The sequence below is a fragment of the Balaenoptera musculus genome, chromosome 14 (genome assembly GCF_009873245.2).
Source record: "Balaenoptera musculus isolate JJ_BM4_2016_0621 chromosome 14, mBalMus1.pri.v3, whole genome shotgun sequence".
Lineage (NCBI taxonomy): Eukaryota > Metazoa > Chordata > Mammalia > Artiodactyla > Balaenopteridae > Balaenoptera > Balaenoptera musculus.
The window spans coordinates 57826530-58114887 of NC_045798.1; the positions used below are offsets into that span (position 1 = coordinate 57826530).

At 37.0% G+C, this 288358-nt stretch overlaps 1 protein-coding gene and 1 pseudogene across 4 annotated transcripts; both read left to right on the forward strand.

Moving 5' to 3' along the window:
- Positions 1–41287: 41287 nt before the first annotated feature.
- Positions 41288–208721, forward strand: PIK3C3 (phosphatidylinositol 3-kinase catalytic subunit type 3). 4 transcript variants are annotated; one of them, XM_036823238.1, is made up of 25 exons: positions 41288–41460; positions 44482–44670; positions 49873–50016; positions 56098–56227; positions 93024–93110; positions 95100–95195; positions 97828–97899; positions 102123–102227; positions 103037–103129; positions 118923–119108; positions 134393–134547; positions 136150–136240; positions 141018–141085; positions 147036–147141; positions 148631–148747; positions 154067–154198; positions 156392–156520; positions 157179–157248; positions 159198–159262; positions 161928–162012; positions 171336–171410; positions 190924–191092; positions 197173–197263; positions 201604–201729; positions 208350–208721. In XM_036823238.1, exons 1-25 carry the CDS (start codon positions 41393–41395, stop codon positions 208362–208364), a joined length of 2664 nt encoding a protein of 887 aa, XP_036679133.1. In that variant the 5' UTR covers positions 41288–41392; the 3' UTR covers positions 208365–208721. The 4 variants fall into 4 exon arrangements, 2 of the variants coding, with proteins under 2 accessions (XP_036679133.1, XP_036679134.1); XM_036823239.1 differs by lacking the exon at positions 41288–41460 and adding an exon at positions 41833–41873 and having other exon boundaries at positions 208350–208716; XR_005016191.1 differs by lacking the exons at positions 190924–191092; positions 197173–197263 and having other exon boundaries at positions 41297–41460; positions 208350–208370.
- Positions 138992–139594, forward strand: LOC118879950 (annotated as a pseudogene).
- Positions 208722–288358: the final 79637 nt, after the last annotated feature.

Here is a 288358-nt window from a genome sequence, read left to right on the forward strand (position 1 = left end):
ATCCAATCCTGTTCACAGCAAAATTAATAGATCTTTAATAGATAGTGCTTAGTTAAAAAGTTTTTAAAAACCTAGAATGTTAAACCTAACCATTTATAGACATTAAACATACTCACAGACAAACAAAACATGCATCTTATAAAAACAGATATAAACAAAAAGGTATATATTAAACAGAATAAAGTGGATGTGGAAGAAGGGCACAATTGTAGGAGTAGGGTACGGTGATGAAAGACTTCTTACATGAGTTAATGGTGATGGTGTGCTGTAAACTGAGGAGGATTAAAAAAACATCAACCCTCCACATCTAAGATCCTGAATACACTCATAAGTGTATACCTATATTCTGGGTCACAAGTATTACAGAATCCCTCAACAGTTTGGAGAATTGAAATCAGAACCTCCTCAAGTAAATGTTTTGTTACATATACCCTGTTTATACAATGAAGCAAGAAGATTGCACATTAAATGGATGTCAAACTTGAAGAAAATCCAATGTAAGAAAATATGGATTAAAAATTCTAAAACATATATTAAAAAGGATGGGAAGAAATTATTTCTACTGCCAAAAAAATGTGTCCTGTTTAATAGATAACTTGCTGCAAGCTTAATTTAAAATTGAGCAGTCCAGTTCATGTAAAAGCATGTTTCAGTTAAATAGTTCTATTTAAAAAAAATTAACTCACACCAATATTTCATAAAAAAGAGCAGCTCTTTGTTGTTGTCGAAACTCTGCTTTTCCAACTTTAGTATACATGTTTCACATCTTAATAATGAATAGAGTATGTTGTATAAACTGTATACTAGAGAAGTCTGAGAACTTTCATTTTAAAAGCAATTTAACCAACTTAAAAATACATTTTCCAAGTATTTGTTGAAATTTATTTTCCTGTTTTTTGTTTGTTTTTTGGTTTGGGTTTTGTGTGTGTGTGTGCTGTATAACAAAGGCTCTCAAGAACAAAGGCACATGGTGTCTTTTTTGTGTGAATCCAGATTTGCAGGGTCTGATGATGGCAATGATCACACTAATGATGTTAATGACAATAATAATGCTGGTGGCAGAGCAGTCAAGACTGGCAAAATGAAAAATCTTACATTTGAAGTGGGCCTTTTTAAATTGTCATTTCTTCCTTCTTTTTTTTTTTTTTTTCTTGTCCTTTTCTCCATTGGCAATAATAGATAGAGAATCACAGATAATTTCAAACTATATTATGTTCCTTGACACAGGAGACCATATCTTAAAGCACCAGTTGTCAACCAAGGTGTCATAACATACTCATTTGTTCATAACAACTGTGAAGTACTTTAAGATAAATCATAGTGTGTGATATAAGTAATTAGACATTAATAGGGAAAATACTTCAAAATGTGATTTTTAATAAAACAGTATCTTTAAGGCTCTACCATGAACAATGTCACTTTCATTCATTTTCTTTCAAATATGCTCTTTTGAGAGAGGACAAAATGAAAATATAACTAGTATGTTAAAAATTGCACATAAAGCCTTTCTATTTTGTCCATACCACAACCCCATGCTGAAAACCTTCATGGATCCTCATTTTAAATGTACTGTCATCCCCCAAACAAGGAAAGATTCCAGCATTCATGTCACTATCTCACAATCTAAATCTAACGATGTGCTTCTCAATGGCAGAATTAGCACTAAAATCTTTTGTCAAATTCTAGATCCTGAATTTTTTTTTGAAAAATATGGTCACCATGAAAATCTGCTAAAAATAATACAGTTTGTTAACTGCCATATAAAAGAGAAACAGAACCAGAGAACCACTATGCAGACATTTAATCAGATATAAATCAGGCATAAACCAGTAACATATGAAAACCCAGGTTAAAATAAAATTCTCTTCCATCAGAGCAATGCATTTAACTGATAATTTCAAGACTCTCCATCTCCAAACTCTTTTTACTGTGTCTGTTAACAAAAAAAAAAAGAAAAGAAAAGAAAAAGGAGAAACTGCAAAGGTCATTCAAGCTTCTAAGAATTTGTAAGACCAAAAAGGGAGACATTTGGCTATATTCATACCTGCAATAGAGTGCCAGTCATTTGCAGTGCATTGAATAAAGAACTGCCATTTTCAATTCACACTGGGGAGAGAGAATGGGAAAATTCTAGAGGCAAAAAGGAAAATGTCACATTCACACAAAATACTAAAGATATAAAGTTGAGTGAGAAAAAATGTGGGAAGAAAAAGGGAAAAGAAGACTGTGGGTGTTGGGGCAAGACAGAAGGAGCAGAGAGACGAAATTGAGTTTTTAATTTTAAGAGGAGGAGGAATTAAATTCTCCACCAGAAAAATAAATCAAGGGAACTTTTATAGGATGCCTAATACATTAATAACCTACAGGAAGAGCTGAGCTCTCAGGCGAAGCCAGTTCAAGGACAAAAGGGCGAGCTCTCACTCTTCCAATACTGTCAAGGGATCTTCAATGAATTCACGGAGCAGAGACACAGAATCCAGAATTCTTAGACATGCTCATCTGTGTCCAGAGCGTCTCTTGTGTACATCTCTGAAAGGCCTTATTATTGACTAATGAGCTTGTCTGAATCACCTATTTGCTTTATTATTTGCAGGCAAACATACAATTATGCCTGAGCTAATTTGAGATTCCAACTTTTCATTTTTTATGCAGCTTAGTTAATGCATAAAACCTTTCACAGTGTTCATGACAAAAAGGTTACTCTTTATTCTTTTGTGCCAGTGATTTTTTCAAAGCGAGCTTCACTGGATGTCATTTTCTCTACAAACTTTTTTCCCTCCTTCCATTAGTGGAACAGTCGAATTACTGCATAATAAAGAAGAGAGGCGCACAGGGCTGCCTGGCTTCACCACATCCACACAATGGTGCCAAATGCATCTTAACAGTCCAGGGAACTGTCAGCCGCAAAAATAATTGGAAATTGGGGGCTATTTCTTCGTGTACTGGTAGTGGGAGTTGTGCTTGTTAATAGGCAAATCACTCTCCGGAAGTAGGGAGTCTATAGTTAGTTTGTAAAGACTCTTTATAATGTTAAAAAAAAAAAAAAAAGGAAAGAAAGAAAAGAAGAAGAAGACACTGCCTTACTCCCTCCTAAAAATTTTTTTTTCAATTACACATTAAATGACTTGGCATTGAGGTAATGTTATCTAACTTTAATTCACCTGTTAGGAAATTGCCTCTCTCTAGAACCTGGGGTTAATAGAGTGCAAAAGACCATTCTTATCAAGGGGTGGGAGAAAGGTGATTAATTTACACTATAAGTTAAAACATAGAAAATGGAAAGAAAACAGACTCCAAGTTCTGGCCTCACTCCTGAAAAGCTATTAGGTTTTGCTGTTTTTTCTGTTTTTATTTTGTTGTTTTTGTTCACTTTAGCAGGCCTCTAATCATTCCAGGCAGAACACACAGCGTGGATGAAACTCTACATGAAAGAATATGCTTCAGGAAGTAAAATTAATTGACATTTCAGGGAACATATTCACAGAGTCCATGGAGTTACAGTTGTGTGACTTCTATTCACATCACAGTAGAATCATTTGTCTGTTTAATATTTGCAAAAGTGCATTGGAAAAGGAAAACCATGAAGTGCTAAGTAGTCTTACTGACAAGCATGAATCTTCTTTATCATATTCCACCTTTAATAGAAATAGTGATGCTTGTAGATTTTACAGTCTGTCATACAGAGTGAAGTCAGAAAGAGAAAAACAAATACCATATGCTAACACATATATATGGAATCTAAAAAAAAAAAAAATGGTTCTGAAGAACCTAGGGGCAGGACAGGAATAAAGACACAGACGTAGAGAATGGACTTGAGGACACGTGGAGGGGGAAGGGTAAGCTGGGATGACGTGAGAGAGGGGTATTAACATATATACACTACCAAATGTAAAATAGATAGCTAGTGGGAATCAGCCGCATAGCACAGGGAGATCAGCTTGGTGCTTCGTGACCACCTAGAGGGGTGGGATAGGGAGGGTGGGAGGCAGACACAAGAGGGAGGTGATATGGGGATATATGTATACATATAGCTGATTCACTTTGTTATACAGCAGAAACTAACACAACATTGTAAAGCGATTATACTCCAATAAAGACATTTAAAAAAGTGATGCTAATAATGATTTTATCCATTTGTATCACATTCAGAACCCATTGCAAAGCAATGTAGGTCAGAAGATGGTTTCCCACAAGTGAGCCTGGAAATAATTGTTTATGGACCACTATGCTGCTCTTGGTGAAGACCAGTTGTTATAAATAAAATCTCTGGTGAATTAATAGTAAAAAATAAATAAATAAAGAAGGACACATAAGCTATTCATTTTCATTTCAGGAGACAGGCCTTTGCTCTCTACTTCACCTGCCTCCAACAACTAAAGGTAACAGCAAATCTGATCACGTGCATGTATAAAATATGCAAACATCACATGGTTTCCAGAATAACATAATATTTTAGACTGGTTTAGTTTTCTTCCATGATAAAGCATAGATTACATAGACAAAGGATAAATGTTACATGTTATCAGTAAGGCATTCGAGGCTAATACAATTATTATTAGCACTTGAGAAAACATGGAATGGTCCCCATCATTGTTGCCTGGGACTATGTGAATTGTAGTTGGTTAATAATGAGTCACTCTTCAACTAACTATTTCAAACGGTAGTCCAAATAGATCCCTTTGGCATCCATTCTACTAAGTCTATTGTTGAAAACAATGACTTTTTTAAAAATTAAGACTGTAATTAAGAAATTTCAATGTATCACAAAGTAAGTATTAGAAGATAGAAACTTTAAAATGTCCCTGATAAATTGGGAAAATTGTCTTTAAAAATAGTACAAAAATCAATGGGAACAAGGAGATACATTTAGAGAAAATAAAGAAAAAGAACTGGATAAAGGAAAAATCTTAGGGGAGAAGAGGGGCTTTTAAAGAAAATGAATTTTGATTTGAATAAAACTCCATCACTTCTTAGTTCTATAGCTTTACATACATCACTTAGACTCTTTCAACCTCAGTTTTCTTATCTTTAAAATGGAAATTATGTCCCTGCAAGTTTCTACTGAGAATTAGAATAATAAATATTCCAGGCACAGAGTAGCCACCCAGTAAAGAGCAATAGTGAAAGAACTGGTGGTGGCGGCAGCGGCAGTGGCAGAGAAGCAGCTGTAGGAGTAGACTAGTCTTTGGGGAGTCATATTTAACTATAGGCTAAATACAAAACAGCAATTTCATGCTGTAGGGAAAAAATATAGTATTCTGAAACGTATTTTTTAGGCATGTAATGGAAGGGGGAAAATCAAATGGCTAATAAACATATAAAAAAAGTTCAATTTTACTAGTCATAAGGGAAATGCAAATTAAATAATGAGGTACCATTATGCACACATCAGATTGGCAAAAATTAAAAAGTGTGACAATATCAAATACAGCTGAGGATATGAAAAACAGGAGCTATGAGAAGCACTTTGGAGAGTAATTTGCAAATCTAGTTTAAAAGCTGTAGGTCCTCTGCTGCTCTCCAGCAGCATTGCTCCACTGGAGACATGCTCTCATCTGAGCAAGAGGACAAATGTACAAACATTGCTTATAACAGAATGAAAGAAAAAAAAAGGAGAAAACCTAAATGTCTCTCAACAGGAGAATGGATATATAAAAATGGTGTAATCATTAAATGGAATATGTTAGAACATTTAAAATGAATGCATCAAAGCTATGTGTATCAACATGAATAAACCTTAAAAACAATGTTAAAATGAGAAAAGCATGTTACTAAATTATAAAAAAATTAAACTGCTTTATATTGGTTCTGGAAAAGTACAAAAACATGAAATGGTACACACTAGATTCAGAATGCTTGTTTTTCCTAGGAAGGGAATGAGAAGAACAGGAGTATAGACTCCATGATATTTGATTTCTTTCAAAACAATCTGAAGCAAATATGACAAACAGATAAGATTTCTTGAACTTGGTACTATGTGTGCAGAAAGGCCCATATAATCACATCATGTAGACAAATCTCTGGGGCTTAGAATCACCATCTGTAAAATGAAATAACTGGACCAGCTAATCACTAAGTTCCCTTCCAGCTGAGATATTCCATAACTCAAAAAGTGATAAGAAGGACTTAAATGATGGGATGGGCCAGTCAACTTGTTCTCCCTGGCATAGAAAAGGAAAATCAGTTTAAATTTGAGGAGAAATACTAGAAAGCTACAGTAATCAAGATAGTTTTGTACTGGCATAAAGATAAACATATAGATCAATAGAACAGATTTGAGAGTTCAGAAATAAGGCCTTATAGTTATGGTAACTTGATTTTCAACAAGGGTACCAAGACCATTCAATGGGGAAAGAGTAGTATTTTCAACAAATGGTACTAGGACAACTGGATATCCACAGGCAAAAGATGAAGTTGGACCGGTACCTCACACTATGCACATAAATTAACTCAAAATATACCATAGACCTAAACATCAGAGCTAAAACTATAAAACTGTAAGGAAAAAATTATGAATCTTTGTAACCTTGGATCAGGCAGTATTCTCTTAGATATGACACCAAAAGCACAAAAGGCAAGAGAAAAATAGATACATTAGATTTCATCAAATTAAAACCTGTTTCATTTCAAAGGACACCATCAAGAGGATGAAAAGACAACCTATGGAATGGGAGAAAATATTTGCGAATCATATGTCTAATAAAAGCCTTGTAACAAGAATAAATAAAAAATTCTTATTACTCAACAATAAAAAGACAAATAACCCATTTTTTTAAATGGGCATGGGATTTGAATAGACATTTCTCCACATACAAACATACACATGGTATACAAAGGAGCAATAAACACATGAAAAGATGTTCAACATCATTAGTCATTAGAGAAACGCAAACTGAAACCACAGAGGGATACCACTCCATACTCACCAGGATGTCTATAATAAAAAGATGGCCAATATCAAGTGGCAAGGATGTAGAGAAATAGGAAACCTCATGCATTGCCAGTGGGAATGTAAATTGGTACAGACACTTTGGAAAACAGTTTGGCAGTTCTACAAAAAGTTAAACATAAGAGCTATCATATTACCCAGCAATTCCACTCCTAGGTATACACAAAAGAATTAAAAACACATGTCCACACAAAATTTGTACATAAATGTTCATAGAAGTATTATTCACAACAGTCAAAGAGCAGAAACAATCCAAATATCTATGAACTGACGAATGGATAAACAAATTTGGTATAGCCATACAATGGAATATTAGTTGGCCTTAAAAAGTAATGAAGTACTGGGGCTTCCCTGGTGGCGCAGTGGTTGAGAATCTGCCTGCCAATGCAGGGGACATGGGTTCGAGCCCTGGTCTGGGGAGATCCCACATGCCGCGGAGCAACTGGGCCCGTGAGCCACAACTACTGAGCCTGCGCATCTGGAGCCTGTGCTCTGTAACAAGAGAGGCCGCGATAGTGAGAGGCCCGCGCACCACGATGAAGAGTGGCCCCCACTTGCCGCAACTAGAGACAGCCCTCACACAGAAACAAAGACCCAACACAGCCAAAAATAAATAAATAAATAAATATTAAAAAAAAAAAAAAGTAATGAAGTACTGATACATGGTACAACATGGATAAACCTTGAAAACATGATGTTGAGTGAAAGAAGACAGACACAAAAGGTCACATATTATATGATTCAATTTATATGAAATGTACAGTATAGGCAAACCCATTGAAACAAGAAGTAGATTACTGATTGCCAGGGGATAAGGGAAGGGGGGAATGGGTAGTGACTGCTAATGGGTACGGAATTTCTCTATGAAGTGATTAAAATGTATTCAAAATTAGATAGTGGTAATGAATGCACAACTTTGAATATGCTAAGAAACACTGAATAGTATTCTTTAAAGGATGAATATTACAGTATGTGATTTATATCTAAATAAAGCTGTTATTTAAAAATTTAAGGGGGAATTTGGGTTTTTTAAAGAATATCTTAATTATCAAAATTATTAGAATTATTAGAATTTCCATGAAAAGCTCTGAGCAAATATGTGGGAGCACTGCAGAGGAGTTTCAGAAGAGAATGTATTACTGTCTTAATGCCTTTAGACATTTTTTTATCTGAAGACATAAAGTTGGTTCATAGAATTTTATAAGATTTCTTCCAGTTTCATTCAGTAATGAACCTAAGACTTCTGTTACCAAATACTGATTTTTTTTCTGTTTCCCTCTTGGGTTTTACCTCTAAATACAAAATGTATTCTCTTTCTCATCAGATTTGAGGAAAATTCTTTGTGGAAATCAAAATTCAGTGATACTATATTCACCTGTCATCATTGAGGAAGGAATTGTTCCATATAGGTAAATATTACAAAATAACTGAAACTTAACTGCAGCCAAGCTCCACACTGTGTTTTCCTTAATCACACCTGATAGAAATATCTCAAAAATGCTTTATTTCCCTGACTTCTGAAGCAGAGAATAATGAACATACCCCTTTTTCTTCACGAAATGGGGTCAGCATTATGGATACCCATCCCCTGTAATGCACTATTGTGCACTGCCAGGCTCTGCATTGGTTTTGAGTGTCCTATCCTCCCAGGCTGTCAACCGTCACTTCTACTGTCATTACAGAATGCCTTCCGTGAAGGCTTTTCATAGACTAACAGAGGGATTATTTCACTTCTCCCTAGCCTTCTCCCATGTACCATCCCAATAAACTCTTTCATATCAGTCACTTTTTGGGGTGGCGGGCGAAGGGCTTTTTATAGAGATAAAATGAAAATAGAGGACAATTGCCCTGCACTCCCATGACTCGAATTCATCTCAGCTTAACTGATAAGTGTAAGGCTCTTGGTTCATCTATTATACCTCTTAGGATGGATGGCTTATGGTGAGCTCAATGTTAACGAATGGATGAATTCCCATTTTTTCAGTCCCAGGGAGAGCCAGGGGAGTTGAGATGGATACCAGGACTTTATCCTAATAAAGTGGATATAATGCGACTCCCAGCAGCCTCATTCTGTGACCAAGACCACTTCTCCCACCTTCTTTCTCTTCTCACAAGTGTTGGTATCATCTCCCTAAAGATGGTAAGGGGCGGAGGAGGTTTAGAGAACAAGGGGGCACAAAGGAGGCAGAAACAGTGTTCTTAATATATTTATTTTTTTTATAAACCACTTTATTGAGATAATATATCACACAATTCTCCCATTTAAAGTACACAATTCAATGGTTTTTAGTATATTCACAGACTTGTGCAACCAACACCAGAACCAATTTTAGAACATTTTCATCAACACAAGAGATAATCCCACCCCCCCATAAGCAGTCATTCCTCATTCCTGTCACCCCAGTTCCTGGTCACCATTGCTCTGCTTTCTGTCTCCATGGATTTACCTCTTTGGGTCATTTCATAGAAATGGAATCATTCAATATGTGGCCTGTTGTGTCTGGCTTCTTTCAGTGAGACCATGCTTTCAAGGTTCAACCATGCTGTAGTGTGTGTCAGTATTTCATTCCTTTTTTTTTTTTTTTAGTATTAGTTGTTTTTCCTTTTTGTTTGTTTGTTTGTCTATACTGCAGGTTCTTATGAGTCATGACTTTTATACACATCAGTGTATACATGTCAATCCCAATCGCTCAATTCAGCACACCACCATCCCCACCCCACCACGGTTTTCCCACCTTGGTGTCCATACGTTTGTTCTCTACAGCTGTGTCTCAACTTCTGCCCTGCAAACCAATTCATCTGTACCATTTTTCTAGGTTCCACATACATGTGTTAATATATGATATTTGTTTCTCTCTTTGACTTACTTCACTCTGTATGACAGTCTCTAGATCCATCCACGTCTCAACAAATGACTCAATTTCTTTCCTTTTTATGGCTGAGTAATATTCCATTGTATATATGTACAACAGCTTATTTATACATTCATCTGTCGATGGGCATTTAGGTTGCTTCCATGACCTGGCTATTGTAAATAGTGTTGCAATGAACATTGGGGTGCATGTGTCTTTTTGAATTGAGGTTTTCTCTGGGTATATGCCCAGTAGTGGGATTGCTGGGTCATATGGTAATTCTATTTTTAGTTTTTTAAGGAACCTCCATATTGTTCTCCATAGTGGCGGTATCAATTTACATTCCCACCAACAGTGCAAGAGGGTTCCCTTTTCTCCACACCCTCTCCAGCATTTGTTGTTTGCAGATTTTCTGATGATGTGCATTCTAACTGGTGTGAGGTGATACCTCATTGTAGTTTTGATTTGCATTTCTCTAATAGTGATGTTGAGCAGCTTTTCATATGCTTCTTGGCCATCTGTATGTCTTCTTTGGAGAAATGTCTGTTTAGGTCTTCTGCCCGTTTTTGGATTGGGTTTTTTGTTTCTTTAATATTGAGCTGAATGAGCTGTTTATATATTTTGGAGATTAATCCTTTGTCCGTTGATTTGTTTGCAAATATTTTCTCCCATTCTGAGGGTTGTCTTTTCATCTTGTTTTGCTGTGCAAAAGCTTTGAAGTTTCATTAGGTCCCATTTGTTTATTTTTGTTTTTATTTCCATTACTCTAGGAGGTGGATCAAAAAAGATCTTGCTGTGATTTATGTCAAAGAGTATTCTTCCTATGTTTTCCTCTAAGAGTTTTATAGTGTTCGGTCTTACATTTAGGTCTCGAATCCATTTTGAGTTTATTTTTGTGTATGGTGTTAGGGAGTATTCTAATTTCATTCTTTTACATGTAGCTGTCCAGTTTTCCCAGCACCACTTATTGAAGAGACTGTCTTTTCTCCATTGTATATCTTTGCCTCCTTTGTCATAGATAAGTTGACCATAGGTGTGTGGGTTTATCTCTGGGCTTTCTATCTTGTTCCATTGATCTATGTTTCTGCTTTTGTGCCAGTACCATATTGTCTAGATTACTGTAGCTTTGTAGTATAGTCTGAAGTCAGGGAGTCTGATTCCTCCAGCTCCGTTTTTTTCCCTCAAGACTGCTTTGGCTATTCGGAGTCTTTTGTGTCTCCATACAAATTTTAAGATGATTTGTTCTAGTTCTGTAAAAAAATGCCATTGGTACTTTGATAGGGATTGCATTGAATCTGTAGATTGCTTTGGGTAGTAGAGTCATTTACACTATATTGATTCTTCCAATCCAAGAACATGGTATATCTCTCCAACTGTTGGTATCATCTTTAATTTCTTTCATCAGTGTCTTATAATTTTCTGCATACAGGTCTTTTGTCTCTTTAGGTAGCTTTATTCCTAGGTATTTTATTCTTTTTGTTGCAATGGTAAATGGGAGTGTTTCCATAATTTCTCTTTCAGATTTTTCATCATTAGTGTATAGGAATGCAAGAGATTTCTGTGCATTAATTTTGTATCCTGCTACTTTACCAAATTCATTGATTAGCTCTAGTAGTTTTCTGGTGGCATTTTTAGGATTCTCTATGTATACTATCATGTCATCTGCAAACACTGACAGTTTTACTTCTTCTTTTCCAATTTGGATTCCTTTTATTTCTTTTTCTTCTCTGATTGCCATGGCTAGGACTTCCAAAACTATGTTGAATAATAGTGGTGAGAATGGACATCTTTGTCTCGTTCCTGATCTTATTGGAAATGCTTTCAGTTTTTCACCATTGAGAATGATGTTTGCTGTGGGTTTGTCGTATATGGCCTTTTTTATGTTGAGGTAGGTTCCCTCTATGCCCACTTTCTGGAGAGTTTTTATTATAAATGGGTGTTGAATTTTGTCAAAAGCTTTTTCTGCATCTATTGAGATGATCATATGGTTTTTATTCTTCAATTTGTTAATATGGTGTATCACATTGATTGATTTGCCTATATTGAAGAATCCTTGCATCCCTGGGATAAATCCCACTTGATCATGGTGTATGATCCTTTTAATGTGTTGTTGGAATCTGTTTGCTAGTATTTTGTTGAGAACTTTTGCATCTATATTCATCAGTGATATTGCTTTGTAATTTTCTGTTTTTGTAGTATCTTTGTCTGGTTTTGGTATCAGGGTGATGGTGGCCTCATAGAATGAGTTTGGGAGGGTTCCTTCTTCTGCAATTCTTTGGAAGAGTTTGAGAAGGATGGGTGTTAGCTCTTCTCTAAATGTCTGATAGAATTCACCTGTGAAGCCATCTGGTCCTGGACTTCTGTTTGTTGGAAGATTTTTAATCACAGTTTCAATTTCATTACTTGTGATTGGTCTGTTCATATTTTCTGTTTCTTCCTGGTTCAGTCTTGGAAGGTTATACCTCTCTAAGAATTTGTCCATTTCTTCCAGGTTGTCCTTTTTATTGGCATAGAGTTGCTTGTAGTAGTCTCTAAGGATGCTTTGTATTTCTGCGGCATCTGTTGTAACTTCTCCTTTTTCATTTCTAATTTTATTGATTTGAGTCCTCTCCCTCTTTTTCTTGATGAGTCTGGCTAATGGCTTATCAATTTTGTTTATCTTCTCAAAGAACCAGCTTTTAGTTTTATTGATCTTTGCTATTGTTTTCTTTGTTTCTATTTCATTTATTTCCACTCTGATGTTTATGATTTCTTTCCTTCTTCTAGCTTTGGGTTTTGTTTGTTCTTCTTTCTCTAGTTCCTTTCGGTGTAAGGTTAGATTGTTTACTTGAGATTTTTCTTGTTTCTTTAGGTAGGCTTCTATAGCTATAAACTTCCCTCTTAGAATTGCTTTTGCTGCATCCCATAGGTTTTGGATCATCGTGTTTTCATTGTCATTTGTCTCTAGGTATTTTTTGATTTCCTCTTTGATTTCTGCAGTGATCTCTTGGTTATTTAGTAATGTATTGTTTAGCCTCCATGTGTTTGTGTTTTTTACATTTTTTTCTCTGTAATTCATTTCTAATCTCATAGCGTTGTGGTCAGAAAAGATGCTTAATATGATTTCAATTTTCTTAAATTTACTGAGACTTGATTTCTGACCTAAGATATGATCTATCCTGGAGAATGTTCCGTGCACACTTGAGAAGAAAGTGTAATCTGCTGTTTTTGGGTGGAATGTCCTGTAAATATCAATTAAATCTATCTGGTCTATTGTGTCAGTTAAAGCTTCTGTTTCCTTATTTATTTTCATTTTGGATGATCTGTCCATTAGTGTAAGTGAGGTGTTAAAGTCCCTCACTATTATTGTGTTACTGTGGATTTCCTCTTTTATAGCTGTTAGCAGTTGCCTTACGTACTGTGGTGCTCCTATTTTGGGTGCATATATATTTATAATTGTTATATCTTCTTCTTGGATTGATCCCTTGATCATTATGTAGTGTCCTTCCTTGTCTCTTGTAACATTCTTTATTTTAAAGTCTATTTTATCTGATATGAGTATAGCTACTCCAGCTTTCTTTTGCTTTCCATTTGCATGGAATATCTTTTTCCATCCCCTCACTTTCAGTCTGTATGTGTCCCTAGGTCTGAAGTGGGTCTCTTGTAGACAGCATATATATGGGTCTTGTTTTTGTATCCATTCAGCAAGCCTGTGTCTTTTGGTTGGAGCATTTCATCCATTCACGTTTAAGGTAATTATCAATATGTATGTTCCTATGACCATTTTATTAATTGTTTTGGCTTTGTTTTTGTAGGTCCTTTTCTTCTCTTGTGTTTCCCACTTAGAGAAGTTCCTTTAGCATTTGTTGTAGAGTTGGTTTGGTGGTGCTGAATTCTCTTAGCTTTTGCTTGTCTGTAAAGCTTTTGATTTCTCCATCGAATCTGAATGAGATCCTTGCCAGGTAGAGTAATCTTGGTTGTAGGTTCTTCCCTTTCATCACTTTAAGTATATCATGCCACTCCCTTCTGGCTTGTAGAGTTTCTACTGAGAAATCAGCTGTTAACCTTATGGGAGTTCCCTTGTATATTATTTGTTGTTTTTCCCTTGCTGCTTTCAATAATTTTTGTTTGTCTTTAATTTTTGCCAGTTTGATTACTATGTGTCTCGGCGTGTTTCTCCTTGGGTTTATCCTGTATGGGACTCTCTGCACTTCCCGGACTTGGGTGGCTATTTCCTTTCTCATGTTAGGGAAGTTTTCAACTATAATCTCTTCAAATATTTTCTCTGGTCCTCTCTCTCTCTCTTCTCCTTCTAGGACCCCTATAATGCGAATGTTGTTGCGTTTAATGTTGTCCCAGAGGTCTCTTAGGGTGTCTTCATTTCTTTTCATTCTTTTTTCTTTAGTCTGTTCCACAGCAGTGAATTCCACCATTCTGTCTTCCAGGTCACTTATCCGTTCTTCTGCCTCAGTTATTCTGCTACTGATTCCTTCTAGTGTAGTTTTCATTTCAGTTATTGTATTGTTCATCTCTGTTTGTTTGTTCTTTAATTCTCCTAGGTCTTTGTTAAACATTTCTTGCATCTTCTTGATCTTTGCCTCCATTCTTATTCTGAGGTCCTGGATCATGTTCATTATCCTTTTTCTGAATTCTTTTTCTGGAAGGTTGCCTATCTCCAATTCATTTATTTCTTTTTCTGGGGTTTTATCTTGTTCCTTCATCTGGTATATAGCCCTCTGTCCTTTCATCTTGTCTATCTTTCTGTGAATGTGGTTTTTGTTCCACAGGCTGCAGGACTCTAGTTTTTCTTGCTTCTGCTGTCTGCTCTCCGGTGGTTGAGGCTATCTAAGAGTCTTGATGGGAGGCTCTGGTGGTGGGTAGAGCTGACTTGCTGTGGTGGTCTAAAGCTCAGTAAAACTTTAATCCACTTGACTGTTGATGGGTGGGGCTGGATTCCCTCCCTGTTGGTTGTTTTCCCTTAGGCAACCCAACACTGAAGCCTACCTGGGCTCTTTGGTGGGGCTAATGACAGACTCTGGGAGGGCTCACGCCAAGGAGTACTTCCCAGAACTTCTGCTGCCAGTGTTCTTTTCCCCACGGTGAAACAGAGCCACCCCCCGCCTCTGCAGTAGACCTTCCAACACTAGCAGGTAAGTCTGGTTCAGTCTCCCTTGGGGTCACTGCTCCTTCCCCCGGGTCCCAATGCACACACTATTTTGTGTGTGCCCTCCAAGAGTGGGGTCTCTGTTTCCCCCAGTCCTGTCAAAGTCCTGCAATCAATTCCCACTAGGCTTCAAAGTCTGATTCTCTATGAATTCCTCCTCCCATTGCCAGACCCCCATGTTGGGAAGCCTGATGTGGGGCTCAGAACCTTCACTCCAGTGGATGGACTTCTGTGGTATAAGTGTTTGCCAGTCTGTGAGTCACCCACCCAACAGTTATGGGATTTGATTTTACTTTGATTGCACCCCTCCTACCATCTCATTGTGGCTTCTCCTTTGTCTTTGGATGTGGGGGTATCTTTTCTGGTGAGTTCCAGTGTCTTCCTTTCAATGATTGTCCAGCAGCTAGTTGTGATTCTGGTGTTCTCACAAGAGGGAGTGAGAGCTCATCCTTCTACTCTGCCATCTTGGTTCCTCTCCCAGTGTTCTTAATATTGACATTTCCATCTAAGACGTAAGAAGAAGCATAGGGATTAATTATCATAGTATTAGCTTCTTAATCTTACTTAAAGACACAAATAAATTAAGTAATTAATTAAATAAATTCCTCTGCTACGTCATGTTGACCAGACAGGACTATTTTTTATTCATGTACTATTTTTCATCTTTGAACCCTGAATACTGACATTGTCTTGGCTTCTAATTTTTCTAAAGGAAGAAAAAAAAAATCTGCAGTGAAAATTTTCTCCCAAACTGACCGCCACCTATTTTCCTTCTCTTGTCTTCCCAACACTTCAGTGTTAGATAATTACAAATAAAACTTTAATAGCCCTTGCATCTTAATAGGTAGGAAATAATCAGATTAAGTGCTCGAGTATTATAACAAGCATTTTCGAATATCAGTATTCCTGTTCACTTTTTTTTCTTGGTCCACAGAAAGGTGAGTATATCTGGAGTCTTTTTTCTAAATACATCAGATATTATATTCCAGAAATTATTTGGAGGCAACAAACCTAATTTCAGTAATTAAGGTTACTGAGTGTTCCAGATGGTAAAGCTATTATTTTTTCAAGTATTGGTTCCTGATTGTGCGGAAGAGAAATATCTGATGACCTTTATTAGAAATGCAGCATGGGGCTTCCCTGGTGGCACAGTGGTTAAGAATCTGCCTGCCAATGCAGGGGACATGGGTTCGAGCCCTGGCCTGGAAATAGCCCACATGCCGTGGAGCAACTAAGCCCGTGCACCAAAACTACTGAGCCTGCACTCTATAGCCTGTGAGCCACAACTACTGAGCCCGCAGCACCTAGACCCCATGCTCCACAGCAAGAGAAGCCACCGAAATGAGAAGCCCTCTGCAACAAGGGAAGCCACTGCAATGAGAAGCCCACGCACCACAACGAAGAGTAGCTCCTGCTTGCCGCAACCAGAGAAAGCCCGCGCACAGCAACGAAGACCCAACGCAGCCAAAAATAAATAAAATAAATAAATTTTAAAAAAAAAACGCAGCATGAACAAGCAATGAAGATTTGCTAAATGACTGATATTTCAAGGTAATTTGTTGCCACAACATAACCTACCAATCTTGACTAATGTAAGCTAGAAGTCTAAAGATGGAGAAAATCTGTATGAAAAGGGCATTCAGCTTCATCTTTGTCAAGACTGGTTGTTGTCTGGAAAGAAAGAAAGCATTTGAGGCTAAAATATACAACTTGAATTCTTGCCGGGGACATCCCAAGAGAGATGACATTTGGGTGCTGCTAAGGTCAGATCCCCCACCAACCCAATCATCTGTAGGCCAAAATGGACGATCACATCATACTTACAGGGATGCTGGGAGCTCACTCTGTGAATCAAGGATTTCCCACAAGGGCGATGACCTTGTGGACAGACTGGCCCCCAGCAGTTGCTCACTACAAAAAGTAGATAAATTCATATATGCTAGCTTATACAGCAATGCAATGTAAATAATATGGTAAAAGCTATTTTAGAAAATTTTACTTTGAAATTAATGAGCAGACTAGATCAAGATCAACATAGATCAGAGAGAGAACAGATCAAGAAACATACATGTGGGGCTTCTCTGGTGGCGCAGTGGTTAAGAATCCACCTGCCAAGGCAGGGGACACAGGTTTGAGCCCTGGTCCGGGAAGATCCCACATGCCGTGGAGCAACTAAGCCCGTGCACCACAACTACTGAGCCTGCGCTGTAGAGCCCAAGAGCCACAGTTGCTGAAGCCCATGCTCTGCAACGAGAAGCCACCTCAACTAGAAGCCCCAGCACGGCATCGCCCACTTATCACAACTAGAGCAAGCCCACGTGCAGCAATGAAGACCCAACGCAGCCAAAAATAAATAAATAAAATAAATAAATTTATTAAAAAAAAAAAAAGAAACATACATGTGAACATGTATCTTAGTAAAATTAACTGTTTATATCAAAACAAAAGTAAATATTAAGGAAAATTCAGTTAATTCATATCAATAATCATGATTATTTCTTGTTTGATATTCCAGGAGTTGAATACTGAGTGGACAATATATTATTCAGGTAAAGTCATATTTTTTAATGGAGCCAATCAAGTCAGTTCCTCAAATTTTAAAGATAAATACACACAGACCTCATAACATTAGTAAATGAAACATTAATGCTTTCTACCTGGTTGATAATGAGAATTTCCCCTATCCTTAAACATTTACGTCAGAAGCGTTTTATGTTTAACTTTTCAAGCTATGAATAATACATTTTCTCATATATATTTTTTCATTTGGAATTTATATCCTCTTTTGATTCAATCTTGCAAGAAATGATAGTTTGATAAGGTAGAGAGGGCCCTAGCCTGATAGTTATAAGACTTGCTCTGAAATCATAATTCTAACTCTCTTGGTTTGGAGTCCTTGAGCAAAGGAATTAGGCAGTCTGAATCTTTGTATCCTCATAAAGATATTGATTTTTAAAAATATTTAACAAACAGGGTTTTGAGCAACACCAGAAAGCATCATTTAGTTCAGGCTGGACACCAAATGCAGAGAGTTGCACATGTATGGTCTCCCCATTTCCCATGTCATCCTGTGGACCAGTGTGATTGGCTGAGTTGCACTGGTCCCACCATAAGGCTGGACTCCAAGAGATGGATCCTGCCCTCTGTAGCTGTATTCCCTTCCTGTGGTTCTCTGCTTTGTGGAGGATAGGGATATAGTCTAAATGAGGACAACAGAATCTGAACTTAGGTGCAACTGTTCTGGAGTTGCTGAATGCCAGCAGCCCTATGCAAAGCTACCCATAGGAAGTTGATCTTTTCATAAAACCAAGCCTTAATTATTTACCGATGTGAATAATTTTCCTATTCCAAGGTAGTAGTGTCTGTCACTATTTATCAGCAAATATAAAGACACACATGATCTAAGTATTTTTTGCTGCCATCACTTGATGATAGATTGGAACTTATGTTTTCAAATAAACATATGTTCTCCCAAATCTACAGTACTGTAAGCCATGACTCCATCTGGCACAACTTCTACTGACATCTCTTATCACATGGTCATATCAATGTTAGTGTCCCCCACTGAACCCTGAAACCCCAAGGGAAGATAATTTGCCTTTTTCCCCTTTGTGTTACCTGAACATTTTACAGTGTTTAGAACAGAATATATTAGATGTTCAATAAATATTTATTAGACTAACAAAACACAAAATGTTTCCTTATAAAACAAACATCTAAAAGAAAGAAATGAAGGGAAACAAAGATTTAAAAAGCAGGCAAGGGCTTCCCTGGTGGCGCAGTGGTTGAGAATCTGCCTGCCAATGCAGGACACACGGGTTCGAGCCCTTGTCTGGGAGGATCCCACATGCCGCGGAGCAACTAGGCCCGTGAGCCACAACTACTGAGCCTGCGCGACTGGAGCCTGTGCCCTGCAATAAGGGAGGCCGCGACAGTGAAAGGCCCACGCACCACGATGAAGAGTGGCCCCCACTTGCCACAACTAGAGAAAGCCCTCGCAGAGAAATGAAGACCCAACACAGCCAAAAAAAAAAAAAAAAAAGCAGGCGAACAAGTAGCTTGAGACCTTAATAAAGTTCCAAGTGGATTTCCACCTGCCCTAGGAAGTGATTTTTTGTAAAAAGGCCAAAGGGATCCTTCAGCAATATGATGTGCCCTTCCTTTCTAGTCCAGCTGCTTTTACCCTTTTCAGCTAATTCCTATAATTAGTGGGTGTGTGATTCTTTGGATTTACTGTATTTGATATTCACTCAGCTCTTTAATCTGTAGGTTTATGTCTTTCACCATATTTGGGGAAATTTCAACTATTTCTTTGATTAAGTTTTTAGTTGCATTCTCTCCTCTCTTTTGAGGACTCTAATTATATAAATGTTATCTCGGGTTCCTGAGATTCTATTCATTTTTTTTAGCCTGTTTTCTCTCTGTTGTTCAGATAAGGTAAATTCTACTGATCTATCTTCAAGTTCACTGATTTTCTTTTCTGTCATCTCCACTCTACTACTGAGCTCATCAATACGTTTTTCATTTCAGTTACTGCATTTTCCAGTTCTATTAATCTCCATTAGATTCTTTTTTATATCTTCTATTTCTTCACTGAGGTTTTTTATTTTTTCATTTGTCTCAAGAGAATTCATAATCATTTATTGAAGCATTTGACAATGCTGCTTCAAAATCTTTTTTAGATAATTTCAATATATCATTCATCTTGGTATTGACAAGTGTTGTCTTTTCTCATTCAGGTTATGATTTCCTGCTTCTTGGTATAACAAGTTATTTTCAAATGCATCATGGATATTGGGATATTACAGACTATGGATACCACTTAATCTTTTTTTTTTTTAAACAGGTAATCCACCTGCTAAGGTGTAGTGAGAGGTGCCTGTTTCTCTAGGCACCACTTCCCATCTCCCCACCCTCCAGACCACTCCTGCAAAAGTGAACCCTGATTCCTATTGCCTCTTTGCAGATGTATGGAGTGGAATCTCATCTCCCACTTTTGCCAGGCTGATACTGACCCAGGAAAGAGAGATAACACTAGCACCACAGCATTGCCTCCAGTGGGACTATAAACCCTGGGCCTCCTGCTGACACTGGGAGAGGAGAGGAGAGAAAGTAGAGTGCCAATTAGCCCTGCCTCCTATCAAGTCACTCTGCCTTGTCAGATGCCAGGTGATGGTGGAGATTGACTCCTCACCAGGCCTTGCAGATCAGAAGATGGAAGGGAGAGGGATGTGGGAGCAGGAGAGGAGGAAGGGAGAAGGGAGGCTAGTACAGACTAGCCCTGTTTTGCACTGCTGCATTCAGTCTCATTGCAGCCAGGTGGGTGTGGATATTCAGCTCCCCACTCAGCCCCACTGACATGGGTTGGGCTGGGGAAGAGTAAAGCGTGGTGATGCTGAACCACCACTTCCACCTCCCCAAATCCCCCACACCCACCTACCTCACACCATCTCTTTAAGTCTTGTTGCTGCCTGCTTGGAGTGGAGGCTCAGGTCCATAAGGATCCTGCTGCCAATGCCCTGTTGGAAAGCTTACTTCCCTGGGAGGGAGGCAAGGAAGATCAGTTCCCCATTCAGCCCTGCTGAAACCACAGTGGAGGCCACTCTTTTCGTGATTCTTTGGCTAGGAGAAACAAGCTTTTCTTGCAGCTTTTTTTGTCTCCACCTGTTTGTGGTTTCAAGGTTGGAAGTTCCTGCTAGCCAAATCCAATCCAGGGATATATGGAAGGCAATAAGGAAACCCAGGGAACTAATTGTCCTGTGGTTGCTCAAGTCCTGAGGTCCCTAGGCCATTTCTTTCCACCTTTCAGAGTCTCCTTATGCTTGTTTGTTTTGCTATGTCCAGGGTTTTTCAGTTGACCTTTATTTCGGTCAGAAACAAAAGTGTGAGGTATGATACTTTAATTCAGACAACTGAGACACTCTCCAGATTCACAGGTGGGAGCCAGCCCAACCAACAACCTTCTTAAGCAAAAATATTTTAGAGGAATGAATGAATGCATGCATGCATGAATATCATACGCTCTAAAATTTTAGTTATTACCACATATCTGAAGAGAAGTTTCATCCCACTATCATCCACTTTCATGTATTTTAATATAACCATTCTTATTTTCACTCTAACACAAAAAAAGACATTTTACTAAAACAACCAGACAGATTAACATAAAAACATGCTCCAGTTAATTGTGAAGTATATATTTTAATATTTTAAACAACAAATGCTGGAGATGGTGTGGAGAAAAGGGAACCCTCTTGCACTGTTGGTGGGAATGTAAATTGATACAGCCACTATAGAGAACAGTATGGAGGTTCCTTAAAAAACTAAAAATAGAATTACAATATGACCCAACAATTCCACTACTGGGCATATACCCAGAGAAAACCATAATTCAAAAAGACATATGCACCCCAATGTTCATTATAGCACTATTTACAATAGCCAGGTCATGGAAGCAACCTAAATGCCCATTGACAGATGAATGGATAAAGAAGATGTGGTACATATATACACTGGAATAGCCATAAAAAGGAACGAAATTGGGTCATTTGCAGAGACGTGGATGAATCTAGAGACTGTCATATAGAGTGAAGTAAGTCAGAAAGAGAAAAACAAATATTGTATATTAATGCATATATGTGGAACCTAGAAAAATGGTACAGATGAACTGGTTTGCAGGGATGAAATTGAGACACAGATGTAGAGAACAAACGTATGGACACCAAGGGGGGAAAGCAGTGGTGGGTGGTGGTGGTGGTGTGATGAATTGGGAGACGGATTGACATGTATACACTGATGTGTATAAAATGGATGACTGATAAGAACCTGCTGTATAAAAAAAATAAAATAAAATTCAAAAAAGGAAAAGAATAAATACTTAGTTATTGATCAAATGCTGAGCTTGTCTCCAAATCTGATTTTAAAATCTTTTTTCTTTAACTTTTAAAAAGTTCATTTTAATTTTTATTAGAAAGGTAATACATGCTTACTATGGAAATCATAAAAGTATAGAAAAGTTTAAAGAAGAAATTAAAGATATCTTTAATCTTACTGCTTTTAATATTTCAGAATATTCCTTTCTAATCTTTTTTTTAATATGTGTCTACTTAGATGCATTAATTGGATTAACACAGTACATATAGATTTAAATCCTCCTTTTTTTCATCTAACGCTGTATCCTGACCATTTCTTATGAGACCAAAATTATTGGGAAAATTCATTTTAAAGGCAACAGAATTTTCCATCTCAGAGATAAATCTGAATTTATTTGGACAATCCCCTTTTGTTGAACACTTAGATTGTTTCCTGATTTTTTGCTACTACAAATTGTGCTGCAAAGAATAATTTTTAAATAAATGTTTATTTTTATATAATTGTGATTATTTCCTTAGGATAGATTTCTTGCCTTCAATCTTTATTTTGAAGGGGAATTTCATCCCATAAGTTAATGCCAGTGTTTTGGTCTGTTCAGTAAAGGTAGAAAAATAGTCAAGATCCTAGTTCTGAACTTTGCATTATGCTGTAAAAGCATATAAAAGTGTACACATTTACATGGAAAGTGAGAACTTTGCGTTTCTAGTACATATTTACATCTTTATGATTAGATGCTTTAACAGAGCTCATGATACTTTGATACTTTCAATAGTCTCTGTAATAATGTAGAATTAGTGATGAGTGGCTCTTACCTGACATATCTGATTTTCCCACTGCAGTGTGAGGATTGCATTTGAAATAGTAAACAACATCTTAAAGATATACTTGAACACATTTGTTTTTTTCAGTTTTAGGTCTTCATGATATCATGAGAAAAATGTAATAATTTTTCTTGAATTACGTGTAGGAAAAACATTGTTGAACACAAGTTATTTGAGAATAGTCATAGGTAGCATGTAAGTTAGTGGAATTTCTAAAGGCCTTTGGCTTATAAGAATCATATGATTTTTAAAAGAAGTGAATTTGTTTGTCACTGTAAAGCATAATAATTAAGCTTCAGTAGAAAGTGGTACAAGGAATATCACAAAAAATGAAAAACACATTATTTGAGTTCAGATGACTTGAGGATGAAAACAAACTTGTTATAAGGTAAAGTTCTTCATTTCCTAAAATGCTCAGTGGTAGAGGAAATATTCACATAAAAGAGTTTAAAAATTAATTCACTTTGTTATAAAGCAGAAACTAACACACCATTGTAAAGCAATTATACTCCAATAAAGATGTTAACAAATTTAAAAATAAATAAATAAATTGTCTTAAAATGCCTTTCCTTCCTTTAGAAAATAGACACAATATGGCTTTTTATAGCAACACATCTCTTCTGTAATTGAAATGATAAATAAATGGAGCTGGGCAAAACCCAAGGTGGTTAGGAGTTTGAGCTGAGCATATTGCATTTACACTTTCCAAGCTTCCTTTCTTAACTTGTGACTCTGGGGCTGAAATAATGATCTCTTTTTTTCCCTTTAAAATAAATCTTTCCCTGCTTCTAACTACCAAGGGAATATTATGAAAACATTCAGAACTAACATTACAGAACTAACATAGCTAAAAACCGTGCATCAGCATTGTGAAAAGGCCTATAATCCCAGAGAGAGAAAAACTCCAAACACTATCAGCAGTGCAAGGCTCTGTTGATTCTGAGAAACAGTAAGTTTGGGGTTCATTTAGCAAAAATAAACTTTAAAAAGGAGAAGGAGGAGGAGGAAGAAAAAAGAAAAAACAAAAGGAACCACATAAAAAACACTTCCTTGTGCTACCCTTCACCTTGGTACTTCATGACCAAACTCTCACAGAATGAGAGTGGATTTAAAAGATAGTACGGAGGAGAGCATGAACAGAGGGAGGGACAGTAGAAGCATCAAGCTTCTGGGGTGTTGCTTCCTCCTCCATGCTGCTTTGTTCATCCAGAAAAGAATGTAAATGTCAGACACCAGTTTAATTCCGCTATGCCTTCCCAGTTGGTGTGGAACTGAGCAGGGGATCTTAAGCAGCTCCAGTTAAAAAAGATGTTCTCAGAACAATTATGACTCCTGCCTACCACACACACGCACACACACACACACACACACTAAACCAAATGCTTCCATCTCACCATGAGTTCTCTGGTTCCTTTTGGTATTTAGTTACTGTCACTATAGTTTCAAAGTCCACTGTGCATATCTCTATCACAGCATGCACGACTTGTGTGTGTGTGTGTGTGTTGAGGGTAAGGGTAATTCTTTGTTTCACTGTCTCACCACTTGATTATGAATTCCTTAAGAGTATCCTTGAATCCCTAAGAACTTGCAAAGTACTTGGCATGTAGTAAGCATTCAACAGTAATAATAATTCTTATCTATTGAACAACTACTCACTCCCAGGAATTGTGCTAAGTAATTTTGACATAGGTCATGAACAGAGGTTTAAAGAAATGAAATAACTTGTCCAGGGTCAGCAACTAGTGGGGGCAAGTCTAGCCCCAGGAGCTAAGCTCCTGACAAGCAATAAACCCTCACACATTTGTTGAATGAATATAGGAAGCTCTCTACCTCTATCCCCATTGTGATAACTAACTGTGACTATGGATAGCTGATAGTTTTAATTTAGGAATCTGAAAAATCTATCTTTTCACTATCATCAAAACACTATTCGGCACTTATATATACTGAGATTGCCTTAGACATATTTCCTGCCTTCTAGGAAGCTAGAATCCAGGGTAATTACATTATGGGAAGCATAGACGCATAAAGGGCATACAGCCTGAGAATAAAAGCACTATCCTATACATTAATGAACCATAATCTACTACTCAGGGGGGGCTTCACTTTTCAAATTACACTTGAAACTACAGCAGGAACATCTGATATATATTTATATACGTATGTATATATATATATGTATATATAATATCAATCTAAACACACTTCTGTGTATGTATATCTATACTTCTGTAATTATATACACTTATGTATATATGTATATACACGTTTCCCCTGCTATCCAAAAGTAGAGCATGTCTATGAAACCTTTTGTAAACTGAAATGGTATAAAGAAAAGAAGCAATTACCTTAGGACACATCTTGCTAACAGATGCACAAAATAAATCGAGATAAAGCACAGATGCTCACAAACACAGCTCAAAGATATGGTGTCTTGTTGCTGAGATGCTGAGTATTGTTCCCGGAAAGGAGCTTGGCAGTGCCCCTCTTGCTGCTCTGGGTGGGAGCTGCCTCTATAACAGCTCGCTGCAAAACAAACATTAAACACTAGCTATTTTCATTTTTCCCCTTTTTTCATAAAAGCAAAAATCCTCTTCAGATTTCTTTTGGTTATTGAAAGGAAGTACTAATGTAAGTCCTTTGTAAAACAAAGTGGCCTAAAGCAAACTTTGGAAAAGCAGGGGATACCTGTATGTATACATACACGTATACATGTGTATATATACATATACACACACGACAGAGTCATTATTGAAGAGTGGCCCCTGGACAAGTAACTACCTCTTTATTTCTCTGATCTCTCCCCTGTAAAATGGGTTGTTGTGAGAATTAAATGAGATTAAAGCATAAAAAAGTGCTTTGAATGCAGTCTGTACCCTCTCAGTCATTTTACAGATTATCACAGCAGGAGGCAACAGTCCCTGTCCGGTTAAAGTTAGCAGTCCGGTGAGCTGAACTCCCAGAGTAAGTTTTCCGAGGACCATCTACCTACTTCTAAACAGCTCAGGACTTCTCCAAGCACATAGTGCTTCACATTCAAGTTGCCCCTCCCACCAGAAATCCAAGTCATCCATTATCACCCTAATTCTCTTTTCCATTTGGCCACACTACCCCTAATCTGACTCAATTCCATCTCTTCTCCTCTGAATCCTTTCCCTGGGCCTTCTGGAATCATCTTCTGTGATCAGACGGTTGTAGCCTCATTTCTGAAAAATTCCTTCACCTCTATACCTACGGGTAACATATTTGTCCTTGAGGATCCCATTCTCCCTTTCAAATGAAAGCCGCTGTTTCTTTCTTCCTCTTACACACCACCTACTTCAGGGCCAGGAGGTAGATCAGATATACTCTTGATTCCACTGCTGCCTCCAACCATTTCTCCATCATCCCCCTTCAAACAGATACTGATTTATCCATTGCGCACAGAAGCACAGGACCTAGAGTCTGTGCTGCTTTTAGAGAACTAGGAAAATATTTTGATTTCTTTTAAAATCAGAAGGAAAACCTGAATATAATCCAAGTTGGATTATATTCATCTTTTATTAACATAGTTATAAAATATACATTTTAGTATTTTTTATGAAGGAAGGGGCTAATATGCTTAGGGCCCAGGAAAGTAAATAATGTGGCCCTGTTATAAACCCCTAGCTCTTTCCAAGGTCCTGCCATGAGGGTCTATCACATCTACTCCCCTACTTGTCCATCTAAGGGCCAAATTTCTGCTCTTATTTATTGAGCACATGAGCTCCCATCCACTGCACTCCTCTCCATTCAGACTCTAACATCCAAGATTGGCCCAACTGAATACTGAGTCATTAATGCAAGAAGCCACGCTTCTAGGTCAGCCTCCCCACTAGACTGGAGAAGGTATGTGTTTTTGGGTGGGTGCAGGGGTGAAGAGGAAGGAAAGAGTCAGGGCTAAGGACTGGAAAATTGTCTTTCCTATTCGGTCCAGATGATCTCAGACTTTGGGGAAGGATTGAATCTGCTAGTAGGGGGCCTTGGCAGTCCTGATGAGAAGAGCTAGGAATGGCAGAGGGAGGATTAGAAACTGAGGCTGAGGATAGTACAACCATTTGGGGTTCTTCACCAATATTCTCTCCCTTTCTGTAGCCTCAGCTACTCTCATTTACTGGGCTGGGCTGGGTAAGCCAAGCAAGGGATGCCAGGAGGGTGTGCTCATGACCAGTGCTTCTAAGGGCCTCTTTGTGCTCCAGCCCTGGATCAGCAGACCACATGCCTATGCCTCTGAGTGTCCCCATGTCCCAAAAGCCGTGATGTGAGTTTTCAAGGTGCTTCATCGCATCCTGTAGGGAAAGCAAATGCTCATCACAGTAGAGAGGGAAAAAACTGAATCCTTATTTCCCCTGAAGCTTCCTAAGTTCTTGAAGTGCAAAGTATAGAGAAAAGCTCAGTGTGTGTGCAGAGGGCTCTTCGGGCTGTAAAAGCCAGCCTGAGAGTGGCAGGCAGCCCTCATTAGGCAGGCGTGGGAGAAAGCCTCTTCTTCAAAAGGCAGGAGGCTAGATAGCAGCTGATGGGGCAGACGTGTTTGTTTTAGCATGGGCTTGGTCCTGGGACTGCTCTGCGGGGAAGGACAATTGCCTGGGGTCAGAGAATAACCTTGCCCCAGGCAGCTCTCTCTCCTTCCCTTTTTCTCTCTTTGTTAAAATACAGATTTACATCAGGAGGAAGCCCAGCTTCATAATGATGGAGACTACCTCCTTGCAGATATAATCTATGATTGAGGGGTTGTAGGGAGGGAAGGAAGAAGACAAAAGAGAGTTGATGAATTCACTCTAAGATTCAAATCACATCAGGGGTCCTGTCAGTCTCCTTAGGCGTAAAACTGGGCAAGGCAGAGAGCAGCAGTGTGTGTGTTGATGTTTTGCTTGCTCCCCCTTTTCTATAAATCTCTATTTACTCACTTAACAACCTACTGAACTTTCAGAATGGAGCTTTACTACTCCTTCTTACCTAAGGCAAAACAGAAATAAAGATTCTTGCTTTTTTTTCTTTTAATCACCACTATTCCCTGGGGACGTGAGCAAAACTGAACTTATTGGTTCACTTTTTTTTTTTTTAATTTTATTTATTTATTTATTTTTGGGCTGTGTTGGGTCTTCGTTTCTGTGCGAGGGCTTTCTCTAGTTGTGGCAAGCGGGGGCCACTCTTCATTGCGGTGCGCAGGCCTCTTACTATTGCGGCCTCTCTTGTTGTGGAGCACAGGCTCCAGTCGCGCAGGCTCAGTAGTTGTGGCTCACGGGCCTAGTTGCTCCAAGGCATGTGGGATCTTCCCAGACCAGGGCTCGAACCCGTGTCCCCAGCATTGGCAGGCAGATTCTCAACCACTGCACCACCAGGGAAGCCCTATTGGTTCACTTTTAAAGAAACTTTTATCTAAGTTGCTTCTAGTGGGATGTTCTGACGTTACTTAGTTTACTATTTGTCTCAGTATTTAAAATATTAGTGTATTAATTACAAATGGAAATTCGCAAATGCTTACTGTCACTCACCTAGAAACAAATACTCAAAAGATAATCAATTTAATATCAATACTTCTTTTTTTTTTTTTTTTTTTAAATATTTATTTATTTATTTATGGCTGTGTTGGGTCCCCGTTTCTGTGCGAGGGCTTTCTCTAGTTGCGGCAAGCGGGGGCCACTCTTCATCGCGGTGCGCGGGCCTCTCACTATCGCAGCCTCTCTTGTTGTGGAGCACAGGCTCCAGACGCGCAGGCTCAGTAGTTGTGGCTCACGGACCCAGTTGCTCCGCGGCATGTGGGATCCTCCCAGACCAGGGCTCGAACCCGTGTTCCCTGCATTGGCAGGCAGATTCTCAACCACTGCACCACCAGGGAAGCCCTATTGGTTCACTTTTAAAGAAACTTTTATCTAAGTTGCTTCTAGTGGGATGTTCTGACGTTACTTAGTTTACTATTTGTCTCAGTATTTAAAATATTAGTGTATTAATTACAAATGGAAATTCGCAAATGCTTACTGTCACTCACCTAGAAACAAATACTCAAAAGATAATCAATTTAATATCAATACTTCTTTTTTTTGTTTGTTTTTTTTGAGTGCCAAGATTTGTCTGGCACTGTTCTGTGACCTTTGGTGAATATAAGAAAATAAAGGTTATAGTCCATCTGATCAATGTGGGATGAAAAAGCAAACTGTGAAACAATAGCAAAGAAAGCAGCACCCTAAATTTAAAAAGTACCAACAGGCATAACAATGCACATTACACATTCTAGGTGTTCCACACATGTATTGAATAAATAAGGCTTATATTTTCTGTACAGTAATACTGACCTGTAAATACATTATGCCATTTCATAATGCTGGTTACCTCACCCATATAACATGAAAATCATCTGGTTCAAATGAAATAAAAAAGGGTAAGGTCTTTTTCCTTTTGCTCTGAGATTTGTGATGCTAAGAGAAAAAAAAACAACAAATCATAGAAAGATTCTAAGTAATGCAGAACTATTTAAATCAATGTAAGAAAAACTTGCATTTTAAATGGGTGCCTTCTGTAGAAAGGGGAATCCATAGCTTCTGTGCATTGCACTGGAAAACACTTTCAGTAATCCTAAAGTCAGCTGGGAACACAAATATTAAAATGCATATCATCAAATGTTCATCTCATACTAAATAACTTCTTTTTTTGTGCTCTTTTTTTTTATTAGTTGCTTATTTTATACATATTAGTGTATATATGTTAATCCCAATCCCCCAATTCATCCCACAACCCTCCCCCCGCACTGCCCACCACTTTCTTCCCTTGGTGTCCATAGGTTTGTTCTCTACATCTGTGTCTCTACTAAATAACTTCTTGCAACAAGTACCTTTAAAGACAAAATAACATGTTGTATAATTTTGCCTTCAGAATTTTTCTTTCTCTTTCTTCACATAATTTTGAATTCATTTCATTGTACATATATAAAATTTAATTTAATTATAAATACTTAAATCCAATAAGAATTTTAAAATTTTTATCAGAGGATTGTAGTGCAGAGAGAAATCAGCACTTTTACAGTGTCCCAAATGTGATAGATGCAAAAACTATGGATGAGACTCCAGGTATGGAATGGGAAGAGAGAAGCCAAATAGAGTTGACATGGGAACTAAGGTTGAAGAGGAAACAATAATTTCACTGAACTTCCAAGTTGTCTATTAAATTCTAGATTTCATTCCAATTTCAGGGCTATTAGGAAGAACTTGGAATCTGGGAAGGAAATTACTTTTATTCAGACTATTACTATGGGGAGAACATCGCAGATCTGAAGATCAGAGTTTCTCATCAGGATGGTTTCATCTTAGACTTTTGTTGGGAGAAGTAGAAAAATTATAGGTATGGTGATCTTACAGTTCAGATTGCTTTTGTAATCAGGGGGATTTTCTGTCAGTCACCTGAATAGGAAATAATTTTTCTCTGTGTCTAGCTAATTCGGGGAAGATAAACAGTTCAGTTAATCATTTATGAGACAAAGAATAGAAGTATAGAGGGACTGTGTCTGGTCTTGTCATAAAGAAAAAGTTGTTTATTAGTAAGTTTTATCTAAGTCACAGAGAGAAGTGTAGGTCTTTGTATTGTAGTAAGCCATTTCCCTGGGTCACAGAGAGTAGAGGTTTTCTTAACCATGCCTGTTTTCCAGGAATACAGGGCTCAAGATAAAGTTCAACACTGTCATTCTCAATCTGGTTATTAACTAGAACTAAACTGTCTTGCCTCTTGAGAGTTTACCTACTAGGCAACCTGACTTATTCATGCAGTTGTTCATTTATTGAATGCATCATCCACTGAGGGATTCATGTTCCTGTAAAAGGTAATTTTCAGAAAGAGGTAAAATGTTGACTCTCATACAGATATAAAAATAGACACGTTAACAATTTTATTCTACTCATTAACAAAGGAGGGAACCAGGAAGACATCCTTACCAGTTCAAAAGAGAATTCAAAGATTACTCCTGATATTTTTAGATCAAGAATATTGAAATGAATATGCAAATTAAGGCAAAACTGGTTTTTCCAAAGGTGGTGGAGGGAAATTAATTTGGATTTGTCTGTAGGAATTATTTTGCATTGCTATTAGTTGCCTATAATCTACAAAGTGGTAAACTATCTCAAATACTATGAAATACTGGAATCGTCTAACCTGGAGGAATGTCAGAGAAAATGCATAATTCTTTGTTGAAGCACAGTTTTTGCTACATTACCTTTACAGTGAAGCCTTAACTTTTTAGTGTTCTTTACCAGGTCCTGGCTCTTCCTACCTCTCACCCTCTTTCATTGCCTTTGCTTGTTGTTATTGGTTGAATTGTGTCCCCTCAAATTCTTACGTTTAAGTGTTAACCCCCAGTAAATTCAAATTTGGAAATAGGGTCATTGCAGATATAATTAGTTACAAAGAGACCACACTAAAGTAGGATGGGTCCTAATTCAATAAAACTGGTGTCCTTATTTTAAAAAAAAAGGAAATTTTGGGCACAGGCATACACACAGGGAGAATATCATGTGAAGATGAAGGCAGAGTTCAGGGTGATGCTTCCCTAAACTGAGGGACATAGAAGATTGCCAGCAAACCACCAGAAGTAGGGGAGAGATGAGAAACAGATTCTCCCCCACAGACCCCAGAAGGAGCCAACCCTGCCAACAAGTTGACCTTGAACTTCTAGCTTCCAGAACTACAAGACAAAAAAAATGTCTGTTTTTTATAGCACCCAGTTTATGATACTTTGTTACAGCAAACCTTGCAAACTAATATATTCCCTTCCTCCTCTGTTCTGTGCTTTTTGCAAGTCATCCTTTTTTGAGAAAACCCAGGCTGTTTCCTCTGCACAGAACACTTCTCTTCCTTCCTTCCTATCTATGTTTCTCCCCAGTCACCTGGTCAACATTTACTCATCCTTCAGATCTCTGCTTCATCCTTTCTTCCTCTACAAAGTCTTCTTTGTCCCATCGGCCCCCCACAAATGTAAAGAAGCACTATATCACCTTTCATACTTACCATAAACAATGAGTCAATTCTGGTTATTTGTGGTACTTATATTCTATAAAGTAGTCACAACCAATGAATTAGTGAATATGAACCATTGTTCCTAGGGGAAATACAGGGTTAGGCTCCTATGACCCTCTGGTCACATTTTCATCAATCAATACATAATCTTGTTTTATATGTGTTTCTGTTTAAAGACACCTTATTTAATATATATTATTGATTCACTAATATTGAAGTCATGACCAATAGCACTGTAACTCATACCTGAATGGAACTTTAAATATTTTCTCCATGAGACACATCACAACCTATCTACACTTAGGAACATATGACAGCACTTCAGCACTACATTTGGGGGCCATTTTAAACAGTGAAGTCACCAGTACAAAACACAAACATGAAAAACAATGTGACAGTAAATAGACTGCAAAAAGAACACTTTGCAGTATGCGAGCTGAGGGCAGAGCATTGCTTTGTTTGACCTCACATGGGAACATGAGCTCTGCATGACTTAAGATTTTTCCCACTCCTCATATGTTTGTGAACAACCACGAAAGTGCTGTGAGTATTAATTTGGGGGTTACAGATAAATTTTAGTGGGTAGGTAAATTCATAAGTATAGACTCTGTGAATAATGAGGATTAACTATACTTGTTCAGTTTTCTGCCTTCCCTATGAGACTGTACCTTAGAGAGAGCAGAGGTAATACCTACCTATGTCTACTTTATCTCCAGTGTTATCCCTGGTCCATGGCAGATGCTCAGTAAATATTTGCTGAAGGAATGGGTGAATGATAGATGCAATAATAAATCTGCATGCTATTGTGCTATGGAATATACAAAGATAAGTTAATTTAGGCTCTGGCTTACTTCTACAAGATAACAAATGTGCATGCATATGCATGTCAATGAGTGTAGAGGTTTCAAAGGTACCTAAGAGTTTGGAAAATTTGTGCCTGAAGATTAAGGAGGGCTAAATAGAATGAAGCTGTTTCTTGAAGTAAGTGGGACAATGATGTGTCAACAAAAAAATCAGTCGATCTAAGAAATAAGTGGAAAATTTTATTTGAGGCAAATTGAAGTTTACAACCTGGGAGCAGCCTCTCAGAAAGCTCCAAGACCTGTTCCACCCATTAGAAGTCACAGTTCCACCCATTAGAAAGCACAGTTATATAAGTGTTTTGAAACAGAGTTCATTAAATGACATATCACTGACAGTTTACACAATCCAGATCTGCAAGTACAAAGTGGTGAGTCATCGTGACTCCTTACAAGATCAAGAAGGAAGGTTATCTTTTAAGGAGCTGTCTTCTTTGTGCTAGGAGAATGTCAGTCTTTATGGTTAAGGAGGTATTTCTGCTGATAGGAGAGGTTTAGGCAATGCAGATACACAGCACGTGGTAGAGGGAGAAGGGGGGCTAAAGGACAGAGAAATTTTTGTATGTTTAATTTTTCCTTGTCTTGCCATAAAATATGAATATTATTTCACAGAGGGAAGAGGTGACTTTTTAGGGAGAAGACAGCATAAGCAACAAATATGTGGGGAAATACAGGTTGCAAGAAGACTGCAGTTGGCTGGAGCCTAAGCGGAGAGTCCGTCTTGAGAAGCAGTAGAAAACAACATGCCAGAAGGAGGCTGAAGGAAGAATCTGGTAGATAAAACAGTCCCTGGCAAGAGACCTGATTTTTATTCCATCAGATGTGATGAGGCTTTAAGAGTTTTGAGCAGGGCCGTGACAAACTTGTAATATATATTAAATGTATGCATGATAGAAAAAAATAGAATGGACACTTATCCTGACTTATTAGAAACTCTATTAGAAAATTTTGCTCTTTTTAAGAAGATCCTCATAGCACAGAGGTGGCCTTTAAGAAATGCAAAGAGATATGGGAAAGGAATGGAGCAGGGGAGAAGCAGAGAGAAGCCAAAGCAGATCATAGCTTCCTAGGAAGCGCAACCATAGATTTAATTTGGTGCCTGTTAGCATCAGAGGTCCATCTCCTTTATAAAGTCTTATGGAACACTGTACTCAGGTTCCAACTTTATAATTATCAGTATGACCTTGGCAATTTTCTTTATCTCTGCAGGGCTCAATTTCTGTGTTTCTAAATGAACAGGAATGGATGGTGCAGATTAGTACTGCTCAAGACAGACTTAGCCTCGATCATTAGAAATGAAACCTCTCAGGCCCCACCACCTTAACCTACTGAAACAGAATCTTCATTTGGTGAATCATATGCACACTGGTCTAGAGAAGCTCTTCATTCTCTTCTGAGAACAGATACAGTCAAATCTCATTATTCACAAATTCTGTATTTGCAAATTCACTGGCTCACTAACATTTATTTGTATTTCCAAAATCAATACTTGCAGCCATTCATGGACATGCATGGAGCAGTGAAAAATTTGAGTCACCCAACATACATGCCTCCGGTTGAGATCAAACAAAGAAGCACTCTGCCTTCTTGTTTCAGCTCTCGAACTGTAAAGTGTCCTTTTGCTATTTAGTGCCATGTCGTGGCTTTTTTGTTTGTTATTTTTGGTTTCTGTGCTTTTTATTAGTGATTTCACTGTTTAAAATGGCCCTCAAGTGTAGTGCTGAAATGCTGTCTAGTGTTCCTACATGCAAGAAGAATGTGATGTGCTTCATGGAGAAAATACACGTATTAGGTAAGTTTCACTGGGGCATGAGTTATAGTGCTCTTGGCCATGAGTTCAATGTTAATAAATGAACAATGTATATTAAATAAGGTGTCTTTAAAAGAAACATAGATAAAACAACATTACATATTTCTATGTTTGATAAAAATATTGTGATCAGAGGCTTGCAGGAACATAACCCTTTAATTTCACTATGAGCAATGTTTCAATATTCACTAATTCTGTGCACTGTGATTTTATAGATCATAACTACCATTAGCAACAAGAATCAATTCTACTACTGGGTGAAGATAAAGGCAAAATCTGAATATAGAATAAGAGAAAGGATATTATTCAGAATTGATATGTTCAAACAAACGTTGAGAGACAAATAGAAAATAATTCCAAAAAACAACTAAAACTTAGCTCCAATTTTAAATAGTCCATGAAGTCCTGGAAAGCCTCCCTTTCCTCTTAATGCCTGTAAAAAGCCCTGGTATAGAATAGCATTTCTGTGTTGTTTTGTCTCTGTTGGTTTGCTTCTGAGTATAATCTGAAACTGGCTCCATACACGGAGGGCAAGGAGAGACCAAAGAAAGAGGCAGCTCTTGGTAGGTGGTGCTCCCAGGAGTGGATCTGGTCTACCCACCAGCATCTTAAGAATTTATAGAGAGGCCTTGATGGGGTTCAGTCACATACACCATCCAATGTGGTCTCAACAACACATTGCTCTCTCAGTGCTGTATCCTTGAACCTGGCTCTCACTGTGGGAACAGTGGGCAGAGCACACATTCCAAGGGTGGGGGAGGAGCGAAGAGCCTCCGATCGCCCAGGTCCAGCTACAGGATTGACCAGCGGTCAAGTCCTCTCCTGACCTCTTCCAACAGTCTTTTTTAAAATTTATTTATTTATTTTTGGCTGCATTGGGTCTTCGTTGCTGCACGCAGGCTTTCTCTAGTTGTGGCGATCGGGGGCTACTCTTCGTTGCAGTGAGCGGGCTTCTCATTGAGGTGGCTTCTCTCATTGTGGAGCACGGGCTCTAGGCGCATGGGCTTCAGTAGTTGCGGAACGTGGGCTCAGTAGTTGTGGCTCACGGACTCTAGAGCGCAGTCTTAGTAGTTGTGGCGCACGGGCTTAGTTGCTCCGTGGCATGTGGGATCTTCCCGGACCAGGGATCAAACCCATGTCCCCTGCATTGGCAGGTGGATTCTCAACCACTGCACCACCAGGGAAGCCCCCTCCAACAGTCTTTAAGACAGAAAGAGAGACAAAGTTTCACCTTTGCCCTATAGGCAGACTAATTTTCTCTGAGAAGATGAAAGTCCAAGTGTTTTAGTTCTTACATTTTCTCATTTAGTCTTTCTCTGCCTATTCCCTCATCAAATCCAAACTCCAGCCTAAGCATTCCTCTCTGAAAAGAGTATTAACTTTCATAACTCTCACACTAATGCACAGCTCAAATCCAAGCTGACTTTCAAGCAAGCAATTCTCCTTCTTTACCTTCCTCTTTTTCATTCCAAGGTTTCTTTTAGTGTTTACATAAGATTTTTGTTTTGTTTTTCACTAAAAGATAAATTCTTACAACACAGTGAAGTCTTTCCTCCTTTTTAGGGTCTCTGCCACTCTTTCCCTGTGCATTTATAGAATCTGGGTAGGTGGCAAAGTGACTTAGAATGACTCCAGGGATCTTGAGGAATTACATGTGTCACTAATTACTGTCTATGGACTCCGGCTCTGATTGCTCCTCTTCCTTTTGTCTCAGAGAAGCAAGTCTGAATGTTGGGTCAACAACTTTTCTGTGATTAAATATTCATGCACAAACACAAATGCAAACAAGCAAGGCAATAAGAAGTGCCAAAAATAACAGCAGCATCTCTGTCCTTTGGAGCATGTAGAAGCACAAGGAAAGAATGAACACAGAACAGAATTGCAGATCAAACATAATGTGGGCTGAGGTTGCACTCATTGGAATGGGTTTTCTAACAACAGTGGGTTCTCAGAAATGTCTGAAGTCATTATCATCCCACAATATTTATAGAACAAATGAAATAAAGCTCTTTGTCACCTATGATATTAGAGGACAGGTTGCATGTGACATAGGAAACATACACAGAGGGATGCCAGGGGTGGCACCACATGCAGATGAGGTACACTATCCTCTAGTGAGATTGGAGAGACCAATGTCTAATACAATGCTTGCTGTAGTTCTTGGCACATTTTAAGCAGTCAGTAAAAAATTTGTTAAATAAATGGATGACCTGCAAAGATGCTGAGTGGACCGAAATCTCCTCCCTCCATGGAGTTAATCTGTAACGAGTCAAGATGTTTACCTGAGAGTATAATCTATAGAGAGGCGGAAAGATCAATGGCAGTGCTAAATAACACCAAGGATGCTATAGAGACTGCCATTAATATTTTTTCTGTTGCAGAAAGTAAGTTTAGGAATTATTCTGGAATATTCCTTCATAGTTTGGTAAAAATATCATGTGTTTTGAAGTCAGACACATCTGGCTCTGCCATCTATTAGCTATAAATCATACATAAATCACCTAACCTATATTAGAGTTACTTTTCTGTAAAATAGGGTAACAGCACCTACTTCACTATTTTGTTGAAATAATTAAATAAAGTAATATATGAACTGGCCTAACGTGGTGACAGATAGTAGTTTTTCAAATGCTAGATTCTTTCCTACTTTTCTTATTCAATATCTGCTCTGTGCCAGGAACTAAAGTAGAATACAGTGGTAAATAAAATTCACACAAATCCTTCCCTTGCAGAGCTTGTCGTAGAGTGGGACAGCATCGACTAAATAATTATGATAGAAACTCTTGAAAATACTATGGAAGAATAATACAGGAGGAATAGATTTTCAAGGGAGGTGACTTAAACTAGTGTTGGGGAGGAAGGTGAGGTCAGAAGAGGCTTCTCTGAAGCAGCGATCTCAGGCTTGCAATACACAAATCTAATAGTTTTTTAGCAAGGGTAGGGGAGGAAGATGGAGACTCTCTCAGAGTCTACTACATTTTGTAAAAGCCCAGAGTTTATGGGGCTTAGAGTTTTAAAAATCTTTAAAAATCTTGAATCAAGAGAATATAAATAACACCAGATATTTCTCACAGCTTTATAGTTCTCCTTTCCAAGGTCCAAGTACTAGAGATCACTCCTCTTATTGAGTGACGGGGGTGAGGAGGCACAAAGAGCTCAACCCACAACCATGTTCCTTGGGTAGGACCTGATCATGCTTTCTGGGAGAGATATGATCCGATTCCTCTTTTATAGCTGAGATTCTTGACAGTGATTTCATTCAACTATCAGGATTTTTTTCTCACTTGTGACACTGAGAGAAGAGCTTCTTTTATTACAGAGTAGAAGGAGCTCACACACAGAATATACTTTTATTATTTTTCAGAAAATGCATTCTTTTGATCCTTTCCCTTTTGCAGCTGACAGAAATTACCTTTTTGAATGGAGCCACTCAGGCTTTGTGGGTTCCTACTCCAGGATCACTAAGAGACATTCTCAAGCCCATTTTTTCAACACTGTCACTTGACAAATGGCCATAAGTCTTGGCTTATGATGTAGGATTTTTCAAGTTTCCTGACAATGTTGTCTGTTCTATCATGTGATTAGGTTCTAAAACCCCTGGAGTTGCTAGAAAACTTGTAAAGGCAATTTTTTTAATTGGAGAAAAAGCAGTTACAAAATTATTTTAATCTCACAATATCATAGTCATTTTATCTTGATGGAAGGCCAATAATAGATGGTTGCTTTTCTAAGCTGTGAGTCAATTTTTTATTACAAGCTAAAGAGAATAAATTGGGTGCAGAACTGACAAAAACAAACCTAGTTATCACGACATGAATCCTGGGCAACTAGAAGGAACAGACCATTATCAACAAGTTTCTCAACCAACATCAAAATTTGTATTTTGAATAATTAAACATGAAATTGAAAAAAGATGACAAAGGAAACACAGAATAAAAACTGCAACTACAAAGGTGAATTACATATGAGACAAAATAGTCAACGAAGTAGCCTGCCACACAAAGAAAACACCTATGCAAAAAGTTATTTTCCTACAGACAGTCAGTGGTCTGTGGAGCTGTGGGTTCTTGCAATGCAAATTGTGTTCTATAATTATAAGTGTCTGTTATATTTATGAGTTCACATGGGAAAGATTACATGGGAAAGAAAATATCATTTCTTTCCTTTCAGAATAAGATGCCTAAGGCTTCCATTTCCCATGGTCTTGCTAATTGGAGTCTGATACTCAGGTCTGCTAACCACATCTTCCTGATCCATGGTTGGTCCAGGAAAGGCACTGCCAGTTTTGGTTTCTGTGACTTTTAAAATGCTTCTGTGACCTGCCACAATCCTCCTCACTGGCACATTAGTTTTCCTTGTTGCATTAATGTCTTTGACAGTTACAGTCCAGTCTTCTAAGATTCCCCCATAATAACTTTTTGTTTTCTTAATTTATTAATTAATTTATTTTTTTGGCTGTGTTGGGTCTTCGTTTCTGTGCAAGGGCTTTCTCTAGTTGTGGTGAGCGGGGGTCACTCTTCATCGCGGTGCATGGGCCTCTCACTGTCGCGGCCTCTTTTGCTGCGGAGCACAGGCTCCAGTCGCGCAGGCTCAGTAGTTGTGGCTCACGGGCTCAGTTGCTCCGTGGCATGTGGGATCTTCCCAGACCAGGGCTCGAACCCGTGTCCCCTGCATTGGCAGGCAAATTCTCAACCACTGCGCCACCAGGGAAGCCCCAATACATTTTTTTTTTTTTTTTTTAATTTTTATTTATTTATTTATTTTTTTATTTATTTATGGCTGTGTTGGGTCTTCGTTTCTGCGCGAGGGCCTTCTCCAGTTGTGGCAAGTGGGGACCATTCTTCATCGCGGTGCGCAGGCCTCTCACCATCGCGGCCTCTCCTGTTGCGGAGCACAGGCTCCAGACGCGCAGGCTCAGTAGTTGTGGCTCACGGGCCCAGTTGCTCTGCGGCATGTGGGATCCCCCCAGACCAGGGCTCGAACCCGTGTCCCCTGCATTGGCAGGCAGACTCCCAACCACTGCGCCACCAGGGAAGCCCCCCAATACATTCTTAATGTTGTTTTTTTCTTGATGATTACCTTTAAAAAGTTAATATAAGTCTATCCTGGATCCTATGTATGAATATCTTAGAACTAAGTATTGATATTTCATTTTTATACCTTTATCTGTGTTCTGTCTGTGACTGTGTTGGGACTTTAACTGTTATGAGCTAATGAGAAAAGAACAGAGATAGACCTAAGACAAAAAATGTTTTGGGGGCCAAGTAAAGGCCAAATACCATCATGGTACTTATACTAATGAAGAGTTCATAGTAATTTGAATAGAAAATGAGGCAAGAAAATTGAAGTGCCATGTGGTATACAGCAGTATAGATGTCTTGAATTTCAAAGAACCAGTCCTGTAAGAGTAGTCAATGCCATATTCATGTTGTAGGCAATAGAGTTTCAGCAAAAAGGCTATGTATTGTATTAAGCTTATTAATTTGAAGTTTTTATATTTAATTTGTAAATTTGATTTTTAAATAATTTATAAGAAATATATACGTGTGTACTTATATGAAGTTTACTCAGGTTTATACATTAAATAACATTACAATAAAAGTAATTTAACTCAGCACTGGGATCAGAAAATTTAGTTCTTTACAAATTGTCAATATTTTATTCAAGTTTGAGAAACCTGTTTCACATCAGACCTGACATCCACCGCTGGAATTATTCCATAGACATGGCACTTGTAACTATTTGTTTTACTGTTGGGAGCTCTGATGATTAGAAAGTTCAAGTTTCTTTGTTGCTGAAATTACATTTCCTATAAGTTCCAACCATTGGTAATAGTTATACTTAGGAACAAATCAAGTTGGCTCTCTTTTTGTTGGAACTGTAAGTAATAGGAGAATAACTATCATGCTTTTCCCTAGTGTTGCTTCCACAAATATTTTTGAAAATTTACTTGGGACAAAACATTGTGCATTAGCCATTGTTTTTGGATTTCTAGGTTAAACAGCTACACTCCTTTCAATCTTTCCTTGAAAGCTTTTTCTTCTCCCCTAATTATAGTAATTTATATATACTCTAGCAATGTCCCTTTTACAACGTGGCACCTAAAAATAAACACATAGAAAACAGAGACTTTTATTCAATATCACCAATAATAATGAATAGGAATTATTAAACTCAACAATGTATTAGGCACCAAGGGGGCACACTATTCTTGCCAAGAGTTTTGGATCTAGTTGGAAATGCAGATTACAATTTTACACACTATTAAATATAAAAATAAACATTGTAGGAGTTTAGAGGGCAGAAATCTGAGTTCTAGAGTTGTTACTGGATGTTTCTAGGTTCTAACAAGGGTTAGGTCTTCAAAGGTACATTGGGTCTGAATACACCCTGTGTAAACAAGCACCCATGTACTTTGATTAAAGTAGCCTATATATTTGTAGCACGAAACTGGAACCCAGGTTTCCTTGTTCTCTGTGTAGTCCTTCCTCCACTCTTTATAACGGAAAGAGGAAATCTTTGCTTGAGATAGAAAATACATGATTAAATCTACACGTTTTGGAAGGGACCTTGAAATTTAAACTTGGTAAAACTCTTAATTCCTGTGATTGTTCCCTGGTTAACCAACCCCCAGCCAGTGAAAGTTGTGACAATTCTTTTTGAACTTCACTTCCTTTTGGACTGATTTTAGAAATAGCTCAGGCTCAAAAGACAGTTTCTTATTTTCTTTAAAAAAACAACAAACAACAAAAAACAAACAAGAAACAAACCACCGCTAACACAGGAAGAACACAGGAAGTCTGGAATGTAACCAAATAGGCTGCGTTTCCGGAATTCTATTTACACTCAAGCAAGATGGTGGGCTCCCTTTGCACATGCGCAGAAGAACGCTCGGAGGGGAGGGGAGTTCCGCCGCGTGGGGTCGCACTCCTGGCAGGGATTGGCGGAGCAAGGGCTGAGAGGCGGAACCGGAAGAGCCTGTGTTGTGCGGCTCTGTAAGTTCAGTGCCGGAGTCTTCCCAGCTCCCCGTTTTCAGCGTTAGGTGTTGCTCTTGCCCGGGGGTGCCATGGGGGAAGCGGAGAAGTTTCACTACATCTACAGTTGTGACCTGGACATCAACGTGCAGCTTAAAATGTGAGAGAATCTGGGGACCGGGACTGGGATTGCAGAGCTTCAGGGGCGGGGAGGCAGGGGCCTATGGGTTGGGGAGAGAAGATGCTTATTAGCTTGATGGTCGGCCTGCGGACGGCCCGGAAGGCTGAAGCCAGGGAAACGGAGGTGAACGGGAGTTTGGAGAGGGGCCGTGTGCGAGGACTGAGGACGTGGTCTCAGTGAGAAGGACAGCGGTAGGAATAAGTTCGTAAGTCCCACAGGGTTTATTTTGAAGAAAGCGTTCACTGCAACCTTTTGTGGGATTATTACCGTCTCATCTTACAGATAAAGAAATCAAGTCTTGGTTAAATCGTCGTCCTGCCGTTAATAATTGGAAGATCTTACTTTAAAACGGGGCTGGAAGGTGGAATGGAGACTGAAGAAATTATGAAGAGGTAGATACAGGCAGATAAGGTAGCTGAGAATAAGATGAGCACATGGATGTAGTACTAAAAACACGAGAGGTGATAGAGGATTAGGTTGAATCTTACGACAGTCTGGAATTGCTTAGCCAGGGAAGTTGGGAGTCAGTCAAAGGTGAGGAGGGCTCCAGGTGTAAAGGGACCAGAATATATAAGAAGAGAGCCTTGCAGGAAAATCTTGGGGTATCACAGTTGAAGTAAAGGTCCAGGGCATGACATCTTGAGATGAGAATAATGGAACTGAGATGGGGAACAGGTAGCACCAAGTTGGAAATTATGTCCATTGGCAGTCTCACAGATGTATTTTCATATGTGAAAACTATCATAAATTATCACAGATTATTAATCCCAACATCATTCATCGTATGTTTTAGTCAGTATTCAACAAATGTGACTCAGGCATAGGGCTACATACCTGTAGTAAATACATTTTCTGAGTCATTAGATGCTCCTTTGAATGATTGTTTCCAGAAGTTACTTACTTCAGACTCTGACAGGTCCTTTACTGTTCATTTTGTGGTGGTGGTAAGAATAATATGCCAAACTGTACCTTTGTATAATACTTTACACACCCATTTAAAGTAATTTTTACAGCATACACCAGTAGATGTTTATACAGGACCTGTATTGCCATCATCTGGTAAAGGACTTTCCTTCAGTCTTATTCCTCTCAGTATTTCTTGGACATATGAATGTGTTTTTTGTTGGTTTTTTTTTTGAAACTTTTGAACATGAAAAGGAAAGAAAAATTTTTAAAAAACTGGTCCATTATTAACAGACACACATTGAGTATTTTGAGGAAAAGATAAAGCATAAATCAGAAGTTTGGCAAAATTCAGTACAAACCACCTTTTAGCATCTGAGACTAGTTTTGGGGAGGGCAGGAAGTATCAATTTAGAATCATATAGTCAGAGAATAGTAAATTTTAAAATTCTGTTTATTTTCCCCAGGCCTTTTCATCTGTTTCTGTGGTTTTAATAAAACTTGCACTTTGATGTCTCTTTTCTTAGTGCCATAGTTGAATATCAAACTGCCCACAAGACGTGGTCACTTTGGATGTCCCAAAGCACTTTAAAAGCAACTTGTCCAAAATGGAGCACATCATTAGCGTGCCCTCTAACTCTTATCTTCTCTTACCCTATTTTGGTGATTGTTCGCATCATTCATTGATTTTGGTTAAGACAGAAAAGGAGTCATACGGATTCATGCAGACACCGCCTCTCACCTTCTCTGTTTAATCCTTTACAAGTTGTATTGAATCTACCTGCTCAGTATCTTTGATCCATGCCCCCTTTAAACCCCATTGCCCTAGGCTTAGTCTACCCTTTTCCTTTTAATTTTGATTGAAAGTCTTCCAACTGATCTTGCTTTCAGTCCCACCTCTCCATTACTTTCTTATACTCCTGCCAAGGTATCATAAACACAAATCTGATTATATTTCTCTCAATTCAAATTGTTCAGTTAACAGGTTTTTGGATTTTCATTTTGCGTGAGGCACTGTACTGAATTTGGTGGCTACTTGGCTTCATTGCCCCCCTACACTTCATTCTCATCTCTAGCTTCTTCTCCACATGAGCTTTATGCTTTAGCTATACCAACCTGTAGTTCGTCAGACACACCATCTTGCCTTTTTGCAGTTGTATATGCTGTTCTTTTATTCTGGGATGACTCTCTGCCTCTGGCTCTCATCTTTCATATATTGTTCAGGCTCATTTCAGGCATCTATCTGGGTTACGAGTCCCTACCTCCAAGCCACGTTAGGTGCTCCTAAGACTTTCTGATATATCTTTCTGTAATGGGAAGAACATTGGCTTTGGCTTCCTCTGTCCTGGTTTTTATTCTCACCTCTGTTACTTACTTTGTGATCCTGTATAATAAGCTTGATCTCTGAGTCTCTGCTTCATGATTTATAACATGGTAATATGGTGAAAAGTAAGTAAGAAAGTCTCTATAAAATGCCTGGCACAATATATGATGTAATCTTGATTTCCAAGCAATGTTCCTACCTCTTTTATAATTTATGCATATCTTTTACTACTTAAACACTGTATTTCTTAATTTAAATAACTGATTAGATAATACATCTACATAGTAAAAAAAAAAAAAAATAAAAGCATACAAAAAATATGCAGTTAAAAGTAAGTTTTCTCCCTAGAGCAAGGACTTAATATTTTCCTGTAACACTGTATTGTTTATCTTGTCTTCCATTTCTGGACCTCTATGCTTAGTACAGTAAATGTTGTTGAAAGACTACAGGAATAAGTGGTCAACTTGAAATTAATAAAATGAAACTAATGCTTGGAAAGCTGGTGACATCTAGAAGGTAGACACAAGAGTTGATGACAGGGTTTAAAATTAAGAAACCTAAAATAGAGAAATATGTTGATGAAGTTAGGAATTATCTTAGGCATGTTAGTATTTTAAGAGACCTTTAGTAAATGAGAAAGTGACTTTAATTTCATCTATAGGAAAATGTTCAGGTAGCATAAGGTTACTGTGACATAACCATAAACTCTTAGTATTTGTTGTGTTTGTCTTTTAAAAATGTGTGTCTAAACATTATTGCTTTTATGCTTTCAGAGGAAGTTTGGAAGGGAAGAGAGAACAAAAGAGTTATAAAGCTGTTCTAGAAGACCCAATGTTGAAGTTTTCAGGACTGTACCAAGAAACATGTTCTGACCTCTATGTTACTTGCCAAGTTTTCGCAGAAGGGAAGCCTCTTGCCTTGCCAGTGAGAACCTCCTACAAGGCATTTAGTACGAGATGGAAGTAAGTTGTTTTCTTGAATATGGTGGGTTCCAGACTATTCTCCCATTTCTTTATAGATGTTGAAAGTATTATTTGGGATTACAGAGGAATTAAAATTCTTTATTTAATACCTATAAGCAGTGATCAAATAGTTTAAAGTAGGAACCTACTCAGATAAAGTAGGTGGAAGTGAGGTGAAAGTGAATTTATTTACCTAATTGAGGTGGAAGTGAATTTATGTTTGTATTGAGTATATTGACATATTTTTATGAGAACTTGACTGATTCACAAAATGACCCAAACCAAAAACACGTCTCTAAATTTGCTCCCATTCTATGCCCTTGAACACAGAAACACTTTTGGATAGTCTGAGATATTGTCTAAGCTGATGTTTGGAACTCAGATCTTTAGAGAGAGATATGTTGTCATCTGTTTGGATCAGATGTTTATGTTAAATATGAAACTAACTTTTTTTTTTTAAGTTCTTTATTTATTAAGCATGCTGCATTAGCAAGCCATTGTTGGAATTCGAGGTAAATGTAATGAACATGAAGTTCCCGTTTTTCCAGGATAGTATTGTAGGTCCTTAATATAATCTCTTGACACTTCTTATTTGATAGATTGTGTGGTGCAGTTTTAATGTTTGATTCGTGAGTATTATTCAGTACCCTGGTAGGCTTGGTACAGGATACACAGGTTGTGTGCCTCTCAGTGAAGGAGTTTATGCCCACAGTATTCATGGAGGACAGGATGTGGCCACATGGACTCCCAGGCTGTGCTGTTGAGGATACAACCCTTTGTTTACCAAGTGTGGCCCAGCAGACTGGGAAAGGTTTTGTGGAGAGATCAGAAGCCTAAGCTCTGATGATCTGGCTACACTGAAACCAACTGTTTTAATGGTGTAATTTCTTTAGTAGTCTTTTTGTGGCTAGATATATACACACACAAGTATATGTATGTATTTGTACTTATTATTCTGGAAAATTTCAAACCTGTAAAAGTAGAGAGAATAATATAATGAATTTCCAGGGCTCCCTCACTTAGCTTCAGTAATTACTAACTCAGGCCAATCTTGTTTCAGCTATACCCAATGTTATTTTGAAACAAATTCCAAATATTATATCATCTTAACTTAAATATTTCTTTGTCTGTAACATAGCTACAGTATCAGCATTACACCTAAAACAACCCACCAAAACTCCTATAATTGTATCAGAGGTTCTTAAACTGGAATCAGGAAATCTACAAAACCCTGAAATTGTATGCAGAATTTTTTACAGGGGCAGAACTCAAAGCTTTTATTAGACTTTTTGAGGTGGCTTGTGATCCCCCAAAAGACTTAGAACCTCAAATTTAGGTCTAGGAAGTCAACATTTATGGAGAATTCCACTTTTCTTGGGGGAAATTGTATGGTCGTTTTGTTCCATGCCTTGGCAATAAAAGAGATCAGAGCAAAAGCAAATTCCCAGTTATAGGGAGATTAACATCTTTCTCCTCTTCCTCCCATTTACCAGCTCCTCTCTGCATTGTTTATGTATTATGTATTTTCAAGGATATAAAAACTTTCATATTTGCTCTCTCAAGGTTTGAGGTGTTTAGTTTATATTTTTTTAAATTGTGAAACTAACAAAGTAAGTACTCTAAAATAATTAGAATGGCTTTTTTTTTTAATTAAAAGGTTTAAAACAGCTGTGTAGAAGATAGATTGAGAAAATACCTTACGTTGGGTAAATATATGAGGATAGGTTTTTATCTTTTATTTTTTTAATTAACTTATTTTTGGCTGCGTTGGGTCTTCATTGCTGTGTGCGGGCTTTCTCTAGTTGTGGTGAGCAGGGCTACTCTTCGTTGTGGTGCACGGGCTTCTCATTGTGGTGGCTTCTCTTACTGCGGAGCACGGGCTCTAGGCACGCGGGCTTCCGTAGTTGTGGCTCGCGGGCTGTAGAGCTCAGGCTCAGTAGTTGTGGTGCACAGGCTTAGTTGCTCCACGGCATGTGGGATCTCCCCGGACCAGTGCTCGAACCCATGTCCCCTGCATTAGCAGGTGGATTCTTAATCACTGCGCCACCAGGGAAGTCCCTATCTTCTTTTAAATATACTCTTTGGGCTTAAGGGAAACATTTGCAGATTTTGTACATCCTGCCCTTTAGTATTTAAGAGTTGAATTTTTTACCAATTCATCAAAACAAAAATAGCACTTCTAAAATAAATAAGGGCAAACTTTATACAGCCCTTATTTTCTATAAGCACTGACTTAAAAGAAGATTCTGTAGACTGGGGGGAAAATAAATTATACCACAAAAGGATCTCTTGCTATCTTAATTTTTTCATTTCAGAAAGTATTTTGGGGTAGTATGAGATTCCAAGTTGTCTAAATCTGATTTCTGAGTTTCTGATAGTGAGTTGTGAGAGTTCAAATAATGAGAAGCTCATCCAAAATTCATCCGAATCTCTTCTACCATATTCTATTCTATCCTGTCCTATAATAAGAGAGCCCATGGAGAGGAAACCTGTACTTTCTTTAGTTACACTTAGGGTAAAATTATCATCTTTAGGTGTGAAATACTGAAACATTTTAAGTTATATATATGAATATTATTCTGCAGGCAAGTGGTTTAAATTTTATTTTAATTTATATTTTGTCTTGTCATGTGGAGGATTTGAAATGGCTTTAGACATAGACTATCTAATATAATTTTAAAATTAGAAAGTTAGGATTTAGGAGTGCATTAATCAGACTAGAGAATTAGTACACTGGTGTATGGGTGTGGGGTACATGGTGGGAAGTCATACCATCCAGAATCAGGCTTTAGAATACTGGAATATTTTGAAAGTTGCCAGGTGAGTTTAAGCCTAATTAGAGTTGGGGCATGAAGAAGGGATGATTCATGGGAAGGGAGAGAACAAAATGGTGTTCAAAATACACAGTTCTTTGATGTCTGACCAGATCTTTCCATAATTTCTAGAATATCTTGAGTAGTTTTCAAACTATTTTTTAGCAGCAGATTCATTTTCTTCAAAAGAAATCTTCTGCAGAAGCCCAGTATGTAAAATGGTAAAGTGTTTTTGCTTTAATTTAAAGAGGTGTGGGGGTCAGGTGTTGGATGGCAAAAGGTTTGAGGCAAATGATTGCTTGCTGTTATGTATTGTCTCCTAGTCAAAGGACAGAATATAAGGGTGAGTATTTTCACAGCTCATTTTGGATATTGTTACTGACTTTTCTCTTTAACTTTAGCCTGCGTTAACTAATCTCTGTGGTTTGTTCATTGGCATAAGGTTACACTGCTTAGTATTTACCTTTTCATTCTGGCCCACCATGTGAAGGGAATTAAGTAAATTCATTTAGTTTCTTAAGCTTATCTGTAGGGGAGAAAGGTTTTTTAAAGCATGTATTTTATTTCTTTAAGAACTTCATAGAAGAAAAGGATTTAATGACATTTAGAGTCTCCTTTAAATTGATAGCCATCTCTAATTTTCCTGTAGGTCCTTGAATTTATATGGTGGATGTAAGTGTTTTGTTCTTTAATAAGTTCGTGAAAATTCTGTTCAGTTTCTTACTGATGCAGGTGTATTTGACCTAGACTGGGATATGCCCTTTGAGAATAATTTTGAGTAAACAGAGAGAAGCAATTCTGTGTGTCTGCTGGGTATTACTTTGTGTGTTGTTTGCATAGTTTTCTTTTGGGATCTTAAAAGCCATCTGTTGTTTAAGGAAGTTGAAATGATCAGATAAATCCAGTGTTAAGTTTGAATGCAGAAGAAAATTTGCAGAGGTGAATAGACAGTAAAAAAAATGGGAGAGCTGTGATGTCATTACTGTTAGTAAGAACAAACATTCATTCCTTAGTGAAATCATATGTAAAAATATGCTTTGAAAGCATTAAAAAAAACAATAGCTAAGCATTATTGGTATTAATGAAATAACTTGAGTGGAAGAAAAATCTCATGTAAAAAGTTGTCGCATACCTGTCCAGAGCAGTCTAGTAACTTCTTCATGTTACAAAGTTAGTGGATGGTCTCCTTTGAGCTCTTTAAAATTTTGGTTTTTTTCTGCTTTATTGAGATACTGATGTATATTATAGGACCATATTATACCTAGCAGCATTTTGAGTATAATATGACTAATTCTGATTTCTTTCTTTTTTTAATAAAAAACTGTTCTGGAGAATGCTTACAGAAAAAAAATCACAGTTTAGTTCTAAAACAACTTTGGTTCTAATAGGTTTATGTGTCTTCCCAGATTTTTATTAGCCATTGTTATATTCCTTGTGTCTTAGTGATATTGTCTGTTTCTCTTTTCTTTTCTTCATTGAAGTGTAGTTGATTTACAATATTATGTTGGTTTCAGGTATATAGCAAAGAGATTCTGTTATACATATATATGTATATATCTTTTTTCTTATTCTTTTCCATTATATTTTATTACAAGATATTGACTATAGTTCCCTGTGCTATACAGTAAATCCTTGATGTCTGAGTTTCTTGATTAAAGAATTTACCAGTGTTATTTTTCATGAGCTTTGTTGTTCAAAGTATTTTTTTTCATGTGTTCTATAGGCATACCTTGGAGATATTGCAGGTTCAGGTATAGATCACCACAATAAAGCGAGTATTGCAATAAAGCGATGTTTTTGGTTTTCCAATGCATATGAAAGTTATCTTTATACTGTAGTCTGTTAGGTGTGCAATAGCATTGTGTCTAAAAACAGTGTTCATACCTTAATTAAAAATTACTTTATTGCTAAAAAATCCTAACTATCATCTGAGCCTTCAGCGAGTCATAGTAGTAACATCAAAGATCACTTACAACAGATCACCATAAAAAAATATATTAATAATGAAAAAGTTTGAAATATTGAAAGAATTACCAAAATGTGATAGAGAGACATGAAATGAGCAAAAGCTGTTGGAAAAATGGTACCCATAGACTTGTTAGATGCAGAGTTGCCATAAACCTCAATTTGTAAAAAATGCAATATCTGCAAAGCCCAATAAAGTGAAGTGAAATAAAATACATATATGCCTGTATTTAAAATAGAAGTTACCTAGAGCAAAATTGAGGTAAGTGCCACGTTATTTTTTGTACTACTAACTTAATCTTTTGACATTTTCTCTGGACAAACCTTCTTGTATGGTTTGTTAATTTAAAAGAAAGTTATACACATATGTTTATGTTGACTTTCTTTCCTTAGCTTTATGTTTTTGTTGACTTTATTTCCATAGCTGGAATGAATGGCTAAAACTGCCTGTGAAATACCCCGACCTGCCCAGGAATGCGCAAGTGGCCCTGACTATATGGGATGTGTATGGACCAGGAAAGGCAGTGCCTGTGGGAGGAACAACAGTTTCGCTGTTTGGAAAATACGGGTAAGCGTTTTCTTTTCCTATGGAAATGTTGTTGCTTTCTGGCCCTTTTCTTTCTTGACCTTAATAGTTTATGCCCAGTCTGGTTCTCTGTGCTAGGAAGTGAAACCTATTGGATACATATGATTCCATAGTACTTGAGACTGAAGTTGACATGTATTTCCTTCAGGAGATGCAGATAGATTAATTAAAAAACACAGTTTGTATTTCTCTACTGTTAATGATTGGTAATTAGATTTCTATTAGGAAATAGTCATTGGAAACTGGAACCTTATTTTTAGGAAAAAAAGGCTATTTGTCATATACTGTAACTGCTTTGTTATAGGGTTTTTCTGCTTTGTCATAATAGTGACAAAAAGGACAAACAGGGTTTAAAAAGTACTAAAGCACTAATTTGCTGTAATGGTAATGATTATAATAGGAAAGTTAATTTGTTTTTAAAAATTTACAGATAATAGAAGTTTATTGTAAAAAAAAACAAAAACAAAAACATGATAGTCCTTTAGGGTGTTTTTTCTCTATCCCTTTTCTCCTGAACAGAGAGATCACTCTTCATCTTAAGAAAATTGTTGACATTCTATTCTTTCTATGTTTATTAATAGGAATTTTTCTCTAAAAAACATGGTGTTTCATCATATATTGAGTTACCTTGGTATACAGTTCATATAGGAAAGGCAGATGAATGTTTAATTTTATTTCTCTTTTAACAATTTTAAGAATGAATTGGTTGGTGCCTTGGTAACCTTGAAAGTGATGATTGATGGTTTTTTGGTTTTTTTGTTCTTTAGTTTTATCATGAACTTTTAAACAGTTTTGAAATGTTTCAATCCATTGTTCTTTTTATTCTTTATAATTCTCAAAAATTCCAATTTTTGGTCAGTAGGAGCCCCTTCAAGTTGATCCCATGTTCTTTTGACAGTATAGTACAGCGGTAGTCATTGGTAGCTTCTTTATTTTCTGGAGACAAGCTATTCCAGGCTCATTGGGCAATTTCCTGCCCCAGACCTGGACTCTCTGAAAGAAGTCCTAGTTCCTTTAGGTATCAAATGGTAGAGACCGTAATCTAGGTATTATCAAACTTCTTAATTTTTGCCCATTTTAGAATTGAAAAATGTTATCTCCTAAATTAATTTTCACATCATTAAATATGAGTGAAGATGATCGTATTGTGATATTTCCCTTTACATTTGTGTTTATGTTTCTGTGAATTGCTTTTTCATATCCTTTGCCCATTTTTAAAAATTGAGGTATAATTCACATACCATAAAATTCTTTGCCTTTTTTTTTGAGTTGTCATTTTTCTTATTAATGTGTAAGGGGTCTTTGTAGATTAGTGAAATTAACCCTTTGTGTGTTACATGTTACACATATTGTTTCTCCTGTTTGACATTTTCTTTTGAATTATCATATATTTGTTTGTTGCTTATTTACTTGCAGCTCATGAATCTTAAATTATGATGTTGAATTTATCAGTTTTTTATAAACCAGTGGTGGTTAGGAAGGCAGGTAGAACTAGATTGTCTGGGTTTAAAACCTGACTCTTTTGCTTATTATCTGTGTACCCTTGGGCAAGTTATTTAATCTCTTTATGCCTCAGTTTCCTTATCTGTAAAATGAGATATTAGTATTTACCTCACAGAGTAGTTATGATGATAAATTACTAAAGACATGTAATGAGCTTAATAAGTGCTCAGTAAATATTAGCTGTCATTATTTCTGAACTATTCTTGTTAGTTTTGAATACTATTAATTATAAAATGTTTTAATATTAGAGACGGATAATCTTCCTCATTCGTAGTCCTTTCAGAATTTCTCTGGATAGTCTCTATATTTTATCAGATAAATATTAATATTATTTCCTCAGTTAAAAATAAAAAGCTCACTGTTATTTTGTTGGGAAACTGTATTGAATTATATATGTGAATTAAAGAGAGAATTGATATCCTTACAATATTGAATTTTTCTGTTCAGGGTAGGATGTCTCAGAAAAGCTTCAACTCATGAATAAAATGTAGATATAATTTCATTTAGAATAGCTTGATTGCTTAGTAATGTGTAGGTATTTTACTTTAATGTACCAATTAAAGAAATATTTATTATTGAAATCCATGCAGGAACAATAATTTAGACATAGTCTGAGACATCATGGCCTCCAGTTTTAAATATGGTTTCTGATAAAATGGCATGTTATAGTAGAATGGACATATTACAAAATCAGTATGTTTCTTTTCTGGAGTGTTTGTACCTTTTTACTTTCTCTACCAGGGTGGAATTTGCTTGCCATATAGAAAAAAATGCAGAACAGTTTATTACTCTTACTGTAGTCTTAGTGGTTAAATCTTCTTGAGAAACAGCCAGATAGACCTCTTGGTTTTTACTCCTGGCCTCTTCATTAGTGGTTTACCTTCTGAAATAACAGTGGGAGTTTCCCTCATGGAAACACCTCTTTTAACACTCATATATCGATACATTTTCATTGACCCTAGGATGTAGTTTCAGGAGACAATCTGACTAGACTATAGGTGTGAGACAATAGAAATTTCCACAGAAGTACAGTGAAATGACCTGCCTACAGCCAAATCAATTCTCAGATTGACATTTGTGACACTGTTTTACTTGGCCTTTGGCAAGTTTTTATAAAGTACGTGAAATCAGTAGTAATCATTGTGTGTATGTGTGTGTATAATGACTCATGTTAGATCACCTACTATTCCCTCTAGGCTGATGCTTATAGTGACCTGCACCTCAGAAAAAGGAAATCTGAGAAGCCCTATGAAATTAAAATAACTCCTTTTTCTCTCTGTGTCCTGGGGCCTTCCCTTGAAGGCTAACTGGGGTGCAGTGGAGACAAGCCGAGGCATTCCCTCGCAGGATACTGGACTTCCTGTGCACCTTTGGATTGTGGAAGAATATGATATTCAGGATGTTCCAGGTGCTATAGCAGAGTGCAGACATCCACTTGTACTGCTGGGTCACAGCTGCTTCTCTGCATGGTGTTGCTGACATTCATGGTGAGAAAGTAGCATGAGTCTTCTGTGTGATCTCAGCAGGAAGCCTGTGCAAATTTTTTTCCACCTACCATTAAAAATCATGTCATGTGCCACCACAGTTCTCATGACTTAGGGAAATGCTGCTTTAGACCTTCATTTCCTCAAATGTTTCTTAGGCAATGAAATAACACCAGTTGTACCCCACCTTGTTCCTTAAATAGTCCTGGTATGGACTTACTAGCTTTTTAAAAGTGGTCCTCAAAGTGTCTAATAGCTGTGTTATAGTATCGGGAGTCCTGTGACTACCAACTCTTGCTGTTTGCTAATACCTGTTTTGTATACTTGAGTCAGTGTGAAGCAGTGCTTCTTGGAGAATAGTGTAGTTAATCGAAAGACAGATCTGTTAGGATATGTATGGCTGGAGTAACTAACTGTCCTCATTTTGAAAGTCTAGCTTGTGAGATTCCTAAGTAGCTAAAGAATTGATTGATCATTAGGTTGAATTGGCAAAGGATCATACGCAAGCTGTATATTTCTCTTGCAGATGTTTTTTCCAAATGTGAATTCTGAAGTCAGGCCAGTTGTTGCTGTAGTGGCTTGGCACTGGGAGCTGGAGCATCTACAGCTGCTGTTGCTGGGGCCTCTGCTTGTGTCTGAGGGAGATCCTGCTGTACTGTTTTCTTCTTTCTTGCCTGTTTGGCTTAATTTCCCAAATGGACTTGATGCTCTGAGCATCTTCTTGCTTGCCACCTGGAGGCTGTGTAACTCTCTGTAAAGGTTCCATTAGTGTCAAGAGAAAGTAATATGTTCACTTGATCATTTGAATCACTTGGCATCACCCCTACCTTCCATGTCCCCTATCCTTAAATCTCTTCTCCAGATCCATCCCAAGGCACCTAAATCATTTAGTAAACTGACTTCCTGCCAACTGTACTTATTTTTGATTTAGTTAAGTTCAGCCAAACTATTCACTTGGGGGTAAGGAAGTGGAGAGAAGGAAAGGAAGCTTTCTGCTGTTTCTGAAGGTACATTTAGGGATATTCATTGAAAGTGGTATTATGACCTCACTGTACCCAGTTTCTTAGAGACTAAGGTCTGCTTGATGTTGAATGTCTCTCAGTTGAAAGGGAAAGAAAATGAACTTTATAAAGGCTTTTTAAATAATAACACTTTTTTTTTGATCTTTAACATGATAGATAAATATTGGGTGTATTGATTCTTCACAACCAGTCAGTACATTTTGTGTTGGGCCTATAAAGTAAGCTTTTGCAGATATAGTTGCTGGATATTACCTGTTTATTGCCAATCTTAGAGACCTTAACATATTTGGTTCTTAATCTTATACTGCTCATCAGCTTGTAGCTGTCCTTTATAGTTTCCAATCTAAATGTTTACGGCATCATTACTTACATACATTACATAATATTCAGTGAAAATTCTCTTTATTACCTCAGGAAAATCTGCTAAGAAATTTTCCATTGGTCAGATCATGATAATAATGGTTTAAAAATTAATGTGAACCTTTTACAGTTAAGTACAGTGGTTTTAAAGATGGGAAAAATGCATCACTATATCCATCGTGTACCTAATTAAAAAATTATTTAATATGGGAGTCTTTGGACTTGTCTACTCACCTGCACACACTTCTAGTCTTATTCTCATTGCAATTGACAGCTTGGCCTTTCAGCTTTGGGAGGATGCTGTTTGAATAGACTTTATATTGTTTGAAAGGCCTTGTTAAACAACACTTAAAAAAAGAGAACACACTAACAGAAGACTATCTCTAACCCTCTTCAAAAAAACAAAACTCAGAAACTTGACAGCATATTTAAAAAACATATTTGTCTAGAGCTCCTTTTATGAGTTTGTTCAACCTTTACTGTGGGTCTTCATGGTAGCTTTTTTTTTAAAATTTATTTTTATTTATTTATTTATTTATTTATATTTTTGGCTGTGCTGGGTCTTCGTTTCTGTACGCGGGCTTTCTCCAGTTGCGGCAAGCGGGGGCCACTCTTCATCGCGGTGCGCGGGCCTCTCACTATCGCGGCCTCTCTTGTTGCAGAGCACAGGCTCCAGACGCGCAGGCTCAGTAGTTGTGGCTCACGGGCCTAGTTGCTCCGCGGCATGTGGGATCTTCCCAGACCAGGGCTCGAACACGTGTCCCCTGCATTGGCAGGCAGATTCTCAACCACTGCGCCACCATGGAAGCCCCATGGTAGCTTTTTGAAAGAAGCAGAAGCATGACAATCAGAGGTCATGTAGTCTTTTACTTTAAAGCAGGATCATCCAGCTCAGGCTGAATTCCAACGATATGTTAAATTTCTGATTTGTAGACATGGGTATTTTTTCTTACTGAATCCACTGTTGTATTCCCTTTTAGACATCTTTCTTATGGAAAAGAAGATGGGTGAAAAATAAGCCTGTACCCAGTGAAAAGGAAAATAATAGCTAACATTTATCAAATACTTATTATGTGGCAGACGCTATTCTAAGTACTTTTTACTTGTACTGGTTTATTTAATTTTTCTAACAACCCTGTGAGATACAGTTACTCTTTATAATCTCATTTTATAGATGAGGAAACTGAGGCACAGAGAAGTTAAGTAACTTACCCAAAGTCTTGTAGGTGATAGATGGCACAGCTGGGATCCAAACGCTGGCAGTTCAACTCCGCTGTCTACTATGCTGAATTGTCACTTAAAGTAGAAAGTTATATAATTATTTTAATTTTGGTTTCAGTCATTGTAAATGTGACATTCTTTCACTGGGTAGAAATTTGGTTTCTGTTTCTAAGATCTCCACTGAAGTGATGAAGTGCATGTGGTCCATTACTGATGCTTCTCTGTTTCCAGTTTAACTTTAGAATCTCTGTAATAGTTCTAACTGCTTGGAGGAGAAAAGAATGGCACGTGAAAAACAGTGTTACATGGATTTTAGTTGCTTGGTTAATTGCTTTACAGCCCACTGGAGGCTTAAAGCTTGGCAAGAGAGACATGTATTTCCTTGGTAGAATTCTCTCTGTTTACGAATCTAAAATTTCCCATAATGAACTACATTAATTTAATTCTGTCCTGAACATTCTCTTTTTGCCTAGCATGTTTCGCCAAGGGATGCACGACTTGAAAGTCTGGCCTAACGTGGAAGCAGATGGATCAGAGCCCACAAAAACTCCTGGCAGAACAAGCAGTACTCTCTCAGAAGATCAGATGAGCCGCCTTGCCAAGGTAAAAAAGAAGCTATTGGAACAGGTGGAAGGCTCTGAATGATATCTGTTGTAGTATAAATTGACATTATGAATTCTGTCAGATTACTTTTTAATTTAAACTTAATCTTTTAATAATAGTTTTATTGAAGTATAATTCACACACCATAAAGTTCACCCTTGGAAAGTGTACAGTTTAATGGTTTTTTAGTGAATTCACAAAGTTGTGCGATCATCACCACTGTTTACTTTTAGACCATTTTTATCAAAAATATAACCATGTACCCATTAGCAGTCATTCCCCATTCCCTCCTTCCTCCAGCCCCTGGCAACCACTCATCTACTTTCTATCTCTGTAGATATTCCAATTCTGGACATTTCATACAAAGAGAATCATATAATACGTGGCCTTTTGTGTCTGTAATTCCAACAGATTTGAAAATATAGAGCTTTTGGTGATACCTTCAAGATGACCACCTACTTTTTTGGTAACATTGTCTTAAAGATGCAAGTGTTATTACATGCTAGAGATTCTTATATTGTTTGAAAGTGAAAATTTCTTATATTAGCTCGTCTAAATTACCCTCACTCCACCCCACCTCTCTTTTTGTAAATTGACTGAGTTATTACCTCTTTCTTTCAAAATTGTGTTAATGAAGTGTTTTCATTTAATGTTTGTATTTCTAAGTTCAATTCTATTCTTAAATCACAACAGTGTAACTTATGTTGTGAATATCTGTTCAAAAAGTACTATGTTAGATACTGTTTAAAGATCCTTTTACAATACTTTTGTTAAGAGACTTTCTTTTAATTTCTACATGTAATTTTCCTTTGTGATCTTATTAGTTATGGATGACTCTATTATGTCTGGAGAAAGTTTTAATGCCAAGCACTTTACAACTTTTTTGTTTTAGATTCCATGTATATGTGTTAGCATACGGTATTTGTTTTTCTCTTTCTGACTTACTTCACTCTGTAGGACAGACTCTAGGTCCATCCACTTCACTACAAATAACTCAATTTCATTTCCTTTTATGACTGAGTAATATTCCATTGTATATATGTGTCACATCTTCTTTATCCATTCATCTGTCAATGGACACTTAGGTTCCATATCCTGGCTATTGTAAATAGTGCTGCAATGACCATTGTGGAACATGACTCTTTTTGAATTATGGTTTTCTCAGGGTATATGCCCAGTAGTGGGATTGCTGGGTCATATGGTAGTTCTGTTTTTAGTTTTCTAAGGAACCTCCATACTGTTCTCCATAGTGGCTGTATCAGTTTACATTCCCACCGACAGTGCAAGAGGGTTCCCTTTTCTCCACACCCTCTCCAGCATTTATTGTTTGTAGATTTCTTGATGATGGCCATTCTGACTGGTGTGAGGTGATACCTCATTATAGTTTTGATTGCATTTCTCTGATGATTAGTGATGTTGAACATCCTTTCATGTGTTTGTTGTCAGTCTGTATATCTTCTTTGGAGAAATGTCTATTTAGGTCTTCTGCCCATTTTTGGATTGGGTTGTTTGTTTTTTGGATATTGAGCTGCATGAGCTGTTTATATATTTTGGAGATTAATCCTTTGTCCATTGATTCGTTTGCAAATATTTTCTCCCATTCTGAGGGTTGTCTTTTCGTCTTGTTTATGTTTTCCTTTGCTGTGCAAAAGCTTTGAAGTTTCATTAGGTCCCATTTGTTTATTTTTGTTTTTATCTCTATTTCTTTAGGAGGTGGGTCAGAAAGGATCTTGCTTTGATTTATGTCATAGAGTGTTCTGCCTATGTTTTCCTCTAAGAGTTTTATAGTGTCTGGTCTTACATTTAGGTCTTTAATCCATTTTGAGTTTATTTTTGTGTATGGTGTTAGGGAGTGTTCTAATTTCATTCTTTTACATGTAAGTGTCCAGTTTTCCCGGCACCACTTATTGAAGAGACTGTCTTTTCTCCATTGTATATCTTTGTCTCCTTTATCAAAAATAAGGTGACCATATGTGCGTGGGTTTATCTCTGGGCTTTCTATCCTGCTCCATTGATCTATATTTCTGTTTTTGTGCCACTACAATACTGTCTTGATTACTGTAGCTTCGTAGTATAGTCTGAAGTCACGGAGCCTGAATCCTCCAGCTCTGTTTTTCTTTCTCAAGATTGCTTTGGCTATTCAGGGTCTTTTGTTTTTCAACACAAATTGTGAAATTTTTTGTTCTAGTTCTGTGAAAAATGCCATTGGCAGTTTGATAGGTATTGCATTGAATCTGTAGATTGCTTTGGGTAGTATAGTCATTTTCACAATGTTGATTCTTCCAATCCAAGAACATGGTATACCTCTCCATCTGTTTGTATCATCTTTAATTTCTTTCATCAGTGTCTTATAGTTTTCTGCATACTGGTCTTTTGTCTCCTTAGGTAAGTTTATTCCTAGGTATTTTATTCTTTTTGTTGAAATAGTAAATGGGAGTGTTTCCTTATTTTCGCTTTCTGATTTTTCATCATTAGTGTGTAGGAATACAAGAGATTTCTGTGCATTAATTTTGTAGTCTGCTACTTTACCAAATTCAGTGATTAGCTCTAGTAGTTTTCTGGTAGCATCTTTAGGATTCTCTATGTATAGTATCATGTCATCTGCAAACAGTGGCAGCTTTACTTCTTCTTTTCCGATTTGCATTCCTTTTATTTCTTTTTCTTCTCTGATTGCTGTGGCTAAAGTTTCCAAAACTATGTTGAATATTAGTGGTGAGAGTGGGCATCCTTGTCTTGTTCAGGATTTTAGAGGAAATGGTTTCAGTTTTTCACCATTGAGAACGATGTTGGCTGTGGGTTTGTCATATATGGCCTTTATTATGTTGAGGTAAGTTCCCTCTATGCCTACTTTCTGGAGAGTTTTTGTCATAAATGCGTGTTGAATTTAGTTGAAAGCTTTTTCTGCATCTATTGAGATTATCATATGGTTTTTATCCTTCAGGTTGTTAATGTGGTGTATCACATTGATTTGCATGTATTGAAGAATCCTTGCATCCCTGGGATAAACCCCACTTGGTCATGGTGTATGATCCCTTTAATGTGCCTTTGGATTCTGTTTGCTCGTATTTTATTGAAGATTTTTGCATCGATGGTCATCAGTGATATGGTCTATACTTTTCTTTTTTTGTGATATCTTTGTCTGGTGTTGGTATCAGGGTGATGGTGGCCTCACAGAATGAGTTTGAGAGTGTTCCTCCCTCTGCTATATTTTGGATGAGTTTGAGAAGTATAGGTGTTAGTTCTTCTCTAAATGTTTGATAGAATTCACCTGTAAAGCCATCTGGTCCTGGGCCTTTGTTTGTTGGAAGATTTTTAATCACAGTTTCAATTTCAGTGCTTGTGATTGGTCTGTTCATATTTTCTTTTTCTTCCTGGTTCAGTCTCGGAAGGTTGTGCATTTCTAAGAATTTGTCCATTTCTTCCAGGTTGTCCATTTTATTGGCATATAGTGGCTTGTAGTAATCTCCCTTGATCCTTTGTGTTTCTGCAGTGTCAGTTGTTACTTCTCTTTTTCATTTCTAATTCTGTTGATTTGAGTCTTCTCCTTTTATTCTTGATAAGTCTGTCTAATGGTTAATCAATCTTGTTTATCTTCTCCAAGAACCAGCTTTTAGTCTTATTCATCTTTTTTATTGTTTTCTTCATTTCTTTTTCATTTATTTCTTATCTGATCTTTATGATTTCTTTCCTTCTGCTAACTTTGGGGTTTTTTTGTTCTTCTTTGTCTAATTGCTTTAGTTGTAAGATTAGGTTGTTTGAGGTTTTTCTTGCTTCTTGAGGTAAGATTGTATTGCTATAAACTTCCTTCTTAAAACTGCTTTTGCTGCATCCCGTAGGTTTTGGGCCATCGTGTTTTCAGTCATTTGTCTCTAAGTATTTTTTGATTTCCTCAGTTATCTCTTGGTTATTTAGTAGCATATTGTTTAGCCTCCATGTGTTTGTATTTTTACTTTTTTTTTCGTGTAATTGATATCTAGTCTCATAGCGTTGTGTTCGGAAAAGATACTTGATACGATTTCAATTTTCTTAAATTTACCAAGGCTTGATTTGTGACCTAAGATATGATCTATCCTGGAGAATGTTCCATGAGCACTTGAGAAGAGAGTGTATTCTGTTGTTTTTGGATGGAATGTCCTATAAATGTCAATTAAGTCCATCTTGTTTAATGTATCATTTAAAGCTTGTGTTTCCTTATTTATTTTCATTTTGGATGATCTGTCCATTGGTGAAAGTTGGGTGTTAAAGTCCCCTACTATGTTTGTGTTACTGTCAATTTCTCCTTTTATGGCTGTTAGCATTTACCTTATGTATTGAGGTGCTCCTATGTTGGGTGCATAAATATTTACAATTGTTATATCTTCGTCTTGGATGGATCCCTTGATCATCATGTAGTGTCCTTCTTTGTCTCTTGTGCTAGCCTTTATTATAAAGTCTATTTTGTCTGATATGAGAATTGCTACTCCAGCTTTCTTTTGATTTCCATTTGCTTGGAATATCTTTTTCCATCCCCTCACTTTCAGTCTGTATGTGTCCCTGGATCTGAAGTGGGTCTCTTGTAGACAACATATGTACGGGTCTTGTTTTTGTATCCATTCAGCCAGTCTGTGTCTTTTGGTTGGAGCATTTAATCCATTTACATTTAAGGTAATTTTTGATATGTATGTTCCTATTCCCATTTTCTTAATTGTTTTGGGTTTGTTATTGTAGGTCTTTTCCTTCTCTTGTGTTTCCTGCCTAGAGAAGTTCCTTTAGCATTTGTTGTAAAGCTGGTTTGGTGGTGCTGAATTCACTTAGCTTTTGCTTGTCTGTGAATGTTTTAATGTCTCCATCGAAGCTGAATGAGATCTTTGCTTGGTTGTAGGTTTTTTCATTTCATCACTTTAAATATGTCCTGCCACTCCCTCTCGCTTGCAGAGTTTCTGCTCAAAGATCAGCTTTTAACCTTATGGGGATTACCTTGTATGTTATTTGTTGTTTTTTCCTTGCTGCTTTTCATTTTTTCTTTGTATTTAATTTTTGATAGTTTGATTAATATGTGTCTTGGCATGTTTCTCCTTGGATTTATCCTTTATGGGACTCTCTGTGCTTGCTGGACTTGATTGACTATTTCATTTCCCATATTAGGGAAGTTTTCCACTATAATCTCTTCAAATATTTTCTCAGTCCCTTTTTTTCCCTCTTTTTCTTCTGGGACCCCTATATTTCGAATATTGCTGCGTTTAATGTTGTCCCAGAGGTCTCTGAGACTGTCCTCAACTCTTTTCAATCTTTCGTCTTTATTCTGCTCTGCAGTAGTTATTTCTACTATTTTATCTTCCAGGTCACTTATCCATTCTTCTGCCTCAGTTATTCTGCTGTTGATTCCTTCTAGAGAATTTTTAATTTCATTTATTGTGTTGTTCATCATTGTTTGTTTGCTCTTTAGTTCTTCTGGTTCCTTGTTAAAACTTTCTTGTTGGTTCTGCATTGTATTTCCAAGATTTTGGATCGTCTTTACTATCATTATTCTGAATTCTTTTGCAGATAGACTGCCTATTTCCTCTTCATTTATTTGGTCTGATGGGTTTTTACCTTGCTCCTTCATCTGCTGTGTGTTTCTCTGTCTTCTCAGTTTGCTTAATTTACTGTGTTTGGAGTCTTCTTTCGCAGGCTGCAGGTTCTTAGTTCCCGTTGTTTTTAGTGTCTGCCCCCAGTGGCTAAGGTTGTTTCAGTGGATTATGTATGCTTCCTGATGGAGGGGACTGGTGCCTATGTTCTGTTGGGTGAGGCTGAATCTTGTCTTTCTGGTTGGCAGGACCGTGTCCGGTGGTGTGTTTTGGGGTGCCTGTGACCTTACTGTGATTTTAGGCAGCCTCTCTCCTGATGGGTGCGGTTGTGTTCCTGTCTTGCTAGTTGTTTGGCATAGGGTGTCCAGCACTGTAGCTTGCTGGTCATTGAGTGGAGCTGGGTCTTAGCGTTGAGATGGAGATCTCTGGGAGAGCTTTCGCTGTTTGACATTACCTGGAGCCGGGAAGTCTCTGGTGGACCAATGTCCTGAACTTGGCTCTCCCACCTCAGAGGCACAGGTATGACACCCGGCCGGAGCACCAAGACCCTGTCAGCCACATGGTTTAGAAGAAAAGGGAGAAAAAAAGAAAGAAAGAAAAAAATAAAATAAAGTTATTAAAATAAAAAAAATTTAAAAATTATTAAAATTAAAAAAAATTTAAAGTAATTAAAAAAAAAGAAAAAAAACCAGTCAGAAACAACCTTAGGACAAATGGTAAAAGCAAAGTTATTCAGACAAAAATCACACAAAGAAACGTACACATTCACACTCACAAAAGGAGAAAAAGGAAAAAGATATATACATCTATATATTAAAGTAAAAAAAGGAAGAGAGCAAACAAGTCAATAAACAAATCTACCAATGATAATAAACTCTAAATACTAAAACCAGAAACAAATTAGATGCAGAAAGCAAACCCCAAGTCTACAGTTGCTCCCAAAGTCCACCGCCTCAATTTTGGGATGATTCATTGTCTCTTCAGGTATTCCAGAGATGCAGGGTACATCAAGGTGATTGTGTAGATTTAATCCACTGTTCCTGAGGCTGCTGGGAGAAATTTCCCTTTCTTTTCTTTGTTCTCACAGCTCCTTGGGTTCAGCTTTGGATTTGGCCCTGCCTCTGCATGTAGGTCGCCTGAGGGCATCTGTTCTTCACTCAGACAGGACGGGGTAAAAGGAGCAGCTGATTAGGGGGCTCTGTCTCACTCAGGCCTGGGGGGAGGGAGGGGTACAGAATGCGGGGCTAGCCTGCAGCGGCAGAGGCAGGGGTCACGTTGCAACAGCCTGGGACGTGCCATGTATTCTTCCATGGAAGTTGTCCCTGGATCACGGGACCCTGGCAGTGGCGGCCTGCACAGGCTCCTGGGAGTGCAGGTGTGGATAGTGACCTGTGCTTGCACACAGTATTCTTGGTGGCTGCAGCAGCAGCCTTAGCGTCTCATTCCCGTCTCTGTTGTCCACGCTGATAGCTGCGGCTGGCGTCTATCTCTGGAGCTCATTTAGGCAGTGCTCTGAATCCCCTATCCTTGTGCACCGCAAGACAGTAGTCTCTTGCCTCTTAGGCAGTTCCAGACTTTTTCCCGGACTCCCTCTCGTCTAGCTGTGGTGCACTAGCTCCCTTCAGGCTCTGTTCATGCAGCCAACCCCAGTCCTCTCCCTGGGATCTGACCTCCGAAGCTCGAGCCTCAGCTCCCAGCCCCCAACCGTCCAGGCAGGTGAGCAGACAAGCCTCTCAGGCTGGTGAGTGCTGGTCGGCACTGATCCTCTGTGCAGGAATCTCTCTGCTTTGCCCTCTGCACCCCTGTTGCTGCGCTCTCCTCCGTGGCTCCGAAGCTTCCCCCCCGCCACACCCCATCTCCGCCAGTGAAGGGGCTTCCTAGTGTGTAGAAACTTTTCCTCCTTCACAGCTCCCTCCCAGAGGTGCAGGTCCTGTCCCTATTCTTTTCTCTCTGTTTTTTCTTTCGCCCTACCCAAGTACGTGGGGAGTTTCTTGCCTTTTGGGAAGTCTGAGGTCTTCTGCCAGCGTTCAGTAGGTGTTCTGTAGGAGATGTTCCACATGTAGATGTATTTCTGATGTATTTGTGGGGAGGAAGGTGATCTCCACGTCTTACTCCTGTGCCATCTTGAAGGTCTCCGAGAATGAATGTTACAATTCGTATAATAATGAAATTCTGAATTTGAGGGGGAATGGTCAGAGTCAAGAAATATAAAGCTATATAGTTGCACAATTCATCCACTTAGGTTCTCTTATATTAAACAAATTATATAGGCTTCTGTTCACATGTTCCTAATTTTTTCCCATTTATTTTTGATGCAGAGTTCAGAAATAATTTTTGTAACAACTGATTGACATTTTTCAAAGAGCAGTAAATGCAGCATTGGAATTTGAAATGGACTTTTTAATGTAGCACAATGTTATAGTATACATTTCTCATTTTTATCTTTTGAATTTTATAGTAGGAGAAAAAAGTGTGACTTGATAATCATCAGCTTTTTTATGGTTGCAACTATAACTCCTTAAAGAGTTATTTGGGTTCGTATTTATCCTTTTGATTATCATTGTACATTTGCAGCTCTCAAAATGATGAGTAAGCATATGCAGAGCTAAATGTGGTATTGGGAAGAAGCCTTCTTAACAGTTTTGTTAATCGGTAGCAATCATCAACAGTCTAAATTCTTTATATTGGAGAGGATGGCAAGTAGGATCCTACTTTTTCAAGAGATAGGTATTAAAATTTATATGCTGACTATTACCGAGGGTGGCTAATAGTTTTTAAGTGAGTATTTATGCATTTGTTTCTAAATCTTTAAAATGGGGATAAAAATTAATGAGAATAAGTCTTTCTTATGCAAATTGGAGATGAGCTCCTTTCAAAGTTCTTTTTCCCTAATAGAATTCTATTTCTTACTTCTGAGTGGAGTGGAGCCTTCGGAGGTTGCTGTGCTGTGACAGCTTGCATTAGTGCTTAACTCATGTTCCCCAGAGACTAAATGGAAACCATTAAAACCAATAATTACTCTTCTTAAGGGGAAAAAGGCATCATGTTTGTAGCATTTTTGAAGGAACTGCTCTCCTTTTGAAGGAAGCATTTTTTAAATTTTTTGGCACTTGGGCTAATATGTTTCATTCTTTTCTGTACAGCAGTTGGTCATGCTGTTTGAAGTTTCAGAACTGTTACATCCCTGCTGCTATTGAAGATGAATGTGTTTTATAAATGATACTTTGGTTTGATGAAATTGGAAGCTTGGGCATTTGGAAGCACTTTTCAGTGTGAAGAACATTGTAGTATGAGGCAGAGATTTGGCCATCCTGCCAGCTCTGGGAAAATAATTTCTAAGCCTGTAAAATCAGAAGTTTAGAATGGATGATATTTGGGGTCCCATGTAGCTATTTATATTCTATGATTCTAAAAGTACTGAAATAGTAAATAATTGGGATTTTTTATTTACCTGGATTTTATAGTTACCACCTTAATAGAGAAACAACATGCAGTCATCAGTTGGCAATTGTGGAATCGTTGTTCATGCCATTCCTTTTCATCTGTAATACATATGCCTAGAGTAAAGCATCGTTCAGGACCTGCCTAATGTGAATGATATGGCTGTGCTCTTAGATTTTGTTTTTGTTGTTTTTCTTTTTTGGTTAGTGCCTGTTTCTTTACTTAAATTTTTCAGACTGGCTTCCTTAGTATTTCCCTTGCCTTATACCAGAAAAAGTATACTTTGATATTTGTTGCGGTCTTAACTTCTAAACTTACCAGAGAGAGTATACTTTGATACTTGGTATACTCTGAATTTAAAATTATACTTTGGTATTTGTTTGTTCCTTAAAATTATGCCACAGTAGCTCTCTTTCTCCCTCCTTCTCTCCTCCTCTCATTTTTCTGGTTCCACATTAAAAAGTTTGTCGAGTTAGATTGTCATTCTCTTCCTCAAAACTTTTCGAAATTGTCTTTGGTACAGTATTACAATATTTTGAAATTGTCTTTGGTACAGTATTACAATATTTTGAAATTGTTTTTGGTTCTTTAAAAACCTGGCAAAAAATGTCTATGCTATTGTTTCCATTTTCATATGAAAGGAACAGGTACTTCATTTTCTCACACTATCATTTTAAGAAAAGAAATGAGTATTCAAATAGATTAGGTTTAAGTGGTTAGAACTGAATGGTTTCTTTCTTGTTGTACTTTGATTTTTCCAGTGAATTTACTCTGTTTCTAATTGTTGAGAAAGGTGGCTTAAGAGTAAAAAAGTGTATATTAATCTTAATAATAGCAAAGCATAGTTACCATGAATTGTAACCATGAGCCAAAATAAATAGCATAGTGATGATTTTCAAACTGCAATTTAAGAGAGTTTATTCAGTTAAAGAACTGCTTTAGTCCTGGCTGCTTGGGGATAATAGGACAAGAGGGCTGTGAAATGAAGATGAGCTATTTAAATGGCCTATAAAGAGACAGTGTTTGATAATTATTAAGCAAAGAACCTCAAACTCAAGCTGTACTAAATATTCTTATTCTGACTTATTGATAGAACTGAAAGTTAAATTATAAGTGCAATATGAATAACTGAATTTTAAAAGACTGATTTCTAGGTTTAACATTTTTTAAAAAGTCAAATCCTTTCAGAATAGTTTTAGTGGAATTAACCTCTAATGATTTTACATCATTTTGTGGACATGCCTAGTTTTCCTTTGAGGAAAAATTGAGTGTGAGAAAAGGAAACAAAACTGAATAGTCTTGGGACTTCCCTGGTGGTGCAGTGGTTAAGAATCCACCTGCCAATGCAGGGAACATGGGTTCGAGCCCTGGTCCTGGAAGATCCTACATGCTGCGGAGCAACTAAGCCCATGCACCACAACTACTGAGCCTGCGCTCTAGAGCCCACGAGCCACGACTACTGAAGCCTGCGCGCCTAGAGCCTGTGCTCCGCAGCAAGAGAAGCCACTGCAATGAGAAGCCCGCTCACTGCAACGAAGGGTAGCCCCCACTCACCGCAACTAGAGAAAGCCCACGGAAGCGACGAAGACCCAACATAGCCAAAAATAAAATAAAGTAAGTAAATAAATTTTAAAAAAAACTGAATAGTCTTCAGTGTAGTTCTTATTTTTTATGACTTGCATTTCTTAGACTTAGTAGGGAACAGGAAGAAAATTATTATATTGAAATATACTCTTTCCCCCATCTTCCTCATTATCTTCTCTTTCCCATCTCTAAATTTCCCTAATTAATTTTTTACTAACATAGTAACTTCCTGTTTGAGTTGATTTGTGAAAATAATCAAAGCCCATACCTCTTGGGCATTTATTACTCTTTGATTGTCCATGACCGGCCTTTTAATGATTGTGGGCCTTAATTGAGCAAATTTGCCCATTGTTCCCATCTGCTCCATTTTTCAGCTTGTCGTATTGTAAGAGTTTTATGACTAGGATACATATCCACCTGGGGTTTTGGATGTGACTACCAAGCTTTAGTGTTTGATTTATATTTGAATCCATGTCTTTAGACATGAAAGGTTAGTGCAAAAGCATGCTTCCCCACTCTCTCCTTTTCATTTTAGCAGCTCTGCTTGATGCCTTTGGAATGTGCTTTAGTCTCTGTCAATTTGATTAAGAGGAGGCAAAGAGAAAGCAATGACTATTTGAAAAATGTGTTGTGATCTGTGAGACGCAGGTGGGGTGGGGAATGTTAGGCAGAGTGTATAGGTGAGCATTGCTACAGGGAAATTGTGGTAAGATGTGGTGATGTTTCAGGCTGACCCTCAGAGTGCCTACATGGGGTCATTCTGGGTCCAGGGTCCAGACTCAGGTTTATAACAATAGGAACTGGATTTTTTTTAGTTCATCCAGGAAAAATTAGTATCTTGAGAATAGGTTCATGCCAATCAATTCAAGGGGTTATTTTTAATCTAGAACTGTACTGTCTAAGATAATAGCCACAATTCACATGTGACAATTTAAGTTAATCAAAATTAAATTAAATTTAAAATTCAGTTGCTGTGTTACCATAATCACATTTCAAGTGCTGAATAGTCACATGTGGCTAGCGGCTACCTAGTAGACAAGGCAGGTGTGGAGTATTCCCATTATTGCTGTTCTATTGAGTAGCCCTGGTCTAGAGTACGAATTTACTAATTTGTAATGGGTGAGTAACCATATTACCTTTCTGGTAACCATAATACTTGTGTCTGCTATCCAGGACACCATTTTTTAAGGCAGTTTGGAAATTAAATTAGTCTTCAGGAGTTATTAATTTCTTAGTGAGCCATGAAGGAGCCTGAAGGAGCTACAGACTTTTATGAGGTATTTCTCTCAGTATGGGGAAATCTTAAAAGGACTCTTCCTCTTTCTCTCATGACATTGTCTTTCTAGTTGCAGGATTACTTGATTATGCTGGCTACACTCTATGTTTTGAATAAACATAGACAAATTATCATGATCACAAAATAATCCTTTACAATTGAGATTAAGATAACAAGAAGTCTTCTGGTTACATAATTTTGTGAAATGGGATTGAGGCTATTTATTTTAAATTATTTTATTGTACTGTTTGACCTGCCGAAATATTTGCCCTTGAAAGACAATATTTTACATTGAATACACTGCACTGAATGGGTACTTGTTTTGAGGTATTAATTTAGAGGAGCTCACTGAGATTTTTATTTTAAGTATGTGGAAAAGTCCTCTATCTCCACCATCATCACTTGCTATGTTGAAGACACACTTCTAAATGCTGGAGATTTAAGAATTATGTTACTAGGTTGAAGCTGTCATTATTACTAGTGCCATTATGAGGAATAATGATAATAACTATAATAATCTCCTCACATGTATAAAGTGCTTTAATAGCTCTAAAACCCTTTACATGGATCAAGAACTAAAAATGGAGATGTGATTAAAATCATGGCTTTGGAGACCATTTTTCATTCAGATTCCAGTTGTGTCTCTTGTTTACTTGTGATCTCAGATTAGCTACTTAACCTTTACTAAGCTGTGAATTCCTCATCTTTAAATAGGAATAAGGGTTATATCTACTTTTTTGAGTTACTGTGAAGACTAAATATAAATGAGATAAAATATTTAGTTTTTAACATACTGTGGGACAGTACTGAGCACTAATAAATGTTAGCTGTTGTTACTTGATCTTATTTGCTTTCATTTAATTCTAACAAGTGTAATGATTGGACTTGTAATACACAGTATTTTTTTTTTTATTCTCCCTTTTATTTATTTATTTATTTATTTAACATCTTTATTGGAGTATAATTGTTTTACAATGGTGTGTTAGTTTCTGCTTTATAACAAAGTGAATCAGCTATATGTATACATATACATATATCCCCATATCTCTTCCCTCTTGTGTCTCCCTCTCTCCCTCCCTCCATATCCCAGCCCTCTAGGTGGTCACAAAGCACCGAGCTGATCTCCCTGTACTACGCGGCTGCTTCCCACTAGCTATCTGTTTTACATTTGGTAGTGTATATATGTACATGCCACTCTCTCACTTTGTCCCAGCTTACCCTTCCGCCTCCCTGTGTCCTCAAGTCCATTCTCTAGTAGGTCTGCATCTTTATTCCTGTCCTGCCCCTAGGTTCTTCATGACCATTTTTTTTTTTTTTAGATTCCATATATATGTGTTAGCATATGGTATTTGTTTTTCTCTTTCTGAATTACTTCATTCTGTATGACAGACTCTAGGTCCATCCACCTCACTACAAATAACTCAATTTTGTTTCATTTTATGGCTGAGTAATATTCCATTGTATATATGTGCCACATCTTCTTTATCCATTTATCTGTCGATGGACACTTAGGTTGCTTCCATGTCCTGGCTATTGTAAAAAGAGCTGCAATGAACACTGTGGTACATGACTTTTTTTGAATTATGGTTTTCTCAGGGTATATGCCCAGTAGTGGAATTGCTGGGTCATATGGCAGCTCTATTTTTAGTTTTTTAAGGAACCTCCATACTGTTCTCCATAGTGGCTGTATCAATCTACACTCCCACCAACAGAGTGCAAGAGGGTTCCCTTTTCTCCACACCCTCTCCAGCATTTACAGTTTGTAGATTTTTTGATGATGGCCATTCTGACCTGTGTGAGGTGATATCTCATTGTAGTTTCGATTTGCATTTCTCTAATGATTAATGATGTTGAGCATTCTTTCATGTGTTTGTTGGCAATCTATATATCTTCTTTGGAGAAATGTCTGTTTAGGTCTTCTGCCCATTTTTGGATTGGATTGTTTGTTTTTTTGATATTGAGCTGCATGAGCTGCTTGTAAATTTTGGAGGTTAATCCTTTGTCAGTTGCTTCATTTGCAAATATTTTCTCCCATTCAGAGGGTTGTCTTTTTGTCTTGTTTATGGTTTCCTTTGCTGTGAAAAAGCGTTTAAGTTTCATTAGGTTCCATTTGTTTATTTTTGTTTTTATTTCCATTTCTTTAGGAAGTGGGTCAAAAGGATCTTGCTTTGATTTCTGTCACAGAGTGTTCTGCCTATGTTTTCCTCTAAGAGTTTGATAGTGTCTGGCCTTACATTTAGGTCTTTAATCCATTTTGAGTTTATTTTTGTGTATGGTGTTAGCGACTGTTCTAATTTCATTCTTTTACATGTAAGTGTCCAGTTTTCCTGACACCACTTATTGAAGAGGCTGTCTTTTCTCCATTGTATATTTTTGCCTCCTTTATCAAAAATAAGATGACCATATGTGCATGGGTTTATCTCTGGGCTTTCTATCCTGTTCTGCTGATCTATATTTCTGTTTTTGTGCCAGTACCGTACTGTCTTGATTACTGTAGCTTTGTAGTACAGTCTGAAGTCAGGGAGCCTGATTCCTCCAGCTCCGTTTTTCTTTCTCAAGATTGCTTTGGCTATTCGGGGTCTTTTGTGTTTCCATATAAATTGTGAAATTTTTTGTTCTAGTTCTGTGAATAATGCCGTTGGTAGTTTGATAGGGATTGCATTGAATCTGTAGATTGCTTTGGATGGTATAGTCATTTTCACAATGTTGATTCTTCCAATCCGAGAACATGGTATATGGTATATCTCTCCATCTGTTTGTATCATCTTTAATTTCTATCATCAGTGTCTTATAGTTTTCTGCACACAGGTCTTTTGTCTCCTTAGGTAGGTTTATTCCTAGGTATTTTATTCTTTTTGTTGCAGTGGTAAATGGGAGTGTTTCCTTAATTTCACTTTCAGATTTTTCATCATTAGTGTATAGGAATGCAAGAGAATTCTGTGCATTAATTTTGTATCCTGCTACTTTACCAAATTCTTTGATTAGCTCTAGTAGTTTTCTGGTAGCATCTTTAGGATTCTCTATGTATAGTATCATGTCATCTGCAAGCAGTGACAGCTTTACTTCTTCTTTTCCGATTTGGATTCCTTTTATTTCTTTTTCTTCTCTGATTGCCCTGGCTAGGACTTCCAAAACTATGTTGAATAATAGCAGTGAGAGTGGGCAACCGTGTCTTCTTTCTGATCCTAGTGCAAATGGTTTCAATTTTTCACCATTGAGGACAATGTTGGCTATGGTTTTGTCATATATGGTCTTTATTATGATGAGGTAAGTTCCCTCTATGCCTACTTTCTGGAGGGTTGTTATCATAAATGAGTATTGAATATTGTCAAACCTTTTTCTTCATCTATTAAGATGATCATATGGTTTTTATTCTTCAATTTGTTAATATGGTGTATCACATCGATTGATTTGTGTATATTGAACAATCCTTGCATTTCTGGAATAAACCCCATTTGATCATGGTGTATGATCCTTTTAATGTGCTGTTGGATTCTGTTTGCTAGTATTTTGTTGAGGATTTTTGCATCTATGTTCATCAGTGATATTGGCCAGTCGTTTTCTTGCTTTTGTGACATCTTTGTCTGGTTTTGGTATCAGGGTGATGGTGACCTCATAGAATGAGTTTGGGAGTGTTCCTCCCTCTGCTATATTTTGGAAGGGTTTGAGAAGGATAAGTGTTAACTCTTCTCTAAATGTTTGATAGAATTCGCCTGTGAAGCTGTCTGGTCCTGGGCCTTTGTTTGTTGGAAGATTTTTAATCACAGTTTCAATTTCAGTGCCTGTGATTGGTCTGTTTATATTTTCTCTTTCTTCCTGGTTCAGTCTCGGAAGGTTGTACTTTTCTAAGAATTTTTCCATTTCTTCCAGGTTGTCCATTTTATTGACATATAGTTCCTTGTAGTAATCTCTCTTGATCCTTTATATTTCTGCAGTGTCAGTTGTTACTTTTCCTTTTTCATTTCTAATTCTATTGTTTTGGTCATCTCCCTTTTTTTCTTGATGTGTCTGGCTATTGGTTTATCCATTTTGTTTATCTTCTCAAAGAACCAGCTTTTAGCTTTATTGATCTTTGCCATTGTTTCCTTCATTTCTTTTTCACTTTTTTCTTATCTGATCTTTATGATTTCTTTCCTTCTGCTAACTTTGGGGGTTTTTTGTTCTTCTTTCTCTAATTGCTTTAGGTGTAAGGTTAGGTTGTTTATTTGATATGTTTATTGTTTCTTAAGTTAGGATTGTATGGCTATAAACTTCCCTCTTAGAACTGCTTTTGCTGCATCCCATAGGTTTTGGGTTGTCGTGTTTTCATTATCATTTGTTTCTAGGTATTTTTTGATTTTCTCTTTGATTTCTTCAGTGATATCTTGGTTATTAAGTAGTGTATTGTTTAACCTCCATGTGCTTGTATTTTTTACAGATTTTTTTCCTGTAATTGATATCTAGTCTCATAGTGTTGTGGTTGGAAAAGATGCCTGATACGATTTCAATTTTCTTAAATTTACTAAGGCTTGATTTGTGATCAAAGATATGATCTATCCTGGAGAATGTTCCATGAACACTTCAGAAGAGAGTGTATTCTGTTGTTTTTAGATGGAATGCCCTATAAATATCATTTAAGACCATCTTGTTTAATGTCTCATTTAAAGCTTGTGTTTCCTTATTTATTTTCATTTTGGATGATCTGTCCATTGGTGAAAGTGGGGTGTTAAAATCCCTTACTATGATTGTGTTACTGTCAATTTCCCCTTTTATGGCTGTTAGCATTTACCTTATGTATTGAGGTGCTCCTATGTTGGGCGCATAGATATTTATAATTGTTATATCTTCTTCTTGGATGGATCCCTTGATTATTATGTAGTGTCCTTCTTTGTCTCTTTTAAAAGTCTTTGCTTTAAAGTCTATTTTGTCTGATATGAGAATTGCTGCTCCAGCTTTCTTTTGATTTCCATTTGCATGGAATATCTTTTTCCATCCCCTCACTTTCAGTCTGTATGTGTCCCTAGGTTTGAAGTGCATCTCTTGTAGACAGCATATATGCAGGTCTTGTTTTTGTGTCCATTCAGCCAGTCTATATCTTTTGGTTGGAGCATTTAATCCATTTACATTTAAGCTAATTATCGATATGTATGTTCCTATTATCATTTTCTCAGTTGTTTTGGTTTTGTTGTTGTAGGTCTTTTCCTTTGTGTTTCCTGCCTAGAGAAGTTCCTTTAGCATTTGTTGTAAAGTTGGTTAGGTGGTGCTGAATTCACTTAGCTTTTGCTTGTCTGTAAAGGTTTTAATTTCTCCGTCAAATCTGAATGAAATCCTTGCTGGGTAGAGTAATCTTGGTTGTAGGTTTTTCTCCTTCATCACTTTAAGTATATCCTGCCACTCTCTTCTGGCTTGCAGAGTTTCTGCTGAAAGATCAACTGTTAACCTTATGGGGATTCCCTTGTATGTTATTTGTTGTTTTTTCCTTGCTGCTTTTAATATTTTTTCTTTGTATTTAATTTTTGATAGTTTGATTAATATGTATCTTGCCATGTTTCCCCTTGGATTTATCCTGTGTGGGACTCTGTGTGCTTCCTGGACTTGATTAACTATTTCCTTTCCCATATTAGGGAAGTTTTCCACTTTAATCTCTTCAAATATTTTCTCAGTCCCTTTCTTTGTCTCTTCTTCTTCTGGGCCCCTTATAAGTCTTTTTATTTGTTTATTTATTTATTTCTTTTATGGCTGTGTTGGTTCTTTGTTTCTGTGCGAGGGCTTTCACTAGTTCTGGCAAGTGGGGGCCACTTTTCATCGTGGTGCATGGGCCTCTCACTATTGCGGCCTCTCTTGTTGCGGAGGACAGGCTTCAGACGCACAGGCTCAGTAATTGTGGCTCACGGGCCTAGTTGCTCCGCGGCATGTGGGATCTTCCCAGACAAGGGCTCGAACCCGTGTCCCCTGCATTGGCAGGCAGACTCCCAACCACTGCGCCACCAGGGAAGCCCTGGGCCCCTTATACTTCTAACGTTGGTGCATTTAATATTGTCACAGAGGTCTCTGAGACAGTCCTCAATTCTTTTCATTCTTTTTTCTTTATTCTGCTCTGCAGTGGTTATTTCCACTATTTTATCTTCCAGGTCACTTATCCGTTCTTCTGCCTCAGTTATTCTGCTATTGACTCCTTCTAGAGAATTTTAAATTTCATTTATTATGTTGATCATCATTGTTTGTTTGCTCTTTAGTTCTTCTAGGTCCTTGTTAAATGTTTCTTGTATTTTCTCCATTCTATTTTCAAGATTTTGGATCATCTTTACTATCATCATTCTGAATTCTTTTTCAAGTAGACTGGCTATTTTCTCTTCATTTGTTTGGTCTGGTGGGTTTTTACCTTGCTCCTTCATCTGCTGTGTGTTTCTCTGTTTTCTCATTTTGCTTAACTTACTGTGTTTGTGGTCTCCTTTTTGCAGGCTGCAGGTTGTTAGTTCGCCTTGTTTTTGGTGTCTGCCCCCAGTGGCTAAGGTTGTTTCAGTGGGTTGTGTAGGCTTCCTGGTGGAGGGGACTATTGCCTGTGTTCTGGTGAATGAGGCTGGATCTTGTCTTTCTGGTGGGCAGGTCCGTGTCTGGTGGTGTGTTTTGGGGTGCCTGTGAACTTATTATGATTTTAGGCAGCCTCTCTGCTAATGGGTGGGGTTGTGTTCCTGTCTTGCTAGTTGTTTGGCATAGGGTGTCCAGCACTGTAGCTTGCTGGTCGTTGAGTGGAGCTGGGTCTTGGCATTGAGATGGAGATCTCTGCGAGATTTTCGCTGTTTGATGTTACGTGGGCTGGGAGGTCTCTGTTGGACCAATGTCCTGAACTCGGTCTCCCACCTCAGAGGCACAGGCCTGATGCCTGGACGGAGCACCAAGACCCTGTCATCCACACAGCTTAGAATAAAAGGGAGAAAAAAAGAAAAAGAAAGAAAAAAAATAAATTAAATTTAGTTATTAAAATAAAAAATAATTATTAAAAAAATTTAAAAAGTAGCAAAAAAAAGAATGAAAGAACGAAGAGAGCAACCACACCAGAAGATGAATCCACCAATGATAACAAGTGCTAAAAACTATACTAAAAGAAAAAATGGACAGACAGAACCCTAGGACAAATGGTAAAAGCAAAGTTATACAGACAACATCACACACAGAAGCATACACATACACACTCATAAAAAGAGAAAGAGGAAAAAAATATATATATTGTTGCTCCCAAAGTCCACTGCTTCAATTTTGGGATGATTCATTGTCTATTCAAGTATTCCAGAGATGCAGGCTACATCAAGCTGATTGTGGAGATTTAATCCTCTGCTCCTGAGGCTGCTGGGAGAAATTTCCCTTTCTCTTCTTTGTTCGTGCAGCTCCCGGGGTTCAGCTTTGGATTTGGCCCCGCCTCTGCGTGTAGATAGCTTGAGGGCGTCTGTTCTTTGCTCAGACAGGACAGGGTTAAAGGAGCAGCTGTTTCGGGGGCTCTGGCTCACTCAGGGCGGGGTGAGGGAGGGGTATGGATGCGGGGCGAGTCTGCGGCGGCAGAGGCCAGCATGACATTGCACCAGCCTGAGGCGCGCCGTGTGTTCTCCCAGGGAAGTTGTCCCTGGATGACGGGACCCTGGCAGTGGCGGGCTGCACAGGCTCCCAGGAGGGGAGGTGTGGATAGTGACCTGTTCTTGCACACAGGCTTCTTGGTGGCGGCAGCAGCAGCCTTAGCGTCTCATGCCTGTCTCTCGGGTCCGCGCTGATAGCCGCGGCTCACACCCATCTCTGGAGTTCCTTTAAGCGGCGCTCTTAATCCCCTCTCCTCATGCACCGCAAAACAAAGAGGCAAGAAAAAGTCTCTTGCCTCTTAGGCAGTTCCAGACCTTTTCCCGGATTCCCTCCCATCTAGCTGTGGTGCACTTGCCCCCTTCAGGCTGTGTTCATGCAGCCAACCTTAGTCGTCTCCCTGGGATCTGACCTCCGAAGCTGGAGCCTCATCTCCCAGTCCCCACCCGTCCCGGTGGGTGAGCAGACAAGCCTCTCAGACTGGTGAGTGCTGGTCGGCATCGATCGTCCGTACGGGAATCTTTCTGCTTTGCCCTCTGCACCCCTGTTGCTGCTCTCTCCTCCATGGCTCCAAAGCTTCCCTTCTTCTGCCACCTGCAGTCTCTGCCCACGAAGGGGCTTCCTAGTGTGTGGAAACCTTTCCTCCTTCACAGCTCCCTCCCACTGGTGCAGGTCCCATCTCTATTCTTTTGTTTCTGTTTTTTCTTTTTTCTTTTGCCCCACCCAGGTACGTGGGGAGTTTCTTGCCTTTTGGGAGGTCTGAGTTCTTCTGCTAGCGTTCAGTAGGAGTTCTGTAGGAGTTGTTCCACATGTAGATGTATTTCTGATGTATTTGTGGGGAGGAAGGTGATCTCCACTTCTTACTCTTCTGCCATCTTGAAACTCCTCTATACAGTATTTTGTAACTCATGAAATGTACATTGTTTTTAAACTCCTGAGAAGATGGAAGCTTAGAGAAGTTAAGTGATTTATGTTAACTTTTCAAATAAACAATAAGTTATAGAACCAGGACCTAAAATCAGGTCTTTAAATCCTTTATGTAAACATCTTTCCAAAGATAAGAATCAGTGATGTGTTTTAGGTTTAAGAATTGTGAAGAATTAGTTTGCATAGAGAATGTGTCCTACTTATCAAGAAGATTAAAGTGGAAAAATAGGAGAAAAGGCAGAGGGAGTATGAAATGAAACAATGTATATTTCTGCAGGTCCTCAGGTATAGCATAAAAGATGGTGCCTAGTGACTCAGTAAACAGTGACTTGCCTGTGGTGAATGAGCACCCATTAAATATTTGTGCTATAAATGAACTGGTGTTACAAACAGTACTTGGGCTTCAGTTGTTGTTACTGTTACCAAGTGCAAGCACCTAGTGCTTGCCACATAACAGGCCAGTTAATTGAGAGAATAGGTGTTGGGGCAAGGAAAAGTGATTTTACTTTGAAAGCCAGCAGACTGAGAAGATGGTGGACTAGTGTCCCAAAGAACCATTTTACCCGAGGTAGAATTCAGGCTTCTTTTATACTAAAAGGGTGTGTCTGGTTGTTACAAACTTTTTTTTTCAATTGAAGAATAGTTCATTTACAATGTTGTGTTAGTTTCAGGTATACAGCAAAGTGATTCAGTGATATATGTGTGTACATATACATATGCACACACATAAACTTTTCGGATTCTTTTCCATTATAGGTTATTACAAGATATTATAGAGTTCCCTGTGCTATACAGTAGGTCCTTGTTGTTTATCTCTTTTATATATAGTTGTGTGTATCTGTTAATCCTAAACTCCTAATTTATTCCCTCCCTAATTTCTCCTTTGGTAACCATAAGTTTGTTTTGTATGTCTGTGAGTCTGTCTCTGTTTTGTAAATATCTTCATTTATATCCATTTTTTAGAGTCCACATGTAAGTGATACCATGATATTTGTCTTTTTTTTTTTTTCTCTGTCTGACTTACTTCCCTAGTATGACAAATCTCTAGGTCTTTCCATGTTGCTGCAAATGGCAATATTGTATTCTTTTTTATGGCTGAGTAGTGGAATATAATATATATTATATAATATATATAATAGAAAATATATATGCATGCCGCATCTTCTTTATCAGTTCATCTGTCTGTAGACACTTAGGTTGCTTCTATATTTCGGCTGTTGTAAATAGTGCTGCTATGAATCTTGGGGTGCATGTATCTTTTTGAGCTAGTTTTCATCTTTTCCAGATACATGCCCAGGAGTGGGATTTCTGGATTACATGGTAACTCTGTTTTTAGTTTTTTGAGGAACCTATGTACTGTTCTCCATAGTGGCCTCACCAATTTACATGTCCACCAACAGTGTGGGAGGATTCCCTTTTCTCCACACCCTCTCCAGCATCTATCTATTATTTGCAGACTTTCTGATGATGGCCATTCTGACTGGTGTGAGGTGAGGTATCATTGTAGTTTTGATTTGCATTTCTCTAATAATTAGCAGTGGTGAGCATCTTTTCATGTGCCTGTTGGCCATCTGTATGTCTTCTTTAGAGAAATGTCTGTTTAGGTCTTCTGCCCGCTTTTTGATTGGGTGTGGGGGTTTTTTTGTTTTGTTTTGTTTTTGATATTGAGCTGTATGAACTGTTTGTATATTTTGGAAATTAAGCCCTTGTCAGTCACACTGCTTGCAGATATTTTCTCCCACTCCATAGGTTGTCTTTTCATTTTGCTTACGGTTTTATTTGCTGTGCAAAAGCTTACAAGTTTGATTAGTCCCATTTGTTTACTTTTACTTTTATTTCTTTTGCTTTGGGAGACTGATCTAAAAGTATTGCTACGACTTATGTCAGAGAATGTTTTGCCTATGTCCTCTTCTAGGAGTTTTATAGTGTCATGTCTTATATTTAAGTCTTTAAGCCATTTCGAGTTTATTTTTGTGTTTGGTGTGAAGGAGTATACTAACTTCATTTACATGTGGCTGAAAGGACACTTTTTTTAATGTAAAGAGACATTACAGAGAATACCAACTTTCCCTGAAAAGCCCTAACATAAAATTAATTGAAGGTATCTCTAGGAACTTCATGTTATATTCTGAAAACCGTAAATTACATAATTATAATAAGGGAGACAGATCATTAATAGGTCCTACTAAATAACTTATTTTCTTAATCTGATTTTACCCAGAATGTCAGTTTATTCATGAAAATTATTTCACAAAGCTACTTCAGGGTAGAAATGTATTCAGAAGCCAAGAAAAGTATACTTGATCAACTTGCTATACTATAAAGAAAATGGTCTCTGAGGTTGTTTCCTTTTCAGAATAGCTGAAAAAAAATCATCATGATGATGACACTGTTATGATTCCTGTAATTAACAGAGAGAGTAGAGTCCAGCTGACCACATTCTATCAATGAGAAATGTCCACAAATACAGAAATAGCTGGTTATTCAATGAGCCACTGTGAGAGCTATAAATCAGGGTTTTTGACTGCCAGTCTTTCTACGCAGTTATAATGTACCTCATTACTGTTTAAATCTTCCATACATTTTATTCCATTAATTTTAAAAGCATAAAATAAAAGGTAATGCTTTTAATTACCAAAAACACCTCCCTGAAAATTCCATGTTCCTCATTTCTCTAAAATCTAACTACAAATATCATTATGTGGGTACTGGTTTAAAAGTCCACGTAAGTCATCACTTTGATAATCTATTCTTGGATTTATAAACAAAAATGATATCTAGCTTATAAATCACATTTGTAAAAATCAAAACATTTGCCAACCTTAGTTTTCTAATACATCTCTTTCTTTCTCTAGGTTCCTCTCACATCAATAGCAGATAAGCAAATAACGTTTGGTTTGGTTGCTGGTTTCAGTAATGTGGAAGACTAAGATAAACTGAAAATCCTCCCCCAACAAACAGCTAATAATATGAAGTAGCAGTAAAATAGGTATAACCACTTAGGAAGGTAAGCCCTACAAAAGATGAGTTTGCAATCTAAAATTTTAAACCAATGGAAGCTAAAATCAGTAATCATAACAAACAACTGGAATATATCCACCAGAAATTCAGATAATGGAATATTGAAAATTAAAAAAACTATTTAAAAATAAAACAGTAATATAAAACCATAAAACATAAATCAAGGACTCAAAACAAAAAGGAACAAGATATAATTTACTACTATAGCTATATAGTGAACCTTAATATTGGTTAGAGTAATTCTTCCCCCTTTATTCTCCTTTCTTCAAACTCAAGTGCTTTTATAAGCTGGACCTACAAAGCCTGCTGAGATCAATATAACCATGATACCAAAACTAGAGAAGAAAAGTGAAAGAAAGGAAAATTATAGACAGTTCTCACTTATAAATACAGATGCAAAATTTCAGCATAAAATTAGCAAACTGAATTAAGGGATAAAAAAATATATCATGCCCAAACAAGACGTATTCCAAGAATGTAAGAACAGTTTAACACAGAATATCTATTAGTGTACATTATTATCACAGTATTGAGTGTTTCAGGGGTCCCCCAAGATGAGATGATGAAAGCACAGGACTTAGAGGCAGTTGTAATCACAGCTAAGATTTATTATAAGCAACACAGTAAGAATATACAACTAGATGGTTCAGTAAAAGAAAAAGGTATAGGTGGGGACTGGAGAAATCCATACGCAGGCTTCCTATGCTTCCCCTTCCCAGCCCAGGAAGAGACACTGAGTGTGCTGCTTTCTCCAGGAAGAAAAATGAAGCCTTTTAGAAAAACCCATTTGAGACTCAGAAATTAGGTTTTTTACTGGGGGTCTGGTCACACAGGCATTCTCTGCCCTCAACTACCAAAATTCTGGCCTCCCAGAAAGAAAACAGGTGCTCACCATAAATCACAATGTACAAACAGCCTAGCCACAGTGAAACATCTATACCCGTTAGAGAATGTTTCAGAAGTCAAGTTCTCACACATTTGCCGAGGGCCATCCTTGCAAGCAGGTCCTTCTAAAGATAGCAGCTTTAAGCCTGTTGTGTTAACTATCTCCTGCATATTAAATTAAGGAGAAAAAACATATGGTCAAAAGGATTCCCAATCTTACCAACTTTTTGGTGAGTTTCAACAAACATTCATCATATAAAGTTTTGGTAAAATAAAATAGGACTTTCTTAACCTGATATAAGAAATATACCAAGAACTGATAACCAGCATCTTACCAAATGGTTAAATGTAAGGAACATTCTCATTAAAGTCAGGAACAAAACAAGGATGCTTCTATTACTGTTCCGATTAGACATTGTACCAGAGTTTCTTGTACTAGTCAGTACAAGAAAACCGTATATATAGAGGTAAGAAATAAAAATTATTTACAGATGATGATTACATAGAAAAGTCAGAAGAACTATTAGACAAACTGTTATAAATAATAATGTTGTTAGATACAAGATTAATAAACAGAAATCAGTTATTATTCCAAAATTCCTATTATTCCCCTTTTACCAATCTAAAAATAAAATCTTTAAAAGGTATTTACACTAGCAACAAAAACTACATGAAATTTAGAAATAAACCAAACAGAAAATGTATAGATTTTCATCTTGGAAATCCAACAATTTCACACCTAGATTTCTACACTAAAGAACCTCACTTATGGGCATAAGGAGATACATACACGTATATTCACTTCAGCCCTGATAATAACACGAAAAGTTGAGTTTGTTGGGAGAATAAATAATAAACTGATTTACTCATACACTGGAATACTATACAACAGTTTAAATGAAAGCATTTGAGCTGTGTAAATTAACATGGATAAGTATCAAAAACAGCATTAAGTTTAAAAAAGCAAATCGAAATGAAAGAATGAGGGAAGTCTTTACAAATATCTGATTTTTTTCATCTTTTTTAAGAAGTGTGAAACAAATAAGGCAAACAATACAAGTTCAGTTTTGACAGTGAATACATGGATATCTCATATTATTCTGGATACTTTTGCTTTATAATAAAAATAAAAAATTTAATTACATATATACATAACTTTAAAACTCAGACATTTAACTTTCTAGTACTGGGAAAACAATAAATAATAAGTCAACAAGTGCTGTGTTACTACCTCTTTTCACTAATCTTGGAATTCAGTTACTACTTAGCCAAGTTATTTGGTTAATTCCCTTAACGCTGAAGAGCACTTTGATGAAGAAGATGAAAGTCAACTAACTCAATTAGGTTGTCTAACACAGAACTACTTCTTCAATGTGCCTTTAGTGGGAAGGAAGGGAGGGAGGAAGGGAGGGAGGAAAAATATGAATATTCGTTATCTTTAGGGATTTTTTCTTCTAAATGTCAGACAATTCTTAGTGAACTTATTCAAGGCTATAAAACTTATTTAGTGGCACCATCTATGTCATCAAAAATGCGTCTTAGCTACAGGTTTTTGTATAAATAATAAGTGTAACTTTTATAAACATAATGTATTGGATTTGATTCTGTGTTGCTTTTCTTTTGTGTCATAAAAGAAGAGTTTGGGAATCTCTTATAAATTTATTCCTGATGATACATGGTAGAATCTTTTTTATCAGTCACTTTGATTTGCTTACTGTTGTCTAAGACTGTCGAAATTTTTAGATTTGTCTTGAAATCGATGGTAGCAAGTAGACTAAATTAGTTTTTGCCAGTGAAAGATTGAGCCCTAAAAGAATATCGCTTCATGTTCTGTAAATCTGTTGTCTGTCTTTGCAGCTGTAGTTTCTGCCAGAAAACTAGAAAGTAACGTGGTTTTAAGACTACATTAATCTCTGAGGAGTTAAACTGAATGAAACTTTTAAGAGGCAAATACCACTCTTCCTGAATAAGATACACATGTAAAATTTCAAAGTAAAATTGAAGATTTGTGGCTAAGACTTCATTAATCAGGAAGGTAGAAGAAACTCCTGTGCTTTGTAAGAATTAAATATAATAGGTGTGGGTGCAAACTCTAACATACAGATACAACTCCTTTTTAAATCTCAGTTTAAGTGAATTTTTTTTAACATCTTTATTGGAGTATAATTGCTTTACAATGGTGTGTTAGTTTCTGCTGTATAAGAAAGTGAATCAGCTATACGTATACATATATCCCCATATCCCCTCCTTCTTGCACCTCCCTCCCACCATCCCTATCCCACCCCTCTAGGTGGTCACAAAGCACTGAGCTGATCTCCCTGTGCTATGCGGCTGCTTCCCACTAGCTATCTGTTTTACATTTGGTGGTGTATATATGTCCATGCCACTCTCTCACTTCATCCCAGCTTACCCTTCACCCTCCCCGTGTCCTCAAGTCCATTCTCTACGTCTGCGTCTTTATTCCTGTCCTACCACTAGGTTCTTCAGAACCATCTTTTTTTTTTTTTTAGATTCCATGTATATGTGTTAGCATATGGTATTTGTTTTTCTCTTTCTGACTTACTTCACTCTGTATGACAGACTCTAGGTTCATCTACCTCACTACAAATAGCTCAATTTCGTTTCATTTTACGGCTGAGTAATATTCCATTGTATATATGTGCCGCACCTTCTGTATCCATTCATCTGTCGATGGACATTTAGGTTGCTTCCATGTCCTGGCTATGGTTTTCTCTAGGTATATGCCCAGTAGTGGGATTGCTGGGTATATTATTTTTAATTTATTTTTATTTTATTTATTTATTTTTGGCTGCATTGTACACGTGCTTTCTCTAGTTGCGGCAAGCAGGGGCTACTCTTCGTTGCGGTGCAGAGGCTTCTCATTGCGGTGGCTTCTCTTATGGAGCACAAGCTCTAGGTGCACGAGCTTCTCATTGCGGTGGCTTCTCTTGTTGTGGAGCACAAGCTCTAGGCGTGTGGGCTTCAGTAGTTGTGGCACACAGGCTCTAGAGCACAGGCTCTGTAGTTGTGGTGCACGGGCTTAGTTGCTCTGCAGCATGTGGGATCTTCCCGGACCAGGGCTCGAACCTGTGTTCCCTGCATTGGCAGGTGGATTCTTAACCACTGTGCCACCATGGAAGCCCTATACAACTATATTTTGTCTTGAATTATAAATTACTGCATAGCTTGTATTTGATTTGACACGGATAGGACTCATTGTTTATTGAAGAATTATACTGTTTAATGATACAAATCTCTCAGTGAGCCATAGTGCATCCTGCAAATAGATTACTGACCAATAATGGTATTCTGTTTAATGAGTACTTATGCTCAGTTCTAGTCTAGGCTTAGGGAAGTGTTAGTGTTGAAAGAGTTACATTATAACCTTTAACTTGAGGGAATTTAGAGGAAGGAGATATGGGGTAGTTGAATAAACACAACCCTCTATGATCATGCTGGAAAAAAATTAGTCTTGTATATGGTAGTACCAAGCATTTTTATTGGCCAATATTCCTATAAATGTGTCAAGAGAGATTTTGAACATTCACATAGGCCCTCTGAATCTGAAAGTTTTCCATCTGGTGACAAGAGTAGACTGGGGTTTTTTTGTTTATCTTTTCAAGTGGCAGAGGGAAAAAAGGAAAATACAGCTTTGCCATTTTTTTCTCCTAAGATTTCCTAAGAAAGCATAAGTGTATCTGGCCCAAGCATCACCTATTGCATAGCTACTTATTTTGGAAAATCCATTTATCTTGTAACTCCCCTCTTACAGTTTCTTGATGTGAGTAAAATTTGAAACCTTAAGCCTGTACATTTTTTTATATAGGAGTTTTTATTAACTGCATATTGAAAAGTGGCAGCTTTTAATTTATATGGGTTTTTTTTTTCATTTAATTTATATGGGTTTTTAGTTGGACCCAGTTGAAAGGCCCTTGGAAGAAATAATTTGAGAGAGAACAATTATGTTGATACCTGGTTTTCATTTCATACGATTGAGTTAAATTAATCAGATGGGTCTTTATTCTTTGAGTTTATTATGAAGTAATATAACTTTATTTAGCATTGTCTTGATAAATGCTAATCTTTTATGGTTTTCTCAACAGAGTTTTCTCCACAGTTAATTGTTCTTAAAATAACTTTAGTTTTTAAATAACTTATCTTTTGTTATTACAAGCTAACATACATCTACAATGGAAGAAGATTGTTAAAGTGCAAAGACTGAAAAAATCACCTCTAATCCTCTACTCACAGTAGTCATCATTAGTATTTTAGTTGATATGCTTTTGGTAAATAAACAAATAAATGTATGTATGTATGTATGTATGGAATGTATATGTATTTATTTTTAATTTGGGATCATATTGTGTGTGTGTTTAAATGAATCCTGCTTTTACACTTAATGATGTTTCAGAATTGTTCCAGGTCATTTAAGATGCTTTCATAACATGATTTGTAATGACTGTCAGGTTTTGCATAGCGTGGATATGCCATAATTCATTTCAGCAATCCTCTATGGTTGGCTGTTCAAAGTATTTGCAATTCTGTGCTGTTGTAAAGCCTTTATCCACTTTAAACTTTCTACTAGCTTGAAAATAGAAAGTGAGAATTGTTCTTTAAGTTATTTTTATATGGCTTGCTTGATATGTGCTTGTATGCTGTATTTTCAAATTATCAGACATAGTCATAAGGCGTATGTGGGTGCTTAAAACCAGGATCAAAGTTTGGTGTACATCTCTGAATTCTTTTATCAGTTACATTCTGTCTTATGTTCATCTTGTTGTTCATCTTGTTTTCACAGGTAGATAATAAACTCCGTGAATTATCATACCATGTCTTGATAAACCAACAAAACTAGCCCACCTTTCATAGCATATGTGAACTTGGGCCATGTGTCTCGTATTTTGATTAATACGTGTTAATTGATGCCATTTGTAAAGATAAAGTGGGTATATGAATATGGAAGAAACTGGCCAGGGAAAATTTGTAAAGTAGAAACCATTTTCTGTCCAGTTTCCTTTTGAGTCTGTCTCTCCCCATTTACCTCCCTACAGATTCCTAGGCAGATTTGAAATAGATACACATTTTTCAGTTCTTTTTATTCTTCCCTTTCTTCCTTTAGGCTGTAAGTGTGGTATCTACTATAAAGAAAAATCTAGATCATGATGAACCTCAAGAAGGATGATTCCCAGTAAGCATCTTATGTATGTGTAAATCTTCCTACTGTCCACCTTGCAGAGAACTTGATTTACTTAAATATTTACCAAGGACTACCATCCTAGTCTCTCTTTAATACCTGGGTACATCAAACTCCCTGATGTGCTGACAAATAAGCTCTTTCCTCTGCATGGAAGATTTCATCCTGTTTGTTTGACTTACTCCTTATCCTTCAAGTCTCTGCTTTAATGTTACCTGCCTGAGAGGCCTTCTCAAGAACCCCCATTATTTTCTGTCACATCACCCTGTTCATGACTTTCATATTACTGTTTCAATTTATAGACATATAAGCATTTACCATATGGGCATATAGGCATTACCATACAAATGGCTCACCCCTACCTTAAGTTCTTGAAGTCAGGGAACTTGCTTCTTTTGTTCAACATTCTGTGCTTATCTCCAGAGCAGACGACCTGATGGAAGTTTGTAACTTACAACAGCAAATTAAATAATATATATTTATGTTGAAAGTATATAAGTACTAAGGAAAAGTGACTAAGGGCATGAATCATTCTTTTCTCCAGCTTCCTTTTGAGTGTCACTCCCTTCCCCTTGCTCCCCATTTACTCCCCAAAGCTCTTGAACAAAATTGCAGAGTATACAAGCATTTGTTTTCTGTTCTATCACCCTTCCACATTAGAAGTTCTGTCAATAAATATAAATATTCATTGAATGGATAAATGCTAGGTTCTGTCAACCATTCATAGCTCTAGCACTCAAGAAGCTTATGGTCTAGTACGGCAGGTACAAATAAGGAGCAAAGAATTGTGACTTGTGGTGATCATGGAAGTCTATCTGTTCCCAGGGATAGCTATCCAGTTTGATGTTCCTTTTCTCTGCTGTTCCTAGTCTATAGCAAGTTGGCCTTCTTTTAGTTCTGTCCTTGGTACTTGTATTGAACACCTACTAATCTGAGACATCTTCCTCAAACACGTATCTGTCCTCCCATTAAGTCTGATATGCATGATTAGTACTCCAAGCAGTTTCCTGGGCATGTTCTTATTGGTTCTTACAGATTCTTTTATTTAAGTAGCTTTTAAAACCCCTTGCTATTTAATTCTTGGAGAAGTTAGAGCTCAATAATTATGCTGTTATTTCTGTGACAGTGGGCTTCTCTTCCAAGCTCTATACGATTTCTTGTGTATTCTGTAGAAACTTATGTTCCTTAAAAAGAGAAAATGACTCTTTTACTGATATCTTGACCTAGCTGCTTTCTAGGATGGACACCCTAGTGAGGATTATCTCTTCACAAGCAATTTGAAACAGATTGTACTAGTTTTACCCTGCTGTTTAACAGAATGTAGATTTTCTCGTTTGGGAGATCTAGGTCAGACCCCAAATGAAATATAAACTGTTCAAGTTCATTTGTTGGTCTTCATTATCTATAGACATTCTCAAACTGGAGACAACTGGAAACTGCTTTGGACTGATGAAAACCACCCAAGTCTGTCTACATAGTCATCAGCACCTATAGAGAGAGATGAAGTGACATAGATTATGGGCTAATAACAGCTGCTTACAGTTTGCATAGTGCTTTATAGTTTTCTAAAATTTTTAGTAAAAAATTTCATCTAATATTTAATTATTTAATCTGCATTGAGTCTTAAAAGTAAAAGGCCTCATTGTCTGAAGAACTGAAACAGGTGGCTGGAGTGTAGCATATCAGTTGGAGAGTTGTAAGAGCTTATTTTGGAGAGGAAGGCAAGGCCTAATCATTTAGGAATTGTGACAGCTAATTCTAGACTTTACCTGATACCTAAAGTCCAGTCAAGAGCTAGCTTTGCCATCTTCAAATTCTCTCCCCTTGCTCTTCTGCAATTGAGCAATCAACTGTATGCTTAGATTGTCCAGTAAGTGCTGTGCTAGCTAGTCTCCAAAGGTGACCGTCAATGAAATATGCCTCCTGATACTCACGCTTCCATGTTGGATCTGCACTAGCTCTGTGACTCATTTTAACTAACATGATGCAGCTGAACTGATGCTATGCCTGTTCCAGGGCTAAACTTTAAGACAACTTGAAAGCTTCTGTTTTTTGCACTTTTGGGGAATAATGAGCCACCATGTAAGAAGTCCAGCTACCTAGTTGAAGTGACTATGTTGAAAGACTACCTGGAGAGGGAGCAGCACTGAGAGTACCTTCAGAAAGAGAGAGGCCCCACCACTCTGGTTTCCCACCTGAGCCCATCCTTTCCCACAGAAGCGTTGGAAATGTGAGTGAAGCTATCTTGGACATTCCAGCTCCAGCTACCACATGACAACAGTCTCATGAGAGACTGTTAGACTAAGAGAAAAAAAAAATATCCAGATGTCCTCAAGAAAATGACTTCTTGATGTCTCCAAGAATCATGAAAAATATTAAAATGAGTGGTGTTTTAAGGCACTAAGTTTTGTGGTGCTTTGTTACATAGTATCAGATAAATAGCATAAGTAGCTAGGGGACATTTTGAGTGGTAACTTTCTAGTGCAACAGAAATTATAAAACTGATTCAAGCAGAGAAATATCTAGAAATTCTGCTGTCAATCTCAAGAGTCTGGTGTGAGACAAACTTGTAAACAAACAGTCATAGCATAAGTGGTACCTCTCATTCTGCAGTTGGCTTTTGCATTCAACAGTGTCATAGTGATGTTTCCTATTGGGGTATATGGATTTTTCTTTCTTTTTGATTATAGTATTTCTTAGTGTGTGTGCCATAGTTTACTTAACAGTTCCCACTATTGATAGACATTTACATTCTTTTATGTCTCAGTTTTCCATATTGCAAACAGTGATGCACAAATATGAATATGTCTCAGGTAATTTAAACTTGTACTCCAGAATGGCTTTACCAGTTTATGGTACTACCATCCTTGACCATGCATTCTTTGGTTGCTATTTGTAAGGTTGAGAATGGTCATCTTTTAGTATTCAAATACAGAAGGTAAGAATATGCTATATAGGAAATAATATTTATTAGCAGCAAACATGAATTCTGGAATTAGTGAAATGACTTTAGAAAATTTTTGATTTGTCTGATTATTTAGTAAGGGAGAGAAAAATGCCCAACACATTCTGCAACATCTAAACTTAATATGCTATTGTCAATTTTTTCCTCAAAGGAAACTAGTGGAGAATCAACTACTGTATCATAAGTATGAAACTTGTGTTTAAAAAATTACAAAAGTTAATTAGACTTAAATCTTTTACTATGACTGCATCAATAGAGGAGATAGCAAAGACTGATAGAAGGAGTATGGACTTTATAGACCTGGGGTTTAAATCCTAGCTCTGCCACTTCAGTGTGGTAGTTGATGTGATACGACCCTTTATATTTTTATTCATTTAAAAAACTAGTTTGGAACATGTGGCAAAATGCGTGAGAATATAATTCTCTAATGACCGTATGGAATAATACTACCTATCATATTTTGCATCCATTATCCTATTTGAATTTTGCTAGCAGAAATAGAAGTTAATACTTCTTTTTGTACATGAGGGTTCGAAAATGACAGAATTCGAAAATGGAGTGCTAGGGTTAGAACCCAGGTCAAATGGCTCCTAGTCTAGCACTCTTCCCTTTAGGTCACATTGCCTGGTGTTCTTTTGGTTCCCTTGTAACTAATTCTTAGTCTGTTTCCATGTTAGTGTATTTGTCTAATGTTCCACCAGAGCCAGCAAAATGTTTAGTCCCTGCTTTGTGTGAGTAATAGTGCTAAGCTCTTTTTGTTGCCTCATCCATTTTCATTTAGAGATTACCTCAAGTGAAAAGGAATTTGTTATTCAGAAGAAAGCTAAGCTGATAATATTTTTATATTACAATGATCCTCAGACTTTTTGTATGAAGCTACTATTTTCATTTCTGAAATAGTATGACCATGTAGTTGTGATAAGAGTCCCTTAGTTGAGAGATATAAAGAATATTGATGAAGATTTTTAGTTCTGTGAGAGAGATAATAATTGGTAGAAGTGTTTGGCATCCTTGTAGGAACACCATCATAACATGTATAATGGAAACGAAGACAAATCATAAAGACAAGCTACCATTGCAGTCCTTAATGCTCAATTTTGCTTTATGCTATGAATTTGTTTAGAAAGAAAGAGGGGATTTGATACATGAATAATGCTGATGTTTAAAATTACACTTTCTAAGACAAAATCTAGTTTCAGTTTGAGGACCTTGGAAATTATCTTGAATTCTCTGTATATTTGAAGTGTCAATGTATTATTTAATTTGTGAAACCAAAGGTAGGTTGGTATGTAAGACCTTCAGAGGACTCTACCAACTGCAACTCTAGAAATTCTTTTACCGCTGGTTCTTTTATTACCGTTAATTCTTTTTTTTTAAAAAGATTGATTGATTGATTGATTGATTGATTGCTATGTTGGGTCTTCGTTTCTGTGCTAGGGCTTTCTCTAGTTGCGGCAAGTGGGGACCACTCTTCATCGCGGTGCGCGGGCCTCTCACTATCGTGACCTCTCTTGTTGCGGAGCACAGGCTCCAAACACGCAGGCTCAGTAGTTGTGGCTCACGGGCCTAATTGCTCCGCGGCATGTGGGATCTTCCCAGACCAGGGCGCGAACCCATGTCCCCTGCATTAGCAGGCAGATTCTCAACCACTGCGCCACCAGGGAAGCCGCCCGTTAATTCTTTTATTACTCCTTCTTAAAAGTAAAGCGCACATGCACACCTATGTGCTTAAGTCTTACAGTAGTAAATTATAGGCTCCAGAGAAATGCCTTATTTATGTAACTGTCTGTTATTTTTCATATTGAGATGTGAAAAAAATAGAAGTTTATTTCCAATTTGAAGAACTATCATTATAATTCTCTCCCTTTGTAATAATCAAAATGCAAGAAATATGGAACATGGAGATAATTTCAGGAAAGGCTTCATTATTTTTTAGCATGTTTAGATGGCAGATTATAGACCATTTAAAATTTTTTGTTTCTCTGTAAAAAACTATGATGATTAGTCTCTAGCCAAGTCCATTTCTTATCTTGATAGTTGTGTATGGCTTCTGTTGTGTATGAGAATATATCAAATGTGAAGGTGACATAACACTTCTTTTTTTGATTTTTTAGATTTTTTAAAGATTTTATTTTTGTTGAACAGTTTTACATTCACAGCAATACTAAGAGGAAGGTACAGATATTTCTCATATACACTCTGCCGCAGCACATGCATAGCCTCCCCTATTGTCAACACTTCTCACCACAGTGGTACATTTGTTACAATTTGTTACAATTGATGAACCTATACTGACAACTCATAATCACCCAAAGACCATATACCTCAGTGTTCTCTCTTGGTATTGTACATTCTATGGGCTTTGACAAATGTTTAATGTCATTTGTCCATCATTATAGTATGATACAGAGTAGTTTTACTGCCCTAAAAATCTTCTGTGCTCCACTTATACATCCCTTCTTCCCCCGCAACCCTGGGCAACTAGTTATCTTTTTATTATCTCCATAGTTTTATCAATACCTTTTCTTTACTTGGAATCATACTGTACCTACCCTTTTCAGATTGGCCTCTTTCACTTAGCAATGTGCAAGTAATGTGTACTTAAGGTTCCTCCATGTCTTTTCATTGATTGATACCTCCTTTCCTTTTCGCACTATATAACATTGTTTGAATGTATCCATTTATCCATTCACTTGGTGAAGGCCATCTGAATTGCTTCCAAGTTTTGATTATTATAAATAAAGCTGCTATAAATATCCATGTGCAGGCTTTTGTGTGGGCATTAAGTATTCAACTCCTTTGGGTAAATACCATGGAGGGCAATTCCTGGACTGTATGGTAAGAGTATGTTTAGTTTTGTAAGAAACTGCCACACTGACTTCCAGAATGGCTGTACATTTTGCATTCCCACCAGCAATTAATGAGATTTCCTGTAGCTCTACATCCTCACCTGCATTTGGTGTTGTCAGTGTTCCAAATCTTGGTCATTCTGATAAGTGTTTAGTGATTTCTCATTGTTTTAATTTGCATTTCCCTGATGGCATATGATGTGGAGCATCTTTTCATATGCTTATTTGCCATCCATATCTCTTCTTTGGTGGGTTGTTTATTAAGATCTTTGGCCCATTTTTTAAATCAGGTTGGTTATTTTCTTATTGTTGAGTTTTAAGAGTTCTTTGTATATTTTGGCCAACATTCCTTTATCATATGTGTCTTTTGCAAATATTTTCTCCCAGTCCGTGGCTTGTTTTCTCATTCTCTTCACAATGTCTTTCACAGAGCAGAATTTTTTAATTTTAATGAAGTCCAGCTTATCAGTGATTTCTTTCATGGATTATGCCTTTGGTGTTGCATCTAAAAAGTTGTCACCATACCCAAGGTCATCTAGGTTTTCTCCTATGTTATCTTCTAGGAGTTTTGTATTTTGCGATTTACATTTAGGTCTGTGATTCATTTTGAGTTAATTATTGTGAAGAGTGTAAGGTCTTTGTCTACACGTATTCGTTTGCATGTGCATGTCCAGTTATCGCAGCGATATTTGAAAAGACTCTTTGCTCCATTTTATTGCCTCTGCTTCTTGGTCAAAGATCGTTGGCTCTATTTATGTGGTCTCTTTCTGGACTCCATTCTGTTCCGTTGATCCATTTATCTATTCTTTTGCCAATATCACACTGTCTTGATTACAGTAGCTATATATTAAGTCTTATAGTTGGGTAATATATAACTTCCAATTTTGTTCTTCAGTACTGTGTTGGCTATTATGGATCTTTTGCCTTTCCATATAAACTTTAGAATCAGTTTGTTGATATCTACAAAATAACTTGCTGGGATTTTTTTTTTTTTTTGGACTAGGATTGCTTTGAATCTATAAATCAAGTTGGGAAGTACTGACATCTTGACAATATTGAGTCATCTTACCGTGAATGGAGTATCTGTCCATTAATTTAGTTCTTCTTTGATTTTGTTCATCAGAGTTTTGTAGTTTTCCCCACGTAGATCTTGTACATATTTTGTTAGATTTATACCAATTTCATTTTTGGGAGGCGCTAATGTAAATGATACTGTGTTTTGATATTGTGTTTTTAATTTCAAATTTTACTTATTGATTGCTGGTAACAATATATAAGAAAGAGATTGACTTTTATATATGAACCTTGTATCTTCCTTGCTGTAATTGCTTATTAGTTCCAGGAGCTTTTTGTCCATTTTAAAATATTTTCTACATAAATGATCATGTCACCTTTGAATAAAGAAAGTATTATTTCTTTCTTCCCAATCTGTATATCATTTATTTCCTTTTTCTTTGCATTAGCTAGTACTTCCAGTGTCATGTTGATGATCATTACCATTCTTTATCCTCCTTTCTGTGAGATCTATCTCTTAAAATTTTCTCCATTATATATTTTTTGCAGCTCACCAAAGCTCATCGACAAGGTCACATGGTGAAAGTAGATTGGCTGGACAGATTGACATTTAGAGAAATAGAAATGATAAATGAGGTGGGTTGTATCCCTCTTTTTTATTTCAAAATATTTTCTCCAGAATTTTAACTGAAAAATTTTTTAGAAGAACTATTTATTGCCAGGTATCTCTCAAATGTGGGAGCATTGAGGATTACCTCTAGTTGTGAGGTTTATGCTAATAAAAGGAAAACTTAGGATATCTGCCTTTCTTATATTTTAGTGTTCTCTTGAACCCCGAAAAAGGTAGTGGATATCGTAAGTGTACTAAATATCATATAAGTGAAGCCCATGTTAAGCTTGATGCCTCACTTGTATGTTCTCTCTTTCTCCATATGGCAGTTTATGTCCAAGTTGATTGGATAAATCTGTCAACATAGTGTCAAAACAACCTCTTCACTTCAGTTACCTTAAATCATCAATAGCAATTCCTCTCTCCAATTAAGATATTCCTTGTCTTATTTAGTACATATAGGGCTGTGCACACTTAATGAGGTTACATGGTTCAAGTAATTTGTGTGCTTTCTTGATTTTGTGTATTGGTCCAGAATATGTTTAATGAAAAGATGGCTTCAGTGAAACTGTTAACAAAAGTTAGAACGACAAAAAATTTTTTTCTGTGCACTAGCACTGAAATACTAGATGTTTGGCCTAACATTCTATGTCTAGAAAGCAGAAATAATGGTTATATATTAGTCACATTAGGAGAGAGGAATAGCAATTTTGTGAAATGCATAGCTTATAGTGATCACCACATGGCACAACTGACTTGTTTTGTGTTCTTTCAACAGTTTTCAGCAGGTGGAAAGAGAGAAATTTGTCATTTTACAGTGAACACTTAGAAAAGTTAAATTCTGACATTGTTCATTTTTTAAAAACTAATTAGTAGTGTCTAACAACATTTATATTCAGTATGAATACTGGACATCTTTTCTAAATGTATTCATAATACATTCTTATATACTGAAACTGGAAGAAAATTTTACTTTTTTGAATTTTGATAATAGTCACATTCCAAAAATAGTTTAATCAAAATGCTTACTTTTTTCTTTTTCCTATTTTTAGTTAAAAAATATTTTAATTTTTCTATTCTTCAACTTAGATAACCCTGGGTGTAGACAATGTAACATTAGAGCATGCTTTGCCCAGCCTTTTTCACTCACTCTATCTGCACTCTTTGAAAGATAGGAGGGAGGCCATTACCATTATCATAATAGATTATAATATGCTTCATAAAGCTGAACAGTTTAAGTGACCTCCTTAGATCTTTATGATTATATACATATAGATTTAAAGCCATTTTTCAAACTGTTTTGGGTCAGGACTAATCGCCCTTTTAAATTTCATTTTATTTTCACTTCATTATTAATATATTTACTTTTTTAAGGGGGCACATTTATACACACAATCAGCATTTTACATGTTGGGGAAGAAGTAACTCTTCCCAGTGTATTTAAAGTCTATTGATAAAACTTTACAAATGATTACAAGTTATTTTAAGACCATTTATTTATAAATTGTGAAAAACTTGTTAATGTTGTATCTGTTAAGCTCAAATGACCTCTGTCCTTAGTTACATACTTTGTTTTACTTTTGTTTTTTGTTATACTTATATTAATTTCTATAGTTAGATTAGTCCATATGGTTTAAAGGTGAACTGTTCTTTGCTTAAAATTATTAGAAATACAAAATTTTTTTTTAAATAAAATAATTCTCCTGCAAATGTGTATGAAATACCTTTAAATGTTAAATAATAGAATTCATACTACTGAATAAACCAAAAATGTCATTAAGTTTGAGGAGAGAGTTATAAGTGAGTAGTAGGCACTTCTGGATAAAACAGTAGTGCTGTATATAATGAAATAGTAGTGCTGTGTAAAACAGTGCATTTATAATAATGAAATAAAAAATTGTTACATTTTAAATTGTATTTGATAGAATCCATGTATTACTGAATTGGGAATAATGATACAAACTGATGTTGAAGAAAATCATTTTTCATAAAAAATCTTGTTTTTTCTTTTTTAGAGTGAAAAACGAAGTTCTAATTTCATGTACTTGATGGTTGAGTTTCGATGTGTCAAGTGTGATGATAAGGAATATGGTATTGTTTATTATGAAAAGGTATTTTCCTTGGAACTGTTTATGGTCTCTAAAGTAGAAGGGAGGGGAAACATTAAAAAAAAATTTATTGTTTTTCCTGCTGGGATGAATTCTTTGGCTGCAGAATGGCAGCAGACAGCTGTCAGCAGCAGCTGTTTGTATATACACAAATCAAATCATATAGCTACAACAAGATTACAAAAGCTGATCACTCATGTAATGCAGTTCTGGGTTATAGAATTCAATAAATATGCAAGAGATTAAAAACTTTTTGATTAATTGTTCTGTAAATTGGCAAGTAAGACATTAGAGCAGTAGCTTCATTAACAAGCAGTGTCCATTTGAAAAGTAAAAAGAGGGAATCATATTTTTTATGTGGTAGGCTATTGAATGTTAAGGGTATGTTTGTTATTTGAGTGTGTATGTAATGTGTTGGAATTGTATATGTAACAATTCCAACATAAGTATGCTTATGAAATACCTTATAAATGTTCATTTATATAATATATGCAGAATTAAGAAAACCATGTTATCAGGAGGCTGAGTGGTAATGAATATGAAGTTATGAATTTGCTCTGGTCTGTTCATTACCAAAAGAAAGTAGTTGTATATTTGATATCTAGCTACTTGAAAAATATCTGTGCCTTAAATGCTTATTGATGGGTCTTCATTTTAGTACTACAGAAATAATAGTATGCGTAGTTCAAAACCACATAAATTAGGTACCTTCTGTTATTTTGGAAGTACTGAGACAAGTGCTTATGAGGACAGTGCGAATCAGAATCAGCGTGAATGAGGACAGACTTTCGATACATGGCATAATAGAAAAATATTTCTTCTAGCATAGAGCTAAGCTATATGCAGTTTATTTGTTCATTAGAAGCAGCACTTTTAAATTACCTTTACACATTAGTGTTATTTGTTAAAGTTGTCACAAGTGATTTTTTAAAAATATATGTTTTATAACTATTAAATTACTATTTGAAAGATGTTTTCATAATGAAGGTTTAGGGTTTGTATAGTTAACTTGTGATCATTTTTCTGGTACTTTTCAAGTTAATGTATTTTTCTCTTTAGCTTGTACCCCTTCCTAAAGTAAAAGGTTGGGAAAAGTTAACTTGTTTCAGCTTTTTATTTTATAAATAGTACTCTCTGGGGGAAAAAAAAGATAAGAAGGTAGACTATTTAATATTTTTTGTTAATTAATTAGAAAGACTACATTAAAAAGAAAGGGAAATGTAGGTGAGTGAAATTGTTTTGTTACCAATACATCTTAATAAAATCACTTTTTACATTTTTACTATATGTAATTTCATTAAAAGCAGTATTTCCTGCCCATATGGAGTTTATATTGCAGAAACATGCTAATGGTGATGGTACTTTCAATCATTGGAGACTTGAAGGATCTTTTGAAAGACAGCTTTGATGATAGATGAAATAATAACAGAATAGAAATTAGAAGAATTTCTAGTATTTTTGAAAAGGTTCTTGACCCCTTTCTACTGCTTCTTGAAAATTGCCCATAAATTAATGCCTGTCTACCTACCCTGTCATATTTCCACTTAGTGTAAAGATTGCTGGGCCAGTGTATTGAATCTAATGGAAATATACTTTCCTGTCACCTGTCTTTTGTGACAGATAGCCTTAGTGAAGATTACTTGTCACAGTTGGGCTGATAAATGTGTTTTCTGATGTTGTGACTGAGAACCAGCCTGTTAAACAATGGCTGTGGGAATTTGTGGTTTTCTCTAGGACTCAGTTACTGAACCTAAAGTAAAGTCACAATACTTCCCCTCTTTCAGTCTCTCCTGATTTTGTTGCTCATATCTAAAATTGAAAATATGCTAGCATTTGGAAATTGACAGAAAAACTTGATGCTAAGTGTACAGTTGTGAGGAAATGAATTTCAACCTTAATTAGTTTATCCTTTTCCAGGATGTATGCAGTGACATTTATTATGCAGAATTACCTTTCTTGCCTGAATTGGATAAAAGTAAAAGGCAAAATTCTTCAAAAATGATAATACCAACAAAATAAGACAGATTTATTTCTTAAGAATTGATGGATTGATTCTTGCTATTCAAATTTGCATTGCGTTGAGTAAGTATCCTCTGAGAAGCAATGCTGCTGAGTTTCTAGTCGTATATAAGTTTGAGTAATGTTAACCCACATTTAAAATTCTACTTATCTGAGTGGAACTTAATTGTGATAATTTGAAAAATTACCAAAATCCACTTAGTAGTTTTTGCAAATGATGCGACAGATCCATTGTGCCATATTTTAATTATACTCTTTGGTTTCTTGTTCTAAGTTTGAAAATTAGGACATACTCTTTTGACTCAGTCATTATAAGCAAAGTTTAAAACAAAATCCGGACAAAGACAATCTACTAATTTCCAGACCTCATATCTCTAAAAACTATAATACAGACTTTTTTTATTGTTAGAGTTTATTTTTCTCAAAATATTTTATCAGCAACAAAAGGTAAAAAATGGATATGTATTTTAAAATATAGTTGAATGAAGATAATTTTTTAAAGGGAGGAACGATGTTCATTAAAAATTAAAATACATTAGAGTGCACATGATCATGTATGACATTTTAACCATTTGGTTAAAAAAATTTTTTTAAAACTTGTTATGCTGTAATCCAGGATGGTGATGAGTCATCTCCAATCTTAACAAGCTTTGAGATAGTGAAAGTTCCTGACCCTCAGATGTCTATGGTGAGTCATTGTCAAATTTCTTATGAAAATTCTTTTTTCCAGAGTGATTATGACTTAGATCCACATCATACACTTTCTTTTTAAAAACTATATCTGTAACTACATTGGTTATTTAAAAGATTCATAAATTCACTTCAGCTATTGATATATGTAATCAGGTTCAGATGGAATCTTTACAAGAAATCTTAACACCTTAAAATAAGGTCAAGATAGTATAGTGTTGGGGAACCATTTTGTTTGAATTATTGAAAAAGCTATGGAATGCAGTCTTGAAGGACTCGGGGAAACAAGTATTTGAAAGATTGTCATCATAACAGAAGGGAAATTATTTCTACCAGAAGATAACACTAAGATCAATGGATGGAAATTTTAGGGAGACTGATTTTGTTGAAAAATAGGGAAGATTATTGTAACTACTAGAACTATTCAATTTGGATTATGGTGTTTTGGATGATTTTGATATACCTGCATTGAATTGTTGAGATGATAGCTCTCTTAGGAATAAGAAAGAGGAAGAATTCCTACTTTGCAGCAGAGATTTAATTTGATGACTTCAAATTTAGAAAGTTCCAGGCAAAAAATCCTTATAGCAACATAAGAGATACTGTGATATTTACACTTAGAATTCATTTATATCACTCTGAACTATTTTCTCCTTATTTTATACATTTCTAATTAGATTAATTACCTTCCTAATCAGAACAAAGTAGATAAAAAGTAGTACATGGGAAGATGAAAACATGATGACTGGAGTAAATACAGTTCATTAGAGCAGGAAGTAATGGCTGATGGCCTAACATCAAAGGAAGAAATAGGGGGGAAAAGGGAATAAAAAGTTAGAAAACAAAGGTCACTCGGGAATCTTAGAAACAAACACCTAAGTACTTTCACAGATCTTATGCCTAGCATAATAAAATAAAGTTAATAGATCTAAAATTGACACTGTGGATTAGAAGAATCAACATTGTGAAAATGACTATACTACCCAAAGCAATCTCCAGATTCAATGCAATCCCTATCAAACTACCAATGGCATTTTTCACAGAACTAGAACAAAAAATTTCACAATTTGTATGGAAACACAAAAGACCCCGAATAGCCAAAGCAATCTTGAGAAAGAAAAACGGAGCTGGAGGAATCAGGCTCCCGGACTTCAGGCTATACTACAAAGTTACAGTAATCAAGACAGTATGGTACTGGCACAAAAACAGAAATATAGATCAATGGAACAGGATAGAAAGCCCAGAGATAAACCCACGCACATATGGTCACCTTACCTTTGATAAAGGAGGCAAGAATATTACAATGGAGAAAAGACAGCCTCTTCGATAAGTGGTGCTGGGAAAGCTGGACAGCTACATGTAAAAGAATGAAATTAGAACACTCCCTAACACCATACACACAAAAAACTCAAAATGGATTAAAGACCTAAATGTAAGGCCAGACACTATCAAACTCGTAGAGGAAAACATAGGCAGAACACTCTGTGACATAAATCACAGCAAGATCCTTTTTGACCTACCACCTAGAGAAATGGAAATAAAAACAAAAATAAACAAATAGGACCTAATGAAACTTCAAAGCTTTTGCACAGCAAAGGAAACCATAAGCAAGACGAAAAGACAACCCTCAGAATGGGAGAAAATATTTGCAAATGAAGCAGCCGACAAAGGATTAATCTCCAAAATTTACAAGCAGCTCATGCAGCTCAATATCCAAAAAACAACCCAATCCAAAATTGGGCAGACGACCTAAATAGACATTTCTCCAAAGATATACAGATTGCCAACAAACACATGAAAGAATGCTTAACATCATTAATCATTAGAGAAATGCAAATCAAAACTACAATGCGATATCATCTCACACAGGTCAGAATGGCCATCATCAAGAAATCTACAAACAGTAAATGCTGGAGAGGGTGTGGAGAAAAGGGAACCCTCATACACTGTTGGTGGGAATGTAAATTGTTACAGCCACTATGGAGAACAATATGAAGTTTCCTTAAAACAACTAAAAATAGAACTACCATATGACCCAGCAATCCCACTACTGGGCATGTACCCTGAGAAAACCATCATTCAAAAATAGTCATGTACCACAGTGTTCATTGCAGCTCTATTTACAGTAGCCAGGACATGGAAGCAACCTAAGTGTCCATCGACAGATGAATGGATAAAGAAGATGTGCCACATATATACAATGGAATATTACTCAGCCATAAAAAGAAACGACATTGAGTTATTTGTAGTGAGGTGAATGGACCTAGAGTCCGTCATACAGAGTGAAGTAAGCCAGAAAGAGAAAAACAAATACAGTATGCTAACACATATATATGGAATCTAAAAAAGAAAAAATCCTCATGAAGAACCTAGGGGCTAGACGGGAATAAAGACGCAGACCTACTAGAGAATGGACTTGAGGACACGGGGAGGGGGGAGGGTAAGCTGGGACAAAGTGAGAGAGTGGTAGTGTATATATGGACATATATACACTCCCAAATGTAAAATAGATAGCTAGTGGGAAGCAGTCGCATAGCACAAGGAGATCAACTCGGTGCTTTGTGACCAGCTAGAAGGGTGGGATAGGGAGGGTGGGAGGGAGGGAGACGCAAGAGGGAAGAGATATGGGGATATATGTATATGTATATTCACTTTGTTATAAAGCAGAAACTAACACACCATTGTAAAGCAATTATACTCCAATAGAAATGTTAAAAAATAAAAATAAAATTGACACTGAATTTTCATTATAAAATCAAATTGTATTTTGCATTCTGGATATTTGAAACACACTAATGGTTACGTTCAAAATGGTTGAGAGTATTCAAGTTTTGTCGTACTGGGACCATATTAACTCCTATCAAAATGTCAGGTAAATGAGATGTCTGTATATTTAGTGTATTTTTTTTCTAAAGAAAATGCTCATCAACAATTATAGGTTTAATATTATGGATGCTGTAATTAAAAAACAAAGATCCAGGACCTCTGTGAACAATTTTTAGTTTTAAATACAATCAAGATAAAACAAAACAAAAGATTAAGAAAAAAAGCTACCCTCTTTACCCCCTATGTTAAAAAATTTTAATTTGTAGCCATTAGTATTAACTAAAGAGAGGAATATATTTTAACAAACATTGAGTGCTGCTAAGCTGGTATATCACTGTATCAGACAATAAATTAGAGTCTATAGTTACAAGTGTGGTACTAGCACATGTACATATGCAAATGGACTGGTAGAACTGACTAAAAATCCCAGAAATAGATCCAAGTACATATGTAAATTGACGAAGGTGGCATTTCATCACTGGAGCATAGTGCTGGGGAATGAGCCATTTGGAAGAAGATGAAATTAAATCAAATCCACACATCACACCATACATAAGGAAAAACTCCAAATGAATCAGGGATTTAAATATTATAAAATGAAACCTTACTAGTACTTTACTGTCAGTGTAGGGAAAGACTTTCTAACGAGTCAAAATCCAGAAGCAACAAAAGAAATGATTGATAAATTTGACTATGTTAAAAAATTTGCATGGCGAAAACACTGTAACAAAGTCAAAAGACAACTGACAAACTGGGAGAAACTATTTGTGACATACATCACAGACAAAGGACTGAATATCTAATATGTAAAGAACTCTTAAGAACTGAAGAATAAAGGACCAGAAAGCCAAATTAGGAAAAAAACATGAACAGACAATTCACACATACAAAAATGAATAAAATAAAGTCTCTGAAGCAAAGGAAGTATGTTCAAAACTAATGATTTTGGCCATAGGTAAAATAGTTAAGCATTTTGGTCATTCATTGTCCCTGCCCTCAGTTACTACTGGCAGTTAAACTCTAAGATGATAATACAATTATATCACGAAGTCACTAGTAGCTCATAGGAAGAGGGAGTGCTTTAATCTGAGTTGCCAGGGGAGATTTTGGAGTGAAGGTGACATTTCAGTGGGTAGAGGGTATAAAACCTTGAATACAATGGAGAGTTAAAACAAGAAGCTGGAATGGCATGCTCATGTGTGCCTGGTTAAGCATGAGGTATGGTTACTTTCCCTATCACCACAAGATACATAGGAGACTAAAGTTGTAACATGAATAAAATGTTAAATATTATAAACTGGTCTTAAGTATTTACTTTTCTATTTCTAAGTGGCTGTTGAAACTGCTTACTGGTGAAATTTACATTGTTGGTTAATATTCTTAAATAATTTATAGGAAAATTTAGTTGAGAGCAAACACCACAAACTTGCCCGGAGTTTAAGAAGTGGACCTTCTGACCACGATCTCAAACCTAATGCTGCCACAAGAGATCAACTGAATGTAAGAGAATTTATAAAATATTAATTTAAAAATAATTAAGTGGGTATTTTGGTTGTAACTGATGCGATAGCACATCACTTAAAAGTGATTCAGACACAGATTAATGAACCCTATGTAATTTCAACAACTTCACATTTCTGTAGTTTTATATCATTTTGGGGCTTTCAGGAAATATATTAGCCCTAGAGACAGAACTGCAAATAGTGTATGCTTTCTTGATATAGTGTTCTTAGAAACTGGCCCTAAGATACATTGCCTGAGCTTCCGCTGACGTAACAAGAGAAATGTTTATCATTTGGGTGTGTTTTTTTTTTTTTTTTTCTTTTCCTTGTGTGTGTGTTGGGGGGAGGGGACTTTTTCCCTCATTTTTATTTTTTTAAAAATGTTTTATACAATTTTTAAGGGTTACTTTCCATTTGCAGTTATTACAAATTATTGTATCTATTCCCTGTGTTGTACAATCCTTGAGCCTGTCTTGCATGCAGTAGTTTGGTTGGGGGGAGCTTTTGTTATTTGGATTTGTTGTGTCTTTGGTTGAAGTAAATTAGCTCTGTAATTACATACTTTTTTTTAATATGGAGCTTGACTTTTTTTTTATCTTTTTCTCCTCTTATACTCTTAATATCCTTTTTGAACTGATAAGTACAGCAAATTTAAGTCTTACTTGGCTGCATGTATATTCTCCTTGCTTCTGTAATAGTTCAATTATATATATATTTAAATGAATGAAAATTTTTAAATGAAATGGAAATATATAGGACTATTTTTTTTATTTGACAAAAGTAGTTTTTTTGTTTTCTTTGTTGTAGATTATTGTGAGTTATCCACCAACCAAGCAACTTACATATGAAGAACAAGATCTTGTATGGAAGTTTAGATATTATCTTACCAATCAAGAAAAAGTGAGTTTCTTGAATATTTTCATATATCAAATTATCTATAAACTTCGTTGCTAATGAGCAAAATGAAGTAAAACTGCCAGAGAAATACAGACTTATTCTCAAACTTGAAAAAAGAAAGGTTTATAGAGTAATATATATCGTTACTCCATTTTTTAAAAATTTAAAACACAAAGACACATGTACCTATTTGTTGATGTGTAGACAATGTCTGAATGGGTTAAGTCAGAGAGACTTGGGTTCAGTTTCCAGCACTACAACTTACTCTTACTGGGTAAGGTAAGGCAAGTTGCTTTGGAAGCTTTGTTTCCTCATTTTTCTAATTATGACAACTCTCCTTCACAGGTGAGATAATACAGATGAATAACCTGGTTGGGTACTTAAAGCATAGTAGGTGCAGAGTAAATGTTGACTCACTTTATCTTCATTATTCTCACCTCTTTGAGCCTGGGTGGCTGGCAAAAGGTTTATGTTATTTAAAGAACTATAGAATTCTGGAGGAGATGTGGCTAGAGAGAGAGTATGAGAAATGTAATTTGAAATGGTAAATTGAGTTGGTGGAATGGCATCCAGCTTGGCATGAGGATAGAGGCTAGGTCAGAACTAGACATTTGCTTTCCATAATGGAACTATGGAGTAGATAAAGTTTCTGGAGAGAGAGAATTGGAATGAAGCAGTCAGTACTAGACTTTAGTGTAGAGACTTAGTTTTGAGGCTTACTATTTATTACTATTTATTGTCACAAAGAAGCTTTTTGACTGCTTTAGTTTCCTCATATTTAATATGAGTCCATTAAATTATAGTGAACTTTAAGTCTCTTCTAGTTCATAAAATAGTCGGTAAATTCTTAGAACATAGGTTCAAAGACTAACTGTTAAGGTATAATAATAAACATTTATTAAACAACATTTATTAAACAACCAATGTGTGTCAGGGATATTTGAAATCCCACAACAACCCCACAATATAGGTATTATTGTTAACTATTCTACAGATGAGGAAACCTGAGTCTTAGAGAGATTAAGGAACCTGTGCAGAATCAAAGCTTATAAATGCTGCTTCCTGATAGGCTCACATTTATGAGTTAGTAGAGAAGGTAGTCAGTGAAGTCATAGAAAAGAGGATTATACAGAATATACAGCATCATGTATGCCTTAACAGGAATTCTGAAATGCATTGTGGGCAAAACAGAGAAGCATCAGGAAAATTAATATCTGTCAGATATATAATTATGTGAGAATGAATGAATGAATGAATGTTTACAGTCTTATGAGATTGTCTTTAGCTACTTTGTTAACTTGTTTTTCTGAAACAATTGTATTTCCTTTAGTCTCTAAAGTAAAGATAAAAACCCAGTTACAGCTCATTTTAACTCTTCACCTTTTCTTCTTTATCTTTTATTGATGCCTTTGGAAATTCTTTGTAGATGAATCATATTCATTCTCTTTTATATCTATAACAAGAATGAGAGAGGAATTTTAAATTTGCTATAGCTTTTGAGTGTTATTCTCTTTTTTTTTTTTTAAACATCTTTATTGAAGTATAATTGCCTTACAATGGTGTGTTAGCTTCTGCTTTATAACAAAGTGAATCAGTTATACATATACAATATGTTCCCATTTCTCTTCCCTCTTGCATCTCCCTCCCTCCCACCCTCCCCATCCCACCCCTCTAGGTGGTCACAAAGCACCGAGCTGATCTTCCTGTGCTATGCGGCTGCTTCCCACTAGCTATCTATTTTACATTTGGTAGTGTATATATGTCCATGACACTCTCTTACCCTGTCACATCTCACTCCACCCCCTCCCCATATCCTCAAGTCCATTCTCTAGTAGGTCTGTGTCTTTATTCCCGTCTTGCCACTAGGTTCTTCATGGCCTTTTTTTTTTTCCTTAGTTTCCGTATATATGTGTTAGCATACTGTATTTGTTTTTCTCTTTCTGACTTACTTCACTCTGTATGACAGACTCTAACTCCATCCACCTCATTACAAATACCTCCATTTCATTTCTTTTTATGGCTGAGTAATATTCCATTGTATATATGTGCCACATCTTCTTTATCCATTCATCTGTCGATGGACATTTAGGTTGCTTCCATGTCCTGGCTATTGTAAATAGAGCTGCAATGAACATTGTGGTACATGACACTTTTTGACCTATGGTTTTCTCAGGGTATATGCCCAGTAGTGGGATTGCTGGGTCGTATGGTAGTTCTATTTGTAGTTTTTTAAGGAACCTCCATACTGTTCTCCATAGTGGCTGTATCAATTTACATTCCCACCAACAGTGCAAGAGTGTTCCCTTTTCTCCACACCCTCTCCAGCATTTATTGTTTCTAGATTTTTTGATGATGGCCATTCTGACCGGTGTGAGATGATATCTCATTGTAGTTTTGATTTGCATTTCTCTAATGATTAATGATGTTGAGCATTCTTTCATGTGTCTGTAGGCCATCTGTATATCTTCTTTGGAGAAATGTCTATTTAGGTCTTCTGCCCATTTTTGGATTGGGTTGTTCGTTTTTTTGTTATTGAGCTGCATGAGCTGCTTGTCAATCTTGGAGATTAATCCTTTGTCAGTTGCTTCATTTGCAAATATTTTCTCCCATTCTGATGGTTGTCTTTTGGTCTTGTTTATGGTTTCCTTTGCTGTGCAAAAGCTTTTAAGTTTCATTAGGTCCCATTTGTTTATTTGTGTTCTTATTTCCATTTCTCTGGGAGCTGGGTCAAAAAGAATCTTGCTGTGATGTATGTCATAGAGTGTTCTGCCTATTTTTTCCTCTAAGAGTTTGATGGTGTCTGCCCTTACACTTAGGTCTTTAATCCATTTTGAGTTTATTTTTGTGCATGGTGTCAGGGAGTGTTCTAATTTCATACTTTTACATGTACCTGTCCAATTTTCCCAGCACCACTTATTGAAGAGGCTGTCTTTTCTCCACTGTATATGCTTGCCTCCTTTATCAAAGATAAGGTGACCATATGTGTGTGGGTTTATCTCTGGGCTTTCTATCCTGTTCCATTGATCTATATTTCTGTTTTTGTGCCAGTACCAAACTGTCTTGATTACTGAAGCTTTGTAATATAGTCTGAAGTCAGGTAGCCTGATTCCCCCAGCTCCATTTTTCGTTCTCAAGATTGCTTTGGCTATTCGGGGTCTTTTGTGTTTCCATACAAATTGTGAAATTTTTTGTTCTAGTTCTGTGAAAAATGCCAGTGGTAGTTTGATAGGTATTGCATTGAATCTGTAGATTGCTTTGGGTAGTAGAGTCATTTTCACAATGTTGATTCTTCCAATCCAGGAACATCGTATATCTCTCCATCTATTTGTATCATCTTAAATTTCTTTCATCAGTGTCTTATAATTTCCTGCATACAGGTCTTTTGTCTCCTTAGGTAGGTTTATTCCTAGATATTTTATTCTTTTTGTTGCAATGGTAAACGGGAGTGTTTTCTTAATTTCACTTTCAGATTTTTCGTCATTAGTGTATAGAAATGCAAGAGATTTCTGTGCATTAATTTTGTATCCTGCTACTTTACCAAATTCATTGATTACCTCTAGGAGTTTTCTGGTAGCATCTTTAGGATTCTCTATGTATAGTATCATGTCATCTGCAAATAGTGACAGCTTTACTTCTTCTTTTCCAATTTGGATTCCTTTTATTTCTTTGTCTTCTCTGATTGCTGTGGCTAACACTTCCAAAAGTATGTTGAATAATAGTGGTGAGAGTGAGCAACCTTGTTTTGTTCCTGATCTTAGTGGAAATGGTTTCAGTTTTTCACCAATGAGGACAATGTTGGCTGTTGGTTTGTCATATATGGCCTTTATTATGTTAAGGAAAGTTCCCTCTATGCCTACTTTCTGCAGGGCTTTTATCATAAATGGGTGTTGAATTTTGTCGAAAGCTTTCTCTGCATCTATTGAGATGATCATATGGTTTTTCTCCTTTCATTTGTTAATATGGTGTATCACATTGATTGATTTGCGTATATTGAAGAATCCTTGCATTCCTGGGATAAACCCCACTTGATCATGGTGTACGATCCTTTTAATGTGCTGTTGGATTCTGTTTGCTAGTATTTTGTTGAGGATTTTTGCATCTATGTTCATCAGTGATATTGGCCTGTAGTTTTCTTTTTTTGTGACATCTTTGTCTGGTTTTGGTATCAGGGTGATGGTGGCCTCGCAGAATGAGTTTGGGAGTGTTCCTGCCTCTGCAATATTTTGGAAGAGTTTGAGAAGGATAGGTGTTAGCTCTTCTCTAAATGTTTGATAGAATTCACCTGTGAAGCCATCTGGTCCTGGGCTTTTGTTTGTTGGAAGGTTTTTAATCACAGTTTCAATTTCAGTGCTTGTGATTGGTCTGTTCATATTTTCTATTTCTTCCTGGTTCAGTCTCGGCAGTTTGTGCATTTCTAAGAATCTGTCCATTTCTTCCAGGTTGTCCATTTTATTGGCATAGAGTTGCTTGTAGTAATCTCTCATTATCTTTTGTATTTCTGCAGTGTCAGTGGTTACTTCTCCTTTTTCATTTCTAATTCTATTGATTTGAGTCTTCTCCCTTTTTCTTTTGATGAGTCTGGCTAGTGGTTTATCAATTTTGTTTATCTTCTCAAAGAACCAGCTTTTAGTTTCATTGATTTTTGCTATTGTTTCCTTCATTTCTTTTTCATTTATTTCTGACCTGATCTTTGTAATTTCTTTCCTTCTGCTAGCTTTGGGGTTTTTTTGTTCTTCTTTCTCTAATTGCTTTAGGTGCAAGATTAGGTTGTTTATTCGAGATGTTTCCTGTTTCTTGAGGTAGGCTTGTATGGCTATAAACTTCCCTCTTAGCACTGCTTTTGCTGCGTCCCATAGGTTTTGGGTCGTCGTATCTCCATTGTCATTTGTTTCTAGGTATTTTTTGATTTCCCCTTTGATTTCTTCAGTGATCACTTCGTTATTAAGTAGTGTATTGTGTAGCCTCCATGTGTTTGTATTTTTTACAGATCTTTTCTTGTAATTGATATCTAGTCTCATAGCGTTGTGGTCGGAAAAGATACTTGATACTATTTCAATTTTCTTAAATTTACCAAGGCTTGATTTGTGACCCAAGATATGATCTATCCTGGAGAATGTTCCATGAGCACTTGAGAAAAATGTGTATTCTGTTGTTTTTGGGTGGAATGTCCTATAAATATCAATTAAATCCATCTTGTTTAATGTGTCATTCAAAGCTTGTGTTTCCTTATTTATTTTCATTTTGGATGATCTGTCCATTGGTGAAAGTGGGGTGTTAAAGTCCCCTACTATGATTGTGTTGCTGTCAATTTCCCCTTTTATGGCTGTTAGTATTTGCCTTATGTATTGAGGTGCTCCTATGTTGGGTGCATAAATATTTACAATTGTTATACCTTCCTCTTGGATCGATCCCTTGATCATTATATAGTGTCTTTCTTTGTCTCTTGTAATAGTCTTTATTTTAAAGTCTATTTTGTCTGATATGAGAATTGCTACTCCAGCTTTCTTTTGATTTCCATTTGCATGGAATATCTTTTTCCATCCCCTCACTTTCAGTCTGTATGTATCTCTAGGTCTGAAGTGGGTCTCTTGTAGACAGCATATATATGGGTCTTGTTTTTGTATCCATTCAGCCAGCCTGTGTCTTTTGGTGGGAGCATTTAATCCATTTACATTCAAGGTAATTATCGATATGTATGTTCCTATTCCCATTTTCTTAAATGTTTTGGGTTTGTTATTGTAGGTGTTTTCCTTCTCTTGTGTTTCTTGCCTAGAGAAGTTCCTTTAGCATTTGTTGTAAAGCTGGTTTGGTGGTGCTGAACTCTCTCAGCTTTTGCTTGTCTGTAAAGGTTTTAATTTCTCCATCACATATGAATGAGATCCTTGCTGGGTAGAGTAATCTTGGTTGTAGGTTCTTCTCCTTCATCACTTTAAGTATATCCTGCCACTCCCTTCTGGCTTGCAGAGTTTCTGCTGAAAGATCAGATGTTAACCTTAAGGGGATTCCCTTGTGTGTTATTTGTTGTTTTTCCCTTGCTGCCTTTAATATGTTTTCCTTATATTTAATTTTTGACAGTTTGATTAATATGTGTCTTGGCGTGTTTCTCCTTGGGTTTATCCTGTATGGGACTCTCTGTGCTTCCAGGACTTGATTAACTATTTCCTTTCCCATATAAGGGAAGTTTTCAACTATAATCTCTTCAATTATTTTCTCAGTCCCTTTCTTTTTCTCTTCTTCTTCTGGGACCCCTGTAAATCGAATGTTGGTGCGTTTAATGTTGTCCCAGAGGTCTCTGAGACTGTCCTCAGTTCTTTGCATTCTTTTTTCTTTATCCTGCTCTGCAGTAGTTATTTCCACCATTTTATCTTCCAGATCACTTATCCTTTCTTCTGCCTCAGTTATTCTGCTATTGATCCCATCTAGAGTATTTTTAATTTCATTTATTGTGTTTTTCATCATTGCTTGGTTCCTCTTTAGTTCTTCTACGTCTTTGTTAAATGTTTCTTGCATTTTGTCTATTCTATTTCCAAGATTTTGGATCATCCTTACTATCATTATCCTGAATTCTTTTTCAGGTAGACTACCTATTTCCTCTTCACTTGTTAAGTCTAGTGTATTTTGACCTTGCTCCTTCATCTGCTGTGTGTTTTTCTGTCGTCTCATTTTGCTTATCTTACTGTGTTTGGGGTCTCCTTATCACAGGTTGCAGGTTCATAGTTCCCGTTGTTTTTGGTATCTGTCCCCAGTTGCTAAGGTTGGTTCAGTGGGTTGTGTAGGCTTCCTGGTGGAGGGAACTAGTGCCTGAGCTCTGGTGGATGAGGCTGGATCTTGTCTTTCTGGTGGGCACGTCCACGTCTGGTGGTGTATTTTGGGGTGTCTGTGGCTTTATTATGATTTTAGGCAGCCTCTCTGCTAATGGATGGGGCTGTGTTCCTGTCTTGCTAGTTGTTTGGCATAGGGTGTTCAACACTGTAGCTTGCTGGTCATTGAGTGATGCTGGGTCTTGATGTTGAGATGGAGATCTCTGAGAGATTTTTGCCGTTTGGTATTACGTGGAGCTGGGAGGTCTCTTGTGGACCAGTGTCCTGAAGTTGGCTCTCCCACCTCCGAGGTACGGCCCTGATGCCTGGCTGAAGCACCAAGAGCCTTTCGTCCACACGGCTCAGAGTAAAAGGGAGAAAAAATAGAAAGAAAGAAAGAAAGAAAGAAAGAAAGAAAGAAAGAAAGAAAGAGTCTATAATATAGTGAAGTAAAATAAAGCTATTATAAAGCAAAGCTATACAGACAAAATCTCCCCCAGAAGCATATACATATACACTCACAAAAAAAAAGGAAAAGGGGAAAAATTAATATATTCTGCTCCCAAAGTCCACCTCCTGAATTTGGGATGATTCGTTGTCTATTCAGGTATTCAACAGATGCAGGCACATCAAGTTGTTTGTGGAGTTTTAATCCGCTGCTTCTGAGGCTGCTGGGAGAGATTTCCCCTCCTCGTCTCTATTCGCACAGCTCCTGGGGATCAGCTTTGGATTTGGACCCGCCTCTGCGTGTGGGTCGCCTGAGGGCGTCTGTTCCCCGCCCAGACAGGACGGGGTTAAAGGAGCAGCTGCTTCGGGGGCTCTGGCTCACCCAGGCCGCGGGGAGGGAGGGGTACAGAGGAGGCGGGGCGAGCCTGCGGCGTCAGAGGCCGGCGTTACGTTGCACCAGCCTGAGGTGCACAGTGCGTTCTCCCGGGGAAGTTGTCCCTGGATCACGGGACGCTGGCAGTGGCGGGCTGCACGGGCTCCCGGGAGGGGCGGTGTGGAGAGTGACCTGTGCTTGCACACAGGCTTTTTGGAGGCGGCAGCAGCAGCCCCAGCGTCTCACGCCCGTCTCTGGGGTCCGCGCTGATAGCCGGGGCTCGCGCCAGTCTCTGGAGTTCGTTTAGGCGGCGCTCTGAATCCCCTCTCCTTGCACGCAGCGAAACAAAGAGGCAAGAAAAAGTCTCTTGCCTATTCGGCAGCTGCAGACTTTTTCCCGGTCTCCCTCCCAGCCAGCTGTGGTGCGCTAACCCCTTCAGGCTGTGTTCACGCCGCCAGCCCCAGTCCTCTCCCTGTGATCCGACCGAAGCTGAGCCTCAGCTCCCAGCCCCGCCCGCCCCGGCGGGTGAGCAGACAAGCCTCTCGGGCTGGTGAGCACTGCTCGGCGCCGAGCCTCTGTGCGGGAGTCTCTCCGTTTTTCCCTCTGCGGCCCTGTTGCTGTGGGATCCGCGCTGTTAGCCGCGGCTCGCGCCCGTCTCTGAAGTTCGTTTAGGCGGCGCTCTGAATCCCCTCTCCTCGCGCTCCAGGAAACAGGGAAGAAAAAGTCTCTTGCCTCTTCGGCAGCTGCAGACTTTTTCCCGGACTCCCTCCCGGCTAGCTGTGGTGCACTAACTCCTTCAGGCTGTGTTCACGCCGCCAACCCCAGTCCTCTCCCTGCGATCCGACCGAAGCCCGAGCCTCAGTTCCCAGCCCCGCCCGCCCCGGCGGGTGAGCAGACAAGCCTCTCAGGCTGGTGAGTGCTGGTCAGCGCCGAGCCTCCGTGCGGGAAGTGCGGGAATCTCTCCGCTTTGCCCTCCACACCCCTGTGGCTGCGCTCTCCTCCGTGGCTCCAAAGCTTCCCCCCTCTGCCACCCGCAGTCTCTGCCCGCGAAGGGGCTTCCTAGTGCGTGGAAATCTTTCCTCCTTCACAGCTCCCTCCCACTGGTGCAGGTGCCGTCCCTATTCTTTTGTCTCTGTTATTTCTTTTTTCTTTTGCCCTACCCAAGTACGGGGGGAGTTTCTTGCCTTTTGGGAGGTCTGACGTTTTCTGCCAGCGTTCAGTGGGTGTTCTGTAGGAGCAGTTCCACGTGTAGATGTATTTCTACTGTATCTGTGGGAAGGAAGGTGATCTGCGCGTCTTACTCTTCCGCCATCTTCTTTCCTCTCCGAGTGTTATTCTCTTTATCCCTGCAAAAAAGGAAAGATTCATCAGCAGAAGCACAGATTTATGATTTCTGTGTTTTATAGAAAGATTGAGTTAGTATCATGATACTCTGTTAAATGAAGAATAACCTTGGTCACAGAAATTGCATCTTGGATGCAGCACAGTGCTGTCTAAAAATACGCAGTAAGATACTGAATTAAACTTGTTAGAATGTATAGGTTCACGAAGCATAGAATAGATTTTCAAATAGATTTACAAAGCAATTCTATTTACATAGAATAGATTTAAAACTGTTTGTTTTAACAAGTCATCACTTCCCACTGAAATTCAATTACTTCTAGATATGTGCAAAAGAAATAAAATGCTCAGGTGATATAAAGTGTGTGACAAGTTTCATTTAACTAGTTGATTTCAACTTTTTGAAAGGTAGGTGATGAAACTTCAATGCTCAGGACATATTATAGGATTCTTAAGATCACTAGAGTAGTAGAGTGAACGCTATTTTTTAATGTTTAGGAAGCACCTTTCAGAAAACCAAATATATATTGGTCTTGAAGTGACCAAAGGAATTATTAAAATAGCTGCATTTGTATCTTTGTAATAATTTAAAATGGGTTTTGCAGAAAATAAATACTCCTGTACCACTGTCTTTTAATTTATTTATAAAAGAAATTCGTTCAGTGCCAGCCTTCTCAGGAACTGTGTTTTAGGTTCTTTACAGTTGAGCCCTAAGGCTGAAAAGATTTCCTAGAGAGAAAGCAGTGCTCAGGAAACAAGTTGGTGGAAATTGGTTCTTACAAAGTTGTACTTCTTATTTATTTTTTAATTAAATTTGGTCTTTCCACCTATTTTTTTCTAAATGACCTGTCTTAAGTATTTCGGATAAAAAGCCCTCTAGTCTAGACTTGATGTTGTACCTGAAAAGTTCACAGTAATAAGTTTGTCCAACAAAATCAGTTGAATTTATGAAGTATTTTTAATTTTGTGGTCCTTAGCATATAGGAAGTGACTCATTTTTGCAGAACTCAAAATGTGACTATTGTAACTTTTTAAATTCAGCTTTAAAAAAAAAATTCAGCTTTTAACATGGTAAATGGCCTTTCTTATTAAAATGTTAATGAAATATAACCGTTATATTAATTCCTTTCCATTATGCTTAGGGAACAAAAATAGTAGGAAGAGTCATAATGGTGAAGGTAATAGTGATGCACACTGAATGCTCTTATGAGGCTGCTTCTGAGACAGTGACATCAGGACAATAATCATATTTGTGCCTTCTGGCAAGAAGTTGATGGCAAACCATAGCAGAAATGAATTCAGTTCAGCAAGCATTTGGTATCAGCTCTTGGCCTAGTGTTATTTAAGGCTCTGGGCTTTGAGGTATTATGTCCCTGTAAATTTCATATAAATTAAAACTGTTTTGGGGAAAAGATAATTACACACAACCAAAATGGAGAAGTAGAGGATAGTAACTGATAAAGGGTCACTGTCTTATTAGTAAACAGTTAGGTAATTACTATAATAGAGATGTGAAGGAGAACACAAGATCAGTGTGCTATGATATGAGGGAGGTTTTACAGAGCCAAGATTGGTCTTGAAGTTTGAACAAACTTTGATGGTCATTATTATTTGATGATCATTTTTCATGGGAAAGAAAAGCATGAGTAAGGCAGAGTGTTAGGTTCAGGAGACAGAAAAGTTTGTATGAAACGTTCTTTAAATAGAAAAGGTGGAATCAGATTGTAATGAGCCTTGAATTCTGTGGTTCAGAGTTGGATATCACTGGCAATAAGAAACCCCTAAAGCAAACAGAATGTGTCTAAACAAGTGGTGTTTTAAGGAAGATGAACCAGGTGGATTGGAGCAGAGCTGAGAATGAAAAAAGAGACATAATTAGGAGGCTTATGTATGGATTTTGAGAGCTGTATTGGAGAGCAAAGGAAGGAGAGGATAATGTGTAAAATGACTTGGAGGTAATTCCCAAGAATTAGGCCTGAGTGACTGAAATAAGGAAATATGGCAAGTGGAAGGAGCAGGGTAAGAAGATATTTCGTTTTTGAATGTTTTGAATTTAAAATATTAGGAGAATAGCTGTGATACGGTGATGTAATAAGAAATCATATATTTGGTCTTCATCTCTGGTTCCTGGCACAGAGTTTCTAAAACCTTAGGAATTTCATGAGTGGTAAGGATGAGAGGAGTGTCTTTTGTTTTTCATAAGAAGCCCCTTTCAACTATACCTGTATTTATGCTAATGAGGTGACTCTTGAAGAGTGGGGCTCATTGCCAAAAGAATGAAACCTCTGATTAGAGGGTTGGAATTTTCAGCCCCACCCTTGACCTCTGGGGAGGGAGGAGGGGAGATCGTAAAGGGGCTGGTGATGGAATTAATAACTCACGAATGGCTAATGATTTAATCAATTGTGTCTACGTTATGGAATCTCTGTGAAAACCTATAGACCTTCTGGGTGGGTGAATGCATCCATGTGCCAGGAAGGTGGCACATTCCTAACTATGGGGACAGAAGCTCCTGTGCTTGGGACCCTTCCGGACCTCGCCTAATGTACCTCTTCACCTGGTTATTCATTTATATCTTTTATAATAAACCAGCAGTAATAAGTAAACTATTTCTCTGAATTCTTTGTGCCATAATAGCAAATTATTGAGCCTGAGGAAGGGTCATGGGAACCCCCAATATGTAGCCAAGCTGGGCTGAAGTATGGGTACCTGAGAATCCAGTGTTTGCTCTTGGCATCTGAAATGGGAAGCAGTCTTGTGAGACTAACCCCTTAACCTCTGCAATCTGCACTGAGTGTCAGAATTCAGTTAAATTGTAGGACACTCAGTGTCTGCAGAGAATTAGGAAATTGGTTCATGTGGACAACCCACACATTTGATGTCAGAAGTGTCTTGAGTAGAAGAACAGGTTTTCCTTTAGCAACAAGGTAGTAATTTCCAGTAATTTAGTTGGTAGAAGTTAATATTAGAAATATATATGATAAATACAGTGTTTTCAACTCTGAAATGTGATCATGATTCTAAAAGTAGGAGATAACAATGAAGTGATTCTAAGATCAGAAAGGAGGTTAACAAAATATTTATTGCTATTAATATAAAACGTGGTAATACGTACAATAATGTTAACATTTGATGCTGGACTCAACAGCAAAAATAGAATAACAATAATATCAGATGTTGAAATAATTAACATTTATCAACTATTTATTATATATATATCCTGTTTTAAGCATTTATATTCATTAACTTATTTAATTTTTACCACGACCTTATGAGATAGATCACTTAAAAGTTAAATAATGTGTTCCATGTGACACAGTAATAATTGATGGAGCTGGAAATTAAGATTTGAACCCAAAGACCTTGCCTTAGTCTAAAGCCTATACTATCTGTGGAAGCTCTAGGGATAAAATTGCGTTTGAATCCTGTACCTTTGTTTTACATAGATCAATAAAGCATCTTTAAAGGACCTGAGATTAAGTATCATCATTATTATAGCTGTCTTCAAATTGTTGCACTTCCTTTCTTTCTCATTACTCTTCTTGTTTCCTCCTTCATTCTATTATCTCCTTGTTTACATTTGTAACATTTAGCATTATCAAGTTGTGAAATCTTTGTACAGTGTCTTAAGTTCCCTGGCAGCAGTGTATTCCGTAAATCTTACTAATAAATCTATAAATCTGAGAATCTGGGAGTTAGATTGTTTCAGTTGCTGAACTGAGTACATCAGCCTGCTGCAAGATTTGCTTATAATAAGTACATACCTGCACATTTCTATTAAGACTACTGATGTACTGTGAAATGGCAAAGCTTTCACTGTAGTTGTTTAAGAAGTATTGCTTTGTTTCCACATTCAGTCTAGAAATACATTTTGGAAGTGAAAAATAAATGCATAGAATCAGTTAGGAGGGCAGTCCATGTTTTTATATGGAGAGGGAGCACTGCCCTGAATGGTGTGCAGGAGGTGCAGAAGAAATGGACAGCTATCCTTGGGGGATGCAGACTCCAGTTGTAGACATAAGAATGCCCAGAAAAGCATTTGGTAGTTAGAAGAGCATCATTCAAATGAAGATAGTAAAACTGAGGCAGCTACTAAAAGAAGAGCTGAAAGTTGCTGAAAACTGCCTGGAAAAGTTGAGATTTTGACAAGCTGGCCTTAAAGAAGATGACACTACAGTTTTGGCGAAGAGCATAAGGAAGGAATGAACTCCTTGTAGACGGGAGTTAGACAGTCATTATAAAATAGGTTAGCTTGGTTGAACCCATAGAGGGGCAATGAGAGCTTAATGAGAGTCACAGGTTTGGATTGTGGTGAGAGGTATCAAGGAATGTTCTGAGAAAGAAGCCAAGGTTTAAAAAACAACAAAAATGGTTTCACTGTCTATAAATACAATGAGTACTTTGGAAAATTAGTCCCTGGAATTACTTAGGTAAATATTGGGTCTCTTTTGGGCAGAGATATTATAAGGTAAATTTCTGCTGACAGTGGGAGTTTGTGCTAATAAAATCACTTCCAGCTTGAGTGTCTGACAGTCTGTGAAATGATTAGAAAAGAAACAGGTGTTGAGGCTCTTAGCTAGAAGGCTGTGCCAAACTCTAGATGTTTGGTATAGTGAGAATCAATCTGAGGGGAACAACAGGAAATATTGCCAGGAAATAATTGACAGGAATTGGGAATGGATTTGAGACAGGAGGGAAGGGGGCAGGGCACAACCATTAAAAGAATGATACAACCATTAAGAACAGGATACCACAAAAACTGGTTAGAACCTAATAGGCCCAAGATGGCGGAAGATTTGACTTCCAGGAGACCTTGAGCCTCATTATACACTCATTGTAATACATTAGCTAAATGACACACCCACAGGCGCCATGACAGTTCTGAGGCCAGCCATAAAAGGCCAAAAAGTGGGCGGTGGCCCAGTTCCCGGAAATCTCTACCCCTTTCCCTAAAATAGTTGGAATAATCCTCCCTCGCGTTAGCCTATGAAATTACCCAGCCCATAAAAACTAACCACCCCCACATTTCTGGGCCACTCTCGCCTTTTGAGACAGACTGCATTCTGTATATGGAATGTGTATCTCCCATGACCACTCTCCTCAGACGGCCCACTCTGTGGAGCGTGTATCTCTCTAAATAAACCTGCTTTCACTTTACTGTGTTTGGCTCTTGAATTCTTTCCTGTGCGAAGCCAAGGACCCTCACTAGGTGGCCAGTCCCAGGGACTCACTCAAGACCTGGGACGTGACCCTCCTCTTGTGCCCCATTTTTTTCGTACAACAGATTTAGGAAATAAGTGTTGGTGGAGTAATGGCTCCAAGGGGCATGGGCCTAGCTAAGTAGGAGATGCAGTGCCTCAATGATAAGGAGGAGCCATGTGGTGTAACATGCATGGGCTGAGAGTCAATGGATTTAGATTCTGGGTCTAGCCTCTCACCATTTTGAGATGATGGGCAAGCCACTTCACTGAGATTATATACAAATTTGAGCACTGGACTAGATCATCTCCATAGTGCCTTTTTCCTTAATTTAGTTAAATTAAGAGTAAGTTAGGGAATGGGAATGAAGATTCATTTTATGTCATACTAATGAGTAATTGTGTTTTATTGTCCAAGTGAACATTTTTTGAGAACTTGATTAGTTTACTAATGAAAATATTTTTAATTGGGCAGAGCAGGAATTTAAAGTTTTAAAGTTATCTTTGTTCAAGAGATGAATTCATAGAGGAAGAGAAAGAAGAAAATGTCTTGGGATCAGCCAGGAAAGTGTTGCCAGTAGGGAGATCTGGCAATAGGGACTGCTTTTTATGGAAAACAGGTATAAACCCTTCTTTAAAGAGCATTTATTGTTATGCAGCCATTAATGATATGCTCAAAGGTAGTTTACTTACCCAACAGTCTTATGAAGACTTCACTACCTTTCTAAAGAAGTGAGGCTCCAGAATGATTCTGCAAACAGCCAGGTGAATCAGAATATATATATACAGAAGCTGGTGCTTCTATGTATTTATCTATTTTTATTATTGTGTCTGTGGAATTTTTGTCTTTTTCTTTTTTTAAATGTTTTTTTTTATTGTGGTAAAAGTCACGTAATATAAAACATACTTTAACCATATATAATATGGTTAAATATAAAACATATTTTAACCATATTTAACTGTACAGTTCAGTGGCACTAAGTACATTCACATTGTTGTGCAACTCTCACCATCATCCATCTCCCGAATTTTTCACCTTCCTAATCTGAAACTCAGTCCCCATTAAACACTAATTCCCCAATAGTTACTTCTCTGTGTAAAAGAGACATACATATTTAACTTCATTTGAGTCCTTGTATGTGAGTATCTAGGAAAACCATTGACTCTGGGAGGTGTTCAAGAGTGGGGTTCTGCCCTTCTTGACTTTGGACTCTCATTCATTGGCTGTAATATTTTATGTCTTACATGTCGATGTTGTAAAATGAAGGTTTTCTCTAAGGTATCTCAGAGTTCGTGAGACATGCATCAACTATTTCCCTGTCTTGAGGTCTGCAGTGTTTTAAAATAACAAAAGCAAAACGAAGAAAAGCTGAAGAAAATTTAAAAATTCATAGTGGTTTGACCTGAAAAAAACATAAAGTTACAAGGAACATGATTTTTTTTTTTTCCTCGTTCTGCAGTGTTTTTCTAGGATTGTGTGTATACTAAACACTAAACAAAGTGTTTATGTGAGGAGTCTGTCGTTGACTTTGTGACTCTGCCATCAAGTCCAAGTTGAGCTCTGCCTAGTCACCCTTGACCCCTCCTATCCCAGAATAAGCTATTGTTTCTAATTCTTAAACCTTTTCTGATTTTAGGCTTTGACGAAGTTCTTGAAATGTGTTAATTGGGATCTACCCCAGGAGGCCAAACAGGCATTGGAACTTCTGGGAAAATGGAAGCCAATGGATGTAGAGGATTCCTTGGAGCTGTTGTCCTCTCATTACACCAATCCAACAGTGAGGCGTTATGCTGTTGCCCGGTTACGGCAGGCAGATGATGAGGTGCGTTGTTATTCATTACTCCTCTTCAACTGGGTACATTTTAAACTAGAGCCTGATTATGGACTGTGTGTGTTTGTGTATGTGTTTGTGTGTGTGAGAGAGAGAGAGAGGGAAATTTTTAGAGGGAACAGGATATACTATATGTGTTTGCAGAAGCAAAATTAAAATATTCCTCCAAGGACTCCTCTGAAATGAAAATTTACTTCCTGATCTGTTACGTGATAGGACAGTCTCTCCCAGGACATTTACCTGGCAGTAGAGCTTGTATTGCTCTGTCTGGAAAAAGGAATTCTAGTGAAAAATGGTTTAATGCAGTACCAGCTAGGGAATAATTCGGATCCCCTCTGTCAGTCAGTCTACTACAACAAACCACATTTAATTGTAGCCCTGAAAAGCCCTTGGGGCCTTTAAAGCATAGAGGTGCATGGTCATTGTATTCTCTTTCAAACCCCTCCTTTAAACTTTGAGCTACTGACAATTATGTGTATATGTAGATTTTCTGAAGGTGGTTTTGAATCCTCTGGAAAGGAAAGACTACAAACATTATGGTGGCTATTTATATACATTTAAGGCCACCAGGGAAGGTAGAAAACTCTGTGTTGACCCAAAGCATTGCTGGATTTTGAATTTTAGTAATTCCTAATAAGGTAGATGAATTCACTAATTTTTTTACTTATTAATTTTTATAGAGGAAATGTGTTCTCAAACATAACCTAATAGTTTATGCTAACCTGCAAGGCTTATGGAATATGGGATGACTCTTCTCAAGCCTCAATATATATAGGAGCGCCGATTATTATTTTGAATTCGTAGTGGTATCTGAATTTCAAGAAGCGAAATGCAGCATTTATTAAGGTTGATAGTTGTATATGTATTTAATTACAATAAAATTTAAACACTGAAGTCAGTAGTATAGTGAATGCTCATACATAATTTACCCATCTTCAGCAGCTGCCAACTCATAGACAATTTGTTTCATCTCTAACACCAATTATTCTCCCCTCCCCATTCCCTACCCTCCTCTAGATTATTTTGAGGTAAGTCTCAGATATTGTATAATTTTATTGGAATAGGATGTTTTTCACTCTCCTATCAAAGAGCAATTCCTAGCATTGTGATTCAGCATATTATCTTCTCCGTTATTGTTTTTACTATATCACAAGTAACAAATTTATTACAATATTTATTTAAAATAGTGAAATGTTTGTTTTGAAATTCGTTGAAATTTCACTTTAGTCATTAAGTCTTTATCTATGTTTGACATGAGTCAAACAGAAAGGCCTCTGGGCTATAGTTAAGATAGTCCCCCTCAACATGGGTTCAGAATTTAAATAGAAATATTGTAAATCATTGCTTTTGATTGCCTGACTTTGTTGCCTTACAAGCTTAGAGGCTAAACATTTGATTGTCTCTGGAGTTAACAGTATTCATGCAAGTACTGAACTATTTCTAGACCATTTTACAATTTTTGTTATGACGTAAAGAATAATGATAGAAATATTGCATGCATCCTAAACTGCAAAATATGGTTGTTAGTTTTGGTGTGTTTTTTGAGGTTTGTATATACTCAGCTTATTAAAAAAAAGGTCTTTTAATTCAGTTTCTACTGAATCTTCAGATGTATATTAAGATTTGAATTTTGTCTTTTCTCTATGTACCTATATGTCTTTGGGAACATGTATTATTCTCACCTCGGTTTCCCATCCAAAAAATAGTGATAACAGCTGCTTATGCCACTTGATAGTTATGAAAAAAAATTATCTGGGGCAGAATTTTGAAAATTGTACTCATACAGTTATGCTGAAGGATTGCAAATTTATATTATGTCAATTTCATACTAAAGTCATTCATGTTGTACCTTTCATTTCTAATCGGTTTAAAATTTCTCCTTTTGCTTTGTCTGTGGAATAGTATAATATTTATGGTCTTATAAACTTCAAATGTTTTTTGGTATTTCAGAGGATAATATAACCATATATTGGGTTGGTCAAGAAGTTCCTTTGGTTTTTAAGTAAAAGACACATCTTTCATTTTCACCAAGAACTTTATTGAACAGCATATTCACCATTTTGTTCCACTACCATCTGCCATTTTTCAGGCAGCTTCATAATGCCATCTTCCCAAAACTTTGTATCTTTTTGAGCAAAAAACTGTTCCAGGTGCCTTTTATAGTCTTCCAGGGAATTGAAATTTTTTCCATTAAGAGAATTTTGTAAAGACCAAAATAAATGGAAATCCAAAGCTGCAATGTCTGGTGAATACAGCAGATGAATCACAACTTCCCAGCTGTAACAGTTTTTGACTGGTCATCAAAGAAACATGCTGTCTTGCATTATCCTGATGGAAGATTATGCGTTTTCTGTTGACTAATTCCAGACGCTTTTCGTTGAGTGCTGCTTTCAGTTGGTCTAATTAGGAGCAGTACTTGTTGGAATTGATCGTTTGGTTTTCCGGAAGGAGCTCATCATAGAGGATTCCCTTCCAATCCCACCATATGCACAACATCACCTTCTTTGGATGAAGATCAATCAGGCTTTGGTGTGGTTGGTGGTGGTTCATTTCACTTGCCCCACGATCTCTTCCATTCCACATTATTGTACAGTATCCACTTTTCATCGCCCGTCACAATTTGTTTTAAAAACGGAACGTTTTCATTACGTTTAAGTAGAGAATTGCATGTGGAAATATGGTCAAGAAGGTTTTTTTTTTGCTTAACTTATGTGGAACCCAAGCAACAAAGTGATTAAGATAACCAAGCTGGTGCAAATGATTTTCAATGCTTGATTTGGGTATTTTGAGTATGTCAGCTATCTCCTTCATGGTATTATGTTGATTCTTCTCAGTTAATGTCTCGATTTGATTGCTATCAACTTCAACTGGTCTATCTGACCATGGAGCATCGTCCAGTGAGAAATCTCCAGCATGAAACTTCACAAACCACTTTTCACATGTTTGATCCGTCACAGCACCTTCTCCATTCACTGCACAAATCCTTTTTTGCGTTTCAGTTGCGTTTTTACCTTTCTTGAAATAATAAAGCATAATATGACAAAAATGTTGCTTTTTTTTCTTCCATCCTCAATATTAAAATGGCTACACAAAAATGCACCAATTTTGATAAGTTTTTTAAAAAATGCACACTTGATATGACAGCTGTCACAATACGATCTAACAAAATTGTTTTGAATGAAGTTAAAGACAACTAAGTGCTACTAGAGCCATCTTACGGAAAAAAAAACGAGCGAACCTTTTGGCCAACCCATAATAATATATAATATAATCATATAATCATAGCATCAAAGATACGTCAAAGGTCACTTTGTCTAAATATCCACATCTTGGATGACAAAAAAACTTGAATGAAAAATACTGTGTTTTATATTTGGACAGTCTGATTTTTTCAATATGCTGTAGTCCCTCCAGTAGCCAGGCCTGCCAGGCCTTTATATGTGCTACTTCATCGTCCTAGTGGAGTCTTCCTGCTGTTCATCCTTCAAGCTGTAGCACAGACCTCAACATCTCTGAGAAACCTCTCTTAACCATTCCAGGAAGCAGATGACATTTTTCTTTGTTTCTTTCCTGATCCCACAGCATTTGATTTGTTCCTTTACTATATGATATTATCATCTTTTTTTTTTCTGATTTGCTTTGCTTTTAAATTGTAAATGAAATAGTAACATAGAAAGTAATATTCCTTTAATAATTCCACTTCTCCAACCATTTTTTATCCATAGAAAGGTAGCCACTCTTATATCTTTTCATATATTATCTATGCAAATTGCAAGCATATATATGCATGTATGGTATATATATGCACCTCTTTAAAAATTAAGAAAAATAGGAATATCCTATACATATTGTTAAAAACTTGCCTTATTAATTGAACAGTATAATCTTGGACATTTTCTCATCTTCAACACATATATTTGGTGTCCGTAAGGTCTGGAAACATAGGCAAATGACTGTCAAGGCAAATGGTGTCAAAGGCACATTTAATCTGTAGGAAAGCACTGTGTTTTTAGACTTTATGGATACCTGTAGATGTACCTTATTCCTTTCAAACAGCAGCATAATATTTTACTGCAAATTTATTTTATAATTTATTTAACCAGTCAGCTTCTTCTGGTAGGCAGTTGTTTTATTTCTAATCTTTTGCTGTAACTATTTTAGTGAATAGACTTTTGAATATATGTTTTTCCATATTCTTGAATAAGTAGCTTGCATTGGAATTATTGTCACAATATATATGCCTTTTACATATGCTTTTTTCTGATAATCCTTTATGAATCTTCTGTTTTTGTGCTTGTATCATACTTTAAAAAATTACAGTTGCTTCATAATAACTTTAAACATATGATTGGATAAAACCCCTCCCTTTCTTTTTTTCTTAAACAATTTTCTTTATAATTTTTGTATATTTATTCTAAATTTAGAACAATTTTGTCATTTTCTTAAAACTCCACCAGAATCTTAAGTGGAATTACATTAAATTTGTGTATTATATTAGGGAAGATTAACATCTTTATGATATTAAATCTTCCCTCCTGGAGATACATGATTATTCAAGTCACAATTTTATAAAATTTTTTTCACATTTTAAAAAATTATATTTATTCTGTGACAATTGTTACTATTATGAACTACCTCACCCCTTTTATCTCTTATTTCTGTTTGTTGGTTAAATGGAAAACTATGTTTTTGTTTTAATATTTATGTTTTATCTAGTTTCTTTAGTGATGTTTCTTGATAGTTCTATTAAGTGTTAGGTGGGTCCCTGTAATTTGTAGGTATAGCATCATGCTATCTGAAAAACATTGATATTTAATATATACTGTGCATGAAATAGATGCTGAATTCCTAATGTTAAACTCACCATACGTTTGTAAAATAAATATTAATCAGTCTTTTAATATCTTTCTGAATTTGATTTGTTTAATGTGCTATTTCAGAATTTTTAAAAGCCGTATTTCTTACTACTGTGTGGCTCAAAAGGAGAGAGATTCCCCATTAGAATTTGAGGAAGAAGTGGCATTTGAGATAGACAATGAAGGAAGAGAATTTTCAGAGTTGGACATGAGTTTACATTCCAAGTGGAGAGAGCAATATGAGCAAAGGCAAAGAGATTGAAAAGTACAGGAAAAATAGAAAATATTTCGCTTTAACAGAAGTGTGGGATATATGTAGCTGCCTGGGAAGCAAGGTCGGAACCCATGTATCTAACTGTAACTGTCTAACTGTAAATGTCTATATGAAGAGTTATGCTTAATTCAATAAGAAATGGGAGTGATTTTGACAGGGAACGTTGCATTTATATTCTGAAGCATTAGAATTAACTTGTTCTTGAGAAGAATGGTGATTGCTATCTAGATAGTATTTCATAGCTCTTAGGAGATTTTTACTGAATTGCCTGAGATAGAAATATGATTTTTTGTTTGTTTGTTTTGTTTTACTTCTATGCTTATGTCCTTCATGCTTGGAGGAATTTTATATTTTCCAAGATGTGCCTGTTTAATGAGCAAACAGACTTTGCACTTACTACTGAAATTAATTCATTTTCATACAAATGAAGGAAAGTGTAGTTTGAATACAGAATACCAGATGACTAACACAATCAGATTGTGATGAATGACTTAAAAAGAGGAGTTTTCTTCCAAATTTCTCCTTCCTGGGAAATTTAATAACAGTGCAGCGTTTTTGATTTCATGTAGTAACTCTTTTCTATACTTGGGAAAACACACTAGGTGATACATTCAGCAGCATTTCCGAAGCATGCGAGGCTAGCAGTGAAACTGAATTATGTATACCTCCTAAGAAGGATACTTGATTAATCTATTTTCTGTTATGTAATTTTGTTTCTTAAAATAAGCATACCTAGCTGTTAGATGCCATAAATCTCAAATTAAAAAATAGAAAATCAAACATTTATTGATCCAATTAAAAATTGTTTTTAGAAAGGGAACACTATAGAGGTGCTTTGATACAGTCATTTGATTTCCCTGGCCACTGATACTGATATACTTGAGTAAGAATAAATAAGCCAGTTAACCTTTCATTTAATTTTTTGAGAAAAAATGGTATTTAATGGTAAAATCATGTATATTGCTTTTTGTAATTATAAGAAACGTTGACTGTCAATATAAGAAAAAATTATGAAAAGAATATATTTTGGTTTAAGTAAGGGAAAATACGTTGTTGGGAAGTAGTTTGTCCTCATGGAATTTATAAAATAGTGGAAATGACAAAGAGTAAATGAACAAGTAATTACAAATGCTATAGTTGTTACAGACATGAAAGGAAAGAGTGGTCCATGAAATATTTACAAGGGATTTAACCTGGTTTCTGGGCTTAAGGAAAGGTGACTGAAATTGAACTGATAGTCACAAAGTCTCAAATTATCTAATTATGAGTTTTGAGTGCCTGAGTGGCAAGTGGAACTGGAAGACAATAGACGCTTTAATTTTTTTTTTGAGTTCTCTAAGTTTCTTCAGTTTGTAATTATTTTTTGTTTTGTTTTGTTTTTTTAATTAATTAATTTATTTATTTTTGGCTGTGTTGGGTCTTCATTGCTGCCCGCGGGCTTTCTTTAGTTGCGGTGAGCAGGGGCTACTCTTCGTTGCGGTGTGCGGGCTTCTCATTGCGGTGGCTTCTCTTGTTGTGGAGCACGGGCTCTAGGCACGCAGGCTTCAGTAGTTGTGGCACGTGAGCTCAGTAGTTGTGGATCACGGGCTCTAGAGCTCAGGCTCAGTAGTTGTGGCGCACGGGCTTAGTTGCTCCGTGACATGTGGGATCTTCCCAGGCCAGGGCTCGAACCTGTTTCCCCTGCATTGGCAGGCGGATTCTTAACCACTGCACCACCAGGGAAGCCCTGTAATTATTTTCTTATTTTTTATTTATTTTTTTTAAACATCTTTATTGGAGTATAATTACTTTACAATCGTGTGTTAGTTTCTGCTTTATAAAAAAGTGAATCAGTTATACATATACATATGCTCCCATATCTCTTCCCTCTTGCGTCTCCCTCCCTCCCACCCTCCCTATCCCGCCCCTCTAGGTGGTCACAAAGCACCGAGCTGATCTCCCTGTGCTATGCGGCTGCTTCCTACTAGCTATCTGTCTTACATTTGGTAGTGTATATATGTCCATGCCACTCTCTCACCCTGTCACATCTTACCCCTCCCCGTCCCCATATCCTCAAGTCCATTCTCTAGTAGGTCTGTGTCTTTATTCCCGTCTTGCCACTAGGTTCTTCATGACCTTTTTTTTTTTTTCTCCTTAGATTCCATATATATGTGTTAGCATACTGTATTTGTTTTTCTCTTTCTGGCTTACTTCACTCTGTATGACGGACTCTAGGTCCATTCACCTCACTACAAATAACTCAATGTCGTTTCTTTTTATGGCTGAGTAATATTCCATTGTATATATGTGCCACATCTTCTTTATCCATTCATCTGTCGAGGGACACTTAGGTTGCTTCCATGTCCTGGCTACTGTAACTAGAGCTGCAATGAACATTTTGGTACATGACTCTTTTTGAATTATGGTTTTCTCAGGGTATATGCCCAATAGTGGGATTGCTGGGTCGTATGGTAGTTCTATTTGTAGTTTTTTAAGGAACCTCCATACTGTTCTCCATAGTGGCTGTATCAATTTACATTCCCACCGACAGTGCAAGAGGGTTCCCTTTTCTCCACACCCTCTCCAGCATTTATTGTTTCTAGATTTTTTGATGATGGCCATTCTGACCGGTGTGAGATGATATCTCATTGTAGTTTTGATTTGCATTTCTCTAATGATTAATGATGTTGAGCATTCTTTCATGTGTCTGTTGGCAATCTGTATATCTTCTTTGGAGAAATGTCTGTTTAGGTCTTCTGCCCATTTTTGGATTGGGTTGTTTGTTTTTTTGTTATTGAGCTGCATGAGCTGCTTGTCAATCTTGGAGATTAATCTTTTGTCAGTTGCTTCATTTGCAAATATTTTCTCCCATTCTGAGGGTTCTCTTTTGGTCTTGTTTATGGTTTCCTTTGCTATGCAAAAGCTTTTAAGTTTCATTAGGTCACATTTGTTTATTTTTGTTTTTATTTCCATTTCTCTAGAAGCTGGGTCAAAAAGGATCTTGCTGTGATGTATGTCATAGAGTGTTCTGCCTATGTTTTCCTCTAAGAGTTTGATAGTGTCTGCCCTTACACTTAGGTCTTTAATCCATTTTGAGTTTATTTTTGTGTATGGTGTCAGGAACTGTTCTAATTTCATACTTTTACATGTACCTGTCCAGTTTTCCCAGCACCACTTGTTGAAGAGGCTGTCTTTTCTCCACTGTATATGCTTGCCTCCTTTATCAAAGATAAGGTGACCATATGTGCGTGGGTTTATCTCTGGGCTTTCTATCCTGTTCCATTGATCTATGTTTCTGTTTTTGTGCCAGTACCAAACTGTCTTGATTACTGTAGCTTTGTAATATAGTCTGAAGTCAGGGTGCCTGATTCCTCCAGCTCCATTTTTAGTTCTCAAGATTGCTTTGGCTATTCGGGGTCTTTTGTGTTTCCATACAAATTGTGAAATTTTTTGTTCTAGTTCTGTGAAAAATGCCAGTGGTAGTTTGATAGGGATTGCATTGAACCTGTAGATTGCTTTGGGTAGTAGAGTCATTTTCATAATGTTGATTCTTCCAATCCAAAAACATGGTATATCTCTCCATCTATTTGTATCATCTTTAATTTCTTTCATCAGTGTCTTGTAATTTTCTGCATACAGGTCTTTTGTCTCCTTAGGTAGGTTTATTCCTAGATATTTTATTCCTTTTGTTGCAGTGGTAAACGGGAGTGTTTTATTAATTTCACTTTCAGATTTTTCATCATTAGTGTATAGGAATGCAAGAGATTTCTGTGCATTAATTTTGTATCCTGCTACCTTACCAAATTCATTGATTAGCTCTAGTAGTTTTCTGGTAACATCTTTAGGATTCTCTATGTATAGTATCATGTCATCTGCAAACAGTGACAGCTTTACTTCTTTTCTGATTTGGATTACTTTTATTTCTTTTTTTCTCTGATTGCTGTGGCTAACACTTCCAAAACTATGTTGAATAATAGTGGTGAGAGTGGGCAACCTTGTCTTGTTCCTGATCTTAGTGGAAATGGTTTCAGTTTTTCACCATTGAGGACAATGTTGGCTGTGGGTTTGTCATATATGGCCTTTATTATGTTGAGGAAAGTTCCCTCTATGCCTACTTTCTGCAGGGCTTTTATCATAAATGGGTGTTGAATTTTGTCAAAAGCTTTCTCTGCATCTATTGAGATGATCATACGGTTTTTCTCCTTCAATTTGTTAATATGATGTATCACGTTGATTGATTTGCGTATATTGAAGAATCCTTGCATTCCTGGGATAAACCCCACTTGATCATGGTGTATGATCCTTTTAATGTGCTGTTGGATTCTGTTTGCTAGTATTTTGTTGAGGATTTTTGCATCTATGTTCATCAGTGAATTTGGCCTGTAGTTTTCTTTCTTTGTGACATCTTTGTCTGGTTTTGGTGTCAGGATGATAGTGGCCTCGTAGAATGAGTTTGGGAGTGTTCCTCCCTCTGCAATATTTTGGAAGAGTTTGAGAAGGATAGGTGTTAGCTCTTCTGTAAATGTTTGATACAGTTCGCCTGTGAAGCCATCTGGTCCTGGGCTTTTGTTTGTTGGAAGATTTTTAATCACAGTTTCAATTTCAGTGCTTGTGATTGGTCTGTTCATATTTTCTATTTCTTCCTGGTTCAGTCTTGGCAGGTTGTGCATTTCTAAGAATCTGTCCATTTCTTCCAGGTTGTCCATTTTATTGGCATAGAGTTGCTTGTAGTAATCTCTCATGATCGTTTGTATTTCTGCAGTGTCAGTGGTTACGTCTCCTTTTTCATTTCTAATTCTATTGATTCGAGTCTTCTCCCTTTTTCTCTTGATGAGTCTGGCTAATGGTTTATCAATTTTGTTTATCTTCTCAAAGAACCAGCTTTTAGTTTCATTGATCTTTGGTGTTGTTTCCTTCATTTCTTTATCATTTATTTCTGATCTGATCTTTATGATTTCTTTCCTTCTGCTAGCTTTGGGGTTTTTTTTTGCTCTTCTTTCTCTGATTGCTTTAGGTACAAGGTTAGGTTGTTTATTCGAGATGTTTCCTGTTTCTTGATGTAGGCTTGTATTGCTATAAACTTCCCTCTTAGAACTGCTTTTGCTGCATCCCATAGGTTTTGGGTCATTGTGTCTCCATTGTCATTTGTTTCTAGGTATTTTTTGATTTCCCCTTTGATTTCTTCAGTGATCACTTCGTTATTAAGTAGTGTATTGTGTAGCCTCCATGTGTTTGTATTTTTTACAGGTCTTTTCCTGTAATTGATATCTAGTCTCATAGTGCTGTGGTTGGGAAAGATATTTGATACGATTTCAATTTTCTTAAATTTACCAAGGCTTGATTTGTGACCCAAGATATGATCTATCTTGGAGAATGTTCCATGAGCACTTGAGAAAAATGTGTATTCTGTTGTTTTGGGGTGGAATGTCCTATAAATATCAATTAAGTCCATCTTGTTTAATGTATCATTTAAAGCTTGTGTTTCCTTATTTATTTTCATTTTGGATGATCTGTCCATTGGTGAAAGTGTTGTGTTAAAGTCCCCTACTATGATTGTGTTACTGTCAATTTCCCCTTTTACGGCTGTTAGTATTTGCCTTATGTATTGAGGTGCTCCTATGTTGGGTGCATAAATATTTACAATTGTTATACCTTCCTCTTGGGTCGATCCCTTGATCATTATATAGTGTCCTTCTTTGTCTCTTGTAATTGTCTTTATTTTAAAATCTACTTTGTCTGATATGAGAATTGCTTCTCCAGCTTTCTTTTGATTTCCATTTGCATGGAATATCTTTTTCCATCCCCTCACTTTCAGTCTGTATGTGTCCCTAGGTCTGAAGTGGGTCTCTTGTAGACAGCATATATATGGGTCTTGTTTTTGTATCCATTCAGCCAGTCTGTGTCTTTTGGTGGGAGCATTTAATCCATTTACATTTAAGGTAATTATCGATATGTATGTTCCTATTCCCATTTTCTTAAATGTTTTGGGTTTGTTATTGTAGGTGTTTTCCTTCTCTTGTGTTTCTTGCCTAGAGAAGTTCCTTTAGCATTTGTTGTAAAGCTGGTTTGGTGGTGCTGAACTCTCTCAGCTTTTGCTTGTCTGTAAAGGTTTTAATTTCTCCATCAAATCTGAATGAGATCCTTGCTGGGTAGAGTAATCTTGGTTGTAGGTTTTTCTCCTTCATCATTTTAAGTATATCCTGCCACTCCCTTCTGGCTTGCAGAGTTTCTGCTGAAAGATCAGCTGTTAACCTTATGGGGATTCCCTTGTGTGTTATTTGTTGTTTTTCCCTTGCTGCTTTTAATATGTTTTCTTTATATTTAATTTTTGACAGTTTGATTAATATGTGTCTTGGCGTGTTTCTCCTTGGATTTATCCTTTATGGGACTCTCCAGGGCTTGCTTCCAGGACTTGATTAACTATTTCCTTTCCCATATTAGGGAAGTTTTCAACTATTTTCTCAGTCCCTTTCTTTTTCTCTTCTTCTTCTGGGACCCCTATAATCGAATGTTGGTGCGTTTAATGTTGTCCCAGAGGTCTCTGAGACTGTCCTCAGTTCTTTGCATTCTTTTTTCTTTATTCTGCTCTGCAGTAGTTATTTCCACTATTTTGTCTTGCAGGTCACTTATCCGTTCTTCTGCCTCAGTTATTCTGCTATTGATCCCGTCTAGAGTATTTTTAATTTCATTTATTGTGTTTTTCATCATTGCTTGGTTCCTCTTTCGTTCTTCTACGTCCTGTTTAAATGTTTCTTGCATTTTGTCTATTCTATTTCCAATATTTTGGATCATCTTTACTATCATTATTCTGAATTCTTTTTCAGGTAGACTGCCTATTTCCTCTTCATTTGTTAGGTCTGGTGTGTTTTGACCCTGCTCCTTCATCTGCAGTGTGTTTTTCTGTCTTCTCATTTTGCTTATCTTACTGTGTTTGGGGTCTCCTTTTCACAGGCTGCAGGTTCGTAGTTGCCATTGTTTTTGGTATCTGTCCCCAGTGGCTAAGGTTGGTTCAGTGGGTTGTGTAGGCTTCCTGGTGGAGGGGACTAGTGCCTGTGTTCTGGTGGATGAGGCTGGATCTTGTCTTTCTGGTGGGCACGTCCACGTCTGGTGGTGTGATTTGGGGTGTCTGTGGCCTTATTATGATTTTAGGCAGCCTCTCTGCTAATGGATGGGGCTGTGTTCCTGTCTTGCTAGTTGTTTGGCATAGGGTGTCCAGCACTGTAGCTTGCTGGTCGTTGAGTGAAGCTGGGTCTTGATGTTGAGATAGAGATCTCTGAGAGATTTTCACCGTTTAGTATTACGTGGAGTTGGGAGGTCTCTTGTGGACCAGTGTCCTGAAGTTGGCTCTCCCACCTCAGAGGCACAGCCCTGATGCCTGGCTGGAGCACCAAGAGCCTTTCATCCACACGGCTCAGAATAAAAGGGAGAAAAAATAGAAAGAAAGAAAGAGGATAAAATAAAATAAAATAAAGATATTATAATAAAAAATAAGAAAAAAATTATTAAGAAAAAAAATTTTTTAATAAAAAATATGAAAAACTTATTAAGGAAAATTTTTTTTAATTTTTAAAAACAGAAAATAAGGAAAAAATTATTAAGAAAACATTTATTAAGAAAAAAAATTTTTTTTTAAGAAAAAAAAAAAAAAAAAAAGAAAAAACGAACAGACCGAACCCTAGGACAATTGGTGAAAGCAAAGCTATACAGACAAAATCTCACCCAGAAGCATACACATATACACTCACAAAAAAAGAAAGGGGGAAAAATTAATATATCCTGCTCCCAAAGTCCACCTCCTGAATTTGGGATGATTCGTTGTCTATTCAGGTATTCCACAGATGCAGGTACATCAAGTTGTTTGTGGAGCTTTAATCCGCTGCGTCTGAGGCTACTGGGAGAAATTTCCCTTTCTCCTCTTTGTTCGTACAGCTCCCGGTGTTCAGCTTTGGATTTGGACCTGCCTCTGCGTGTAGGTCGCCTGAGGGCGTCTGTTCTTCATTCACACAGGAGGGGGTTAAAGGAGCAGCTGCTTCGGGGGCTCTGGCTCACTCAGGCGTGGGGGAGGGAAGGGTACGGATGCAGGGCGTGCCTGCGGCGGCCTCGGCATAACATTGCAGCAACCTGCGACACGCTGTGCATTCTCCCGGGGAAGTTGTCCCCGGATCACGGGAGCCTGGCCGTGGCGGGCTGCACAGGCTCCCGTGAGGGGCGGTGTGGATAGTGACCTGTGCTCACACACAGGCTTCTTGGTGGCGGCAGCAGCAGTCTTAGCGTCTCATGCCCGTCTCTGGGGTCCACGCTGATAGTCGCGGCTCGCGCCCGTCTCTGGAGCTCGTTTAGGCGGCGCTCTGAATCCCCTCTCCTCGCGCACCGTGAAACGAAGAGGCAAGAAAAAGTCTCTTGCCTCTTCGGCAGCTGCAGACTTTTCCCGGACTCCCTCCCAGCTAGCTGTGGTGCGCTAACCCCTTCAGGCTGTGTTCACGCAGCCAACCCCAGTCCTCTCTGCAATTTGACCGAAGCACGAGCCTCAGCTCCCAGCCCCCGCCCGCCCCGGCGGGTGAGCAGACAAGCCTCTCGGGCTGGTGAGTGCTGCTTGGTGCCGAGCCTCTGTACGGGAATCTCTGTGCTTTGCCCTCCACACCCCTGTGGCTGCGCTCTCCTCCGTGGCTCCGAAGCTTCCCCCCTCTGCCACCCGCAGTCTCTACCTGCGAAGGGGCTTCCTAATGTGTGGAAACCTTTCCTCCTTCACAGCTCCCTCCCAGTGGTGCAGGTCCCGTCCCTATTCTTTTGTCTCTGTTATTTCTTTTTTCTTTTGCCCTACCCAAGTACGTGGCGAGTTTCTTGCCTTTTGGGAGGTCTGACGTCTTCTGCCAGCGTTCAGTGGGTGTTCTGTAGGAGCAGTTCTACGTGTAGATATATTTCTAATGTATCTGTGGGAAGGAAGGTGATCTCCGCATCTTACTCTTCCACCATCTTGCCCCCTTCCCTTTGTAATTATTTTTAAAAGCAAAATTTTTGGAGTTTTCTTAGTAGTCATTGGGAAGGGCTAAGAACTACATTTATAGAGTAAGATAGGAAATATTTCCATTCTGAAGGTTAAACCTAGAGTCTTTTTACGTTAAGGGAAAACTCAGAAAGGTAAAAACTACTTTGTTGACGCTTTTTTAGTCCAAATTATCTCGATTGTCAGGAGAAGAATGAGAAATTTAGGTTTAGAAATTTGTTTTCTTCAAGCCATTATTGGTAGTTGGCAGGAAAGTAAACATTTCCCTTAAACAAGAATGTTAAAATGTCTGTTTCTTTGTATCTTCCATTTAAGAAGCAACCCAAATTCTCTAAACTCTAAATTCTCTAAACTCTGAACTCTTTAAACTCCAAATTCTCTTTAAAAAAAAAAAAAAAAAAGTCATATTTTTAAAAATCCCAACCAGAAAAGATTATGAAATAGAAACTCTTCAAAAACTTAAAATTTGGAATTTCTTATGTAATCTTAGACCTAGAATGCTGTTATCTGATCTATTGCTGAAAAAAAGGAACCTTTGTTAATTTCTCAGTTTTATATGAACCATCTCAACCTTTTTTCTTTGTTTTCATTTTTCACCTTGATTTTGAGATACTATTTTTTTTTAATTTTTTATTTTACATTGGAGCATATTTGATTAACAATGTTGTGTTAGTTTCAGGTGTACAGCAAAGTGATTCAGTTATACATATACATGTATCTTTTCTTTTTCAAGTTCTTTTTCCGTTTAGGTTATTACAGAATATTGAGCAGAGTTCCCTGTGCTATACAGTGGGTCCTTGTTGGTTATCTATTTTAAATATTACAGTGTGTACATGTCAGTGAGATACCATTTTAAACAAGACATTTACTGGTCACTTACTCTGTGCCAGGCACTATTCTGTGACTTTTTTCTATTAATTGATTTAATCCTCACAACTCAATCTCTAAGGTTTATATGAATATGGCCATTTTAAAGGTGAGGACCCAGTGAGGCACCAAGAGGTTAAGAAACCTAGTGATCTGCCCAAGGTAACACGGCTGATAAGTGGTAGATAAAAGTAAATTGTTAGCTTGATATTTAGGAATAATTAGACGTAACTTGTCTATAATCATATTGCATTTTTTCTAATATTAGCTTATTTTTTGTTTGTTTGTTTTCCAGGATTTGTTGATGTACCTGTTACAGCTGGTCCAAGCTCTCAAATATGAAAATTTTGTTGACATAAAGAATGGATTAGAACCCACCAAGAAGGATAGTCAGGGTTCAGTGTCAGAGAGTGTGTCGAATTCTGGAATAAATTCTGCAGAAATAGATAGGTACGGATGTCCAGGGAGGAATTATTTTCAAATCTGATAGTTTTCCACCTTTTCAAATTGTCTTCTTTTCTTTTTCCCCAGATGTACCAAACCCTAAGTTGGAAGTTTTACCAATGAATATGGCATGTGCACTCACAGAACACAAACCACTATATTACAGGACAGTGTTTTGCAAGCTATGGAGTCAGAATTCCGTAGTTAAAATCTTGACTCTGCCACTTACTAGCTGTGTAAACTTGTGTAAATTAAATATTCTCTGTGTGGCCCCAGTTTCTCATCTTAAAAACGGGGATATAGCAATAGTAACCTTTAAGGATGAAAGATTAAATGAGTCAACACATAAAGCATTTAAAAAGTGTCTGACACATGGTGCTTGGTGTCAGATATTATTGCTATTCATGCAAAAAAAAAAAAAAAGAAAGACGAGGCAAGTTAGTGGACTCAAATATTTTTTTGTAAAGTTGTATTTTTTATTGACTGTTTTTCACCTCTTCAGTAGTTAAAACAACCTGTTAGTTGAATTGAAAGTAAGCTATTAACAGTAATAACAATTAAGAACTCCCACCTCTGTAGCAGACACCAAGAGATGGTCCACATATATTAAACCTGTTATTAGTAATCCTCTGAGGTAGGTATTCATATGCCTAATTTAGATATGAAGGACTTAAGGAGAAGTTAAGTAAATTGCCCAGTTTTTTATTTTGCAAATTAGGTAGAGTTGACTCCATAGCCCTTGTTCTTTCTACTTTGCCATTTTGCTTTTCATAAAATCTTAAAATTTGAGATAAATAGGAACATTTGGGTAAGAAATCTGAGGCTAAGTGATACAAAGTTGTTTTGTGAAGGTCATGAGATTTGTCAATGACAGAAGGAGGTCTAGAATTCAGATTATCTGAATTAGTACAATTATTTCGATTATCAGGTGAGTTCAAGGTTATATTTCTGAATTTTTCTTAATGATAATGCTGTTTTTATCTTCTGTTTTTCATTTGCAGGAGAACTGAGAAACAGGAAAAAAACATTTTTTCTTATGTAGGCTGCTTTGTGTTTTTCTGTTTTTATGAGAAGAGACCCCTTACATTTTCTTCCACTGTACATTGAAGGCCTTTAGTCTCTAGTGATGCTTATTTAACTTCATCTTACTTATGCCCCCTAGAACGTTTTATTGGAAGTCTATTTAAAATTTCATGATAGGTTGTAAACTATAACCCAGTATTTCCCAAATTATGGTCTGCTGGTCACTAATATGTATGTTTTCTAAAAAGGTTAAAAAAGGTAGGGGTTGTCTTGTGGCCAAATATGTTTGGAAGATACTGGCTTAGAGTAAAATGTACTTTAAAAAAAAAAAAACTATAGTATTTATCAGAAACTTTAATACATGCAAACTTGCACATATATCTCAAAGAGGCTATTACCCATATTCTTTGACTATGCAGCCTCTTTTTCCAGAACATAATGTGACTCTAGTGCTGCACAGAACACACTTTAGGAAGTGTAGTGCTTTAACCAGACACAATTGAGGTGAACTATGCTAAAAATGTGTATCTTCTCTTACAGAAAGAATATTTTACACATCAGTGGTATCTCCTATTATTTTTTCAGCTCCCAAATTATAACCAGCCCTCTTCCTCCAGTGTCTTCCCCTCCTCCTGCATCTAAAACAAAAGAAAGTTCAGATGGTGAAAATCTGGAAGTGAGTACAAAGCTTTTCGAGTTTCCTATAGGAGAGATCCTACAAGATAAACATAATGTTTAATGTTCGTTTAAAGAACATTATCATCATTTATTATCTATCATAAAGATAATGTTCGTCTTGAAAACATTGATTTTGATTAATAAACTAAATATTACAACTTTATTAAATAACCTGGTTTATGATGCATGTTTATAACTTTTCCTCCCATCAAAAAGTGCCATCTTCAGTTCAAGGCATTTTATTGGTGCTTTGGACATATAAGTGGATTCAAATGCAATGTGAAAATAAACTGGGCTTAAATATTTTTTTAAGGAAACTCAGAATATTTATTGTTAACACATTTATGAACATTACTGTAATTGTTGGTGTTTGTGATTACATTGTAGAAATGTATGACTTTGATACTAGGGGAAATACACTAAGCTGCTGTTTTTAGCTTATACAGAAAAATTAAGTTCTTTTAGCTAAGCAGAGTAATTTTTGAGGTACAACAGGTCTTTTTGGCTAGTGCTACTCTGAAAATTATATTTGGGAGTTCATTTGCAGAAGTTGATCTAGTATGTATTGTTGATTTTTCTCCCTAAGACTTCTAATTTGAGAAGAATATTTCACGCCCCTGATGTTGAAAATAAATAATACATGCTTGATATTAGAAAGAAGTTTGATTGTTTTTTTAAATGTATATATTATTGCTTTTAGTAAAATTTTAGGAGTTAATGTTGATAACTGAGTGACGTTTGTTTTCAGTATTAACTGTTAACCAGAGTTTGCTTGTCTGCCTACCTCTTGATGTATTAGAAAATACTGAAAAAGGAATTTTAAATTACAGGATCATAGAATCCTTAGGGGAGCCCTTTGAGGAACCATTCACCTCCAGTTTAATTATTTTGCCCTTTCAAAACTAAGGGACTGATTTATTGGTTCAGTAATCAGTTCATTCACACGTATTTTTTGAGTTCTTACTATGTACCAGAAACTATTCTATATGCTAGGGATGATGCAGCAGAGAAGAAAACAGTCAAAATCTTTATCTTCATGGAATACATTCTAGTGTTTGGGCTGATGATAGTCAATAATATTTATATACAGTAGAAGAGATAATGATATCTGTTTTCCATGGAGAAAAATAAATCAGAAAAGGCTGACAGAGAATGTTGGGGTGGGGTTAGGCAGTTGTGATTTTGAAAAGATTGGTCAGGGAAGGCCTCCTTGGAAAAGTAACATCTTTTCTAAAGATGAAGCAGGTGAGGGAACAACCATGTGGTGATCTGGAGGAAGAACACTTTAAGCAGAAGGAACAAGGGGTACTTTTTAAGTACCCCAACCTCACTGAAACATCTAATCCATTGATCTCTACCCTTTTCTTTATCAGCACCCTTCAATGTTTGCTTTCCTCTGAGTATAGCCTTTATCCCATGGCTCATCATTTTAGTCATTCCTTTATTAGTACTTTTAGTTTCCTTGGCACAATCTCAACCCTTGATAAGCCTAATTAATTAACATAATTTCTCTATACCTGAATATTGCTAAAGAAATCACATAACCTAGCATGTTGGTATCACTATAAATTCATGACTCCAGACATCAGGTGGGCACTCAACACTGCCTTCTTACATTTCTCTAGGTGGTTGCTCTCCCTGCTCTACAGTGACTCTTTCATACCTTTTCTCCTCTGTTCTTCATGCCCTGCTTCCCAGTCTCTAGATCACAGTTCTGCCTCATACTTAATGGAAACAAATAGAAGCCACTAGGTACTATCATTATATTAAAACTTACTTTGCTAAAGTAGTAAATGACTTCAGTGTTTGTGGTTGTGCATACTTTAAGTTCCTCCCAGCATTATTCAGCAAAATAAATGACTCCCTTCTTGAAAAACTAACTCTTTTCATGGTTTGGATGATACCATACATCCCTTGTTTTCCTCTTCACCTCTCTGGCTGTTCCTTCTTGGTTTCCTTTGTCAGCACTTTCTCTGCTGCATGACACTTTATTGTTCCTCAGGGTCCTCTTCTTTTCTCAATTTATACTCTTGCCCTAGGCTGTAATGATAAACTCAAATTTATATTTCTAGCACATTTCTCTCATCTAAGTTTTAGATTCATATATCCAAATATGATCTCTATTGTATATCTGACAGGCATTTCAGACTTGATGTTTCAAAATACATCTCTCTCCCCCACACACTCTTGCCTGTTTCTCACTTGGAATTTCCATCTGTGATGTAACAAATCAACCCATTTGCTAAATCCATAAATTTGGGAGTTACTGTCAATTCTTTTTTTCCTTCCTACTTCCTCTCCATCAGCAAGTTCTATTAATTATACTTCCAGAATATTTTAATAATCTGTTACTTCACTCTATCTCCACTCTCACCGTTTACTCTTCTAGACTACTGTAATAGCATCCTGACTGATCTCAGGTCTGTACTATTCAGAGGAAATAGAGTCATTTTCAGAAAATGTAAATCAGATCATCTCACTCTCCTGCTTTAGATCTTTTGTTGAGTAGGGATTGCTTTGAAAATAAAATCCAGAATGGGGGTCGCTGCCGCGGCTCTGGCTGCCCTGGCAATGGGTGTCTGACCCTGATCGCAGACGGCGGTGAGGTACCTTGTTTTTCTGACAAGAATTGACCATGTCGGAATGAAAGGAAGCTCTCTGTGCAGACTGCTGTCTGTGGAACCTTTGAAGACGATAAAATAGTGTTCGATTCTGTAGGGGGCGCCTCTGGATCAAGCTATGGTGGAAGATGTTCCGGAAAGACAGAAAGCGACAGAGCAGTAGCAGCTCCCAGAATAGTGAAATCAGTACTAAGAGCAAGTCTGTAGATTCCAACCTTGGAGGGCTTTCTCGATCCAGCACTGTGACAAGCCTTGATATTGATTCCACCCAGAGCTCAGTACAAAGCAACAGTCATTCAGATACCTGTGCAGAATTTCGAATAAAGTATGTTGGTGCCATTGAGAAACTGAAGCTCTCTGAGGGGAAAAGTCTTGAGGGGCAACTAGACCTGATAAATTATATAGATGTCACCCAGCAAGATGGAAAGTTGTCTTTTGTTCCTCTGGAGGAAGAATTTATTATGGTTGTTTCTAAGTATGGTATAAAAGTATCCACATCAGATCAGTAAGATGTTTTGTATCGGCACACTCTATATTTTATCATCTGGAGGGTCTGTTATGATGATGGTCTGGGGACAGGAAAAAGCTTATTGGCTCTGAAGACCACAGATGCCAGCAACGAAGAATACAGCCTGTGGGTTTACCAGTGCAGCAGCCTGGAACAAGCACAGGAAATCTGCAAAGTTTTATCCACTGTGTTTGACTCTGTATTGTCATCTGAGAAACCTTGAATTCTGCAATAAGGGGAAGTAGACTTCATGTGCAAGTTCAGCTGTTTTCTCAATAGTTCTGTTTTCAGTCTGCGGTGTTGAACTATTATAGAAATATGAGAAATCCTTTGCTCTAGATTTTCTGAAGAAAATGCAGTGTATAAAATATCAATCATTTGTTTTTCTGTTAAAATGTGTCTTTTTTTTTTTTTTTTTTTTTTTTTTAAGAAAAAGGGACTTCCCTGGTGGTCCAGTGGTAAAGAATCCGCCTTCCAGTGCAGGGGATGTGGGTTCCATCCCTGGTCAGGGAACTAAGATCCCACATGCCGTGGGGCAACTAAGCCTGGGTGCCACAACTACTGAGCTAACGCACCTCAACTAGATAGCCTGTGTGCTGCAAACTACAGAGCCCATGCGCTCTGGAACCCACGCACCACAGCTACAGAGCCCATGCACCGTGGAGCCTGCGTGCCACAACTAGAGAAGAGAAAACCCACATGCCTCAACTAGAGAGAAGCCCGCACGCTGCAGTGAAGAGCCTGTGCACCACAATGAAAGATCCCACGTGCCTCAACGAAGATCACATGTGCCGCAACTAAGACCCAATGCAGCCAAAAAAATAAAATAAATAAAATAAAATCCTTAGTAGTGTGACCTTAAAGGTCTTCACAATTTGGCTTTTTTTTTTTTAATTTTATTTATTTATTTATTTATTTTTGGCTGTGTTGGGTCTTCGTTTCTGTGCGAGGGCTTTCTCTAGTTGAGGCAAGCGGGGGCCACTCTTCATCGCGGTGCGCGGGCCTCTCACTATCGCGGCCTCTCTTGTTGCAGAGAACAGGCTCCAGATGCGCAGGCTCAGTAATTGTGGCTCACGGACCTAGTTGCTCAGCGGCATGTGGGATCTTCCCGGACCAGGGCTCGAACCCGTGTCCCCTGCATTAGCAGGCAGATTCTCAACCACTGCACCACCAGGAAAGCCCACAATTTGGCTTTTACCTACCTTTTCAGCCTCCTTTACTTTAGTGTTCACTATATTTCAGCTACATTGAGCCTTTTAAAAGTTCCTTGAACAGTTAGGTTCAGAGCCTTTGTACATATCGTCATTTTGGTCTTGCCTAAATATCACATCCTCATTGCTGCCTTCTGACCTCCCAATCTAAACTATTTCTGTGACTTCCTTTAATGCTTCTCTCCTCCACCAAATGTTAAGCTTCCAGTAGGGCAAGGAACTCTGCAAACCATGGCGTCCTTAGCCTCTCACATATCACCTGGTTTAGAATAAATACTGGATGGTGGGATGGAGGGATAGATGGATGCATGAAAATCTGATCTGTGACATAGATATGTAGATGAAAACCGATAGGCAAATGTAGACTCTCTTATTTCCCCCTTGTTAATAGCAGATGGTAATATAATATATATACATTTCTTTTAATTCTTTCAGCAAGATCTATGTACCTTCTTGATATCAAGAGCCTGCAAAAACTCAACACTGGCTAATTATTTATACTGGTATGTGAAATAATTTTTTGTTTATTTTCTCATCGCTGTTCAAGACTATTTTCTTCCATACTGTAAACAAAAAGGCAGTTTAAAATAAAGTATGAGCAATCATCAAAAGCCTATGCAGTATTTATATCTAGCTGTATTTCTTTACAACTGTGCTAATGGAAATGCTTATTAGCACCACAGTTTCTCTTCCTTTCACTAACTTTCCAGGAACTAAGATAAAACTGGGTAAGATAATCGTTTTTTTCAGTTTGATGTCTGCTTGCCTTTTATGCTATTTAAGTAGTGTAAGTATGATACTTCACTGTCCTTCAGGAGTGTGTATTTTCACATTATTTACTAAAACACTGGAATCATGCAAGACCAGAAAATTAGAATTTGAAGTTACTTATACATGAGAAAACTGAGGCAGAGGCATGATGTAGCTGAACTTGGTAAAACCTGAACTAGGATTAGATCATTTATCTCACATTTTGCCATTTACAGAGTATTTTCAGTGACCTTTTCTCATTTGTTCTGTGAAGTTAAATAGGGCAAGTGTAAGTATCTCTGTTTTACATGAGAGCAGGTTTCCTGAGTGAGTTACATGAAAGAAAGAGAGGAACTGAGGCATAGAAAAGCTAACTGATTTACTGAGACACAATTAATGTGAAGCATGGCTCCCTTTATCTGTCATAGAATTCTAAAGTGTAAAGAACAAGTAGCTTAAGCCACAATGAGAAATATTTTGGTTCAATTAAAGAAAGCACTAGGATTAAACACTAGACAAGAGAGCCTTAACTAGTTTTATAGAGCAAACAAAGGGCAGAGCCAGTTGGGTAAGCTCTACCTGAAGCTTTCTGTACATTTGAGAGAACATTTTTTTAAACTTCCTGACAAACTTGATACTTTTTTTAACTGTAGAAATGATCTCTGATCTAATCTTACTGCTCAGTTTACTGCGGTTAACTTAAACAGTACAAATTAATAGATGTCCATTCTGAAAGGTAATTGTTTTTGAAGAATAGTGAGGCGTTTTGCTTTCCGTGTTTTAGACTGAGTTGGAGAACTGTCCTGTAGGTCAAATCATTAACTTCATTTTCCCACTCTCCAAACATAATCTTATCTGGATACTGCCCTTGTAGCCAATAAATAGATAAATAAATCAAAGGTTCTTTAATAAACTTGGGTGTTCATTACTTACATAACAAATATTTCTTTAGTTTCAGCCTTCACGGTTCTCTTTTCATTGAAGAAAAACCGCTTTCAACAATCTTAACTAAATCAGTCATTTTTTCCCCCCTTTGATACCTGTAATTTTTTTTTTCCTGTTGGCCTTAGTAGTGGGAGGAAAAATAGTTCCTTGCTTTTACTTTAGAGTTTAATATAATATTCATAAACCACGTTTCCCTCACCGTAACTTTCAGTATGTCCTTGAAAATACATCCACAAAATGTTTTGGCTAGTTGTTAATCACCATTTTTACTTTGAAAATTTTGCTTAGAAATCATTGTATTACCAGATAGGTACTATTTCCTTTTAATGTAACCTCTTGCTTCCTAATGTTCTCCATATTCTAATCTGAATTCTTAAGTGTATGTCTATTCACTGGTGTTATGGAAAAATATTTCCTCATAAAAATCTGGCTAAATAATTCAATGGAAATTAAAAAAAAAATGTGTGGAGCACAGTGCCAAGGTTTTGAGTAAGGACTTTTAAGCTTCTTAGGTATTTAAAATTAAGGTTTTATATATTTTAAAAATCATTTACTAAGAATTATTTTATAGATATTTTTTATTTCCTTGTGATATTCATGGAAAGTTTACTCTGGCTCAGAATTTATAGTCCAGAGTAGTCACTATTATAAGAGCTATATGTATGTATACTGATTATGTGGTGATTAAAATTATGTATTCTTTGGATTTGAGTATAGACCAGATTTCATTGTAAAATTTGAAATTAGTTGCGATAGGATCTTTGATATCTTATTTCAAGTAGGAAGAGTTTTCAAACCATTCTGAAAGCAGCTGAACAGTAGGAAACCTATTAGATGAGCAGTTTCCAATGAGGCAACAGTTTCTGTTCAGAAAGAGCACTTTGTTTTCTCCATAGATAATAAACAAAGTACAGTCCTAGCTCCCAGTCTTATAAGCATTCTATCAAACTTAGATTTGATTTGTGTTTTCCCACTATGTCTCTGATTCACTGATGCAATAGCATGTGCTATGTCTGTTCATTCTCTGAGGAGTAATTAATTGTTTTTCCCATATTTATAGTCTGCATATTACATACTCAGAAACACTCATGGGGAAGGAAAAGCTATTGATGTGGACTTCTGACTTTGGTACACACCACTTTTGTGATTGTAGGGTGAAAATATGGGAAATAATTCCAAATAATTGACTTAAAATAATCATTCTATTCCTTTGAACCTGGACAGAATAGTATAAAAATATTAATCACATGTAACAATTTATATGCCTCTCAGTCTAAGCTTACTCTATTATAACAAATATATTAAAATATAAATTTTAATTGATTGTGCTATTTCCTTTTGAACATTTTGAATTTCCTTGTTCATTTGTTCCCCTTCCATTGATTTAAACAGGATTCCTGCTATAGTTGAATCCTTAGAGGCCTACAGTAGTACAGACAATCCTTTTAAAATGAATAGTGTCAACATTTTAAACCTCAGAGGGGAGTTATAGTCTCCAGTCTGTAAAGTGTTGGGCATCAGGATCTATAAATCGTTGCAGTTTTTTATTTTTATAGCTATTCCAGTATGTTGAAATTGAAAGTAAACTTTGGCTGCCTTGACATGTTTTTCTATAACTTTTAAGACCTTTCAAAGTAATAAAGGTTATTTACCTCACAAAATGAAATTGCCAAGAAATAGGTAGCCCACTGATGTCATCATACAATGGGTACCCAGGCAATTTTGTCTACATTTCTACTTGAAGATGACAGGTTTCAAGGAAGTACCTGAGAGTGCTTTGTAGAGTCTCCTTACTGCTGTGAACAGAGAATTCAGAAGTGACTCAAATCTAGGTCTTCTAGTCTTGATCTAAATTTGTCCTTCATTTTGGAGATGACACTGTCATTTTTATTTTAGATGGACTTTTCCTTTGCATAAGAACTTTGGGTTGAATGATTTTGAGAGGTGTTTGCTATGTGACCTTTATCACGTAGCTGCAGCCATTGTGTTTACTTGACAGTCAAGGGGACCTGAACAAAGCAGTGGAGCCTGTATATTGTGGTCATCTGTATTGCTCCTTTAGAAAGGAGTTGCCGTGTAAACACAGGAAAACACAATGAATATACTAAGATGATGGGGATAGTCAAGGACTTCAAAGGGTTAGAGAGTATGGACTGGGTTTGAATCTGTATTGACAGTTTCAAGATTCAAAAATGCTTTCTTGAATATTTGGTTTAGAACTCTCGTTGGGAACATAAGGTAGATACACTGTCAGGGTTTATTTCCTCATACCACTTTACAGAAAATTCTATTGTTAGGTTATACAACTCTGAGGACTTCCAGATCACCTGGGAAGTCAGTGGGAGAAGGCTCTTAAATTTTATCAACCTTTAAAACATTTCTTTGTGTAAGACTATATTGTGTATGTCAAGGGCTACTAAAGATTTTTAAGATACGGAATCTGGCATCGGTTTCTTTATAACCTCTGAAGGGAGCTAGGAGTAAATGTGTGAAACAGTGATGAGCAAGGTAACATTATCAGCACAAGTTGTATGAGAGGCTGTGCCTGTTTTAGGAAGTCAGAGGAGAAAGAAGTTGTTAGGGTTTGCAAAGACTTCCTGGAAGAGACGGAGTGTCACCTGTATTTGAAGGGTGGGTAGAATAAGGAAAGGTGGAGGTGGGAAGGTGTTTCTGGACAGTACTGCAACATGAACGAAAGCACAAAGTGGGGGTGGTGGGGAGTCGAGCTGATTGGAGTGTGAATGCATGAATTGGAGATGGTGGAAGTTTGAACCAGAAGCTTATGGCCACAGAAACTGTTTTAAAATAGTAGAAAAGCGGGAACCATTGATGTTTTTGTTAATATAGGTGGACCTGAAGGTAGTTTAAAGAAGAAAAATTTGGATGATTGTATTGATCGATAAGGGATTTGTTTTTAGAGTTAGAGAAGCTAGGTAAGAGGTATCTGCTGGTTGATTCCAGACAGGGCTTGCTAGTAGTACAGCACAACTACAAGAAGCATTTTAAAGGAAAAAATCAACAGGGGCTAGTGACTAATTGAATATAGGTGTTTGAAGTGAGGGAATGTGACCTAGGTTTGGCTCTAGATGCACAGACCACAAATTAAACACAGAGTGCCAGTTATAGTTTTAGGTAGAGCCTGTGTTCTCTGGTTTGGTTACAACCTCATGTGATTCAAACTGTAGCCCAAATGGCTGAAATATTGATAATGCCTTCAATTGAGATAGAAAAATAACTCATTTAGTGTGATAACTTCAGTTTTACACATCTTCGGTTAAAAATGACAAGCAGTGTCTTGAAAAGGGGATCTGCTGCTTGAAAATTAGGGTAGTTGAATATAAAAGCAGATCACCTAATGACATGCAAAGTTAGGCCTTAGATGTGGGAAAAGGGATATATATTCATATTTGAGAATTATCAACATTGAGATACTTGTTAAATCCATGAGATTGGGGTCATTCATTCAACAATAATATATTGAGTATTATGAACCAGGCATGGAAGTGCTGAGGGTATCAAGATGGACAGGTAAGCTCTCTGCTCTCATGAAGTTTATCTTCTAGATGGTTAACTATTTTCTTTCCAGAAATAGTATAAAGGAAAATAGTAAGCCCTGTGATTTGAGATTTGTGAAATACTATCAGTTAAGGAAGTTCAAAAGTTTCATGTGGTTTTTAAAGGTCAAACTGTGAGAGTAAGCTTAGTAGAAAGAATTCTAGCCGAGGACCCCAGAGTCCAGGGTTCTGATTTCAGCTCTTCAGTCAACTAATTGTGCCACCATGGGCAAGATACAGCCACCTCTAAGTTTCGCTATTGATAAAATAAGCAAGTTTCAAACTGCACGTCATTATCCATTGAAATCAATTTTAAGGCTCACAGTCTAGCATTTGTTATTTAAAGAAAAGTGAAATAGAACAGAGTAACAAATATTAACATATTGTTCACAGAATATTGCTTTGTGAAATTTTTTTCAGTTTTATGCATCTGTGTGCACACATGGGCTGTGTGTAACGAGTTGTGATCTAAAATGTATTTGTTAGTATGGCTTGTTCCAATCAGAACAGTTGGAAACACTGGATTAGACAACCTCTAAAATCTAATCCAGGTCATTATTTATATGATTATATGAATTGTATAAGCAGTTTAGGTTTAAGACTATATTTATATTTAAAATTTTTTTAACTCTCTATAACCACAATTCTATGATGGAAAAATTGAAGATTATATATGGAATTTTGAGAAATGGGGAAATTGGATATGAAAGGAAAAATTAAGATTTTTATTTATCTTTCAGAGGTATGTTACTGAGAGAAGCTTCAGTGTTGTTTTTTGTTTTTTTTGTTTCTGGAATAAGAGAGCCTTATGTAATACCAAAAGTATTACATATATTTTGAAAATATTTTTGTTCATGAGTTACTTGGTAGATTTGTGAGCTTATATAATTTCTGAAGATGTTACTGCTCTGTGTACCTCATAAAGCATTAGGAGAAAATGCTCATTTTGATGCCAAAATTTTTAGAAAATCTAGGATATTGTACACATTAAGGCATTCTGTTATTAATTTACCTTTATAGAAGGTTATATATGTTGTTCCTGAATTTTCAGCTTTAAAAAGAGTGATGATAGAATGTGTTTCATTACTCCCATTAATTATTTTTGCAAATGTGAATTGATCTGTTTTAATGGAAAGGCATAAGTGTTTACAAAATGATTCTGAGTTTCATTTCACATTTACATGAATGACTTTACATTTTTAAGGTATGTGATAGTGGAATGTGAAGATCAAGATACTCAGCAGAGAGATCCAAAGACCCACGAGATGTACTTGAATGTGATGAGACGGTTCAGCCAAGCATTGTTGAAGGTAACCGTTTAATGTAGGGGTTGGCAGACACGGTGCATGGGACATATCTGGCCTGTTGCCTGTTTTGGTATGCCCTATGAGCTAAAGATTTTTATTTTTAAATAGTTGGAAAAATCACAAGAAGAATAATACTTTGTGACACATGAAAATTATGTGAAATTCACATTTCAGTGTTCATAAGTAAAATTTTATTGGGACATAGTCATGCTTATTTGTTTTCATATTGTTTGTGATCACTTTGGCACTCCAATAGGAGATAAATATCTGGTATGGAAACTATATAGTCAGCAGGACCTAAAGTAGTTAATCCTTGGCCCTTTATAGTAAGTTTGTTGACTCCTGATTTAATAAAATAAACCTATACCTGGAACAAAAAACCCCAAAGCTTTGCTTTCTTATTGCACTGTTTTCTATTTTTATTGTTAAGACTAGGTATATTTATATAAATCTGGTAATGGTCATATTACAGATACTTTCTATATAACTTGTATTTTTGCTTTTATAGTTTCTAGAGGTATGTAAGCCATTTTTCACCTGGTATTCTTGTGATTGTTAAGGCAGTGTCACAGTTCAGCCAGCAGAAGGTGCACGGGCAATGAAAAGAAAACTGTCACGACATTAACTGTGATTTGCTGTAGAAATGTAATATTTTACTTCAGAGCATCTTTATCTACTGTTTCATGTTTCATTTAAATTTTCTTAAAAACGTAAGTCACATCTTATTGAACTCTTTGAGACTAAACTTTTGTATAGTTCTCAGAGGCCAGAGATTCTTTATATCTAACTGACTAGCAGATAAGCAGTTGGTCCTCTCTTCTAATCTCAGTTCTGTCACTTATAACCTTTGTCATCCTGTGAAGAAATTTCAGTCTCTTGGAGCATAAATTTCCATCTTCGAAATAAGGATGACAATTGCCAAGCTGCCTTTATCAATGTAATTGGAGAGATTAAATGAGAAAATGTTATTTTATAATATTTTATGAACTGAGAATTACTACATGAGACTTTATAGCATTTAGTTTTTATGGCTTCTGTTTTACTAAGCAAGCATATTATATTGCTCTTTGAGAACTTTTTTTTTTAAGTATATATTTATTTCCTTGAGGATAGTATTGTTTCTGCTGTATGCCCAGCACATTTTTGAAGAAATTATAGGCTTCCAGATACTTATTGAACTGGTGAGTGAATACATTTTGGGTGAATGAATTCTATTGTGTCACATGGTTGCGTGTGGGAAAAAAAGTGCAGTTTTTGTTAGACAAGTATTCGCTGAAGATTCAGATAATTTTCAATTGTGGAAGAGTTGGTGGTGTTTAACTAAGATAACAGGTTTATCATTATCTCTGAATAAAGATAATTAATTTTTTTCAATACTACTTTGTGTTGAAGTTTGTGGCTATTAAAAGAATAAAGGTCACCCATGCTATTGAAGAAACCCTAATCATTATGCTACATAGAATTAATTTTTCTTTCCTTTGAATCCCTTCAGGGTGATAAGTCTGTCAGAGTTATGCGTTCTTTGCTGGCTGCACAGCAGACCTTTGTAGATCGGCTGGTGCACCTAATGAAGGCAGTTCAGCGTGAAAGTGGAAATCGTAAGAAAAAGGTAAACCTTTGGGCTTTGCTTTCTGTTTATGACTAATAATGTCTTGGTCACATAAAATACTGAGTTTTGGTACTGTCTCTTTGGTTGATATATTTTACGGGCATACCTCGGAGATATTGCGGGTTCTGTTCCAGACCACTGCAGTACAGCAAATATCACCATAAAGTGAGTCACACGAATTTTTTGGTTTCCCAGTGCATATAAAAGTTAGGTCTACACTATATTGTATAGTATAGACTATACTGTAGTCTGTTAAGTGTGCAATGGCATTATGCCTAAAGAAAGCAATGTATATACCTTAATTAAAAATATTGCTAAAAAATGCTAGCCATCATCTGAGCCTTCAGAGAATCATCATCTTTTTGCTGATGGAAGGCCTTGCCTCGAGGATGTGGCTGCTAACTGATCAGGGTGGCGGTTGCTGAAGGTTGGAGTGGCTGGGGCAATTTTGTAGAAGAAGACAACAATGAAGATAATTAAGCTTTGCCACGTCAGTTGACGCTTCCTTTCACTAACAATTTGTTTTCACTGTAGCATGCAGCGCTCATTGGCAGCATTTTTACCCACAGTAGAACTTCTTTCAAAATTGGAGTTAGTTCTCTCAAAGCCTGCCACTGCTTTATTAACAAACTTTATGGAATATTCTAAATCCTCTGTTTGTCATTTCACCAATATTCATAGCATCTTCACCAGGAGTAGATTCCATCTCAAGAAACTACTTTCTTTGCTCATCCCTAAGAAGCAACTTCTCATCTGTTAGTTTCATCACGAGTTTGCAGCAGTTAAGTCATATTTTCAGGCTCCCCTTCTAGGTCTAGCTGTCTTGCTAGTTACTTCTTCCACAGAAGTCTTGAACCTCCCAAAGTCATCCTAAGAGTTGGAATCAACTTCTTCCAAACTCCTGTTAATGTTGATATTTTGACCTCTTCCTGTGAGTCACAGTTATCCTTGATGGCATCTAGAATGGTGAATCCTTTCCAGAACATCGCCAATTTACTTTGTCCGGATCCCTCAGAGGAATCACCAACACTCACAGCCTTATGATAGTATTTTTTAAGTACTGAGACTTGAAAGTCAAAATTAGACTTTGATCCATGGGCTGCAGAATGGATATTATGTTAGCAGGCATAAAAAACATTAACTCACTGTACATCTTCACCAGAACTCTTGAGTGACCAGGTGCATTGTCAATGAGCAGTCATATTTTGAAAGGAATCTTTTTTTTTCTGACCAGTAGATATCAACAGTGGGCTTAAAATATTCAGTAAACCATACTGTAAACAGATGTGCTATTATCCAGGCTTTGTTCTTCATTTATAGAGCAGGCAGTCGATTTAGCATAATTCTTAAGGGCCTTAGGATTTTTGGAATGGTAAGTAAGCATTGACTTAAACTTCAAGTTGCCAGCTGCATTAGCCCCTGACCAGAGAGTCAGCCTGTCCTTTGAAGCCTTGAAGCCAGGCATTGACTTCTTCTCTCTAGCTGTGAAAGTCCTAGATGGCATCTTCTTCCAGTATAAGGCTGTGTCATCTACCACTTTTGTTAATTATCTTAGCTAGATCTTCTGGATAACTTGCTGCAGCTTCTACGTCAGCACTTGCTGCTTCACCTTGCACTTTGATGCTATAGAGATGGCTTCTTTCCTTAAACCTCATGAACCAAGCTCTGCTAGCTTCAAACTTTTCTTCTGCAGCTTTCTCACCTCTTTCAGCCTTCATAGAATTGAAGAGAGTTAGGGCTTGCTCTGGTTTAGGCTTTGGCTTAAGGGAATGTTGTGGCCGGTTTGATTTCTATCCAGACCACTAAAACTGTCTCCAGATCAGCAATAAGGCCGTTTTGCTTTCTTATCATCCATGTGTTCATAGTAGTTTAATTTCCTTCAAGAATTTTTCCCTTGCATTCACAATTTGGCTGTTTGGCATAAGAGACCTAGCTTTTGGCCTGTCTAGGCTTTCAACATGCCTTCCTCACTAGCTTAATTATTTCTAGGTTTTGATTTAAAGTGAGAGACATGTGACTCTTCCTTTCACTTAAACACATAGAAGCCATTGTAGGGTTGTAAATTGTCCTAATTTCAACACTGTGTCTCAGGGAATAGGGGAAGAAGAGAGAGGGAGAACAGCTGGTCAATGGAGCAGTCAAAACGCACGTAACATTTTATCGATTAGGTTCTCCATTTTATATGGGCTTGGTTCATGATGCCCCAAATCAATTACAATAGTAAAATCAAAGATCACTGATCACAGATCATCATAACAAGTATAATAATAGTGAGAAAGTTTGAAATATTGTGAAAATTACCAAAATGTGACGTAGAGACACAAGGTGAGCAAGTGCTGTTGGAAAATTGGCACCAATAGTCTTGCTTGACACAGGGTTGCAATAGACCTTTAATTTGTAAAAAATGCAATATCTGCATAGTGCACTAAAGTGAAGTGCAATTAAATGAAGTAGGCCTGTTATAGTAATAGGAGTTGTTCGAAGTACAGATTATGTATAGGACCCTATTTTATGAGTTTATATACATTGATTTTATCCACACAACAACCCTATAAGTTAGGTACTATTATTATCCCAATTGTAAGGGAAAGTAGGTAGTAGAAGGTTAAGTAATTTGCCAGATGTCCTCAGGTAGTAAGTGTTGAAGTTAGGATTTGTACCCAGACATTCTGAGTCCATATTTTTATCTACAGTGCTTTTCTGGCTCTCATTTTAGAATCTTAATATCTTAGAATACAATTTATTTGACATGGAAAGAACCTCTAGAGATTATTTAGACTAGAAGTTTTCTGAGAAAAAGAAGGTCCAGAGTAACTTGCCCAAGGTTGCAGAACTAGTGATAGTAACTGGCAATGTGTTCTCATGGCCAGTACATTGATTTTGCTCTCAACGGGGTGAGGTTTCTACTTGATGATAATAGATGAGCATCTCTTCTTCAGATGTTATTTTTCCTGATCTTTTGCCCAAATGATATGAAGGATTCATCTGATATCTTCTCTTTACCTAATCCCATAACTGTAAAATCTTTCTTAGTGACCTTTGTAAAACACCACAACACATTTTACTGTTCTTCAGAATTGTGAGAGGAAAGTGGAGAGACTAAAAGGTGAAAAATTGAGTCAGGAATTTAAAGGCAGGGGATCAGGTCTGGCAGAGATGCATGCAAGGAATAATGTTAACAAGGTTAGGGAGGAGAAAATAGGCTGAAGAGAAACACATGTTTATTGAGTTGGCATTTTCTTTGTTTTTGAGAAGAATCACAAATCCTGGTTAAATAACTAAATTCCTACTGCTGTTCCTCCAGGAGCCCTTCTCCCCAGAGGTGCCCTAGTGAGCAGCCGTGTGATCCCAGTGCTCACCAGCAGAAAGAATGCCTGTTCTTGTGACTGTCAGTTTGGGGCATGTATTTAAACCGCAGTTTGTTCTTATGTGACATACTCTTTTGTTCGCCACACATGAGCCTCTGGATACACCTCAGTTTTCGCTGTTCTGGAAGATGACTCCCTACTGGAGACAGCACTTATAGTCCCCAAAAATAAATGTTGTTTTTGCCACATATTGCAAAACACATATTGTTTTGCCTATATTTTAAGTCAAACAGTCCCAAATATAGTGTCAACATTGGCTAAAAATCTTTTCAGACATTTTTTCATGATGTGATAATAGACAAACATAGTTTTATTTACTTAGTTTTACTAGAAACAAGCCCTCGGGTTTTAGTGAAATGCCAAGATGACTCTCTACCACCATTATTTGTGTTATTACTAGGAATAATGAAATGACTACAGTTAATAATTTGCAATCATATGTAATAGTACTTTTCCATCCCTCTTAACGAAGTTGGGAGAGACTTGCCTTGGTGAGTGCAACGGTGTTAAATGTGTGGCCAGGGGATCCAAGAGTTAGGTGTCCGATGGTAAAACAAATAATAATATTGTTGCCACCTTCTTTCCTTTGCTGATCTCATTTAGGAAAAATTCTCTTGATTGAGGTCTTTGAATGTAGATATTTGAGTTCTAATAAAAATGCATTGATTCCACACTTTAAAAAAAACAATTAAAGCTTTCATTTTGAATGTTAAGTAGTCTCTTTACACTTTGTGATTCTTTATGTTATAATATTTATTCTATAAAAATGTATCACATGCCTACTGTGTGCCAAGCACTTCTCTAGGTTCTGAGGATGCAGAGGTGAATATAAAAATCCCTACGTTTAGAATGTAAGGACCTTACATTCCTGTTGGAGGAGAAAGTTAACAAAATAAGTAAAATATATTTTATGCTAGAGAGCATCACGTGCTTTGGAGAAAAAGCTGGAAAGGGGAATAGGAAGTGCTGGGTTCGAGTATTAAGGCAGCTTTTCACTTCTCAATGGAATGGTCAGGAAGGCCTCACTGAGAGTTGACATTTGGACAGAAACCTGAAGCAAGTAGGGGAGCAAGCCACTGAATATCTAGAGAAGACTATTCCAGCCAGAAGAGCTGCAAGCACAAAGGCCGTGATATGGGAGCATGTGTGACATGTTTGAGAAATAGGAAGAAGCCCAGTGTATTAGGTCAAGTTTTCTCCCTTTAAGAACAAGCTCACCTGTTTAAAGAATGCAATACTCTCACAGCTTTCAAAGGAAATAGATTGTTATTTTGAAATTGAATAGATGGGCTTGGTCTAAACACTATAGATGCTGCTAAATGACAAAGCTGTTTCATCATGGCTTGAATTTCTCAATTTCTGAAATCTTGGCTCAATGCAGTATGCATGTGAGCTAAAGAAAATAAATAAATGGTGATATCTTGGGAAAAGTTCGATCAGACAGAGTCAATGAACAGTAAAAGGTAGGGTCCAAGTTCCTCCAAGTAAATTGAGTTTACTTTCTAAACCCAAAACATGCAGTGGAGCAGCTAATGAAATTCTTGCTTAATATTTGGTCATGAGAAATTAAGCTTCAAATGAAATTAGATTCTCCTTGTGATTTCACAGATCCTTTGAAAATAGAAATTGCACCTTAAAGTCCAGCTTGAGTATACTCCTGATTCTCAGTTGCAGCAAGAGAAACATATTCCCTAACCTTATGAAAGTCCAGCTTTTCATAGGTCAAGGGATTGCTCCTTTTAAAGCATGCTGCTGCTTTTGTCAGGTGGATTATAAGTGCTTGTCTCTGACACATACTCTCTCCTTTATGTTGTATTACTTCGCATATACTTTTATGGTGCTTTGCAAATATTTTAAAGTTAATAGAATCAGTCTTTATGTCTTTACCATATGCTTTAAAAACCCCTTTTCCGTTTTAACCTAATTAGTACTTTCTAACTTGTTCTCCTAGAATGAGAGACTACAGGCATTGCTTGGAGACAACGAAAAGATGAACTTGTCAGATGTGGAACTTATCCCATTGCCTTTAGAACCCCAGGTGAAAATTAGAGGAATAATCCCAGAAACAGCTACATTATTTAAGGTAACTGTGGTGGATCTTCAGACACTACTTTTGAAAAAAGATACCTTTTATTTATCAGTGTGTTTTGTTTTAAGATCTTTAGTATTATCAGTAGACATTCTTATGTGAAATGTATAAAATATTTTTATATCTCTGGATTTTTTTACTCTTTAATTTTTGAGCTATTTATTAATCACCTGCTTTTTCTCATGTAAGCTTTTTTTTTTAAAAAAAGTAAAAGTTAAATTGCAAACTTAGACATTATAAGTTCCCATGGTTAGATATGAGTTCCAGTTAACCTATGACTTAAATTTTTTCTTGTATTTTCAAGTGTAGTAATTCTCTTTAGTCCTTAATAGCATGCCAGACTTTCTTTTGGCTGGCCACCACCTGGATAGTTAGAAAGAACTGGTAGCAGCTGCCTTCTCTAAGCAGGCCAAAGGGCTGAGCATCATTACTTGTGAAGAAGCATCATTATCTGCTGGGCATCATATTGAAAGGTCTCTCTGAGGCATGATGTTTTAGGTCTTCTGATTCTAAGGGTAGAAGGGCATAAGTTGCATTGGGATATTACTTTGTATCAGATAAGAAAGGGCTCATAGATCAACAACTTGGGTATATGAAAAGGGGTGTGATTACAGTAAAAAATAGTTGATTTTTTTAAGGGTGTGTTAAAGGCAGCCCATGGCAGCCCAGCTCACACAACTGCAACGTTAGTTTCATAAAGCAGTACTTAACCTTACTGCATATTACGGACTCTAATAGTTTCTATTCTTTTAAAAACTATTCTGTTGCATTAATTTTTAAATGTTGTTTGCAACCTATTTAATTGGTTTTAAAACTCATTATTGAATTATATCCTGCAATTTGAAAAATGCTGGTACAGGAGAGAAAATGCAAGTATTTCTTAGTTCATGCTAGAACTCCCAAATAAGACCTGCTTCTAATAATTCTCATTCCCTTAGGACTAATCAAAACCAGTGAATCAAAAAAGGAGTTTTATCATTTTTTTGCAAACAGGATGAAAAAGAATGTCTAAGACAAAAAGCAGGAGTTGTAAGAGTGGGGCATAAGAATCTATCATTATTGTTTAGTGTATTCTGGATCCATTTTTCCCTTAATAATATAATTTTATAATTATGTCTTATATACACAAAGTAGATGGTCAATAAAATATCATGGGACATCATTTTAATCCTAATATTCAGTCCTGATTTTTTTCTTCCAGCCCTTATTAAGTATGTGGACATTCTTAAAAATTCTGAATTGCAGTTTACAATTAATGGTTCTAGGGCATTTACCACATAACTCTAGCATTATAATTCTTAACCATTTTTGAGTCATGAATGCCTTTAAGAGTCCAATGAAAGTGATGGATTGGATACTGTAGAATGTTACCCATATGCTTGTACATACACTGAAATGTCTGCACAGAGTTGTAGGGGAATCCATGAATTCCTGTTGTCTTTTTATGAACTCCTTAGAGCTGAAAAGGTTATGCACCTAGTTTTCAATATTTTTAAACAGTATTTTGTAGACCTTAGCTTAAGAATGAAAGCTAGATCTCCATGGGGAGTGAACCCCTTAAGGCACTGGGATTAGTGCTTAGTTATCCTGAGGTTGTCAGCTGCTTGCATTAGATTTCAGATGAAATCTAAATTTCAGAATCAGATCCGAGTCTGAAAAGGGAAATTACAACAAAGAACCTCTTGCTTATCATTTATCTTTAGGAAGATCACTTCCAGTTCTTCTTGAGCTTTTGTGAGCTAGGGTACAAGGTAATTTATAAAATATATTTTTGCCTGAGGTGATAAAAGGATACTACAAATTTAAGATAATTTAAAGTTTGGAGTTTCAGTCCACTAGAGGTTGTAGGTTCTAAACATATATTCTTTGAAGCATTTTTGATGCCTTTTCCCCCAACATTTTATACGAAAGTTTTCAAACATACAGCAAAGTTGAAAGACTTTCACAGTAAACAACTGTATACCCACTACTTCTATCCTATTATTAACATTTTACTGTATTTGCTTTGTCACACGTCTGTTCATCCCTCTGTCTGATACTTTTTGTGCTATTGTTTCTCATGGCCTGTATAAATTAAGGTTATTATTATTTGTTTTCTTTATTAGACTCATTTCTTTTCTTTAGATTATTATAAATTTCCCCACATTTCCATCTTATATAATTTGAAAATAATATTTTTATTTCCAGAGTGCCCTTATGCCTGCACAGTTATTCTTTAAGACAGAAGATGGAGGCAAATATCCAGTTATATTTAAGCATGGGGATGATTTACGCCAAGATCAACTTATTCTCCAAATCATTTCACTCATGGACAAGGTGAACATAACCTTATGTTGGTAGGGAACATTTTTTCATTTTAGAAATCGATGATTTAGTGGATATGCTATACATGGACAGAATTGTTTGTAACATTCAGATGCAGTCCTAGAAAGCTGAACAATCTCCACTTGATCTTGAGCAAATTTAGTTGTTTTTGTACATTGCAGGATGGCTCTTGTGATTAGTATAAAATGAAACTGCATGTGTTCCTTTTTATAAAAACTTTTTTCCCAGTTAAGTTCCTTCAATGTTAAATTTAGTAATTTTCTTCCTCTTAGTCAATTAAATCTTCTTTTTTAAATCCTGTTTCTGTCCCTGGCTTATAAAGGAAAATATTTGTCCTCATTTCCTTTTTCTGAGCTCTAAAATACTTTGTGACCAGTAAGGCCTGCATAAATCCTTAGGAGGAACCCTTCCGTTCATCGAAAACTGACAGTGATTTAGAAAAAGATAAAAAATTTGACATACCACCATGTAAAGTGTTTAATACATTTATTTTGATAATAGATAAAAGTTAAATTAACTAATTGATTTAATTAAACCTTAATTTAGGTTTACCTCCTAAATCTCTGTGTATTAAACTGCTATAGTACTTGCGTGCAAAACTATTTTATAACATTCTTTTCATTTGGTTAATATAACTTTTGATTTTAAGCTGCTACGAAAAGAAAATCTGGATTTGAAGTTGACGCCCTATAAAGTATTAGCCACTAGTACAAAACATGGTAAGTTTATTTTATAACATGATTATTTATTTCAGTGTCCAATGAGTATACTTTTCCTTTTTTAATTGAAAATTGTTAAGAATGTTAGAGATTGAACTCATTTGTAACACTGAAGACCACTTGGGCCTTCCTGACTGCCGGCCTACCTTCCCTCTCTCCCTCCCTCCCTCCCTCTGTCCCTCCCTTTCTTCCTTCTGTCCTTCCTTCCTTTTATACCTCTTGGAATCATTAAACAACATATTTGGAAGAAAAATTAGCACCTTTCTGATATATTTCTTTGCATTCAAAACTTTCAGTAGCTACAAACTACAGTAGTTTTCTTCCATGGTGTTCTGTATCTGGAATCATTACTGAGCGTTACTAAAACCCAGAGAGGCTGTGCCCTGCTTATACAAGCCACTCAGCAGATGATGTTGCCTTATCCACTAATTTTTTTTTTTAATATATGTCTAAGTCTTTTTGAGATTGAGTAACCTCTGGAAGTTTGGCAGAAGATTCCCTAGGAATGCTTGCCTAATGCCTATTGTAAATTTTATAATCTTGTTACTCTTAGAGCTTCTTACCCTTAGGTACCTTGAAGAAACAAGTACCTGTTTTATTTTAGGCTTTCTGCCCTTCTCCAGGCCACTCCCAAATCTTTTTGATGGTTTAATTCCTCTTCTCATTTTTCTCTCAGAATGATATTGTTAAAAGTGCAAACATTCTACCATCCTACATAGATTGATTTATTTAGCTTTCATTTGCTCTTGGGACAAAGACAAAAGCCTTAGCTTAGTTTACAAGTTCTTGCATGGTATGACATACTTCTGCACCTATCTCTGTCACCTCTTTTTTGCCACCCTCCCCCTTGCTTCTTAGGCTTTAGCCACACCAGCCACCTTCCATTTTCTCAAATGTACCATGCTCTTTTCAGTCTTATATGATCATTGTCTTTAATATCCTTTCCGCTTTACTAATTAATCTTTATTATCCTTCAAAACATGGTTCAGATGTCAGATGTCCTCTGATCCCTGTTGTAATATAGGTCTCCCTATGCTGTTCTCTTTCGTTCATAGTTTTTATCCCAATAAAACTTGCAAGCTTGTTAAGATCTTTGAAAGGAGGGTCAAGGCTCTATTTTTGCTTACCTGGCCAAGTTCTTGCTACATAGTAGAAAAACTATAAACGTCTGTTAAGTGCATTAATGCAGACTGTTCAGTATTTATGATATAAGAATAAATGATACATTTCTTACTCTAAAGAAATATACAGTCTCCTAATTTGCATGTGAATAATTATAATGTAAGGCTTACCAAAATCAGATCATGGTTGTTTATGATCCTGAAATAGTTTCCATCATTCAACTTTGATTTTTTTTCACAGATTTGTAGTTTTATACTTCTTTTGTTGTCCCTAGACTTACCAGACTTACTTTTTCTCCTTGTTCTCCTGTATACTATCTTCTTTCCCTTCTTTTTGGTAGTTTAAGGGATTTATACTTCCCTCTCATATCATTTCCAGGGAATGGCAGAAGATGGAATATTACACAAAGAAAGCCAATGAATATACTATAATTTTAGGGTTAGGTGATTGATATTCCACAATTCCAGATTTCTTAAAATGATTTTAAACTCAGAATAATTTTAATTGACATATGTTATAATACTATAGAAAGAAATTTTTATGCCAGATTTAAGAAGCCTAGCCTATTACTTTGTGTTCCTTGTGTATAATAATAGAAATTGGCCTAGAGAAGCATACAGATTGTCAGCTTAATTTTTTTTTAAAGTTTGCTTGTAATTCCTATGATGTAAATGCCAGTGTATACTAAATACAATGTTTATAGACCTCTTTAAGCTATTAGGTTTGTAGTGTATACATTTTCAAATGAAGACTATTCTTAGCAGAATCTTTATTTTTATTGCTTCACCAATAGCTATGCTTAATACAATGCATCTGTTTCTGTGTAGGCTTCATGCAGTTTATCCAGTCAGTTCCTGTTGCTGAAGTTCTTGATACAGAAGGAAGCATTCAGGTACAGTATCTATTTTAAAGATTTATAAATTTCATGAATATATTCTTATCATAAAAATTTCAGTCTTTATAAAAAGTATATAAAGTTAGAAATGACAGTCTCTTTTTATCACTCGTCTTCCCTAAAGTTGTTTTCCTTTCCTGAGAAGTAAACAATGCTAACAGTTGGAAACGCTTCCATGGTTGATGTTCAGTTCCTTAAAATGGGCCTAACACATAATAGGAGATCAGGAATTAATTGGCAAACAAAGTTTAAATTTGTTAAAGTTCATGGTTGCATTATATTTCAAAGTATGGAAATATTATAATTTATTTAGCCATCAGTGAACATTATGATTATTTCCGATTTTTGTTGTTTGTCAGAAGAGTGCTACAGTGATATTTTTGCTCATACATGTTTGGCACAATTATTTTTTTAAGACCCTTATCCCCACCTCCAAAGTCATTTCTCTCCTTTAATATGAGAAAAACCAAGTTGTTTCTGGGACTAAGCCATGTATATCTTTGGATTTTTTTTTTACATTTTAAATATGTGAATTAGTGTTTAATGCAGAATTCTTATTATATCTTAATAGTTTATTTTGTTAATTTTTAAATATAATTTTTCTTTTTCCTAAGAAAAATGTATATAATTCACACAGAAAAATTGATATGCCTGAGATGAAAAATAATACAGTGAAAGGCTTGATAGAGGATATTTGCTATAGTGTGTTTTTGTGTTTCTCAGTTTAGAGTGTCTCAGTAATTCAGTATGGAGTTTAGATTTGCAAGAAAGCGTTACTCTGATTTGTTGGCAAAACAGGTGGTTGATTCTGTTGTTTGGTTTGGGGTACAGTCATGTTCAGTGGTTAAAAGCTCACGCTCAAAACATCAAACTGCGTGAGTTTGAAGTTTGGCTCTGCAGCTTTCTAGCTAGATTTTGAGTAACCTTGCAAGCAGGTTAGCCTTTAGCTGGTATTTGGCTTTCAGTGAGAACTTGGCTTTTAACTGATAAGGGTGGTTCACATACCTAGACTGTTTGTACAAATAATATGATTTATAGCAAACAACCTGCTTTCCTTCTAGAATTTTGATAGTTACTGAACTAAATAGACTGTAGAGGGTGCCTGTATGACCAGCCCCCAGTAAGTATGCTCAGTGTATGCCTTCACAGAAGACAGCAAGGAGGATTACACATGGAATTCACAGGCTTTGCCTGTGTGTTTTTCCCATGCTGATCCTGTTGTGTATACTTTTGCTGTAATACTCACTGCTTGTGGTACAACTGTAAGTTGAGTCTGTGACCTCACCTAACAAATCAAACCTGTCAGAGGTCTAGGGGACCCCCTAACATACCCTTCAAGTCTCAGTTTTTATATCTGTAAAATTTGGATAATGATGAAGAGTACCTAGCTCTAGAATTGTTCTGAAGATGACATGAAATGTATGCAGAGCTTCAACACAGGTTCTAACTGAAGTAATTGTTTAATAAAGTTATCAATTATTATGTTGCTCTGTGCAATTATGATTTTGTAAAATAAAGCCAATGACAGTTTGTGTCCTGATTCTTAGTTGCATGTGTGATCTATGTAAATAATTTTGCTGAGTCATAGCTTATCTCATCTTCAACTTTAGTAGATAATTAAAAATTGTTTTCCAAAGTAATTGTTTTTGGAAACAACTGTTTCTCATTGCTACCCATCTTTGCCTAATCTTGGTATTGTCAAACTTCTAAATTTTGGTATTTATTATTATTTAGTTTGCATTTCCCTGATTACCTGAAAGATTGAGTATTTAAAAATATGTGTAGGCCATTTATTTCTTCTGTGAAGTGCTTGTTCATATCTTTTGCCCATTTTCATGTTGGGTTGTTTGTCTTTTCCTTATTGATTTATAGGAGTTCTTTATATATTCTAGATATAGATTCTTTGTCAAACTTACAAAGTGTTCCAAAAAGCTTAAAACATAGGATAAACTTACTTTTTTAATAGTATGTTAGTTGTATTTTCAAATAATATACACTGTGTATTTTTCTTTAACATCTAGATGTAAGGGAATAGGTCCAGTTGGTAATCTGGGGAAAAAAATAAATGCACAATTTTACCCAGTGTTTCCAGACTCTTTGGACCTCTAGTGTATTTATCGTGCCCCTATAATTCTTTGGTTCAGTCTGCATCTCTTATATTTATCTTTCTGTCACTTTCCTCTGAATCTGAAAATTCTTAGCATTGCATTCTAATTATTTTGAAAATTGGAATGTAACTTTATTGAGTTTGTTAATGGTAACAGTGTTTCAGTGGCCATACTTAAAAGGTAATTTTAAAAACTCATGTTCACTTTTAGGAGAATGTATGATACCCAAAAAACCCCTCATGTTTACATTCCGGAGAAAGGTGAAACAAACTGATAAATTAAGTATAGAGATATAGCAGTAAGTTTATTTAATGTTTTCCCCTGTGGTATAGAAGTAGCAGGCTTTTATTTATTTATTTGTTTGTTTGTTTGTCTTAGCTTATAAGCATAGTAATAAGACTGATTCCTGAGGAATATGCTTCCTAAAGTCCACATTTTATAATTACTGACTGCTTTACACCAGACACCTCTTTGTCATTATTTACAATTTTTAAATGCCTAATTTGTTTAAGGATTGTATTGAATTTATAAACATGTAAATAATATCTTTTCAGAACTTTTTTAGAAAATATGCACCAAGTGAGAATGGGCCAAATGGGATCAGTGCTGAAGTTATGGATACTTATGTTAAAAGCTGTGGTAAGTTTTTCAACTTACTACTTTTCATTGATATGTGGGAATAAAGGAAAACAAGCTATCCTGATATTACCATACTCATACACATTTAGAACATGTTAGGATTTTTTCTAGTCCATTTGGGCTACAATAACAAAATACCAGAGACTGGGTGACTTACAAACAACAGAAATTTATTTCTCACAGTTGTACAGGCTGGAAGTCTGAGATAAGATGCCAGCCTGGTCAGGTGAGGGCCTTCTTTGGGTCAAAGACTTGTTATTGTATCTACACCTGGTGGGAGGGGCTAGGGAGCTCTGTGGGGTATCTTTTATAAGGGGCTAATCCCATTGGTGAGGGCTAAGCACCTCCCGAAGTTCCCACCTCCTAACACCACTACCTTGGGCATTAGGATTTCAGCATGTGAATTTTGAGGGGACACAAAACATTCAAACCACAGCAGTTTTAAATGCTCTATAAGAAGATTAAAAGATACAAAATGTGAAAAAAGAGGTCATTAATGTTTTGACGTAATAGTAGGAATAAGGTGTAAATTCTGTTTACTCTTTTATAGATGCATCTGTTTTTTTTTAACATCTTTATTAGAGTATAATTGATTTACAATGTTGTGTTAGTTTCTGCCGTATAACAAAGTGAATCAGCTATATGTATACATATATCCCCATATCCCCTCCCTCTTGCATCTCCCTCCCATCCTCCCTATCCCACCTCTCTAGGTGGTCACAAAGCACCAAGCTGATCTCCCTGTGCTATGTCGCTGCTTCCCACTAGCTATCTATTTTACATTTCAGAGTGTATATATGTCTAGAACACTCTCTCACTTCATCCCAGCTTACCCTTACCCTTCCCTGTCCTCAAGTCCATTCTCTACATCTGCATCTTTCTTCCTGTCCTGCCCCTAGGTTCATCAGAACCGTTTTTTTTTTTTCATTCCATATATGTGTGTTAGCATATGGTATTTGTTTTTCTCTTTCTGACTTAACTTCACTCTGTATGACAGACTCTAGGTCCATCCACCTCACTACAAATAACTCAATTTCATTTCTTTTTATGGCTGAGTAATATTCCATTGTATATATGTGCTGCATCTTCTTTATGCATTCATCTGTCAGTGGACACCTAGGTTGCTTCCATATCCTGGCTACTGTAAATAGTGCTACAATAAACACTGTGGTACAGGACTCTTTTTGAATGATGGTTTTTCTCAGGGTGTATGCCCATAGTGGGATTGCTGGGTCATATGGTAGTTCTGTTTTTAGTATTTTAAGGAACCTCCATACTGTTCTCCATAGTGGCTGTATCAATTTACATTCCCACCAACAGTGCAAGAGGGTTCCCTTTTCTCCACACCCTCTCCAGCATTTATTGTTTATAGATTTTTTGATGATGGCCATTCTGACTGGTGTGAGGTGATACCTCATTGTAGTTTTGATTTGCATTTCTCTAGTGATTAGTGATGTTGAGCATCCTTTCATGTTTGTTGGCAGTCTGTATATCTTCTTTGGAGAAATGTCTATTTAGATCGTCTGTCCATTTTTGGATTGGGTTGTTTGTTTTTTTGATATTGAGCTGCATGAGCTGCTTGTGTATTTTGGAGATTAATCCTTTGTCAGTTGCTTTGTTTGCAAATATTTTCTCCCATTCTGAGGGTTGTCTTTTTGTCTTGTTCATGGTTTCCTTTGCTGTGCAAAAGCTTTGAAGTTTCATTAGGTCCCATTTGTTTATTTTTGTTTTTATTTCCATTTCTCTAGGGGGTGGGTCAAAAAGGATCTTGCTGTGATTTATGTCCAAGAGTGTTCTTCCTGTGTTTTCATCTAAGAGTTTGATAGTGTCTGGCCTTACATTTAGGTCTTTAATCCATTTTGAGTTTATTTTTGAGTATGGTGTTAAGAAGTATTCTAGCTGTCCAGTTTTCCAGCACCACTTATTGAAGAGGCTATCTTTTCTCCATTGTATATTCTTACCTCCTTTATCAAAGATAAGGTGACCATATGTGCGTGGGTTTATCTCTGGGCTTTCTATCCTGTTCCATTGATCTATATTTCTGTTATTGTGCCAGTACCATACTATCTTGATTACTGTAGCTTCGTAGTATAGCCTGAAGTCATGGAGCCTGATTCCTGGGCTCTGTTTTTCTTCCTCTGGATTGCTTTGGCTATTCGGGATCTTTTGTGTTTCCATACAAATTGTGAATTTTTTTGTTCTAGTTCTGTGAAAAATGGCATTGGTAGTTTGATAGGGATTGCACTGAATCTGTGCATTGCTTTGGGTAGTATAGTCATTTTCACAATGTTGATTCTTCCAATCAAAGAACATGGTATATCTTTCCATCTATTTGTATCATCTTTAATTTCTTTCATCAGTGTCTTACAGTTTTCTGCATACAGGTCTTTTGCCTCCTTAGGTAGGTTTATTCCTAGGTATTTTATTCTTTTTGTTGCAATAGTAAATGGAAGTGTTTCCTTAATTTCTCTTTCAGATTTTTCATCATTAGTGTATAGGAATACAGGAGATTTCTGTGCGTTAATTTTGTATCCTGCTACTTTACCAAATTCATTGATTAGCTCTAGTAGTTTTCTGGTAGCATCTTTAGGATTCTCTATGTGTAGTATCATGCCATCTGCAAACAGTGACAGCTTTACTTCTTCTTTTCTGATTTGGATTCCTTTTATTTCTTTTCTTCTCTGATTGCTGTGGCTAAAACTTACAAAACTATGTTGAATATTAGTGGTAAGATTGGGCATCCTTGTCTTGTTCCGGATTTTAGAGAAAATAGTTTCAGTTTTTCACCATTGAGAACGATGTTGGCTATGGGTTTGTTGTATATGGCCTTTATTACGTTGAGGTAAGTTCCCTCTATCCCTACTTTCTGGAGAGTTTTTAGCATGCGTGGGTGTTGAATTTTGTCAAAAGCTTTCTCTGCATCTATTGAGGTTATCATATGGTTTTTATCCTTCAGTTTGTTAATATGGTATATCACATTGATTTGCGTGTATTGAAGAATCCTTGCATCCCTGGGATAAACCCCACTTGATCATGGTGTATGATCCTTTTAATGTGCCTTTGGATTCTGTTTGCTAGTATTTTGTTGAAGATTTTTGCATCTATGGTCATCAGTGATATTGGTCTGTAGTTTTCTTTTTTTGTGACATCTTTGTCTGGTTTTGGTATCAGGGTTATGGTGGCCTCGTAGAATGAGTTTGGCAGTGTTCCTCCTTCTGCTATATTTTGGAAGGGTTTGAGAAGGATAGGTGTAGCTCTTCTCTAAGTGTTTGATAGAATTCGCCTGTGAAGTCACCCGGTCCTGGGTTTTTGTTTGTTGGAAGATTTTTAATCACAGTTTCAATTTCAGTGCTTGTTATTGGTCTGTTTATATTTTCTCTGTCCTCCTGGTTTTGTCTCGGGAGGTTGTGCTTTTCTAAGAATTTGCCCATTTCTTCCAGGTTGTCAATTTTATTGGCATATAGTTGCTTGTAGTAATGCCTCATGATTCTTTGTATTTCTGCAGGGTCAGTTGTTACTTCTCCTTTTTCATTTCTAATTCTGTTGATTTGAGTCTTCTCCCTTTTTTCTTGATGAGTCTGGCTAGTGGTTTATCCATAGATGCATCTTTGCAGTCACTTAACTATTTTGTATTTATAAGTTATTTCTTCCTGGAAGCTGTAATTTTTCCCTTGATTTTCCCTGAGTTTGAGTAAGCAATTAAGTAGACTGTGGGAAAAGTCTGTCAGGAATAATTATATTTTTGATAAATCTCTAGAGCTAAGATAACAGTGCTATGTTAGGAGGTGCCTCTCATAGTATTTTAGATTAGTACTTATGGTCCCTTTCTGGAAATAAGTAAGTAGTGGCATGCCATAGGGATTAATTCAAATATTTCAACCACTTATGCCTATTCTCATGAAGTTTATATTCTAGAGGATTATTTTTTATTTTCTTAGGAGATTTTTTTTTTTTTTTTAATAACTAGATTGTTTAAGGGAGGGTTAATAAAGGAGTTGACACTAGAGTTGAGCCCTGAATATTGACACTAGAGTTGAGCCCTGAATAGTATATGGCATATATCATGTTATACCTGTTTTACATAAATATTATATTTATGTTTATGTCCATATTTCTACTTAAACAGTCAAGCTTGGGGAAGCAAGTAGAGGATTTTCTAGACATATAACAACTATATTTAAACTTTCCTATCATTTTATGGCTTATAAATTGCTCTCTTATACATGACATTTTTTTAATTTTTCACAATGCTCCCATGAGGTAGTATTCCAGATTATTTTGTACTACATAATTTATTCCCAAATTTATACTTGATACATTTTTGCCTGAGAAGTATAAAGAAAATATAATATTCCTAGGAACTTTTAAATTACTGAAATAAAATGTGTGTATGTATATTCATATTCCTTGTGGTTTTAATTCTTATTTTAACCTAAGGAACGTTACATGTGTTACATGTAACTGCTTACCCATAAAAATGATCACATACAGTGTATTTAGATTTTAAGACGAAAAAAAATTGAAGCATCTAAGAGAAAATGTTTCCCTTTATTAACTAACTCTGTATTTCTCTCTCCTTTCCCTCTTTCCCTTCCTGCTTTACTTCCTTTCCTCTTTCCTTTTTTCCCTTTTCTCTTCTATTCATTTTTTTCTCCATTAAGTCTGTGTTTTCTAAGATCTGAAAAATTAATGTACTTCTAAAGGCTTGATAGATCACTCACATGGCTGGCAGCTTATACTGTTTTTCAGCAAGGCTTGTCAATCAAGGCAACCGTACAAGGCTTCCCTACGGCTTGTGTTTCTCAGAGCTGGGTTTCAAGAGGAAGTATTCTAAGAGACAGGAAGTAGAAACTTTTGGTTTCTGAAGGCCTGGATTGGGAAGCTGGCAGTTTGTCACTTCTGTCATATTCTGTTGGTCAAAGGAGTCACAGAACCTGCCTGGATTCAAGGGGAAAGGATATAGTTCCCATCTTGAATGAAAAGCGTGTTAAGGAATCTTTAATCTGCCACACCTAGTTTTCAGTATTTTATTACCTGAGATATTTTGTATGCCATCAAGCAATTACCTCGTGTCTTTTTACTTTCTGATAGTTACAGTAAATTTTTTTACCTTGTAAATCTATTTAATAAAGAAATGTTAACTTTTTCTACTTGAAGTATATATGCACACAACCTTATAAGTATTGACTAAAGTTTGAAAACCCTGCTCACTTAAAAAAAGTACTGGAACAATATTTTATAATATGTGCTAAATGTCATAGTATTGTGCCTTTTATATAATGTTCCGTTTTTTCCCATTAGCTAATGAAAATATGACTTTTTTTAATGTAAAAAAAAATAGCCATTTAAATTGTACCTGGACAGTTAACTTCAAATTAGATATTCTTCCTAATAAAAGCATTTCACATTTCTTCATATCCTGATAACTGATTTGATGGCAGGCCTTCTCTTCATCTTATTTTGAATACCCTTCTGTTTTCTATATGTATTGCTGTGTTACAAAATAATTTTTTGTGTTTCAGTGAGTTTGGTAGCATTCCAGGTAATGTTGCAAGTTGAAAGCCATTATTTGAATTTTTCATTAGAGGATTCAATGCTTAATAAGTTGCAACATTGTACTAGAATCTGATTGTTGGGCATTATCACATAGATGCATGTATTATAAGTTTCATTTTAAAAAGTAATGTTTTAGGTTTTTGGCAAAGTGTAAGAAGACGAGTGCGATTAGTTATGGTGACATTTTTTCCGGATTATGCAGGGTGTCAAATCTATATTATGCAAGTAAATGTGGGAACACTGATTATTCTCACACTCATATCTTTACTAGTAAAGAGAGATAGTATTGTTTAGTTGTCTATATTTCTCTGTATTTTGCTTTAAGTCAAAGTTGTTTTGTAAAACCAATTTCAAGATGTTTGTGTATCTCACATGAAGTCCAAATACTAATGAATAGCATCCTTTTGACAAGATTCTCTTGGACAGGTATAGTGTTTCCATTATAGTTAAAGAATAACTTCAGTTTTCCTGAAACTCTTCTGATCTACTCTGTGCCATCTCAAATCATTCTGAATATTGTTTATATCCTCAAAATTTCTGAGGATCATCCTACTCTTGCCTCACATACCTCTTTCAGGACGTAATCTTTTATGTTTTAAGTGTTGACATTTGAATTATTGAAACACCCCAAATTCTCACCTCCACCATTTATATATATGAAAGAGAGAAAGATCATATGCTGTCTCACTTGACTTAAAAAACATTTATTGAAATGATCATCCAACATATTTATGACCTTAACACACTGAGGCAGGGTAAAAAGGCTCTTTTTCATACATTTTCCACTTCCATTGGAAAATAATCCAGTAATAACAATGAAATATTACTGAGAAATCAAATTTGATGATAAAGAGTAGTTTATAAAAACATCTTGTTTTATCAGTAGAGACAGGCATAATTCATACATGTCTAGTTACATGAAAATTTTAGGTCAAAAATACTGTTGCTGTATATGTGAATCATTACTTTCATAGAGATAGCTAAACAACTTGAAACAAAGTAAATAGTGATAAAAATTAAACTAATTGTAATTTATAATTAATAAGAAGATAACTAGTACCATGTAACAACTCAGATGCACTGATAACACAATGATGTTCTTTATGAAAATTGCAGGAGTTTCAGCTATCTTCATATGCATATTATCAGTAGGAGTTTTGTATCCTTGACAAGTGGCAACCAGATTTCTAAGTGAATCCCTTATTAGAGAACTCAGTGTGCTAAGTTCTGATGTGTTCTCAGTTCTCTTTACCAATATCAGATTTAATATCCTTCAGTTAAGTCACTTACTAGTTTTTCAGTGGAGAGCCTTTAGTCATTTGTGGAACTGCATATTTTGCAGCAGTTTTAGAGCAATGCTACTGCAAGTATAATCCAACAGCATTAGCTTCACCTGGGCACTTGTTTGTATTACAGACTCTCAGGCCTTTCCCCTGCTGTTTGGATCAGAATCTGCATACAGGATTCCCAGGGGATTCTTAGGTGCATTAGAACACTAGAGAGGGCTTTTCAAACTTTGATATATATAACAATCACTCTCTGGACACTGCCCCTGGAGACTCTGATGCAATAGGAATGAAGTAAGGCTTAAGAGTTTGCATTTTTAACAAGATTCTAGGTGGTAGTGAAACTGCCAGTCTGTGTATCACATTTTGAGTAGCAATGCCCTAGATCAAATGTCAGTCAATTTTTCCCTAAAGCCTTTCAGATAGTAAATATATTTATACTTTTCAGGCCAGGTGGTCTCTGTTGCAACCATTCAACCAGGCCATTATAGTGCTTAAGAAATATTGAAATAAATGGGCGCGGCTCTGTTCCAATAAAGTTTCTTTATAAAATATAAAAACAGAGGGGGACCAATTTGGGCCATCAAGCTGTATTTGCTCATCCTTTATATAAATGACCCTCAAGTCCCCCAGTGGCCCAACTACCAGTTTCATTCAGCATCAGTTAACATAATCTAACTATAGTGGTTTACACACGTAACAGTTACTTTCTTTTTTGTAAGAAGCCCAGATGTAAGCCATTACTGTTGTTGTTTTAACTCTTTAGGGATGTTAGTGTCAACCAAGGTCTCTGATTCCCTTGGTCAGCTCCCTCTATAAAAATGCTCACCACAAAACTACATTTGCCTACGTCTTACTGGACAGGCCTAACTTCAAGTGAGGCTGGGAAATGTAGTCTTTTATGTAGGTACAGTCTTGCCCCAGAAATCTTAGTTTGGTCTTGTTTTAAGGAAGAAGTGTACATAGGATATTGCGTTGTTGGCAAACTAGTAGTCCTCGTCACACTACAGACTATATTTTGAGAATAACTGATTTGTTTAGTCAACTGTAACTGATTTGTTACAGTTAAGTGAAAATTATTAGTAGACCAGTAATATGATTAGAAGCATTTTTTTGAATGATAGTATGCTATCTTTCATTCATTCTCTACATATGGATATACTTTGAAATATATATAATTTTATCTAGAATTAGGGTATGGTGAGTTATTCTAAACAAATATACTTGAGCTTAAATATCTTGTTGAATGTTACATCCACCAAAATAGCCACTTTGGGAAGGAGGAATTACACAGAGTACAGTGCAAAAGTGGCATAAGCAATGATGTTAGAGTCTAACTTAGTTTTAAACCCCAGCCCAGTGACCTTGGACAATCCTGTTAACTTCTGGAGCCTTAGGTTTTTTCATTTGAGGGATGGTGATAATACTTAACTGACATCATTAAAAGCGTTAGACATGATGAATGTAGTTTGCCTAGCTAAGAACCTAGCCTTCAATAAATTGTAACTGTGTTTATAATTGTAATTGAAGATTAATCTGATGATGGATGTCATTGCTTAAGTCACTTTTGGACTTCCAGAATGGCCTTCAGAACCTGAATTAAATGAACTTTAGTATTAATCGAATTTAGACAGGATTAATTTGGTCATTAACAGGTGGTCCGATCTTTTTTCTACATAGTGTCTGAAATAAACGTGTTTGTAAATACTGGCATAGTCATATGTGTGTTTGCTAGTTGCATTTGTTCTTAAGTTACTAATGCGAGAAACAGAACAGAAAAAAAACAGCTTCAAACAAGTGTTATTTGCTTATATTTTTTGAGCACTTTCATCGTGCACCAGGTTTCCAGACTTTAGAAGAGAAAGAAAAAGAGAATAAAGGTAGAGACAGTGACTCTGCCCCTGGTCCTGCTCATGTAATTTGTCTTAATTTAGAGGATTATGCTGTGAACTTCATACATGCCTTTACCACTCACGTGAATTCATTTGTTTTTCTATCTGCTGGCACTTCAAGATTGTTTCTCTAAAGATTTTTTTTTTTAATTCTGCACTTACTTTTGTTATAGTATAGATAAGGTGGTTGTGGGATGGTTGACTTCATTATGTGTGTTTCTGCAGACACATTTTTTTCACAGTCATTCTTAACATATATCTAATTTGAAATGAAAAAGGATAGACACATGTTATAATTAAGGTTTCTGAAACCTCATTTAACTTTTGATTAAAGTGACTTTTATAATTTGACAGAATTTTACAGGATATTTTTTCTGTTGCAAATAATTTGAGTTTCAAGTGATAACCTCTTCATAGAGTCAAAGATTACACATTTAATTTGAGAACTTAGGTAAGAATTCAGAAAGAGTAGTAATCAATTTGAAATTAAAGTAGCACAAACTGCTGTTGTATTCAGTTGTATGTATTACCTGGTTTGCATGTGTTTTTCACAATTCTTTTGTCTTTTGTTTTTGAACTGTTATTGCAGCTGGATATTGCGTGATTACATATATTCTTGGAGTTGGAGACAGGCACCTGGATAACCTTTTGCTGACAAAAACAGGTAACAAATAATGGCTAGTAGCAGATATACATTTTATATGCCAGTGATTTTTGCCCTGGAATCTACTTCGTAAGAAAATAAATTGCATAAGTGAATTTAAATTGAAGTCCCTTTATATGGTACCTTGGAAGGACATGTAAGGGAATCTCCCATCCCTTATAAGAACTGCTTTAGTAGAAATCCTACAGATGGTCATCTAGTCCTTACTTCTTGAAATGCCTTCTTTAGTGGGAAGCCCATAATGTTTGCAAGCAGTCCAATCTCTTACTGTACAGCTCTAGTTAGAATGTTTAAATGTTCTTTCTCTTATCAAACAACACTGAACTCACATTAACTTCTATCTTTAATTCTTTACCTTTTCCCCTTGGAGTTATGTGGAATAATCATTCTCATCCTTCTTCTTCCTAATAACTCCTTGGCCCCATGGCTTTAAACACCATCTCTGTGCAACTTCCAAACTTACTCTATTTCAGTCCATTTCATTAGCTGTTTACTTGAAATCCTAAATATACAGCTAGTCATAAAAGTTGTTTTCTTCCTCCACTACCTGCCTGATAAGCTGCTCCTCACTTGGTTTCCCCATCTTAATAAATAGTAACATCACCTACTCAGTTGTTTACACCCCAGACTTGGGAGTCATTTTTAATTGCACTATTGACTTCATCTTACATATCGAATCTATTATCAAATTGTATCTACTGCTCACCAAAATAAATCATAAAGTTACCCCCTCTTCATTTCCACTGCTTTGATCCCATTTGAAACCACCAATATCTTTTGCCCAAACTGTATGATTAAAATCTGAACTCTTTACTGTAGCCATTGTGGCTTGCCTACACTAACAGGTTTGAATGTCTGAATGTAAAATCACTCCTGTCTTGGGCAAGTGTCCTTGTTGTTTCTTCTTCCTGGGAAGCTCTTCTCTCAGATCTTTCAAGACTTTGGTTAGTAAGTCTAAGATTGAATGGCATCTTTTTAGAGTAGCCTTTTCTAACTCTCCAGTCAAATAATATTTATATACCTGCCACCCCACTCCTCTCCATTACTCTCTATTTATTATTCTGTTTTGTTTTCTTTATAGCACTTATCACTAGCTGAAGGTATCTTTTTTTAATATAATTCAACAAATATTTATTGAGCACCTACTATATTTTAGGTATTGTTCTAAGTGCTAGGGATACCAAAATAAACAGGACAGAAATCCTAGCCCTCATGGAGCTTGTTGACTTCTTAATCATCACCCTCTCCCATTCCGGATGTAGGTTCCATGAGCGCAGGGACCTTGTCCATGCACCTTGCCACCGTGCCTCCAGAGCCTTGAACAATGCCTAGCTAAAATGTTTGATAAATCATTGTTGAATTAATGAATAAATATTTCTGTTCTTCTATGTAGCCTTTTCTTCCATATGCCAAATAATCCAAGTTTCTTCAGCCGTTCACAAAAAATAGATTTTAAAGTACCCTTAAAATAGTCTCTCAGGTAAGGACATTATGTAGTTTGTTAGTATTCCTCCAAATTTTGATACCAAAAATTTAACATAATATATTGAGTATAGCCTGACTAATTATTAATATAGTAACCATGTTAATTCATGTAGTCTGGAATTTCATATATTCAGTTTTAAATTATTGGTGTGAAAAATAATCTGGTAAAATTTGCATGTGGGAACCATGTCTATATCAACGCCAGGCAGTCCCTTTAATTACCAAAGCCTGAAGGAGTATAATCAGATTGCATTGGAGGTTCTTGCCAAATTTACTAATTTAGCAAAGGATATTTATAAAACGTTATGCTGTGTTTGGAAAAAATTATAATTTGGAAAAAGTTTTCCTGTGTTGTTTTCTTAGCTCTCTTTTTCAGTTGAATCTTTTAACCACAAGAATCAAACTACCAAAATAATTCCATTTGTTTTTATATTGTAATCATTTTATAACCACAGTGGAATTCTTTAATGTATAGAGTAGCATTACATCTATAATGTTATATTCACAGATCTTACTTGTCTCTTCTTTTGGAAATTGATAAATAATAGACCGTTTTCTGTTGGACTTTGAGAACTGCTCTGTCTTGTGTGTGTCTGTGTGTATTGATGGGGATACTTTAAGAGTAAGATTTGGAAAGAAAGGTCTACCTAATATACTTTTTTGGCCCAGGTCATAGATACTTGTGTGGAAATTGAATTGTAAAATTTCAAAAACAGGTTATAAGCTTCTTGTCACCAGTTTTCCACTAGAGGGTGCTCTAAATTTTGTTTTAAGCTTACCTTAAAATGTGCTAGATAAGAGGCACATTCTCTTTCTTTTAAAACAGCATTTCTTTGAGTTATTTCTTCTTAACTGCTCTTTAATAATTTCATCCACTTATATCATACAACAAGCATTTTACATCTTCCTCACTAGGATAAATGTTTTAAATTTTTGGATTTAGTTTGAATGAAATTGGATTGTATAAGGAAAGACTGATTATGTCAAGACAAATGGAAGTATATAATACATTCCTCAACTTCTAGAAATTTATAATGATTTATTTTAAAATGTTTGTGTGTCTACTCATTTTTTACTAACAGTCCATATTGCAAAGCAGTTTCAAGTTATATTAATTACATATGTTATAATTAGACTTTGTATAGTTTAGACAACTATTACATATTTAAAATGAATTTTGAAGGTGTTTCATTGCAGGAAATAGATTTCAATGCTTGTACTTAAAAATGCCTTGAATATTATGAAGCATCTTCCATTGTATATTTTGGATCCATTGTGCCTTCAACACAGACCATAACATATTAAAAAACTTAGAACTTTAGATTCTCTTATATAACTCTACAGTCTCTCAGTGTTGATGGAGCTTTTATTAATGATAAATAGCATTTCTCCCATTCTTCAAAATAAAATACCTTTTGTCTTCTATTCTCATTTTCCAGCTTGGGCAGGTTTGTGTGTGTGTGTGTGTGTGTGTGTGTGTGTGTGTGTGTTTGTTTTTCTTGGGCAAGTTTAGATGGTTTGGAATTGTAATCAGAGTACTACTGATTTGTCAGTGCCCAGTTCCCTGGTATGAGAGATGGAACAGAGAGGAAGGAGACACCCAGATTTCATTTCACTGTGGTCTTTTGGGGATTCACCCTAAATACACACTGTTCCACCTGTAAATATAGATGAGACAGAAAAGGGTCAGACTAAGAACTTCAGGAATGTGTGGAGGAAAATGTTTCATCTCTTATAGAGAATTTCAAAATCTGTACAATGATAATGTACAAAAATGCAAAATATAAGTCTCAATTTCAGATTTCCCAGAAATTTTTTGCCCATGCTTTAATTGGTTGTGGATATTTTTAACTTGGTTGAAGTTTCCTCAACTTGTGCAGCAGAGGGCGTTGTGTATCTACCACAAATGTAAAAGTCTGGAAATTCCTTTGTCAATGTTATGGTTTTCTACAAACATATTTGGGGTGAATGATATTTCACTTATTAATGCATTAATATATTATTTTGGCAAGAAACTACAAAATTTAAGCTGTGATACAGGATTGGAAAAAAAGTGAATTTTTTTCATAGTTGCTGTCCTTTGAAGAAGCTTTAAGAAGTTTATTCAGGGTAATTCAATTGTGGCAGGGCTCAAATGAAATTAGACTTGAGTTTATCTCAACTCTTTGGAAAAAGTTTTGTTTTTATTTTTGAGAATTTGAGGGGGAAAAAAAGGACCAGTATAACTGAAAAACGTGCTGTTTGTTTATGGTATACAGACTTTATGATATAAGTAACATATAAAATTAATATGTAAATAACTGAAAAACATTCACAAAAGAGAAGTAGGAACTGGGTATCTGTAGTAAATGGAAAGTTTTTTGTAGGCCCTAAAGATGGCCTTGTTAACCTGGGCTTATCCATTTATATAGTGAGAGAAGTGGTAGCTTTTTTGTCTGTGGTGGCACTTCAGAGTAATATCCTTTGAGCCTTTTGTCAGAAAGCTCAGAGGAAAGAAAAATAGTCATTTTTATCCTAATTGCACATTGCTTTCAATACATCTCCTATCCTGATCTTATCATTCTTTAATTTTATGTACAGTTGATTCACTTCCCTTTTTTTAATTCTGGGGAACAATCTCACATAGGAGTTAATATGTCAAGCTCTCAAGTCAAATTCTTTGTGTTTAAATTGCCGCTCCACCATTGTATGACCGATCAAGTTATCTAATATATCTGTGTCTCAGTCTCTTCTTCTCAATGCATAAATAATAATAGAATCTCTCTCCTGGTGTGAGGGTTGAATGATTTAATATGGTAGAATTTTGTATTGTACTGAGCACATAGTAAACATTCCTTGTGGGCTAACTATTATGGTTTTGTTTGTTTATTTCACCACCAGGAAATAAGAATGCCTTCCTCATTTAGCTTATATACCTGTTATTTGTAATCATAATTTTAGAGATAAGAAAATAATATATCTCAAAAACTTTTTCCACCCTAAAATCCAAACTCCTGTAAGTTACTGCCCTCTAAAATCTCTTTTGAGTGGCTCATTATTTTAGTATATGTGCTTGTTTATTCTCTGGAACATGAGAGAAAGGAGTATAAAAAACTCTGTGCACAGTAGGCACCTAGTAAATGCTTTGAAAATAAGTAAATGAACTAGGTTTTTTCATGTCATTTTAATCTATCCTCAGGGTTTCAGAAAAATCTGTTTCCTGTCAAAACTTATTTTTACTATAGATTGTGGATATACTATTATTTACCAGTTTGATTTGTATTTCTCAGTTGATATATGCAAAAGAGAGCCAAGCACATAAGACCTTCCCTTTTTATCCATAAGTACTTTTTTAGTCTTTATTGATCATTACTTTATTTATTTTTTTAAGAGCTAAGGGTCTGGCTTTTTTTTTTTTTTTTTAATTATTAGCACCTTTAATTATTTTTTATTTATTTATTATGGCTGTGTTGGGTCTTCGTTTCTGTGCGAGGGCTTCCTCCAGTTGCGGCAAGCGGGGGCCACTCTTCATCGCGGTGCACGGGCCTCTCACTATCGTGGCCTCTCTTGTTGCGGAGCACAGGCTCCAGACGTGCAGGCTCAGTATTTGTGGCTCACGGGCCTAGCTGCTCCGCGGCATGCGGGATCCTCCCAGACCAGGGCTCGAACCCGTGTCCCCTGCATTAGCAGGCAGATTCTCAACCACTGTACCACCAGGGAAGTCCGATCATTACTTTAGATGTTGAAATAATGAGGACTTGTCTTCATGTGACTAATTTTCTTTTTAACATTATTTAAAATCCGATCTTTTGAAAGTTTCTTAAATATTTAGTATCAGGAAGTCAGTCTGTATGTTAACTGAAACCTATCATAAGGAAAATGTTAATTTTTGTAGAGGCTGCTTTTTTTTTTTTAAGTTTGTTTGAGAAGAACATTGTATCTTCTCATTAGAGGTAATAAAAAATGATAAAGGGCTATACTTTTTTTACCTAAGGAGGTGCAAATTACTTTATGGATAGAGTAACTTAGACTGGGTCATGAAGAATGTGTTGGATTTGTATGGGATACAAATGGAGAAAAGCACACATTCCAGTAAAATATCCAGAAGCTGAAATAAGCCATGCCTTTGCAGGTAATATATAGGCTGGTTAGAGAAATTTGATGTCAGATTATGGAGGGAAATGAATCTACTTCCTTTCGGATTACCTTTTATATGGCAAAGCTTAATTCAGTCACTGAAGTAAAACTGTAGATTAGGATAGTAAATTTTTTAATGTAAGTTTTATCAGATGATATATTCCTTAATGCTGGGTAGACACTGTTTTGCTTCGAAATGAATAATTTGGGGGGAGGTTACATTTTAATGTATTTTAAAGCATTCAAAACTTCATAAACTAAAATATTAAAAAGTTATTTTTATAGTAATCCCAGAACCAAAAAAAGTGTCAAATTTTAAGGTAATGATGTTGAACAGCACAAGGAAACTATAACCATTAGTCTGAATATGAGTTTTAATTCATTTAGGTGATTCATCTTGCCACTGTCCCCTCCACGATGACCTGACTGAGGCTGAGAGTTGTATTAGTCAGTATAAGGTAGACCAGAAGTCCTCAAGCTTCTGAGTATATTAGAATCAAGAGAGCCAGTTGAAATACAGATTGCTGGGCCCCAGGCTCAGAGTTTTTGATTCAGTAGGTATGGTAGGGCCTGAGAATTTGTTTTAATAGCAAAGAAAACTATCAGTAATTCTCTGAAAAGGTTATTAAGATTCTTCTCCCCTTTTAAAATCCATTTCTATTTAGAGGCTTGGTTCTTTCACTTCAATCAAAACAATATATCATAATAGATTGAAAGAAGAAACCAGTATGAGAATCCAGCTTCTCCTATTAAGCCAGACATTAAAAAGATGTGCAAAATGTAAGGCAGTGCCACTCTTCTCATTAATTATATTTTGTTTTGGAAAGTAGTTATTATTAATAGAAATCAAATTTATGTTAAAACGTTATTGAATTGTTATTTTTAAGCTAATTAATATTTTTAAAATGTCTCAGTTTCAATTTCAAATGTAGTAAATATCAATATAGGTAGTCCAACTAAGGCTTTTTTGGGGTCCTGAATAATTTGTAAGAGTATAAAGGGTCCTGAGACCATGATCTTTTAGAATTGCTTTTTGAAGGCCATTGTTTTTCATCTTCAAAGGGTTAATTACTGTTCTGCTTCAGACATTAAAACAGTTCTCTAGAAGAAAAGAGTGTTTCAGGGAAAAAAACTTTGTTTTAATGACTGTAGGAAAAATGAAAATATATAACAGTTAAATATTTGTTTTTCTTGAATGGAAATAGACTATATAATCAGAGATACTAAGTAGACATGGTTTTGCCCCCTTTTCATTAGTTAGCTTAATGTTATCCCTGTTTATAAGAAGCCATCTTAACCATTGAATGTGAAGTGATAATAAATTATGTGAAACATTTAGCAGGTGATTGGAATGTCTATGCTAATCTGTACTTATGCATGACTTATTGTACTTTGTTACTCAAAAACTAGTTTGAAAAATATTTCCTCATTACTATACTTTTTAACTATAAATGAAAATACCTCTAACCAAGTATATCATAAGGGTTTAACTAATAAGTGTTGGGAGCAGTGGGAGTGTAGGTGTAGGGAGCATTTTTAATTCTAAAATATAAGTTCCATTGTATCAATAAATAGTTATTCACAGCCTTCTTTTTTTCTAGGTTTTGTGGTAGGGCAACAGGAAAGATATAACATTCATGTAAGAAAGGCATTTTGGGGAAAAAAATAAAATGTCAGGTTATATACAAAAAAAATTGAGAGTGGGAAACTTACTGGGGAGTAGAGTGGCAGGGAAGAATTTTTGAATTTTGGAATTGTGTGGGATTTTCAAAAAATTAGAGTCTGGATTATAGGAGAGATTACAGGAGAGAGTCAAGTAGAAGGAATAAGCAGCAGTGTAAAAAATGGAATAAGTACAGTTTTGAGATTGGTTGCATTTAATTATTAAATAGACAAAAGGTAAATCAAAAAAAAAAAAGAAACTCTACCACTAAATACTATTAATTTTGGCAGTATCTAGTCTCTTTAATCCAAGAACTACAAATGTCTTCAACTACAATTTTAAAAATACATTCATGTCACTTATGCAAATAACAGGAAAATTTAATTAACACCTCTTATTCCCTTTATATTGCAAGGCAGGGACAAAAGAAGGTAGTTACAGTCAACATTAAACTTGTTTTATGTACACTTTGCCCCTTGACTACTGGGGCGAGGTTTCCTATTAAAAAGCACCAAGCCCATTAAATAAACTCCATGTGATGGTTGATAGCATTTGATACATGATTTATTAAGGGTAGCAGTTTTGAATCAAAGATTGGTCAAATAGGTTCTCTGCTCAGGTGGTGGGTATCAGTAGGAAATAATATCGATAATAAAACATAATTTAAATAAATAAAACTAAGAAAGGTTTATCTGTACCTACGATATTGTAAGCTTCTAATTTCTTAACCTCCTGAAGGGTAGAATGGTATTTGTCTAACAAGGTAGATAATAAGTGGGAAGTCCAGGATGAAAATAAAGCAGAAAATGAAGTGCTTAGCTTAGTTGAACAGAGGATACGTGTTTAGCTGAAGGCAGTGAAACCTTTAACAGAAGTTGATCATGAACTTTTCACCAAATCATGAAAAATTCAATGATAGCATCCTCCCTTGAACCTTAAGAGATTAGGAGATGGTGCTTTCCCAGTAAGTACCAAATTTTCAGATTACTTATTCCAAAACTGATTTCTCGTCTTTGGGGAATCTTGGACTTCCCTTGGGAAATTGGTGAAGTCTGTGAACTTCCAAAACTACTGGTTTCATTGTGTTTAGAGACCCTGAAGTGCATTTTGGAATTCTGAAAACGTGTTTTTCAATCAAGAGTAATACGTAGGACTGTTTTAAACAGAAATGAAACCCCCTGTGTTGACATATTACATTTTATAATCTTAAATATGTACAACATAAAACTGATCTTAACTTACTATGCATGTACTCATACATAACTGTAAAATACAGATTTATAAGTTAAATAGTGTTACAAAGTAGCAAAATTTAACCTAACAATATTAATGTGACAAAGGAATACTGAAACTAAATTGCCACTTGCTAGTGTGAATATGGTATAGATAATATAGTGTGAGTTTCAATTCAGAGTGCTGTTAATGTCCTGTCCCATGCTAATATTCTTACACTACTTTCCTCTACTTGAACTGCTTCATAACCTCCATTTATTCCTGATGCTGTAATGTAATTTTCAATGTACTCTGCTTCTGTTAGTATTAGCCTGCAACAATTAAAGTAGCTTTGCTGTTTGATACCAACCCAGTCAAAAACACTGAAATCACAGGACAGTATTAAGTAGTAAGATAACAAGCGTCCAGATGATCCAGACTCAGCCTTTATTAATTTCATTATAGATCTTCACAGAAATGAAGACACAAAAATTTTAAAACATGACAACATCTATAAGAACTATCAGGTTTCTAGAAGAAAATTTCTCACATCAATAATGTTATTAAAAGTTGTCTAAGCTGTAAAGGTGAAATTGAGATGTCATTGGTTAAATAAATGCAGAATAGCCACATTGCATGCTCCTGTATGCTAGACATTATCCTAGCTTTCAGGACTATAACAAAAATAAATTGAACAATGTTCCTGATTATAAGACTCTTAGTGGTTCATTAAAAGTTTAGTGTTGGGGAGAAAGAGGAGTGAACAAATAATTTCAATATACACCTCAGCTAAAGTATTTTGATAGAAATAGGTGAGGTAGGAGCCTCATTAATAACTGCTTACCAAACGCATGCTGATTTAGGTAGCCCTAGTGCGAGCTAGAGGAAACTTTTAGCTAACCTGTTACTGCCTTTGTTTTTTGGGGTGGGGAGACAAAACCACTTTTCAATTCTCCACAGGCTTCTTGCTATCTATATCTAATTAGAATTCCTTCTCATTTCACCTCCACCATTTGTCATTTACTATACTAGATATATCCAGATATATCCATTTAAAAAAATTCTTAAGAGACTATTGGGGAGGAAGAAATTTTCCTCTACCCTTCTAGTTTCTTCTGGCTGGTCTAAGAACTAAATTGACATGAGATTATTGACAGATTAACAGGAGAAAAACTAAAGTTTACTAACGTGTATATGGGAGAGACCCAGAAAAACTGTGAATAACTCACCAAAATGGCTGAAACCCTCACCTTAAATACCATCTTTAGCTAAAGACTAAGGAGGATGTTGGGGATAGTGGTTTGGGACCTCAAAGCGGGAGAGGCAATTGACAAGGAGATAGAAAAGCAAATGTTTGGTAAATGTTTGCTAGGCCATGCAAAGACAGTAGGACACAAAGGAATTTTTAACAAACTTCGCTAAGTTCCTCCCTGTCTTCATACATAGTTCATACTATAATAAATCTATGGTGATAGGTCCCTTCCTGGAACAGATCCTCTACTGACATTTTTTTAGGTAGCTGGGAGAAGGTCAAGTTTCGTCCTTTTGGGCCTTGATTGGTTTCAGCTCAAAAATAATTTTCATGCCAGAAAGACATTTTGGGGTGGCAAGTTTTGCTCCCCTATAAGACTTTAATAACCAATTTTCCAGTTTGAACAGAATATTTTAAACCTGGTATATCTTTAAAAAAAAAAAAAAGATAATTTCAATAAATGGAAAACTGGTATTCAGTGCAATAGTTACATTGATGATGGTGCAGGGGAACAAAATTTGCTACCCCAAAATGTTTCTGGCATGCAGTTTCAAGCTGAAAACAATCAAGGCCAAAAAGCCTCTGGAAGCACCTTTGACCTTGCCTCTAACTGCCTGAAGAGTTTAGATAGAGGGCCTATAACAGGAATAGAGCTATCACCAGGAATATCTGCAAAGAATACAGGCTAGGTGTGGTGGACGAAACTCTTGGAGATTTAGAGTCCACTCTGTGTCCCATTGTCTCTGCAAGGCCTAGCAAACATTTGTTTCCCAAACGTTTGCTTTTCCATCTCCATGCCTTCCTCACGTTTGAAGTCCCAACTCCTACCCCAACATCCTCCTTTGTCTTTAGGTGAAGATGGTATTTAGGGTGAGGGTTTCAGCCATTTTGGCAAGTTACTTGGTTTTTCTGGGTCTCTTTCATGTCTACATGTTATTAAACTTTGGTTTGATTTTCTCTTAATCTGTCTCATGTCAATTTAATTCTTAGACCAGCCAGAGAACCTAGGAGGGTAGAGGAAAATTTCTTCCTCCTGGACAATGGCTACTTTTTGTACAGCCAGGTGATGATAATGTTTAAATCTCTGGTTAGTTGTCATTATGAGCACTCATTTGTAAGCTGTAGTTTCTCTTTGTATATGAATTCCATGTCCCAAATTTAGTACACCTTCTGTCAACTCCAGATAATTTGCAATATAGTTTTCTTTACTGTTGTGGGAAAATAGTGCCAGTATCTATCTTGAATTTTACTTAAATTTAATATTATTGTTGCCTAAAACTTGGACTTTTTATTACCCAGCCTTGGCACATTTGAAGTTCTTTCTCATTTTCAGAGTTTTATAACGTTTCCAGTTTAATGTATTATTTAGTTTTTCTTTGTTAAGAAAGATGCCCGAAGAAGTTGCAGAAAATAAGATTGCTTATCTCTTTAATATTTAATTTTACTAATTTTTGGCAGTTGTGATCTCAGGTATCAGGGACATTTTAAACATGTTTAAAATGTATTAATATTTATTTTTGAACAAAGTTCAGTATTTAAAATTTAGAGTGATTACTGTCTATCAAGTACTGTGTTAAGTATTAGCTATATTATCTCTTCTAATTCTTCCATAGAAGGTAATTATCAGTATTAACCTGTTTTGTAGTTTAGAAAGTGAGCCTTAGAAAGGTTAAGCAACTTTATCAGGATCACATACCTGATCAAGTGAGATGTGAAGGTGTTTTAATAAAGGGCCATTATGCTCCTGACTCGGAGTGCCTGCCAGGGCATTACTGTTACCTGGGACTTGGTTACAGCAACTAGAGTCAGTTCCATGCCCATCTTTGTTTATGTTTCCAACAGTGACCTAATGATGGTGTATAAAGTTCACAGATAACAGTGTTAATGCTCAGAGAAAGGCGTAGACAGAAGGGTATGGCTTAGCATTTTAACTGGATAGAGTCACTATCAAAAAATATTTTGCAAGATGGCAAAAGTGTGTAAAAACTCAATACATGCACCTCAAGAACAATGGCTTGTGCTATTGAGGGAAAGAAATCGAAGCTTCCCCCAAAATGATGGAGGATAGGTTTCCACATAAAACAGGTCAGAATGCATTACAAGATAAATGAGAGTGGACAGGTTGCACTAGGGAAATTTTGAGTTGGCTTTTTAAATGAATTCATTTCTTTTTTTTTTTTAATTGGTTCACATGGCTTTATTGGATGAAAATAAGTAAAAGGAGCAAAAGTAAGAGAGTTGTTAACAAGAATTTTTGCAAAATATTTCAAGCACATAGCTACTACATCAGTGAAAGTACTGAACAATTCGTTTGGGATAATGTTGAAATAATGCTCCTATAGTTATAATAAGAAAATAAATTCTGAACGTTAAGAAAATAAACCTCATTTCATATTTCTCTTTTAAGTTCTAATAAGGTAATGGCTATTTTAATTCATATCTATAAATGCAAATGCATTACCCAGAAAAAATATATTTGTTGTAACTTATCAACCTATCTTGATCTCATTTATAACAACTGAATACTTGATTTTATTATTAAGATATTTTTTAAATAAATTCCCTCACTAAAATATGTGAAAGAATTACGATAAGCCACTTTAGGAAGGCTTTTAACTATTTGCGGTTGTTATATAATAATCATCACCATAATGTTTTAGAGATTCAAATTCTAAGGAAAAAAATAACTTGTGTGTATAAGCAAAAGCTTTTTTTTTTAATTTTCAAATTTTATTTAATTTATTTTTTTATACAGCAGGTCCTTATTAGTCATCAATTTTATACACATCAGTGTCTACATGTCAATCCCAATCGCCCAATTCATCACACCACCACCCCCACCACCCCGCCGCTTTCCCCCCTTGGTGTCCATACGTTTGTTCTCTACATCTGTGTCTCAATTTCTGCCCTGCAAACCGGTTCATCTGTACCATTTTTCTAGGTTCCACATATATGTGTTAATATACGATATTTGTTTTTCTCTTTCTGACTTACTTCACTCTGTATGACAGTCTCTAGATCCATCCACGTCTCAACAAATGACTCAGTTTCGTTCCTTTTATGGCTGAGTAATATTCCATTGTATATATGTACAACAGCTTCTTTATCCATTCGTCTGTCGATGGGCATTTAGGTTGCTTCCATGACCTGGCTATTGTAAATAGTGCTGCAATGAACATTGGGGTGCATATGTCTTTTTGAATTATGGTTTTCTCTGGGTATATGCCCAGTAGTGGGATTGCTGGATCATATGGTAATTCTATTTTTAGTTTTTTAAGGAACCTCCATACTGTTCTTCATAGTGGCTGTATCAATTTACATTCCCACCAACAATGCAAGAGGGTTCCCTTTTCTCCACACCCTCTCCAGCATTTGCTGTTTGTAGATTTTCTGATGATGCCCATTCTAACTGGTGTGAGATGATACCTCATTGTAGTTTTGATTTGCATTTCTCTAATAATTAGTGATGTTGAGTAGCTTTTCATATGCTTCTTGGCCATATGTATGTCTTCTTTGGAGAAAGGTCTATTTAGGTCTTCTGCCCATTTTTGGATTGGGTTGTTTGTTTTTCTAATATTGAGCTGCATGAGCTGTTTATATATTTTGGAGATTAATCCTTTGTCCGTTGATTCATGTGCAAATATTTTCTCCCATTCAGAGCGATGTCTTTTCGTCTTGTTTATGGTTTCCTTTGCTGTGCAAAAGCTTTGAAGTTTCATTAGGTCCCATTTGTTTAGTTTTGTTTTTATTTCCGTCACTCTAGGAGGTGGATCAAAAAGATCTTGCTGTGATTTATGTCAAAGAGTGTTCTTCCTATGTTTTCCTCTAAGAGTTTTATAGTGTCTGGCCTTACATTTAGGTCTCTAATCCATTTTGAGTTTATTTTTGTGTATGGTGTTAGGGAGTGTTCTAATTTCGTTCTTTTGGGTTTTTTTTAATTTATTTATTTTATTTATTTATTTTTGGCTGTGTTGGGTCTTCGTTGCTGCGAGCAGGCTTTCTCTAGTTGCGGCGAGAAGGGGCTGCTCTTCGTTTTGGTGCGTGCGCTTCTCATTGCAGTGGCTTCTCTTTGAGGAGCACGGGCTCTGGGTGCATGGGCTTCAGTAGTTGCGGCTCACAGGCTCTAGAGCGCAGGCTCAGTAGTTGTGGCACACAGGCTTAGTTGCTCCGCGGCATGTGGGATCTTCCCGGACCAGGGCTCGAACCCGTGTCCCCTGCATTGGCAGGCAGATTCTCAACCACTTCGCCACCAGGGAAGCCCCTCTAATTTCATTCTTTTACGTGTAGATGTCCAGTTTTCCCAGCACCACTTATTGAAGAGGCTGTCTTTTCTCCATTATATATCCTTGCCTCCTTTGTCATAGATTAGTTGGCCATAGGTACGTGGGTTCATCTCTGGGCTTTCTATCTTCTTCCATTGATCTATCTTTCTGTTTTTGTACCAGTACCATATTGTCTTGATTACTGTAGCTTTGTACTATAGTCTGAAGTCAGGGAGTCGGATTCCTCCAGCTCCGATTTTTTCCCACAAGACTGCTTTGGCTATTTGGGGTCTTTTGTGTCTCCATACAAATTGTAAGATGATTTGTTCTAGTTCTATAAAAAATGCCATTGGTAATTTGATAGGGATTGCACTGAATCTGTAGATTGCTTTGGGTAGTATAGTCATTTTCACAATATTGATTCTTCCAATCCAAGAACATGGTATATCTCTCCATCTGTTGGTATCATCTTTAATTTCTTTCATCAGTGTCTTATAGTTATCTGCATACAGGTCTTTTGTCTCCCTAGGTAGGTTTATCCCTAGGTATTTTATTCTCTTTGTTGCAATGGTAAATGGGAGTGTTTCCATAATTTATCTTTCAGATTTTTCATCATGACTGTATAGGAATGCAAGAGATTTCTGTTCATTAATCTTGTATCCTGCAACTTTACCAAATTCATTGATTAGCTGTAGTAGTTTCCTGGTGGCATTTTTAGGATTCTCTATGTATAGTATCATGTCATCTGCAAACAGTGACAGTTTTACTTCTTCTTTTCCAATTTGTATTCCTTTTATTTCTTTTTCTTCTCTGATTGCCGTGGCTAGGACTTCCAAAACTATGTTGAATAATAGTGGTGAGAGTGGACATCCTTGTCTGGTTCCTGATCTTAGAGGAAATGGTTTCACTTTTTCACCATTGAGAATGATGTTTGCTGTGGGTTTGTCGTATATGGCCTTTATTATGTTGAGGTAGGTTCCCTCTATGCCCACTTTCTGGAGAGTTTTTATGATAAATGGGTGTTGAATTTTGTCCAAAGCTTTTTCTGCATCTATTGAGATGATCATATGGTTTTTATTCTTCAATTTGTAGATATGGTATATCACATTGTTTGATTTACGTATGTTGAAGAATCCTTGCATCCCTTGATAAATCCCACTTGATCATGGTGTATGATCCTTTTAATGTGTTGTTGGATTCTGTTTGCTAGTATTTTGTTGAGTATTTTTGCATCTATATTCATCAGTGATATTGGTCTGTAATTTTCTTTTTTATTAGTATCTTTGTCTGGTTTTGGTATCAGGGTGATGGTGGCCTCATAGAATGAGTTTGGGAGTGTTCCTTCCTCTGCAGTTTTTTGGAAGAGTTTGAGAAGGATGGGTATTAGCTCTTCTCTAAATGTTTGATAGAATTCACCTGTGAAGCCATCTGGTCCTGGACTTTTGTTTGTTGGAAGATTTTTAATCACAGTTTCAATTTCATTACTTCTGATTGGTCTCTTCATATTTTCTGTTTCTTCCTGGTTCAGTCTTGGAAGGGTATACCTTTCTAAGAATTTGTCCATTTCTTCCAGGTTGTCCATTTTATTGGCATAGAGTTGCTTGTAGTAGTCTCTTAGGATGCTTTGTATTTCTGCAGTGTCTGTTGTAACTTCTCCTTTTTCATTTCTAATTTTATTGATTTGAGTCCGCTCCCTCTTTTTCTTGATGAGTCTGGCTAATGGTTTATCAATTTTGTTTACCTTCTCAAAGAACCAGCTTTTAGTTTAATTGATCTTTGCTATTGTGTTCTTTGTTTCTATTTCATTTGTTTCTGCTGTGATCTTTATGATTTCTTTCCTTCTGCTAACTTTGGATTTTGTTTGTTCTTCTTTCTCTGGTTCCTTTAGGTGTAAGTTTAGATTGTTTATTTGAGATTTTTCTTGTTTCTTGAGGTAGGCTTGTATAGCTATAAACTTCCCTCTTAGAACTGCTTTTGCTGCATCCCATAGGTCTTGGATCGTCGTGTTTTCATTGTTATTTGTCTCCAGGTATTTTTTGATTTCCTCTTTGATTTCTTCAATGATCTCTTGGTTATTTAGTAACGTATTGTTTAGCCTCCATGTGTTTGTTTTTTTTATGTTTTTTCCCTGTAATTCATTTCTAATATCATAGCGTTGTGGTCAGAAAAGATGCTTGATATGATTTCAATTTCTTACATTTCCCAAGGCTTGATTTGTGACCCAGGATGTGATCTATCCTGGAGAATGTTCCGTGCACACTTGAGAAGAAAGTGTTACCTGCTGTTTTTGGATGGAATGTCCTATAAATATCAATTAAATGTATCTGGTGTATGGTGTCATTTAAAGCTTCTGTTTCCTTATTTATTTTCGTTTTGGGTGATCTGTCCATTGGTGTGAGTGAGGTGTTAAAGTCTCCCACTATTATTGTGCTACTGTCGATTTCCTCTTTTACAGCTGTTAGCAGTTGCCTTATGTATTGAGGTGCTCCTATGTTGGGTTCATATATATTTATAATTGTTATATCTTCTTCTTGGATTGATCCCTTGATCATTATGTAGTGTCCTTCCTTGTCTCTTGTAACATTCTTTATTTTAAAGTGTATTTTATCTGATATGAGTATTGCTATTCCAGCTTTCTTTTGCTTTCCATTTGCATGGAATATCTTTTTCCATCCCCTCACTTTCAGTCTGTATGTGTCCCTAGGTCTGAAGTGGGTCTCTTGTAGACAGCATATAGATGGGTCTTGTTTTTGTATCCATTCAGCAAGCCTGTGTCTTTTGGTTGGAGCATTTAATCCATTCACGTTTAAGGTAATTATCGATATGTATGTTCCTATGACCATTTTCTAATTGTTTTGGGTTTGTTTTTGTAGGTCCTTTTCTTCTCTTGTGTTTCCCACTTAGAGAAGTTCCTTTAGCATTTGTTGTAGAGCTGGTTTGGTGGTGCTGAATTCTCTTGGCTTTTGCTTGTCTGTAAAGCTTTTGATTTCTCCATCGAATCTGAAGGAGATCCTTGCTGGTAGAGTAATCTTGGTTGTAGGTTCTTCCCTTTCATCACTTTAAGTATATCATGCCACTCCCTTCTGGCTTGTAGAGTTTCTGCTGAGAAATCAGCTGTTAACCTTATGGGAGTTCCCTTGTATATTATTTGCCATTTTTCCCTTGCTGCTTTCAATAATTTTTCTTTGTCTTTAATTTTTGCCACTTTGATTACTATGTGTCTCGGTGTGTTTCTCCTTGGGTTTATCCTGCATGGGACTCTCTGCACTTCCTGGACTTGGGTGGCTATTTCCCTTCTCATGTTAGGGAAGTTTTCGACTATAATCTCTTCAAATATTTTCTCTGGTCCTTTCTCTCTCTCTTCTCCTTCTAGGACCCTTATAATGTGAATGTTGTTGCCTTTAATGTTGTCCCAGAGGTCTCTTAGGCTGTTTTCATTTCTTTTCATTCTTTTTTCTTTATTCTGTTCCACAACAGTGAATTCCACCATTCTGTCTTCCAGGTCACTTATCCGTTCTTCTGCCTCAGTTATTCTGCTATTGATTCCTTCTAGTGTATTTTTCATTTCAGTTATTGTATTGTTCATCTCTGTTTGTTTGTTCTTTAATTCTCCTAGGTCTTTGTTAAACACTTGTTGCATTTTCTCGATCTTTGCCTCCATTCTTTTTCCGAGGTCCTGGATCATCTTCACTATTATTATTCTGAATTCTTTTTCTGGAAGGCTGCATATCTCCACTTCAGTTAGTTGGTTTTCTTGGGTTTTATCTTGTTCCTTCATCTGGTACATAGCTCTCTGCCTTTTCATCTTGTCTGTCTTACTGTGAATGTGGTTTTTGTTCCACCGGCTACACGATTGTAGTTTTTCTTGCTTCTGCTGTTTGCCCTCTGGTGGATGAGGCTACCTAAGAGGCTTGTGCAAGTTTCCTGATGGGAGGGACTGGTGGTTGGTAGAGCTGACTGTTGCTCTGGTGGGCAGAGCTCAGTAAAACTTTAATCCACTTGACTGTTGATGGGTGGGGCTGGGTTTCTTCCCTGTTGGTTGTTTGGCCTGAGGCAACCCAACACTGGAGCCTACCTGGGCTCTTTTGTGGGGCTAATGGCGGACTCTGGGAGGGCTCACACCAAGGAGTACCTCCCAGAACTTCTGCTGCCAGTGTCCTTGTCCCCACGGTGAGCCACAGCCACTTCCCACCTCTGCAGGAGACCCTCCAACACTAGCAGGTAGGTCTGGTTCAGTCTCCCCAGGGTCACTGCTCCTTCCCCTGGGTCCTGATCCACCCAATACTTTGTGTGTGCCCTCCAAGAGTGGGGTCTCTGTTTCCCCCAGTCCTGTCGACGTCCTGCAATCAAATCCCACTAGACTTCAAAGTCTGATTCTCTAGGAATTCCTCCTCCCGTTGCCGGACCCCCAGGTTGGGAAGCCTGACGTGGGGCTCAGAACCTTCACTCCAGTGGGTGGACTTCTGTGGTATTAGTGTTCTCCAGTCTGTGAGTCACCCACCCACCAGTTATGGGATTTGATTTTACTTTGATTGCACCCCTCCTGCCATCTCACTGTGGCTTCTCCTTTGTCTTTGGATATGGGGTATCTTTTTTGGTGAGTTCCAGTGTCTTCCTGTCAATGATTCTCCAGTAGCTAGTTTTGATTCTGGTGTTCTCGCAAGAGGGAGTCCATTTCTTCATTCAACTATGAGTGCTTAGTATGTGCTGGAAACTATTCTGAGGCTGGGGAAACAACAATATACAAAATGCATAAGTCCTTGCCTTGGTGGTACTTAGATTGTAGAATCCAGGGGGTTACTTTTAGTGTTATAATGTATGCCTACTTTATCCTACTTGTAAATCAAAAGATGCTTTATGAATTCAATGGTGAATCATTCTCTAAAGTGAATGATCAGTCACATTCTTACATATGTGACCTATGAGTTTAGATGACTGCTCAAGGGTTGTCTTCATGGGCACTATAGCTGTATTCAGCCCTTGACAGAGGTGAATACTGTGCTTGGTTTCCTAGTCTGCAGCTAATGAGTAACACAGATTAGTTGGAAATGATTCAAATGAAGCTAACAATATAATTTGAAATTTGGGGGATGTTTTTGAAGGTGGGGAGAATAGTGATAAGTTAAAGGAAGGATTCATCTCAGGAATACTTAAAGAAATGATCTTCCTTTAGCATAAGAAATTTGCTACAAGATACTGATTTCTACTAATACCTTTAAAAGTTGTCCAGGCTTTAGCCATCTTTGGTTCTGGAGATCTAAAAGTAGGATTTAAATTTTAAAATATTACTGTGGGATGATTTTAAGTATAGTTTCATCAGAATGAATGCGAGCTGAAGGGAAATAAAATATGCTCTGAAGGCCACTCCCAAGCCTGGGGATACAGGATCAAACAATTTAATAGACTTCATCATGAACTAATATTCTTTATGAAGAGACACTGCTTTACCAATTGTATGACATCTATTTCCCAGTTCCTTAATATAAATTTCTGGAAACAAATGAGTTTCTTATCAACATCCAGGCAAACTCTTCCACATAGACTTTGGATATATTTTGGGTCGGGATCCAAAGCCTCTTCCTCCTCCAATGAAGCTGAATAAAGAAATGGTGGAAGGAATGGGGGGCACACAGAGTGAACAGTACCAAGAGTTCCGAAAACAGTGTTACACAGCTTTTCTCCACCTTCGAAGGTAAGTTGATATGCTTGACGTAGAGAATTTTGGTAAATTCATTTCACAGAGCAAGAAAAATATTTGTTCAAATGTTTACATTCTTTAGCATCACTCTTTTTAGAATGACACAGGCAGCAGTATTTGTTAATGTACATTTGATGACTATTTTGATAAACAGTTTGATATCAAAGGAAAAAGACAGTTTCTTGCTTTCTCACTAATTATTTGACTGCTAAATCCCACCAAGTGGGAAGCTGGCGTTACACAAGAATGAAGCATTTAGCTCACTTGGAGTGATTAGTCAAATAATTTTTAGTTTTTAGCACCTTTATCAGCCTTAGTTTGGAGCATTCTGAAACAATTGAAGAAAAAACGTTACATATGATTTTGTCTCTCTTCAGCACCTCATCAGTCATTCTGCTTAAAAAAAATGTTGATTTTTTTTCTCTATCCCTTTTTCTCTAAGGCCACTGTATCTCTGCTTCCTTCATCCACATTTACTTAGGTCTGGACATCATGTATCATCAGGAAAAAGATAAATTAAAAGTCATGTTTGTTAAATTCAGGACATGGCTCTAATGATTAGTCAAAAATGATGGATCATTTTATTCTAACTCCACTTTCAACTTAGCTATGCAAAATGAATATTCTTAGTCCACCAGAAAAATCCCAGCTCAGGAGACACCTGTATGCTCTTCCAGGTGAATATGTAACCAGTAGAAGTGAGTTGCCTATGCATGTGGGCCCTGTCTTTTCTGTCTTTGTAACCTCAGTTTATAGACAGTATATGTATGTTGAATAAGAACCTTCAGTATTTGTATGAACAGTTCTGCATCACATCTGGAGTGAGGCCATGTTCCCAGGTGATATTGATATTACTGGTCCCAGGTAAATGGCTGTCCTATATTAGTGAGGTTTCATCTTTGCAGTGGCTCAGTAGGCCTTCACTGTTAACTCAGTCTCGACCGCATGTCACAAACTTTAACGTACATTTTACAAACAGCTGCATTATTATCCTTTGAGTGGTAGAGTGGCTCAGTTTTACTCTCCAGAAATGCTAAAGGAATAATGAGAAGATGGGTGCCTGGTGATGCAGAAGCACTTTCAGAGATGAAAGTTCCACTTTAATACCTAGGATTTTTAATTTAAAATAGTCAGAGCCTACAGAAAGCTAGATGAAACTATGGTGATCTCAGTGAGGAGGCAGACAAGATGATATGCAATTATAACTAGAGAAATGTCCTAGGTACCCTATCTTTTTGAAAGCAGAAAGAAAACAATGTGTCTTATAAACTATCATTGATAATGGATTAGTAGCAATTCAGCAAAATGAGAAAATAGAGGCAGATTATTAGTATAGAGCCAAAAGTTAACTTTCCTCACTACTAAGAAAAATCATAAAGAGATTAATCTACCTCACTTTATGTTAAGTCTTCATGAAAATTGTTTTATTTTTTTTTCAAAAATTTCACTGTTAAGATTAGCTAGACCCTAATATTTTGATAAACATTTAGTTTTTAATGTTGTATTTTAGAATATGGTTCAGTTAGTAAAAATTTCTCTTAGGACATAAGAATTAACCAGATAGCCAAAAATTTGTTTGGAGTTAAGGATATTTGACACACTTATTATTAGAGTTTTTAGGTGTGACCAACTGTGTTCTTTTCATGGTTTTTGTTGATTGCTGATCAACAAGAAATCATTGAATAAACTGTGGACCACAAACAGAGCAGTCCCTTTTGAATTAAGTTATGAATGTTAGTTGTACAGATGCCAGAACACACTTTATGGTGTGATTTTCATATAACAAAATACATTGTTATACCAATAATAAATTGGAAAATTTATTTTTTGAATACTCTTATGGCAACTCTTTAGTAATGCTAAAACATTTTAAATATTAAGTGTTCAAGGAAAACATAACTTCTCTTAATCCATGTTTATGCCAAACACCATGATAGACACTGATGACACAAAGAGGGCCTAAACTTTTCAGTAAAAATATTGAAATTTGGAATGCATTTTGCTGTAACAAGCAGAGTTCTTACATTGTCTTAGAGGATGTTTGCCTAGTCACCAAACAGCAGTGAATCTATTGATCACACTACTTTTCATCGTTAATCTCATTGTTTTCCCTTCTAGAAGTAGTACACTTGTTAAATAAATATTTTTATAGGATTCTACTCTGATATTTGTTGCATGCAAAATGGATAGATTGTAGGGGAAACAGACATCTGAAATGCTGTTAAGAACCTCACTTGTTGTAGTTAATGCTTTTTATTCTTAGTATTGAAGGTTTTTACTGAAAAATTTAGACCATCTTTGTATAACCAGCGAGTAGCATGGTGGTTGGCATAAACATGGGTATGAGAAAGAGTACATTTTCCTTGAACTCTGTACTTAACCTACTCCTTTTTAAAAATCTAATTTATATCACATCCATCCTTACATCTTTGTCTAGACTTGGTTTTGCCCACTTTTCCCACTCTATGATTTTTTTAACCTTAACCTTATATTTTCTTTTGATAATGGCTTTAAAGATTTCTGGTAACCTTTCTGTTTTTCTGGATAACATTTGAATGACTAATATATAATTTCTGTTTTGTGTAACTGGTTCTGTCTTAAATGGAAAATGCAGGTTAATGGCAACAGATGTAAAAGATTAATACAGTTAAGGTAGTGACAGATTATCCACAAAGTAATTGGATGTTTAAGCTTCTTATAGAATATTCCATTTTATATTTATTTACATTGTTTCCCTTTGCCATAATAATAGAAGCATGGGTGGTTATATGTATACCAGCAGATAATGGAGAAAACATTAATATTTGCCTTTTACAAAAGGAACACACATGCTTCCATAAAGGCAGACATTTTAACATAGATCCTGGCTGACCATTAGAATCACCTGGGGTTCTTTGTGGGCTAGGGGGGGACCAAAACAGTTCTGAGCCCCATCAGATTTAATTGGTCTGGGGTTTGGCCCAGGCATTGGTATTTTCAAAGAAGCTTCCCAAGTGAGTTTAATGGGCAGCCAGGTATGGGATATACTCTGAAATATCCCTTTCAAAACTGAACCTTGTATTCCTCTCCCTGTGTTACCCTGTGGTAGATTCCTGAGATTCCCTTATGGCAAGGTTGGGAGAAACCCTATATAGTCAACAAAACAGAGTATGAATAATTAAGGGTTCATTGAAAGAATATCATTTTTTCGTAACATAATGTGTAGCAGTTGGTTGTATCCTACTGACACCAGTCCTTACAAGCCTTCTCAGTGGACCCTTTTCTCTATTTCCATTTCCTACATACCACAGAGCTTAGAGAAGGGCCTGGTGCCCTTTATGCTTCCTAATGCCACTTTCGAACCATTTCTTTCCTTGCCTTCTTAAAGAAGGAAAGCGTAGACACACACCATGAAATCAGATGAATTACCTGCTGCTGACCATCAACTGCCTATTTCCCTGTCATTCTCATTCATTGAAAACTTTGTCTTCTTCAGGCCTGCTGTTGTGACTTCAGCATCTGCATGAATGGTCCAGCCATGACCGGACCCCTCAGGGTCGTGTCCTCCTCATGTAAAGCCAACCTTGGCCACTCCCTCTCATCAATAGTAAATTTACCCCTCCAAAATCTTGATCCCCCACTTTTCACTTACTAGCCTCCTTTCTTCCTTCAGCCTTCTCCAGTAAGTCTTCCAGTCCTTCTCTGCTATTGAAACTAATTTTATCAAAATAAACAATTACCTATACCAAATCCAGTGGCCACTTTTGCTTCCTAGATGCTTTGACACAGTTGACCACGTCTTTGTTCCTAAAAACATTTCTTTTATTTGGTGTAACCTACTCCTCTATTTTCTTTTTGCCTTACTGGTCACTCCTGCTTCTTTGCTGATACCTTCCCTCTTCTTCTTGACCTCTATATATTAAACTATCTAGAAGTTCCATATCACTATAAAGAGTTCTGGGTCTTTTTCCCCTAAACTCTCTCCTTAAGCATTTACATCTAGACTTGTGACTTTAAATAGGATCCAAATGCTGATGATTCCAAACTATTACCACCAGCCCTATTATCTCCTCTGAAATATGTCTAACTGCCTACTTGACATCTCTACTAAGAATGTAGATCTTGACATCTCTACTAAGAATGTAAGGATCTCAAACTCAATATGTGTCTAAAATGGAACTCTTGATTCCCTGCCCCAAATCCTGTTCTTCTTTCATTCGTTTTTTTTTTTTTTAATTTTGATAAATAACCATAGTTCCCCATGTAGGCTAAATCCTTGGTGACATTCAGGTCCTCTGTTCTCCACTTCATTGAAGCCATCTTGAAGCAAGTGATATCCAGTCCATCTCCAAAATATAGCCTGATAATGTCCATATTATTTCTTTTCCACCTGGACATCTGTAAAATAGTTTCCCTTCCTCCATTCTTATTCCCCACAAGATAACCAGTGTGGGCTTTTACAAAATGCATATCTGAGTATGTCACTCTACTCTTTAAACTCACTTAGTAGAGTTAGAATAAAATCATACCTCCCTAAGATGACTTTTCTCCCCACCCCATCAATCTTTGACCCATTTTGCTGTTTTTTCTTTATTTTTAAAAATCTTTCGTCAGTTTATTGTGTGAGTCCCCACCCTCCTCGAGAATGTAGGCTTCATGAGTGTGTAGAGACCTTGTTTGTTCAGTTCACCACTATACCCATAGTGCCTAGAACAGTGTTTAGAGTGAGTACTCAATAAATATGTGTTGTATGTGAGTAGAAATGGAATAATCTGTGACATGCTTTTTATCAGTTCCCACAAGGAAATCAGTAACTTTTAAAACTATAAGTTCAAGCTGTTTAGCTATTATCGTACTTTTGTTAAAAGAGTATAATTGAGTTAGGGCCTAATTTGATTAGAAGATTATATCAAGGTAGAATTTTTTCATTATAGTGCCTGATTTTCATGGGTAATATAAAATTCAAAAATGATGAAATAGGTAATTTGAGGTTCACATGGATAGTCATTTTTGTCTACAAGTTCTATTATCATTACAGTTCAAGTATTAGTTTTTATGTACTTTTTTATATTATGGATAAGTAGATGGCTGGAATAAAGGTTCTGCATAACCTAAAGTCCTGACTTCCATCCCCTAGAGAAGACAATGCAAGGCACTTGTGTTGACACTTCTACCGAGACCAGCTAAAAACCTTCATTGCCTAAAACCAAAGCTTACTTCACTTACATCCATCCCCAAAGTCAAACCTGGACCTCCTTTTATCACTACAGTGCTGCAGGGCCCCTCAGGGCATAACTGTCCAAGGGGAGAGTGTTCTGGAGCAGGAGGTGGGTTGTACCCAGTGTACACTTAATTATACCTTTCCCCACATGGCTGTACTTCTGGAAATGAGATTTGGAATAGTAACATTCTTTCTTCTTGTTTGGAGGAAGATGAAAAGTTTGATGATTGATGAGGATAAACCTTTAGTTCCTACAGGGACCAGCATACTCCAAAGGTGAAATTATTTAGATATCTTGCACATTTTTAGTGTAGAAGAGTACGAGCTATTTTCTCCTCTGTTTAGGGTTGCTTATATCCAGACCAGTCACTATATTTTCGAAGATGGTGGGATTAGTGCCCCTAGAGGATATTTATGAATGATGAGTGAAATCACACTATTTCCCTTTGACTCATTTATCCATGACATACTGAGGTAGTCTTAAGGTAGCAGATTCTTGTCAGCATTGAGCAAAGACAGATCTTCATTGCTTAGTAATGCTAATTAATGGTATAAAGCAGATTCCCCTTAGATCCCTTCTAAAAAGAATATACTTACTAAAGAGTGGAAGAACTGTCATTATTAGATGGTTACTCCAAAAATGTGTTCCCTAGTGGGGGACCTAGAAATGGCATTATATCAAGACCCTAGAATAAGATATGTTTTCAAGGCTTGCTTTTCATTGAGACAGCTGGTGAATAAGCTCACATTCTATTTTCCATAGGAGTAATAGTAATCATTATAAAGCACTACTTCTAGGAGTGCTCTTAATATGAGAAAGAATGGCAAAATTCTAACACATTGCTATTTATTTTTCTTTCTCACTCTCCTTTAGATATTCTAATCTTATTTTGAATTTGTTTTCCTTGATGGTGGATGCAAACATTCCAGATATTGCTCTTGAACCAGATAAGACTGTGAAAAAGGTAATTTTTATACATGCTCAGATATCATAGTCTACTTTTCATATGTAAAAATATTAGGGTTTTAACAACCCATTTCCCCTTGTCCCAACCCCTAGACTCTTAAGTAACATGAATTAAGAAAGATACCTTGTGTATATTATTTCGCATTCCAGAATATGACAGCCTCTCAAGTCCTCTGCAACAAGTTTTATCCCCTTGCCTGTTTGTACCCACAGTCACATGAACAGGTCACTACACCAAGAGAGGAAGCTTACTATCACAGCCCTTGCTCTTTGTCCTGAAAGTTTAGCTTCTCTTTAATATTTCTACTGGGATACCTGATTCCTGGTACTCCCAGACTAAGCCTGCTAAGAATCAGAAACAAAATATTGTAATAGTATGTAGAAGCAGAAGCAAACAGCCATTCTTTATCCTTCTCTTTCATACCCTTGCTTACAGGGGTTTCTTACTGTGTCAGGAGAATAGAGACCTGCCTTAACTTAACCTGCAAAGAGAAGGATGAAGGAAAGCCATCACATAGATGAGCAGTTATTCAGAACTATCTTACCCTGAGTTGCAGCAGGAGATGGGAGGAAGGGTAACAGAAGATTTTTATTCAAATTAATTTCTGACTCTCTGATTCATTGAGAGGGATGTATGTAGTATACTTTATTTATCCAAAGATAACATAAAATGATCTTAAATATCAGTGTGGTTATTAATACTGAACTTCTAAGTTAGTGTAGTTTTTTAACTTACAGAAGTATAAAATTACTAAAATTATAACAGTCTCATAGATCGAATTGCCCTGGTGGTTGAAATTAATAATTGGCACCAAAAGCCCTAAGTTCTGATGTAATTGACTCTGAGCATTATTAGAAAGATACCTCTGTGGTTTAAACATTGTCTTGGTCCGTTGGGGCTGCTATATATAACAAAATACAAGAGACTGTGTGGCTTGTAAATAACAGAAATTTATTTCTCATGCTTCTGGAGGCTAGAAGTACTAGATCAGGGTGCCAGAATGGTCAAGTTAAGGCCCTTTTTGGGTCGAAAACTTGTTGTATCTTCATAGGGTGGAAGGCACTAGGAAGCTCTGTGGGATCTCTTTTATAAGAGCACTAATCCCATTCATGAGGGTTCCACCCTCATGACCTAAACACCTCCCAAAAGGTCCACCTCCTAATACTATCACATTGGGCATTAGTATTTCAACATGGATTTGGGAGATACAAAAATATTTACATCATTGCAAACATGAATGAAGCTAATCTGTTTTACCTAATTTTATGAGTCTTTGGCAAGCCATGAGAGGGATTTTATTGTAAATATTTTATTGCTTAACCATTTAAGGAAATTATATTCTTATTAGGATTTCATTTATTATTATCCAGGAAGCACTGTTTCAGCACCCTCCACCCCCAAACTAGGCAATGGACTACTTATCACACTAGGTTTTGGCCTGGGTTATTTTTTGCCAATTTAAGCTCATCCATCAAGAAACATAATTGGTTGATGAAAGTTTTCTTAGCTAAAGTTGATGACTGCACCAGATTTCAAATGTTGTTGCTTTTTTTTTTTTTTGCATTGCTGTTTTCAGGATCTGTTTTTGCTGTTTATTTTAAACCCATTTATCTCTGTCATATGTTCACTCTTGCCTGACTTCACTTGTGTTCAGAAGTCATTTATGAAAGTTCTAACAGTATTTGTCAAACAGAGTCTCCCAGTTTCTTCTGCCAGTTAAGTTATATAGTTCTTGTCCTTATTAGATCTTTTGTTTCAACTTTTGCTTCTCTTTTAGAGAATCATGATTTTACTGTTTAATTTGTTACCAGCTGTCTTTATGGCATCATCTTTTAACACATGAAGCAATTCATTTTATGGGGAAGAAAAGCATGTGCCTTAGTCATTTTTCTTTACACTATTTATTCCCTAGCTGTTTATTCTAGTTTCAATTAAGTGAACCTTGAACAAAAAGTATTTTACCGTATTTTTCCCCAAAAAGGTATGCCATAAAGATTTATTTGCTTTCTACTGTTTTATCAGGAATGTGAAGTAACCAGTTGCAACATAAACTTGACTTTAAAGTCATAATAATATTGGAAAGTGATGCTGCAATAGACTAAAATTTATGTTTCGTATTGGTTGGCTTTTTTAAGAAGTAGAAATAGGTTTTTATACTTTGTGAAATATCATTTGCTGGCATTACTTTGAAGTCTTACTACCTAGAAATTTTTTTGCATTGACCTCATGAATGAAAGCCAGCTAAAGAAACAGAGTAGCACATTTGAGGCTGAAGTCTTCAGAGAAGTACAGATTATTCAAATTATTTAATCATAACAAAGTTCAACAATATTTTCCTTTTTTCTTAACATATTTTAGTACATATATATCAATTTCTTTTTATTTTTTTTTAAACTGTCTACTCGCTTTATGGTGCTTCACAGATAATTGTGTTTCTTACAAATTTTGAAGGTTATAGCAACTCTGTGTTGAGCAAGTCTGTTGGTGCCATTTTTCCAACAACATTTGCTCACTTTGTGTCTCTGCATCACATTTTGGAAATTCTCACAATATTTTAAACAAAGGGTATCTTATCTACCTTTGAAGGACAGTGCAGAGGCTGAGATTTACAAGTTTGTATCCTTTTGCTTAAAGGCACTCTCCAGATTGTTTTGAGTGCAGCCTTACTAATGAGGTGTGGAAGGAGAGGGTTTGGAGCTGGTAGGGATAGCCAAGAAGTCAGGGGAGAAATTCTGGAAAGGTGAAAGTCACAGAGGTGACTTAGGGGACAATAACAAGTAGCCTAACATAAGTCAGTATATATGAAAACAAATCAACCATTTATATGCTGTTAACCTTCTTTGTTATAAAAGAGAATGTCTTCATACTTGGCAAATAACATTTTCTTTATATGCTAAATACATATCTTCTGTTTGTAATTTAAGTACTTATGTAAGTATGCAAGTTTTGATAAATTGGGTTAAAGTTTTATTTTGATTCTCCTGCCCTACAGTTTTTTTGACGTTCTTAAAAAATAGTTCCAAAATTGTCAGACATGACCTCTCTAAGTAGAAATCAAGGAATATGATGGATTAAACTCTTTAACTGGGATCCAGAAATGGGAGAGAGAGTTGATTGAAGGTATACTTTTAGATCTTCCTCCGCCAAATTGTCCTTCACTTATTATATTAACCTCTCTTTTACCTCCTCTATCCTGAGGCTGCAGGGCTGTCAGATCAGCTGGTATACTTCCAGTGCAGTGAAGGGAAAAGAGCACTGAGCAGGGCCATGGGTTGTCGTACTGTCTGCCCTTTCTTCTTCCTGGTTTTATAGTAGTTAAACTCTATACTTAAAAGGAAATATTAAATGTGGACCACTTTTTATCCACTTGGAAATCCCATTTTCTCCTAGCCTGCCTTTTCAGAAATATATATGGGTCATTTATAAGAGGAGAAAGGAGTTAGTACAATGGTTAGTGCAGTAGCGTGCAGTTGTCCGGAAGTGCAAGCCACTTATCATCAGTTAAAGGTCCCTGGATTGGCTTCATAAATTCTGTGTCTCGGTTTCTACATCTTATAGATGGAGATATTATCTACCTCAGAGCCATCTGAGAGTTGAGTGAGATACTGCATGTAAAGTACTTTGCACAGTGTTTAGCACAAAGTAGTCATTCAGTAACATTGGCTTTTGTGTTTTAGGGAACTATTCTGATATATATCTCTACTAAGTTTTCTAGTACTTATTGCTATTGAGAATCAACTCAATAGGCCAGTTGAAGTAGTTCTTTGCAGAAGTACAGGGAACTCCTATAGGAAAGGGGACATTTTAGAAGATCTAGTTTAGTTTATTTTGCCAGCAGTTGACATAGTTCCTGTTCTTGTATAGGCAGAGAAGGTGAGGGAGAATACTAATATAAGCTTGCTTACCTTGCTATATCCATTTCATAAAGTGAAGGAGATTGTTAATAATTATTATGTCACAATTTAAATCTTATAATTCTAGCTTTGAAATGCAAATACTAAAGCACACCTTTGAGTTAAAAGAACAATTTTTGTCTGTTTTTAAATTTGCAGGGTCTAACAGAATTATATTTTCTATTCACTTTGTTAATTTTTTTCTGCAGAAATATTCACAACCAACAAAGATAGGGTGATATAAAGAGCATATAGCAAAAAGTAAAGTTCCACATTCAAGAGAATAGTATTCAGAACTCCTTACCCTGCTTACTCCTTATCCTTATGAATCATTTCTTTGGCATGGAAATAGTTCATTGTAATAATATCTATATCTGTTTGTTCTTGTCTGTTGGACATGTGTGTTTTTCTTTATTCAAAAGCTAATAGACTGTGACCTTGTAGGTTCAGGATAAATTTCGTCTAGACCTGTCTGATGAAGAGGCAGTGCACTACATGCAGAGTCTGATTGATGAAAGTGTCCATGCTCTGTTTGCCGCGGTGGTAGAGCAGATTCACAAGTTCGCCCAGGTAAGTTCTCTGAGGGCAGCGTGTTCATCTCAGCTTCTCCGTGTACTACCCTAGAATCCTCACAGAACCATACCTTTCCCTGCCAATGACATCTTTTCTGTTTTTTTTGTCAAGCCTTCTTGACATCTCACCAACCTTCCGATGTGAACGTGTTTGATGCACTAGTAACATGCACTAAAACATCCCACTGAAATGTTCTTAGTAACTAAATTGTGGAGTGTCAGCATAGGTTTATCTGTCCTTTGTAGTCAGTGGTGACTATAAACCCTTCTTGAGAATAATCTTGGGTCTAGCAGAGGCCTTGACAAGTGAGACTTGGACACTTGTTGGGTTTTGGTAAACGGTGAAGTGCTAGGAAAGGAGGTTAGAAACTGAGAAAAGCAATGTGTAGCACATACAGGTCTATCTGTAGACTTTTGGTTAGCAGGCTCTTTCCTATAAATGTTTGAGGGAAGACTTTTTGATGATAAACCTCAGATTTAAAAACTGTTTTAGTTTTGAACTTCATAATGAGGTTGATGCTGGAAGTGATCAGCAAACAGAAAAATTAGGCCGCTTTCCTCTGCCACATCCTCTCACGCCTCTCCTTGTAAACTCCTTCCTGACTTTACATATTCAGTTAATAATAATTTTACAAATAACCCGAGCCCAAAGCTTGTCTGTTTTAACTTCTCCCTCACTCAGTATACAGAATGTCACCAAGCCTTGTGAGTTTCTTTAAGCATTTTTTTAATCATCGTTTTCTGTCATTTTCCCATTATGGACATTTTAACCCAGTTGTTTTTCACTTTATGATACCTTGGGTAACTAAAATCCTTCATAACTGTTCTCTCTGTTTTAGTATTTTTTTTCTCTCAGCATTCTTTATTCTGCTAAATATTTCTATTAGGTATATCTTCACAAAATACTGTTTTACACTGGGGTTTTTTTTTTTGTTTTTTTTTTAATTTAAATGTGAAAAGTGTTTCCCTAGTGCCTAAAAGTGACATCCCATCTCTAGGAACTCAAGGCCTTCCAGACTGTTGTGTTCTAAACTTCTTTCTAAGCTATTCCCCTAATACTCTCTTTCTCTCAATATTTTTATTCTCTTCCATTTCTCTGGCTACTTTGCTGTTCTATTTCTTCAGCCCAGAATATCCGTCTTCTTAATAATGAATCACCTTTACAGGTGATTACTCGTTCTTGCTAAAATCCAATTTGTCCTTCCAAGATCTATTCTTGATGCCACTCTGATTCATCTTCCTCTGAATATTAATTTGTACTTTTATTATGAGTTGCACTTATATTTTGTTTTCTATTATAGATATTTGGATACTTACCTTATAACTCCTAAAATGCAAACTTCTTAAAGGACGGGATGTGTATCAGTGACCCAGAAACACAGTGCCTTTAAACACTTAAGAAATATCTAATGAGCATAAGGGATTTTTCTTCCTGTAAATGTTAGCTGATACTCTTTCTTTCTCTGAACAAAACATGTTTCTTCTCTCTGAACACCAATCTGAGTCATATTTTATTATAAGTGCCAACTCAAGGTTTGCTTCACATGTCATTAATCATAATCACTTCTCGAGAGAGTAAACTGTGACTCAGATGGTAAGTAAGTGACTTGTCAGAGCCACTGAGCTAGCTAATGGCAGATCTGGATCAGCATATAGCACAGCAGAATATTTTAGAGCTGTAAGGGAAAAAGGCCCAGAGAGATATAATGACTTAGCCAACTTCATGTTTCTAACAAGGGACAGAATCAAGGCTTGAACCCAGATCTTTTGACCCCCCCATATCCAACCAATGATAATCTAGATTACTTTGTAGCTTACCGAACTCGGGTCTTTTTTATCAGAATCCCATATTCTTTTTTATTTTCTACTGAGGTATAGTTGATTTACAATGTTATATAAGTTTCAGGTGTACAACATAGTGATTAACAAGACTCCCATATTCTTTATCCCAAGTTAACCTGAAATACTCATGCTTTTAGGTTTCTTTAAATATGTCATCTGTGCTCATACTATTGTACAACTAAAACAATATCAACATAAGAGTAACATAAGAATATTAAATTTAATTGGAACTCGCTTAGGCATTGAAGGGTACCAGAGATACTAAATGAGGTCTTAATTTCACATAAGTCTTTTCAAATTATAAAATTATAGATGCATACTTGTTTCTTAACTAATCTCTGAGGAAGTTTATTTTCCCTTTGAAATTCACATTCCTAAATATACATTTTGTAAATATTGATACTAATAAATCACATGCACACTCAAATCTTGATGATCAACATCTGTTTTTTGTCACTCATAGCATTTATTATAAGGATGCATTTTGCTAATTGAGTTATGCTAACTTTAGTGCATTCCTGTTAATCACTATGGATTATAGAACCCAGTTTTTAAAAAATGGAGGTAGACAGATACATGTTAACAAAAGTTCTTTCTACATAAAAGAAGTATTCTTAAAAATGACTAAAAAATTGCCAGATACAACTATTATGTTGAAATGCTGAAAAGGCTTATTTTATTCCATCACGCCATTTGCTAGGAAGGGTAGAGATTAAACATTGCAATATTTGTTGCCTAGCAACACCCACCTATTAGTGGGAGAAATTTTCCACTGAAAAACACTTTTATTTGGGTCATTGTCTTTGAAATTGCATCATCAGAACTCTTCTTCCCAGCAGAAAGGTGGAGGTCACTTAGTTTCGATCACTTCCTGCTCTAAAACTATGCCTTTCAATGGAAATCTCTCGCATTGCAGCCCATTTCTTTCCAGTTTCTGCTTTTTCCTGTCTGTCTTCACTGATTGATGGTAGAAGTCTGGAGAAAGGGGATGTGATTTTCATTAATCTTAATACATATTAAATCTAATTAAATGAATCTTTATAGATTAGGGTTAGAAATATATTTTTTTGCACACTAAATGTTAAAAAGTAAGAACAGATTGCATTCAGAAATTTTACCTAAGTCCCAGATCAGGATACTAAGAACAAAGATCACTGCCATCCATCTGGCAAGGACCCTTCCTTAGCCCCTGGATGTTCAAGGAGGAAGAGCACAGGTCCGGGTGGAGGATCACATGAATGTGCAGTCCCACCTGTGCACCTTTAACTTAAGAGAAGCCAGCTATAGACACACACTCTTACACTTGAGGGGGTTAAAAAAAATAACAGTGAAAGGAGGAAAACAGTGTGTTCCTTACGCCTGACATTTCCCATTTGTCTAGTAAATGTGTCAGGGACTCCCTCCGAAGTGTTTCAGATCCCACGTTCCTCCCATAACATAACTTCTTACAATGCTGAATGTCATTCCAGTATTGAGGGTTCTCATTATTTTTGTACAACATGGCCTCTCAGTACAAGCCATCTGCCCCATCTGCTGTTCAAACAAAGAAATAGGTTTTTTGCATCAGTGCTGAGGGGAAAGCTTCCTATTTTGGACTCTTTGAGAAATGACTCTGGTATGTTGCCTTCTGAAGGGCTTTTCTTGAGTAATTTTGTTTATTTATATTCCGTTTTACCTTTATGTACTGATCTTAGTTCTTAAATCCAGTGTAGGATGTTTCCACTGTAACTGTTCTACTCTCATCTACTTTAAGAAGGCATGGATGCAAAAGATGCCCTAAGGAGAAGAGACTAGAGCATCATTTCTGATTTTACATTATATGGACCTTATTTTACCATTAGGAATAAAGAACAGCAATGTAAAATATTTCATTGATCAAAACATAAAGTATTGAATTCTGTGACCAAATAGAAATTCTTCCGTTCTAAAACAAAGTGTTTTTTAATTTAGTAAATATTTTTCTAAACAGTCAGATGATTCCCATACACGTGGCTTAAATAAATAACAACAGTATATCATACAAACTATTTTGTATCATTTTGTGTCCCAGATCTAGCCCTAATATATTTGAGTTATCCTATAAGGAATAAGAACAACAACAACAAAGAAACCACAATAGTAGCAATAATAACAGCCTATTGAACATTTAAATGTGCCAGGAATTATGTAAACTTTTTTCTCTTCAATACTTCCTTTAATCCTCACACCTGTGGAGTAAGTGTATCACTAGGCTTGTTTACAGATGAGAAAGCTGAGGCTTAGATAGGTTAAATAACTTGCCCAAGGTCTCAAGGTTAATAGGTGAAAAAGTCCAGATTCAAACTCAAACCCTGGATTGTAGAAATAGACAGTAGTTTCTAAATAATGTTTTTCTCAGTTTACATCTATGTCTTAATTTATTAGATATGAATAGATTATGTGGTGAGTGGTGAGTTTTAAAAATAGACTTGTAAATTTAAAAAAATGATCTTTTAATTTTCTCTCTTTAATCTTTCATCTGAGCATCAAAAGAAAAAAAAAAAAAAAACCAGCCATGCAGACAGCCAATAGTGTATGACATAAAAAGGAGTTATTGGGAACAGTTAATCCCTGATAAATATGATAAATATGGGATATCACTTATCTTGTACGTTGGCCAGAACCCAGTCTTGAATTTTATCAACTCACATGTGCTCTCTTGTTGCACTGCAGTCAGTACTGCTGCATAACTACGTTAAAACCTATGATGTTATATACTGTAATATAGGCACTTGCTACATTACAAATGTTTTAAGGTTTTAAGATTAGTTATCATAATAGCAGCACTCAGCAGAATGCTCCATAACTTTCAGCTAAAATTCCCTACAGTTTATTTTTCATCAGTACAAATTTAATTTCCTTATCTTTTCTAAGGAAAGTTTTCAGACACTTGAATGCACTCCATGTTAAGATTTGCCTGTTTGGTTCATTATCAGCTTTAGTAAGTTTATTTGTAATACTAACTGTTGTTTTCCCTCCCCTCTATTATATCGAACTTTTATGTAAATTCTTCAAATGTGAAGGAGTGGAATATTTTGGAACTGGCTCTACTACATAGTGTTACTAATATTTTCCCCCATAGGTACAGACACTTTGAAATATTTATGAAATCTGTTAGAGACCATCTGTTTAGTAGCAGCATTTTTCTCGCTTACAAACATACGAATACACAGGTGTGGATACATAGGTGTGGTTTTTCATTGTTTCCAGGGTATTTAGACTTCCTAGCATGTCAGTGAGGAACTTTCACAGTTTGCCTTTAATCTGCATTTTCAACTTTCATCTTCTACCAGCCTTCTAAAAGAACCTTCTTTGTAGTCCTGATGAGCTACCCTGTGACACTTCCTATACCCAATATCTACTTCCCCAAGTAGTACACCTTTTTCTTTGCCTGGAATGAGTTCCCCACCCATTTGTCTAACTTTCAGGTGTGTGCAAGGGAGGGGTTGGGGGTAAGGGTAAATAACTGTTTCTTTATATAAGCATTTTGTCTTAAAGTAACTTGGGGTCTCCCACAGAAGCTGAACTGTTCCTGGTACATAGTAGGCACCAAATAAATGTATGTGATTTTATGTAAGTGCCAAGGACCATTTGAGACGTTTATTTTCTCTGATACTACCTTTAAGAAAATACTTAAATAGCTTCTTAAATTATAAATTACATTCCTTTTATTAGCATTAAAAATAAATCTTACCATATTCTTTCTAGAATTGCCACTTTAAATTATATAGATTAAAGTCAGTCAGCATGTTTCGTATTTGTACGCATATACACTCATGTGCACATACATACACAAACCAATTTGTCAGCATGGTTCTTTTTCCTTCCCGTTTTCTTTCAGAGTAATAATGAGGTGAAGTTCATAGAAACAAAGTTTTGTGACACATAAAAAGCATTCTTAATTCCTCCAAGATAAGCCAGCATATATTTGACTGAATCAGAGGGCACATGAGGTGTGGATGACTCACCCAAACAAAATGCCCAGAGTTGTTCTTACTGAGAGAGTGGGTGATTGTACATGTTAAAGACAACAACCTTTAACTGTTGCACATTACTTTGAGATAACTGTGAGGGTGCCTAGCACAAAATAGGTGCTAAAAATGTTGATATCTTTTATTTTAACTTGATATTTTAATATTGAGCACTATTAATGTATTGGCCCCAAAACAACTCTTGACTGGGCCTTTCTTATTCTTTCAGGACTGCTTCCTTTGATTTTTTTTTCCAGACCATTTCTGTACTCTGTATTGTGCATTGGCTGCACTCCGTGGAATAAATTATACGTTTTCACAGTCTCTAAAAATGTCACACCAAGAACTAAGCCCACTACTCAAAATAGTAATCATCTATCACTGCAGAATTCAGTGGAATTTTTGCCTTCCTAGTGCTAGATTTGTCTGCCATGTAATAATGAGATCATCTTGAGCTTACAGTTAGCAAACATTCCCTCCCCCAAATATTTGCTCATATAAACTGATTCTTAAGCTAAGTCTTAGGAATCCTGTACATTGTAGTTAATTGAAATCCTCTTCATGGCATGTAGTAAAGTAATAATTTCACCTTTTTTTTTAAATAGAAGACTTTTTTTAAAAAAATTAAGGACTGGAATTACCTGCGGGTGTTTTGGTTTTTTTTTTTTTTCTATTAAAGAATTATATGTCTCTTTCTAAGCAGTTTTTAGAACTATAAACTTGTTTCTCTTTCTTTGTGAACAGTGAAGCTAATTATTTTCTGTTTCTTTTTTTAAAATTTTTGTAGTACTGGAGAAAATGAAATTGGTTTGGCCCATCAAGATGCTTGTCTCTGTAAGAAAACTACCTTAGAAACAACATGTGTATAATGAAGACTTCAGGCTAACGAGAAATGAAGAAAATATTTAGTCTCAAGATACCATATATCCTAAATGTTACAGGCATCCTAAATGCCTGAATTCTGTTTCCGTGGTTGTTGTTGCTTAAATATGGTCCCGAAGGGTTTGTTCTGAAATATTGTATATATTTATTTTCAAATGTACACATTGTTAATAAGCTAAGAAGTAAGAATTTTGTTCCAGAACCACGTACATATTATGAGAGCTCTGAAGGAATTTCATGTTGAAATAGTAAAACATTTTAGTCTTCAAGTTTGAAAGTCCATTTTTTTCTTCATCTCTTCACATCAGATGAGCAGTTATATGAATCTGGATTGTCTTAGTTTTGGTTGTTTTTTGTCTCTCCCTCCCTTGTTCCCTTTCTCTCTTCTTCCTTCTCTTCTCCCTCTACATTTTTTATTTTTTAATTTTTTGGCCTAATCTATAACACTTAAAGTTTTACACGTTATGGCCTATTCATTTATACGTTGAGAATTGTATGTATTTCAAATAAGATAGTAATTTTTTCTTACAAATACTGTTTTTTGTTTTTTTAATTTTTTGTGGTTCATATTTCTCTTAGGCTTTAAGTACATAAAGCAGGTTATAAAAATGTAGCTATCTGAATAATTGACCAAAAGATAATATGGCAGCAGCTTTTCATATTGAGCCTAAAATATTTTTACGTGTAAGCATAAATTGTCTTTCTACAATAAATTTTTTTGTAATGAAAACTTAGTTTTCAAGAGCTTTTAAAAATAGCTCCCCTAGACCTGTTAATGTAATATATCCTTTCTGATTAAAGCAAAATAATTTTTGGTCTTGTAAGACTAGAAGTCCTACTAATCCATCTAGCTTTTTTGCCTCATGGAACTTTAGGGAAAAAGAACAAACACAAACTAGAAGAGCAACACAGTAATAATCTTCGCAAATTAATGTGTTGCAAAGTCATGTGATTTTGTTTTGGAAGATAAATAATATCTCATTCTTTTGGTGCTGAATAAATATTTAATATCAAATGACAGGAAAGATTAAGAAGGTTAAATTTAGGCAGAGTTTCAGAGAATGTCATTAATTATAATGTTTGTCACCAAATTCATATCTGTGAATTTGCCTTGTTGGGGTGGGGTTCCCAGCTTGAAAGCAAGCATATATTTAAGAGATATCCTAGAAGCATATGGAATGTGGCTTGTATAAAACATACATGCAGATTAGAAAAATGGTAAAGATGAAAAGGCCTTTGCAAATTATCATAAGAGAATAATGACTAACCTAATTGGCAGGCTTCATCCTCTCTCTTGCTTTTTCTTTGCTTCACATATTTCCATCATTTTTTGTTGCCTAGAAGTTTGTAACCAATCTGCATTCTTATTCTTTTAGTCCTATTTCTATTGGTACCAAAAAGTTCTCAAAATGGCACTGCTGAAAGTGACCACTCCAACTTTCTGAACTCTTTTAATTCTTTATTTGTAGGTTTTTAATTGACACTTAGTGGGTAGTTTTGTTATAGTTACAGAGGTTGGCAAACATTTTCTGTAAAGGGCCAAGATAGTAAGTATCTTCAGCTTTGGAAAGCATATGATCTTGGTCACAACAACTGAACTCTGCTTTATGAGTAAAACAGTCATAGACAACATGTAAACAAATGAGATGGCCAGATTTGACCCTCAGGCCATAATCTGCTGACCCCTGTTTGAATTAACTATAGGGCAAACTGTATCATCTTAATTATCTTTATAAAATCCATAACATTTTGCATAGATAGTAATGTATATTTATATTATATGTTCTATATTTTTTGGACTAGTATGAAATTGTATAATGGCAAACACTGACAACTAGTAAGGAGGGTTGATCATGAGTAACCTTGTAGTCCATGCAAACTTGGTACGGATTATGAGGGAGATAGAGCTTTCTAGGAAGGAAAACAGGTATTGACTGAAGATGGATAGCGGCTTTGGTTTTGCAGAAAGTATTTTGGCTCTGGGTGGTGAGCCTACATCAGAAAGAAAAATGATTCATCAGTTTCAATTTCTATTGCTCACAGCAACCTCTGTGCTCCTACTATTTTCCCCAAATGCCATTGTTTTTATAATGTAGTCTGTATTTTCCTTTATTATCATTGCCATTCAGATTCTTTGGCAAGTTTTACAGTGTTTCAAGCACAACGCTTGCTTTGAGTTTGAAGAAAGTGTTTGTGAGGACACAGTGCTTTAATTAAAAATTATCAGTGTACTATAGTATTCAGAGTGAGATTTCTGAGTTAGGGAAAGAAAATGTGGATAGCAGCCACTGTAAGTGGAGCTATCAGAAAAAAGTAAAGTGTGGTTCACATCCCTAAATAAGGGGTTTGAAACAACCTGATTTTTGTTATTCTCCATATACTAGGGTTGTATGTTCCGCAGCTCATTTGTTTTATAGAGTTTTCAGTTGGGTATATATTATAATAATAATAGTCAACATTATTTATAAGGGCTTACTATTACATATCAGGATTATGCTAATTGCTTCATATGCATTATATCACTATTCTGTATAGCAGTCCTGATGGAGAATTGTCTCCCCGTTTTCCAGAACTTTAAGGCAAGTGAATCATCTGCCCAACGTAAGGCTGCAAAGTGAGAGCAGAGTTAAGGGTTTTAAGTTGAGTTACTCAGATTCCAGTGATCACAGTCTTGACCATCAAAATCTCCTGGCCTTCATTTCTCACTGAGAGGTAATGGTACTGACCTCTAGTATGCACATGTGTAGGTATGTGGTTCATTAGACTTGAATCCCCCCAAACAAAGCCTGTTCCTTATTTTTTTTGTCATGAACAGGATTACCAAAGGTACGGGCAGTAGTCAACAAATTAAACAAATTTCTAAGAAACTGAGTCGTGTCATCATGCTACATGTTCATACTTGCCTTGAAATAGGAAATAAGTCATTCAGTAAAAACATACAGGCAAAATAAATCTTAAACATGCAACTGTTAACCTACAATCACGATGTACTTTATATTTTTGCACATAGATCTAACATTGCAATTAAAAAAAAACAGATTGAGACTTAGGAGGATTGGGGGGTTGGGGGGAGGCAGGTAAATTTCAAAAACAACATGAATTTTCTATAATTAATACAGAAAATACAGTGGTTTTCCCAAATGAATAATTTGATATGTTAACACTTCACCATAAAGAATGCATGCCACCTGGATGGGATCCTGGCACAGGAAAAGGACATTAGCTAAAAACTAAAGAAATCTAAATAAAGTGTGAACTAGTTCAAAACAAAACAAAACATAGAATTAGTAGCCTCAAAGTATGGCAGGGGACTTCCCTGGTGGTCCAGTGGTCCAGTGGTTAAGAATCTGCCTTCCAATGCAGGGGACGCGGGTTTGATCCCTGCTCGGAGAACTAAGATCCCACATGCTGTGGGGCAACTAAGCCTGCACGCCACAACTAGAGAGACAGCTGCAACAAACAGCCCGCGCACCCCAACAAAGACCCAGCACAGCCACACACACGCAAAAAAAGTATAAGGCAGTTACTTTGTAGAAAACCCCACAGTTTAAGTTTGTCTAATTTTCCTCAAGATTTGTTCATTTTTGGTGGGCCAAAAATGCCATGTACTTCTCAGGGCCTCTTATCAGAAAGCACATGATGTGAATTTGTCCCATTCCTGGTGGTACTTACTTTTATTACTTGGTTAAAATGTGTTTTCCAGCTTTCTTCACTCTGAAGTTAATTTGTATTTGATACTTACAAATTAGTGAGCAACTTATAAGTGTTTTATGGGGAGATACTTTGAAACTGCAAATATCTTGTTCTTTACCACACTTTTACCCACCAGTTTTAGCATAGATTGATGATTCTTGCCTGAGTGAAGTATTACTATGGTGAAAGCCAAATGGTGATTTTTTTTTTTTTAATTCAATTGTTCTTTCTACACTTGTTAGTTAGTGATCTACTGTTAGGTAGAGCTCTCCTTTCTCCATTATTTATTCATGTATTTATATTAGGATGGACTCTTTTATTTTATTGTACAATGCATTCCTATCATCACTTATTTTGTTGGTAAAATTGCCCCAGGACTGACCTGACTTCAATCTGGTGCATATGTCCCTGACATGACTCGGATGTTCTTGAGCCCTTTCTTCCTTTTTGGCACAAGATGATCCAGGCTCATCTTAGGCTCTATGTGCCCCAGCCCTGGAGTAAGCCATTTCTCTAAAGAGTCCTAGTTCTTTTCTGGTTCGATTTTACCAGATAGCTCCCCAAATAAGGTGTCTAACTTTTCTAAAATAGAAGTTATTATAGCATCCCAGTATTGCCATTCTAAAACTCTGGAGTCTAAACGGGGGGGGATATAGATATAAATAAGCTCAGTAGTAGAGTAATCCATATCTGAATGAACCATAGAATTTAGCTATTTCTTCAGTTCTTCTCAGCTTTAGATCATCACCACCATTATCTTCCTTGAGACCATCAGGGCCAGTCTTATCATGTTCTTTATCTCTGTTTTGTTAGCACAAAGAAAACGAGACCTCCCTAGGTCAATGAGAATGGTCTCTCATTCCCATACAGCTTTGTACAACCCACATCTCTCAAACCTCTGGAGTTCCTTGGGCCATCATCAACAATCTATCGGTGTCAAATTTACCTTCCATGCTGTAAAACTAGATACTACACACATTTTTTTTTTCCTGTTCTCTCTTTTTAGAAGAAAAATGCAAGTAAAACCAAGCAAGTTAGTTTAAGGAATTCAGTAAAGTCAACAAAAAAAAATTGCAAAAAGTATATCCATCCTAATGTACGCACAGATTACCAGCCATCAAAGAAAACCAATGATGTGTAGTTAACTTTAATATTGAATGGTTAGTACAATGGCTAGCTCAGTAAGTGTTTGAAAAATGAGAGAATGGTTAATTCCCAATTAACAACATTAATTAGAACTTCCTTCACCAACTTTAGTTTCAATAGGCTAGTTTCTTGATCAAACATTTTATTGTCAGTCTAGTAAAAAGATCTGAGACATTGAAGAAAAAAAAAAGGTTTAACATAAACTTAGTATACAAAACCGCAATTCCACTCCTAGGTATCTACCCAAGGTAAATTAAAACATCCACATAAAGACTTGTATACAATTGTTCCTAGCATGATTCATAGTAACTCCAAAGTGGAACAACTCAAATGTCCAACTGATGAATGGCTAAACAAAATGTGATACATTCATACAATCGGGTACTGTTCAGCACTAAGAAAGAACTACTTATACTGCAACAATATGCTAAGTGAAAGAAGCCAGACACAAAAGACCACATACTGTAAGCTTTCATTTACCAGTGAAGGTAAATCTTCAGCAGAAAGCACATCAGAGGCTGCCAGGGGCTGGGTATGGAAATGGGAATTGATTGGAAAGGGACAGTGAGGGAACTTTATGCAATGATGGAAATGTTCCAAAACTGGAACATTTACTACATGTACTAAGTTTACAACTACATTTACTAAAAAACGTAGAATTATGTTTTACGACATATAAGTTGTAGCTCAGTGATGCTGATTTTAAGATAAGCGATCCTAAGCAACTCACGGTCTAAAGCCAGGAAACACTGGCTTTCTACCTCACAGGAGCCAGGCAGACGTGGCTCACGGCAGTCCCAAGAGGCACTTTCACGGCGACTTCTGCCCAAACCACCCCTTCCAGCCCGTGTCCGCCTGGACATCACCAGGATCTCCAGCTTCACCTGCGCTGTAGTCGCTGCCCTGGCAGACACCACCTCCTCCAGCACTGCTCTCCCAAGTCGTGGGAAAGCGACACGATACACATTTCCAGGGTTTCTGGCATGGCAGATGATAAGGACCGACCAGCCCAGGCCGCTGCAGGGGAAGGAAAGGAGCCCAGGAAGCGATGGAGGAGCCGAGCGGGGTGTGGGGCTACACAGGCCCACAGACTCCCAGTTCCTTAAAAGTCCACCCGGCTCAGTGCAGGATACCAAGTCCATTTATGAAAAGAAGGCCAAATTGGTATTCTAGGACAATTGTAACTCTTCTTTTTGGACCAGGTGAGAAATTTGTATGGCATTCCAAAACATATGCTAGGAATGCCCAGGGTGCTGGTCCACTTGACAGTGTTACTGCTGTAAGCAGCTACTATCAGCTGCCAGGTAGAGGTTTTGTCTTGTCTTTCCTTTGGGAAAAAAAGCCACATACACATGCTGCCACAGAACCAGCAGAAGCGGAATTAGCCTTCAAGTAGATGCACCTAACCAAAATTTCCTCAAGAGCATCTCTCTGAATCCAAAGGCTATTTAGAACTTGTTCTCAAACGCAAATCAAAACCACAATGAGATATCACCTCACACCTGTCAAAATTGCTATCATCAAAAAGTCTACAAATGATAAATGCTGGAGAAGGTGTGGAGAAAAGGGAACCCTCTTACACTGTTTGTGAGAATGTAAATTGGTGCAGCCACTATGGAGAAAAGTATGGCGATTCCTTAAAAAACTAAAAATAGAGCTACCATATGACCCAGCAATCCCACTCCTGGGCATATATCTGGAAAAGATGAAAACTCTAATTTGAAAAGATACATGCACTCCAATGTTCATAGCAGCACTGTTTATAATAGCCAAGACATGGAAGCAATCAGTCAACAGATGAATGGATAAAGAAGCTGTGGTACATATATACAATGGAATATTACTTAGCCATCAAATTGAATGAAGTGTTGCCATTTGCAGCAACATGAATAGACCTAGAAATTATCATACTAAGTGAAGTAAGTCAGGCATAGAAAGACAAATACTATATGATATCACTTATATGTGGAATCTAAAAAATAATACAAATGGATCTATTTATAAAACAGAAACAGACTCACAGACATAGAAAACAAACTTATGGTTACCAAACGGAAAATGGGGGTGAGGGACAAATTAGGAATATGGGATTAACAGATACACACTACTATATATAAAATAGATAAACAACAAGGCTTTACTGTATAACACAGGGAAAAATACTCAATATCTTGTAAGAAACTATAACATAAAATAATCTGAAAGAAAATTATTTATATATATATATAGATATAGATAGATAGATAGATAGATAGATAGATAGATATAACTGAATCACTTTGCTGTATACCTAAAACTAACACCATGTTGTAAATCAACTATACTTCAATTGAAAATATATATATAAACTTGTTCTCAAACGTTATTGTGCTTCCCTGTGAGAGCACTAATATCCCAGCCCACCTCAATTAAATGACTCACTTCTGCCTACCCACCCACAGTACTGGTAGTTATACCAGAATCTCAATAGTGAGCCCCTCACACATCAGTGCCATCCCATTTAGTCTGTCACTGAACGAGAGTCCCAAAAAATGCAATTAGAGAATCATGGCCAGGTAGTCTCATGTCTTCCTACCTTCCTGGCTGCTTTCTCAGTCTCCTTTGTGGACTCTTTCTCCTCTGATCAATCTCTAAATGTTGAATTAACACAGGGCTTGTGGCTGGGACCATTTGTTATTTCTATCTTCTGTCTCATGGGTGATCTCATCCAGTCCTGTGGAGTTAAGTGCCAATTACATGCTGATACCCAGGGCCAGCTTCATGGGCATACCACTACCTGTGCAGTTGCACACGACTCCACATTCACAAGTCCCTGAGCTTAGTTTAATGGTCTGCTGATGCTGTGTTAAAAGCCTTAGTAATTTTATCTTGGTGTTTTGTTAGTAAATCTGATGGGGTAGTGCAGCATGTGCAGGGGGCAGAGGAGATACCTGTGGTATGTGGTGTACCACCATTCCTTGCCATCCGTTAGCATCTACAGTGCCCCAGGAGCACAGAATTCTGGTAGGCCCACCATACACAGGGTTCAGTGAGACTCAAAGAGAGAACAAGATGATTGTGGAATATCTACGACTGAAAGTGGGAGCACTGACAGCTTCAAGAAGCCACACTTACCATTTGAACTAGAACTTACTTTGAACACAGAAGAAAGACAATGGTGTTCTAAGAACACAAACAGCCAAGAAACTCTATACACATTCTGAAATGTCAGGGAACTCTGTGTGTGTGTGTGTGTGTGTGTGTGTGTGCACTGTGGGGGCCAGATGATAGTATGAAGGTTAAGCCCCATCCAGTGCACAGCAGGGCCCAGTATGAGAGACTTCCCTCTGCAACTATATATATATATATTTTTTTTTAATTGAGATATAATTGACACATAACATTGTATAAGTGTAAGGTGTACAATGTGTTGGTTTGGTACATTTATATATTGCAATATGATTACTGTAGTACCATTAGCTAACACTTTTTTCATGTTACATATTTATCATTTTTTTATGTGCTGAGAACAGTTAAAATTTAGTCTCTTAGTAACTTTGAAATTCATAATACAGTATTGTTGACTATAATCACTATGTTGTGTATTAGTTCTCCAGAACTTATTTATCTACTGGTTATAGGTTTGTACCCTTAAAACAATTTCTTCCCAATTCCCCCACCCCCTTATAACTTCTATTCTACCCTCTGTTTTTACAAGTTCAGTGTTTTTAGATTCTACATATAAGTGATATCATACAGTATTTGTCCTTCTCTGTCTGACTTATCTCACTTAGCATAATACCTTCAGGGTCCATCCATGTTGTCACAAATAGTAGGCATTCCTTCTTTGTCATGGCTGAAAAATATTCCATTGTATATATGTACCACATCTTCTTTGTCCATTCATCCAATGACAGATACTTAGGTTGTTTATCTTGGCTCTTGTGAATAATGCTTCAGTGAACATGGGTATGCAGATAACCCTTCGAGATACTGATTTTAACTCATTCAGATATATATCCGGGAGTGGGATTGCTGGATCATATGGTAGTACAATTTTTAGTTTTTTGAGAAACTGTCATACTATTTCCCATAATGGCTCCACCAATTGCATTCCCACCAATAGGTTTCTCCACATCCTTACCAGCAATTGTTATTTCTTTTTGATAAAAGCCATCCTAACAGGTGTGAGGCGATATCTCATTGTCGTTTTGATTCATCTGCAACTCTTTTAATTTCACATACTCCTGGGTTTAGTCATTTTCTTCTAGGACCAACAGCTGCACCCGAAAGTGCTCGCTGTTTCAACCATCCACCTTGTACTGATCCTAGGTCACCAGCCTGGACTTCTGATTCCCTCAAGGATATTTTACTCTGAGGTCCTGGCTCTCCTCCTTTTAGGCGGCAGCTATTCCCATCCCATAATATTCCTTTATCTCTGAATCTCAGAAAGGAAAAACAAATGGCAACAAGTTGCCATTTTTTTAACTCAAAGTCGTTTGAGATCCTCATGCAAATTGTTGCATCTACTCTCGCAAAGTTTGCATGCAGAGATAGGGCTGGAGAAGATGTCAACTCCCTAAATCAAGCCAAAAGTCCCCTCCCATGCCTTCCTGGTGTACATCAGTGTAGCACAGTGGTTATGAACATAGGTGCCAGAGCCAGAGTGCCTGCATTCTAATTCCAGGTTTACTCATATCTTGTCTGGGTGACATTTAGGAAATTGCTTATCTTCTCTGTAACCAGATTTCCTCTCTTTAAAGAAATGGGATAATAATAGAATTTACCTCATAAAGTTGTTGTGAGGTTTAAATAATTGTTCCATGCAAAGGGCATGTAACAGTGCCTGGCCTATACTAAGCATTATGAAACTGTCCTCTATTATTAATCTTTAATGGGTAAAAATGAGACATTTATTCAAGTACTGATTTAATGAGCACTTATTGTGTGCTTAGCACTGGGGATACAGTGATAAAAAGAACAGACATGGTTCCTAGCTGCATGGATCTTACAACTTAATGAGAGAGACAGAAAATAACCAAGCATATAAGCAATTAAATTAATACTTACAAAGTATAATAAATGTGTTAAAAAGAACAACTGTGTGCAGTGAAAGAAGATATGAGAGAGACCTAATTTAGATATACAGTCACCAAAGAAAAGTTCTCCTAGGAGATGATACTTAAGCCAAGAACAGATGGGTCAAAGGAACTATCCATGGAATAGTAGGGAGTTGAGGTGGCAGGAGGAGCATTTTAGTCAGAGGAGACAGTGTGTCTCAAACCAGGAAGAAGGTTGTCTTGTGTGAGAACCTAAAAGAAATCTGGTATGTCTAGAACCTGTGAGCAAGGGGAGACAGCAAAAGACAAGTCAGGAAAGGTAGGTGGATTCAAATCATGCAAGGGCTTATATGTCATGGGAAAGATTTGAGATTTCATTTAAGTGTAAAGGACATCAGTGAAAACTTTTAAGAGGGGGACCAAAATAATCTGCTTTAAGTTATTGAATTATCACTGTTTCTTGTGAAGAAAAATGGATCTTTTGGGAAAAATCAGGGACACCAGTTAGTAATCTAGGAGACAATTATAATGGCTGGATTAAGGTTTTAAAAGTGGATATGGGGACAAGTGAATAAGTTTGAAGTATGGTTTGGAGGAAAGATGGGTGGGACTTGCTGAAGGATTGACTGTGGAGTGAAGAAAAGGGAGGAATGAAGACTGACTCTCAGTTTCCTGCATGAGCAATGAGGTTAATTGTGGGGACACATATAGTAATTAAGTGTAGGTGGCAGAAGAAATGGGATGGGGCGAGTTATGTGGATGAATTTTCTGTTTCATTTGGACAGTTTGAAATAGCTGTGAGACAATTCATTGGGACTGCCAATTAAAGTCATAGCTTCAATATGAGTCACAGCTTCAGAAAATGATTTGGGTAATATAATTTGGGAGTTGTCTGTTTATGAGATGGTATTTAAAGGACAAAAATTGATGAAGTGCAAGTGATCAAAAATGCCCAGAACATTCTTGAAAAAGAACAAATTTAGAGGACACAAACTTCCTGATTTCAAAACTTACTACAAAGCTACAGTAATCAAGTTAATGTGGTATTGGCATAAAGATAGACATAGAGATCAATGGAATATAATTGAGAACTCAGGAATAAATAATTAATTTATATTCAATTGGTTTTTGAAAAGAGTGCCAAGCAAATTCAACAGGGTAATGGGGAAGGATAGTCTTTTCAACAAATGATGATGTGACAATTGGATAGCCATGTGCAAAAGGATGAAGTTGTAACTGTAACTCACACTATACACAAAAATTAATTCAAGATAGATCATCGACCTCAATGTAAGAGTTAAACCTTGTGACACTGGATTAAGCAGTGACTTTTTAGATATGACTCCAAACCCACACACAACAAAATAAAAAAATAGGTAAACTGGACTTTATCAATATTAAAAACTTTTGCGCTTGAAAGTGCACCATTAAGAAAGTGAAAAGACAATCCACTGAAAGGGAGAAAATATTTGCAAATCATATATTTGATGATGGTCTTGTATCTAGAATATATAAAGAACACTCAAAATTTAACAATAAAAAAACAACTCAATTGAAAAATGGGCATTTTTAGTTATTATTAGTCATTGAGGAGATTACCACTTCATACCTACTAGGATAGCTATAATAAAAAAGACAATAACAATTGTTGATGAGGATGTAGGAAGATTGGAACCCTTATACTCTGCTGGTGTGATTGTAAAATGTTTCAGCCTGCTTTAGAAAACGGTTTGGCAGTTTCTCAAAATGTTAAACAAAGAGTTTACCATATGACTTAGCAATTCTACTCCTAGATATGTCCAAGAGAAATGAAAACATATGTCCACACAAAAACTTGTACACAAATGTTCATAGCAGCATTATTTATGATAGCCAAAAAGTAGAAACAGCTCAAATACCCACAAACTGATGACTGAATAAACAACTGTGATATACAAAACAATGTAAATTATTCATCAGTAAAAAGGAATGAAATTCTGATACATGTTACAATGAATGAACCTTGAGAACATGCTAAGAGAAGCCAGCCACAAAAACACCATATATGATAGGTTCCATTTATTTGAAATATTCAAATCTATAGAGACAAAATGGATTAGTGGTTGGCAAGGTGTGTGGGGGTGAGTGCTTAGTGGATATGTAATTTCTTTTGGGGATGATGAAAATATATCAAAATTAGGTAGTGGCTATGGTTGTACAACTCTGTATTATGGTAAGTGAATTACATTTCAATAAAACTATTATTTAAAAAATCGATGCCATCACCTATGGAGAAAAATGTTAAAAAAGAGTATAGAGGGTGGGTACATAAGACTGATGTGTGAGAAACTAGTATATATGGAGGTCAGGTAGGGCAGAGGAGCAGGAGAAGGAAACTGAGATGGAATGGCTAGGGAAATAGGAGAAATACATGAGTGTGTGACAACACAAGCCAATTAAAGAAGGTCTCAAAAACAAAGCAGTGGTCAATATGAATGGGGGAGGAAACGTATAGGAAGTTTGAAGGGAGAGATTATTTAGTGAAATGATTGCCACAGTAAGGTTAGTTAATATATCCATCATCTCACATAATTACAGTTGTGTGTGTGTGTGTGTCTGTGTATGTGTGTTGAGAACTTTTAACATCTATTCTCTTAGTAACTTTCAAATACACAATACAGTATTGTTAACTATAGTCACCATTCCCAGAATTTTTCTTCTTATAAGTGGAAGTTTGCATCCTTTGATCACTTTCACCCATTCCCCTACCTGTGGCAACCACCAATTTACTCTCTATTTCCATGAGTTCATTTTTTGTAGATTCCACATATAAGTGAGATCATACAGAATTTGGCTTTCTGTGACTTATTTCACTTAATATGATGCCCTTAAAGTCCATCCATGTTGTTGCAAAGGGCAGTCTTCCCTTCTTTTTATGGCAGAATAATACTTCATCCATCCATGAACACAGTTTGTTTCCATTTCTTGGCTATTGTAAATAATGCTGCAATGGACATGGGAGTGAATACATCTCTATGAGATAGTGATTTCATTTGCTTTGGACACATACCCAGAATTGGAATTGCTGGATCGTATGATCGTTCGATTTTTAATTTTTAAAGGAAACTCCATAATTTTTCCATAGTGGCTGTACCAATTTACAGTCCTACCAACAGGGTTTAAATGTTCCCTTTTTTCCACATCCTCACTGACACTTATCTCTTGTCTCTTTGATAATAGCCATTCTAACAGATATGATGTGATATCTCATTGTGGTTTTGATTTGTATTTCCCTGATGATTAGTGATGTTGAGCATTGTTTTTCATGTACCTGTTGGTCGTTTGAATGTCTTATGTGGAAAAATGTCTATTTAGGTTCTTTGCTCATTTTTAAATCAGATTTTTTTTTTTTTTTTGCTATCGAACTGTATGAGTTTTTTAAAAATATATTTTGGATATTAATCCCTTATTAGATGTTACAAATATTTCCTCCCATTCCATAGGTTGCCATTTCATTTTCTTGATCATTTCTTTTGCTATGCAGAAGCTTTTTAGTTTGATGTGGTCCCACTTATTTATTTTTGCTTTTGTTGCTTACACTTTTGGTCATATCAAAACATAATTGCCAAGACCAATTTCAAGGAGCTTTTCCCCTATATTTTCCTTTAGGAGTTTTATGGTTTCAGGTCATATGTTTATGTTAATAATCCATGTCAAGTTAATTTTTGTGAGTGGTGTAAAATAGGGGTTCAATTTTATCCTTTTGCATGTGAATATCCAGTTTTCCCAACACCATTTATTGAAGAGACTAGTTTTTACCCATGGAGTATTCCTGGCTCCCTTGTCAAATATTAGTTGACCATATAGGCAAGGGTTTATTTCTGCGCTTTAAATTCTGTTCCATCATTCTGCATCTGTTTTTATGCTAGTGCCATACTGTTTTGATTATTATAGCTTTGTAATACATTTTGAAATCAAGACATGTGATGCCTCCAGCTTTGTTCTTTCTCAAGATTACTTTAGCTATTTGGGGTCTTTTGTGGTTCCACACAAATTATAGCAGTTTTGTTTTCTGTAATGATGCCATTGGGATTTTGATAGGGATTACATTGAATCTGTAGATGGCTTTGGGTAGCATGGATATTTTACCAATATTAACTCTTTGATCTATGAGCAAGGGATATCTTTCCATTTATTTGTGTCTTTAATTTCTTTCATCAATGTCTTGTAGTTTTCAGAGTAGAAATCTTTCACCTACTTGGTTAAATTTATTCCTAGGGATTTTATTATTTTTGATGTTATTGTAAATGAGATTGTTTTCTTTATTTCTTTTTCAGATATTTTGTTGTTAGTGTATAGAAAGACAACTGATCTGTATGTTGATTTTGTATCCTGCAACTTTACTGAATTTGTTTATTAGTTCTAAGAGTTTTTTTGGGGGGGGGGTTGATTTTGTTTTTGTGGAGTCTTTAGGATTTTCTATATATAAGATCAAGTCATCTGCAATTAGAGATAATTTTACTTCTTCCTTTCTGATTTGGATGCCTTTAATTTCGTTTTCTTGCCTTATTGCTCTGGCTAGGACAATTACTCCAGTAAATAATTGTCAGTATTGATCACCCATTTCAAGATTGTGATCATGAATAAGGTGAAGACAGTTGTGCAATCTCTCTTTTTCTAACAAACTTCAGCTGCAAGCACAGAAAAGTCAGATTGTTGGGGTTGTCCAGAGCTTGAGTTTGGTCTCATGAATGCCAAGAAGGTAGGGAAGAATAAGAGAATTCAGGATTTTTAAAGGGACTGCTTGAATTGATGAGGCATATCATCTACACTCCTCAAAGAGGAACGTGAAGCTAGGATAGTGGGTAGATTGTGAAAGTGGTGGAGTCAATGCATTGGAAGTCTCCAAGAGATTTAAAATGTTGTAGTGGCAACGGGTGAGCAGGTGAGCTAAAAAGTAGGTGGTAATAGTCATGGAGTGGGATGTTTCATGCCAATATTTTAGAGACAATGGAATTTTAGGTGTTGACACTGACTATGTAGGATGGAGCAGTGTGAGTGTGTAGCTAAGAAAGAGTTGAGGGAAAAAAGCTAAAAATTATTCAATTGAGAGGCCTGGGAATTGGATAGACTATCTATGTGCATATGGAAGACAATGAGAATTATGGCCCCCTTAAGCTACTAATGGTGGAGGTGGACTGCTCTCTCAAAATCTACTTATTGGTGACACCTAATGTGGCCTGAACAAAGAGCAACTCACAGCATCTTTATCTAAAGAAAATTGGTGTCACCATTTGCACATCGGAAATATTTTCTGGTGGTCATATCTAAGTGTGTACCAAGGACGTTCGTGCAGTCTCATTTAAAATTTAGAAAATCTTGAAGATTTTCTTTGTGGAATAGTTTTAACAATCCCTGTCTGAAAAATGACACTTTATTACTCTGTGGTCCTCTCTAGTTCTATAGTTTTCCAATTCATTCATTCATTCATTTGACAAATTTTTAGTCCTTGCATATGCTGTGTCAGGAATGTGCTAGCACTGAAAGTTCAGGTGAAAAATATATGCATAGCGGTGGCCCTCAGAGCTCCTGGTGTGATAAACTGTACAGTGGTATCCATTGTGTGATCAAGTATTATGTATCATTTGCATAATTCTCTTGTGTTGGTTAAATTTGTGGTTTGTGCATCAATAGATGCTTTATGACTCATTGTTAGGAACTGAAGGTAAGTAGAATTTTTTTGTAGTGTTGACATCACCATACCCGGCCATATTCATTATATGTATTATTTTTTCATTGTTTGCTTTGATTTGTTTGATTTCTTTGCCTTCTAGACTTTGACATTTTACTGGAAGACAGTGAACTAAGAATGTCTTGGAGTGACAACACATGATGGTCTTGTCATAGAGTGTGTGTCACTGAAGTCTGCATAATTGAAAGATTTCCTAAACCAGGTGTCAGGAACTTGTTGCTAGAGCTACTTTCCCTGATTTCAAATCAGAGTCATTGAGCACATTTCCAAACGCTCCTCAGGGTTGTACAATTTGCTGAGAAAGTGGAAACGCAGGTTCTTTCAGCTTGGCATATGGGGCAGTCTGAAGCTGCCTTTGATGATCAAAAATCTCTTCTTCTTTTCAGCCATTTAAAATGTTACTTCAGCCTGCCCACAGTTCAAATGTTCAACCAGAGAAACCAGCTCTTTTCAGTATTTCAGTCAATCAAATATCAGCTCTTTTCAAGGTCCCAGTCAATCCAATTTCTTGGCACATACTACAGAATCAAGCTTAGCAATGAAAGGCAATTTGTTCTTCATTCAACTTCTTTAGGGACTTCATTTTGCAAACCCACTCCTGCCTGCTCTAATAAAAAGGAAAGAGTTGTAAATGTGTTTGCACATATATTACCCTTGTCCCTGTATCCTAGTATTCCTTTGGACTTCAAAAAAATGTTTATATTATGCTTTGTAAGGGAGATTTTGATAAAGAAAACAACTCTCTCGCCCTCCCCATTCTCACCATTTTCCTAAAATTTCCTAAAATTTCACAGATTTCCCACTTCTACATATTTCTGCTTAGTTGAGAATACTTAATGGTGATTAAAAATGAATGTGACATTGAAAGTTATCATGCTATTAAAGTATGTCCACAGATCTTTATATAGAATTTATCTTCACCTTATCAGCGGGATTTAAAATTTTTCAAATCACAAGCAACTTGGATCTTGAGAATAAAGTACATACTAGGGTAAATAAGTTTGCTCATATTGCTTATAGCTATGAATCTTCAACTTCTTTACACATGAATTGAACTTTCCACCATTTTCCATAGAATGCCGGGTAGAATGTTCATTGTCAGAGAAAATATTTTTAAAGTACTATTTTCTTATGGCAAGTGATTTGAAAAAGCAAACAAATTGGGGCTTCCCTGGTGGCGCAGTGGTTGAGAATCTGCCTGCCGATGCAGGGGACACGGGTTCGAGCCCTGGTCTGGGAAGATCCCACATGCCGCGGAGCAACTAGGCCCATGAGCCACAATTACTGAGCCTGCGCGTCTGGAGCCTGTGCTCCGCAACAAGAGAGGCCGCGATAGTGAGAGGCCCGCGCACCGCGATGAAGAGTGGCCCCCACTTGCCGCAACTAGAGAAAGCCCTCGCACAGAAACGAAGATCCAACACAGCCATAAATTAATTAATTAATTAATTAAAAAAAAACACACTGCTAAATTAAAAAAAAACAAAAACAAATTAATCTTTATGACCCATAATTGCAATGCCTGAAATCATAAAATGATTAGAAATAATGGAGTCCAAACTCTTTATTTTCTGGAAGAAACTGAAGCCCAGTAAGGTGAATTGAGTCTCTGAGTCATAGGGGAATTTGTGCGGGGCTGAGACCAGGTGATGGTTTCCCAGTTCCCAAACTAGCTCCTCCCCACATGGTGAAGAAAGCCCTTCCCTATGCTAGTTGTTTCATTGATGATGGATGAGATACCATTTCCTCATCTATAAAATGAAGGGGTTGAGTTAAAACTCTAAGATTCTAGCCTGGCTAGAGAACAGTTGATCGTAGTCTCTGAATTTAATAAGAAATAATGTAAGTGGCAAGAGGAGAATGTGTGAAATGGGGCTGCTTGACACCATCTCAAATTTTAGTCATGTTTTTTCTCTTCCAAATAATAATACATATATATATTTTTTGCATTTTTGTACCATTCTGTGCAGATTTAGGGGACCTTTCAGTTACAGTGCACAGCACCCCCAGCAACAGAGATGGCTATGTGACTCACACCTGCCCTAATCATAGTACCAAACTTGTAACATACATATGGGATTTTATGTGCAGTCACTGGGAGAGACAGTTAAGAAATTTCCTCCAGGATGATGTAAACCTGGAGCTATCTGTGGATCTGTAGTCTCAACCCTCCACGCCCAACCCCAGCCCAAAATCTCTTGACGTGAAGGAAATCTAACTGGTGGAGGAGAAATAAAGGGCAAATGAGAGAAAGGGAAGGAGGAAAGGAGGGAAAGAGGGAGAGAGAGATAGAAAATATTAGAAAAAAGGGAGAGAAAGAGAGATAATCATTTGAACCCCTGGATTTATCTATACCTGAAGTGTCTTCCTGGTCTTCCCAATTACATGAAGCAATAAATTACTCCTTTTTTGCTTAAGCTAATTTGAATTGGTTTTCTGTCACCTTTATCTGAAAGACTCCTGACAAATACAATTGCCTATGGCCAATATAAGGGAATTGAAACTGGGTCAGGATAAAAGCTTAAAAAAAAAAAAATCCCAAGAATAGTGAGTAATATTGGTTGCGATCCTTAGTTATTTTTATTTACTCATTCATTTACTGGGCGCTTTCCATATGCAAAGCACCCTAACTTTGGGGAGTTAAACTGAGAACAGAAAAAAAAAAAAATGAAGCAGCAGAGCAAGTCAGAATGTGATGTGACCAACATCCCAACTTCAAGACACATAGTCTATGGAAGGCAGGAAGCAGTATCAACTGGGAAATCTGGGGAAGGCCTCCAAGAGAAGGTGAAGACCCATTGGGACACACCCAAGTGATTGGGCTGAAAGCAATTTGGTTGAAATGAAGACTGGTGAAAACAAAATAAAACTCTTTTGACTAGGATTTTCTAGTATTGGTAACTGTGGTGCACCATGGGATAGTTTGATAATTTTTAAAGTGACCTTAATCATTTTTTTTCTACTCAGAATTTATGTAGTTTTCTTCTATCATCTTGCTTTAAAATTTTTTATTAATAAATGCTATTCTTAATGGAGAAAAGTTGGTATAATATAGTTGTGTAACAACTGATGGATTCTTAAATAAATTAAAATAGGTCATAAAACATACTGGATTGCATAATCCCATTTTTGAAGAAATTAATACATGTACGTACTGAAGGATCTAAAAGGAGATGCACACCAGTGTATTAGCAGCTGGTGACTCTGGGTGGGTAGGTGGGCATCTTGGCTATTCTTTTATTATTTTTTTAAACATTTTTATTGGAGTATAATTGCTTTACAATGGTGTGTTAGTTTCTGCTTTATAACAAAGTGAATCAGCTATACATATACATATATACCCATATCTCTTACCTCTTGTGTCTCCCTCCCCCCCACCCTCCCTATCCCATCCCTCTAGGTGGTCACAAAGCACCGAGCTGATCTCCCTGTGCTATGCGGCTGCTTCCCACTAGCTATCTGTTTTACATTTGGTAGTGTATATATGTACATGCCATTCTCTCATTTCATCCCAGCTTCCCCTTCCCCTTCCCTGTGTCCTCAGGTCCATTCTCTACATCTGCATCTTTATTCCTGTCCTGCCCCTAGGTTCTTCAGAACCTTTTTTTTTTTTTAGATTCCATATATGTGTGTTAGCATATGGTATTTGTTTTTCTCTTTCTGACTTACTTCACTCTGTATGACAGACTTTATGTCCATCCACCTCACTACAAATAACTCAATTTTGTTTCTTTTTATGGCTGAGTAATATTACATTGCATATATGTGCCACAACTTCTTTATCCATTCATCTGTCAGTGGACACTTAGATTACTATGTATAGTATAGTAATAGTAATCTATGTATTGTCTATGTGTAGTATCATGTCATCTGCAAACAGTGACAGCTTTACTTCTTCTTTTTCGATTTGGATTCCTTTTATTTCTTTTTCTTCTCTGATTACTGTGGAAAAAACTTCCAAAACAATGTTAAATAATAGTGGTGAGAGTGGGCAATCTTGTCTTGTTCCTGATCTTAGTGGAAATGGTTTCAGTTTTTCACCATTGAGGACGTTGTTGGCTGTGGGTTTGTCATATATGGCCTTTATTATGTTGAGATAAGTTCCCTCTATGCCTAGTTTCTGGAGCGTTTTTTATCATAAATCAGTGTTGAATTTTGTCAAAACCTTTTTCTGCATCTATTGAGATGATAATATGGATTTTATTCTTCAGTTTGTTAGTATGGTGTATCACATTGATTGATTTGTGTATATTGAAGAATCCTTGCATTCCTGGGAGAAACCGTACTTGATCATGATGTATGATCCTTTTACTGTGCTGTTGGATTCTGTTTGCTGGTATTTTATTGAGGATTTTTGCATCTATGTTCATCAGTGGCATTGGCCTGTAGTGTTCTCATTTTGTGACATCTTTGTCTGGTTTTGGTATCCGGGTGATGGTGGCCTCGTAGAATGAGTTTGGGAGTGTTCCTCCCTCTGCTATATTTTGGAAGAGTGTGAGAAGGATAGGTGTTAGCTCTTCTCTAAATGTTTGATAGAATTAGGTCTTGGCCATTCTTTATATTGTTTTGCCTGTCTGCATTTTCTGATATTTTTGTAATGATTATAAAAATGGAAGAAAACTGAACACAACCAACATAACAAGTAGGAAGGGCTGGGTTAATGAAGGGTAAACATGGAAGGGCACAGGCAGAGATAGGACGTGGAAGTGGCAAAGGCAGAGATAGGACGTGGAAGTGGCACAGGCAGAGATCTGGGCACTGGGGCACGGGGTGGCTAGCATCTTTTGTTGGGTGTTTAGGAGGAAGGAGAAGCAATGAGCAGGACTTTTTCTGTTATACCTGTTTTGGGTCATCAGCATTTTAAATAGTAAAATTAATTTTATTTTGAAAGGAAATTTTAAATGAAGAAATATCAGTAAAAAGGCACTGCCTTGGGCTAAGAGGGGTTAGGACAGGTTGAGACTACAAGAAAGGGTCATAAACTGAGGTGGACATTACCCCTTGAATGGAGGCCACTGCCTTTGTCACCTTGCTCTTGACTTTGAGAGAAATACAAACCCCAGTGACAATTTGAAACAAATCATTTAGAATGAGAGACTGAGAATCAGGAGCCTCAACAAAAGGGGAGGAGGTTCTGCCAAGGGTTTGTTAGGACAACAGATCAATCGCCGAGTCTCCAGAACTTAAACAACTACTTGGGTTGCTGGAAAGGAAGCGCGTCTCTTTGAATGTGACTGATGGAAGGGATCAACAGCAAGAGTCACCAGAGGTTTGTGAATCTAAATAACCTGCTGAATGTTACTGAATACCAGAAAAAAACCCAAACCAAAAAACAACCATGAAACCGATTTTAAGCTTGCTTCTTGAAAGTTCAAATAGAGAAGAAAGGCAAATTAGGCAGGACAACTTTCTGTGGACTGAATAAGAGCATGCTAACAGTGATGGGAAGAACTGAAGTCTTGGCAATAAAGTTCTATGTAAGATTAAAAAAAAAAAAACAACAGGAAAATTAAAAGCTTAAAATGTTGGAACAGCCTTTGAATGTATATCCTTTGGAACTAGTGATTATGCAAACCATGTTCTAAAATCTACAAATTATCTGTCAATAGTAGAGTTTCATAAAGTGTTTACTTTGGGGTTGCTTCTCTAATTGTGGGTTAGGAAGAGCACAGGAATGCTTAACTGAAGAGAAAACAGAATCTGAGATTCAAAAGTGTTAAGTGAAGAGTCTGTGGTATCAGACTGTTAATTGAGAAGATACTATAACGTTTCTTAGCACTGCACAATTCCATAGTCAGGACAAATCCCTGCTGAGTTAACAAGGTTGGAATCTATGTAACTCTCGATGGGACCCAGAGTTCCCTTCCTCCGGCTACTGCCCCACCCTTCATTTTCTGTGACTCAGACTTAAGTCCAAGCCCTTGTACTTGTGCCTACTGTTGGGAGACAGTACTACTGCTCCACTCATTTGCCCTCTTCAGACCCTGTTATGTGAGACACTGTTTTTGTCAAGGGACACCTGTGGTCACGCCCCTCTCAGTGCAGTTCAGCCTATCAGGTTCTCAGCTGGCTGCCCAGAGACTATATTTTACTCCACAACAAAGGATCTCCACATGCGGACCAGAATGCTCTTGCTCAAATGTCCGCTGTCATATTCTGAGTACTTGTTCAGATCAAACTGCTGTTGTTTGCTGGCTGTCAGGGGTTTTTAAGACACAGAGAGCATGGTTTCCTGTTTCTTTTTCTCTAAAGCAGATCAGGAATTTCCCCTTTTTCCTTTCTCACACTCTATTCTGCCCATCACATCTCAAAAGACAAAGTTCTGGAGTCACAGCTTTCACCTACTTCCTCCCTGTGGTACATGATCCAAATCTCCCATCTAGTTGGTTGCATCTGTAGCCAGTGCAGTCTGTTGCACCCTCAGGCAGAGAAACCCCATAATGACACTAAGAATTTTGCTCTTTCATGCCCATCAGAACCTTACATCTGGTGGTTAAGTGTGGACCAATACAGCTAACATCCCTGTATAATAGTAATTAGAGAGATTCTCTAATTCAGCCAAGAGTGGTTGGAAATGACTGAATCTACACTCTGAATAGCAAATTACCTACACCTTATTGAGCATAGTTGATATTTAAGAAATTATAAAAGGCGCTAGTGGAACAGGTGATAACCCTGAATAGGTGAGCCTGAGGGAGCAGTTTTTGGTATGTTTATTTTCCTTTGTAAATTCATGATGCTCTTATCATACTACTTATTGCTTTAGGGACTTGTACCCTTGCTAAAAATATAGCCCTTAAACACTGGTTCTCTCAGGTCACTTCTGGGGAGGTTTTGCTTTTTTCACCGTACTTCTCAGAGTGCTGGCTGCAATGGTGGTGTACACGTTGTTTCTTTTTCCCCCCTCCCTAGCTCCCTCCCTCCATTCCCCCGTGGTAATTCCCTCCCTCTCTCCCTAAGACAAATGTTCTCTGCAGTTGTGTTATCTTTGCTATGATATTTACCTTCTGATAGTCTGATGTAGTCAAGAACCTGATAGCCAGGAAGAGGACAGTTGGAGGGATCCTTATCCATCTTCTCTATACACCTCTCTTATCCCCTCTTGCTAAAGTATGTTTTGAACCCTTCCAAGGTAGGTAAATGGGGAGGGAGCAGAGTCAAGAGCCCGGGAAGTCATTACTTGAATGGTCCTGCCCTGAGAGAGCTTTGTGATTGGTGGGCCCGTAGGTGTTTAAGGCTGTCTCTTTCTCAGGTGCGTGCCTCAGTGGCCTTCTCAGAGGGCCCCCTTAGGGACCACAGTAACAGTGACTTCCTCCAGCTGCTGCCTTGCCCTCAGCCCTTCTTTCTTGGCAATTTACTTCAAAGACACTCAGTCTGCCGGAACGCATTATCTTTCCTGACTATTTTCTTTCGTGGGATTTCACATGGCTCCCAGCCAGCTCTCCCTCCCGTTTGGACCACGCCTCGTCCATGAGGAACTCTTATGCAGTCTTTGCCCCAACAAAGCAGCGACTCCCTGTCCCTCTCCCTCCAAAGCTGTGAACTGGCCATATCTCATACCCTGAGCTTGCTAGACCAGAGTCAGACACTAGGCCACTGATTACTCTCCTTACTGCAGGGGACCCATTGAACTTTTAGTTGTAGTTTCTTCTCCTTAATGCTTAGATACAGGGCTGGACCACAGGAGAAGCTGAGTGAGAAATACAACTGGGCTCAGAATCTCTTCCTTTCAGTCCTGAGTAAATGTCATTGAACTAAGAGTTCCTTCTCTCCCCTTTTCCTGAGACTGTACTTCCCCTGAGCAGGCCACTACAGAGACCCTCTAGACATGTAAAATGAGGATAATAATAGTTCCTACCTCATAGGGTTATGTGAAGGTTAAATGAGTTAATGTGTTTAAAGCACTTACAGCAGATGCTGGCACATAGTAATTGCCATGTAAGTATCAGCTATTGTCACATTTACAGTGCCATGAGGATGAACCCTCTAGCTCACACCTCTAGTTCTGTGGATCTGAGGCAGAGGGATGGAGCTGGAGGTGGGATAAGCAAGGATTAGTCTTGAATAGGAAAGAGATTTGGGACTTGGAGTGGGGGACCTAAGTACATTAGGTTTATTAGCTGTACAGGAAGTAACTAATTAAAAACATTATTACTGAAATCTCTTCAAACTAGGCTTCATGAAGAGGAAATGTTGAATAGCCAGACAAGTGAAATATTAAAATTATGCATTTGGCTAGACTGGAAGAAACAGTCGATGGAATATAGTCTTGTTAAATATATACAGTAATTAACCCTTTACTCAGTGAAGTAGGTGAACTTTTAAAATCCCAGTTTATGCCTCAACAGTATCTAAATGATTGGCTGAGATTTCAAAGGGACTCTGGAGCCCAATAGAAATTAAGATGCCAACTCATTACTTGTCAGTAGTTGAGTTATCGTCCATTTTAGACCTTGAACAGCTATCATGTTCTGAGTTTTTAGGCTTCTGAAAGGCACAGAGTATGCAGACACAACCCAAGTACAGTAAGTGCCCTACATACAAACAACTTCCATCCCGAGAGTACGTTCGTAAGTCCAATTTGTTCGTAAGTCTAACAAAGTTAGCTTAGGTACTGAACTAACACAATCGACTATATAGCACTGTATTGTAATAGGTTTATAATACTTTTCACACAGATAATGCTTCATTAAAAAAAACAAACACAAAAAATAAAGAAAACATTTTTAATCTGACAGCACAATACCTTGAAAAGTACAGTAGTACAGTACAACAGCTGGCATACAGGGACTGGCATGAACGTTCACATCTTTGAAAGTTTGCAACTTGAAGGTTCGTATGCAGGGGACTTACTGTAATTCAACAAAAGTCCTCCCCTGTTTTAGGAGTCTTATGTTTTCCAAATTTTATAAGATTAGCACATTCTTTGCAATCAGATAAAAGACCCCTCCAACCTGAACTAATAAGCACTGTGATCGTTATCCACCTGCCTTGATTGTTCTTTCTGCTTACTTGCCTGCCTGGGCTCTCTCCAGCTTCCACTGGCCTCCCTGTCTGCCAGCTTCAGGAGCCTTGCTGACCAGATCAGCCTTCACATGCTCCCAAGAGCTCCCTCTCTCCCAAGAGCTGCATGTAAAACACGGGATGTTCTGCACATTGATTCCATTGATGCCTTGTCAAATACTCTGAAGCCCACAGCCTCATCAGCCACAGAGGACAGATCAGAGATGGCCCCTCTGGTTTTTCGACCCTGATTATTCTTTCTTTTTATTCTGACTTTCTCTTGGCATTATAGAATTATGTGGCAAAGGAAAGCCTGAGGGAGGGGGAAGGAAGGAAACGAGGAGGAGGGAGTAGGAGGTCAGTGCTCACAAAAACACAAGAACAAAAGAACTGCAAATTGGGACTTCTCTAAGCAGGCACCTTCCTTTCAGAAAGTCAGTGTGGACCGTCCATCATCTCCCAGGACTCCCAGCTCAGGGCTCGCTTGGACCAAGTGAGAGCTGCCTAGTCAGTTACTCATCAGGGTCCCCTCTGTGCAGTCATCCCACCTTCCTCAGGGGTGCCTCCCACTGCCTTTGGGGGCTTCACATCCCAAATATTTATTAAGGAGACAAAAAGGAATAGTTAATGGAACCTGTGGTTGGAGAGCAGCAGGTGGCCCAGGGCTGCAGCTGCAGAGCAGGCTCTTGCTTGGCAAATGTTTGACCAGATTTATTTTGCTGTTGTTTTTATTTTGTTTGGATATTTGTCGTTTTTGTTACTGAACACATCAAGAGATGATATGTGCCCTAATTGCACTTCCAGAGTACTTTCTGGAAATTCTGATAATCTACTGTTTTCAAAATTCAAGTCTTGGCATTGGAAGTTCCTCTAATATCTGAGTCTGGTTTGTACATGAAGGTGGGTCGAGACTGAAGAATCTATGAATAATATATGCAATTTGTAACAATCTGTGGAGTTGAAAATGAAATGGATTGTGTGTGTGTGTGTGTGTGTGTGTGTGTGTATGTATAAAATCTCTGTATTTGCCTCCTGTATTTGGAATTTAGAGTTTTAAGTGAAAGTTGGTGCATTTATCTGACTTGTCAACATTATAGATGATACAGTATATTTATAAAGATATTTACATATCTTTTATCAGACAGATGCTCTTAGATGATTTAGTGTTCTAGCTTATATTTGGAAAATAAATTAATACATGAGATGAAGATGAAAAACTCAGGGGATTTGACTCACTCTTAGTCCTACGTTCCTATTGCACTTGGGTTGTGTGACCTTTTGGGGTCAATGCTGGATGTGGGCAAATTAGTGAAATATGGGCCCTCCCACCTCTTTCTCTTTTGTTACTGCCCACCTGCAGACTACAGTGTATCCTAACCCTCAGAGGTTTATTTTGGGCCCTGCAGTTCACTGGTTATTTAAAATGCACTTCCTTTCTATTGAGTTTTAAATGGACAGTCTTGAAAACCTAAAGTATCAAAGATTAAAAAATTGGAGTTCCGGGGCTTCCCTGGTGACGCAGTGGTTGAGAATCTGCCTGCCAATGCAGGGGACACGGGTTCGCGCCCTGGTCTGGGAAGATCCCACATGCCGCAGAGCAACTGGGCCCGTGAGCCACAATTACTGAGCCTGCGCGTCTGGAGCCTGTGCCCCGCAGCAAGAGAGGCCGCGATAGTGAGAGGCCCGCACACCGCGATGAAGAGTGGCCCCGGCTTGCCGCAACTAGAGAAAGCCTTCGCACAGAAACGAAGACCCAACACAGACAAAAATAAATAAATAAATAAATTTATAAAAAAAATTGGAGTTCCTTAAGAACTTCTGCAACAAAAACAAACCTTGTTGAAAAAGAGCTTTTGCACATATTACCGCATTCTGATTTTTCTTTCACAGTTACAGAAGCCTTATTTGATAAGGACAGTTTTTATTAGGTATGTTGTACAGATGATAAAACTGATATTCAGAGCTGTAAGGCATTTAAAGCCACAATAAGCCTCAGCCCCAAGATATGAGGGTTCATTTCATCTCCCTTGAAGTGCTTTCCACCCCTATGATATAGCACTGCCTCTGCTTTCTAATGATGGAATTTCAGGCAGTAAGACAGAAGAGGGAGAGAGACTTTGGGTCAGGGATGCTTACTCATCTCCTTGAGGATGGCCCTCTGTCCTACCTCTTCTGGAAGAATAATATGGTAGAGCAAAATCTACTTAGAATCGGACAGAATTCAGTTCTTAATCCAGCTCTGCAACTTGCTAGCTGTGTGATCTTGGCAAAGTATTTAACATCTCTGAGCTCCAATTTTGCATTTTGTAAAATGGAGAAACATTGAAGAATTTGAAATGTGCATATAATATTCCTGGTTTATAGTGGAAACCAAGGTGATATTTCTGATTAATACCTCACATTTGCTTTCTCCCTTTTGGGAATGAGGAAAACTCAAATAAAAGGACAATTCAAGCTACACATACAAGTGTTTACACACAGGTTGGCTTCAGGTTAAAAAGAGAAAACTGGTCTAATTCAGATAAGTAATGATTTTTCTATTATCAAATAGTTGATTCCATCGAGTTTGAGTTCCCCAAATGAGTTTTAAGTGGAGATAGAGTCTCATTTCATTGAGTTCTCATACTTGGCCGCCTAATATGCCCATCTGGAGGACTCATTTTGGGGGTTAGAACACAAACTCTAAGCAACCATGTCAACAAATGTGAGGGGTCTGAGATTTTTTTCCCTACTTGCAAGCTAACAGGTTGGTCAACCAGTTTCATGGGCCCTGGTGGAAGACTCAAGTGTCCTGAGTCAGAGACAAAGGACCTCACTGCTCACAGCACAGCGAGCAGCAGAAGCTTCATGTTAGTGTCCGTTCCCCTTGGCCTCAAGTTCTAAAGCAACACTGGCAGCCCAGGAGGTGCTGCACAGATAGCGGTAGGCATCATGGCTGAAAACTCCCAAATTTAGGAAACCACGCATTTTATAATGGGCTGCAAGTAAATCTTTTCAATTTTTACCTCAGAGGCAGTTATTATCTTTATTATACTGGGCAGCAAACAAACCTGCCCTTAGCTCTGGAGGAAGACATCTTCTAAGGCTACTTGTTATACAAACATCCTTAAAAAGATAATCCGGGGGGGGGGGAGGGGGACAAATTAGGAGTATGGAATTAACAGATACAAACTACTATACATAAAATAGATAAACAACAAGGATTTACTGTATAGCACAGGGAATTATACCCAATATCTTATAATAACCTATAATGGAATATTATCTGCAGAAAAGCGGAATCACTATGCTGTACACCTGAAACCAACACAATAGTGTAACTTAGCTATACCTCAATTAAAAAAAAAAGATAGTCTAGAACAAAGAGAGTCAGTGCCTCTACTTGCAAGATATGCAGCAACAAGTAAGACCCATAGAGAGTTGTCTCCCTGAAAATGACATACACATTCATTGCCGATTACACATGTACTAATATCCACTAAGAGCACTAAGGCACTGCTTGTTTTGTGATGGGTCAGGGAATTGCTTGGAGTCGCAGGGTCCTCCACAACATCTTCCAGAGTTTCTCTCCTTTGAGAACACTGATGATAGTTTTCTGCATTGAGCTCTTTCTCCCTTACCAGTAAACTGGCCACACTTTATATTTTTAAAAGTTACCCCCTCCCCAAGTATTTAAAATATTTGTTACTGAGCGCTTCCTATGTGCCAGGCATTGCCAATGCTTCTCATAAGTTACTCTGTTATCTCCATTCCGCAGATGAAGAAACCGAGGCCTAGGGGTTAAGGCGGTTTAACCAGGATCACATGGGTGATTAGTGGCAGGGATTGGACTGAAAGATCTGCTTCTTTGCAATCTCACTAAAATGATAATAGTAATAATAATAATAATAATAAAGAAAAGCAAAATGTGTCTTACGCAGTTCTCCCTTATTGAAATACACTTGGAGAAGGGGATAGAGAATTAGAAGCAGGAACAGAAAAACTGGGGGAAAAATTCTCTTTACATTTTACAGTCACCATTTAAGTCACTATATATACAGAGAATGCTTGGAGAAAGCTGTAAAATAATGAATAGCATATGGGAGAAACATTTATATTTCAATTGTCTACATTTAAGAAACACTTTGCATATCTGTTCAAGGCTTCCAGGCATGGTTTTGAATATGAATGAGAGAGGAGGAAACAAAGGAGGCCAAGAGGCAAGAAAAGGCAATTAGAGGGCCTCAGACAGGGCACATCAAGGGAGGTAGAGGCTTTGGCCTGACCTCATCACCAAGCTAGGTGAAGTCTAAGTCGGCTTTTGGCTGTTTTCTCACTGAAAATGGGGTCTCCCTTCATGGCCTCCTCTGAGACTTACCTGTGATTACATCAGAACTTGGGCCATAATTTTCCTTCATAAATGGCTTGTGTGGCTGCATGCAATATAGAAGTTATTGGACTGTAACCAGTCACTTCATTAATTTTCAGATGCATTGATTAGGTTAATATGCGCCACAATCCTAGAAGGGGAGAAAACTAATAGGCTTCAGCCAAACTTACCTAAATTCATGGGATCTTGCGGAGTCCGCTGTTTTAGAGCAAAAATTAACTTTCATCTTTCAAGTGAAGTTATGAACTAGTAATAAAGACCCCTGGCTTTGCATTACTTTGTATTTTTTACCCTTGTAGCTGAGAGAGTAAATAGAGCAGGCACTCTTACCCCAATTTTATACATGAGATAGGGGATGCAGAGTTAAATGACTACTGAAACCAGCTCATTGCTGGTAAAACCGAACAAAGTCTTTCCGCTAGATGGCGCTGCCCACTAAGCTAGAGGCTTGGCGTTGTGCCTGCTGTTCACGGCGCTTGTTTCTCAGTATACAATACTGCAAGAATTTCTCCCCCACCCCTTAAATAACTGAAAGAAGAAAGCCTCATTAAAAGTTCTGTGGTCTTCCTTAACTTCTTTCTGCTCAGCCATAATTTAGTGTGGTTAGTATTAAGGTGCAGATCTGAACACGGTATTCCTGGAATAGCAGCGTTTTGGAGGCCACATTTATAAAGCAAATTTCTGAAGATTAGATACCTTTGTAAACACTTTGGTTTACATGATTAAAATCGAGATGGGTATAAAGAAAGAAATCTGACATTCCAGACAAAACATGGACATAGAAACAAGGATAAACAGTTGAAAATAATACTGCTGGAAGAAAAATCATACCCTTTGGATGAGGCTTTGGCAATAGTAACTCAGAGTAAGTCATAAAAAGAAATACTGTTTTGAAACTTCATTGTCTCTCATTTATGAATATCCTAGAAAAAATATAATAGTATGTGGAATTCTGGCTTCTTTTGTTCAATTAATGTGCTCTATTCCAAATATTCTTTTTTTATAAAAGCTATTGTTTATAAATATAAACAAATATTGGCCTGTACTTGGGTTTAGTCTGGGTTACTGCACAGCTATCTCTTTGCTGATAGTTTGGATGATAAATATTTCTGTCCTGGTTACTGTTGAGACTAGATTTTTTTTAAAAAAAGAATCTTGTTTTTTATATTTAATGGAAATCTTTTTAAAGCAGTTTTAGGTTTACAGAAAATTTACACAGAAAGTGTAGAGAGTTCCCATAATCTCCTCTTCCCCCTTTTCCCCTATTATTAATTAACATCTTGTATTAGTGTGGTACATTTGTTACAATTGAGGAACAACACTGATACACATTATTCTTAACTAAAGTCTATAGTTTAACTAGGGTTCCCTAGTTCTTTGAGTTATATAGTTCTATAGGGTTTCACAAATGTATAGTGCTATGTATCCACCATTACAGCATCATGAAGAATAGTTTCACCACCATAATTCCCTGTGCTCTGTTAGAAAAAACACAATTTAAGAGAGTAATTTGAAGATCTAATTGGCTTTATTAGATGATTCATGAGTCTGGCAGCATCCCATCTAGCAACTAGAAGAGTGCTCAGAAGGGTTGTACAAAGTGGAAGGTTTTTATAGGAAGAGGGGTGGGGCAAGGAAGCTATTAGCAAAAGAAAAGATTATTTTTAGGCCAGGACATCTTTTTGGGGGTGAAGGGAATGACACAGGCTTTATCATGCCTCTTCTTCCTCTGGGGGGGTGGAGAGGGCCCATTTGACAGATTACCTTATTGGTGCTGACCAGAAAATTCCAAACAGTCTGATTAAGATAATATTTCTGGGGAAGGTTGAAACTGCAATTAGTTAGGTATTAAATCTGCATTTGATATCCTGGACATTAGACAACTGATGCCATTTTGGGCCTGTGGTTTTCTTTTTAACAGCTCTATCTATTCATTCCTCTCTCCCTCAGCCACCAACCCTTGGTAATGACTCATTTTTTTTCCCTATCCTTTTGCCTTTTCCAGAATGTCATATAATTGGAACCATAGAGTTCCAATTAGCCTTTTTAGACTGACTTATTTTCCTTAGTAATATGAATTTTAAATTCCTCCATATCTTTTTGTGGCTGATAGCTCTTTTTTTTTTAACTTGCTGAATAATAATGCATGGATGTATCAGTTTATCCATTCACCTGTTGAAATAATATCATTTCTTCCAATTTTTGGCAACTATGAATAAAGCTACTATAACCATTTGTGTGCAACTTTGTGTTTGGACATAAGTTTCCAAGTCATTTGGTAAATACCTAAGAGTGCAATTGTTGGATCACATGATAATGAACGTTTAGCTTTGTAAGAAATTGCCGAACTGTCTTCCAAAGCGGTTGTACCATTTTGCATTCCCACCAGCATTGATGCTGGTTCCTGATGCTCCACATCCTTGTAAGAAGGCCATTCTAATAGGGGTGTAGTGTTATCTTATTACTGTATCTTATTGTTGTTTTAGTTTGCAGTTGAGCATCTTTTCATTTTTATTTGCCACCTGCTATCTTCTTTGGTGAGGTGTCTGTACTGATCTTTTGCCCATTTTTTTATTTGAATTGTTTTCTTACTGTTGAGTTTTAAGAGCTCTTTGTTTTATATATACATATATCAAAAATATATATAAATTTTAAAATATATATTAAAGTTATATTTATAAAATTAAATATTAAAAATTTAAATTAAGCATATATATTAAATATATATATATATATGTTGTTGTTGTTTTTTCAGCTGCACCATGTGGCTTGCGGGGTCTCAGTTCCCTGACCAGGGATTGAACCTGGGCCATGGCAGTAAAAGCCTGGATCCTAACCACTAGGCCACCAGGGAACTCCCTTCTTTATATATTTTGGATACATGTCTTTTTGCAAATATTGTCCCCTAGTTTGTTTTATCTTTTAATTCTTTTTAAAAGACATGCTTTTTTAGGCCTATTTTAAAACTGTCTTACACTAACACAAAAACTTGATTTTTTTTTTTCTCTTCCTTCTTTTCGTCTCCACATGTATAAGAAGCCTCTGGATTTCAAGGGAGGCTCTGCTTCTAAATAGAGAAAGTCAGCTTTCTCCCTAAGCATCAATTTCCTCATATGTAAATATAAAGCAATTGAATTAGATTGTTCCTAAGGTTGCGTGCAGCTTGAGATTATATGATAGAACTATGAATCTGTTTGATGACTACAGATTCTAAACAGCCATGGATTTTTCTGAAGCTCAGTTTTTTCCACATGGATATTCTTATTGGAGACTTTTATGATTCTCTACATATACTAATGTCAGAAATGGAGAACTCATTTTCCTTGGAATGGGTATTGATCCTGTCTTGAAGTGTTTATAATTCTGTAAGGTAAATAGAAGAATGACATTGGAATACAACACACAAACTCACAAAAAATTAGTGACATGGAATCCAAGTTTGTAAGGTTGAAGAAAGAAGAGTATCAAGAGGGGTAACTTAGGAAACATGGAAGAAAGTCTCTTCTTTCAGATTTTTGCAGGGCTGTCGTTTTTGCTTCTTCTTCCCCTTCTCCTTTTTGGCTCTGTTAGACTGACTGGCAGTTTCAATATCCATTTTTACTTCTACTACTACTTTGCGAGTTATCCACATGATTTGCATTCTACTGGTGGTAAATCTTACATTTTAAACATGTATAATTTCCCTAAAAAAGATTAAAATTAATTAGTATATTTCCTGCTCTGAAACACTCTCCAAAGTTTAATCATCATCTTTTCTCTTTTTAATCCTCAATACATATTTATGTTTCCTAATGTGTTTAACATCTCCTTTGCTTCTTGCATTCTGCTTCTTTCTCCTGGGTTTAATCTTCTTCTTGTAGAAGTATATCTCTTATATAGTTATTTTATTAAGAATTTGTAAATAGTCAACGCTTCCAGTTTCTGTATTTCTGAAAATGTTTTTATTTTGCACTTTACTCTTGAATGATCATTTAGTTCCCTGTCAAAATTTAGTCTGATGGTAATTTCTACATACTTTGAAGATATTAGCGTTTGTCTTCTGGCATCTATTATTGCTTATAAAAATATTATTAGTCTAATTATCATTCCTTTATAGAGAGACAGTCATTTCTTTCTGGTAGCAGTTGGAATTTCTGTTTTTCTGTTATAGTCTGTAGCTTCACTAGGAAATGCCTAGTATGGATTTATTTTTATTTGTCTTGCTTGGGACCCATTGTGCCTCTCAAATCTCAGAATCCATATCTTTCCACTGCAATCTTTATTACTTCCCTTCTGTTTACATTGTGTTTCATTTATTCTTCTTTTTCTAGTCTTTCAATGGAAGTTAAGGTCATTAATTTGAGACTTTTGGTTTTTTCTAACATAGGCAACTTGTGCTATAAATTTCATTTTAAATACTGCTCTAGTTATGTCTCATACAATCTGATATGTTGTTTTACACTTTCACTCAGTTCAAAATTGATAATTTCTCTCTTGATTTCTTCTTTAATTCATGGGTTATTTAGAAGTGTATTATTTAGTTTGCAAATAATGGAGTAGTTTCTAAACATCATTCTGTTATCTATTTATAATTTAACTCTAAATGAGGTTGGGGAAATATGTTTCCCTTTATTACTACTTTTGAGAAATTTGATTATGATATACCTTGGTTTAATTTTCTTCATGTTCTTATGTTTGGAATTTGTTGTGCTTCTTGGATCTGTGAGTATATACTTTTCATCAAATTTTGAAAAGTTTAAGTCACTATTTCTTCAAATATTTTTCTGTCTCTCCCCCTAAGGACTCCAATTTTATATCTCTACTTATTTTTTTGAACATCTGGAATATAGCTAACTTTTAAAAGTGTTAGTGCTTAAGCTTGCTATTTTATTGTTTTATGTTTACTTGCTCTGTTTCTTGTTCTTCTTTTTACCCTACCTTTTCTACTTGCAAGTTACTTGGACTTATTTTTTTAATTCCATTTTCATTTATTTCTAGTGTTTTTTAAATACAACTGTTTTTTAGTGGTTGCCTCTAGGTATTAAAACATATATATGTAATATATCACAGTCTATTTGTATCAATATTTTATCACTTTGAATGAAATATAAAAACTTTATTTTCATTTTGGTTCCTTTATATTTCCCACTTTTAGAACATAAATGTCTCTAGTATCTCCTCTGCACACAATGAGTACTACATCAGATGATGTTATAATTTTTGCTTCGTCCATCAAATATAATTTTTAAAAACTCACAAGGGAAAGAATAGTGTATTATACTTACCTCTATCTTTATCCATTCCATTGTTCTTTCTTCCTTTCTTAAGTTCAAGTCTCTTTCTGTTCTCTTATCACTTCCTTTCTGTTTAGAAAAGTTCCTTTAGTCACTATTTAAGAACAGGTTTGTTGGCAAAAAAATTCTCTTAGTTTTATTTATTCTGAAAATGACTTTGTTTCCCCTTCATTGCTGAAAAATATTTTCACTAGATAGAGTTCATTGTTGACAGGTCTTTGATTTTAGCACCAAAAAAGTTGTGCCCTTTTTTGGTCACTTCTTTATGGTTTCCATGGTTTCAGTGAGAAATCTGCTGTCAATCGAATAGTTTTTATGCACTATAGGTAAGACTAGCTTCTCTCAAGAGTTTTCCTTGGTCTTAGTTTTTAAGAAGTTTGATTATGGTATGTCTTGGTGTGAATTTCTTTGGCTTTATTCTGTGTACAGTTCACTAATCTTCTTAAATTAGTACGTCTGTGCCTTTCAGTAAATTTGAGATATTTTTAGCCATTATATCTTTTTTTTAACATCTTTATTGAAGTATAATTGCTTTACAATGGTGTGTTAGTTTCTGCTTTATAACAAAGTGAATCAGTTATACATATACATATGTTCCCATATCTCTTCCCTCTTGCATCTCCCTCCTTCCCACCCTCCCTATCCCACCCCTCTAGGTGGTCACAAAGCACCGAGCTGATCTCCCTGTGCTATGTGGCTGCTTCCCACTAGCTATCTATTTTACATTTGGTAGTGTATATATGTCCATGACACTCTCTCACCCTGTCACATCTCACCCCTCCCCCTCCCCATATCCTCAAGTCCATTCTTTAGTAGGTCTGTGTCTTTATTCCCATCTTGCCACTAGGTTCTTCATGACTTTTTTTTTTTTCCCCCTTAGATTCCATATATATGTGTTAGCATACTGTATTTGTTTTTCTCTTTCTGACTTACTTCACCCTGTATGACAGACTCTAACTCCATCCACCTCATTACAAATACCTCCATTTCATTTCTTTTTATGGCTGAGTAATATTCCATTGTATATATGTGCCACATCTTCTTTATCCATTCATCTGATGATGGACACTTTGGTTGCTTCCATGTCCTGGCTATTGTAAATAGAGCTGCAATGAACATTTTGGTACATGACTCTTTTTGAATTATGGTTTTCTCAGGGTATATGCCCAGTAGTGGGATAGCTGGGTCGCATGGTAGTTCTATTTTTAGTTTTTTTTTTTTTTAATTAATTAATTAATTTATTTATTTTTGGCTGTGTTGGGTCTTCGTTTTTGTTCAAGGGCTTTATCTAGTTGTGGCAAGCGGGGGCCACTCTTCATCGCGGTGCGCGGGCCTCTCACTGTCGCGGCCTCTCTTGTTGCGGAGCACAGGCTCCAGACGCGCAGGCTCAGTAGTTGTGGCTCACGGGCCTAGTTGCTCCGTGGCATGTGGGATCTTCCCAGACCAGGGCTTGAACCCGTGTCCCCTGCATTAGCAGGCAGATTCTCAACCACTGCACCACCAGGGAAGCCCTATTTTTAGTTTTTTAAGGAAACTCCATACTGTTCTCCATAGTGGCTGTATCAATTTACATTCCCACCAACAGTGCAAGAGTGTTCCCTTTTCTCCACACCCTCTCCAGCATTTATTGTTTCTAGATTTTTTGATGATGGTCATTCTGACTGGTGTGAGATGATACCTCATTGTAGTTTTGATTTGCATTTCTCTAATGATTAAGGATGTTGAGCATCCTTTCATGTGTCTGTTGGCCATGTGTATATCTTCTTTGGAGAAATGTCTATTTAGGTCTTCTGCCCATTTTTGGATTGGGTTGTTTGTTTTTGTGTTATTGAGCTGCATGAGCTGCTTGTAAATCTTGGAGATTAATCCTTTGTCAGTTGCTTCATTTGCAAATATTTTCTCCCATTCTGAGGGTTGTCTTTTGGTCTTGTTTATGGTTTCCTTTGCTGTGCAAAAGCTGTTAAGTTTCATTAGGTCCCATTTGTTTATTTTTGTTTTTATTTCCATTTCTCTAGGAGCTGGGTCAAAAAGGATCTTGCTGTGATTTATGTCATAGAGTGTTCTGCCTATGTTTTCCTCTAAGAGTTTGATAGTGTCTGGCTTTACACTTAGGTCTTTAATCCATTTTGAGTTTATTTTTGTGTATGGTGTCAGGGAGTGTTCTAATTTCATACTTTTACATGTACCTGTCCAATTTTCCCAGCACCACTTATTGAAGAGACTGTCTTTTCTCCACTGTATATTCTTGCCTCCTTTATCAAAGATAAGGTGACCATATGTGCGTGGGTTTATCTCTGGGCTTTCTATCCTGTTCCATTGATCTATATTTCTATTTTTGTGCCAGTACCAAACTGTCTTGATTACTGTAGCTTTGTAATATAGTCTGAAGTCAGGGAGCCTGATTCCTCCAGCTCCATTTTTCGTTCTCAAGATTGCTTTGGCTATTCGGGGTCTTTTGTGTTTCCATACAAATTGTGAAATTTTTTGTTCTGGTTCTGTGAAAAATGCCAGTGGTAGTTTGATAGGGATTGCATTGAATCTGTAGATTGCTTTGGGTAGTAGAGTCATTTTCACAGTGTTGATTCTTCCAATCCAAGAACATGGTATATCTCTCCATCTATTTGTATCATCTTTAATTTCTTTCATCAGTGTCCTATAATTTTCTGCATACAGGTCTTTTGTCTCCTTAGGTAGGTTTATTCCTAGATATTTTATTCTTTTTGTTGCAATGGTAAACAGGAGTGTTTTCTTAATTTCACTTTCAGATTTTTCATCATTAGTATATAGGAATGCAAGCGATTTCTGTGCATTAATTTTGTATCCTACTACTTTACCAAATTCATTGATTAGCTCTAGTAGTTTTCTGGTGGCAGTTTTAGGATTCTCTATGTACAGTATCATGTCATCTGCAAACAGTGACAGCTTTACTTCTTCTTTTCCGATTTGGATTCCTTTTATTTCTTTTTCTTCTCTGATTGCTGTGGCTAACACTTCCAAAACTATGTTGAATAATAGTGGTGAGAGTGGGCAACCTTGTCTTGTTCCTGATCTTAGTGGAAATGGTTTCAGTTTTTAACCATTGAGGACGATGTTGGCTGTGGGTTTGTCATATATGGCCTTTATTATGTTGAGGAAAGTTCCCTCTATGCCTACTTTCTGCAGGGCTTTTATCATAAATGGGTGTTGAATTTTGTCGAAAGTTTTCTCTGCATCTATGATGATCATATGGTTTTTCTCCTTCAATTTGTTAATATGATGTATCACGTTGATTGATTTGTGTATATTGAAGAATCCTTGCATTCCTGGGATAAACCCCACTTGATCATGGTGTATGATCCTTTTAATGTGCTGTTGGATTCTGTTTGCTAGTATTTTGTTGAGGATTTTTGCATCTATGTTCAAAAGTGATATTGGCCTGTAGTTTTCTTTCTTTGTGACATCTTTGTCTGGTTTTGGTATCAGGGTGATGGTGGCCTCGTAGAATGAGTTTGGGAGTGTTCCTCCCTCTGCAATATTTTGGAAGAGTTTGAGAAGGATAGGTGTTAGCTCTTCTCTAAATGTTTGATAGAATTCACCTGTGAAGCCATCTGGTCCTGGGCTTTTGTTTGTTGGAAGGTTTTTAATCACAGTTTCAATTTCAGTGCTTGTGATTGGTCTGTTCATATTTTCTATTTCTTCCTGGTTCAGTCTCGGCAGTTTGTGCATTTCTAAGAATCTGTCCATTTCTTCCAGGTTGTCCATTTTATTGGCATAGAGTTGCTTGTAGTAATCTCTCATGATCTTTTGTATTTCTGCAGTGTCAGTGGTTACTTCTCCCTTTTCATTTCTAATTCTATTGATTTGAGTCTTCTCCCTTTTTCTCATGATGAGTCTGGCTAATTATTTATCAATTTTGTTTATCTTCTCGAAGAACCAGCTTTTAGTTTCATTGATTTTTGCTATTGTTTCCTTCATTTCTTTTTCATTTCTTTCTGATCTGATCTTTATGATTTCTTTCCTTCTGCTAGCTTTGGGGTTTTTTTGCTCTTCTTTCTCTGATTGATTTAGGTGCAAGGTTAGGTTGTTTATTCGAGATGTTTCCTGTTTCTTGAGGTAGGCTTGTATTGCTATAAACTTCCCTCTTAGAACTGCTTTTGCTGCATCCCATAGGTTTTGGGTCGTCGTGTCCCCATTGTCATTTGTTTCTAGGTATTTTTTGATTTCCCCTTTGATTTCTTCAGTGATCACTTCGTTATTAAGTAGTGTATTGTGTAGCCTCCATGTGTTTGTATTTTTTACACATCTTTTCCTGTAATTGATATCTAGTCTCATAGAGTTGTGGTCGGAAAAGATACTTGATACGATTTCAATTTTCTTAAATTTACCAACAGTCAGTATATCTTTGAATATTGTTTCAGTCCCCCACTTTTCCTCTCCTGTAATTCCAGTGATACAAATATTAGATATTTTGATATTGTCCTAGAGGTCCCTGAAGCTCACTTCAGTTTTTTTTGCTTGTTTGTTTGTTTTAATCTCTTTTCTCTCTGCTGTTCATTTTGGGTAATTTCTATTGATCTTTGAGTTCACTGATATTTTTCCTCTCTTGTCTCCAGTTTACTTTCAAGCCTGGCCAGTGAGAGTTGTTTTACTTAGGTTATTGTATGTTTAATTTCTACATTTTTTCTTTGGTTATTTTTTATATCTTCTATTTCTTTGCTGAGATTTTCTATTTTTCATTTGTTTCAAGAGTGTTCACAGTTGCTGAAGGAAGATTTTTATAATGGCTGCTTTAAAATCCTTGTCAGATAATTCCAACATCTGCGTCATCTTAGTCTTGCTATCTGTTGATTCTTTTCTCATTCAGTTTGTGATTGTCCTTGTTCTTGGTATGAAGAGTAGTTTTCAATTGCAACCTGGAAATTTTTGGTAACATGTTGTAAGACCCTGGATCCTATTCTTCTTTTTTTAGCAGGCAGTCACCCTGTGTTTACTTCCCTACTAGGCCCTGGTGACAGCACCCTGACAAAAGAGAAGTGCTTCCTCACATAGCCTCACTGCACACGAGTGGGGTGCACAGTAAGCTCTGGTTGTCTCTGCTGACATCTCCCTCAAGGAAATGAAGCACCAACTTGTACCTTCTTGCTGCTGCTGCATAGGCATGTAAGCCCAACCCCCTGCTTAGTCCTGCTATCACCACCCTAGTGGGGAATTGGAATGCCACCTCCTTTTTCCACTGGGTGGGGGTTGGGTAATCAAATGTCTGCTTGGTTCCACTGAAACTGCAGAAAGGAGGAAATGCAAGTGGTTTTTCCTTTGGTGTTTATTTTCTATTTTGTTAGGGTTATATTTTCCCAGTCCACTGACCAGAGAGAACAGCTTTTCTTGGAACTTTGTACCTCTTTGGAGTTCTGGAGTTCCAGCTTCTCTAGCATCTTCTCTGGGATATATGGGAGACAGAAAGAAAACCCAGAGAACTCACTGTCATGTTGTTCCTCAAGTCCTTGCATCCTTTCTACCGGTCAGAGTCTTCTTATGGCTGCTTTTTGTGCTAAGTCAGGGTTTTCTAGTCATTATAATAACTATTTTAATGTTCTTGTTTGCTAATTGTAACCTTTGTATTAGTTATGGGTTAGTTTCCACTGGGTGATTTTTCTCCTCATTAGGGGCTGTATTTTCGGGCTTCTATGATTGGATGCCAGACATTGTGAGTTTTATTTTTTGGGGGGGTGGGTTAGATATTTTTGTATTCTTACAAATTTTTTAAACTCTGTTTTAGTACACAGTTGAATTTCTCAGAAATAGTTGGATCCTTTCAGGTATGACTTTTAAAATTTGTTAGGTGTGATAAGAATAACATTTTGTCTAGGTATAATTATTCCCCACTAATGAAGCAAGACCATTCCAAATATTCTACAAATTGTGTCCTGAATTATGAGGATTTTCCAATCTGGCATATGGAAACAGGTACTATTCCAGCCCCCTATAACTGCTGGGCTCTGTTCTCTCTAATCTTCTCAGATTGTTCTTTCCTTGATGTTCAATCTCTTTAAAATTGTTTATACACTACCTTTCTAAAAATTGTTTCAGAAGGGGGAAAAATCTGGTTCCTGTTACTCCATCTTGAGCAGAAGCAGAAGTCCCATGGGCATCCTTAAAAGGGGGAAAAATCACACACACAAAAATAAGAAAATGCTGTTTGGGGTGGAGGTGTGAGGAAATGAGAAAACACTAGTTTCAAATGAAGTTACAGGTGTTCATGATAATCTTCGATAAATACTTATAACCAAACAATCTATACATACACACACACACACACACACACACACACACATATATATATATATATTTCTTCTATACCTACTTTCATTCTAGAATTACTACTTAATGCCAGTAATGCTAAAAGATGCAGCTAGAACAATTGCCCAATGTCTGTTCTTAGCTTTCTCCAAGAGTCAATGGAAATAAATCAGGTCTTCTCTCATTTCCACTAAATCTTACTGCTTTTCCAAAGATAAATTCAATAGCTACTGGAATATTTTTAAAGCTAAACTTCCTTTCTCCTTCATACAATAATACCATGCATCCAATAGTCATAATGCTTAATTTTACTTTCACAGGTGCAGAGAATGTTATTATTAGAAGGATGTTTAGAGATCAAAAATCTCTCATTTTACATATGGAGAAAGGAAACTGAGGTGCAGATGAAAGTATTAATACAATGCAGTCAAATAACCAAGAAGATATTATTCTTCATGTGTCATAGTTCAGGAAAGTCAGGCTCAAAGGGCTTATATGACTTATGCAGTGTTATATGAAGAGCTGGGGTCATTTACAGATAAAGAGTGTTGTGTTTTCATATTTCTTGTCCTTTTTTGAAAATGGGGCTCTTGTTTCCAGATCCTCAAACCAGGACTCCTTTTGCAGCAGCCCAGGAGTAAACTATAAGTAGTCGAAGAACTATCTGACTCATATAATTCTGAGAAATATTGATATAGTGATATTATGATGTAGAAGCCAGGATGTAGACATAGCCATCTTATCTCTGTTATATAACTTATGAACAAGGCTTATATAAGGAAGACAAAAACCTTTTCTCCATTGCAACATTTCACTATTCCTTTCCAATATCAGCAACCACTTGTACTATGTGATCTTAATTCAGAAATATTTGCACTGGGTGGTTCCTCATTAATATAGTGGGGGAGTGAAGTTTTTCTAGACTTTCTGGTACAACTATAAGCATTTAGGGCCTCACTCTCTTGTGTAACATCTGTAGACTTGGCAGATATTGAAATGCATTGATGCCTTATAATTTATATCAATTGTGTTGGGGGTGGGGGCAAGATAAAAGAAAACATTCCAGAAGAAAAGAATTGCAGGTTATGATTAGGTGTCTCTGTTTAATAGATTAAGAAAAATATTGGCAGGGCATGAGAAAAACTACCAATTAAATTGGCTTTGATTCCAGATCCCTGATATTTGAGCAGGGACTTCAGAACTCTCCTAATTCCCACAGTAGCCACCACACTCAACATTTTAGCCTGGTCAAGCACAATGCTCTCAGAGAAAATGGTTTGAAAAAAACAGAAAACAGCAAAGAAAAAATTTGAATAATGAAATGATCTTTTAGTATCAATTTATGGTTCCTTTGGTTCAAGGATTCAAAGTTTCAATATATATATTTTTTCTTTCCAGCTATTCTTATTTTAAAATTTATTTGATTGAAGTATAGTTGATTTACAATGTTGTGCTAATTTCTTCTATACAGCAATGTTATTCAGTTATAAATATAATATACATTCTTCTTCATATTCTTTTCCATTATGGTTTATCACAGGATATTGAATATAGTTCCTTGTGCTATACAGTAGGACCTTGTTGTTTATTCATTCTATATATACCAATTTGCATCTGTTAATCCCCTTGGCAACCACAAGTCTGTTCTCTATGTCTGTGAGTCTGTTTCTGTTTTGTAAATATGTTCATTTGTGTCATATTTTAGATTCCACATATAAGTTATATCATATGGTATTTGTCTTTCTCTGTCTAGTTTGCTTCACTTAGTGTGATAATCTCTAGGTCTATCTATGTTGCTGCAAATGGTATTATTTCATTCTCAAAGTTTCAATATTTTTTTTGGTAATATCTCAAAGAACAACATCTCTAAGATAGCTTTTTGGAGTTCTTATACCTAGACTTATATTGGCCATGGGATTTAATCATTGACTCCCTCTGTGCCTGATTCAGTGGTATTCACATAATAGGGGCTCAGGCCGTGTTCGTGGTTGATACACATGTCACAGAATGGAGGGTTCTTACTGTCATATATGAAGACTGATCCAAACAACTGATGCTGACTTTTTAGGTCTGTGGTTTGAGCTGTGATGCCTATTCAGAGTGCTCAATGAGATACAGAGCTCAGATGGCTCTGACATAATCCAACTATATGTCTCTGGAACCCCTGGGACTTTATGTACCCATTTAGAGAGGAATATCAGCTTCTTTATTTTTTAAAACAATTTTTAAAATTTCATCAAAGTTACATATGTAACTATTTTGAGAAATAAGATAGTTTCAAAATCTTGTCCCAATTTTTCTCATCAGAAGCAAATGCTTAAGACTCTTAGTTTTCCTTCTAGCTTTAACATTTTCAAAATAATATGTGTGACAAATTATGTTTTTCAAGATGGCCTCAGTAAGATCTCCAACCCATGCACTCTTTTTGCAATGTAACCTTGGTACTTCTCCCATTGAGAGGTGGTGTCTATATTTTCTTTCCTTGAATCAGAGTATTCCTGTGACTATGTTGGAAGTGACACTATGTGACTTCCATGACTAGGTCATAAAAAATGATCTTGGCTTACACATGACCCTCTTAGGACACTTGAAGCCTTGAGCTACCACATAAAAAGTCTGAGGCCACCACATTATAAAGAAATTCATGGCATATAAAGAGGCTATGTGTGGGTGTTCCAGCCAACAGCCTCAGCTGAGGTCACAACCAACTGGCAGAATCAACTCCATATATGTGAGAAATAATAAAATGACGGTTGTTGTTTTAAACTGCAAAGTTTTGGGGTAATATTTTTTACATCAATAAATAACTGAAACATTTATATACATTGCTATATTTTGATCCATCAACTGTAGACATTATCTGTTGTCTTTCTTTTAAGGTATTTACAATTTACCTCTCTTGCACCACCAACTCCTTGGTTTCCTCTCCCTATCCTTCTGATACAATCTTATATTATAATTTTTGGTTAAATTAATAATTGTATTTACATTCTTATGCCTACAATATACTCTGATTGTTTCCTTTCTTACTTTTTATCTTTTAAGTGACTCAGTAAGTAATTACCTTGATTTTTAATCTGCTTAGTTTTCTTTATAATAAATGGTTTCCATCTCATCTCAATAGCTTCCAGTACAATTTTCCATAAAGGCTTAATAATGACAGCCCTGAATGAGACTATCTGGAATCCAGGTTGGAATATGTATGTGACAATTTGGGGGACTTTGCATAACTGATAATATCTTTTTTAGAAGTTGACATTAAAAAAAAAATCAAGGTTTGTTCACAGCAACTTTGCCTAAGTTTGAATGGAAATTTTCAGCTTTGGGGTAATTCTGTGAGATGCCATAAGTAGGCACATTGATACTAAGTGCATTTCTAGGAACAAACGTAACTTGGACAAGAGAAGTAGAAGAAGGAGTGACCAGCCCCTAGTGGGGAGCCTTGCAAGGATTACTGCTTTCCAGATTAGGGCTGGGAAAGTACATAAACATATTAGGGAGAATAGTGTGTGCAATAAAATTGGAGAAATTGGAACCCTTGTACATGGCTGGTTGTGATGCAAAATCATTCAGCTGCTGTGGAATACAGCTTGTTGTTTTCTCAAAAAGTTAAACATAGGAGGTAGAGACAAGATTGTGGAGGAGAAGGATGTGAGCTCACCGCTTTTTATGAAAACACCAAAATCACAACTAACTGCTGAACAACCATTGACCAAAAAATACTGGAACCTACCAAAAAAGATATCCTACATTGAAAGACAAAGAAGAAGCCACAACGAGACCACAGGAGGGGTGCAATCATGATAAAAACAAATCCCATACTCACCAGGGGGGTGACCCACAGACTGGAAAATAATTATGTCACAGAAGTTCTCCCATGGGAGTGAAAGTTCTGAGCCCCACATCAGGCTACCCAGCCTGAGGGTCTGGTAATGGGAGGAGGAACCCCCAGAGTATCTGGTTTTGAAGGCCAGAGGGGTTTGATTGCAGGAATTCCAAAGGACTGGGGGAAACAGAAATTCCACCCTTGGAGGGCACACACAAAGTCCCCTGTGCACCAGGACCCAGGGAAAAAAGCAGGGACCACATAAGAGACTGGGCCAGACATACCTGTTAGTATTGGAGGGTTTCCTGCAGAGGTGGGGGCAGCTGTGGCTCACCTAGGGGACAAAGACACTGGCAGTGGTAGTTCTGGTGAGTACTCATTGACATGAGTACTCCTGGAGGCTGCCATTTTCTTAAGACCTGGCCCCACCCAACAGCCTGTGAGCTGCAGTGCTGGGGTGCCTCAGGCCAATCAAACAACAGGGTGGGAACACAGCCTCACCCATCAGCAGTCAGGCTCCTTAAAGTCTTACTGAGCTCACAGCCTTCTAGACATGCCCCTTGACATGGCTCTACCCTTCAAAGCAACACGACCCAGCTCCACCCACCAGTGGGTGGGAACTAGTCCCTCCAACCAGAAAGCCTGCACAAGCCTCTTAGACAGCCTCATCCATCAGGGGGCAGACAGCAGAAAAAAGAAAAACTACAACACTGCAGTCTGCAGAATGGAAACCACAATCACAGAAAGTTAAACAAACTGAGATGGCAGAAGAATATGTACCAGATGAAGGAAGAAGATAAAACCCCAGAAGAACAACTAACTGAAGTGGAGATAGGCAATTTACCTAAAAAAATAAAATTCAGAGTAATGATAGTAAAGGTGATCCAAGATCTAGGAAAAAGAATGGAGGCACAGATCAAGAAGATACAAGAAATATTTAACAAAGACCTGAAAGAATTAAAGAACAAACAAACAGAGATGAACAGTACAATAACTGAAATGAAAAATACACTAGAAGAAATCAATAGCAGAATAACTGAGGCAGAAGAATAGATAAATGAACTAGAAGACAGAGTGGTGGAAATTACTGCCATGGAACAGAATGAAGAAAAAAGAATGAAAAGAATTAAGAACAGTCTAAGAGACCTCTGGGACAATGTCAAACACAAAAACATTTGCATTATAGGGGTTCCAGGAGGAGAAGAGAGAGAGAAAAGACCTGAGAAAATATTGGAAGAGATAATAGCTGAAAACTTCGCTAACATGAGAAAGGAAACAGTTACCAAGTCCAGGAAGTGCAGAGAGTCCCAGACAGGATAAACCCAAGGAGGAATATGCTGAGACACACAGTACTCAAACTGACAAAAATTAAAGCCAAAAAGAAATTAAAAGCAACAAGGGAAAAGCAACAAATAACATACAAGGGAATCCCCATAAGGTTATCAGCTGATTTCTCAGCAGAAACTCTGCAGGCCAGAAGGGAGTGGCACAATGTATTTAAAGTGATGAAAGGGAAGAACCTACAACCAAGAACACTCTACTCAGCAAGGCTCTCATTCGGATTCAACAGAGAAACCAAAGCTTTACAGACAAGCAAAAGCTAAGAGAATTCAGTATCACCAGACCAGCTTTGTATGCTAACGGAACATCTCTAGGTGAAAAAGAAAAGCCCAAAATCAGAAATGAGGAAAGTCCTAATGGGAAAGCTCTTCAGTAAAGGCAAACACACAGTAAAGGTAGGAAATCATCTTCACACAGATATATCAAAACCAGCAATTGTGAGAAGAGGAGACCACAAGTGCAGAATATTGGAAATGCATTTGAAATTAAAAGATCAGCATTTTAAAACAATCTTGTTTATATATAGAATGCTATATCAAATCCACATGGTAACCACAAACCAAAAATCTACAATAGATACACACACAAAAAAGAAAAAGGAATCCAAACACAACACTAAAGTTAGTCATCAAATCACAAGAGAAGAGAACAAAAGAGGAAGAGAAGAAAAAAGACCTTCAAACAAATCCACAGCAATTAACAAAATGGCAGTAAGAACATACATATCAATAATTACCTTAAAGGTAAATGGATTAAATGCTCCAACCAAAAGACATAGACTGGCTGAATGGATACAAAAACAAGACCCACATATATGTTGTCTACAAGAGAGCCACTTCAGATCTAGGGACACATACAGACTGAAAGTAAAGCAATTGAGAAAGGTATTCCATACAAATGGAAATCAAAAGAAAGCAATACTCATATCAGACAACATAGACTTTAAAATAAAGACAGTTACAAGAGACAAAGAAGAACACTACATAATGATCAAGGGATCAATCCAAGAAGAATATATAACAATTGTAAATATATATGCACCCAACATAGGAGCACCTCAATACATAAGGCAAATGCTATCAGCCATAAAAGGAGAAATGGAACAGTAACACAATAATAGTGGGGGATTTTAATACCCCAATTTCATCAATGTAGAGATCATCCAGACAGAAAATCAGTAAGGAAAACACAGGCCTTAAATGATACATTAGACTAGATGGACTTAACTGATATTTATAGAGCATTCCATCCCAAAGCAGCAGAATACAGATTCTTCTCAAGTGCACATGCAACATTCCCCAGGATTGATCACATGCTGGTCCACAAAGTGAGACTCAGTAAATTCAAGAAAATTGAAATCATATCAAGCACCTTTTCTGACCACAGTGTTATGAGATTAGAAATCAATGACACGAAAAAACTGTAAAAACCACAAACACGTGGAGGCTAAACAATATGCCACTAAACAACCAATGGATCACTGAAGAAATCAAAGAGGAAATCAAAAAATACCTAGAGACAAATGAAAATGAAAGCACAATGATCCAAAACCTATGGGATGCAGCAAAAGCAGTTCTAAGAGGGAAGTTTATAGCAATACAGTCTTACCTCAGGAAACAAGAAAAATCACAAACAATCTAACCTTGCTCCTAAATCCACCAGAGAAAGAAGAACAAACAAAACCCAAAGTTAGTAGAAGGAAAGAAATCATAAAGGTCAGAGCAGAAATAAATGATATAGAGACAAAGAAAACAATAGAAAAGATCAATGAAACAAAAAGCTGGTTCTTTGAAAAGATAAACAAAGTTGATAAATCTTTAGCCAGACTCATCAAGAAAAAAAAGGGAGAGGGCTCAAATCAGTAAAATTAGAAAGAAGAAAGGAGAAGTTACAACAGACACCGAAAGAAATACAAAAGATCATAAGAGACTACAAAACTATATGCCAATAAAATGGACAACCTAGAAGAAATGGGCAAATTCCTAGAAAGGAAAAATCTCTGAAGACTGAACCAGAAGAAATAGAAAATTTGTGCAGACCAATCACAAGTACTAAAATTGAAATTGTGATTAAAAAACTCCCAACAAACAAAACTGCAGAACCAGATGGCTTCACAGGTGAATTCTATCAAAGTTAACACCTATCCTTCTGAAGCTATTCCAAAAAATTGCAGAGGTAAGAACACTTCCAAGCTCATTCTATGAGGCCACCATTGCCCTGATACCAAAACCAGACAAAGATACCATGAAAAAGAAAATTACAGACCAATAACACTGATGAACATAGGTGCAAATATTCTCAACAAAATACTAGGAATCCAAATCCAACAATACACTAAAAGGATCATACACCATGATCAAGTGGGATTTATCCCAGGGATGCAAGGATTTTTCAATATCTGTAAATCAATCAGTGTGATACACCACATCAACAAACTGAAGAATAAAAACCATATGATCATCTCAATAGATGCAGAAAAAGCTTTTGACAAAATTCAACACGCATTTATGATAAAAATTCTACAGAGAATGGGCATAGAGGAAACATACCTCAACATAATGAAGGCCATACATGACAAACCCAGAGCTAACATCATACTAAATGGTGAAAAGCTGAAAGCATTTCCTCTAAGATCAGGAAGAAGACAAGGATATCCATTCTCGCCACTTCTATTTGATATAATTTTGCAAGTCTTAGCCAAGGCAGTCAGAGAAGAAAAAGAAGTAAAAGGAATCCAAATTGGAAAGGAAATAAAATTGTCACTGTTTGCAGATGAAATGATACTACACATAGGAAATTCCAAAGATGCTACCAGAAAACTACTAGAGCTCATCAATGAATTCGATAAAGTTTCAGGATACAAAATGAACACACAGAAATCTCTTGCATTTCTATACACTAACAACTAAGAAATTAAAGAAACAATCCCATTTACCATCACATCAAAAAGAATAAAATACCTAGAGAAATAAACTTATCTAAGGAGCCAAAAACCTGTACACTGAAAAATATAAGATGCTGATTAAAGAAATTGAAGGTGACACATGGAAAGATATACCATGTTCTTAGACTGGATGAATCAGTATTGTCAAAATGACTATACTACCCAAGGCAATCTACAGATTCAATGCAATCTCTATTAAATTACCAATGGCATTTTTAACAGAACTAGAACAAAAAATTTTAAAATGTGTATGGAGACACAAAAGACCCTGAAAAAGCCAAAGCAATCTTGGGAATCAGGCTCCCTGACTTCACATTATACTACAAAGCTACAGTCATGAAAACAGTATGTTACTAGCCCAAAAATAGAAATATAGATCAATAGAACAGGATAGAAAACCCAGAAATAAACCCACACACCTATGGTCAATTAATCTATGACAAATGAGGCAAGACTATACAATGGAAAAAAGACAGTCTTTTCAATAAATGGTGCTGGGAAAACTGGATAGCTACATGTAAAAAAATGAAATTAGAACATTCTTTAACACCATACACAAAAATAAACTCAAAATGGATTAAAGACCTAAATGTAAGTCTGGATACTATAAAACTCTTAGAAGAAAACATAGGAAGAACATTCTTTGTGACATAAATCACATCAAAATCTTTTTTGATCCATCTCCTAGAGTAATGGAAATAAAAACAAAAATAAACAAATGGGACCTAATTAAACTCAAAAGCTGTTGCACAGCAAAGGAAACCATAGACAAAATGAAAAGACAACCCACAGAATGGGAGGAAATATTGCAAACGATGCAACCAACAAGGGATTTATCTCTAAAATTTACAAACAGCTCATGCAGCTCAATATCAATAGAACAAACAACCCAATCAAAAAATGGGCAGAAGACTTGAAAAGAAATTTCTCCAAAGAAGACATAGAGATGGCCAAGAGGTACATGAAAAGATGCTCAACATCACTAAGTATTAGAGAAATGTAAATCAAAGCTACAATGAGATATCACCTAACAACAATCAGAATGACCATCATCAACATGTCTACAAACAACAAATGCTGGAGAGGTTGTGGAGAAAAGGGAACCCTCCTACACTGTTGTTGGGAATGTAAACTGGTATAGCCACTATGGGAATAGTATGGAGGTTCCTTAAAAAAATAAAAATAGAGTTATTATATGATCCAGCCATCCCACTCCTGGGCATATATCCAGAGAAAAACATGGTTCGAAAGGACAGATGCACCGCAATGTTCATTGCAGCACTGTTTACAATAACCAGGATATGGAAGCAACCTAAATGTCCATCGACAGATCAATGGATAAAGAAGATGTGGTACATATATACAATAACATATTACTCAGCCGTTAGAAAGAATGAAATAATGCCATTTGCAGCAACATGGATGGATCTGGAGATTAACATCCTAAGTGAAGTAAATCAGACAGAGAAAGACAAATATAATATATGATATAGCTTATATGCAGAATCTAAAAAAGTGATACAAATGAACTTATCTACAAAACAGAAACACTCACAGGCTTAGAGAACAAACTTATGATTACCAGGGGAAAGGGTGGGGGGGGAGGGATTTACTGGGAGTTTTGGATTGACATGTACACACTACTATATTTAAAATATATAACCAAAAAGGACCTACTGCATAGCACAGAGAACTCTGCTCAATATTCTGTAATAACCTAAATGGAAAAAGAATTTGAAAAAGAATAATTACTTGTAAATGTATAACTGAATCACTTCGCTGTACACCTGAAACTAACACAACATTGTAAATCAACTATATCCCAATATAAAATTAAAATTAAAAAATAACAAGCTCTGTAGAAAAAAAATGTTAAACATAAAATTATCATATGATCCATCAGTTCCACTTCTAGGTATTTACCCCAAAGAATTGAAAACGGGTGTTCAAATAAATACTTGTACACAAATGTTCATAGTAGCACTATTCACAGTAGTCAAAAAATTGAAAACAACCCATGTCCATCAATGGATTAAAAGAAATTGGTATATCCACACAATGAAATATTATTCAGCCATAAAAAGGAATGAAGTACTGATACACACTACAATGTGAATGAACCTCATAAACACTGATCTAAGTAAAAGGAGCCAGACACAAAAGGTCACATGTTATGACTCCATTTACCTGACATATATAAAATCGGTAAATCCATAGAGACAGAACGCAGACTGGTGGTTGCCAGTGGCTGGAGTAGGGAGTAATGAGGAGTAATTGCGTAATGGTATGGGGTTTTATTTTGGGATGATGAAAATGTTTGGGAACTAGATAGCAGTGGTGGTTGCACAACATTGTTAGTATGCTAAATGCTACTGAATCGTTCATTTTAAAATGGCTAATTTTGTGTTATGTGACTTTCACAAGCTCAATTTGGACAAAGGAAGTAGGATGAGGAGTGCCTTATCTCAAAAAATTAAACTGTAGGGAGGATTATTATTTTCTAGATTGGAGACTTAGCACAGAAATATATTTGTGAGAATTGTGTGTAAAATAAAGTGTGTGTGTATATATGTATATGTATGTATATATGACATCTATTTTGACTGTCTAGAAAGCTGTTTTGCTTCTTCATGCTTTTATATAATATAATGTTTTGGATACAACAATATTATAGAAAGACGAGTTCTGGCTAGATAAGTTGTAACTGAGCCATGTAAGTATATTATGTAATAATATACTAATCTAAATAATCTAAAAATTATTAATAATAATTAATAATCTAAAAATAATCTAATAATAATAATCTGAATGGTAATAATCTAAAAATTCATGGTAATAATAATAATCTAAAAATAATCTAAAATAATCTAAAAATAATAATCTAATATTCTAAATAATAATAATAATAATAATAATCTAAAATAATAATCTAAAAATTCATGGTAATAATCTAAAAATAATAATGGTAATAATCTAAAAATTCATGGTAATAATAATAAAATAATAATCTAAGTTCATGTAATAATCTAAAAATTCATGATCAAGTGAGAAGGAATACGTGGGAAAAAAAATGACACTTAAAAATGTTAAGTCCAAAATTATATACAGGGATTTCTACACTTAAGATAGTATTTGCCAAATGATTTTAAAAGATTCTTATAATTAAAATAAAAGGAGGTGGGAAAAGCAATAAGGTGAAGAAGAACCTCATCTTAGAGGGCCTCCCTCTGGCCAGCTGGAGGACTCTGGCCTCTGAGTGCATTTATGCGCAGGAGTGAGTGTTGCTCTTCTAGAAACACAGAATGAGAGAGCGCTTGCCAAGAAGCCCAGCCCAGCCAGCAGCAGAGCTGTTATTAAGCTGTAGCCCTACAGCCTCCCAGTTTTATTTTATTGTTTCTGGGTTGAGAGTGCATGTTGTTCTTAGGCAACTTTCTTTCCAAGCAATTAAGTCCCCCATCTCCCCATCCCAGAAGCCACAAAAGGGAAGTAAATAAGAAGGGGGAGGCAGAGCCTCGGTGGGGGCTTCCAGGTTATTTATTACTTTAATAAATCCGGGGTCCTCCCAGCCTGCCTCGGACTCCTGTTTCTGTCAAGCTTGCAAGGACAAACGATCGCTTAATTGTAGGGTTTGTGGGCTGAGGTGGGCACCAAGCACAGTTTACTGTCAGGGAAAGGCTGTTAAGTAAGACGATGTGATAGTGTTCTGGCCAATAAGTCATTAAACAGAAATTAAAAGCAGAAAACTTGCAAGGTGTCACTCCCTAACTTGCATTTATTAACCTCTTCGGTTGTTTGGAGCCCGGGGGAAAGTGGGAGAAGGTTTAGTCAGAGGGGCAGGAGAGCAGAAGGGGCTTTGGAATGAGAGTCATTGGAGTGTCCTGCTGCTTTGAGGACATGGCCCTAACCCGCTCCGTCACTGCCTGGGGACCAGAGGCTGCCCAACACCTGGCAACACGTTCTCTTCTGTCATTTTACTCGATCTTATTCTCTCCTTGCAATATACGGGCACATTACTATTGCCACAGGAGAAGGTGGCCAGGGGCCTTGGGACTTGCTCAGGTCACATCATTGGGTGAAGGCCTGGCCGGATCTGCCACGTGGCCACCCCTTCTCAGCTGCTACGTTTCCCTGGGAGCAGAAACCTCTTACCTTAGGGAATCAGTCTGGGACTCCAGCTAGAGTTCATTCAGGCAGCATGGCATTCCCTTATGGATTAGATAATTTCTCCCCTCTGGGTTAATAGAGTAGCTGAAGAACTTTGAATGATGGTCAGTAACTGACCACCGCTTCTAACAATGAGACAAAGAAATCCACAGAGCAAATGAATCATCAGGGAATGGAGGTTTCAACTTGCTTTTAATTCTCAACTGCCATGTCTTTGCCTATACCTTCCCACTTTGCTCCTTTAACCTCATCCCCTTTTAAATCTCTTCTGTATATTGCTCCTCCTTGTTTGGGACTTTTCCTGATTCCCACTGTCTCAACTGTTCCCTTCCAATGTTCCTCCTAACCTTTGGTTTTGTTTCTTCTGTTCCTGTCTGGTAGTTTACTCATGTTTCTTCTTTCTACTCTCTTTTACATTTCTCTGTCTTTTCCTACCTTTCTGTCCCTTTCTTCCATTGCAACCTGCCTAAACATGAAACTGAAGGGTCAAATATGTTTTCAGCACATATTGGTTGTATTAAACATATTAGCTAGCTCTTTATTAAAAATAGCAAATATTGAGCATTTTATATTTCTCTAAGGGAAACAGCACCAAATAAATCAAATTCCTTTTCGTATGTAGCTCTTGATTTATTTTTTTCCATGGAATCATTAATTCTCAAAAGTGATTTCCTACCACATTATTAATCTGTTTGTAACCTACCCACAAGGCTTTTGAGCAAATAGAAAAAAATTGATTCTCAACATATTTCTAATCCTGTAAAAATTATCTGCTCAATCCTATATTTCTTTTTTTTTTTAATTAGTCATCAATTTTATACACATCGTTGTATACATGTCAATCCCAATCTCCCAATTCAGCACACCACCATCCCCACCCCACCGTGGTTTTCCCCCCTTGGTGTCCATATGTTTGTTCTCTACATCTGTGTCTCAACTTCTGCCCTGCAAACTGGTTCATCTGTACCATTTTTCTAGGTTCCACATACGTGCGTTAATATACAATATTTGTTTTTCTCTTTCTGATTTCCTTCACTCTGTATGACAGTCTCTAGATCCATCCACGTCTCAAAAAATGACCCACTTTCGTTCCTTTTTATGGCTGAGTAATATTCCATTGTATATATGTACCACCACTTCTTTATCCATTCGTCTGTCGATGGGCATTTAGGTTGCTTCCATGACCTGGCTATTGTAAATAGTGATGCAATGAACATTGGGGTGCATGTGTCTTTTTGAATTACAGTTTTCTCTGGGTATATGCCCAGTAGTGGGATTGCTGGATCATATGGTAATTTTATTTTTAGTTTTTTAAGGAACCTCCATATTGTTCTCCGTAGTGGCTGTATCAGTTTACATTCCCACCAACAGTGCAAGAGGGTTCCCTTTTCTCCACACCCTCTCCAGCATTTGTTGTTTGTAGATTTTCTGATGACGCCCATTCTAACTAGTGTGAGGTGATAACCTCATTGTAGTTTTGATTTGCATTTCTCTAATAATTAGTGACGTTGAGCAGCTTTTCATGGGCTTCTTGGCCATCTGTATGTCTTCTTTGGAGAAATGTTTATTTAGGTCTTCTGCCCATTTTTGGATTGGGTTGTTTGTTTCTTTAATATTGAGCTGCATGAGCTGTTTATATATTTTGGAGATTAATCCTTTGTCCGTTGATTTGTTTGCAAATATTCTCTCCCATTCTGAGGGTTGTCTTTTCGTCTTGTTTATGGTTTCCTTTGCTATGCAAAAGCTTTTACGTTTCATTAGGTCCATTTGTTTATTTGTGTTTTTATTTCCATTACTCTAGGAGGTGGATCAAAAAAGATCTTGCTGTGATTTATGTCAAAGAGTGTTCTTCCTATGTTTTGCTCTAAGAGTTTTATAGTGTTCGGTCTTACATTTAGGTCTCGAATCCATTTTGAGTTTATTTTTGTGTATGGTGTTAGGGAGTATTCTAATTTCATTCTTTTACATGTAGCTGTCCAGTTTTCTCAGCACCACTTATTGAAGAGACTGTCTTTTCTCCATTGTATATCTTTGTCTCCTTTGTCATAGATTAGTTGACCATAGGTGGGTGGGTTTATCTCTGGGCTTTCTATCTTGTTCCATTGATCTATGTTTCTGTTTTTGTGCCAGTACCATATTGTCTTGATTACTGTAGCTTTGTAGTATAGTCTGAAGTCAGGGAGTCTGATTCCTCCAGCTCCGTTTTTTTCCCTCAAGACTGCTTTGGCTATTCGGGGTCTTTTGTGTCTCCATACAAATTTTAAGATGATTTGTTCTAGTTCCATAAAAAATGCCATTGGTAATTTGATAGGGATTGCATTGAATCTGTAGATTGCTTTGGGTAGTATAGTCATTTTCACAATATTGATTCTCCCAATCCAAGAACATGGTATATCTCTCCATCTGTTGGTATCATCTTTAATCCTATATTCCTTAGATTGCAAATGAACCCTATCTTCTCTTATTCAGTCCATAGCTGAGAGTGTTGTTTTTCTCCTAATAGTACACTTGAGTGGATGACAGTGTCATCCCAACTCTTCCTTCAGTTTTAATGATGTTTGTTTCCACTGTTGCTCTCTACTTATATTCTGCCTTTGTTAAGGAGAATTATCCAAAACTTGAAATAAGGCAGAAAGAATCCTGCATGCCCTTTCAATGTCAAACTGGAGCATTTTATAACAAATCCACCCAAGGGTCATCTCATACTCTGGAGAAAGATAACTTTGTTTGGCTTACTATTTATTATTTTTTTAGGGCTCAGATCTCTGAAGTTGGATGCTAAATGATGGAAGATTTATATGTTAAAAGTGATTTATATTGGATAGAAAAGATATCTCCAAGGGCTATGGTTTTATTGTCCTGTAGGATATTAACCAGATTTCAATCTAAGTTTGCACTTTTATTATTTTTTTTCCCATACATATATCAGTTTTTGTTTTGTTTTTGTTTTTTGTTTTTTTTGGTGAAAACTAAGAACAGTTTTATTTCTGTTTTCATCTTAAACACATATGAAATGGTTAAGCATCCAAGGAGGTGACTATATTATATATTCAATTTCATTTAGCCTTTAGGGAACTAGTTTATTTTAAATTTTTTATTTATTTTTATTTTTTTTACTTGAATAGAATTTTATTTTTTATTTTATTTTGTTTGAGTATAGTTGATTTACAATGTTGTGTTAATTTCAGGTGTACAGTACAGTGATTCAGTTATACATGTACATATATTCATTCTTTTTTAGATTCTTTTCTCATATAGGTTATCACAGAATATTGAGTAGAGTTCCCTGTGCTATACAGCAGGTCCTTGTTGGTTATATATTTTAAATATAGTAGTGTGTGTGTTCATCCCAGGCTTCTGATTTATCCCTCCCCACCTCATTTTCTTAACTCCTCTTTCAAATCAGCTTTGTCATCCTGCTGGTTCTTCATTAAAGTGTTAAATACATCTTTGACATCTCTCTGAACTCCTATGACAGTGAATTTATTGAAAAAATGTTCTGATATCTTCAAATTCAGCTCTAGTGACACCTTATGCAGAGAACTTCCCTTATTACTTCTGCAACATCTATCTCACCTTTCACAGAGTTTTTGTGATTGATTTAAGTTAGTTAATATCTCTTTATTTACAAAAAAATGTACTAGTTTAGAGACAGAATCTGTGTTGAATACTCTTCTATACCCAATTCTTATCTATCAATGAAAACAGAGACAGCCTCCTTAAATGTTTGTTGGATTGAATAGAATTGGACTGAATCTGTTTCAACTGTCTTCAGCTTTTAGCTGCTAACAATAGCTGCCTGGAAAGAAAGCTTTAACTCTCACAGAATATTAGTTTTTGGAGATCTCCATTATTGTTTCTTGGGAATATTTACACTGGCTACTGTTTGTTCTTGTAGCTGTCCATCTCTGGTCCAGTTTTCGAGCCCTTCCTGGAGTCTCTTGGTAAGCTGCAGAGCATATTTGAGTCATCTTGCTTACTTCCAGTAAAATGTCACTGGGGTTCCACCTCGGGGTGCTGGGCTTAAACTAACTGCATCATTCCTTCCTCATCTAGGAATTTTATCCACACTGGGCTGGTTGCTGCCTGGAAATTAGAGAAAATGTAACAATTATGCCCTTCTTTTTTTGTTTTCATATGTTGAAATTAATGTGTCATTGTGAAGATTCTAAACAGATGGGGAAAGGTCAAGGTTTCTTTGTTGCTAAGTGTGTTTCCATGGCTACGGTAATATGTGTGCAGTTTCAGAAAGCATCATTTGTTTGGCTGTGGCGGCTCATTAGAGGAGGGAGGAGTCCCACATTTATGGTTCTGGGTGGTTTATTTCTGTTTTACTTTTCATCTTTCTCTGAGAACCATAGTGATAGGTTGGAACACGAATAAACCTGGTAGCCATAGGTGGAGAATACCCACAACAGCTCAATACTTTCATATAAATAACCCAAACAATTTAACTGAGACAGCTGAGCCCAGATTAAATAAACTCCAGGTAAAATGAAGCAGTGTCCAAACAACAACTTATCTGGGTTTTGCTTGTCTCAGGGCTCAGCACTTTGCACAGCACCTGCCCTTTCTGTTCTTCTACTTCCTGGTACTTTATTGCCAGTACCCGGGGGAGCCCCATTTTATTCTGGGTTTCCTGGAAACCAGCTTGTATGTGTGCAGGACAGCATGTGAAAGCATGTAGCAGGCAGGGGGAAAAAAATGGCTGTCTTCCATACCTGTTGCTTTTGTCCTTTCTCAGGTGGTTTTGCTGGAAGGCATTTCTGGATTGCTGCATGGAGCACGTGAAGAGGAGTATCTTGGATCAGACTGCGTTAGGACTAAGGGACCAAGTTAACCCCTAAGGAATCCTCCTGGAGTGAAATGCTTGGATACGAATGTATGGCAAATTGAGATTTAATTCAAGCAGAATCCAAGATTCTGATATAGGTGAAACATAACAATGAGGGTCGCTGAGCCTACGGAAGGCTGGAAGTCAGACCCATGGTGAGCTGTCTGTCTGGTTGCAAGCAGCATCCCAGTCAGTGGCTAAAGATTTCAGGGACATGGCCTGGCTGCCAGGGATAGAAGTTGACAAGGCAGGCTTTGAGGGATCTCAGCCAAGGGAGACTGAGGTTCAAGTCAATGCTTCAACTTCAGGGAACGCATGGAGTTGGCACTGGTGCCATGGATAGCACTCCAGACTTAAAAAGAGCCAAAGTAATTCCAGACTCCACTAGCCAGTGGGTCCATGCTGACCACCTTAGCAAAGTGCTTCCCACCTGGATAAAAACTCATTTTAGACCTGTCACAGTCCTGGGATTTATTCGTCTCTGCATTCCCAGCATCTAGCAGCAGAACTCTTTCTCAGCAGGGTTCAGTGAGCATTTGTCAGTGAATGTGTGATGTGGGAGAGCTGAGCCTGAGTGGTGAAGGATTTGTACCTCTCACTTTGAGCAACCAGGAGAGCCAAGAACTGAGAGCTGCCACCATCCCTGTCAGGAGCACACCCTCACTCTGTATCTTGGTCTCTCTGGATGATAATGGATGGTGGTTTCTAGGGTGAAATGTGACAAGAAGTGCACTAGAGTCACAGGAATGGGGCTGTTCTCCCTTATCTGCTACCAAGACTGGCTGATTCAGGACAGTCCTCGCTATTTTCTTGCCTCAGTCTCCTCATCGATCCAATTCAGGGCTGGCTTAAAGGCTCTGTTGTCGATCTTTTTAATGTATGCCAAAATCAACAGCAGAAAATTGCCTGGTATCAGTTTTAAAATGAAATAAATCCATCTTAGTTAATACCTCCAACTGATACTATGAAAGTAACTCCATCTACATCTGATAGATGAGAAAAATATGTCTGATCCTTTCCCCTGCTACTCTTTTAGTCTGGCCCATCACCATTTCAGGCCTGGTTTATTAAGCAGTCTTCTCTGCCTCTGGTTCTTCTTCACCTTGGTATGTCCAGCTCACTGCTGCCAGAGTTATAATAGCAGACTATTACTTCTGTGCTCAGAAGAGTATTCTGTGCCCCACCGTGCATAGAATAAAGAATAAACTCATTAGTTGTCTATTGAAAGCCATGTGCAAACCATCACCACTAGCATAAAATAGATAGCCTGGGGCTCTTTGCTCTCCCCCAAACTGGCCATTTTTTTCCCCCTGCCTGCTACATGCTTTCACATGCTGTCCTGCACACATACAAGCTGGTTTCCTGGTCTGAGGTGATCAACACCTCCCATGACACCTGGCTAACTTCTTTATGCATTGATTGGCTCCCCACCAGCACTCTGGGCATGCCTCTCTCATGGAATGTACCATATTACATTGACTTTATCTAGAGGGACAAAACTTATGTCACATTCATCTTGGGTCCCCAGTTCAAGGCATATACATTTGATCAAACTGAAACAACTACACGTCTCTGCTCATATTATTTCTCCTTTGGGATCTTATTTTCTCTCAGGTCTGTCCCCTAGCTGTGCCTCTCTCAACCCTGCTACATTCTGTGACTGCTGAGCTACTTTTTATCTTATACTTGCTGCTTATACATCACCTCTTTTGTGAACCCTCACCTAGGTCTCTCCCACCATTTAACTTCACTGCAAGCAGTTGGAGGGAAGCAGCCAGGCTACTCAGGATCATGTTCTTAGACCCTAGCCCAGGCTCTCGATACACATTTGTGGAATGAATATTATTAGTTTTTGTTTCTAAGTTAATTTAAATTTCATAAAATTATTTTACCTTAATCATCTCTTTTTATAAAACAAGGAGATTATATAGGTATGGTAAGCAATGTTAACCTTTTAATACATAAAGAGATTGAGATTCATACAAAATGGAACCCAGCCAAGATCAGAGTTCAAAAGCCAACGTGGGATTCAAACTATTATATTTTACGTAAACTGAGTTTTTTGCAGTTGTTGTTTGTTTTCTTTTTTACCATTTCTATAATGAGATAGTCACCAGAGTCCTCTTCTCATGGACTCTGGAAATCCTACACTCCCACTTGGAATCACCTCAAGCCTTCAACATGATGCTTTCGCACACCCCCAGGCTGTGTGACCTCCTACTTCTCTGTTAGTTGACAGGTCACCTGTGTGACATGTATGGCAAGAGGGGCCTGACATTTGTGGAGTTCCTATGTGGTAGAAATTTCATATTTACTATGCAGTTCTTACATAAACCCTTTGCTCTACCTAACTATGATCTTTTATTATTTCACGTTGTTATTATGTAAATTCCTCTGTGGGGAGTGTAGGTTTTTGGTTATCATTTGTATCAACCTGCATATAAGAGAAGCCAGACTGAAATTCTTATCTTCTGACTCTGATTCCATGGTATTTTCATCAGACCACACACTGTCTAATTAAGGAAAGGTGAGAGTTACAGCCTCTTAGACCTGAGCAGGTCACATTCTTAATAACACACATTTTAAAAATTCCTTGCATTCTCTACCTTTAGAAATTTCCTTCTCCTCTTGGAAAACTGACAAGTAACCAACCAAACACAGAAATGAAGCATTATCTTTGGCCCAATTTGCTCTTCATAAAACCAGAAAAAATATGATTTCTTTATCAGAAAGTGCATTTTTTTTTTCATTCCAGTGAACAGCTCTATTTCAAAAGTAACTTTCCTTTGCCGGAAGAATGCCTTTGGTGCAAACACTGTGTTCTTAGATAAAGCCAGCCTACCAGGGGCAAAATGACAAGGGAGGAATGGCATCCTCTTGGAAATACCTCGCGGGTATGTTGTTCTTGAATACATCTTCTGTTATGGGCAGTGGTTTGTTCTGTGAAGTTGAGGTATTAGGGAAAGTGGAATTTGTCTAATGACAAAAAGAGCATAAAGTTTGGGGAAAAGGGCAAGGACATTTCAAAGCTATCCAGCATCAGGAATTTCATGGAAGTTAGTAGACAGGATGTATTAGAAGTAATGCGTGCTATGGCCAAAATTACTCTGTATGTGGATTTTTCTAGATTTAGAAGGCCACTTTGACTGTTCACATGATTACAAAGGACCCAACATTAAACATAGATTAAGTAATGATCACTTTCTTGGAAAAGCCTGAGAACTGAATGAAATCCTAGAGTGATGGAATCATTGAATTAAAAGGCTGCAAAGAAATCTTAGAGTATATCCTCTAGAATTATGTTTTTTAAACGATTGGTCATAACCCCTTAGTTAGGCATGACATCAATTTAACAGCATTAAAAAAATTAAAATGGAACTGAACCAAAATAGAATAGGGCACTTTATATAACAAGGTTAGATACTGTTTCATGAAAAAAATTTTTACTCACATAAACACACACACACACACACACAGAGTGTTTGATTTAAAATATATTTATACTTGTCTTACAGTGGGTCATGTCAAAATGTTTAAAAATCACTACCCTAGACCTAAGTTCCAGGAGAACAGGGAAGAATCTGTTTTGTTTTGTTTTGTTTTTCCCCATCACTGAATGTCCTATGTCTAGCACAGTGCCTGACCCAAACAAGGTAAATATATGTCGACTGGTCTAGACCACCCCTGTTATCATATTACTGTGGCCTAGAAAGGTGAAATGTCTTGCCTAAAGTCACAAAACCGGTTAGTGAAAGAATCAGGAGTTCTTGGTACTGAGTCATGTTTTACAATGCTTTCTACTCCATCCTTCAAAAAAAAAAAAAATTCTTCATAGAATTGTCATTGTATTGGCAACTTAAACTATTTTCCCTTATAACATGAATCCCTTTTCTAGGAATTTGACCTTTTTCCTGGATTCCCCCAGTCCTTCCTGGATCTGCCCATTACACCTGTTCCCCTTTGTCTTGTAATAATTGGCCCTGAGCTTAGCATCTGTCCTCAGACCATTGTCCATCATCTCATCACTCATTTAGCCTAGACTTTTGGTCACAGTCTCCTTCATCTTGGTCCCTGCCATGTTGTCTTAGATCTCAAGCCCCATAACCTGGACATGGTCATCATTAACTCATACTTTTTTCTATTAATTTTACTTAGTTGCAATGATACTAGTTGCACTCTGCTTTCTTCTACTAATATTTTAAATGATAAAGTGTTTAATGAGGATAAGGGTCCTTTTCTTTTTTTTGGCCACACTGTGTGGCTTGCGGGATCCCCGACCAGGGATAGAACCCCGGCTCCCTGCAGTGGAAGCACAGAGTCCTAACCACTGGACCACCAGGGGATTCCCTGTAAGGGCCTTTCAGACTCTGATATATTATGATAATTGCAGGGAAAACATGCAGGTATTAGGCAAAGCACTATTTTAATTGTACCAGAAGTACAACTCAAACTAGAATAAGGAAAAATAAGAGGAAGATATTTAATGGCTCCAGGCTTCAGGGCTCCACAGTTTGAATTTTTGTTTCCTCCTGTGGTTTGATCTTATATTCTCCTTGATGAAGTTTGGCCTCCCATATGTGCCAAGGGAAGTTGGCAGGTCTGGATTCACCTGCTTCAGATTCCCCAGTGGAAAAGAGAGCTGCCTCCTTCTAATGTCTGTATATCAACTCCAGAGATGAGCTCTAACTGGTCTTGCTTGGATCATTCTGTCCCTTTCTTGGTGTGTTGGGTTATATGATTGACAGTCCTACTATATCTCTCTTCTCTAGAACTTGCTGTTGGGAGCAGAGGCTGATTGACTGCCTCTAGTTACATCTCTGAATCACACCAGGTCACATTTTCACTGGGTTGCTCCCAGCCAATGACCAAGCACAGTGGGAATACTCAAACCAGACCATTTCTGTCTCCTGAGGGATTCCTCTAATGGGCTTTACTGAGTTCAGAGACCCCCTCTCCCCAGTCCATACTGGCCTGGCTGAGACTCTCTCAGAACTGCACTGTAGTCTGATGTCCTTCTACCCAATTCTTCCTTCCCTTTCTCCTTTTATAGATGTCAAACCTGCATCATGGTCTACACGAAGTTTCTCCCTGCCTATTTCTACTGTCTCCTTCTTCATCTTTCACAAGTGTTTCCTCCAATAAACCTCTTGCTTTCTAATCCCGACTTGCTGTCTACTTCTGGGAGGATGTGAACTGATTCAGATTCGAATCACATAGAATGGGGATGAGATGATTCACCTAAGGAAGAGATGTCAGGTGTACAAAAGAAAACACATGCCCACTACAGGCTGCATCTTTGGGTGTCTGTCAAGCATGGATCATGATGTAGAGGAGATATAGAGTAAGTGCCAAGGTCAGAGCAATTAGGCCAGTTTCAAGCCCTCAGGTGTATTCTAGAGGAGACGATATTCCTAAGGGACAGTGAAGTCTCTAAGGATCAGGATAAAGACATCACATCTTGGTTTTTGAATTTGTTAAAAGGGATTACTCTAGATGCTCATTCAGACTTGTTACATGTGTTACTCTGAGCCCTCAACAGACATCAGCCATACAGCCACTTGTGTTACTAACATTACACTATCCACCTGATGTTTCCAGGGCCTGTTTTGCTTATTTTTTAATTAAAAAAACAATAACAGAGAAGTAAAACCTCCATCTACTCATCATTTGGAATTGACAAAAGCTAATGTTTTGTTACATGTGCTTCATATTTGTTTTTTGGTTGTTGGGCAATGATTCTACTTTTTAAGGGGAACTTTATCAGGAACAAGAAATGCAGGGTTTTTGGTGGTGAGTAAACAGAATTCTTCCACTACTTAGCCTCAAGATATCCACTCTGTAATGCCATTGATTTTCTTGGTGATAATCCATTTGGCATTCATTATTTCTTTCTTTTGGGAAAATTATTTAAGAGCCTATTATTAACATGCTAGTATTCTTGAGAGGAGTTACTTTTAACTTTGGTCATTTTTTATAAGCTCTTCCATGTGAGCCACTGATTGGCTCTGATTTCCAACTGACCATTTGCTGAGAGCAAGACAAGAAAGGGGCAGTTCACTTTCAGTAAATTTGGAGATTAAGAGCAGAGATGTTTGTACCACAGTGTGCTGTCTCCACAGACTGCCTTTGAGGGCCACAAGGTCATGGGTGTGAACTATGGGGGCCACTGGAGGGACACCATGAGGTGAAGGAATGGGGAGATTGAAGAAGAAATGAGGGAAGCAGAGGTTTTTTGCTTTGCAGTTTTGACAAGGACCTGGCTTGGACTCTGTTTGCCTTTGCAGGAAAATCTGCAAGAAGTAGTGACATCCGGAGCAGGACAGGTGGTCACAACTTCCCCTGCTTCTCTCTAGCCAGAAGGAGGCTAATGTCCAGCCCCTGGTGAGGCCTACTTGATTCACCAGTCAGAGCATGATGATCTGAGGATCTGTGCCAACTCTTCTGCCGGGTCAAGCTGTGAGACCAACTGTTCCTTATTTTCTAAGCATTGAGCTGCTTATGAACTTTGCTCCTTTGTTTAGAAATTGTATCCAATCCCTCTCCTCCGGATTTGCTGGATCTCCAAGCCTGAAGTCAAGCCAGCATTGGCTATTATCTATTCCCCGAATCATACATTTAGTAACCATAATAACCACACCACAGTTAGAGCTTCCCTTCTTGTTTTCAAGGGGTTTCTACATATTCTACCTGATTTGATACTAGAGGGCAGATGTTGTCACCTGTTTGACAGGTGTAGGCCTGAGGTCCAGAGAAGTTAATATAAAGCCAGTGTCAGAGCCAGTAACCCACCTTCAACATCTTTATCTATAGTTCAAGGATACCAATGCATTACATCTTGGGAAGAAAATGCACATTCCTACTTCCTATTGGACAAAATTTAAACTCTTATAGGACTTTTATTTTTAGTTCTTTGTTCTCAAGGAGCCAAATGAAGGAAAAGCGGTGTTGGGGAGGCAGGTATTTCTTCCTCTACTCCTCTTGAGGTCTTGTGGCTAGACTAATAATAAAATTGACATAAGACAGATTAACAGGAGAAAAAGAAAAAAAATTTTATTTTGTGCACACAGAGGTCTCATAGAAATGGGACCCAAGAAGTGGCCAAAGCTGGCAGCTTTAATACTTTTTGGACAAAGAAATAATAAATTTGTGAGGAATTCACAGGACAAAGAAACTTAGGTTTGAGGTGTTTGATTAGTGAAGCATCTAAACCAAGTTTGGGCTTGAGGTAGTAAATTTAAAAAGTAACATGTTTTGTTCATATAGACTTCTCGGCCTGAATTCCCTATTCTAGTGATGAGGGTGTCTGTTTACCTCCAGATGCAGGGAATTCACCTTTCACAGGGGAGATTTATTTCCTGCTTTCAGGGAGACAGAGAGGAGGGTCAGAGTGTCCCTCTTGTGTTGGCTGTTTCTTAAGTAACTTTAATTCAAAATAATCAATACGCCTTTGAGGCATATTATGGGGTGGGCGGCCTGCCCTCATCCCCAAGAGGGGTATTGGCGTCATGGGGCCCAAGGCTATCCACTTGACAAGGCAAAAGTAGGAACTTGTAGGAGTAGACGGTGTGTCTGTGATTTAACAGGAGGAATATAAGAGCAGAAATGAGAAAACTTGAATGTTAATCCTGACTTTTCAGTGAATTAGCTCTGTGACATTTGTTAAACTCAACCACTCTGAGCTTTGCTCCTGTCATAAGCAAGGGTTTATATCCCATAGAGTTGATATCAGATGAAACATAAAATAAAACTGTATTTTAAATTGTAAAGCAAATTGAAATATAGACATATTTTCAGCATTGTTTTAAATTATTTTTGCATAGAAGGACTAAATAAATATCTCTTGGAAGAACAAATGAAGAAATGAATGAATGACTTGGCTCTTTTGAATACTCTACATCTTCATGAGCTCTTGCAGTCTGTTAGCTTCTCCAATCCCTCCTTCTTCCCAGTGCCCCATTGACTGAGGGTAGATTGTCTTTTCCCCTTTTCCTTTAACTGGATTTCAGTCTGCAAGGCACCTTGATCCCAAAAGTGTGTGTATAGTCACCAACCAGTGTTCATGATATCAGTGACAGCCCCTCCCATGCCCTAAAATACAGGGAGAATACTTTCTGAACCAACTGGCCTCACTTCCCACTCCTGTTCTTCCCTTTACCGAGCAGTGTCTAAGAAGTTGTCACCAAGTTTAGCTAATGATAAAACTCTTAGACACTACAGGGGAATAGACTTATTGATTCAAAAAAACCTTAGAGCTAAAAGAGTCCTGAGAGACCATCTTAACCATTCTCTTTATTTTACAGTTGCAACTGCTGAGGTTCACAAAGATGAAAGGGCTGCATTGGGCCCACTCAGCTAGTTAATGCAAGAACCACTAAATCCAAGACTCTGGACTTCCCAGTGCAGTGGTCTTTCCACTTTATAATTCTGAAAGGAGGCTGCAGAAAGAGAAAGCCAAATCTGCACTTGAGGCTTTCTTTAGATAGAAGAGTGAATTTCAAAGTTATGTCTCTGTTGCTCTCACCTCCCAGTTTTGAAGACCTCTCTTTAAAAACTTCTTCAGCCTATGCAGTGCCCTTCAGTGCTGTATCCTGCTGAAGCTAACTGTTCTAGGCAGTATTATTTTTCTGATTTATACTTTAGAGGACTCAAGACTTAGTGCTCACCATCTTGTTGTTTGTATACTTTTTAAGTTTTCTTTCATTAGAGAGTGAATTCAGTTGATGACAACCTGGAGAGCTTATTGGGGAAAATCCTAAGGGGTTGATCCCAACTTTGTTGAGTCATTTGGAAACTAAGGGGATTTCCAACGTGGAGTAGGCTGGAAAAAAATCTCAGTGGTCATTTTTTTTTTTTTTTTTTGGAGGGTGTCTTTTTTTTTTTTAATTGAGGTATAATTGACATACAACATTATATTAGTTTCAGGTGTACAACATAATGACTCAACATTTGTATACATTGCAAAATGATCACCACAACAAATCTAGCCTACATCCACAGCCATATACAGCCACAGAATTTTTTTTTCTTGTGATGAGAACTTTTAAAATCTACTCTTCTTAACAACTTTCAAAGATGTAATACAGTATTATTAACTAACTACAGTCACCATGCTGTACATCAGCAGTCCCCAACATTTTTGGCACCAGGGACCAGTTTTGTGGAAGACAATTTTTCCACGGATGGTGGGGGGCGGGGGATGGTTCAGGCAGTAATGCGAGTGATGCGGAGCGGCAGATGAAGCTTCGCTCGCTTGATGGTCACTGACCTCCTGCTGTGCAGCCCAATTCGTAACAGGCTGCAGACTGGTAGGCGTCAACGGCCCTGGGATTGGGGACGGCTGCTGTACATGATATCCCCATGACTTATTTATTTTATAATTGGAAGTTTGTACCTTTTGACTCCCTTCACCCATTTGGCCCACCCTCTACCCCCTGTTGCTGGCAACTACCAATCTGTTCCCTGTATCTATGAGCTTGGTTTCTTTGTTCGTTTGTTTTAGATTCCACATATAAGTGAGATCACATGGACAAATGTCTTTCTCTGTCTGACTTATTTCACTTAGCATATGCCCTCAAGGTCCATTCATGTTGTCACAAATGGCAGGATTTCCTAATTTTTATGGCTTAATAATATTCCATTGTATATATATACCACATTTTCTTTATACATTAATCTTCCAATAGACACTTAAGTTGTTTCTATATCTTGGCTATTGTAAATAACACTGCAATGAACATGAGGGTGTATATATCTTTTTGAGTTAGTGTATTTGCTTTCTTTAAATAAATACTGAGAAGTGGAATTGTTGGATCATATAGTAGTTCTATTTTTAATTTTTTGAGGAACCTCCATAATGTTTTCCATAATGGCTGCATTCTCATCAACAGGGCACAAGAGTTCCTCTTTTTCCACATCATTGTCAACACTTGTTATTTCTTTCCTTTTTGGTAATAACCATTCTAATAGGTATGAAGTGATGTTTTACTGTGGTTTTGGTTTGCATTTCCCTGATGATTTATGATGTTGAACATCTTCTCTGTACCAGTTGGTCAGCTGTATGTCTTCTTTGGAAGAAATATCTGCTCAGATCCTCTGCTTATTTTTTAATTAGATTTTTTTTTACTATTGAGTTGTATGAATTCTTTATATATTTTGGATATTAACCCCTTATCAGATATATGATTTGCAAATATTTTATCCCATTCTGTTGGTTGCCTTTTCATTTTGTTGATAGTTTCCTTTTCGTCCAGAATTATACCATGTACTCATAGCATGAGACAATGAAATAGATAAAAAGATCAAACCTTGGATTTGAATATTGTAGAGAAGCATGCAGCTAGTTGCTAAATTTTTCACTTTTTAACTCTCTGTGTCCATTTTGATTATTTCACTTCCCATGCCATATTGGTTGGTATTTGTGTATCACCTGGTTATGACTCCACCACCAGGCTATACTGTCTTTGTTGTTGTTGTTTTTTAATTTTAAAAAACATTTTCATTGTGGTAAAATACAGATAACATTACCGTATTAATTATTTTAAAGTGTACCATTCAATAGCATTAAGTATATTCACATTGTTGTGCAACCCATCTCCAGAACATTTTTCATCTTGCAAAACTGAGACTCCATACAGATTAAACAACAATTCCCCATTCCTCCTTCCCCCTCCAGCTCCTGGCAACCACCCTTCTACTTTCTGTTCCTATGAATTTACTATGAGTTACTCTATATAGCTCTTGTAAGTGGAATCATGTAGTGTTTGTTTGTCTTTTTGTGACTGGCTTGATTCACTTAGCATAACGTCCTCACGATTTATTCATGTTGTAACATGTATCAGAATTTCTTTTCTTTTAAAGTGAATTCCCTGGTGGTCTAGTGATTAGGACTCCACGCTTCTACTGCAGGAGCCACAGGTTCGATCCCTGGTGGGGGTAAGTTCCCGCATGCTGCGTGGCCAAAAATAATAATAATAATAAAAATTTCTTTTAAAGGTTGGATAATATTCAATTGTATGTATATACCACATTTTGTTTATCCATTCACCCATCATGGGCACTTGGGGTTGTTTCTACCATTTGGCTATTGTGAATAAAAGTGAAACATGCATGAAGTTAAAAAGTCATTGCATTTCTAAAGGGCTTATAATGTCCTCATCCTTATCTCTTTGCCCTATAATCACACTCCCCAAAGGCAGCCTTTTTCAGTTGTTCTTCTGGGCCTTGAATGCATAATCCTAAATAATATGCTAATGCTGTTATTTCTTGATTTATCTGTTTCAGTCATTATTATTTTGTAACTATAGCAAAGGTTTAGCATTCTTCAACCACTCTCTTCTTTTGTTCCTCCCATTCTCCCAATATAGTTACATAAATATGTTTAGTTTATTCAATACAACTAAGTGTCATTTACTTCTGATCTATATATTGTAAATAAGTTATGTTTCTTTCTTCTTTTTCCAGATTTAATAATTGCCTCATTTTAAAGATTGGTCTATTTTCTATAGATTTTCTATATGTCTATTACTAATTCTTCATATAATCCAATGGCTTCTTAATACAAGCTTTATTAGAGTCAGATATATCAGACAGCTCATGATTTCCCTGTTTTCCTGGACATGCTCCTCCTGGAGCCCTCCATTCTCACACTCTTCCAATCTAGATGCATTGTTTTCTAACAGGCTCCACTGTCTTTGAACTGAACTACCTGCTTAGCTTTGGGAACAGTGTTGGCCAGAAATTCGGTTCCTCGCTGGCCCAGGTCTGGTTTATTCATCTTTTGAACTTCTTTTTCAAGTGTACTCTGGGACCCAACCCTCTAGCTAGGCCTGGAGGTGATGGGTCAGATAGGTGGCATGGAGAGAACACTGCACAGACCTCAGTTTCCTCATCTCTAAAATTAGAATTATAAAGTTTATTTCACAGAAACCTTCTGAAAATCAATTGACATAAGGTTTATGGAATCACTTAATAAATGGGAGAAGTAAAAGGTGACATTACTTTTTTGCAGGAAAGAATAGAACAGTTAATGCATGTGACATCCTACAGTACATGTTGGCAGGTACACTGATCTATAAGCTTCTCTTGTGTGGGAGCTTGGTGGGTGCTAGTCAACGTTACATTTTTGGTTCCCTGCATTGTGTCTGACACATGATGTATGGCTGAAGAAAATAAATTAGTTTAGTAAGAAAATAAGAAGTCAATGCCAAAAGACATGTACAGAAAATAAGTGCTATGGAAGTTCACAGAAGTGACAAAATTCAGTTATGTGGAGATATGTTACAGCAATTTTTGTGTAGGCTTAATTTAAGAAAGAACTTTCTAAAAATAAAACTATTAACTATGAAATGAATTGTCATAAGATTATCACAAATGGAGGTAAGTTTCTTACCCTGGAAGTATTCTAGAGAATGCTAGAAAAATGACCTATCAGAAACCTTCTGTACTACATGTAATAAAAATATAATAATCTAGTACTTGTGTATGATACCTACACAATTTAAAAGTAATTTTACATCAATCTTTTCATTTGATTCTTACTATGATTACAATACTGTGAAAATGATAATACATCCTAAGCACTGTTCTACATATATTATTAATATATTAATTATCATATTATATTAATTGTGTATTAATATAATATATGTAAATTCACTTAATCCTCAGAAAACCTTGTGAGGCAGGTCACTATTTTTATCTTTATTAGACAGACAATGAAACTAAGGCAGGAAGAAGTTAAATAACTTCCCTAAGGTCACATAGCTTACAAATGGCAGAGATGAGATTTGAATACATGCCATAAAAGCCAGTATCTGTGTGCTCTTAACTATTACACCTTGTGGCCAAGAAGCAAACTCTGATGTCTATCTGGCCCTGGCCTAATACAGACATGAGTAACGTAGAAACACCAGAGAGTGATAGCCCTCCCCCAAAGACTGCAGCCGACCCTCAAGGCCAGGTAGTTTTTGTCATGCTGGAATGCATATCCAATGTTGCTAGATTTTTTGAATTTTATAAAGCATCATTTAGTTTTTAAGTGTGGCAATTAAGTAAATATGTGCTTTCATATGTGTGTGTGTATGTGTACATATGTACCCATACGCCTGTGTATAAATGTATGTATATGTATATCATGTATATTAACAGTGTTCACATTGAACAAACCTGTGGGCTGGGTTTGGCTTCCCTGCTCCACAAACATGTGACCCCTGACTTCACTGAAACCTAGGGAAACCCCATCTTTCCTGACATGCAAGGAGAGGTTAATTGAATTGTTCAAGGTGTTAGCGGTTAGTTGACTCTGGACATAAGGAAAACCTGGCTTTTATCTCATTATCATGTTCATTCTGTACCATAATTACATAAAGAGGAGGTGAAGGAAGGAGTAGCTGAAAGGGGGGGGGTGTCCCTCCTTCATGTGGAATATATCTCAACATTTCTGTAGTAGATTAAATTGGCTTTGTTATTCTTGTCATTGAGAGATGGAGTCTAATTCTGCTCCCCTAGTCATTTGCTTTGTTTGACCCAAAGAATGTGGCAGAAATGATGTTCTGGGACTTCCGAGATTAGTCATAAGAAGCCTTACAGCATCTGCTTGGACCTTTTGGTACACTTGTTGTTGGGAATGATTTCTCTGGAACCTGGCCACCTGCTGCGAGAAGCCTGAACCACACGGAGAGACAAAGTGTCAGCTCTCTGGCCAACAGCCACAGCTGGGCTCCCAACAATCCTCCAGAACCAAGTGCCAAGCACCCTGCCCAGGCCTCAGAGCTGTAAGCCAAGATACCATATTGGATGTGAACCCTTCTTCTTCAGCTGCCCCATTTTATGCTACATCGTTCAGAGCTCAACTCCCCAGTCCAGCCTCTCCTAAATTCTTGACCCACAAAGCATGAGCCAAATAAAATAGTCATTTCAAGCTACTACATTTTGGGGTAGTGTGTTGCACAGCAGTGGATAACCTGAACAATACCTTTAATTAGTCTACTCAGGAAAATACTCCAAAGCTGCCTCCTTCTCTCTGCCCACCTTACCTTCAAGTTCTACTGTAGAAATTTCATTTACTGCTGGGACGTCACACAAGCCTGGTTGTTCAGAGAAGTCATTTTTGTAAAAGATGACTTGGGAGTTTCCATTTTCATATTGAAAACATTTGTCACTTGGACACAGCTAACAGGTGGAACCCTCAGATAAATGGGGTATATGACATATTAGTGTGTGTTCCTGGCCATAGGATTTATCATCCCATCTCTTGTGGGCTTTTGGAAGACAAGTAGAGTTGGGAGGATGAAATGACTCCAGGCCCTCTTAGGGTCCCACCTGGATTCACAGTGTTGATTAGAAGCGACTGTTGTGGGAAGAGAGAACAAAGTGTGGTCCCAGGGTTGCTGTGTCTGACAGTCTGACACTTGTGGATGTGCCAGGCAGAATATGTTTGTATCTACCCAGGTGGCCCTTCATTTCATCTCACCATAAACAGTGTGCCAGTGGCTGAAGGTATAAAAATAAACAAATAAGCCTCTTGCCTCAAAAAGCTACAGACTAAAAAGGTATGTATGTATACATACATATATACATACATCTCCTTTATACATACACACACATACACACCTTTTTTACATATATACATACAAAATAATATACATTTATTACTTGGGCTGAACTTTGTTGAGTATAAACAGGAAACGGCTTTGTTATTATCATTTTCTTCAGCATGCTTTGTCTCATTTCCCTTCTTTGCCTCTTGATGACATCTTGGGCAGATTCCATAGCTGTCCAATTCCTTTTACTTCTTTTTGACAGTGTAAAGTCCCTTTCAAGCATTCAAAAGCCTAATTCTGTCCCTTTTAAAACTCCAAGGTCTCTTTTAATTTAAAGCTTTTCTTATTCACTCAGAGCATGTTAACTTGTGTCTTGGTGACCACGGGTGGGTGTGGGGGGTGGAAGTCTGATCTATTCTTTCTCCATCACCTTTCCCTGTTCTACTTCATCATCCTCCAGGGTTGGGGGTGGAGGCCAGGAGAGGTAAGATCAGGTTTAGACATTACAAGGATAAGGGAGGCAACAACCACATGGTTGATGGTTTGTAAGGCCGGCATCCATGCCTTCGGCTGTAGCAGATGTCCCGATGCTGCGGGAGGCACGGTGTAGGTTGTTCACAGGACCTGCTGCCCAGTGCCACCACCCCACCTCCAACATGGGGATTTCTGCCGTGTGGTTTCCTAATACAGGGGCCACACTCTCTGGATGACCCTTGGCAACTCCTTTCTAACACCAATCCCTCTGAGGCCAATCTATAGGCATGCAGCCCTCTTGGGCAGGATCTCATCCAGTTGCCTCCCACTTGGCCATCCTGTCAGCCTTGCACTTGGTTCTCAGGAAACTCTCATACACTTGTCATGCCCAACACTTTTCTGATGTGCCTGCTGCCCTCTCACTGTCATCCTGGGCTGCTCTAGGTATCCCGATGCCAGAGTCCTCCAGGGTGGGAAGCAGGTTTCAGTCTCTGTGTCCACAGATGTCCCCAACTCAATCTCTCCCAAGAAAGCTTACTCTGTGTTTCACTTGGATCCCTGGCTGCTGTGATGCCTGTGATTCTGTGTCAAGGTAAGCATCCTCCTGGGGAATAGGGTTCCAGTCTCCCCTTCTTGCAACTACACCCAAGATCTATAAATAATGCTCTTCGAGCACTTCCTTCAGACCCTTGGTTGAGAAAAGCCAACTACTTTCTATTCATTTACTGAAACTCTTTCATATTTCTAGAGTTCTTTTACAGCCAGGATGGCTTAGTGGTCTTCAGCTTCTCTTTAGAATGTGTGAGTACTTCTCTGTTGTCCTCAGTTTTAGCCTAGACTCTGGGACAACAGGACACACCCCATTAAATACAAAATATTCTGAACCACATTGATAACTGTTAATGGAGCCAGACAATAAACCAGTTCAAGGGGAGGAATGGCAGGAGGGCCTCAGGCGGCCAGGCATCCAGGAGGAGTGAGCTCTGGAAGGACAGTGAGGAGGAAACTCTAGGCAGGGGGGTGAGAAAAAGCCTGATGAGAGAGAGTTTGGTGAACTCAAAGCACAGCAAGTTGGCAAGTCAGGTCTGTGGGGGAGGGAAGGGGCGTCAGGGCTGCAAAGCTACCTGGAGCCAGAGCGTAGGGACATGGGGCCACTGAAGAGCCATAGGAAGGGGGGTGATGTGATATCCTTGCTAGTCAGAAGGTGCCTAGGATGGAGAGCAGGAAGAACAGTTAAGAGACTTGTGCCAGGCCAGATGAGCAATAACAAAGGCCTGCTCTAGGCAGGATAGACTTGGAGAGGAGGGCTGGTTAGAGAAAGATCTTCAGTTAGAGTCTGGAAATTGGCTGTGTGGAACTCAGGGCTGTGAGTGGAGGTAAAACCTTGTCCAGGCCCCTCAGGTCATCCCATTTACCTTCAAAATTTTACTCTCTTACATCTTGCTTAGTTATCCCATTGTCTTGTGTTCTTGAATCTCTTCACCGTCTATGTTCCCCTCTAGAGGGGTAACAGACAGTGGTAAATAGTTGGCAGACTATTTATTTGGTGGTGGTGGTGGAGCAGGTTCACATCCTATAGTAAGAGTGAAGCAGGTATCTGAAAATGCTCTATAAAGCTCTAACCTGAGGAAATGCAGGGAGCTCTTATTTTTAAACAGATATTGTTTGTAACTCATTTGGCAATAATCATGAACTATCTCTGACATTTCTTCTCTTGTTATCTAGAATTGTTATTTAAGTCTATGAATCCACTTGTCCCATCCCTTGGGGCTCTGCTCTTTGGTTTCCAAGGTGATAGCTAGCTAGCTAGCTAGCAGGTAGATTAACTCATGCTAAGCCATTAGTTACTACCATAGCAGACAACTTTGAGTAATGCCATGCATTCTGAAACCTAGTAATATTCAGGTTTCTTTTAGAAGGAGAAAAAAATTCAGACCCAAAGTATTGACCTAGATAATTTTAAATTATAACATCAATTAAATAAGTATGTAGACTATTTGAGTGTGACAGATATGTTCCTTTACTTTATGTACTTTAGTTCAGATTGAATAAGACCCTCATCCTGCCAGGCCAGCAGGAAATTGAAACTCAGTCTTATTAGGGCTCCTTGTAGCTCAGCTGACACATCTACTAAAGGCTGTGAAAAAGTCTTGGGAGCGTCTTAGGCAGTGACAAAGCATGTAAGCCATTGGCCTTATTAGAAATCAATGAGATGGCCTCATCCAAGTTCTCAAGGCAACTTAAAGTCTACTGCTCTGCTCCCTCTGGGCCATATTTGGGGCCCAGAAATTGGACCCCAGATTCCTAGTATCCAATTCTCCAAGGTACACCAAGCCTTGTCCTGAGAAGGAGTAGGACATGTATCCCACTACTTGAGGGACCCTCAGAGACTTATCTCCTCCCAAACTTGGGTAAATCTGCCATCATTTTCTCTACATCTTCCTCTATCCCTGGTGAGAAGTTTTGCCTCCTTTCTTACCCTGCTGGTGTACTCAGCATATCTCCTAAATAAGTGAGGTCTTTAAAAAATCCCTGTATGATGTGGTCTTCTAGTAGCTCCACTTATATTCCCACAAATGTTCCTGATGTGAGAGAACACAGCGCACCTGATTAACCTCTGGAACAAAAGTGGTGAGCAATGTAGATGGCAAACAACTTAACATCTCGATAAATTCTCCTACCTCTTGTAGATAAAAGTAGATATGTTTTTTAATGTCTCTAGTTTTTAGCACAATAATAAACATAATAAAGTTATTAATTAAATAGAAACAAGTACACAACCTAATAAAACTTACATTAACAATATTACTCATATGTGATGATATTTGAATAAAGGTTTTTCTGGGCGTCACTATGGCTCTGACTGCTATGGCACACCCCTTTTGAAGTCAGCATGAGTGTACTATTATGTGTTGTGTGATGATGACTCAATTTGCCCACAGTTCTTCTGTTTCAGCTATTGTGATCTTTTTTCATACAAATAGCTGTGATGCTATTTGGAATTCACATAGTGCCAAAATTATTATTTACATAATAAATATGCTGTACTCTTTTTCCATTATTCTGGGACAATTAAAAATTAAAGAAGTACCAATTGGTACCAACTCCATCACCAACACAACACAAACTTGAACACAGAAATCATGGGGTAATATTTGGTTATTTGATGGTCATTAAGATAAGCCTATGTATATTCATCATTTTAAAAACAACTGAAATGTAAATAGACAATTAAGAATTTTTTGGATTGAATGCTTTGAATTCTGGGCATCTGTCTGTGAATCCCAGTTCTGTGGAAGTCAGTTTGAAAATACTGCTATAGTTGCATGAGTATGAGCTCTGAAGTCAGAGCTGAATTTGAATTCTGATTCAGTTTCTACATCTGCAACATATGAATGGTGATATCTGTCTCTGTATTTGCTAGTGCTTCATAACAAAATACTACAAACTGGGCAGCTTAGAACAATAAAAAGGTATTATCTCACAGTTCTGGAGCCTGGAAGTTTGAAATCCACATGTTTGTAGCCAGTGCTGCCTCTAAAGACACTAGACAAAGCTCTGCTCCCTGACTCTCTCTGAGCTTGCAGTGTCCTCAGGCATTCCTTGGCTTGCAGGTGCATCACTGCAATCCTCCGTCTTCACATGGTATTTTCCCTGCATCTTCACATCATTTTCCCACTGTGTGTGTCTGTCTCTGTGTCCAAATTTCCCCTTTTTATAAGGACACCAGTCATGTTGGATTAGGGCTTGCCCCTAAAGACCTCATGTTAACATGATTACTCTGTAAAGACACTACTTCCGAATAAGGTCACATTCTGAGGTGCTGGGGATAGGACTTCAACACATGTTTTGGGGGACACAATTCAAAACATAGCACCTTCCTTTGCTGGTCTGAGGATTTGAAGTAATGGATCGGAACTGTCAGGCTCACGTAGATGCTCAATAAGGAGCAGTGGTATGTTCCTAACAGAATGGTTCACTGCTCCTCCCACAGACACACTTCACGGCATATTTACATTCAGCACACTGGCTGTAGTTTGGAATTTCTGACACTGCAGTGTGTCAGTGAGAGAAAGGCCTTTGGCAACAGATCAAATTCCACCAAAATGTTTATGTCTACTCAAGACTCAGGCTGACAGATTTCGTTATCTACTGTGTTAGTTTTCAAAAATCACTTTGGACCAGATTGTGAGTCTTTTGATTGCATTCACTACCCTGTCTCCACAGTCCAACAGCTGCTTAGCGAATAACAGCCCCTCTGCACTTCCAAGTTTAAGCTGTGAGTTTCTTTTGCGTCAGAGAAGAAGGCTGCTATATATTTATTTTCTTTACTTTTTTTTTTAGTTGGATTTTGGGACTGAGTCTGATTCTCCCATAAATGAAGGAAAGTAATGTCAAGTTAGAGGCAGTGAAATGAGGGACTCAGAAGACTTTGAAAGGAAGGGAATATGTGTGGTTTGTTGTCATTTCTGTGTCCACCTGTGTCCAAGATTTTGAAAGTCTCTGCATTTTAATACTGGGTTTTCATATTCTGTGCAGATTAGATTCTCAAAGAGAACTCTGAACAGTGGCCTTTGCTTCATGGACATAAAAATTTTCTTTGTGGAGTCTCATGCACATTAAAACAAGGAATGGAGCCTGGCTCATCAGGCTGGCTGAGGGTTTTTATGAGGTGGAGGAAGAGTGGGGGCACCAGCATTATAGAGTGCCCTTTCAGGTAGATACACATTTGACACAAGAATGCTGAGTTATCAAGTTTCCTCCAAGGGCAATCATATATCTTGAGAATCCAGAGGCAAATTATATTTGACATTTCATTTAAAACCTGAGACATCTTGATGCTAAACCGGAGTCTAAGAGTGCTAAAGCATGAAGCCATTCAACTTGACAGAGAGGATGTTTCTATTCCTATCTTACCTGCATGGATAATAGACAAGTGCTGATAGCTCTTCCTTATTTCATCCAGATGAAATCACGGAGTAAGCTCTCTGCTGAAATGACAGTAGCTCAAAGTTATTTCCTCTCTGGCAGCATGAAGGGTGCCCATCTGGAGCCATTTAGAAGCTGTGTTCTGGCTGGTATTATTTATGCAGTGGGTAACAAAGCTATATTTACTTGGCTCACATTCCAGATTGAAGAGGTATGAGTGTGTGTGAGTGGGAGACATGTGAGCAGGCCCATCCGATGACATTTCCTCCACATGTAGGGTCAGAGGGGGAGGAGGCTGGGAAAATTGCCTTTAAATCAGGGTGGTGATGATTCCTATATCTTCTTCATTTTTATGAGAATTTTATACTTGTCTATGTGGATTTGGGAAGGAGGGCAGAAGGGAGAAAAGGTGCAAAAAGAATGATAGTTTAGACTAGTATTTTCCAGAGGCATGGAAATAAAATAATTTATCAAGTAAAAATAAGAAAAAATGCAGATGTATTATATTGCATGGTGGTATGTAACATATATACAATTCATAGATAAAGAAATATGTGTGTTTGAGAGATGATGCTCAAATATATATATATAGATAGATAGATATCTATATCTACATATATCTACATAGATATAGATATATATATCTCCTTTTTTTGTACTGAGGGGAGTACATGGTCCAAAAGCCAATGTCCTACACTGGTCGGTATGTAATAAACCTTAGGAAGTTATAATTACACAGTCAGTTCATCTTGTAGTCAATAATTATGTTATGAATACCTAGTCCCATAATAGAGAAGAGGAAAAGGAATAAGCTGGATCCCAAGTGAGTTGCTGAGGGCGGGGCACATGCCTCCATCTTTCCAAGCCCAGTGTCTGTGTCAAGCCTGCCAAGGAGCTGGGGATCAAGAAGAGTGGCAGAGTGAAGAAGTGAGTGACCAAGTGAACAAATAAATTACAAAGTGCTCTGTCAGACTGGAGCTAAGGGAAAACTCACAATGGACTGGGCTGCAGTGGTGTCAGAGAGCTAGAAAGAAGGGCAAATTTACGAGATGGGAATTCTTATTTTATTTGTGAACATCTACAGATGCAGCCAGTTTCCACTTCAGAGGCCTCAGTCAGGACCTATGCCCAAAACGGGCTCCTTGAAGGATGAGAACCGACACATCAGTCCCTCCAACACTATCCATCATGATACCTCCCTGCTCCAAGCTGTTCTTTTTGCCTCATTTATCATCTCTGTTTTTAAAATATTTCTGTGACATTACAGCCCAATGTTATAGCACCAGTAGAGTTGTATTGCTAAATTTTAGAGAAATAAATCTCAAACCAGCACATTTCATCACTCAGCAGTGACCGTTGTTCACACCTTGTTGCATATCCATCTATGCCTATCTATGACGTTTCACACCAAAGTGAGATCATACTGCATATGTTGTTCTGCAACCTGCTTCTTTTTTCAGAAATGATGTCCACCTTTTTATTTTATTAGATGGTAAACTCATCAAACATTCTCCCAAATGACGTTCAAGTAACTTTTACAGTTGGTTTCTCCAGGATTAATCTAGGACCACATGGAACCAGGCAATGTCCTCTAAGCAGTGGCATGCCATAGCTGGCTCTGACTGTGTGCCAAAGATTTTGTGAGCTCTTTGATGTCACACAAGTACCCTGAAATTACCTTGGTGGGGCTGTTTACAACATGGAAATCAGCAAACACTGCAAATCCCTATCACTCTGGACTGGGTGTGAAACATTTACCAGCACACCTTTGCCTCTGGTATCTTTTAATCCAGCATAACACCCCTGTCGCTTTTTTTGTATGACACTGACTTGTTAAAAAGAACAAGTCAGTTGCCCTGTAGGATGTACTACCTTCTGCCTTTGTCTGGCTGTGATGTAATATAGCCCACATATTTCCGTTATACTGGAGGTTATGTCAAAAGCCTTAATGGATTCAAGTTAAACATTTCTGGCTTTCAGTTGATTTTAGGTATATAATATTGTAGTTTTCCAGAAGACACATAATATTTGGTTGACCCATCATTAGTGATACTAATATTGGCCTCTAGATTAAATTTAATAAGGACAATTCAGTCCCTCCATTGTAAATTATGTTTTTCTCTTGGGACTAGAAAGTAATCTGTGTAGTATTACTTTGCACTATATGAATGTGTTACTGTACAAAACATTCACCTACTGGTTTTGACACCAATTGATAAACCTTGCCTGAAGCAGTTAATTTAATTAGAGTTTCTAAAATGTTTTTACAATTCCACCACTCCTTCATTTGTTAGCTGACATTCCTATGTAAAGAAGAGCTTTCGCTCACCAAGTG

Bases quoted from the DNA above. Each gene is read 5' to 3' on its own strand.
- PIK3C3 (XM_036823238.1), top strand. From the start codon at position 41,393: ATGGGGGAAGCGGAGAAGTTTCACTACATCTACAGTTGTGACCTGGAC. The intron at 134,548-136,149 runs GTACGGATGTCC...TTATTTTTTCAG, and splicing joins AATTCTGCAGAAATAGATAG to CTCCCAAATTATAACCAGCC. The intron at 141,086-147,035 runs GTATGTGAAATA...TACATTTTTAAG, and splicing joins CTGGCTAATTATTTATACTG to GTATGTGATAGTGGAATGTG.